General features: G+C 40.8%; 6 protein-coding genes across 15 annotated transcripts; 3 read left to right on the plus strand and 3 right to left on the minus strand.

The window, feature by feature from the left end:
* Positions 1 to 10,969: 10,969 nt before the first annotated feature.
* Positions 10,970 to 23,880, plus strand: ATP6AP2 (ATPase H+ transporting accessory protein 2). Its single transcript, XM_063126524.1, has 9 exons — positions 10,970 to 11,112; positions 14,193 to 14,323; positions 14,699 to 14,827; positions 17,063 to 17,158; positions 17,351 to 17,488; positions 17,872 to 17,925; positions 18,460 to 18,609; positions 19,714 to 19,830; positions 21,050 to 23,880. The coding sequence occupies exons 1-9, from the start codon at positions 11,055 to 11,057 to the stop codon at positions 21,242 to 21,244; spliced, it is 1,068 nt and encodes a 355-aa protein (XP_062982594.1). The 5' UTR covers positions 10,970 to 11,054; the 3' UTR covers positions 21,245 to 23,880.
* Positions 23,881 to 24,287: 407 nt separating this feature from the next.
* C5HXorf38 (chromosome 5 CXorf38 homolog) lies at positions 24,288 to 40,598 on the minus strand. Its single transcript, XM_063126525.1, has 7 exons — positions 40,355 to 40,598; positions 32,536 to 32,670; positions 30,236 to 30,358; positions 28,824 to 28,973; positions 28,008 to 28,175; positions 26,183 to 26,354; positions 24,288 to 24,749 (listed from the first exon to the last, which is right to left on the minus strand). Exons 1-7 carry the CDS (start codon positions 40,556 to 40,558, stop codon positions 24,715 to 24,717), a joined length of 987 nt encoding a protein of 328 aa, XP_062982595.1. The 5' UTR covers positions 40,559 to 40,598; the 3' UTR covers positions 24,288 to 24,714.
* A 2,776-nt stretch (positions 40,599 to 43,374) lies between these two features.
* On the minus strand, positions 43,375 to 96,588 carry MED14 (mediator complex subunit 14). Of its 3 annotated transcripts, none has more exons than XM_063126528.1 (31): positions 96,273 to 96,588; positions 94,550 to 94,576; positions 85,325 to 85,430; positions 83,393 to 83,566; positions 80,401 to 80,530; positions 78,483 to 78,611; positions 78,062 to 78,169; positions 76,503 to 76,635; positions 75,385 to 75,535; positions 72,742 to 72,853; positions 70,819 to 70,944; positions 68,402 to 68,480; positions 67,440 to 67,599; positions 65,679 to 65,873; positions 63,824 to 63,958; positions 62,573 to 62,649; positions 61,384 to 61,544; positions 61,146 to 61,292; positions 60,940 to 61,031; positions 59,051 to 59,203; positions 58,394 to 58,663; positions 57,368 to 57,502; positions 56,241 to 56,349; positions 55,850 to 55,981; positions 53,479 to 53,661; positions 52,132 to 52,367; positions 49,892 to 50,071; positions 48,778 to 48,885; positions 48,540 to 48,665; positions 46,625 to 46,814; positions 43,375 to 43,936 (listed from the first exon to the last, which is right to left on the minus strand). In XM_063126528.1, the coding sequence occupies exons 1-31, from the start codon at positions 96,452 to 96,454 to the stop codon at positions 43,863 to 43,865; spliced, it is 4,320 nt and encodes a 1,439-aa protein (XP_062982598.1). In that variant the 5' UTR covers positions 96,455 to 96,588; the 3' UTR covers positions 43,375 to 43,862. The 3 variants fall into 3 exon arrangements, with proteins under 3 accessions (XP_062982598.1, XP_062982596.1, XP_062982599.1); XM_063126526.1 differs by having other exon boundaries at positions 56,241 to 56,352; XM_063126529.1 differs by lacking the exon at positions 55,850 to 55,981 and having other exon boundaries at positions 56,241 to 56,352.
* A 20,801-nt stretch (positions 96,589 to 117,389) lies between these two features.
* Positions 117,390 to 211,525, plus strand: USP9X (ubiquitin specific peptidase 9 X-linked). 3 transcript variants are annotated; one of them, XM_063126530.1, is made up of 46 exons: positions 117,390 to 117,878; positions 137,601 to 137,854; positions 139,339 to 139,484; positions 139,775 to 139,854; positions 144,269 to 144,381; positions 144,621 to 144,839; positions 146,173 to 146,288; positions 148,325 to 148,576; positions 148,798 to 148,936; positions 150,998 to 151,150; positions 152,028 to 152,132; positions 153,124 to 153,330; positions 155,546 to 155,682; positions 158,144 to 158,277; positions 159,030 to 159,117; positions 160,046 to 160,388; positions 163,065 to 163,160; positions 163,772 to 163,983; positions 164,431 to 164,671; positions 164,947 to 165,096; positions 165,208 to 165,328; positions 165,850 to 165,980; positions 166,251 to 166,529; positions 167,867 to 167,992; positions 169,264 to 169,389; positions 172,352 to 172,518; positions 173,648 to 173,756; positions 175,158 to 175,304; positions 175,505 to 175,651; positions 176,615 to 176,837; positions 177,363 to 177,583; positions 178,568 to 178,758; positions 187,147 to 187,320; positions 188,840 to 188,981; positions 189,334 to 190,084; positions 190,594 to 190,717; positions 193,075 to 193,300; positions 195,155 to 195,284; positions 197,065 to 197,250; positions 199,880 to 200,100; positions 200,773 to 200,817; positions 201,648 to 201,736; positions 204,738 to 204,894; positions 205,077 to 205,289; positions 207,488 to 207,583; positions 209,755 to 211,525. In XM_063126530.1, exons 2-46 carry the CDS (start codon positions 137,759 to 137,761, stop codon positions 209,887 to 209,889), a joined length of 7,704 nt encoding a protein of 2,567 aa, XP_062982600.1. In that variant the 5' UTR covers positions 117,390 to 117,878; positions 137,601 to 137,758; the 3' UTR covers positions 209,890 to 211,525. The 3 variants fall into 3 exon arrangements, with proteins under 3 accessions (XP_062982600.1, XP_062982602.1, XP_062982601.1); XM_063126531.1 differs by lacking the exon at positions 117,390 to 117,878 and adding an exon at positions 120,889 to 120,960; XM_063126532.1 differs by lacking the exon at positions 200,773 to 200,817.
* Positions 211,526 to 221,457: 9,932 nt separating this feature from the next.
* Positions 221,458 to 226,960, minus strand: RPL8 (ribosomal protein L8). Its single transcript, XM_063126533.1, has 6 exons — positions 226,878 to 226,960; positions 225,770 to 225,913; positions 224,514 to 224,655; positions 224,162 to 224,380; positions 222,249 to 222,364; positions 221,458 to 221,676 (listed from the first exon to the last, which is right to left on the minus strand). Exons 2-6 carry the CDS (start codon positions 225,905 to 225,907, stop codon positions 221,518 to 221,520), a joined length of 774 nt encoding a protein of 257 aa, XP_062982603.1. The 5' UTR covers positions 225,908 to 225,913; positions 226,878 to 226,960; the 3' UTR covers positions 221,458 to 221,517.
* Positions 226,961 to 256,367: 29,407 nt separating this feature from the next.
* On the plus strand, positions 256,368 to 277,567 carry DDX3X (DEAD-box helicase 3 X-linked). Of its 6 annotated transcripts, none has more exons than XM_063126534.1 (19): positions 256,368 to 256,741; positions 258,421 to 258,475; positions 259,208 to 259,258; positions 261,541 to 261,603; positions 265,075 to 265,206; positions 266,308 to 266,431; positions 267,690 to 267,854; positions 267,939 to 268,038; positions 269,342 to 269,477; positions 269,974 to 270,059; positions 270,703 to 270,801; positions 270,886 to 271,046; positions 271,289 to 271,433; positions 272,072 to 272,261; positions 272,478 to 272,659; positions 272,759 to 272,876; positions 273,972 to 274,128; positions 274,774 to 274,925; positions 275,081 to 277,567. In XM_063126534.1, exons 1-19 carry the CDS (start codon positions 256,697 to 256,699, stop codon positions 275,161 to 275,163), a joined length of 2,244 nt encoding a protein of 747 aa, XP_062982604.1. In that variant the 5' UTR covers positions 256,368 to 256,696; the 3' UTR covers positions 275,164 to 277,567. The 6 variants fall into 6 exon arrangements, with proteins under 6 accessions (XP_062982604.1, XP_062982605.1, XP_062982606.1 ...); XM_063126535.1 differs by having other exon boundaries at positions 272,072 to 272,216; XM_063126536.1 differs by lacking the exon at positions 261,541 to 261,603.
* Positions 277,568 to 288,358: the final 10,791 nt, after the last annotated feature.

The raw sequence follows: 288,358 nt of genomic DNA on the forward strand, positions 1-288,358 counted from the left end.
TACAGAATTGGAATGTGTAAGTTTTCTGTGCCTGATGAAGGCAAAGGGAATGTTCTCTTACATTAGGAAATTTTCTAAATCAAGTAAAAATTACATTTTTTTTTTAGTCCAGTGGTATAGAATAGAAGGGTTGTATAGCTACCTGGGGCATAAAATTTAGCTAAAGAGTGAGTGAGGAGGTCTTACAGAAATAGGCGTACTAATCGGTGCCTCATCCAGAATTGCTCTGGCTTGCACAGCTACAAGTGTATACACACTTACCTGGGAGCACGTCCCACTGAGCTCAGTGGGGCTTTACTTCTGAGCAGATACATGCAGGATTGCACTGTGTATGTTTAAATTGTTACGCTTTTCATTATAAGTATATGAGTGCATGAAATGTGCTCTGCTTATGCAGAGGCAGCTATACAATAATTCATCTGGGGGAGTGAAAGAATAGCAAAGATCATTATTCAAGGATTGGTTCACTTCTCATTCAAGAGCTGAGATAATATTGGTAGAGAACCCTGGTGTTGTTTTTTCCAAAATCTACCCTACTTATATGTAAGATGAGGATATGTAAGATGCTGGAAAGCCCTGAAATTGTCAATAGTCATTTGCCTAACATTTTAAAAACAGATATTTAGCTATTGGGCATTTTCAGAAACTGAGGGGGTGGGGTATGTGTACATTATATCAGGAACAGCACAGGTCTCGCCTACAGGTAGGAGGGTGAGTTATGCATCACAAAAAAAGAGAACTGTTCAGGTGCTAATTGTTGATGGACACCTTCTTAGAGCTCTTTATTGTTAAAGAAGACTTGGCCTAGGCAATCCTTCAAACAGAAGATACTTTCAAATAGAGCATGGGGTGAGTAACCTGTGGGCCTCCCCAGGTTTGGGCCTACAACCCCCATCAGCCCTAGTTAAAACAGCCATGTTGAGGGATCACTGGAGATGTGGGCCTCCAGAGGTTTTGCTCACTCCTGAAATAGAGGACTGTCTTGCACAAAAGCTGGAAAACCACCAATCAGTCATTGGAGGAAAGAGGGCGGGGCCTTCTAGGGACCCCCAAGTGTAGATTAGAATCCCCAGAGGGCTGGATTTGACCTGGACCTGAGGTACTGCACCCCTGTCCTATGCAGTATTTTTTTTAAAGGTGGTGTGCAAATAAAAAAAATGTTGAGTTGGGTGTGTGTGGAAATACTGGTTTTGACCCTTGCTTCCTTGCAATTGGTCCAAAACATGAAGGAAAAAGCCAGCCTGGTTTTCTGGTTGGATGGCAACTCTACAGAAAAGTTATTTGGGTCAGCCTCACTGTAAATCTGCCAGAAGGTGGAAGGCATTTTAAAACTTAAAATTGCCTGTGCCATTAACATGTTAACTTTTTGATATTAATCTAGTATGACACCTACTATTGATCTACTATCAGTTTGCTACACTTCTAGAATGGGCATATTCTGCAGGGATACCCAGTACCCTTTGCTGTACTCTGGAGAGATCCATTCTATGGGGTGGGTAGGAATGCATGTTATGGATGCATGTGGATAGTCTACTTAAACAAACTGTCTTGCAGGCTGGCTGATTTCTAAAACCTCTCATTAGAATATTCTGGGAAGCAGACAACACATAGAGCACTTTCAAACAAAGGAGTGTTTGTTTCATTGTCTATCTGCTTTTCTCTTCATTGCTAAGTCTTCAATCTGAGGAAGGAGCACGATATAATTGATTCATATTCTGCTTAAACACCATCAACCAATGCAGAGAGGGTCCCAATTTAATGCCCTCTAGATGTATTGAACTACAATTCCCCATTATCCCCTACCAAAATGGCTAGTGGCTGTGCTGGCTGGGGACTATGGGAGTTGTAATCCAACACACCTGGTTAGAGAAGGTCATCCTAAAGAATAATGGCTAGTTGAAGTTGGATGCTATCAGTCCCAGCCATTCTTTCATCTATTTTTTCATTCACTCCATTGCTGTTTTTCTTTTCTTTTCTTACTATAACTTTTCAAAGAGAATAGCAACAGATTCCCCAGGTCAGTGTTTTCCATAACACCATGACTTATTCAAAAAATACCAAAGGAAAAATTGTGCTTACTAGAATCTGGTAGAGAATCTGCTTTCATTTGTTAGGTGGATAGAAACGAAAGTAGGTAACATTATGTCTTTGACTGGGCCAACTTAGGTTTGTACAAGAGCATGCAAGTTTACAAGTTTCATCAAGCAGAATGGGAAGGCAGCGGAATCCCAGGTCTGTGTGGGTCAAGAACACGTGACTGCACATTTTGCGCTGCTGACAGCTGTTTACAAAATTGAAAACATGCATTTTTGACCAAACACTATCTGCAGAATTAGGTTACAATTGTTTGGATGCATTTGCATTTCATAAGGCCTTCAAGGTGATAGATTGCTTAACATTCATCCTAAACATGCTGCCAAATTCATGGATTTCATCCTAATCACCAGTTGCTGTCAACAACAAGATAGTGGGCCAGTTCAGGCAACATGACAGCCCACTGTGGGTTGATTAACCCTCAAGGGGCCACAATGTGTGCAGTCCACCATTATGAATATGTAACTCCTAGTGGGGGTTGCCATTTATTATTATTATTATTATTATTATTTATTTATATAGCACCATCAATGTACATGGTGGCTTGTGGCTTGCCATGGCTTGTCATGCCATGCAAATCTGGCTGGGGAAGATTATTCAAGGGTTAAAGATCCTTGCATAACCCATGGTCTGTTCTAAGGTTATGTCTGGGTAGTTTAGCCCTTAAAATACCCACCATCACAGCTGGGTTGGCACAGCATGACAAGCCACATCAATCACTGGTTGGGGGTTCCATATTCATAATGGCGGACTGCATGAACCATGGTTCTTTGAGGGTTAATTAACCCACAATGGGCTGTTGTGTTGTCTGAATCAGGTCACTGTATCCAAATAATGGGCATACCTATAAGAGCGCATACACACAGACATGCACTAGATTTCTATTTCAGGACTAGCCAGGGGCAGAGTTTAACATTTCCTACGAAATCAATCCCGTCCCACCAAGGAGGACTCAATATGATGGCCACTCCCTTCTCTTCCCCTTGATGATTCTGGCCTGATAAGCCACATAAGGATGTTGCACAGTCAGCAGACTGTAATGTGTAAGAGCTATGCCATAATATAGAGTGATATATACCAAAGCCTCCCATTAGCCAACAGTTCATAGGGGAAAGAGGAAATTCGGACAGAACAGTGCATGGAGGCAGATCAGATGAGAACGTACAGAGATATCTTGTACTGACCCAGGCCCCTGACTTATCTGGCCCACTAGATTGGCTCAGTCCTTCAGGGTTTCAGACAAGTTTTTCTTTTTCTTTTTAGTTGCCTTGGAACCTAAAGAGAGATGATACCAGGGATTTCACCAGGGATTTAGATATACAAAGCATGTACTGTACCACTGAGCTCATATACCCATGCATGTGCCGAAAGAGGTGAAGATGAAAGAAAATAGTATAGTCTTGGCCAGTGAAAGTTGTAAATCATTTTGCCACAGTGATTCTCCCAGCTCTCTGCTGCTCTAGATCCATGGTTGAAGTGTGTCCTGTTGAGTGCTTCTGCTGCCTACTGAATCCTACCATATGTGAATCATATGGCATCCACATTTTTCTACTGAAAATAGAAAATTGTGTTAATATACATAAAAAGGAAATGTCTTTATATCTACCTGGGGGCAGAGGGAGGGGAGATCAAGCAGGATTTGAAAATGAGTGTCTGAATTCCGCCAGGAACATCCAGCACAGTCATGGAAAGTTCTCTGTGCAACAGGAAGGATCCCTGTGGGAATCCATGGTATGCATTGCAGGCAAACAGAAAAAGTGTCCCACATGGATTAGATAATGAAGACTGTTCATTACTAGAAGAATTTGTGCTGCAGAGGAACAAATTTGTGCTGCAGGGGGGAAAGGTAAGATAGAAAACAATGGGTTACCAGCTTGGCAGTGGTGTAGTGGTGCATTTTGAAGGGCAGGCACTCCTTGTGACAGTTCCCATGGTCATGCCCCCAAGGAGAGTCCAAAAATGCAGGCAACTGTTTTGATCTGTATCAATTAACCAGTTTGAGCATTTTCAACTCCACCAGGAGCAGATATGTTGCAAAGCTAATGGGCCTTAATTGCCCATTCAAGACCAGTCACCCCCACCCCCAAAATATTTTGCATTACAATGAGGTTAGATCACAACAATATGTTGCTGCTGGGAAAATCTTACAGCTAAGCTCAGAGGGAACAGAGAAATATGATGACAGTGACCCTACAAATGAAAAAGTAGTGGCACTGCCTCTTTGTGAGCAGGCCATGGGATGCTCTTGGGTTCTGCGAGAGTTGGCCATGGGTTCTGCAAGAGTTGTTTGACCCTCACTTGGCCCATAACCTCCATGTTTGATGACACGACAAGCCACAGATGCAACTTGACTATTCAGGATGGTGCCCCGATGAGCTGCACCGAGGTTGTGAACCCAGTCATTGAGAGGGTCTGATCACACTGTTCAGGGAAGGGGATGTGGGCTAAGTAAACCCTGTCAATGCTCCACAGATTACAGAGAGCCAGGCAGACCAAGCAAAAGTGGGATGCCAACTTCAAGGACTTCAGTATCTACTTCAGTGTTGAGGAATTCTATTTTAGTGCCAAATTTACCAGTCACAATTGCAATTCATGGGGATTCTGAAATATTCAGACTTTATTAACAGAACAAAATAAAAGAAAAACAGAATCCCAATATATGAGAGCCTGTGGTATGCATGCAGGGGAGAAGGGAATGTAAAAAGAGAATTCATATTAATATGTGACTGTAGAAAAGGAAATCATATCACTGTCAGATGGCATGATCCACAGCCCTCTTTCAAACAACTCATTTCCTGTGATCTATTTTTGCACAAGATGGAAATAATGATGCTGCCCCTTTTCTATATTCAGCATTTCTGTTCTCATGCAGGAAATCAATAATGATAAGGTTGAAACAGGATGCAAAGTACAGTATGTATGGCAAAACATTGTTGACTTCTCTAGATCCTGCACTTTCAGATTTAATGGGAGTTTAGTCTTTGACACCAAAACAGAGCAGAATTTGACCCGAAATAAAATATGCAATGCCTGTGCCTAAACTGCAGAGTTAAAACATAAGGCTATAAATATCTAAATGCAGAAAAGCAAGGAGAAATACAAAGCTGAGTTGTTCCCAGTCTCAGTGGCCAGAAGACTCGCCTAAGTGCTCCACAGAGGCAAGTGGGGGTAAAATAAAACCTCACCTCTGCAGCAAGGCTCTATCACCATTCATGAACTGGATGTCAGATTTAACATTCACAAACTATTAAATAATGTAAAGGCTTAAAGTACATTGTGTGTTTTGAGCACACACACACCACCCAAATATTAATTGCATGGATTAATTTCTCATTAGGTATATCTGCCTTATTTCCATAAAGCAGATGCTTATTGAACAGAGACGTCTTAATTTTGCTGATGACGCATTAGCAACAGACAGTTCCTCGCTGCTCATGTTTTTGAATGGAAGAAATAGGAATCACACAGACAACTCTGGCTGATCAGCACCCTGATGGAACCTTTGCATTGTTAGAAGATGCATAAAGCAGTTTCCCCAGTCTCATAAGAAAAGCCATGCTGGATCAGACCAAGGGTCCATCTAGTCCAGCATTCTGTTCACATCGTGGTGAACCAACTGTTGACTGGGAAACCATAAACTGGAAATCAATGCAAAAGCACCCTCCCACTCATTTTCCCTAGCAACTGGTGTACATAGCCTTAGTGTCTCTGCTACTGGAGGTAGCATATAGCTATCAGGACTAGTAGGCATTAATTACCTTTTCCTGGAATTTCTCTAACCCCCTTTTACAGCCATCCAAAGCAACTTTTCTCTATTTCCACACTTAGGTCTTCGAGTGCGGAGAGGTAACCAGTGTGATTCTCTCCAAACCAGCTATGAGGGGGCTAGGGTGGGGAGCGCAATTTACTAGCTCCGAAGTCAAAGCCCTGTAAACCAAACAATCCTATGGCTCCCAAAACACTGACTAGGGACCACAGGATTGCTCTCTCTCTCTCTCTTTCTCTCTCTCTGTCTCGCTCATGGAATTTTACATTTTACACCCTAAAAATGTCATTTTCAATATGCAGTCCTCCCATGTTTTCTCACTGCTTCTTCCATCTTTTTTCTTACCAGAATAAAAAAAATCTATTAAGAAAGAGAAGATAGAATAGCTGCACAATGCCTTTGGATTGCTATGGCTAGTAGCTCTCCATCAGGAAACAACTTAAGTAGACTAAAAACAGCATTAAAGCTTTCCCAGAAAATTAGAATTTATAAAACACCAAATCACAGTGAAAATGAATTGTCAGCATTCCTTTGACCCTCTCCTTCAAATATATTGTCATGTTAACTTTTTAGGCCCTTGTGACTAGCTCTGTAGTAGTAGTCCAGCTAGATGACATCATCAGAAAGGGACAGCTTAGTTTAGGCCCCTTTCAAAGCCCTTGCATTAAGCCATGTGCCTAGATGCACATGGACACCGCATGAATGGAATGACCATTTCACTGTCAATCATTAGTTCGGTCTTAGTTAAATGTATTTCCCACTCCTTAAATCATTCACCCACACAACAACTCCGTGAAAGATTTAGATTTCAGACCTCTTCTTCCCCGCCCCACCCTACCCCATTAGTGTCTATGTCAGAGATTTATTCTCCTTTTGTTTTCTTATTCATAAAATAGGGAAAGCAATACCTTTTAACCTCCTTCAACGGCTGCAAGGCTTAGTTAAAATTTCTGAGTTTTCTCTGAGAACATGCAATGTTATTTTTTAATTGTATTATTTTACTAAACACTATGAAAAACATTTTTTCTAATTTTCATTTCACTTTATATGAAAATTATTTGCTTGTGGCACTTTTGTTCCAACTGTACAATAAGTTTCTGGTTGATGTTATTGGGTGAATAGTGTCATTACACAGTTTAATCACTAGGTGGCGATGGGCTTACCTGGATGAAGTCAAGAGTTTCCTGAGCTGTTCTGTTTTTGTTGTACATAGACATTTATATTTTGCTTAGAAGTAGTAATGGGGAATATCCAATAACATAATACTGAGAGGTGAAATGGACCCCATATTTCATAATTTGGGACATTTAAAATCTCCCACCTTTGTGTTCATTGAAGCTGAACACAAACTCATATCAATTGAACACAGTCACAAACACACATGCACACAATGTATAATTGTACAAATATGCACACAATGTATGATGAAATCCCTTTGAACAACATCTATTTTCCAATATATTAAAACTCTAGGGTATTGTAAAATAGAATTTAGACAATATATCTATTTGACTTAGAACTTATGCCATGTCAGAAAGCGGACTTGGACTAAAGACAGAATGACAGTGTTCCACCTCACACAGAAACTGCAAACAGGACAAGATATCTGAAAATAACAGGCAAGTGGTAGGTCTGACAACTTTCCATACTGGAGCTGTCTGTCACAAGTTTAAATACTGCAGATCCGTAGCCTGCACACAGAAGCTTCCAAATGAATGGCTGGTCTCTCAGCAGGCTAATTGTGTAACAAAGCAAACACTCTGGAACTTTCCCAGACACTTGACAGTATTGCAGACAGCTACTTTAGACATATATTCCCTTAGTGCATCATAAATTATGATGTGCTACAAAACAAGCACTAAAGCAGTTTCTTTTTGTCATCCATAACCAAGCTTCCGAATTCTGTCCTATGGTCTGTGTTGGAGAAATCTGCAATGGAATCAAATGAGTTCAGACTTCTATGAATCCCACCTGCTTTTTCCGGGTCGCATGGATTCCAGATTTATGGACTGGGTTTTTTTAAAACTTCCCGGAATTTTATGCACACATATAGAAAACACATAATTTTTTAAAAAAACGATCCAAAATGTGCATTTCCCACATAGGCTAATGCACAAAAATGCACATGGTTTTTTTTGCACATTTTGCAAGTGCGTATTTGCACTAATGCAAATTTGCACAAATTTGGGGGAATTGGAAAAACTCCAAATCCATAATGAGTAGACAACATAAGGAAAGGTGCCTGACAATCCACGAAACATGGATGGAACAGACTTTACAAAATCCGTTCATCCCTAGTTCTATGTGCTATTTGGTTTGGATGTGGGTGTTTTCATCAGCAACCCATCATGCCACATGACAATACTTTTTGAAAATGAGGAGAGTTTGAAAAGAAGACTTTAGAATGGCATACTATATAGGCATCTGTTGCTGAAAGGAAAATAGGGGAAGGCAATCCACTGGATACAAATAAATCCTCTGGCATAGCTAAAGTGGCTCTTTGGATCCCATGACATTAAATGCACTATTAAGGCTTTAGTTAAGGCCAGCAGCAGCAACATCTAGAGAGCGTTTGTGCCATTGTTGCATTAGCGGTCAGCTTTGTGCTGACATGAGCTAGTAAAGTGAATCAAGACCTCAAAATTAAGAGAGGAGCCCTTTCATATAAAATATACAAATATGAATATAATATATAACTTGAGCATTCAAATAAATACTATTTGTTAGGTGAGGAGGGAAGTTGAAAGGAATGTGTACGTTTAAGGCATTATTTTTTTCGAACAAATAACATGTGAACTTTAAAGTGGTATTCAGTCAATGAATACCATCCCTTTCTCTTACCAACTTATGTCACATCACAGAGAAAAGGCCAAAGATTCCATTTAGGATGAGCAACAGTAAGTTTAGCAATAAGTTCAGGACAGACAAAATGAAGTACTCTTTACACTCTTTGTGAACCGCCCAGAGAGCTCCGGCTATTGGGCGGTATAGAAATGTAATAAAATAAATAAATAAATAAATAAATAAATAAATACACAGTGCATAATGTACCTTCAGAATTTGCTGCCTTCATACTTGGGTGAGGGTCACAGTCTCACTTGGCTCTAAAAAGGGGGGTCCAGAAAATGCATGTGGGGTGCCTCTCTCAATGCGAGTTAAACGGAGCTCTTGTGTTCAAAGACATTATGCCATTGAATACAAACTGCTGGGAGATACACCAGGCTAGATTGCTTGCATGTACACCCTGCTTGTGCAGTTCTTGGAAGCATATAGCTGTCCACTGTCCGAATCAGGATGTTAGACTAGATCAGTGGTTCCCAAAGTGGGCGGTACTGCCCCCTTGTGGGCGGTGGGATTGCATGGGGGGGCATTAAGAGGCAAAGGGGTGGCAGGGGCGCACTCGAGGTGGTCTTTTCCGAGAAGCGCCTTTCCAGAAGGTCTTAAAACCCAGGGACATTTCCATGGGAGAACGTAGTTTGGTCCCAAGCCATATAGGGGAAGAAACCACACGTGTATGAATACCGTTTAAGAAGAGTCCTTTTAATGGTGAATTGAAATGTTTCAAAAGCAACAAAACGCTAATGAAGAGACATACTCTGCTTGGTGTGCCCCGCCACGCTGGCTACAAAACAGAGGCATTCCCTCTCTTTTCCCTCCCTCCCTCCGCAAGCCTGCGGCGGGTGCTTCAGATTTTGAATAAATATTCAATTAATTCTTACTGTTTTGAATTTTATTGTTATTATCGTCCTTAGCGGGTCGTTGAAAACTGCTATTCTGAATAATGATTTTTATAGGGTAGGGTAGGGGGCGCTGGGCATGAGTTTGTGGAACCAAGGGGGCAGTGACCTGAAAAAGTTTGGGAACCACTGGACAAGATGGACCTTTGGTCTGACTGAGCCTCGAGACCAGCCTTCCTCAACCGGTAATTTCGCTGTAATACAAGCTTTATACCCAACTGGATGGGCAAGCTTACAAACCATTTGCTTAAAAAAGAAAAGTGCCGGTTTTTAATCTGTAGGCTGACAACATTGCTTGAGTGATTGTGATGTATTAAAACTCACATACCAAATATTCTTCTTAACCTTCAGTGCTGCCTTCCCCAACCTACTGTCCTCCTGATGTATTGGCCTACAACAGCAGCCAACCATACAGTGTGGGGTCGATGGGAGTTGTAGTCCAATACATCTAGAAGGCAGCAGGTTGGGGAACCCTGCTTCACTGTATCCAAAAGCCGATTTGTCCCTTGCCGAATCTAAACCTCTACTAAAATCTCCACCTCCTAGACTCTGGCAAGTTTTGAAATATGCACACACACGTGGCTTTATTATTCCTCCCGGTGCGCGACATCATGGCTTTAAAACGCTCTTGAAACGATCCGCTCCCGTTTCCCTCAGATGGCGGTCGGCGACTTGCCCTTTCCTAACACACTGTTAGCGGTCTCTAATTGGATTAGGACTCCGCTGGGATCCTTCAGACTTTTATTGGCCATTGGCTTGTCAATCTGGGCAGAAAGCTCCTGTCTCGAGACCTCTGCAAATATGTCACGGGCTGGAAAGGATCCCTCGCATTCTAAGTGGTTAGTTTCCCCGTCAGTAAATTGGGCTGGTCCCGCCTTATTTATTTATTTATTTATTTATTTATTACATTTCTATACCGCCCAATAGCCGAAGCCTTATTTATTTATTTATTTATTTATTTATTTATTACATTTCTATACCGCCCAATAGCCGAAGCCTTCTGTTATTGAGAGGCCTCCCCCTTTCCCACCGCACGCAATTTGCGGGTCCCTCTCGTTATCTCGCGGAACGGAGCATTTCGAGGATAGACTTTAAAAAAACCCAAAAATTCTATCTCTATAATTTCAAGAAAGAGACAAGAACTCCTCTATGTCAGGAATGGCTAATGTGGCTATCACTCAAGCTGAAGCTCCGCCTAAAGCTCTGTTGAGCCCCGTGACCCACTTCAGCGCAGTCGATGGGCGGCGTTCTGCGATATTGTTATTGGTCACAGGGCCTTGACACTCAGAAGGTAGCCACGCCTTCTTTCCGCTTGCTTCGCGAGCTACGCTTCCTGAGTGGCTGATGGCGTCGTCCATTAGTGCAGGGGGTGGGGGTAGCCTTGGGTCGTGGGACCGGCTGGTTTATACTTCCTCTGTTGCTTGTCTCTGGTTATAGCTGCGAGAGAAAGAGCGGCCATGGGGACGAGGTGGTGGACCAGGATGGCTCTTTGGTTGGCGGCAGCGCTAGTGGCAGGTAAGCCTCTGGGTCTGCCTAAATTGGCGGTCGCCACAAGGGTCCTCCGTCCGCAGAGCTCCCTCTCCAGGCGCCTCTCCAGACGTTGTGGGGGCGGGTAGAAGGGTCCTCTCTGGAATTGCATGCGGGCGTGAGGGTGGGGCAGAGCTAAGGGCGCCCGGGTGGGGCTGGTCGTGACGGAGCAGCTCTCCCATCAGCCGTGGGGGGCCCATTACGAGAAGAAGATGATGAAGAAGAAGGGCCCGGTCGTGTTTGTGGAACGCAACTGAGTAGGGGACAAGGGAACTGTAGAGTAGGGGACTACAACGCCCATTAGCTGCAACCACAGCACGGTCAATGATCAAGCATAATGGGTGTTACTATAATTATAATTCACTAGTTCCTTCTTTTACAATTCTGCTTGTAAAAAGCAAAGGTATCCATGTTGGTCCATGAGAAGAACCATCCACAGTTGGGCAATCCCTTTATTAGGATTATGTCACAAGAAAGTTTAAACCTCCGAGTTCTCCAGAACTCTTCGTCAAGCTAGGTCAGGGATAGGCAACTTGATGCCCTCCAGATGATTTGGGCTTCTGATTCCCATAGATCCTAGACAAGGGCTGGGTATTATGGAAGTTGTGGCCCAACACATCTAGAGGATATCCAGTTGCCTACTCCTGAGCCTAGGTGGCACAAAAAGTAAGGGATGGGGAGAGAAACAAAGTCATAGAATTCGTCCAGAAATTCTATCCATAAAGTCTACATTTTAGACCCAATCTCAAAATGGAGATTGTGGACACAGTGAATGCTGGAAGTATCAGATTATAGCTAGGGTTCTGGGGCAAAGAAGCAATAGTTAACCCCCATTTCTAAAACATAAAGGCTGGCTGTTGTAACCCAGATCAATATAGGGCATTTCAATGCATGCATGCTGTCAGCTATGATCTTGGTTAACCTAAGGAAGTCCTGGTTCTTTGCCTTGTGTGAGGTGGGTATTTTTGGCAGCATCTTGTGACTTGATACTCCTTCTTTGTCTTGTTGGAACAAACCAAGAATCTTTGGGCAGTTCATTCTTGTTCTTTCAGCACCAGCCTGGTTGTGCCAAGTCCAGATTAAAATGAATCTGAAGGAAGTATACAGTAAACTATTTTCTCTAGTGCTCTAGCTGCTATATAAAAATTAGTAGATAAATAGTTTCGTTGTCACTTAAGTCCAGCCTCATATTAGCTTATTGTCTGGAAGATATAACACCTCCCATCCACCTTTTCCCTAAAACTCCAGGACAAGTTATCCCCTTCCCTGCAAGTTTTATAATGATTAAGGGAAGGGAAGCTTTTAAAATACAATTTTCTAGGAGTTTTTAAAAAACAAAAATGTTTTGAACTACTCCTTTGCCCTACATTCATATGGTCTGACAGGCAGATAATGTTTACAGATACTGTTCTATTGATGTAAACTAGTATTATAGAATGGCACATGTTTACTGTCAATACCTACTGTGTTTTCATGTAGCCTTGAATGTGGTTATACCTGCCTCCAAGGTTAATGTGGTCAGAGTAAGTGAAGAAAAACACTGTAGCTGAAGATTTATACCTGCTGGAGGGTTTTATGTGTTAGTCTTGTTGCCTGTTTCGTGCGAATCCACATTCTGCTTCAAGAGCATGTAGTGTAAGGAGGGGCCATGGCTCAGTGGTGGTGTACATGTTTTGCATGCAGAAGGACTCAGGTTTGATCCCCATATCTCCAGAAATATTCCTGCCTGAGACCCTGGTGAGCTGCTACTGCCAGTCAGTGTTGACAATACTGGGCTAGATGGACCTGGTCTGACTCATTATAAGGCAGCTTCCTATGTTCCTGTGATAAGCAACCAAATCCAGCCCACTGAGAGTTGCAATCCAGCTTTCTAGTTGCCAACATAAAGACTGATACAATGTGAACATACCTAAAAATCTGCGTTATACTGTGTATCCTACTCTGATTGGCAGAGGCTCTCCAGGGTCTTTCGCCTTGGTCTTTCCAGTATTTGAGGCAGTAAGCCTATATACATCAATTGCTGGGGAACTTGGGCGGGAGGATGCTATTGCACCCATGTCCTGCTTGTGGTTTCCTGGTTGGCCACTATGTGAAGAGAGTGCTGGACTAGATGGACCCTTGGTCTGATCCAGCATGGCTCTTATTTATTTATTTTATTACATTTATATACCGCCCCACAGCCGAAGCTCTCTGGGCGGTTTGCAACATTAAAAATAGTACTTCTTCTTTTGTTTGAACCCTGATATCCTTCTCATTGGAGATGTGAAGAATTAAACCTGAGAACTTCTGCCTACAAAGGTGAGCTCTGCCACTCCTAAAGTGGCGACTGTACTTGACAGCAGGGTGCTGTAATGGATTGGGACTGAGGTGCTGGCCCATTATCCCTTCTCAGAGTGGCTCTCCGAAAACAACTACTGCTGAATAGGCCTGTAGGTATTGGCACTAAAGGCCTCCTGAGTATGTGAAAGAGTTGCATTCAGTCCTTGTGTACCAATGTTTGCTTTCAGCCCCAAAATTCTTTATATCCTTTTCCTTATCTGCTTAAGAAAAAGGCAGGGAGGCAGGACTTTTATTTATTATTATTGGGCACATTCACATATTTGTACTCTTATTTGGGCTGTATTTTACTACCTTAATGCTGATTTGGGGAGTGTCCTATAAGTTTTTAGAGAAATCACTAAATAAAATTCAGGAAGTGTTTACTGTAAGCAAAAGCCTGATCTATACATTCATCAGAACGATGTGATAAAATGCACTGAACCACTTCAGGATTCAGGTGAGAGATTGTTCATGTTAATGCTCCTTTCTACACATCTCAGACAAAATAAACCCAACAGGCAAAAATCTGGGCTACAATAGTTTCCTGTAGATGTGCTTGTTTTCTGTTTGCAGAGGGTTTGTTTTTTTAACACAGCAGAGCATTCAAAGATGGTTTTTCCACCTGTAGTCTGACGTGATAGGCCCATTCTACCACCTGATTCTGTTGCATGTGTACCCAGCCAAAGACTCTATCAGAAAGTTTGAATATTGTTTAATGGAGTGATTTTACCAATGTCTTCCTATTTCAGGTATTTCTGCTAATGAATTCAGCGTATTAAGATCTCCCGAATCTGTTGTTTTCCGTGAAGGAAGTTGGCCCATACCTGGGGAACGAATTCCAGACGTGGCAGCATTGTCCATGGGCTTCTCTATTGAGGAAGTATGTGACTCAGTATATCTTTTTAGTCACAACATCATTTTTGAAAATCACTGTAGGCCTAGCCTGCACAGTCAATCTCTGTTTCTCAGCACTTGATTTTGGGAATTTTGAACAAAAGTATTGCTTGATTTTCTTCTGGCTTGCATTAGATTAGGTGTTTTTACCAGATTCATGACAAATCAATAATGCACACGTTGCTATTCATCTACAAATGTCCTAAATGATATGAAGTTTTCATACTTTAATGACCAGCATTTTCACAATACCCCATCATAGATTAGAAATGTTTCATGTGAGCCTAGTTTTCACTGTGTTTTTTTAAATGTATGTTAAAGAACTAAAATGTTTCTCCAAAAAACATCTGAATTGTTACAGGATCTCTCTTGGCCTGGACTAGCGGTAGGTGATCCATTCCGGCGTCCTCGAGCTACAGTTCTAGTCACAGTGACAGGGATAGACAAGCTAACACTGCCTAAGAATGGTATATCTTATCCAGTTGAGAATGTAAGTATGTAAGTACTATCATGCTATAAATTTTAATGCCTAAACTGGTGGTCAAAACCTCCATATAGGAAAATTGATTTATTTTTTAAAAATCTTCACTGCTTCAGGTGTCAGACAGATATGAAGTGTAGGCTGAAATAGAAATTTGGAATGTTTATGTATCAGTGTGCTGATTCCTTCTACCAACCTCTGTGTGAAAGTTGAGTGTGAGGTTTCTGTCTTAATAGTAGAGGAGGAAGCAGGGGTGGCGGCCGGGGGGGGGGGGGAACTGTAAGGAAAAACGGGGGGGGGGGGAATCCCAGTAGGGAAAAACAGGGAAAACATTTTTTAAAAATCAGGGGTGTGTGTGTGTGTGTGTGTGTGTGTGTGTGTGTGTGTGTGTCATTGTCCCATGTTGACATCTCTACTTAGTAGTTGCTGTTCTTGCTTTGTATTAATACAAAATACTTGGGATAGAGAATGTTCCCTTCTGTTTCTTATAAGAGCTTCAGAAGGGACTTGTGAGGAAGATTCCCCTAGGCTTAATAGATCCTTGTTCTGCTCTGCCCCTGCCTGCTGATTTGGGCGTATATGTAGGGAACACAAAGGCCCATTTGGGTGAAAGGGAGGTGTATGTGCCATTCCCCATCCAAGTCTCCTTGCCTTGATAGAAATTAACTGGCTCTGTAGCTAGCGGGGAGGGTTGGATGGTCATATGGAAAATGTACGTAGGTTTCCTATGCATCATAACGACCTATGGCACTGCCTGCTTGTGCACACAAGGGTACTGGGGAAACTGGTTTATCAGCAGTATATTTATTGAACGCTTCTACATGGTGCAAATGCAGAATCAGATAAAAAGGAAAAATGGAGAATGTAAAATTAAAGCCCCAAATTAAAACACTATGCAATAGACTAAAGAAAATAAGCTGGAACATGAGTCACACACTTGGCATGTATAACCAAAAGTACAGTATCCCAATATCATTTTTATCTGCATGCCATGGAAAAAATGTCAGCCTTATTTAAAACCTCAATATAGGTATCCAACTTGGGATATCTTTGGATTAAAGTATAGAGTGACATGGCATTTCAGCAGCTCTGCCAACAACATTCACATCTGAGTAGAAAGTAAAGCTTTATGGAAACAGAGGCTTGTGTAATTAGGAAATGGTTAAGAGTTGTATGATGTGTAAACTTTTTAAATTGAACTTTACTACACCTTAATCTTGATGACCGCATCAGACAGTGCTATGCTAACAATGTATAATTCCTCAGTGTTGGATGTTCTTGAGATTTGTCTTAGTTAGCTGCCTCAATATTCTGTTGGAAAGAGAGGCTTGGATGATCCTAATGAAGACATAACTAGCTTGTGTACTCTGATTACTGCACTGGGGGATTTTGGCTTCATGCATCTTAATACAGATGCTATTTTATTGTGTTTTTAGAATTGCATGTTTCTATAATTTGAAGGAAATGGTATTTATATGAAATAAAAAATTCTACATATGCAGCTGTTTTTCTGGAGGTTTCTATGTGAATGTCTTTGGAACAATGCATAAACAACAGTATATGCTCTAAGTTATTATCTTCTAATTTTCCTTAAACCTCAGCTAGAATTGTTGACTTACAGGCTTGACTTCTGCAATGCGCTCTACATAGGACTACCTTTGTGCCTAGTCCAGAAACTTCAACTAATTCAAAATATGTCAGCCAGGCTGGTCACCGGTACACCTAGGGGTGACCACATTACACCAGTTTTAAAATCTCTTCACTGGCTGCCAATTAGTTTCCGGGCAAAGTATAAAGTGTTGGTTATCACCTTTAAAGTCCTACATGGTTTGGGTCCAGGCTACCTGTGGGATGGCCTTCTCCTGTACAATCCACTCCGCACACTCAGGTCCTCTGGGAACAATTTACTCGTCAACAAAAACAAGGCTGACAACTATTACCCAGAGGACCTTCTGCCGCTCCCAGATTATGGAATGACCTGCCGGGAGGGATTTGTCAATTTAACAGTCTTCCGGATTCTAAGAAAGCTATAAAGACTGATCTCTTCCAGCAGACCTACCCAATTGAATTTTAAGATGCCTTTTAATGTGCTGCTTTTAATAGTGTATTAATTTAAATGTTTTAATCAATTATATGTATTATATGGAGTTTGCATTTGTGTTGTACCCCGCCTCGATCCGGAGGGAGAGGCGGTAACAAATAAATATATTATTATTGTTAACTAGTATTTTCATATTGACTTAGGCGGTTCCTTTCAGCCTGGATGGTGTCGCAAATGCGATTCATACCTTGTTTTCAGAAGAAACCCCTGTAGTCGTACAGCTAGCTCCTAGTGAAGAGGTAAATACATCTTTTCCTTTCCAGAAGCTCGAGAAATTAGTTAAGTCACACCCAGTGCCTGCTTCCAAGCAGATGTCTGTGTAAAACTTTCCACACTGGAAAAACTTGCTTGTTCAATTAATGTGTTTTTTCTTCTTCAAAACAATTCATTACTGATTCACTCCCATAATGCGTATGATGGTGCTCTTTCAGAGAGTATATATGGTGGGGAAGGCAAACTCCGTATTTGAAGATCTTTCTGTCACGTTGCGTCAGCTTCGGAATAGGCTGTTCCAGGATAATTCCATACTTGCTTCCCTTCCCCTCAACTCGCTAAGTAGAAACAATGAGGTAAGACAAGGCTAAACATTACATACAAGTTATTAAAATCCCCTCTTCTAGTCTTTATCACTCCCATATATTTGAATGAAGAAACATGTATTAGTTTTGGGTGTGCATATTTGCTTCATACGTGTGTGTGTGTGCTCTCTCTCGCTCTCGTTCTCAAATTCTAGCTGTTTACTTATTAATTGTGTATGGTAAGCACATATGCACAGTTTTTGACTATAGTCAGTTCTCTGTGCTTGTTACTGATTCCAAGATGTGATATGACCATAGATGAGATTAATTTGTACACTGAGAGTATGTGTGAGCATCACATCTGTCATCCATGCTAATAATGTGACCTCTGAATTGGTTTTGGTCAAAAATACTTAAGTCTATTCTTTCCTTAGGTTGATCTGCTCTTCCTGTCAGAATTACAAGTTTTGCATGATATCACAAGCTTGGTAAGCAAAGTCTCTATAAGCAAACATTTAATTCTACTATGGGGTTGGCAACTGATGGTCTGTTGGCAGAACCTGGACAAAGGAGGGCTTCTATTTGGCCTCCAGGCAGCAGCCCCATGTAGTTTTCTGGTCATGTAACTCTTCAGCTAGCTTGATGTCAGCTGATTGAGGAAGCCTTAAACTTGAAAGAAGAGAAAATTACTGGGTAAGCAGTGCTTTCCAAAAAATGACTGAGAGCAGGACAGATTCTGATCAGTGTTCTCTAAAATAGAGTGATAGGAAGAACTACTTTCTAAAATTGCATATACCCTATTTCTTTGATTCTAAGACACTTTCCCCCCCATATAAACATCTCTAAAAATGGGGTGCGTCTTAGAACAGCGAGTGTGTCTTAGGTTTGTTTTTTTCTGTTGGTGGTACTGAAATTAGTGTGCGTCTTACAATCGATGGCGTCTTACAATCGAAGAAATACGGTACTTGCTTTTCACTTTAGCATTCTTTTTATGTTAACTTTTCCCCCTGTTGCCTCCCAAGCTATCCAGGCACAAACATCTGGCCAAGGATCATTCACCAGATCTGTACTCCCTAGAGCTTTCTGGGTTGGAAGAAATTGGCAAACGGTATGGGGAAGATTCACAGCAGTTCAAGGATGCCTCTCAAATTCTTGCAGACTCCCTACAAAAGGTAAGATGAGTGGAGATTCTGTTAAATAATTTAATGCCAAACTTGTTAGTTTTAAATCAAAGGAATACTTCCTTTTATCTTCAGACTGGTGCAATGCTTCTCTTGAGTAACAGATTGTGCAATGCATGCCTGGTGACACTTACTTGGCTTTTTTCAAATGGAATTTTTTTGCGAGGGCCAGATTGCAAGCTTATAGTTGATGGCCAAATCAAAGTACATATTCCTGGTCACTCTCAATCATGCATTTGTAAGTAAATAGCAGGTTGGGACTTAAGAGGGAAAATGAAATTTTGTGAAAAAGTGTGGTAGGCTGTGATTTGGGATTTCTGTTTTGCCATTTACTTAAGACAGATATTCCTTGCAAATTAGGAAATCTAGGCATCCAAGCTCAGCATTGCCAAGTCATTGCAAGTATCTTCACTTCCTCTTGTGAATAGTTGACTACAACAAGGTTTGATAGAAATTTGTGTCATAAGATCCCATCCCAGAAACTTGGCAATAACTGAAACTGAGATTGAGTTTGGTGAAGTTACTTTTCATTCAAATATACTGTAAAGATCTAGGTGATCCTTGAAATTAGTGATTTTAGAAATGATTCTGGAACTGCAGTCCAGATAGTCCTTTTAGACAAAGACTGTATGGCATTTTCCCCCCTACCAAGAGCTCATTCTGCCTTACTCAAAAGTTCTGCTGAAATGTTGTTCCAAAATCAAATTTTCAAGGAATGCCAGAAGCTTCCTTTGTTCTTGTACAGGTTATCTACCAGTCTTCTGGATTAAGACAAGCAATATTTATTATTATTTTTTAATGCTCTTTCAACCTCCCCCTGCAAAACCCCTATGGGATACTTGCAAGTAATAGTTTTAGGATTGCAATTCTGGCCTAATCTTTTATTGTAATTGATGACAAGTTCTGTTGAGTGGCCAGTGGTGCTTACCGTTCTACCTATATCTCACTGGATAAGTTCCCAAAACTAGACCCAAATAATGTGAAGCTTCTATACTTCTCACTGTTCAGTGACAATTCAAATGACACACCTTCTATCACATAATCTGTGTACCTAACTCTGCTGGTAACATCTGTCTGAGTTTAAACTATTTTCAGTTTGCAGATGAGATGTACAACCTCTACGGTGGGAATGCAGTGGTAGAGGTGGTGACTGTGAAGACGTTTGACACTCCCTTTGTGAGGAAGTCACGATCCATCCTACAGACCTCACAGGTTGTACTAGTTCTCAGTAGTCTACCAAGGAAACCTAATGTCTCAATCCTAAATAGTTACTTGGGAATCTCATGAATTTCATTGGAGCATCTAAACAAGTCATTTAGAAGGCAGCCTATCAATAATAATCTGTCTACACTATGTTTCATTGTTTAATCTCTCAACCGTCCAATACATAATTCTAAGAAATAGTCATTTCAAAGACAATTGAGTGTCGTTACTTCATTCTTAAGCTAATATGGAAGAAGACTGAGCAGCTTATTCAGAGCTAAGGGCTTCATTGGAAATGCCACAAACTAAATAGCTACCACATCTAATTTATCTATCCTAATACTTTGCATAACTCTACTATAGACATGGTAGATTCTAGACTGCAGTAGATGGACACGATGTAGAGAAAGTGTAACATTTTTTGAAGGGGTTTTCAAATGTGGAAAACGTGAGGCAGCTGTTGCTTCTTAAATTTTGAATTCAAGAAATTAGGGCCAGTTGGCCGTTATATTTTCAGATTGCTTTCCTAAGGAATGGAGCATATTTTAAAGACAGCTACAAATCTCAGAATACTCAAGAACCCATAAACCATAGAAACAAGTGTCCAGAGCTCATATGGGTTCCATGAATGAGTGGAAGATTTGTTGTTGGGACTTTACATTAGTTTCAAGCAGGAGCCCCCAATTCTACTCTCTCCTGGCCTGTGGACAAGGACTCACAGCAGCCTCTGACAATTTGCAAAAGCAAGGAAGCAGCAGGAGTTTCTCCTGCTTGTTTCTTCCTTAGTTGATTCTTCAGTGCAACTGAAATCCCTGCACATGTCAGGACTTGGGAGAGTTGTTAAGAGTCACCAATTACACTTACCAAGAGGAATGTGGCACTTTCCTCTGGTAAACATGACAAGATGGCCTTGGGATGAGAGTGTTATGACTACAACTTTGGCCTTGGCCAACAAGACCATGTAGACCTCTGGTGAGTAGTGGGGACAAATACACAGGCTAATAAGCCAAGCTGGTGTTTGTTTGAGCTCTAGCTGCAAGAACATAGATACTTGGTTACTTGATGCACGCAGCTTCATATCATACAAAGACAAATTACTTATCCAGAGTAGTTCTTTCTTTAAGGCAGAGGTGGGAAACTGTAACATTACTGCATGAATACGTAAAGCAGCTACCTATGTTCATTCCTGTCTCCTTCCTTTTTTAACAATGCTCTTTTCCCCCCATAGAGCCAGACTGAAAATCCATATAACCTAGGATATGCATACAACTTCGATTACGCTGTTGTTTTCAACATAGTTTTCTGGATCATGATAGGCCTTACTATAGCTGTGATTGTCATCTCCTACAATCTCTGGAATATGGATCCAGGCTACGACAGCATCATTTATAGGATGACCAACCAGAAGATTAGGATGGATTAAGCTTCAGATTCAAGCCTAAAAGGAGTAAGGCTTCTTCCAGTGCTGTGGCATGGTTTAGTATGGACTTCTGAGTGCAACTATTTCTGTGAAGTATCCCCTTGTGTTTTCATTGAGGATATATTTAGAAGGTTAGCAGTGGGCATAGTCAAGTTTGCAGAGCTGAAACTGCACACTGCTTTGAAATCATGAGCTAACTCCTATTAACCATATGTATAAATGATTCCATTTTTGTGGCTGTGCAATATGCGTTGAGCTCTAGAGATGCTTCCCTGTATTGTGTGACTAAATGTGTGAAACAAATGCACTGAAAGTATGCTAGCAACTTGCTTTGTTTTAAATTCTTTACACCGGATGTCTAAGATGTCTTCCTGGGACAGTATTGTAGATGAGCAGGTACTGGTTTTGTTAATGTAAATAGTTTACATTGCTGTTTGTAGGGATTTTGTGTGGTTTATGCTGCACCTTCCATATAGAAGCTCCTTTAACTAGAACTAGTCAAAATGGAACCTGGCTTATGTATGTATACTTGTGAGCCACCCTACAAACATGGATGTTTTTTGTCTAAATGTTCTGTACAGATCTGGAACAAGAAACAAAAACACACATTTTGCCACAGTAGCAAGCAGTAGTTAAATGTTGTTGGATTGTTTCAATGATCTCGATTATCAAGATCCTGTTCCATTCAAGCCTCTCCCCTTACAGTGTGATTGTGGACCAATCGTCAAATGGCACATGGTGATTGCTAATCTTTGGCAAATTCTATGCCTCTGATAGCTGCCAGCTTCAGCTCTCTGTACATGTTGCAGCAACAACTAGAAGATGTTTCCCAATGCATGCTGAAACGCGAATCATTCAAATGGTTGTTGTATGCCCAACTGCCATACTTTTTGGGTTGGATATTGTCATATGTAGGAACTTGAACCATTTTTCTTGCATTAGTAACTCTGAAGAGTATGTGAGCAGGCTTTGAACTAAAAAAAAAGTTAAAAGTACACTGGAAGCAGTAAACTTAGAAGCTGTAAAGGCTTCAGAGATGCTTCTTACATCAAACTAGAGGTGTTATGATGGGACTACCGTCTATGTATTCTAGATTCTTCAGCTTTATTCTCCATTACCATAATACTGATCAGCTAGCCCATAGGATAACTACATCGCCTCTACCAAGCATCATGTCTTAACGTGCAACATGTTCAGCTGTATAAAGGACATGGTCAGAATCTCCAGCATGAAGAACTCAATATCTATCCTGCCAATATTGTAGATCAGGGGCTAGATTAATGCTCCTATAATCTCTGCCCATTGGCCATGCTGGCTGAGTTTTTATGGTATTTGTAGTCAACCACAGCCCTATCTACCACAGCCCTATAAATAGTTCATCATATACTTAGGATAGTTGGTCAGTTGACAAGTTAATCAATTTCATTAATTACATTAACTCATTGGAGAGTTTGTAATAGCTTGTGATTTGGCTCAGTTCATATTAGGTGATTTACTACATTAGTATGTGAACTAAACTGTCACCTTATTATAGATGAGGATATTTAACTTCACCCTAGATTTTTACTGCAACAGAAGCCACTATGCTGCAAATAAATATCACCTCTACCTAAACCTTGCACTTAAGTCAAAGCATGAGAGGGGTGGTTACCAGTGTACATTAACCATCTGCTTATTTAGGTGAAAGATATATTTACACACACAGCATATCAAAAATACTTGAATTTCAATGGAGATAATCTGTTTTAGTGGTAGATTTTTACATCACTTTTCCTGCTTTAGTGTATAATTTTCTATATAGAGGACTGCTGAATGAGAAGTTAGTTTCTGATTTGGCTAATGCCCTTCACTCCAAAACAAATAAATTGCTCACAGTGATTATTGGATGCGTAGAGGGTTTGTAGGAACCCTGAAGACCAGTAAATCAAAGATCACTTTCTTCTAAAACTAGTAATGGATGATCCCAAATGAGAGCTGAATTGAAAACAATTCAGTAATAGGCTAATCCATGCTAGAGTTAGGTCTAAACCCACTGATTTCAATTAACTGTATGCTCTCTGTCTATAAATGGTCTAAAATTCAAGTTTTTGTTACTCTGGAGCTGGAGGCCATAGATTAGGCTCTACTAATTCATATTCTGTGGCAACATGAGGCTTTAAATGGGCCCTGAAGCAGATGATTGCTCTTAAGGCCCATTGCAAAATCACTACTACCCTAATACATTAATTTCTATTGGCCTTGAATGTGGCTAGCTTCTCTGTATTACTGCCTTAGTGTGGAAGGAGTCCCTGGAAATTCTGACACAAAAGATATTGAGACAGCTGACAGAAGAACAATATTGTCCTAGTACTGCCTTGACTGCTTTGTTAAGTTAGACATCAAGGATAACAAAAGAAGCAAAATCTTAACAAATGAAATTGCATTGTATAGTTGATCAACCCTTGCCCTTTATATCAGTTTGTTCAAATCTAAAACTTAAGATCCAGTCACTACTTGGCTGTCTGAATCTTAGCTCTCTAGTTAACCTAAAAAAATATTTTAATACCTTTTCCATTGTCTGTCTACCCAAACAATCATGCATGCATTATAGGATGTTCTCTAATTTGTGTGGCATAATAAATGTTTGACCTTACCAAGAAGATCTGTGTTGAACTGCACCTAACGGATAATTATTTAAAGGCTTCTGCTTTTTCTTCACATCACCATGTTCCTCCACCTTCATGCTCGGGCAATTTTAAAGCAGGAGTATTTTAGAAAATATACTTAGGTGGCGGAATTAGTTTCTCTCTTCCTGAGTCCCTACATGTTTAACACAGCAATCCTATGCATGTCTACTCAGAAGTAAGTCACATTAATTTCATTGAACCTTATTCCCACGTCTTATTTCTCTTATAACTGGAATTTCCATATTGCTGATATAATTGTAGAGAGTCACAAAGCACAATAGTGAAATAAAACCAACTGTCCTCTGTAGAAAGAGTGCACAGTGCTAGCCTCTGCAAGAAATCCAATGGTTTGGAATTATTTTTTAAAAAATAATGTTTATTCTCTGAACGTCCAACGTAATTTACATAATCCCCATGCTTTAGTTCTTTATGCGTTGCATTTTGGTCCAAATAAGGCCCCCAAGGTGACTTACAGAATGTAAAACAATGTAAAACTTTAAAAGCATCACCAACAGGAAAATTAAGAAAGGAGAGACTCTTAAAAGAAAGCGTGGTGCTAATATATTTAAAATACTAAAAGACATATAAAAGAAAAAATGTTTTAACAGCCTGCCTAAAACTGAATAAAGAAAGGGCCACTCTAACTCCCTTTGGGAGAGAGTGGAGTACTGCCATAGAGGAAGCCCTATTCCGTGTTCCCACCAACTTCACCTCCCTCAGTGATGGGAATGCTTAAAAGGAGATCATCTTTTTACGAGTTCCTGTTTGATGATAATGCCTGGCATTTTTACAGCAGAGTCCAAATCTTCATTTCATACACTTCATTTTTTCTAAAGGAAAATCTAAAATTAAACAGAAGCACAGATAACAAACTCAGTGAAAGGTAAGATTAATGTTATTTCAGTCTTACATACTGGGTAGAATGCAGAGAACAAAGTTCTACAACTGAGGCCCATTGTGTTTCAATGGAACTTAAACATAGCTGTGTTGAACATACTTAGTTTGTGGATAGCCACTTGGAACACGGTCACAAATTGATTACGTCATCTGGCAATAAAACTAAGATGTGAGACTTTTGAATAACGCAGCATGCAGGCCTTTGGCAAACACCATACTGCACTGCACTTGTGAAGCTTCCAACACCAATTGCCACTACACCAACTCAGCCAATGTTCAAATTGTTCAGGCAGGTAAATAGTTTGCAATCCAAACTCCTCAAAGGAGAGAAAAGTCCACTTGGCTTGGATTAAAGCTTCACACAGTAGCAAGCTGAGGACTGGGAAGAAGTCCTGGAGTATAGGGAAACCAAGAGAAAGAGAACTCAAGACAAAGAGGCTGAAAGATGAGTAAGCTGTGATATAAGAAGAATGTGAAGGAAAGGTGTGTTGTGGATGATGCTTGAGGAAAAAGGGTAAAAAGTGGAAAGGAGATGAAAGGAAAAGCTAATTGTAAGGGGTTCTGAAGACACTCAGTACTTAACATGAAAGGGGGAAGAAAAGCCCAAGAAGTTGGTCAAGAGAAGATGTGGCTAAAGGAAGTACGATACAGAAGGCAGTGGCCTGAACAGCAGGAACCCAAGGAAATGGTGGTGGCAATATGGAGATGGATCTCGATTTAAGCTGGATCAGCTGCACTGGCAGAAGTGGACCTCCTTCCCATGAAAGCCCCCTAAAAATGCTTTACAGAGTCAGGAGACCCTGCTGAACACAGTGAGCTGCGATGAGGGGGAGGAGGGGATCCTAAAAAATGGGGTGGAGGAACCTTCCATGAGCAGATCCTTCCTTCTGTGGATCCAAGCCATGGAGTTGAAGAATGGAAGTTGACTAGATTGGCACACAGGCAAAGAGGAAGGGTGTGTGCAAAGGCAAATGTAAGGGCTGGGGTGTGTGGGTCAGGAAAACAAAGGGGTGTAGATCTGCTGGGTCTAGATTCTCCTTTTCAGAGCTGCATAGAAGGGGAGTGTGGCTTCTATTGTCACTAACATTGTGGCCTAGCACGCCTAAAGAAGCAAAGAAAAAAGGTGTGTGTGTGGAGAGGTTGAATAGCAAGTTTATTCACATAACGACCAGTTCTTAAGCCACAGACCTGTCATCTTAATATCTGTCCTTTACTAAACTTCTGCTTTCTGGCCTCTTAAGTACAAAAAACATTTTAAAAATGCACATCTGATTTAATTAAGCTTTCTTTAAGATGACACTATTTCTGATAAAATGTTGGCAGGTTACGCAGCTTACTGGAAAAACAAACAGACTGAATGTAAAAAGCATGGACTTGCCTTCACCTTTCTCCTCTTCAAGATTAACTTCCTGGGTCTCTTTTACTGATCGTTTTTGTCTGTACAATTCTTGTACTAGGTCTTCAAGGTTCTGCATTTCTGCCTGCAAACTCCTCTGAAGATCACAATTGTTCTGTAAGAATTCTCTTGCAAATTGTATTCTGTTTAAATCCTAAGAGGGAGAAAATATATAGTGCAAGTTTTAAAAAGTAAAATGAAATATTTTGAATTGGTAGGCACTTCATTGATATCCCATACTTTTTCTAAGGATTTCAGAGAGACACCTCACAAAAGGCATCTGGAGCCGGTTAAGCTGAGAGACATGTATAATGCCACTCAGAGTGCTTCATAGTGGAAAAAGGACCTGAGCCTGGATGCTCAAATCCTAATGCCATCATCACCACATCCACAACATCTGGTCTATGGCCCATGTACATGTGTGCACACACACACTTTCTTGTTCTCCCACAAACACTTCTTTCAAAATCAGTGATTCCTGATTTAAAAGGATTTCTACAAACCAGTGGAAAAATGTTTATGTTTTCTAGTGAATATATATATAAATGTATGAATGTCCAATGGTTTCCTTTACCATGTATCTTTGGAAACTGCCATTTCATCTAAAGCAAAAGTGGGAATCGTTTTCCCTATGACTCCTAGGAAAAGTCAATCGAGCAACAGCTGATAGTGGATGGAGCCAGGGCCAGATCCAACAATGGGTGAAGTCTGCAGTATTGCATACCATGTGCTTGTTCGCTCTCTCCCTCTCTGGTCTGGAAAAGTTTCACCAGATGACACAATAGTCAACAATTGACTATTTAAGCAATAGTTGACTATTTAAACCATTGTTGACTATCATGTCATCCTAACCTGGTCTCTCTCTCTCTGTGTGTCTACCTCCTTCCTTCCTTCTCCCTCTCACTCACGATTCCCAGAAAGTTGGTACAAAAGGAAAGAGTGGGCCTGTAGCATCTGGAAAACTGGTTGATGCTGTGGGCCATGTGTTTCCCACCCCAGTTCTGAAGCAAGAAGTGTACAATAGGCCCAACCCACCTTTAAAGCTGAAGCTGGGTTGTTTATATGGAAAAAGCTATGACTATTTGACAGCAAATCAAAGGACAAAGTGAGTAATGGTAGGCATTAGTGTGCGGATTCAGCATCAGACAAAATTAAGTCATGCCACAATTTTTGGTGGCACCTGCCAGCCACCATTTTGAATATGCACACTGGCTCGTCATGTGAACCCAGGCAGCATGGAATACGTGAGGTTTAAACAAACTCTGCATGACCGTAGAAGTCCCCATGGTGTTCAAGGCACATGTCACAAATCCTGCCGGATTATTAACCCATGGTGGCTTAGTGTGACATGTACCGGCCCACTGTAAAATGAAAGTTCCATCTCTCTCCCATAGGTCACATAGATCTAAGCCCTCTTACTTCAACTATCTGCTCAGAATAGAGACATGCTAACTGAAGAAAGAGAAGCTGAACAGAAGACAGCTGGAGGAGGGTTAAGGTGGGGAGGGAAGAATCCTTGTTCTAAATTTCAATTGAGTATGTTTCTAGTACTCTGGAAAACACACTCTAGGTAGACAAGTGCATTTTGGACCCCAGTAAAAAAACCTGCCCAGCTATTAAATTCAACGGGGATGTTTGGAATTTAGCTGTATGAAACATCCTTTTCTTAGGCAAGGAATAATCCACCCATCATCTGAACAGTCTTCCAATATATTCTGATTTAACCCTTAAATAGGCTCAGCTTCCTTCTCAGGAGTGATCAACTTTAAAAATCTAAGCCTGCTTTTAGGTTTCCAAATTGAGTTACCTCTTCTGACATCATTCCTTGGTCTTCCATGAGAAGGCTGATTTCATGAAGCCTCTCTTTTATCAGTTCTTTCTCTATTTCACTGATCTGGCTTTGGCTCATTTCACCTTCCAGTCCATCAAACTGATCTTCCCCTGGTACAAGAACATCCCAGTCAGATGACAGGAGCTATTTGGTTGGTAAAAACAATAACAGCAGCTACATAAGAAACTATTTGTTTGATGAGAAAATTATAAGTTTCAGGGACTGGATTTCAAGACTATGTTATACAATATTTGGTAAGCAGGATACTCTCTCCAGATGCTGTAATATTGCAATTGTGACTGCTGTCTGGAATGTGACTGTGTACGGTTACCCAGTTCTTTGGATCCCAAGCAGTGTTTGTGTCATTAGGAGTCCCATTCATTTCAATGGGTCTATCCTAAGTAGGACTAAGACTAGATACAACCCAGTTCTATCACACTGAGCTAGGCCAATCACCAAGGCTATCTGCTATGCAACAGTGTTTACCCAACCATCTATTATATGCAGATAGGATATGGGCACTATTGTTACTGAAAAGCCACTGCATCTTAAATGGTAACTACAATAGTTAAACTAAATTGTATCAATGTACATGAAACCCTGAATCAACAAATTCTGAAACAGCCTCAGGTATCCCTAATCAAAACACAAAAACTCTCAATTTAGTCTGCAATCCATCTGGCCAGAGACGGTACCATTTTTATATTCATCACAGAGCTTAGCCAAGTTATTATTATTATTATTTATTGCTATTATCAAGAAATTACAGGTGGGAAGAATGGCTGGTGTCACCTTTTCTATCCTTGTACCAGCTGTCTGAGCCTCTGGAACATGCTGGAATTCAGTTAGCAAATCCTGAACATGATTTCCAAACTCGTTCAGCCAGGAAGAAGATACTTTCATATCTGAAGAATGCATTAGTTCATTGCGGCACTTAATCACCTAGAGATGTGAAATGTAAAGCAAAACAGGTAAACTGTAAGCCCAGTGGGGAGATAGAGGGAAGCAACAGTCAATGTTTAAGGTGTAACCCTACAGTGCGGGGGGGGGGGGGGGCGCCGACACTGAGTGATGAGTTTCCATACCAGAACTACACATTGTTGTCACTAGTATGGAAACACTCTTATGTGGTAAATGCCATGCAGGTATTATGGCTCCTGAATGAAGGCACCAATGTTTCTGTTTTTTATTTTTTTTATTTCAATTACGTAATAAATACAACAATACAATCATTTAACCATGCATTGTGTGTGTACATGTAAGTATAAATATAAATTTCCTTAAAATATTATAAATATTTTAATAAAAATATTGCAACATTTTGCAGTAAACATATACATATTTTTTCTATGAACCCTTCACTTACTAAATTATAAAGTTGTCCTGTTGTCTCCCTTCCCTAACCTGCATCAAATTTGTCAACTTGATCCTATGGACCCCAAGTAGGCAACCCACACTACTGTTTGCCCCCTACCCTGTACAGCCAGAACCAAATTCTGCAGGGAAAGAGGAGCATGTCCCTATGTGCCCTCCTTCTCAGTAGAATCAGGCTCCGCCAGACAGTTGTTTAGCAGGTGCCCAATTCTTCAAAGAACAAGGGTATGCGAGGAGGGTGCTGTTGCACTCAGGTCTTGCTTGTGGCTTTCCTGTGGGCTGCTGGTTGGTTGCTGGACAAGATGGGCCCTTGGTCTAATCCAGCACGGTTTTTACATTCTTATTCCCATGCACCCTCTCCCCCTACAGAATCAGCAGGGAAGGAGGCATAATTTCAGTGCGCAAGGAGATCCAGAAATGTTGGCTTCGCCCCAACCAACCCCCTCCCCTCTGCTGAATCCTGAAAACACCCCTCTAGAAGGGAGAGATCACCCCTTCCATCTCTTGATTGCAGAGAACTTAGAAGAAAGGTGGTGGTATTGTTTGATTTATTTATTAATTAATTACATGGCTATACTGACCAATTGCCAAAGCTCTCTGGGCAGTTCACAACAATTATAACCATAAAATACACCATAACAACCTTCCTTCCTACTGGGCTTTTGCAGTGAGACGCTGCTTCCGTTCACGCACAAAGAATTCAGGTGAGAGATATTGTGCATGGACAGGGTGCTTGCCAGAGTGGAAGGGGCAGTCACATGTGGCAACCTGGTTAATGCATGAGTGAACCCTGCTAAGAATCTACACAAGAAAGAGGTCAACATCAGTACCTCTCTGACTTTCTTCGGATCAATGTTGCTGAAGTGATCACAGAAGGTGAAAAGGTTCAAGAGTGCCGATGCGTCACACTTGTCGGGGCCGTAGCAATCAGCTTTCCCACGAGGCATGTAAGCCTATACAACGAAGAATACCACATGCAGTCAATGTCTTCATTTCTGTTTCAGAAGGTAATTACACACTACTTCTAACGGATTGCTGTATCAGACTTCAAGGGTCACGAAAAGAATGCAGGGCTTGTAGCTGCAATACCCGGTTCTAACCTTAGCTTTGTCATGGACTCAGCAAGCTGTCTTCAGCAAGACTAACATAGTGGTTTAATTAGCATTTGTACTTGTTTTTCCTTTTTACAAATTCTCATGATACTCTCTCTGTGTTTCTGAATGGCCATCCAGTAACATTCCACACTGCTCAGGGGGACACGTTTAGAACTTCCTTGATTAACTCTATCACCAAATACTGTATAACATGTACTGTATATTATTATTATTATTATATTTATTTGTATCCCACTTTTTGCCCAATGCTGGGCCTCAAGGCAGCGTTACAAAGTTTAAAATATACATGGGGGGGGGGGAACAAAACCATAAACATTTAAAATACACAACAAAATTATAAGACATTAACATAGATGGAGGACCAGACTATTCTCCAAAGGCCTGCTGGAACAAAAAAGTTTTAGTCTGCTTCCGAAAACCCATCAAGGAGGGAGCCAGCCCAGTTTCCCCGGGAAAAGAGTTCCAGAGCACCGGAGCAGCCACCGAGAAGGCCCTCTCCCATGTTCCCACCAAGCATGCCTGTGAAGAAGGTGGGACTGAAAGAAGGGCCTCTCCAGAAGATCTCAAAGCACGGGCAGGCTCATAAGGGAGAATATGTTCTTTCAAATAACCTGGACCCGAACCATATAGGGCTTTATAGGTCATAACCAGCACTTTGAATTGTGCCCGGAAAAAGACTGGAAACCAGTGGAGCTGTTTTAACAGGGGAGTTTTGTGCTCCCTGTAACCAGCCCCGGTCAACAATCTGGCTGCAGCTCTTTGAACCAGCTGGAGTTTCCAAACGCTCTTCAAAGGCAGCCCCACGTAGAGCGCGTTACAGTAATCCAATAGGGATGTAACTAAGGCATGTGTCACCGTGGCCAGGTCCGACATCTCTAGGAACGGGTGCAGCTGGCGCACTAGCTTTAACTGTGCAAATGAACTCCTGGCCACCGCCGAAACCTGGGCATCCAGGCTCAGGGCTGAATCCAGAAGTACACCCAAGCTCCGGACCTGTGTCTTCAGGGGGAGTGTAACCCCATCCAACACAAGCTGAATCCCTATTCCCTGATCTGCCTTTCGACTGACCAGGAGCACCTCTGTCTTATCTGGATTAAGTTTCAATTTGGTCGCCCTCATCCAATCCATTACTGCCAACAAACACCGGTTTAGCACAGAAACCACTTCCTTAGAATTGGGTGGAAAGGAGTAATAGAGTTGGGTGTCATCAGCGTACTGGTGGCACCGCACCCCACAACTCCGGATAACCTCTCCCAATGGTTTCATGTATATGTTAAATAGCATAATACCTCAAGACATCACTGCCTCTTGAATATGGATTATGTTACATTTTCCAAACGGAAGAACCAAGGGGCTGTCTATTTGCCCCGTGGTGGTTCTGCATCAGTTATACAACACAGCCGCCAAGTCAGAGCAGCTGGGAGGCTTTTCCCCGAAGCTGCAAATGTTAAAAGTCAGGGACTTACCCTGAGTTTTTGCTTTGAAGCGAGGCCACCATGGTCCTTCCACCCTGTGACCTCGCTTCGGCGAGCTGGGGGCATTCTGGGGTGGATGGCGACGGCTGATAGGTCACCAGAAGCGCGGGAGTCTGGGCAAGGGACAGGTGATGGGCTCGGCAAGCTATATAGCTGCTGGAAACCCCACGCTCCCTACTACCGTGGGGATTTCCCGCCCCACCCCTCAGTAGTGATACCACAGGGTTTCAAGAGGAAGGAGTGGCAAAAGCCGGGCCATGAAGACACCCCCCAAAAACTGCAGATGGGATTATTAGCTCTGATATTATTGCCCTTCAATACTGCTTCAACATACTTTTCATAACATTTTGATTTTGCTTATGTCCATTCACTATTTGTACATATGTTGGAAGCCACAACTAGGTGTAGTTTCATAGAAACTGAATCCATATTTGAAATCTATCTGAGGCAATAAGAACCATATTGATTGATTGATTGCACTTATATACCGCTCCCATAGCCAGGGCTCTCTGGGCAGTTTACAGAACCATAAGGCATTACCTTTGCAAGCTCCCATGAGTTAGAAGGCCAAAGCCAAGGTCTGCAGTTTCCCCAGTTAACGTCCCCAGTCCTGTGCGTATGATGACTCAAAATCTCCTTTTTCCATTCTTTACATAAGGAGCAGGCAGGCTGAAACTACAAAGCAAACAAAAAACCAATACAAGCGACCCTATCAAAAAAAGAGAGCTGCATTTAAATCAGTTTCACATCTTTCACCCAAGAGGGAGTCTCCAAATTTAATTTAGATTTGCCCTCAATCCCAAGCAACCAGGGCAGACAAGAGAATTGCATTATATGAAAAGAAACAGTTCCCAGTCCCCAAAATTGACAAATTACAATTAAACAAAGAATAACACACACAAAAGAGAGAAAACAAAAGGTAATACAAAGGAAACAAAATATCAGTAATCCTGCCCCCCCACTGGCACCACCACAAAGCCTCATGCAGAGACAGGGAATGAGATAATAAGGCAAATAGACTTGAGGCTGCAAAGGAGGTTGAGCAAGGGGTTACTAACCACCTCTCCAGAATACCCTTTCATTGAATTCATCATTTTTGGAGCCTCGCTCAGCACCTGGGTAATGGCACCTTCTCCACTCACAAGTGAGCAAGTCTGTGAATTTTATTCACAGTTCTGACATAATGTGAACCTGAGATGCAAGTCAGGCTTGCTGTTAAGGAATGATTTTGTTTACTCTAGTGCCCTACTGCAGGGTCTGGCTTAAGCATGCCACTCCGTTCACAAGAGTACTGCAAGGATCTTGAAGGAAACTTTTCCTATCTAGTAGCTTTTCCCATGGAGGGAGAGGTCTGAAGCAGCTGCAAAACGAATACAGTGACAGTTTGGCAGCAACTTCTGTCATTCTTGCAGCTGACCCATATGGGCAAGCAGCGGTGTGGGTAGCAACTTGAAGTTCAATCATGTGGAGGGTGCTCCGTGTGACAAGGCAGTTGCGCAAAGGTCAAAATGAAGTCCTCAAAATTTAGAAGTCTGGAAACTTGTAGAAGAAACTAGGGAGAAAATCTCCCTCCCTGCTTTCTGCCAGCAGACGCATTCTGAGAACTCTGGATCCAACCCATCGGCTTTGATTCTCCTACAATGTTTTCAAATTCTAGATCTTTTGCAACCAGTGTGATATCTTGTATCAGCAGCACAGAGGTCACTGAGTGCCCCAAGCTCTCTGTCACTTCAACTTGCCTGGAAGGATTTCATGCTGGGCCTGTGATCAATCCTCCATCAACTGAGATGCTGTTGATCAAGAGGAGGTGCAGAGTTCTCCACAAAAAATGAAGGACCACTAAAGCAAACACCTGGAAGCTTATTTTGATGTGAACACCTCAGCAAGAAGGCTCATTTGATGCTTCTCCTGTGATACCATAGAATGATGCCATAGAAGTCCTGTTGGACTCTTCCCCCCCCCCCCAGGGCAAACTGCCATCTTGGCCCTGTGGGGAAGAAGAAGGACCGAGGGGACAGGAGCAGGCAGAAGTAACTTCGGGGCCTGCTCCTGCTGGACTCTTCCCCCCCCCACAGGGCAAACTGCCATCTTGGCCCTGTGGGGAAGAAGAAGGACCGAGGGGACAGGAGCAGGCAGAAGTAACATCGGGGCCTGCTCCTGCTGGACACTCTCTCTCTCTCTCTCTCTTTCTCTCTCCTCCCTCCCTCCTTGACTCCTTTTCCTTGTGTGTCATGTCTTTATTAGACTGTAAGCCTGAGGGCAGGGACTGTCTTTTTTTGCTAAATGTAAGCCGCCCCGAGAGCCTTTTTTTGGCTGAGGAGATAAGTATGATAAATAAATAAATAAATAAATAAATGATGGACAAGCCAATACAGGAGATTCGTCAGCTTAAGTCTTTTAGCATTTATGAAAGCTATCAAGACTGATCTCTTCCGGCAGGCCTACCCAGTGGAATTTTAGGATGCTTTAATATTGTGTACTATGTTTTTAATCAAATTTATTTATTTATTTATTTATTACATTTCTATACCGCCCAATAGCCGGAGCTCTCTGGGCGGTTCACAAAAATTATTTATACTTATTGTTGTTCTCCGCCTCGATCCAAGTGGAGAGGTGGGTAAGAAATATTTTTAAATTATTATTATTATTATTATTATTATTATTATTATTATTATATTTCCAATCACACTTTTTAAAGCCCAAAAGGAGAAAAATTAATTGGGGAGGATGAATGAGGAGTACAAAAACAATGTGTGGCAGCACCTCATTTCTTCACTCTTCAAAACCAAATAAAAACATAAAAACAACTGTGACTTTTTGACAAATCAAACTCGATGTATCACAGTGACTATTTCTTTTTAAAAAAAGCTCAGCATCATTCATATTTTGTGACACTTGAAATATAAAGAAAACATCAAAATATATTGGATAGCATTTTCAAGGCTGGATGTTGTTGCTTTAATCAGAACTAATTTGGCAACCATCTTGAAGATTTTTTAATTTCTCAAAGGTGCCAGGCAGTGTTTCCAACTACCACTTTACATCATACTGCAACACAAAATTTATCATTGGAACATTGGTTATGCGGTACTTCACACTTAATGAACTAACTGAAGTCTTGCAATCAGACTAAAGCTGCCCCATAAACTAAAGTCTAGCTAGAAAACTGGACTTGTTGCAAATGAGCACAGGTTAAAGTATAATACAGTATAAACAGCGTGAGGCTCTCCTCTTTTCCGCATTGGCCCTCCTTCACTGCAGAAACGGGCGCTGAATCCGTACGTGTAAAGCTCTTATTTCGACAGGCGGAGCCCGAGTTCTTTGGTCTGCCCCAAACTGGATGCGAGTCGGTGTGTACCTTTCCCCGGATGTGTGCCTTTCTGCTTAAAATCGCCCTCCACACCCATCTTTGAGGATTAATCTGAGTAAAAGCAAAGAGGAACACACCAAGCGGCTTCCAGAGGCTTTTGGACGTCTAAGTATACGTGTCACGCGCATTGGCGTGCGCACAGCAGGTTCAAGGGGTTCAAATGAACCCCCTAATCCGCTGCCGCCGCCATGTTTGCCCCGCCTGCACAGTGAGCCACTTGAGGGAGAGAGGACAAGCGAGGCGCCGCTGCTCTGGCCCGAGCTCCTGTAAGCGCGGCCCAGCCCCGCAGCTGCTCTGCAGCCTTGCTTTCCGGCTGCCCAGCCAACTTTCACAGGAAGTAGGAAGGCTTGCAAGAGTTCCTGCGAGACTTCCCAGCCAGCAGCCGAGATCTCGCGCGATTCAAGAGCGCGCCGAAGACCCCGGCTGCTGGCTGAGCTGCACAGCTGAGCTGCACAGCAAGAAGCACGAGGCGCGGCGGCGCGAGGGCCAGAGCTGTGGGCAGCGCGAGGAGGGAGGATGAGAAGCAGCAGCAGCAGCACCTTACGAGGCGGAGGGAGTAGCAGCGGGAGGCCAGCAGCGCTGCCAGGGAAGGTACGTGGCCCCCGTGTCCATTCCCCATCCTCAGCTGCTTGGTTTTCGCCCGCCTCCCCCTCCGCAACCTCTAATAATGCCCAACCCAGATTGCTTCTCCTGCAAAAGCCCCCTAGAACAAACGAAGCTCTACTCCAAAGGAGGCTTTGTGTAGGAAACATGGGCTTTGGATTGTGTTTGTGCCGTATTGCTATCCTGGGGATAAGCACACGTCAGGAGGTTCCCACCATCTGTAGCTCTCTCTTTTTCTTTAATGTAAAATGTCTTGTCTTCTGTGAGCTCAGCTTAAATACTTTCCAGAGAATAAAATCTTTGCCTATTCTTCTGTTATATTTTTTCCCCCAAAAGGGTTTCTTTAATATGTTTTGGTAGTCTTCATATGTGGCAATTAGGTTCCCAATTCTGACAAATTTGGGAGAGATAAAAAGCTGTGTTTTATTTTTGTTTTTAATTTGACAAGTATTACTTGGAAGCAAATCCTCTCCAAGGTGGCGGGGAGTTACTTCTGAGTAAGCCTCTTGGTATTGTGGTGTTAAGCACATTTCAGCTGTTGCTGTATTGATATTTTTGAGAACTGGAGGGAGGAAGGGGAGGAATGCCTCCTTGAAAAGCTGAGGCTGTTGATCCGATGGTCTACCCAGTAAGATTGCCCGGAGCTGCAGATTGGGGCCCTCCCCCCTTCGGAGCTGCTGCCCTCCTCTCCCCATCAGCCCTGCAGGTACTGTAATGTTTGGGAGAAAGAGGGAGAAGCTGCATGTTTGCGTGCCTTCTCTCCTCATCGCTGCCCCACCGCCCACCCCAGTCTGGTCTTCAGCAAGAGAAAAGAAAGGGGGAAGAGGGGAGAACTGCAATCCCCCCCCCCCCAGGACCTCCTGGCTAAGGAGGGTTCATTCAGCAGCACCTTTTTCAGAATGCATGCAAAAACAATTCCTATCTGTCCTTGCTTATTTTAGGGTGTCCAACCCCCTTCTTTCAAGCCATTCTTTTGGTAAACATTGGATGTGTGCATCTTGTGTCACTTTAAAACAGAGCTGCAGCACAATCCTATGTATGTCTACTCAGAAGTAAGCCCCACTGAGATCAATCAAACTTACTCTGAGGTAAATGTTCACCGGATGCAGCCTGAAAATGAAGAGAGGATGAAGAAAGGACAGGAGAAAAAGAATTGTAGAAATAGAATTGCAAGGTAACTGTGGGATATTTAACCATATTAAGTACATCCCACACTGGGATATTTAACCATATTTAAAGACAATAAGTACAGCAAAATTAGTGCCCCTCTACTTCAGTCCCAATCAAATAATTACAACAGTGAACCAGCCAGGTCTTCCATAGGAAAACTCTGTACATATGTAATAGTCTTATAGACCCCTTTATGTCTTAAAATGCATTGCTTCAGTTCAAATGGCAGATATATCTTCCACACTGACAGCTGCTACATTCCTGATACTAGACCAATAGTATATATATGATTCAACACATGTGAGGAGTTTCACATTTTAAACTCATTTAAGGTGCAAGCCTGTGCATATTTAGAATGTAAGCCTATGCGGCAGGGTCTTGCTATTTACTGTCTTACTCTGTACAGCGCCATGTGCATTGATGGTGCTATATAAGTAGATAATGATGATACCAGGTGATAGTTATTTTTAAATTTTAATTAAAAAAATATTATCCTTTCCTATAACAAAATGGTACTTACTCCTAAGTAAGTGTGTCCCACTGAAGAAGGAAATCCTATTTGATTCCTGTATTCCTGTTAGTGTGACATGATAAGTTAAAGGCACAATTTTATGCATGTTTAGACAGAAAAAAGTCCTTCAACTCCTAGAATCCCCTAGCTGGCATGGCTGGCTGGGGTATGCTGAGAATTGTAGGACTTCTTTTCTTTCTAAATATGCACAGGCTTGCACCTTAAATGAGTTTAAAATGTGAAACTCCTCACATGTGTTGAATCATATATATACTATTGGTCTAGTATCAGGAATGTAGCAGCTGTCAGTGTGGAAGATATATCTGCCATTTGAACTGAAGCAACGCATTTTAAGACATAAAGGGGTCTATAAGACTATTACATATGGTTTCTAAAATTGCTTAACACCATTGTAAGCTGCTACCTGATTATGCAGAGAGAGATGCCCAGGCAATTACTATACTTTGCCATTATAGGCAGCGTGACTCCTGGCAAGGGGAGGAGTGGGTAGACTGGCTGTTGACATGTTCAGTGGAGTGCCATAGGCCTTCTTTACTTGTTGCTTCTTCCAAGCTGCCCAGGCCCCTTATCTGGGTCAAGGGGGCAGAAGTGGCACTGCAGCAAAAAGGGATATGAGCACCAATGTTTGGACTGGGGCAAAATAATACAGTATGTGGGTATGTGGTGTGGTTTGGCTTGAATTGCTTGTGTCTGGATTTCCTTTCTGGACTGGACTTGCTGGTTACATGACCCACAAGGCCAGGTTGTAGTATAGTCCTCTTCTTCTTTTGTGTTCAAAAGCCGTAAAGTATCCTGTGAGATCTGGAAGACTCACAACTTTATTATGGCATAATAAGCTGTTGTCCACTGGCCTCAAGTGCCAAAATGACTTTACTGGCTTTGCACTGTGAGTTTGGGGGTGGGGTGGGGGGTCATGTCATTTGCTATTCCACTTTGGGCAGCAAAATGTCTTGGGCCAGCCCTGGCAAGAGCTGGCTATAATTTAGATACTGAACAACATACATTGGGTTTCCTAGGTGTACAGGGCCCAGGTGTCTCAAGCAGGATCTACACTACTGTTTTCATAGAATCATAGAATAATAGAGTTGGAAGAGGTCTATAAGGCCATCAAGTCCAACCCCCCACTCAATGCAGGAATCCAGCTTAAAGCATCTCTGACAGGTGGTTGTCTAGCTGCTTCTTGAATGCCTCTCGTGTGGGAGAGCCCACAACCTTCCTAGGTAACTGGTTCTATTGTCATACTCTAACAGTCAGGAAGTTTTTCCTGATGTCCAGCCGGAATCTGGCTTCCTTTAACTTGAGCCCATTATTCCGTGTCCTGCACTCTGGGATGATCGAGAAGAGATCCTGGCCCTCCTGTGTGTGTCAATATTTCAAGTATTTGAGGAATGTTATCATGTCTCCCCTCAGGCTTCTCCTCAAGGCTAAACATTACCTCTGTTTCCTCTCCCCTCCGGGACACTCCTACCTCTCCTGTCTGCACCCTCTCTCCCTCTTCTACCCCCACACATAGGGGCATTTCTCTCTCTTCTTTCCCCAGGGCTCCCCCTACGCCAATCCTCTTCTTCTGCCCTTATTTTATTTAGAGTATTTTTATTTAGAGTATTTTTATCCCGCACCTCAGCCTAAAAGGCTCCCGGAGCGGCTTACAATTGATCAGTAAAGAAGACTGATGTGCCCTTGTGACGGTTTCCCATCCTCTCTTTTCTCCTTCATCTCCTGTCTTCTGCCAATAGCCCCTTCGCGGCCTTCCAGAGATGTCCCTACTTCCAGATCTCCTACACTCCCACAAGTTCTCCAAATCTTGCCAGCCAGCCCTCTCTTATGCTAGGCTCGCAGCCACCCCTCGTCCTCACTATATTCACCCCAGAAGTCTCTCTCCTGGACCTCATTCCAAATTCTTTGCTCAGCAGCACACAGGGCAATCTTTTAAAATCATTATTAGGGCATTTTATGTATGGTGTATTCTATGTATGGTGCTGGAACTTAAGATGACACTCGTTGTTAATGTGATAGAATCTGTTTTAAATGTGAATCTGTTTTAGAAAGTTTGGATTAGGTCATTATCTGATTAAATTTAAAGATGGTGAAAATTGACTGTGTCTTTATATATGCCTGGTTATCACTACAGCAAAAAAATGGTATTCAGAGTCTCCATTTTAAAATGTGTATTTTTAAAGTACAGATTACTTGTTAATTAAAAAAATACAGTTTACTTCAGTTTTCATTTATTTTGTTTGTTTGATGAATGAAAAAAAGTCCTTTATTACTGTATATTTAATCAATGTTTACCTTAAAAAAAATCCCTGGCTGAACCCCCTAATGAAATGTGCTGCGCACGCCTATGGTCACGCGTACTTTGGAAATGGTCAAGGGAACGCGTGTCAAGTTACTTCCGAAGAGAGCTTAACGCTCAATCCTATGCATGTTTAGACAGAAAGACCTACAACTCCGAGTCCCAGCAGCATGCTGGCTGGGGAGTGCTGGGAGTTGTAGGACTTCTTTTCTGCCTAAAAATGCATCGGATTGCGCCCTAAATCGGTAGAGAAGAACCGGAGCGAACCTAGCATTACGCGGGGAATCGAGCACGTGTATCTGCAGAGACCACGGAAGAAGAACCTGCCTACACCTGCTTTGCCGCTCCCAGGTTGGCAGAAGGGGGAGGGAAGGCGGCGGCGGCTCACCTGCTTGCCTCGAGGGATGCAGCGCCCGCTGCACCGAGCACCCAGCGGGCCTAGGCGAGCGACGAGCTGGCGGTGAAAGGCGTGGATTTGTTCGCCGGCAAAGCGCTGCAGAGCGGCCCGCAGCAGCAGCAAGCTGTGCCCGGCCTTCACCCAGTTCTTGTACTCGGCGCAATTGAGCCGAGCGGCCAGTTCCGCCAGCGCCATGGCGAGCCCGGCCCTGCCCGCCTTTCGCGTCAGTCTCGCGGGGCTGGACTTAGGCGGTGGAGGCAGCCCGCTTTCTCCCGCTGTCGCTCGAGGCGAACGCAAACAGGAGCCCCGCCTTAGACGCAACGCCGAAGCGCTCCCGCTCTCGGAAATCTGTTTGTCTTCCTTCTGATACAGTCTTCCCCAACATTGTGCCCTCCAGATGTGTTGCACTACGCAACATGCTAGCAGTTGTGGTCATAACACATCTGGAGGGCACCAGGTTGGGGAAGGCTGCTCTAATAGTCTAGTTGCTACTCTAGAGCAGCGGTCCTCAAGTGACCCAGACCCGCCTCGGACTCCGAAACTGCAGTATGGGACCCACTGTTACAAACACCCACTTTTGATTCCTGATCCATCAGTTGAAGACCACTGCTCTAGAGTCTAGTAGTAACTATTATAATATTCTGTTAGTATACCAGTTTTGTCACTTTTGAGTTCATGAGCATTATCTTAACGTGTTAGTAGAACAATCTCTCCTTTGCATAATTAAAGCTCAAAAATGTTGAATTGGTCTGAAAGGGGGGAGGGGGTGTGCGACAAGAGAGTAATCGAATGAAAGTTATTCTTTAGTGTTTTCGGATGTGAGCGGACTAGCAATTGCCTAGCTCTGCCTAGAAAGGACAGCAGAGCTTTAAAACGTGCACGGATGCTGCAGTCCTATACATTTCTACTCAGAAGTAAGCTCTATTGACTTAAATTGCACTTACTCCCAGGTAAGTGCACAACCTAAAATTAGTTAATGAAAAATGAGAAACAAATAGCTCATCATGAATGAAAAGTATTTTTTGCTCAAGATAATCAAGACTTGCACAAACTTTTCTAAACAATCATACAAGAACCCCCCTTTGACACAACTGGATTCTGTAATTCTGATCTCTTCCTGTCCAACAATGCTAATTCTTTTCACAGTGATGTCAGCTTATACATCTCCTCTCCTATGGTGCTTGTAGTGCAGCAAAACCCTTCTAACACATGGGTTAAGGCAAAATCCAAAAGGGGAAAGTGACATAAAAAATTAAATCTGAAAATGGAATGAACAGGTAGGTTGTTAAAGAAACAAAAAGAATAACCCTTAACCAGCAGTGGGTGAAATGTGGAAAACAGGTGGATTGAGCTCCACAAAGAAAACCACAGAAATTGTAATATTAAGGAAACTTGAGAACTTTCCAATATTAGCAATGAGTTTCTGTCACACCTCTGCAGTGTACCTCTAATGTGTAAGGATACACGACTTTTTTCAGTGAATACATGCTTTAGTTTAGAGAGACACAATAGACTTCTACTACATCATCCATCCTTTGACAGATGTTACAACATACCAAGCATTAGATGAAAGTGGAGGACCTAGATATTGCTAGACTGCAACTCCCATCATCCCTGGCCATAGGGGGAGGCTGAAAGGAGTTGGAATCCAACTTCTAGGGAATTGCAGGCTACCTATCCGTGCATTGGACTAACACATGATCTCTAAACTGGTGGAAACATCTATCACATGAGAAAGTAAGAACTACGGTTATTAAAATATGAGCTATGTGCTTTGATGTGTAGAAAAAGTTCAAGAAGTTTCCAAGAACCCCACCAATTTAAGTGGTCCATAGGGAGTCTAGTTTGGGAACTGCTGGCTAGACAATGACTGCATTTGAATCTAATGTTAAACCATAAAAGAATGAGCCATAAGTGAGTCTTGGGCTTGTGTGTTCTCCCAACACTTTTGTCTTCTGGAGTGGCTTTCAGATTAATTTACCTGCAGTTTAACATGTCAGTCAAATAAGCATCATAAACTGTGATTTGCTGCAGATCATGTATTGCAAATATTTGAATCCTTCTCAGCCAAAAGGGCTCCAGGAGTGCTTACATTTCTTTAGTTTTATATACATGGTTTGTAAAGGTTGTATAATTTCTTTAAATGCTCTATAGTTTTATATCAAAGATCATCACTTACAGATGGATGCCAATATAGATGGCATGGATTTTCAGTATATGGCTTCTACATGGAAGCTGTCATACAGTCTCTGCATGGCATCTACACCATACGGGCATCTTTAATGTGCATTATTCACTTACCATGTGGATTGTAATCACGTAGAAGCAACATGCTGGCACTAGATGTCCCAATGGTTGCCAGCGGAAGCAAGGAAAGACTGTGTAATAATGGTATTCCACACGGTAAGCAACTCTACAAGGTACAGCTGCCAAGTAGAATAGTCACCTCAGAGGCCGTTTCAAATAGCTTCCATGCAAAACCCTTAACTTGTAGAATGATCACAACAGAAAGAATGACTTTAAGTGCATATTGGTTACACTTAAATAGGACTTTTCCCTCCCCCCTCTCCTCCATGAAAAGGATTCCCTCCATTAAAAACTACTTGTTACTCCCCTGACTTTTAAATTAATTTCCCAAACAACACAGAATGCTGATTTTTAAAAGCTTACTCAGAAGGCCTCTTGAACACATGGGACTAGTTGTAGGGTGCTCTAGGCAGTTACCTACACTGTAACGCATTGCCTTATAACAAAAAAGATCAGCACAAAAAAAGTAGTGCATGCACATACACTCACACTTTCTACTTCCTTAGCCCAACTTCTAGGATAATAAATTGGTTGAGAAGGAACTGGGAATATCCTACAACTTAATTTGATGCACAGGGGAAGTTGTGCTATTAGGCAATGATATAATTATCCAGGAAACAGTACAACTTCACGCCATAGCAAGCAATTTAAGAGTACTTTCTTTAATATAAAATGTACACTTAAAGGGAGCACGCTTCTTTTTTTTAAAATCTAGTTTATTAAATATTGCTCTTGGGGGTTTACAACAAGCCCAATTTTTAAATGTTTCAAAGCAGTCATATTAAAATACAGCTTCAATATAAAGTTTGTCACAGTTTTACAGTATTCAAAAAATGACAGACCTGCCTTTAAAAAAAAGATTATTACACCAAGACATAAGAAAAACCATTTAAATAAACAAATTTGGCATTTTCATAATCTCTGTAGTATAAAACAGAATAAACTCTATTTACTGGCAAGCGGATACATAAATCTATTACGAGTTTGAAATGTCTCCTTAAAACATTATACAGAGCTCTGTACAAAAAAATCTGATGAAAGTGCATCCCTGAAAATAGGCCAATCCATTGTATTAGCTCTTTAAAAATGTGACACGTGAAAATGTCTCTTCCATTATATATGACTGAAGGCTTTATTTCAGAGAAATGTTTTTGCCGCTTCATCTCATTTTTACCCTTTCTTTAAAAATGGCCTATGGACGCCCACCAGGGGGCACTGTAAGGTTAGCCATTAAATCACGGACAGCTGCAAAGATTGTACATTCACCTAGAACAAGGGAAAGAAAGAGAAGTTAGCTAGAGAAGTTGAATTATGGCAGTGTTAAACTTGTTCTGAAGTCATTTCAATTTATCAACAGATGTACCACAACTCAAACTTTGCAAATATAAACAATTACACTCAGGCGCAACAGCAAACAAATAACTTCAATACCATAGAAAACTGCTTTATTCTAACCTACCAGAAATTGTGCAGCCAGCTAGTGTGAAAAATAAAAAAGTCAACATGTTTATAAAGCACAGGTTGCCCCACACTCTACGATAACCAGGCTACTGGGATTCCCCAAATGCAGCAAAACCCTCATGCAGCTAACAGAGTGGTGCAGAATGTTGGCCTCGAACCAAGGACACCTGAATTCAACCTTGTGCTTGGCCATGAAACTCTAGGTGGCTTTTAGTAAGTGCCTATTTCTCAGTCTATCATAACTCACATGGCTGTTAGAGGATAAAAATGGGAGAGCCCTCATATGTGCTGTCCCCTGTGCTCCTTGACACAAGAGCAGGATACAAACATGATTGTCCAAAGACTGAGCTGTGCAGTAGAGATGTATGCATTATATGCTACCACTACTATGGAAGAATCACTACTATTACTAGAATCTACTACGAATTAGTAGAATCTAGTATTAGAATAAAATCAAGTATTGTTAGTATCAGAAGAATTACTATGAGTAGAGAAAAGCAAGCAAATTGGTCAGCTTCTGCTAGCTGCTGGTTCACAGAAGGCATGCAGGAAAGGAAGCTGCCCCTGAGTGCTTGTTCTTGAACGATGAAGACCTAACCTTCAAACACAACATGGTTATTGACAGCACTCATATCGAGCAGTTCATAAAGTCTTCTCTTCCCTCAAAATAATAAACTTTTGGGCCTCAAGAGAAAAAGTTACTACTAAGAATAAGGAAGTACATTTCTGATATCACGGACACCAGGAATTCAACTTGTGTCAGCACACCATTCCACAAAAGCAGTTTACATTTTTAACAGCAACCTAACTTCGTCCATAGAGACCTGGAGACAAAGATCAACAAACACTTCAAAACAGCTCAGCCGGAATCTCCTTTGCTGAGAAAAAACTGTCACCAAACACTGTCCAACTGCTGGGTTTTGTTGTTAGCTCTTTTTAAGCTCTTTGTGAGGGTTTGATTCCACAGGGATATTTCTAGCAGACAATACATTACTTACATGTGCATTGTGCTTCATCTTACAATTTGAAAATGACAAAGCAGTGAAAAGTAGCGGTGGAGTCTTCTCTAAACTTGAGTTTAGAAGGCATACAGTTATTACCTTGATGCCGTTATATTTTAGAATAGTGCGACAAAAGATGTTGCAAGTTTAAAACCCCAAATGCCAATTCCAAGAACTTTTCTCAGTTTCAGTAAAGCCCCATGGGTGGTAGAGCCAGGTGAGCAATGCCTCGCTGGTAAAGAAAACGCTTGTTCAGTTATAGATAAAAGCTAGAACTGCATTTCCCTCCCACAAGCGTCAATGCTTACGTAGCTTTCTGGAGCATGCATGAATTATGGGTAGCATGCATGATATTCCAACTCCCAGCAATACACGGCATGGTTGTTGGATAACTCACCTTGAACCTTACACCCAGGTGGAAACACATGGCTAACCCTCCCAAAATCGCAGTTACCTCAGTGACGATCAGGGGTTTCAGGATGGAGTGTTACCAAAAGTAAAGGCAAGCATTTGAAGAGGCATCATCCACACCACTTCAATCCTATCAGCTGCTCCAGTGTAGTCAAAAGGTTTGTGTATCCACACAGTGCAGTTCTAGAATCAGTGCTCAAGTCTATGCTATAATACTACACTAGGAATTTGCTAGCATTGTTTTAAAAAAACAAACACCTTAGAAGCCAATATAATGATTTTAATTATTAAACCAATAAGCAGTTAGCAAGGATATTCTTGGAGGGGAGGAAATCTGCTGTGAAGAAGTGTCTTGGGTAAAGATTTCATACCCAAGAATAAAGCTGTTCCCCCCACAAAAAAAAATAAAAAAAATATCACTTTTCGAAAGTTTCTAACACTTTTATTAAAGGAAAAGTGAAACTGAATACAAAAGTTTCTCACAGAAACAAAGCAGGCAGCACAAGATAGAAGATACAGTCAAGGTGAGATGTTAGTCATGGGATACAGAAAGTATAAGCCAGTGCTGTAATGTGTTACTTTATGGAGTAATTTATAAGTAGTTCCATTTTCCTGGCCCCCAAGCTTTCCTCAGAGGAGTACAATTGAGAACAAAACAAGTAGTAAACCTTGTAACAGTAAAATTACAAGAAACGGGAAGACATATTCCTACAGTGCAAGATGACTAACAAGTAGTAGTTTTCACAGTAATATATACACAGGGCTCACATGACAATGCTTAAAATAGTGTAGATATAACTACAGTACTATGAGCCAAGCCACTGAGTGCATTATGTTTCCTTGGTCAATGTCATAAAGTCCATGTTGTGTCAATGATACAACCCTTCTGGCACCAGAGAGGTATATTCAACAATTTCTCACTAACATGCATTAACCTGAAACCAGTTTTTTGAGACTGTTTTTAATGAAACTGATAAAAACAAAGTAACACTAACGGTAAAGTGCAATTTAAAAACTTTAAAAGGTAGACTCTGTCCATTCAAGCATGCAGAAGATTTGACCTATTGGACATGTACAGTACCTGGCCGTGGTGAATTCAGTTCTGCAAACCTCTTTAGAATATTGCTAACCATCAGGGGAGCAGCAACTGAAGAGTTCTGCTGTCTGGGGATATCTGCCTGTTGTGTTGTACCTGAAGCCATATCGTAAATGATCGGGACAATTATGCTCATGGCTTCCTGTGAAACTGTTGTTTTCTGTGTTAGCTGAAGCTGTAAACAGAATAAAACACACAATGGAAATCACAGCAGTTTTGCAACTTATCTTCAATACAGAAATGATTGTCTTCGCCATTATCATACAAACTGGTGCTATTTCTTTATTACACAAATTTGAATTTACTCCTCCTTTCTTAGCCCAACAGAAAAAAATAAAGTTGATATAAAAGGCTATGCAAATCCAAATCTGAAATTAGAACCACTTCAAAATGACAATTAAATCAAACTATGCCAAAGATTTGGTTAAGTGCACCTCTTTGCATTTTCTAATTTACTTATTGGGTCTTCTGGGGTAATACATGAACATAATTTTTACAACATACACTATCTGGTAGTTCAATAGGGAAACTTAGAAATAAGTACTCAGTTATGTGTTGTCTGATATTATGGAGTGGCATAAAGGTCTTAAGAATTAAAAAAAATATCTAAGTCCATGTTGGTTTTAATCACTGACAATAGTAATAGGCATCTTTACACAAGAAAACCTCCAAAGCCATGTATTTTATAAAAAGGTAGGTGCTTTTTACATAGTGTCCAGAAAAGAAAGAAGTTAACAAGACAAGTCAAAAACAGCACCCTGCTTCCAGAGAAACTAACTGTTGGAGTAGTTGCAAAGAATCATGTTTTAGTCCCAACCTCTTACAAGGGAAACAATGCAATGCAGTACAGAATTAGCCATACGTAAGCCTAAATGAAGCAAGGGGCTTAAGAACACCTATCTCTTGTTATATTTTATGGCTTTCCTAGTATAATCCAGAACCTACTAATTCAACTTACTGACCTAGTTTGCACATAATGCTAGCCCATGGTTTATTTAACCCATGGTTCATTGCCCTATGCAGGGTTTGTCTGGCAGATGATCAAACAAACTGTGGTTTGTTTTCTCAACCCTTGGGTTGTTTGTTTCCCTCTTCCTTCATCTGCTCCCTCACTGTACCCCAAATCCCTTTGCGGAGCGGTAATGCATGTAGAGTGGCTCGGTTATTTAAACCACTCTTGCCCACTCCTGTAACCTGGTGAAACAACATATGAACAACACACATTTCTGGTTTCACACATAATAACAGCCCATGGTTTAAACAATCTAGAATTCACAAGCCAATAACAAACCATGTATTCTCTTTCTGAGTTGTTCATGATTAACACACTATGGTTTCTTTCTGCAGACATTTTCACACATCATGACAACCCAGAATTAAACACATCATGAGTTAGCGTTATGTGCAAACCAGGCCATTGATTCCAATGGGTATGAATAATATAGACCCAGTTCACTTGTAACTGTGGCAAATTATGGTTAATTAATTAACCCACAAATTAATTGACCTTTGCTCTGTGAGTGCTGCTTCCACTTTACATAATCAACTTTTGATCAGCCTGACCGTAGGTTGAGTCATGATGTGTGACTCCAGACACTATGGCTTAATCAAAGATTAAACATGATTAACCCATAGTGTCTGGATTTGCATGTTATGAATCAACCTACAATTAGAGGTTGATTATGCTAATTGGAAGAGACACAGCAAATTGTGGGTTAATTAATTAATCCATGATTTGCCACTGTTGCGTCATAATGTAATCAGATAACCCAATTCCTACTTTACGTAAAGCTGAAGGCTGATGGAAGTCATATTTAGACTATCCCTTACAACTCAATATTACAGTGTCATAGACCAACAAACATGGAATAATCAAATCTGATTCAACTGGTCTACTTACAAAGAACAACATTTTGGATTTCAGTACAACTGCAGGTGTTCCTGGAGGTGCAATTGGTGGAGCACTTGGAGGAATTGTCAAACAAAACTGTACATTCCATTTCAGCTGGCTTGCCTGATCAGGAAACTGTTTTAATAAAATATGCACCAGAAACAGAAAGATAAATAATCCAGTATGAGCTTTGGAGAGAGAAAAAAAAAACCCATATAATTTTGCAATAAGGGTAAAACAAACTTACCAGCTCTAGTTTCATAATGTGTACACAGTCCCGGAGAATATGCGTCGGTGCCCCTAGCAGCTTTGTAAAAGCTATTAAAGTGTTGGCTTTGAAGGGTGGCCCTGCAACCTACAGTAAATACAGTATGTTATCAGTATTTCATTACACAGCCCCATGATATACTGCATAGCTTCTTTGATCCTATTCTTAACGCATGCCATAAGCCATACTGAAATCAAGACCACCAATCAAGACCACTAACAGCACAAGGATGATAATTTTCTTTCTGGCCATTCTCACAAAACATTGGGGAACTGAACTTCCTCAACAACATGAATGCTAGAAAATTAGATGGAAACACTTAGTAGCCCAGTTAATGAGTAGCCCAAGCAGCGTGGCTCTATCCCACATCAGTTCAAGGACATATAAAGTAGTGAAAACATATGAAATATCTAGGGAGCTGCTGCACTGCCATGAGGATGCCCTGCATGACTTTGTTATTCCACATGAATCATGTATAATGGGATTAGTTAGAGACCAGAGGAGATCTGGTGGGGTTTGTAGTTGTTAGAGGAACACATTTCATTCATGTCTCCCTGTTTCTCACCCTGGACCACTGACTTCTGCATTGTCTATGAAAATCAGTGTAAACCATCTGCCAGTGTGGTGTAGTGGCTAAAATGTTGGACTGGGAATCAGGAGATCCAGGTTCTAGTACCCACTTGGCCATGGAAACCCACTGGGTGACTTTGGGCCAGTCACAGACTCTCAGCCCAATCCACCTCACAGGGCTGTTGTTGTGAGGATAAAATGGAGAGGAGGATTATGTACACCGCCTCGGGTTCCTTGGAGGAAAAAAGATGGGATATAAATGCAATCATAAATAAATAAATCTCTTTCAGACTGTCTATGAAAATCACAGCCCTCCCACAACTTCATTCTCCTACTCCCCTATAATATCCCACAGGATCCCTCCCCTTCAATTTTGCAAGGTTAATTGTGTGTTTAATTTTGTTTACGTACTAATCCTGCTTAATTAATTCAATTCCATTTATATTTTCCAAGAGTAAGTCTGTTAATCAAGGAGCAGTTAATCAAGGATTAAGTTAGTAATAAAATAAGATGAAGTACATACTCTGGTTTCAAAGAATTTCTCCAAAACTTGCAATTCTTCTTGTTTCCATTGCCCTGCAGTTTCAGGTAACACTTTCAGTTGCAATGTCTGGTTAGTTTTTGGGTTGAGGGCAACTCTACATTTCAGGGCATCTGTCTTGAACATTATCACACCTGGTTCATTGGAGTTGATGAGCTGCAGCTGTTTAAAAACACACACCAATGGATCTGATTGGAACATAAAATATAAGCTCTTTCCCCCACTATTATACCCTGAACAAGGACAGCTGATTTGGTCTGAAGATGACCTGTAGGCAACTTAATGATGGCTGCATGAAGTCTCTCCTCTGTGCCCACAAATACCATTCTCACACAGAATTAAAGCTCCCCTCTAAGCAAGTGTTCGCTTTGAAGAAGTAGCTTACTCAGTTTTAATTACTTTTGAAGATGCATATACCACTTGTGTATACTTTATATTGACACAGCAGGACACATTATCTGTTTAAAGCCCTGCCCCATCCGCTACGAGCTAAGTACGCTTCTTCTTCAGAGCACATGAACAGCCTTAATAAGTAACCCAATGGATCTTTTCAGTCAGTATTTCTGCCTCTAACAAGTCAGTTTGAGATGCTTAAGAAGTAAATAATCATCTTAGATCACTAATGGAATATAATTTTATATGTTTCAGCCTCACTAGAAAAGATTTGAAGTGGGGATGGAAATAAGGAAATATGAGTGCTTCATCCTTTTTCCTTGGGACTTCATGTGTAGTCTTCATTGCTGCATGTGAAGACTTCATGCTCTCCTCCTCTGGAGATAACCTTTCTACTTCTCTCCCATGGATTAACAAAGGCAAGCAAGAGCTGGAAGAGATCTTTGTGTTACAGCTTCTTTAAACTCCTGTCATTTCTGTTCCATTCTTCTATAGCCTCATTATACCCCTCCTCTTGTAGCCAACATTTCTACTACAGTTCTGCCCTCTCCTTTATTAATACATGGCACATGGTCTATAATTATGGAAAGTCTATGTCATTAACAACATCTCAAAATGAGAGAGGCCATATTTGTCCTTATAGGACTGGGAAGTAAGGGAAATTGATGGCTTTGTTATTGGAAGTATTCCCCTATTCCAAATGGGAAATGGAGTTTCTAATAACTAAAGGAAGTAGCATTTAGATTCACATCTCCAGTGTGGAAAAATAATAATCCAAAACTCAACCATAAAATATCTCTTTCTCTACTCCTATTTAGAAAGATCTTTTAAGACTTTAAAGCACCCACTCCCTATTCCCCACAGACCCCAATTTTGCCCTCCAAACCTTGAGATATGCTGATATAATCCCTATTTTCCTTATGGGGAATGCATCCTGATAGTCTCTTGGTGATATTAAGCAAGTAATGTAACTGAGCCAAATGCTGGACCAAGTTTTTCCAAATATAAACTCTAAACAAGGAGTTTTCAATCTTGCATTCTGAGGGATCTGGGGATTCTTCCCTGAGAAGACTGGTAATGAACAAGGTGCATTTGACCACCTTGGAAGACAGTGATATATTCTAGGCGCACTCTTTGTTTGCAAGAGGTGACAATCATCCCCAACAGCAGCCACACAAGCTAAAAGTGCACCCTAGAATTCTCTGCAGTATTCCTAAAGCTTTTAAAACTTGATTTTGTTCTGACTTTATACTGTTAGTTTTACCCTACCCAGTGCCTGTTTACCTACCCTACCCTGTGCCTGTTTGCTTTCTCTTCCCCTCCTTATTGTTTTATCATGGTTTTATTAGAATGTAAGCCTATGCGGCAAGGTCTCGCTATTTACTGCTTTACTCTGTACAGCACCATGTACATTGATGGTGCTATATAAATAAATAAATAAATAAATAATAATAATAATAATAATAATAATAATAATAATATTCAGGATCCCACAACCCATGTGCAAGCATTTCTTGGCAGACATGCAGTAGAAAGTATTCCCTATGGATAGCAATTTTAAATCACTGTCTTAAAACTTCAGCAGTGTGGCAAACCAACTATATACAGTTAATACACCACAGTCCATTTCACACTTCTCTTTAAAAGCATAATGATAAACCCCCTATTGTGTTTAAATGGTTTTCAACCCTTAACAAAAAGTTAGCTTCTCAAAACGCAGACGTTATATTGTAAATGAGCCACACAACACAAACTCGGGGAATAATATATTTAAAGTTTTGCACTCTAGTGACTGCCTAAGGAAGTAAACATTTGTGATCTTTCAGTACCGTCTCTTGCTGGATAATCCTTTGGAGGTGCCGTCTCATAATAACTGATCCTAAGAAACGTTCAAGTGGAGAGCAGAGATAGCTTCCAGCCAGTCCTGGCATGAGCCCAGGGGTTGGAGAGGGCAGCAGAAGAATGTTCAAGGCACTGTGAGTGAGGATTGTGGGTATGGATGCAGCCCAAGAACGGTGAGGTAGTTTACGAGGCGGCGGCATGTTTGTTGGCATTGCTTGGGAACCTAGTAGAAGTAAGAAAAATCACACTTCATTCCCCATGTCTAGGGATGCATGATTAGTTGCCGCGCTAGAGAAATGTCAAGAAAAATTGGGATATGGGCCAACAATGACCATCCTCAACTCACCCCCCAGGAGTTGCCTAACAATGCTCAAATTTTGGAGGATTGGGAGAGATGCCATGCAAGGCAGCTTGGGAGAAGGGCTGACATGAAAGCCTCAGCAGAATCCGTACAAGCGTTGGCATTATTCGGTACCATAGAGGCATTAGCAAATGATTAATATTAATACATATTAGCAAATTTTAAAGTTGTAGCTAAAAAGTGGCAAGTAGATGCCATTTCTGACATTGTTGATATTGCAGCTTTCCACCTTCTAGAAGTTTGAAAACTAATGCAAGAGTAGTTCTAGTAGCTTTGTTAATGACTCTGTACATCCAAATTTGTAGCATGAAAAGGGGAAATTATTGTTATTGATCTTTCCTATTTGCAGATGTGATTATCTGAAGCTAAACCTGATACCTGGACTCCCTGTATCTGAATCCTTCCCAACAAAAAGTTAATACACTAAACAGCATATGAAGTAAGTGAGAAGTGAAAGCAAACCCTTGTTCTTTCTCTAGCCAAGAATTCAGAATGAGAAAATTCTGAGAATTCAGAATGACCTAGGATGAGAAAACCTGCCAAGGTAACACCCAACTCTCCCACCAAGATATACCAGGCAGTTATCCAAGTGTGCAAATAAGTCTCGCACTCTCTATATAGAGGTGAGATACTACAAATCCTGGATGATAGTCAAGATGCACGAGTTTCGCTTAATGTGTGGGAACATAGACCAGTATTAAAAACTATATTTAAAGTATCTTTGGAACTTGGTTACGTTCCAAAGACTAAGGAGCAGTTGACTGTGTCAAATCCAACTTGTAATTGAGAGGATTAGTTACCCAGACCAAGTCACTCAGACCAGTATCCCAGAGTTCAGGTAATTGTATAAGTCCAACTTGGAACTCTCAACAAGAAGGTTCTGTAGTGAAATACTGAATAGGATTGTATATCCACTTCCTTTAATGGCAAGAGACTTGGCCTCTTCTTGAAACCCACTATTGGTATTACGTACTTGTTCCGGCTCGTGGGGAATGAGAGGCATCTGGTATTGGGGAATGTAAGGAAGGGTTGGCTGGTGACATTCCAGGCATACGTGCTGCTGGAGAGGGACCAGAGACCTGAGGCGAGCCTGGCCAATTCCCTGCACGTTGATTAGGGGACATCATGGTGTACGGTGAGCTAGGATCTATTGTACCTAAGGAAGTTACAAAAATTTGAAGATGACTTTCTCTGAGAGGAATAAAAACATAAGTACTACATGTACACCAGAACAATACCGCATCTATAAACTTCCTAAGACCTAAAACACAACACAGAAAAACATACCCTGACCATTTACAACTGTTTTAAGGATTGAATATTTAAACGAAATGGTTTAATACTTGGTCCCTGATAAAGGATCTCCCTACTTCTGTGGTACACTCTGCTTACCGCAGATGTCTTCTGGACATGAGGGGAAAACAAAATAAAAGGCTTGCTTGTTCCAGTGTTTCTAATTAAAGTTCTCAAACAAGATCCAAAATGAGCCCATTTCTTGCACATCTACTGTACATAATATGGCACCATTTCTTTTATTTAATACACACATATTCCGTCTTTTCAAGTAACTGCCCAAGGCACGTTAAAGCATTAAAATTGTAAAACCACCACAAGATATAAATAGCAATAAAAGCAGTAAAACAAGCAATAAAAATTGAAACACATCAGGAAAGGCCAAAGAGAATAAAATAGTTCTTATGAGGCGCGCCTAAAGGAGAGCAACCTATGTACCAGATGAGCCTTCCTGGGTCAAATGTTTGAGTTACCACAACTGAAGATGCCCAATAACCACCTGCCTAATCTCTGAAGGATGTGGCACTCCGAGCAGGGCTTCTGGTAGTGATTTCATTGAACAGGCAGATTCTTGAGGGAAGAGGTGATCATTCAGGTACTCAGGACCACAACCTGGCCATTTAGCATTTTGAATTGAGCCCAGGAACACACTGGGACACAGTTCAGACATAATAGTAAACCATAGCTAAGTGTTACAGGAATGATCCTGCTCAAGGCTTGGGCTCACAAGCTCCCACCTATCTAGCACAATTCTGAGGAAATTAGAAGCATCCACTTCCTGGTTTCATCTAACTGCAGTTTGTTGTTACATCCACTCTGGCAAGTGTGAAGCTAGTTTAAACTATGGTTTATTGAAACAAGCCAAGTTCCACAGTTCAATTTTGGTTTCTTTCAAGAAACCATAGTTTAAAGTAACTACACTTTGGCCCAGTTCAGATGTAATGGCCATGTTTGGAGTTAACACTAGACTATGCTTTAGTCCTTGCAAATGAGCCGCAGATTCATCTACTCTCTCCTCCCCTCCTCCTCTGGCACAACTTCCATTTCAGCTAACTCTAGTTTCTCATTATATCTGAACAGGGACAAAACTATGACTAGTTTTAACTATGTCTTCTCAGAACAAGCCAACTTCAAATTATTGTTCAAGATCCTGGCTCATTCAGAAAAGTCATATTTTTTCTGTCCCCCTTGCCACAGTTGCGCTAATTCGCTCTTTCTCTATATCACAGTTACATACCCATACATGGTGCTGCAGTAGCCATTTAAATGCACATCTGTGATACAGCATAAGAGCGAGTTAGAACTACCGCAATAAGGGAAATAACTGGAACTGGCTACTGCAGCATCACCTATGGGTTTAAAGGGGGAAATCCCGGGTGCCAAAAGGGGGTGGCATCTGTAAAAATCCTTGGAAAAGGTAGTTTACAAGCTCATATTTCAAATGTGTAAATTAATGCTATAATTCACTGTTCCCATCCCTATCACACTAGTGTTGCAATGAAGTTGCAATGAATCTCGGAGATGCAGACTGAAGCTGCTGGGATTACATCTAGTGAAAAGAGGAAAACTAAGGTTGACGCTAAAAAACCTGCCTACGAATCCAAGAAATTTCTGTTCTTGTAAGTGGGAAAAGGACTGTACACATCTACAAAAGGCCAGGATCCTTCTTTTCAGATAATCTTTTTATCCTGGAAGGGATCAATATTGCTGATAAAGCTTGATCTCCAAAACTGATAGTAGTATCGGGTAGTCTTAGAGATTTGGGAGGCTATCCCACCCCACCTTGTAAGGAATTCAAAGCTATTTGCTCCAGTTTTTCTCATTTGTGATGTTAGGGGATGGTTAAAGCAGAATTCTGTCAGCAGCCGTTCCTCCTGATTACATAAGAGTACAAGCCAGGTGTACTGGAGAACTGCTTGCTGCCATTTCAGAGTCTGCATCTCAACCAAGAACAGAGTAGTGGCCTTTCCCAGACACATAAGTGTTTGCTTTGCGATATCTGAAATGTTCCATTTTTCATCAGTACTTAGCTGTACAAGGCATGGGCTTACCATGTGGGCTGGCAAAGTTTGTATTTTGTCCCATTGTGATTCCAAGAGGTGAAGGAGAAGGAGTTGGGACAAATGATGCCGGTGATGGTGCTCTTAATGCACCACTTGGAGAGTTTGCAGCATGCAGAGTTCCTAAAGGGTGGGATTCAAAACAGCCATTACGTCACATGGTTTTGTATCCTGACTTCTACGGAAGCCATTAACCATAGTTTCCCAGTTCAGATATAATGAGAAACTACAGCTTACTGAAGACTTCCTGGTCTGCTTGTTCACTTAAAGGGAGGAGCAAAGATGCTATGTGCACAGGCACGAGGCTCATTCACATCTCGGCTTACTAAGCAGAGATATGGTCATTCAAATGCAGCAAAGGTTTAATAGAAAGCCACCTTACCTGGGGACTGTGTGAGCATCATGGAAGGTGATTGGGTAACATTACTGTGGTAGGATGTGGGGGGTGATGTCAAAGGATAAGCCCCTGGTGCTCCTGTCTGTTTTGAAGACTGCTGAAATGAGAAAATGATTAAATATGTATTTCAACAATTCGACTTCTTAAGATCTAACTTCATCTGACTTCACCAAAGCTCATCAAATTGGCAGAACACAGTCATAATAAGGGTTTCCATATCTAGTGAATAACATTTTCCTTCATACCATTGGATCATGGATGATTGATGAACCACTAGCTCATATCCACTCTCTTCAAACTCTCAGAATCGGGCTTTGCTTCTAAGAGCTTTTTTTCCTTTTTATTATTTTTAGGTCTGCTATGTGGTCTTGTCCTCTACTGCTTCTAGCCAGCATAAGTGTAACACCAACATCCATTCTAATCTACTCTAAAAAAAATACAGTCAGTTCTCATATGGGCCAGCTGATCTGTAAAGCAACCAGGCAACACTGCCTTACTCATTAGAAGTAGTGGTCCATCAAACTCAGTATTGTCTATGTTGAATGACAGCAGTTCTCCATATCCCTACCTGGAAATCCCAGGGATCAAACTTGGGACTTTCTACCACTGAGCAACAGCCCTACCTCATTAGCAGCCATCATCGCTCCAGACTACACTACGCGCACACACTGGTCAACATGACAGACGGTGCAATCCTTTGGAGAAAGTCAACAGCTTCCGAAACTAGATGCTGTCAACTATCCAATGCACTCAACGGCTTCTGAAACCAGAGGCTGGGAGCATGGAGGCAATCCTCACCTCGGTATTCCGTTCGCCCTGCAGTTTTGGCTAGACGGACAATTTTGCCTGTCTAGCCTGGGAGATTCAGCGCGCCCGGGGGGGGGGGGGGACCACGCAGCACATAGAAAGCTGTGTAACAAGGCTTCCATGGTCACCTCCTCTCCCTTGACCCCATTTTCCAGTTTCCAAATGTGGAGACAGAAGAATAGAGGCAGCTACAAGGGGGCAGGGGGCGTAGTATTGCACCCTAATCGTAGAGGCTTAATCTAGAATTGCACCTTGGTTTTCTAAGTTTGCACAAGCATATGCATGCACGCACATACAAAAAATACCTGCTGCTGAGGCTGAAGTTGTGATATCAATGAATCCATCATGTCACCTCCAATAGGAGATGGTGGATTATCATCTTCATTGACAGATCGCCTTCGTGCATCCTGATTGCTGTCAACGAACATGTTCAGGAACGTCTATAGATATAGAGTATTCAGATTTATGAGCCAACTTGTTTTCCCATTATGTCTGTCAAACATAGACCAATCTTAGTAGCAATAGTCAATAATTCTATAACTATATAAGCATTTCCAGAATGTACAGCAGAACCTCACTAAATCTCCCTAGATTAAAATATAAAGCTGTTGAATTTCATTTCACGATACAATCAGAAGGTATAAATCCGTCTGAAGGGTTGGTGTTCGCCACTGACAAATCAGCAGCCCTTTTAATTTAAACCTTTACCAAAACAAGCCATTCTATAATTAAAAACAATGGTATCCAGCCCAGAAGCAAGCAGAAAAGCTGGTTTGATAATATCTGCTGCACTGTCCAAAACTTGCACTTACAAATGCACAAAACTCAAAACACTCAAGTTTTTAGAACAAGATCATGAATAAAAAGATTGCCAATTCATTCTAATCCTAGAATGGTCCATCCAGCTCAGAGCTGTCTACCCTGCCTTGCAGCAGCTCTCCAAAATCTCTGGCAGGAATTTAGTCTCTCCTGTTACCTGGGTGCTTAAATAGAGATGCTGAGCATTTAACTTGGGACTTCATACATACAAAACATGTGCTCTGCTATTGAGCTATGGGCCACTCCTGCATTGGCTTTGAGTAGCCACATTCACAGAAAGCCAGTGGTCTGAAGGATATACCCACAGTCAACACCCTCATTATATCCTAAAAAGATAGGTCAGAATATTGAATTCCCTTAGAACTGCACAAGTTAGTAGCCTAAAAATGAATTGAGAAGGACTCCAACAGTCAACTGCAATCAAAGGGCTTTTCAGCTTTCTGAAATATCAATGGGAGCTCACCCACAACCCACTAATTATACTGCACAATAAATATACAAAGAGCAGTTACCTTTAGTCCTGGTGCAGGGTAAAAGCCTTCCACAATTTTACTATTGTCAAAAAGACTATATGCTCCATCACGAATTGCCACAACCCCACGGCTCTGGCAGTAAATGTCAATGCAATACATATTCCTAAAGGCCAGCCTGATGTGTGTGGGTGATTGAGGCAGAATTGAGAAACACTGGTAGGCTGTGTTGGTACGTTGTGTCAATCCCAGCATCGGCACGGTCGGGAGCTTATTGATAGCGTTCAATGGAGCCTGAGTATCGTACAAAACCTGCAAAACAAGGATAGTCTTGGTTCACAACAGCGAGCCAAATATAGCTAGCCTTCGTCTACAACCAACATAAATGGTGCTTTCCAATTGTTTTTTGTTTTATTTTTCACCTTGGATGAGATCCTGCTGGCGTATTTATTGGGCACTAAATGTTCTCATCACCATTTCCCCACTAAGGATTTTGTTTTCCAGAGCAACCTCTTAATTGCAGACTAAATACAAAATAAATGATCTTACAAGATTGCTCTTTCTACATCCCCACGAAAATCATGATATTCTCTTGTGGGAAATGATACCCTTGCTGACTAGTAACAGACCTGTCCTTCAGTGCGTTTTGCATTTCACATGAAATGTTTCTCTTTCAAGGAAGAAAAAAAAGTGAGTCACCTGTAACAATTGGACAACATTTGGTGATTTATTGAACATCTCCTGGAGCTGGTGCAGGATAGTATTGTGACAGTTACTGCAACCTGAGTTTGGTCCAACTGTTCCTAGTGATATGTGGAACTTCTGATGAGCCGAGTTCCACTGAATGCTGATCTATAAGTACAAAGAAGAGCATTAGAAAATATCATCCAATGACAAAGAAAAACAACTCACAAGACTGTGAATGCACGCATGGAGTCTTGTATGAACACTCAAGAGAATTTTTAAAAACACATATTTCATGATATTTCTTTAAAAGTAGGGCAAAAATAATTTATATCTTCAAAATACTGCCGCCTCGGATACTTCTCTAATCGACAAAGGTTCAGCTGCCCAGAGTTTATCTTCAGGGAGGAAGGACCAGAGGTCAGTGTTACAGCACGTGCTTTGCATGCAGGAAGTCCCAGGTTCAATCTCTGGCACATTAAGGATCTCATGTAACATGGTTGGTGAAGACCTCCGTAATTACTATGCATTTCTTTACCTATGAAGCTTTATTATATATTTAGGTGCTGTTATGCTTGGTGATCCCACCTTTACATGCTCAGCATTCTGAAAATGCCATTAAGAAGACAACCACTCCCACTCAGGCTGCGCTCAAACACCACTGTTAAACTTGATTCATTGTGCTCAGAGTTCTACCCTCCTGCCTTGTGGAACTGAACAGCCCTATATTCTGAAGGGGTGGGATGGAGACTCATCTGTCTCTTCTAGAGGCCAGACAAAATCCCACTATTCCCACCCACCCCAGATTAGATAATATCGTGAATGTTTATGTTTATTCCAACATGAATGCAACCAAGGCAGGGAAATTGCCCACACTTATTCTTTGCTCTTCTTGGGATAAACATGTGACTTGTTGAAATGTTTATGTAGTTGATGTACTTAAGTAGATGCCTTAGCAATACTTTGGTAAAAGTTACTGTGGCTATTGGAAATGTAAGCTACATTTTGAGTCAGCTGTTATTTGTCCCAACACAAGATTCAGAACCCAAATTCTAGACATCAACAGAAATTGTATTATTTTACATTTTTAAAAAGAGGATTAAGTAATTCATAGCATGCTTTTAAAAACTGCTGCATAAATGCTGCCCTAAAGCATCAGAGGCACTGAGGTAGGTCACTGGTAATGCCAAACATTCATCTGGCACTTTGTTTGGAATGAGCCCCGTGCTTATGCACTCTGCCTCTCAACCTCCTTCCACAGCTTGCATAATCTTCTTGGCTTGTGGTCAACCATAGTTTGCCATTTCATCTGAAACAGGAAACCACAGTTTGCAGGTTTAGCTGTAAAGGCAATCTATGGTCTGCAACTAATTAAACAAAGCATGAGAGGGGAGTGTGGACAAGGAACCATGTGAGCCTGGGGCTGTCGTGTACACACAAACTGCTAGCTGCCGTTGCCCAGTTTTCCCTAATTGCCCTGTCCCAATGCATTCCCCCTGCCCCCTGCCCCCTGAACCCAGATATTTCCTTAGGATTCCCTAAGGGGGGGCAATGCATGGGGGGTTGCTGTGGGGAAGAGAGGTGAAGGCTCCCCTTGCATTAGTTCAGCTATCACCCACGGTGATTTGTGATAACTACACTGGACAGTTTTAAAAAGAGGATTAAGTAATTCATAGCGTGCTTTTAAAAACTGCCACATAAATGCAGTAAACTGAGAAAATTGGGAACAATCACTTCAGTAAAGAATCGTAGCATACAAAACAGCACAGGACTGAACTAATTGGAGCACACGTTAATATCGGAGAAGCTTTACAAGAAATAAAGAATGCATTTTCTTTTAAAAAAGAGACACACCCAAGTACTGCTATTAATGTGGCTTTAGAACACTAAAAGAAAATACTTACTGAGCTTCCCTTGGTAGTTCCATAACAAAGAATTAGCTTCCGATAATTGTAGATTCGGACTTCTGAGAAAACATTTAGATGACCGGGTATTTCTTCAAGAGATCAAATGGGGTGGGGACAGGGAAGAAAAGAAACCCAAAATGAATAAATTGTTTTGGTAGAGTTTTTGCAACAACACAAGAATAAAGAAAAGGGTCTTCCTATACCTGGTAAGGATCGGGCGAACTCCAACACACATTCATACAATCGAGCAATACTATTCCAGTCATTGAGGAACATCTCAACTACTTTCCGGCCACCAACTGGTTCAGACAATTGACTTTCGTATGTCAGGTAAACATGACGGGTCGGTCCTGCAAAACAAAAGCGAGTTGTCAAGTCCTTTTGACACACAGAAGATGGAAGCAGAAATTGGGAGACATGAAAGGTAATAGTGAAACTAACCTTGCTCCCTAGAAGAAGTGCTATTAAGAGGGCAATTCGCAAATACCAGTTCAGCCACCCACGTACGGTTATTTCTACCTTGCAATCGGAAAGTGCAATCAAGAAGGGAACGGTCCAGAGCCTTCTGGGTTTCCTCACTTGTACCCTTACATGGAGGAATTCTGTTCAAAAGGAAAAAGGCATTACAGTGCACTTATTTCAGTCCGATAAATCAGCAACTCAGCATATTGTTCTCGATATTTTCATGGCAACACTTAACTTGAACCAAAAAAGGGTTCGTTGCTGGAAAATTTTGAGGATATACTAGAAATGGAGAAATAAGTAAAAGTGTACACAGGTAATGTCTTTCAGCAACTCTTTCAACTCCAATTTTCATTCTTAAAATGTAACAAAACTTTAATATTAAATTAGATTGTGTGAAATCTGTAGCCCCCAAAATTAAGTTACCTTGACTCAGCAGATTGGCCTTTATATAATCGTCTACATCATTGGTTCCAATTTCAAAACACAGATATTGTGATTTTGAGGTAGGAAAATGATTGGGTCTGCATCAGAAACACCACCCCAGCCTAACCTGACTAGTAAAGGCTCATAAAACTAAGGCATTTCTTTTAAACTTTACAAAACCCATGTGATTTTAAACAAAAGTTGGATTCAGATTTTCACATTTGTGTTTTTTTCTGTATGAATAATGGATTTATGGTCTTACAAGATGGCACTGAAAACAGCATACAAACCGTGGACATAACTGCAAGAGTTTAGGCTCAAAATAAAATAAAGAAATGGCAAAGTTCCTTCTGAGTAGACCTACAATGGCAACCCAAGAAACAAAATTGGATTTTGGGAAAGCTACAGAAAATAAGCTTCAGGTAACCTTTTCTTGGATAACAAAGGATGGTGGTAGCTTAAAGCTATACCTCCGCTAAACTGGCCAGCTAAAGCAGTACAAGTAGTAAGTTCTTCAACAAGGTCTCTTTGCTTAATAATCCTTTTGGGTAATTCTTAATCCAAAGAACTATTTGTTCTTAGTAAAAAATTGTGTAAGAATGAACAAATATATAATAAAAATGAATAATTTTTTTTTAGTTTTAATTCTACACTATGTTGTATATTAAATACTTTCTGCCCCTTCCACCATCATTCACGGACTATTGTACACATTAAAGAAAGTGTGGCATAATCTCTTTACTTTAATAAACGAATAGCATGACTGAAGCCATCTCCTTCAACCTGGACTCCTTGATGTGGGATCTCCATACTGGATAACTGGGGGGGAAACCAAAAATACAATGTAACACAAACATAATATGAAAACTTTAACATAAAAAATATGAACACAATTTAAATCAAGAAAAAAAACAGTTTGTATAATTTATTCCTGCCTAAACATGCGTAGGATGGCACCTGTAATTACATAATCTTGTGAAATCTACATTATGAGCTACACCACACAGTGTTGATTCAGATGGAGCCTGACATGCTGAGAAGCAACACCATTTACAACAGATTAAAGGAATAGGAGTAGTTGAATGCCCTAGTATATGTCTAATTCCCTGCATCTTTTTAGACAATGAAGTGAAAATCTGTGCTCCTTCCTCATTCTAAAAGTGTCAGATTATTGCAGGAAACATCCACTTACACAAAGCTCAACACTCCAGCAGTTTAGAAAGAGGACCAGAGTTTATTCCCAACGTTGGATAGGCCTCTTCCCCATCCTATAATTTATTTATTTATTACATTTCTATACCGCCCAATAGCCGGAGCTCTCTAGGCGGTTCACAGCTCTCTGGGCAGTTCACCGGCCAGTGAGAATTCCTGCTCTTTCTGCTTAAAGTTTCCCCAAATTATTGCACCAATTATTTATTTGCAAATCCCAAGGCTGGTCTGTGACATAATCCCTGAACAAACTGATTGAATATTAAGTACTAAGGGATATTTAGGGTAGTTAATATCCATTGCAGTTTAGCAAAGTGGTTTATTTTATTTATTAATCAAACCTGGGATCAGCACTGAGTTGACTATTAGTCCACACTGAGATGACTTACTCATCCCCTGCCCTATCTCCCATCTCAGTCCTCCCGCTAGTATGCCATCAGCCATTGCTTCCAAAAATCTATCCTGCCAGCTCAACTAGAGCAGCAGCCACCACTTTGACCACTCTTGCCTTGCGACTCTTTGGCTGATGAAATAACCAATGATGGCCGAGGAAATAAGCAACTGTACCGTCCACATGACACGATAACCCATGATGGGTTAAATAACTGTCAACTATTTAAACCACCATTGGTTATTGTGCTGTCTGAACCCTATCATAGTCTTCCCGTCACTTCCTATGTCTGAGCTAAGGTCTGGGCTCCTTCTCCTTACCAAGTCCCTGTTTAAAAAGTTTTGCTTATCAATCCAACTACATCATGCTCAACAGAATCTTTTTGCTACTTACCTCCATACGAAGTCCTATAAATGGCATATTTGTATCACACATTGCTACAATGTGAGCAAGAACTTTATTGAAGGCACACATTTCTCCGGACCGTTTTGGTTTCTTCGGTTCTGTGGGGCACGTATCACCAGATAACTAGAAAATAGCAGAATAACCTGTGTTAGGAAGATACCATTTCTATCAGTAAATGAGTTGGATTCCAGCATTAAGCAGGGGGTTGGACTCGATGGCCTTATAGGCCCCTTCCAACTCTACTATTCTATGATTCTATGGTTCTAAGTTTTAAATTGCAGGCATGAAGGCCACAGCATGAAACTTAGTTGTTAGTAATGCTTGGGGGGGGGGGGTGTCCAAGTCTACATGAGCACTAACGTAAATTACGTTCGACTAGTGTAAGGGACATCAAGCACAATGCCAACAGCATTAACTGGTGTGAAGGGCTTCCCACAAACATTTAGGTTGCATGTTTGTGGGAAGCCCTAAACATTTAGGTTGCACCTACTTGGAACAAGTTCCACTGAACAACATGAGATATGTTTTTGAGAAAATGTGTACAGGATCGCACTGTGTATGTCATCTGACTATGAAAATATATTTAGTTAAATTTGCAAGGCTACAAAACTTAGTAGATTAACTATTTAGATTAATTATAAACTTTTGATAGACTCAAATCTCACCACAGATTAATGTGGAAATACATTTTTGTAAAAAAAATAAATTAAATGTAAATGCCCTTTTATTAGAGACCGTTCCCCTTCTTTCTAATATAGGAGAGAATGCCTCTTCTAAGATAGCACCTGCTGAGATACATGCATCTAAAAACATTGCATCTTTTCTTTTTTCAAAACTATATTATTCATATGCAAACGTTTGCATATTTAACACATTAAAACCTGTCCAGTGGGGCACTTACAGCCCTGCCGATACTGTTCCACCCTGTTGGTTCCACTGTACAAGTATGGGTTCCACCAATTGCAGTGTACAAGTGGGACCCACCACTTAGGCAAGGGAGATTTAACACTTCCTGATGTAAGCCCCGAAAACATGTGGCTACACTAGTTTCTGGAAGGGGGCAGGTTGGCGAAGTTCCCTTATATGAGCCCCGCCGACCTGCCTCCTTCCAGAAATGAGCATTTCCACTTGTTTCAAGTTGCCCTGGAAACCCTAAATTGCCATTGCCACGTGTGCAATTCAATCAGCAGGGCAGAAGAGAATCAGCAGGGACAGAAATGCCCCGTTGGATTCTGCCCTAAGTCATTTACTGACTCGTTGACTAAAGTTTTTTTAATCAGATGATAGCCATGCAAAGTATGAAGAAACCCGCTTATTGGTATATCAGTAAATGACAATACCTCTACCCTCATTATTTAATGCTTCCATGTGATAGATAAGAAATTAAACACACTGTCAAATTCCTAGGTGACAGTACCATACAATAAACTGTTCCTCAAAATTCCTCTTTCAGTCATTGCCTCTAGAGACATAAGCCAAAGAGAATAAGCATTAAGCATTATTTAAATATTCAAGATTGTGACAACTCTCTCAAAATAATGTGGGAGTTACTGAACTGCACAGAATATTGGTTCATGAAATACTACTGCATTTTATTTCAAAACAAGGTAATTTGAGTACTATCGGCTAAGTACAAAGAGTATTGCCTGCAACAGCATAATACCAGAATACTTCTCAAACTCAATTTCTTCCCTTTCTGTCTTATAACAAGAGAGGTCCAGTTGAGCAGGCTAATTCTTTTCAATGAGACCATGCGATGGCCAGACATTTAACAGCTCACTGTCAACTAAGAGATTCCGCTTACAGACTAAAACATGTTCAGTGCCTGTGTACAAACCCATACCTTACGCTTTGTGCCACCTTTTGCATGTTTCCCGCTTTTTGTATCCAAAACCAGCTCTTCAATATTTGGTTTAAATTGTTGAAGTAGAACTGCAGTAGCAGGGCTGTCATCGCCTTCAGCATAGTTCACAGAAAGAAAGTAGTATTTGTATTCCAACTGTGTGGGGTTGCTGGGAACATCAAACATCTCCACTACCTAGATTATTAAAAAGTTCAACTCAGGTAGTTTGAAAATATTCAGAGATTAATTTATGAACTCTCTCTCTGTCATAATTAAAGAAGTTCACAAAAGGCAACATGGAAATACTATTAAGGGGATCTTCACATGTAATGGTGACAATTGATAGGTTACTTAACCTTCAATTTGCTGCTGCATATGCAGGGCACATTTGTCAGCCTTTCTGAATATTCAACTTGCGATTGGGGGTTGCTAGATTATGTCCAAACCTGGTCACTATAAGTTAATTGTGGGTTAAACAACCCAGTTAACCCAACTACTAATTGTAGGTTAACTGTGGGTCATTTAATTCATAATTAACCTATAGTATCTAGGATTGGATGTCATGAAGCATCCAATCATGGGATGAATATTCAAAATGGTGGTGGAATGCACCCAGCACACACTGCAGCAATTCATGACTTCATTAACCCATGACTTGCTGCCGTTACATGCAAACCAGGTCAATGAGTGCAAAATTCAAAAGAACTTTAAAGGTTCTAGCTAACATAATTAACATATTGTTTTCATGAACTTGGCAGAGAACAAACTAGTCAGTGGCCACTACAATCATTTTTCAAAAACTCTTCCAAACAAATGGGAAAGAAGTTGAGTCACCACCCACTGAAACTTGAGGTAGACATTGGATTATTTTCATTGAATGAGTTGCAAAATTATAAGCAACTAGTTCTGCATGCCAGACAGGGCTTTTAACTTGCATTTCTTGAACAACAGTCTCGTCCTCAATTTTGACCATTCCAAATGGAGGCAAATGTCAAAAGCTCAGCACTATTTATTTATTTATTACATTTCTATACCGCCCAATAGCAGGAGCTCTCTGGGCGGTTCACAAAAATTAATATGAGGAAGGCTGGGAGGTTTGCTGTTCATGAATACACACATACTTTATTATCTACTTCGTATACAAAAAGCCTTCTGTGATCTAAAATAACCCTCTGTACCTCAACCAAACTGAGTAACACTTTATTGCTACCTTCTTATTACTTTGACCAACTGGCAGCCCTCAGCTCAGATCTAGCCCCAAAATAACCTGGTTTCTAGTGACTCTACCAAATTTTAAATCAAGGTATGATAAAAAAAAGTTTGCCTTTACATTAACTCAAATATTTTTAAAAAATTAAACAGATATTCCAGTTTCACATCTTGTCCCTTCTTTATTTTGCATGAAGCCCATTTTCTTCCTTTTTTAATTTCCTTTATCACATATTCAAGGATATATGTAGTATTACGTTTCCAAAGAATAGTTCCTCCACCACACCTCAAAAACACAGAAGTTTGCCTTCCCCTGTGTTAGAGTAATCGTTAGGAAATAATTTGCAGTTTGCTGGCTGGCTGGGATGAAGGGCTCATTAGGCTCAAAATGGATGGTTTGCTACTTGCCAGCCATTCAAAGTGGTAAAGCTAAAGATCAAAGCACTAGTCACAACTAGCCTATCTTAATGCATCCACCACGTGGCAAAACGGCCCATTTTGCTTTCTTCAGGCAGAGGACCAAGTTCGTATAAAGATTCCGCATTCACTTACAATGTAGTACTGTGGAAGTCGGGTGAGCTTGATGAAGAGCTTGTGATTGGAGAGATTTCCCACAGGGTGAGCAGTATAATTAGCTAGCTGTAGTGTTTCACTGCTGACTGTAGGCAAATGTTTTATTGATTGTTTGCAACGCTGCTGTCCAAGCCAAAACCTTAATTGAAAACAAAAACACACAAAAACCAAGACATACAAGAACATTGGTATTTATGTACTAGAATATAACCTTGCTAATTTGTCTTCAAGATTTTCTTTTAGAGAGTATTGTCTTTTTACCTCTTACAATCATGCAGAACAGAACTTTAAGAAAACCAACATTCTTATACAGCTACCACACAACTTCTACTACACAATTTTTAGGCTTATATCCAAGATATTTCGTATGTATGACTAAAAATGTACAGCTGAATGTGACAAATGTATTTCAACATGCCATTCAGGCATACCCAACAGTGAGGACTGGTTGAGGATCCCTGGCAAGTGAACACGTGGTACCAAGCCCAGGTTTACTGCAACATAACATGCTAAATGGTCCATACTATTGTCATAACTACAGGAACAGAGACTTGTTTGTGCATATGTACAACATAAACCCAACATTAGCAACTCTTTTGGATTTTACTTGCATTTTGGATTTTACTTACAGTTTAGTAAATTTCAGTTACACAATTAGTTCTCATTTATTTTTTATTTATAAAGTGCCTAATATATAGGAGGATTAAAGCAGTCCCTACTCAAAGTAGCTTACAATCTAAAGTAAGTTTTTTTAGGTTCTCAAACGGGTTCTCTCAGAATTTCAAATGTCCCCATATTATATTGACATTGGTGATTTTTAAAAAACGGAGTTTGTAGAAGTGAATGTTATCTTCACAATGCTGAAGGACAGCAGGGTACAGCATAATGTAAAACAGTTACATATGAAATACTGAAAGTTCATGACACCACAGCTCACTCACTTGAGTTGTTGAAGCCAAGTAATGATGCGTTTCATGTCATCGTTGACAGACTTCTCTATGTCATCCAGTGTCTGCTGGTCTACAGGGAAAAATGCATAGTTACTACTTAAATGTAATATTATTTACATTTATTTAGATAAATGGAATCTAGACTTTTAAGCAAAACACACTAATAGGTTATGTCATAATCAATTTACTTTCAAAATTTATAAACTGTCCTTCACCCACAAGAGATCTCAGGGTAGTGGTAATAACACTTTTTTTTTTTTTTTTTGCCAACAAGCCACCCTGAGAACCCATGGTTTGTAGTAGGGCTGTTTAGGTTGGCTTGTTCTCAGCATGGCTTGTTGAGATGTCTGAAATCGGCAAGGTAATTTTATTGTGGACTGTTGAAAATGGCTAGAGAACTGTGTGGCAAGAAGAGCAAAAAAACCTGCCACTTCACAATCTTGCTAGTGCCACCACAGTTCTCCCTCATCTCTTCTTAGTGTCCTCTGCTTCAGGATGGATTTTTTTTAAAAATAATAATCACAGAAAACTTGAAGAAAGGACAGCAGAGAGTGCCTCGAATGCGTTCACATTTCCCCCCCAATTCTGCACAAATGCACAAGAGTAAATGTCTATTGCTAGCATTTTGCATAATTTCCCCTCCATTTTACTGCTCTGCCTTAAAATTTGCATTTACCCAATCAGTCCCCACTCTGCCTTGAAATTTACATATGTTTAGCGATCCCACTCACTGTTCTGTAACCCATATGTATACCTGAAATCAGCTGGTGGCTGCAGGAGGGAAGGAACTATGTGAGTAGGTACAATGACTTTGGCAGTATGTGAAGTAGCCTTTAAAAACAAACAGGCATTTACTAGCATGGCAGCACCAGAGCAAAGGATGAGATTGACAAGGATACTGACTAGAGGGTGATATCAGTAAGCTAGGCTAAACAGCAGACAGACGGTCTGGCACTCCTGCACACAAACGCTCCAAAAATAAAAATTGTGAACACGTTACTGTGTTCAGAAAATTATGTGCATTTGGGAGGCGGGATCCCTGTGAATTGACAAGCTCAGGGGACCAACTGCAGAAAGGGCACTGACCTAGGGAATGAGGATTTCTGTCACAAAGGCTGCTGGGATACATGCCAGGAGCACTGGGGAGGACTGTGAGTGAGACAAGCCACAGCAAGCTGCAGAGTGCTTGATTGTCTGACACGAGTAATGATTAAACCACAAACCACTGTGGCCTACTCTCAGGGTGGCTGTGATATGCAAACTCAGCCATTGGGTTGTATCCAAAGTTAATCATGCTTAGGATAGATCCATTTAAATCAATGAGACTTAGCTTAATCATGACTAACCAGTGATTTCAATGGGTCAATCCTAAGCATGATTAAGTCTGGATCCAATCCAGTGAGTTCTAGCCAATGTTACATGAGTAGACCGCCTTGTGCAACAGGACTACTCCTTCTCCTCCATCCCCCTGCACCCTCTACATGCCTCTCAATTATGCTTTGCTTGTCCTCCCAATGCTGGGGACTCGATAGGGGGGAGGGGGAATCCATTCTACCAGCAGTGTCTGTTGCCCTGCCACATGGACACCCACTGGATACAATCCAAAATAGCCAATAAAAGTATCACCTACATGATACTTGTTTTCAAGTATGTTTTAAAATAAAGTTTAAAGAACAAGTGGCGGGTTTTTTACAGTTCAAAAGGTACTGCACACTGCAAGAAATGCTGCACTGGCTTACACCAATGACCTTCACTGGCATAGATGAATGACCTGCACTGGCTTAATCACATGTTTCATTCCCAACAGCAGCCCTACCTATTATTTCAGAACATTTTTAACAGCAGATTATTCTATGGAATACTGCATATACGCCTCTGTTTCCTGCACCTCAACCCTCCTTTGTCAGCAATTAAGTGATCAGGATTTAGGATCCGGACTTGTTACTATTTTGTCCAAACAGGGAAACTGGTTAATTAGTGACTTATTATTATTGGCTTATTGAGGCATGCTGCGAAGGGGCTGCATGTATGGGCACAAGGCTTGTGCATATCTTCACATATAAGCCAATATAAGATCAGTCAAACCAAGCCGCTCTATTTGTAAAATACATTCTACAAATTCACCACTCCCTTTTTGGCTTCAGTTAAGCTGTTAGCCATCACTACTCCCTTTGGCAGGGATCTTTACAGATTATGCTGCATTGTGCGTTAAGTGTAATTCACTGAATACCCTGCGGATCTATATTTATCCCACTAATCAACACACTTTCTTACTAGCCAACAGTACAATTAAATTCTTTCATTTTAGCTTCAATACCAAAGAAACAGTTGAATTCTGAAATCCCTACTATGAGTTGTCATAGTATTAGAAGAAAGCACTTAAGTGAAAGTAAAGTTTATTTACTTACCAATTCCATAAAGCATTAGCTGAAACATTCCAGAATGGAGGTCTACAAAAATGTGCAGACATTCCGACCGACCACATGGCTCCAGAATAGGGATAACAAGTGTGGGGAGAGCAGTTTCTATAAAAGCTAAATTAAAGAATCAAGAATTCATAAACTGAACACAGAAATTTATTTCATTAAGCAAGAGGCAAATTTCCCAGTAACAAAACTGGACCTGCACAGCCACAATCACAACAGAAGTACTCTTGAATGGAAGCCATTTTATTCAGTCAGCATTCGGGGGTTTTTGTTGAGTACGTCGATATTTTTTTTTTTAAAAAAAGGTATCATGGTTGCTACCTTTGCCCTTTTCCTAGGTAGTTTGCTTAGACATATGGACCTAGTTCACATATAATGCTAAGCCATTGTGTGGTTTGCTGAAGCTTGGCTTGTCCTTGAGTCAGAACCCATCCCTGCAAACCAATCATGGCTTCCTAGCCAGCTACAAATCACAGATCCCGTTTCTTGTTATTAGATTATGCAGCCTGTCTTGTTTAAACCATGGCTTATCATGCCTGAACTGAAGCCCCTATCTTGTTTGCGCTGTGCGCAGCAAGAGCAGCTTGAAAATGAAATCACACTGGACTGGCAACATGGGTGAGAGAAACAAACCATAAATAGGGAAACAAGCTGCTGTTTGCCTTCCCATCTGCGAGACGCAACTAACTATGGTTAACATAAATCATGGTTTAGCACTATGTGAGAACACAGCCACAGACTCAGTTTGCACAAAACAGCATCAAATAGTGGGCTAATTAATATTAATCCACCATGTCCCAGGCCGTGAACTAATCATAAGCTGTTAGCCCACACTGTCCAACCTACAATTAGGCTTATCTGGTGTTGGTTTTGCAAAGCAGAAGCAGCATTACCGTGGCAATTCATGTGTTAATTAACCCATGAATTGCCAGTTACATGTGAACAGGCGCATACTATCCTCGTTCACTAATATCAATGTATACTAATTGATAAAGAAGTTAAGTGTCAAAAATATAATCAGAATCCATTAATCAAAACCAGTCGCTACAATTAAAACATCAACCTGGTGCTTTGATTTTGAAGGCCTGTATCTATGCATGGGAAACTGGGTGCTAGGGAGAGAAGCAGGAGAGTTTGTTTTATGAAAGCAGTAAGCTCAGCACCCTTACTTCAACCACTGCATTTGTGCACTTTTCCATTTGCTATTTTTTTGATACAAAATGGAATTGCTGCATACTCTTTAAAAGCTTAGATTCTAAGCAGCACTCATGGAAGGGGACTGGCAGAAGGTAACATTCCCACCCCTCTGCCTGCCCTGCAACCCCCCACCCCCACATGCCTCCCCGAGAATCAGGAAAACCTTCTAAAACAGGGTGGACAAGGGGACACAGGATGCTGAGAAGGGATTGGCCAAAATTAGGCACTATGCAGGTTCTTTGCATGAGAATTTAAAGCACACCCCCATTCAATTAAATACACTGAATGAAATAAGAAAACAAAACCTAAATGTAAATCTTTGCTGAAAATGTAACTAGCACTTGAAAACTGCTAAAAATCCATTCCAAAGGATTCAAAAGAAAGGAGTCCTAGTCACGAAATATACGTATCATTCCATTTTTTCATAAAATATAGGAATGTTTGCTGTTCATTCTCCCCCCTCCCCCCTATTTTTTAAAATATTTCTTTTCTTTGGGATATTCAACACAAATGATTGGACAAGAAAAGTATTCCGTTCAAAGTGCATAAAAGAACTTTGGCTAGGTTAGGCAGAGGCCAGTGGGCAGAGCAATTTCACCCACTTTAGTATTTATGGCTTGTGGTTTGAAGTAAGGTAAGAAGAGGCACATCAAAAATGCAGAGCCACATCTCCCCAAAACTCAGTGTAATTCAGATACCACCACATACAATTGTCATTGACATTGTAACTCTTAAGAATGGCTTTCAGCTCCTGGAGTTTCTGGTGAGCTCTTGCGTGGACACTGTCTATCAGAAGCTTCTCTATAGACAAGTGGTCTATCTAAAAAAAAAAAAGTTAGAACAGTTGTAAACAACAACAACAACAACAACACAGGACTAAATAAAAACAACAACTTCGCAATTGTAAAAGGAGATTTTCCCAGCAGTCCAAACAAACGTCTCTCATTTAAACTAAAGGAGACAGTATGGCAGTATCAAGTGTCTTCCTAAATTCTAAGCTTGTTTAAAGTTCTTCTTAAATCCTGCATGTTGTTTTCTATACAATGAGAGGGAAACACCACTACAGTATGGTTAGTAATGCAACAGGAGTAAATCCAACAAACCATCAGCTACAGAAATTGCTGGACTAGAAGAGCTCCACGGCCAGCACTAGTGGACCGAATTGTAAGCCTAAATTGCAACAAGAGGAACTTGGGCCGGATTCTCCCCTTGTGCAGAGTTCAGGATACGCTGGCAGAATGACACCGTTGGAGACTGCCGAGTTTCTTTCTATGCCAGACCGCCAGAGCAATGTTTCACATTTCCAAACAGGCACTGACTTTTAGGATTTATAAACCCAGTCCTATTTCCAAAATTGTCCATGTCAAACCAATTGCATTCCGCAAACCTGACAGGCAATTTAAAGTTTACTAAAGCCTTAATGGGGCCCTTGTGTTTGGTTGCCATGTAAACACATTTCCATGACACGTGGTTGTCATGCCTTATAAAAATCGAGTGTTTAATACTATAGAGTGGGAATGTTCCCAGGGCATTAGGTGATGGATCACAATACTGTCAAGCCTTTGGGGGTTACTTCCTGAGTCTACTGCACAGGTGAGGGGCTGTTTCTACGGCTCAGGCTTTTTCAGCCCAGAGGCCACATTCTAGGGCGACATTGTTTTAATGTTTATTTATTGTTAGCCTTCCAGAGAATATTATGTTATGGTACGGGGTGGCATACAAATATCATAAATAAATAATTCCAGTTGTGAGCAGAACTAAAGCAAGAAGTAGACAGGATCACCCGTCATATCTCTCTCTCTCTCTCTCTCTCTCTCTCTCTCTCTCTCTCTCTCTCTCTCACACACACACACACACACACACACACACACACACACACACACACACAGAGAGAGAGAGAGAGAGAGAGTTCTTCTCTTTCTAGCTGCAACCCCACACTAAAAATCACCCCCAAGTGGTTCAGCAATTAAGCTTTTTAAAAAAGCTTTCACTGGCACCGATTGCTAATTGCTGCATGGGCTGAGGGAGTCCCACAGGCTGGACATTCCCCACCCCGATCTACTGTTAATCCAAGCAAGAAGTGGGGGGGAAAGGGGAAGAGAGTAAGTTCAGCTGTGTCAAACCCTACACAATTTCTCCCTGGAAATAGTCTGAACACACTGTCAAACAGAACCCTCAAGTCCTTGCACCTGAAATTCCCTGAGCAGGTTTTGGAAAACTGCACTGGGAAGGGGAGAGTAAGAAACGGACACACACAAAGTAAGCCGAATGGCAATCTGCTTGCAAAGCCTTCCTCTTGCTCTTGTCCTCCCCGTTCCCCTTGCAGAGTTCTGAGTCTTCACTGTTCACATTTCGCCCATCTAGTTTGCAGTTATCTTTGATGAGGAAACTGTATCTCTCTGAAGGCTTGACAATTCACGCTTCCAGAGTTTCCTCCTCACCAACAGCCTTCACAATGGTCAGGCTTGCTATCCAACCTAAATATCCCCACTAGACTTTGCCTTAATCTTACTGCGCTTTGCCGATTACTTTAAAACCAATTGCTCTCTCCCTTTTGTTTTCAGGGGCATTCATCACTTTGGAAAGAATAGGGAGACTGTACAAAAGAAACTTCAGCATAACCAACTTCCATGCACACAATACAGTAATACTTGGGTCACCAAACTCACTGTAAGTTATTGTTCATTCAAATTCACAACATAGACTATTAGCATAAGCAGCACATTACCCAATGGTAAAGCATACTGCCTGGTTGGATTTGTATCTGTTTTTAAATCGAGAAACAGCATCCAAAGGGGCCACTGTGCTTACACAATTGACATGGCATTAAGTGATCTCGAATGCAACGCTATTAATGTAAGCTGGTGCAATGGGTTTTCCCAGGAAACATGCCAATAGCGTAAGCTGGTGTGATAATGTGCTAGAGACTGCTTACACTAGCACTATATCAACTGCGTAAGCGCAGTGAACTTTTGGATAAGGCCCAAGAGGTTAACATTTGGTTAAAATTACATTTTAAAAGAGTGCCAGGGTGTTAGAAGGCACTTGAGAGGACGTGGAGGGAGTAAACAGTATTTCAAGGGATTAGAACTACTAATTTTTGCAATAATGAATCTTTGGCCTAACCCTTGCGGCAGCGTGTGAAGTAGCTAGTGAATATATACAACACCTGACTGAGCTCCTAGAAATATATTCTAACAGCTACTTATGATAATGGGTCACAACAATGTTAATGTAATATAAACAGAATTCTGAATGAGAAGCCAAATACAATTAAATGGTAAAAGAGATTAACTGTGAAAAAGAATAATGTATTAACCTTATATGCCAACTCTCCATGGTGAAGCTTACCTTCATAGCTCTTTCAATTAGCTTGGAATCACAGGCTGGAAGGGGTGGTTCATGGGAAATTTGCAAAGGTTTCGACACATCATTCTCATCCATCTTAATGGTGACCTTATGGAGCGATGCAGTCCCTGTTTTTCTTCCAACCACCTGTTGGCTTTAATATAGAAATGGTATGTTAAGTTGTTAGGAGTCTATGAGCATCTCTCTGTAGAACATTGAAACACATCAAAACACAGGCAGTTCAATCTTATTGTAAAACAGGACTACCCATTATTACTACCCATGAAATCTAGTAATAAGGTGTCCAAATATGCTAGTATGGGAATTCCTAAGTTTTGAGTCTTGTCGTTTCTTCCTGTATAATATTGCCAGGATTCGACCATTTTTGTCTGTCTCTTCTGCCAAGACTCTCGTTCACGCACTGGTTATCTCTCGGTTGGACTACTGCAACCTCCTCCTCTCTGGCCTCCCCTCATCTCACATCAGTCCGCTGGTCTCTGTCCACCACTCTGCCGCTAAGATCATCTTCCTGGCCCGCCGCTCTGACCATGTCACTCCGCTTCTGAAATCTCTTCATTGGCTCCCAATTCATTCCAGAATCCAATATAAACTTCTCCTGTTGACCTTCAAAGCTTTTCACGGTCTAGCTCCTGCCTATCTCTCCTCTCTCATCTCACACTATTGCCCCGCTCGTGCTCTTCGCTCCTCTGATGCCATGCTTCTTGCCTGCCCAAGGGTCTCTACTTCCCTTGCTCGGCTTCGCCCATTTTCCTCTGCTGCCCCTCATGCCTGGAATGCTCTTCCAGAACACCTGAGAACTACCAACTCAATCACAGCTTTTAAAACACAGCTAAAAACTTTTCTTTTCCCTATAGCTTTTAAACTTTGAGTTTGTTCTGACTCTATACTGTTAGCTTCACCCTTCCCGGTGCCTGTTTACACTTCCCTGTGCCTGTTTGCATTCTCTTTCCCTCCTTATTGTTTACTACAACTTTATTAGATTGTAAGCCTATGCGGCAGGGTCTTGCTATTTACTGTGTTATCTGTACAGCACCATGTACATCGATGGTGCTATATAAATAAATAATAATAATAATAATAATAACAATTATTTCACTTACTTCCAGACAGAGAGGGACAGACATTTTCCATTGTGATATCGCTCCACTTGTACAAGGTCACCCCAACGTTCTCGAATCAACATTAAAGTCTGTGAATGTAAAACTTCCAACTGCAGTGACAAGCAGAAAGAGTCTAAAAGATTTATGTTAAGGAAATACAGTAAAATATTGTTGCAATTTTCAATACTGTATTGATCTATCTAGTTATATTACACCCAATATTTGCTTCTCTTTGTATACCGTTTCAATTATAAATTATTACTGTTAACTAAATATTTTAAAGCCATTTTTGGCTTTAAGAGCCAAGAGCTCTTTCTTTTATGGAATCTTCTGAGATTCAAACAGGTTTTTAATTTTTCTTTCTAGAACTATAGAACATATACTTCATATTACATGTATTTAAAATATTTGAATAATTGTTAACACATCTTACATGTCTACTCAGAAACAAGTCCCACTGAGTTCAATGGGACTTACCCCCAGGTGCATGGGATTTCAGCCATAGTCGTTAATAACATCAGAACACAAAGACAATTGCCCAAGTTGTATTATTCCCAAAGCATTTCAAACAACTCCGTATTAAGAGAGAAAAATATATTCCTTAATAAAAACTGCTCGGAACAGAATTTAATGCTGCAGTATACCAAAACAATGTTTTATTGAGGAACATTTCTTAAAATTCCTTGATAAAGAATGCTTTGAAATGCAATAGAAATCATACAAATTTGTGTAGCTGCCTGCGTTTTGTAACTGATTTTTGCCCTCACTTTAACTGAAGTAGTCCCAGGTCCTGCTGTGTGTCAGATGGACAGAGAGTAGACCACCACAACAGAAACAGATCAGTGCTAAGCAATAGTTGCAGCACAAACTGCTCATCCAACACTCCCTATTATCTTCACTCATTGGGTTTATTTGTACCTTGCTTTTCAACAAGAAAAATGACATGCAATGTGGCTCACAATCAATTTAAACTTGATTAAAATAATATTGTAACAAATGTACTAAAACACAATTAAAAATACAACAATGACAGAATAAAACCAGCATCCAACCCAACAGGCCTGCTCACACGCCAAAGGGCTGGTTGAATAAAAGTGTCTTTGTCTGCTGGAGGAAGGACAGCAGATGGGGAGCGAACCTAACCTCGCTCAGCAGATAGTTCCACAGCCTGGGAGCAGACACTGAGAAGGCCCTCTTTCATGTTGTCACCAAACATGCCTCTGAAGGCAGCAGTATCAAATGATCCTGTCCTCCTTCCTCCTGCAGCCCTGGTGCCTCCTGAAAAGTTGCTGAGGAAGGTTGAAGGACCCTCTGGAGCTGTATAAGAGGGCTCCAATGTGGCAGGCTACAGGGGGAAGGGAAAATTGGTAAAGATCTCCTTCCAGTACTTCCTCTACCAAGAAGCCTCCTCAGAATCTTGGTGCCTTCCAGGAACAAAAGGTGCTCTTCCATTTGAGGAACAGCCAATCTAGATTGAACTCTATGCTTGTCGCTGATTTAACCACCTTACTGGGTCTAAGGATGAATTCCAGATCAGAGTAAGTTACTTAAAAGGATACGTAGGCAGTTGTACATGTCCTGAAGAGGTTTCTCATCAGCAAAGAGCCGGGACTGGACCAACTGATGGATGAAGCTGATCTGCATACTATGAACCAAGGCTCGACCATCTTCCATTAAAATAAAATAAAAATTCTGTTTTAATGCATCTTAAAAGATAGAATAACACTACTTAAAAGGTTTGTTCAAAGCCTTATACATTAGTGGAAAGTAACACAATTTATTAATGCTTGGAGAGCGGCTGTTGTTGCAGCGTACACTTTGAGAACACAGAGCTGGGGAACAGGGTAAAATGCTGAGACAGACATTATCAACATTTGAGATGGCAAGTAGAAACATTACAATTTAATGGATCGTATCAGTTTGGGGCCAGCACTCATAATCAAAAAGCATTAGATCCATAGTAATGTATTTTGGCATTACCTCCAGTCTCTTTGTCCTCAACCAGAATTTCAAGTTTGAGAAGGCGCCATGGGACATCAGGATCATCTCCCATCACTGTTAAAGTAGCCTCAAATTCACCCTCAACACGAAACTTTACGCGACCATTAGCTAGGAACAGAAACCATAAAAATGTACCACAGAACAAGGTATTAAGCAAAAAAAAAAAAAGGTTTTTTTTAAGACGCCCACAATCATGTTGCACAGCAGCACAAGATTACAACACAAAGCTGGTGCATATTGTTATCCAGAAATACGAACTACCAAAACACTAACTAAATTAATGCAATGAAGCAGTTTGCTGAGCTTCCAAATGGGGAGTTTCGAAGTTTTGATGCCGCAACTGAGAAGACTGAGTTTCAGGTGCTCACCTCCCACCACCTCCCAAGGGCATTCAACAAGGCTTCCCGCAATGACTTCAAAATCTAGGAGATACATATAGGAAAAGACACTTTCTTAGGCTTTATAGGAATGCAATGCTCAAATTGTGTAGAGCTTAAAATGAAATAACCAGCCCCTTAATTTGAGCCTGGAAACAAACGGTTAACCAATACAAGTCAGAGTAAATAGGGGTCAGTCATGCTCTATGCCTCACCCCTATCATCACGAAGATAGCTGCACTTTGTATCCGCTGAAGCATGTAGATGAGCTTCAAGAGCAGGCCCAAGCAAAGTGCATTATAGGAATCAACATGGGAGCAAACCAAAGCATAGAGAGCATGCCAATTACAGTGGCAGCTGACATTATAGATGTAAGTGATAAAATGCACGTGTGGCCAAGCCCAGAATATCTGGAGATTCAGGAGCAGGGCTGGATTCAGGAGTCTACCCAGACTGTAAATCTAGTCCTTCAGGGAGGTACAGGGATCCCCACCTTCCCTAGATGACAGAGGCCTTTTAATATAGATTGTTTTTAATACAGCTCAGGATAGCCCCTAAAGAAGCAGCTTAAGGATTCCACTGTTACACCTGGATTCAATGAAAAGGAAAAGTATCAGAATATTGGTGACCTCACTCCAAACCAAAACCTAGTCTCCTTCAGCACCTTCATTGCTTAACATGGATTACAAGAACTTTACAGGACCCCACTGGACACATCTCATGGAGCTGAGACATTACCTACAACTAGGGAAGGAGGGGTGAGAAATCCATTCAGTTCACATTTTAAAGCAACCCTACCCAATTCACATTTCCTAAACCAACGTAACAGTGATGGGGAATGCCCGTCCCAAGAGCTAATTTGCCCTGCCAGGCCAGCCAATCTGGCCTCAGGCCAAACCTCACTGCCTGAAGGCCAGCAGGCAGAGGAATCCCCATGGTTATCTCCATTTACTATTCTGAGATAACAGCTATCCAAGACAGCACACTGCTTGCCTTCCCAATTGGGAGGAAGAGCAGCACCCACTGGAATTTAACAGTAACCTCTGGTTTTATTGAAATTCTAATGACTATATATTTAATCCTATTGTATCTGTCTTGTATGCTTTTTATCTTGTACACCCCCTTAGGGAAGAGCTTCCAGTTATGACAGAATAAGACTTCTGTGCTTTGCTTAGATGCTTTTTTGCCCACCTGCCAAATTTTCTAATCCTGGTGATCCACGTCAATCAACACCACCCCCACCTACTCTGCCATCTATCATTTTTATTGTGAAAAACAAAACAATCTGAATGGCACATTTCAATCAAAAATAGATTTCCTAACACAAAAACTTGGAGGGAAAGATTCCCATTACTCTAGATTAACAATCCATTGTTCTGAGTCTTCAAGTGCAATTAAAGACATTTCAGATACTACTTTTAAAATGTATCTATAGGTTTTAACCTCCTTATTTTATTCAAAATGTCTATACTCAACATTTCCATTAGCTGGATGTAAAATGGTTAAAGTGACTTGCTTACCAACTGTAAGATTTGCTAGCTGTGGCGGAAGATCGGTCGTCACCAGACGGTGGCGAAGAATCTGGTTTAACTGATGCAGTGTTGTTTGTTTCTCAATTTTTGTTATTGGATCAGGAGGAATTATTTTATCCTGTGTACAGATGTGCTAATTTCAGTTATTCTGCATTTCATTTAAAAATTCATAAGCAGTGAGAGCAAACATCAGCATACATATTACAGGTCCATATTAGTGAGGATTCAAAGAGGTGCTTGGACTCATTCAAAAAGCTTACAACAGTTTCACAGAATTTTTGACTTTTTTGTTGGAAAGGCTGATCTTCGTGGCATCTCAAACTGTTTTTAGAACTGAAGGTACAAAACCTTTGGATTTCAATGGAAAATATAGTATATCACTCATATCCCACATGTTATATTTAAGCACTGATGGGTGCTACCGTTGGGAGCACATGCCTTTTGACAGGACAATACACAAAGTAGTTAAACCTTCACTGAATAGTTGTTAAACTACACAAAAGTGGAAATTAGCTGAACCACTGGCAGAAAAGAACGGGATACAAAAACTAAGATCTACAGATCATGGAGAACTAAACACAGCAAATCTAAACTGAGCAAGGCAAACAGGAAGCAGACCGTTTAATGGAAGCCTGGCGACCAGTGATTCCTTTACTTGAGCCTAAGCCTGTTAATAGAGATAAGCAAAAGAAACATAAGACTATGACTGGGTTCGGATGACATGATAACCCACAGCAGTTTAAATAGTCTACAGTGTACTATTTAAACCACCATGGGTTATCGTGGTGGGATTTTTTTAAACCATGGTGGTTTATTTGGCTGAAATAATCAACACAAAGACCCAATGGGCTTTGCACACATAAGGAAGTGGCATGCTTTGATTTTGCCAGCTGCCCCCCTTGCACTTCCTCAAAAAAATTTTTTTAAAAAAGTGGGAAATCCGGCAGGGAGGAGAGAAAACAAATCCCTTGCCAAGGACTGTGTTGCTCCCACAGTCCTTGGCAAGGGTTTCATTTTTATCCACCACCACCCCGCCGATTTCCCTGATAGGGAAAGCTTCAAACCACAAACGGATCTCTATGGGAGTGATCTTCATTGAGTTCCATTGCAGTTTGAAGTTTCCCCATCAGGAAAATCGTGGGGGGGGGGATGAAAGCAAACCCCTTGCCAAGGACTGTAGGGGCAACAGTCACCACCCCCACCCCTTGGTCCATCTAGACCAGCAATTCCCACTTTTTTATTCTTCTTATGAGCCCATTTATGCAAATGGGCTTCCGGGAACAAGAAAAAGGCAAGATCCCCTCCCTGCTGGGATAGCGGACACACACCTGAAGGGGTCCTCCGACTGGGCCACCCCTTTCTTCCCCTGCCCCACACCTCCCTACCTCCAAGTAAGCTATTTCTCACAGGTCGTGGAAAAGGATTTCTCCCATGGTTTTATGTTTAAAGTCAAGCTGCGAGAGAAAACCTTTCCCCCAATCTGTGGAAAGGACTGACTTGGAGGTAGGGAGGTCTGGGGCACGGATGAAAGGGGTGCCCCACTGGGAAGACCCTTGTGGGTATTCCCACACCCCGGAATGAAGGACGATTCTAATGGGAAGTGGGTCTTTAAAACCATTCCCCACACCAGAGCAGCGCGCAGAGATGGCAGTAGGGAACCAGCACCACCATCATCATTATTATTATCATCTTTATTTGTAACTCGACTTTTGCCCAATGCTGAGCCTCAAGGCAGCTTTACAAAATTAAAACATATACAGTTAAAAGCTTTAAATATAAATATACAAAAGTGAAAAATGTAATTAAATAGGTTTCAATATTAAAACATTTGAAATATTTAAAATACGTTAGAAATTTTAAGAGTCCCAGGCATAGACAAAGATCCAGGTTATTCACCAAAGTCCTGCCAGAAAAAAAAAGTTTTTGCCTGCCTCTTAAAACATGTCAAGGAGGGAGCCAGTCTAGCTTCTCTGGGAAGGGAGCACTGGAGTACTATTTGGTGGGAGGACTGAGAGGGGGTAGGGGTTGAGTTACCCAACCTACAGTTGGTTAATAGTCAACTCACAGTTGGTTATTTCTCTGATTATGTGGGGACTACCCACAAAATAAGCAACTGAGTTGAATATTAACCTACTGTTGACTATCGTGGCGTATGAATGCAGCCTACATGTTTATATTAAGTGTCTTAAATTATTTTGAATCTATTATCTATACTAACCTGGAAATTTTAGTCTTCAGAAAGTGAGCAACAGTGGTGAAGGTCCTAACTTTGTATTTCTGGAAAATGTTAATCATTTCCCACTATTTGAACAGAAATGCCAGTGTGGATCGGACCAATGGTCCATTTAGTCCAGTGTTCCGTTCACACAGTGGCCAGACAGTTGCCTGTAGAAAACCCATGAGTGCAACAGCATGCCCCTATTCATTTTACCCAGCAAGCGGTACACCTGGGCATACTGCCTCTGATAGGACTACGAGCCACTGATAGTCTTATCCTCCATGAATTTGTCTAATCCACTTTTAAAGCCGTCCAAACTGGTGATCATGTGACATCTTGCAATACTGAATTCTGTAGTCTAACTACAGAATGTCCTTTTATTTGTCCTGAATCTCCCAACAATCAATTTCATCGTTGGAAAGACAGGATATAAATTTAACAAATTAATAATAAAGAACTCAAAACAGAAACTTTAAAGAAAAACACAGAAGATGTAAGATAAATAAAATGTTTGGCACTTGTCAAAACTAATGAAAGACTCTTATTTGATCTAGCTCCCGATGAAGAATTCTGGAGAACTCAAAAAGCCTGTACATTATTTTGTGACCTTGGGTTGGCTTATTATATGTATTGCTTTCATGTGGATTTTGGTATCTGACGATGGTATGTGAATAACAAAACTGTGAGGTAAATCTGCCTCAAGGCAGGAGACTGTGACAGCCACTTAGGATAGTACTTTAACTATATTATAGAACAATTCACCCGTATACATGTTGGCAGCCGTGGATATGACCCAGTTGTCAGAACATCAATAGCATATGGAATAGCAAAACTAGGCAGACGAGCATGAACCAAAGCATCCCTGGCTAGCGATGCTAATCGATCAGCAGTGTCAACGAACAGAATAGCTTGTTGATCTAGAAAGCTCGATATCATCTGTAAAAAACAAACAAAAAACATACATTTATCCTTTTCTAATTCCCAACATTTTAACAATCTATAAATACATTTTAACATGGTGTTTTAAATTTGTAATTTTGCATTGCTGCTGTTTTTATCTGGTTGAGCTTTTATACTGTATTTTATATTATGGTTTTATACTGTTGTTTTATACTTTGAATGGTTTTAATTTTTGTGAACCGCCCAGAGAGCTCCGGCTATTGGGCGGTATAGAAATGTAATAAATAAATAAATAAATAATTCTTCACACCCAAGTTATCTCTAAACTCCTCTGTAAAACCCAACTACATAAATACCCCTATTCCAAAACCCAAAGTCTTTGGTGAAAGACTGCAGGCTATAATATTTAATTAACTGCAGCTGCCAGGAGGACAAAAGCATGTATTTGTGAGACAACTTGGGAATTATAGCTCTAGCTGTAACGTAAAAGGAAATCAAGGGAAGAGGAAACTTAAGAAAAGAGGGAGCCTATGCTTATCAGATCAACAGGTGTGTTGTACTCTTGTGATATGGCTAGTCCAAGACAACAGCCTTGCAAGTATGAATTGGCCTAACCAAGAAATATGGAAGCCATACAACTGGAGAAGATGACAAGTCTACTGCTCAGAGTTTCAAAGAAAAAGTTGTCAAACCAATGGGGAATCCCATACTAAGGGTACCCTGACCTGTTTCCAAAGGAAACAGACCCATCCTCGGCAGAACCAAGTACCTGAAGTGCTTTCTGGCTATTAAGAGAGTTGGTGAGCAAAGAACAAGCGGAGGGAGGAGAAGAGAAGAAAAAGTATGGCAAGCAGGTAATAGGGTAAAGATTAGACCAGAGAAGCTGAGGTCAGAGGGAAAAGTCTGGCTAAACCAACTGTATTGTGTTCTTATTGTGTTACATTTTTAAATTTTAAATTGTATTTTTTATCATTGTACACCAGTATTATCATGTGTCATTGTTATCAAATAATGTAAGGCATGGCACCATTTAAAACAAATTTACATAATGATACAGTGGGGCTGTTTGCAGGACACAACAGTCCATCATGGCTTATTTAACCCATGTGGTCACCATTTTAAATGTGCACCAGCGTGCAACAGACTGTAGGTTATGCAAGGATTGTTTAACCCTCACATATTCCACACTCTCCGTCTGTACAATAACCACCCGCAAGCATGGGGTTGCATATTCAACTTGGCACCCAATGACAAGCTGAACTCAGTCAATATTTTGTTTCACACTGCATTACACTGACCTGGTTCAGATGACACAGTATCCCATCATGGATTAATTAACCTCACGAAGCTGCAGCATGTGCCAGCTGCCATTGTGAATATGCAACTCCTGACTGGGGATTGTTGTGTTGCGAGAACCAGCCAGTGGGTTTGTTGTAGGGTTATGTGAGAGTTGTCATTTTCTATTTTGCATTACTCCGGAACTAATTGCAGGATTATGCCTTCTGCAAACTGTAGATTTTGCTTGGTTAAACACCAAGAATAAAAGCACGACAGGCAGTACTAAAATGTTTCTGACTCGCCTAGCTGTAGCAGGGAAATGTTTTCCAAATATGACCATTCATTATATCCTAAAGAAATCAAGTATGTAACTTTATTTAAAATAATTTTGAAATTAATGAGCATGATTTTTTGAACATTTTGAACAACAACTTCAACTATCTTAGTTGGTGAAATACAGCAACCATCTGACTCCCATTAATTTCACTTGGGATCGCATGAATATCTCAAACTTACCGCACATTTTTCAACCTTTCCAGCATTATTTGCCCATTTTACCAAGGCTAATAATCGGACGAACAGCTGCCGTGTGCGACTTGCAAACTGCACTATTTCTATTTTTCTGTAAAGAAACAAATTGCTTTTAGAAAATCTGTAGTTCAAATATTTTGAAAGAAGTAGCATATGAAAAGTTGGAATCGGATGACAACAGTTATTTTAGCTTCAGAATGTGATACTGGACCAAAATAGAAATCAGATGCATTAATTCAAATATTCAGCACTGGATTATAGTGACAATGTAGTTGCAGTAAGAGTAAGCCGTCTTAAATACATGCACTGGTTGCATTAATTTAGTTTGAGGGCTTCACTACAAACTATTTTTTTAAAAAAAACTTTTATTACTCTTCAACAGGCTCTCTATACTGATAGAAACTGGAGCAGCCCAACATCTGCTCTTACATGTAGGCATAAAAATATAGGAAAGTTTTCCAAAGTGCTTTTGTCTTGATCTTCTTTTGTAGGTATATGTTCAACTATGTAGAAGGCTATGTTCAAGGAACTCAAGACATATTACCAAAATAGTTTCAAAGTGAATTTACATGCGTTCCAACTGGATACAGCAGACTGAGTAGTTATTGCCGCCTTATTCTTCACCACAGATGCACAGCCTAACATTTTACATTTAAATATTAATAGCTAAGACAGCCTAGTAAGTTTTATGTCTTGTAGAAATGACACTAGAATTCATGATTCACTGCTGGTTTTGATTTCCAAAGTTTCATGAAACATTTTTTTTTTAAAAAAAGCTAGATTTTGACTACAAGAAGATAAGCATGTCAAATGCATTATTCTCACTTTTGCACTTGCTCTGCCTTTCTCTCTAAGCAGTTCCCTGTGCACAGCCACTATTAATGCTCCTTCTCATGCAGGAACTAAACTCTTGTGGGCCATTAGGCAAGGCTTTCTCCACAGTGGTGTCTCAGCTCTTGAACCAGCTTCCCAGCAGGCCTGCCCTCCCACTTCATTATTTGCATTTAGGTACAAAACGGAACATTGGTACTTACCGAGAAGGTTCCTTCTGGGTTGGTGTGCGGAAGGCATCCCACAATGGTTAACTCGCCCTATCACCCAGGAAAAGCAGGGACTCACGTGACTGAGTTTTAAGCCCTCTATCGGTCTAAAGCTCCTCCTAGCCAGTTCCGTCCATGGCTAAAGCTCAGAAATTAAGGAAGGAAGCATCTCTTTGTATCATAGGTAAGGAAGAACCACAGAGGAACAGATAACTTATTAGTAAGTACTTAGAAATCAATCTGAGAGTACAAACTTTGAGGATCCTTAGGAAAAGGTCTGGCCAGCTAAGTGCAGAGACAAGTGGCCTGATAGACTCGGTGGTGTTTCAGGGTGTGGTTGGGATGCCTTCCGCACACCATCCCAGAAGGAACCTTCTCGGTAAGTACCAATGTTCCGTTCTCCAGGTTGGTGTGAGGAAGGCATCCCACAATGGGACATGCAAAAGCTAAAACCCCTTATTTGGGTGGGAAAATCTTAAGCCGAGTCTACTGTAGTCCTACAACCTGCTGGAGGACTCTCTTGCCAAAGGAGGCATCCGCTGAGGCATATGTGTCTATTTTGTAATGTCTTATGAAGGAATTAGGACTTGTCCAGGTGGCCGCCTTGCAGATTTCTGCCAGAGGGGCATTAGTACTTAAGGCGGCTGATGTGGCTGCTGCTCTAGTGGAGTGAGCTGTGACTCCTAATGGCTTGGGGAGGCATGAGGCCTCATAGGCCGAAAAAAAAATACATGCTTTTAACCACCTAGCTAGGGTAGATCTGGTAACCTTCTTGCCCATAGCCACAGGGTGAAAGGAAACAAACAGTGAATCAGATTTTCGAAAGGACTCTGTCCTTCTTAAGTAAACTTTAATGGCTCTGTGGACATCCAGCTTGTGCCAGGCCTTCTCCTGTGGATGAGAAGAGTTAGGACAGAAAGATGACAGAATAAGCTCCTGTGACCTATGGAATAGCGTGTTGATCTTAGGGATAAAGGTCGGGTCTGTTCAAAGGGCGAAAGAATCCTTATGGAAGGTGATGAGGCCTTTTCTGGTTGAGATGGCAGATAACTCTGAGATTCTGCGAGCAGATGTTATGGCCACAAGGAAAATAACTTTTTGTGACAAAATGCGTAGTGAGATAGAGGCAATTGGTTCGAAGGGAGGTTTAGTCAACGCAGAAAGTACAACGTGTAGGCTCCAGGAAGGAAACCTATGGACTATGGGAGGACTCTTGAGTGCTGCTCCACAGAGGAATCTTTTGATGTGAGGGTGTGAACTTAGTGGCTGCCTAGCAGGCCTGGAAAGGACTGATGACAGGACTGACGTTTGCCTGCGCAGGGTACCCGGTTTTAAACCCATCTGGAGGCCTTGTTGGAGAAAGGCTAGGAGTTCCTTGACATCTGTTGCCCGTGGAATAAGCTTCTCCCTTTCACTCCACCTGCAGAAGGACTTCCAGGTTGTTTCGTAAATTCTGGTGGTGGAGTCCTTGCGGGATGCCAGCAGGGTGGATATGACATCCTCAGAATAACCCAGAGTTAAGTAGACGGACCTTTCAGCAGCCAGGCCACTAGTTTGAGCCAATTTGGGTCTGGGTGCAGTACTGGTCCCTGACACAAGAGATCTGAGAACTGGGGCAGGAACCATGGACCTTGCACTGCTAGGGCTAGAATCTCGGAGAACCAGAGGCGTCGGGGCCAGAAGGGTGCTACTAGGACTACAGTGGCTTGTTCCTTTCTGATTTTTTGTAGAACTCTGGCTAAGAGGGGGATTGGAGGGAATGCGTAGAGCCTCTCTTTCGGCCAGTTGATATATAGTGCATCTATCCCTTCGGCTCCGTAAGACTGGAATCTGGAGAGAAATCTTGGCAGCTTGTGGTTGTGCCTGGATGCAAACAGGTCCAGCGTTAGTGGGCCGAAATGGTGTATGATTCTCTGGAAGACTGCTGGATGTAGGCTCCATTCCCCTGGGTCTATTTGTTGCCGACTCAGATAGTCTGCTGTATGGTTCAGGGTCCCTTTGATGTGTTGGGCTGATATGGAGGCTAGTTCTGTTCGGCACATAATAGCATGCTCTGGGCCTCCAGGAGTAGGGAGAGGGATTTGGAACCCCCTTGACGCATTATGTGGGCTCATGTTGTTGTGTTGTCTGTTCTGACTAGGACATGAGAATGTCGCAGATAGCGTGAGAATGCTTTTAGACCCAGGTGTACTGCCCTGAGCTCCAGCCAGTTGATGCTGTGGCATTTTTCCTCTGCATTCCATTTTCCTTGGGGCAGGAGAGAGTTGCAGTGGGCTCCCCACCCTTCGAGGCTGGCATCTGTTGTCAGTAAGATCCTCTGAGGCTCCTGGAAGGGGCTGCCCACCTGTAGATTTTGGAGGTCTTGCCACCACATGAGGGACTCTCTGACGTGCAGAGGGAGAAGTATTGGGAGGCGATCCCTCCTTGCTATTTGAACTTGGAAGGGTAATAGGAACCACTGAAGGGGGCGATAATGCAGCCTGGCCCATGGGAGAATGCCGAGGCATGAGATCATTAAATCCAGAAGATGCGCAGCATCCATTAAGTTGGTTATTCTTTGCCGATGAGTTGCCCTTGAGCGGTCCTGAAGCTTGACTATTCTCTCTGGGGAGAGGAATATTAAACCCTTGGAGGTATCGATGAGTACTCCTAGATGAGGGAGGACCTGGGTGGGTGTGAGATGGCTCTTTTTTCTGTTTATGACAAAGCCGTGTCTTTCTAGGCACTCGACAGTTGTCTGTAGATCCTGCGAGGCTTTCTGACTGGAAATAGAATGGATAAGAAGGTCATCCAAATATGGATAAAAATGCACGCCTTTTAGCCGGAGATGAGCTATTAGTGTCACCATGATCTTGGTGAAGATGCGGGGTGCCGAGGATAGGCCAAATGGAAGTGCTTTGTACTGGTAATGATAGTTCTGGTACGTGAAGCATAGGAATTTTCTGTGAGGTAGTGAGATGGGAATATGCAGATATGCCTCTGTGAGGTCTATGGAAGTCAAATATTCTGCTTTGTGAAGGGCTTCTTTGATGGTTTGCAGTGTCTCCATACGGAATTTTCGATATTTGACAAACCTGTTCAGATGCTTGAGGTCCAGAATTGGTCTCCAGCCTTTGCCCCTTTTGGCTACTAGAAATAAGATGGAATAAATACCTTCGTATTTTTCTATGGATGGTACTGGTTCTATCGCTCCTATTTGAAGTAGATGCTGTATGGCGGTAGATGTGATTCTTGGTGGGGGATTGTGATGTGGGGGATGGGATGAACCGAGGGGGAAGATGTTTCCAAAACTCTATGAGATAACCATGGGAGATGGTGTCCAAGACCCAGCGATCGTCTGTGGATTGTTCCCATGCTGGGAGGAAATGTTGAAGTCTCCCCCCGATGAAGAGTTCCCTGGCGTCAGAACTGTTGTCGTCCAGACCTTGAGGTCTGGAAAGTAGAAGGGGGTTTGGCAGAAGCGCTAGAGGAGTTGGCACTTCTGGGCTTTAAGCGGGATCTGGACCATGCTGGTTTAGGAAACCTGTAGCTGTTGGATCGAAAGGAAGACTGGTTAGTGGTCTGGAATGGACGAAAGGATGTATAAGACCGGATGAGTTTTTTATCTTCTCGCCGGAAGGATGAAGGCATAACTTTTTTCTTATCCTTAGTCTCTATGAGGACATCTTTTAAGGCCTCTTCTCCAAAAAGGTGTGCACCTGTGAAAGGTACAGATTTCCCCTTGAGGGAAGATCAACATTCCAGTGCTTAAGCCAAATGGAACGTCTGGCCACATTAGCAGCTGCTATGGAGCGGGCTGAAAACTGAAGCGCATCTTGTGTAGCATCAGCCAGGAAGGCAAAAGATTTAGAGAGTTTGAGCAGTCCTCTGTATAAAGTAGGCTGATCTAATTCCTTATTGTTTATTATGTCTTCCACCCATAAGATGGAAGCTCTAGCGAAAAAAGATGATACTGCTGAGGCCCTTAAAGCTAATGCTGAAGCTTCATGTGCCTTTTTTAAAGCTGTATCTGATCTTCTTTCCCCGTGGTCTTTTAGGGGAAAGTCACCGTCTTTTGGCAATACAGCGCCTGAGAGCAAGGCCACCACAGGGGCATCTACTAATGGGATTTTTAATTCTTCCATCACAATGTGAGGAAGAGTATAAAACCTCTGCGCTGTACTGACTCCCTTTTTTCCCTGGAGGGGAGATTTCCACTCCTCCTTCATTAATTATATAAGTATAATTTATTAAAGGAATTGGGAAAAGGTACCTCTCTGATGGTTGGCTTGGATTCTGGAAACATCGCTGCCCCTCTAGATAAAGATTGCTGTTTGTCGGGTTGTACTGGCTCACTAGCTAGAGAGACAATTGCTTTGGACAATAAAGGTAAAAAATCCTCTTTGTTAAAGAATCGATCAGCCGAGATATGGTCTGTAATTTCTATGTCTGACCATCCACCCTCCTCTCCTTCTGAAAAGAACTCCTGCAGTGACATTATGGAGGAATCACTGTCATGGTGGGGCTCAGTCAAGGGGGTCTTGGATTTGTTAGAGCGACCTTTGGCTATGGAGTGTGGATCTGGAGAGTCATCCCCAGAGCCTGCTGATGAGTGCAGACTATGGGAAGAATTGGGCTGGTTTGACCTGAAAGCCTTATTTTTGTTTTTTGTTTTATCATTGTTTTTATTTTCGTTTTCTAATTGTGGAGGAGGAGAGGAGGAAGACTCAGAAGTGTGCAAGCTTCTGGTGCGTTTTGCAGAACGGCTTGATCTCAAGGTTTGCTTATCTAACAAATGGTCAGACAGATTATCCAGTACCGCCTTAGTGATCTGTGCTAAAACAGATTTATCTATTTGAGCCATGCTTGGGATAGGCATTGGGGCTATCTCATTATTCTGTGTCTGAGCAATGGAGGAGGTGGAAGGAGGAGGGGCTTCCCTTTGCAAGTTGGAATCGAAACTGCAACTCAAAATGGCCACCCGCTTTGTTTGGCGGGAAGCATCCACGTGGGGGAGAAAAAATGGATTTGATCTCACCCTTGATGCTGTTGGAGCATCTAGCTGCTCCGTTGCTTCCTCCTCTTGTTCTGAGTGGAGAAGGTGGCGTGCTGAACCCCCGACTCCCTCAGTCTGGGCCTGGGCCAGCACCATTCCTGGTGTCTACTAGACTCAGCGAGGGGCCTTGGCCTCCGGGCTGGTGATCTCTTTGATCCTCTGTGGCTGGGAGACTCAGTAGGCAGTCTAAGCCGGCAAACTGGTTATCTCCTTGACCCTTCTGGCAGGTCATCCTTTTGTCTGCTGATGGCTTCCTAACGACTCTCACATGAGTCATTGTTTTCTTTTTCTTTTGAGGCTTCGAAATGGTTTTCTTTGCCGGAGGGGTCATGGAGAATGATAGGCAGGAGGCAGAGAAAAAGAAGCAGAAAAGTTTTGTTGTTGTTGTTTGTTTGTTTTTTGGTAAGAGAGGATGAAAAAATAAAGGCTGGTTATAAGAAAAAAGTCAAAGAGGTAAGAAGTTTAAAAAATGTTAGAAATAGAGATAAGTATAGGCTTGAGATAGGAGGAGATGAGAAGTAGCTCTGTCCTGGGCGAAAAGCAGGGACGAACTGGCTAGGAGGAGCTTCAGACCAATAGAGGGCTTAAAACTCAGTCACGTGAGTCCCTGCTTTTCCTGGGCAATAAGGCGAGTTAACCATTGTGGGATGCCTTCCTCACACCAACCTGGAGAATAAACATTATTTTCTTGTGTCCCTAGACTTTGAGCTGCTGTCTTCTACTTTATTGACGCAGCTGCTATTTAATTTTATTGACTGTAAATTGCTTTAACTTTGTTACAAATGTTACAAAAATAAATTGTTATAAAAATAAAATATTCTCATTCTGTTATGGAATCTGTGAAATCAATTGATAGTCAATTTTTCTACAGCATGCAATTTTGAATGGCAGACAGCTAGGCAAGTTAATTAAAACCTCCCCTAAAGCAGTTGCATTAGAAACAGAGTTAAGCTTAATGACAAGTATTCACAGTGACATATCACCTTATCATATGCTGTTAGGACAGACCCTTGGCAATTCCAGGACAACATAGATTGCTAACGAATAGCCACCCAGAATAAGTAGGAATCTGAGCTATATTATTCTAAAAGCACACTTTGACTCAAAGCAGCACGTTCTAGTTATGCTCATAAAGATCTTACACAGTAAGTTACTAATTGAAACAGAGTTCATATAACTGATTTGTTAGGAATATGACAGATTGAAGAGTGGAAAACTGCATGTACAAAATAAATATTAGGATCTGTAGAGCAAGGATTTGAAATTAAATGTTAAAATCCTGTTGCGTAGCTCAATCCTACAGGTGATTATTCAGAAGTAAGTCTAAATGAATCCAATGGTCCTTACTCCCAAATTTGTAGAGAATTATAACCTCAAAAGTCACTCAAATGTTTGTATCACATTGGGTTTGACAGACGCAGAAAGAGAAACAAGTTCTGGTGCTGGTCAAACCTTGCAGCACAAGTAGGAGTGTCTTTGAGAGAACAGTTCTTGGTGGGGACGCCCAGAGAGCTTTGGCTGATGGGCAGTATAAAAATGTAATAAATAAATTTCCGCATCTGTATCATGGTGCTTTCCCCACTTTCTCCACTTGTTGGTGTAACACAACAGCCCACCGTGCGGCCGCCATTTTGAATGTGCCATGTCATGCGAATCCTGTTAGCGTGGGTTATGCGAGGTTTAAACCTCGCATAACCTACACTCGCCAGGTTCGCCTATGGATGCCTGTGGCTCGTTGTGGAAGGCATGGTATGTCGTCCAAACCCAGTCCTTGGCTCAAAACAATGGACTTTAAACAGGTTGATTGCTATTATCACAAAATTACAGAGCCCACCATTTTAGAGCAAATCTGCAAAAAACACAAGTGAATATGGAGATAGTGAACTATGGCATGGTGCTAGCTAAGCCTTAACTATGGCTAATATCCCTGACATACAAGTGACACATTGTTTATCTTGCTAAGTTAAGTTCTCCCCCTAGCAGATGTGTATAATGGAACACCAGCACGAACCACTTATAAGGAGAATAGGAGGAGAGGAGGAAATTGCCTTAACCATATTTTACTCAGTACTAACATAGCACTAAACTATGGTTAACACAAACCATGTCTACAAACCTATTGCCAATTGCCAGTGCTTCACTACGGTTTAGTATTCAAATATTATTCTTAAACATGATCTGAACAGGGGCATATTTCCAAAAATATTCAACCATCTATTCCCTATCACTTATTAGTTTAAGAAATCAGCTTTGGATTTGAAAACCTAAGCCCTCATTTTCTGCCAGGAAAGAGGCTTAAATTATTATGTGGACCTTCAGATATTAGCCTTTTATTGGTACATTCTCATTTTTCTTTGTAATAGTTTGAGCTCTCATATTTCTTTTAATTCTCTTAAACCTAAATGAAGAAAACACTTTACCCAATTATTTTTCAGAGACCCCATACTTTAAAAATTTAATTAAAATTCATTATAAATCCATCTTGCAGCAGGAGATTGTTACAAAGCTCAAACACAAACTTTGAAGATGGTTCGGAAGCTGCAGCTTGGTGCAAAACGCAGCGGCCAGATTGATAACTAGAACCAGAAGGTTCAAGCATATAAGACTGGCTCTGGCCCGCTTGCATTGGCTGCCTATACGTTTCCAAGCCCAATTCAAGGTGCTTGTTTTAACCTATAAAGCCTTATGCAGCTTGGAACCACAATACCTGATGGAACGCCTCTCCCAACATGAATCTACACTCAACATCTAAGGTCCTCCTCCGAGTGCCTACTTCAAGGGAAGCTTAGAGGATGGCAACAAGGGAGAGCACCTTTTCAGTGGTGCCCCCCCCCCCAAATTATGGAATGATTTTCCCGACGAGGCCTGCCTGGTACCAACACTGTTATCTTTCCGGCGCTAGGTCAAGACTTTTCTCTTCTCCCACGCAGTTAACAACATATGCTGAGTTTTTAACTGACCTCAGAATAGTTTGTTTTAAATGGATATTGTTGTTTTTATGCTTTTGATGGTTTTAAATTTTTATATTTGTTTTTAATGTTCACTGTTTTTAACTTTTGTAAACCGCCCAGAGAGCTTTGGCTATGGGGTGGTATATAAATGTAATAAATAAATAAATAAGTTGTCATCACTCACCTTTCCATATCAGTTTTTCTTGGCAATCTATTGTTGTTTTTTAGGAGGGAAAAAGAACAAAATATTATGTTATGACAAACTCCAAAGTATTAAAATATAGACCATAGGACGTTCCACATTTCACTAGTCCTCTGTTTTACACCACAAACTGCACCCACTTCACATTTAAACACCAACTTATTTTGAGCCTACTATTTTGCCACTTTGAAGCTTGCTATTTTAAGGGCACAATCCTATGTATGTTTAGACAGACAAAAGTCCTAAACCGCCCAGCATTCCCCAGCTGGTATGGCTGGCTGGGGAATGCTCGGAGGTGTAGGGCTTTTTTTCTGTCTAAACATGCATAGGTTTGCTCCCTAAGTTTACCTTCTTTAGTATTAAGAGTTGTTTATATTCATGATTAACAGTTAAACAACACTTTTACAGCTGCTTTCAACATATATATTTTTTGCAGAGAATAGTACCCTAAATTGAGACTGCTAGGATTCACAAACCAATTAAGCCAGTGAAGACAGATTCTGAATCCATTTAACCCCACTGAAAGCAATGAAGCTTCACTTAAACACAAATACTTTAGATTAATTGTTTTTGGGATTTGATTGTATGTCTCATTTATAAGTGCTATGACATCTTTGAAATGAACTGGTTTATTTTGACATTGGCTTTCATAGCCAACAGACTACTTCAGCATATTCCACAAAGAATTTGAGAAAGTAGTTGGCACTGCCAACTTTAATTAAAAAGATACTTATCTATGATTTAAAAAGTCTCATCCAACCCATCCTCATTTGTAGGGTTGTTACATAAAATAGTCCAGACATCATATAGGCAAGGAAGTCATGTACTTCCTCTTTCTATGTCAAAATCAAAGGCTGCTCTGTTTCTTTACAGCAGTGGTGCAGAGAACACCATTCAGTTTGCTATTGCACATGCATCTCTTATTGCAGAACACAACTGCAATTGGAAGTAATTTAAAGTAACCACAATGAAGTTACCATAGCATGCATGTTGCCACCGTTATTCCAGCTTGCAGCAGGAGATTGTTACAAAGCTGAAACACAAACTTTTCATGACGTATGTAATTCCATGTCTTACGCAGATAGAATATCAAAAAAGCATTTGACCTCAGTATGGGGTGCATTGTTTCAGTGCTTCAAATTCTTGCAACCCAGACATGTGGGGTGCTTCCCCACATGTCTGACATGGGGTTGTGCTCAACTATAACGGATCACACAGTTTATATTTCTCAGAGTTAAAAGGGGACTATCCTAGGCACTAAAAAAAAAAAAAACTACCCTAGGCACAGTAGCTTGCCAGCTAACATAATTTTTTTTAATCAAGGAAACAGTTTATTTTCTGGCTTAAGCAACATAAACAAACAAAGACTCAATAGGAGGCAGAAGCCAACACCAGCACTCCAACAAGTGCACCAGTGTTTTAAAACAACCTTTTAACTTAACCTTAACCTTTTAACCTTTTGGGGTAGTATACAATGAACAAGACATAAGGTCAGGCTTCCATACCACCACTACTACCTTGTTCTTTTTTCGTAACATTTAACATGTCACAGGGAGTGCGGGGGGAGGGGGAGGCAAGTGGGTAATAACAAACAAACAAACAACCTGCCCAACATTGCCCTGTCAGAGAACGGGCCGTTGTGTGGGGGGAAGATCTCAGGAAGAAAAGGAGATGAGAAGGTGGGGAAGGGGCACTTGGCACTCACAGATCGGCGAGGACGGTGAGCTCCGCGTAAGTGCGATGCAGCAGGAAATCGATGAGCGTGCTGAGTCGGTAGCCCGGACTGGCGGCGGCTGCCGCCGTGCCGGGAGGCGGGGGAGCCGGGGCCGAGACGGGCCCACCTCCAGCCGGGACCAGCTGGTGGCTTTCCAGTTGCACCGGCGCCATCGTTGCACCGGCAGAAGCAAAAACAAGCCGGCCGACTACAACGAACCCTCAGAGCCCTTTGCCCACCCCAGCGGTAGTCCACTGGCGACGGCAGAAATAGACGGAAGGAGAAGCAGCAGCGCTCACAACGCACTTCTTCGCCCTACGAGCGCCATCATTGCTGGGGCTGGCGCCGCCATTGCTAGGGGCGGACACCGTACCGGAAGTAATCCGAAAAGAGTGACGGACTAGGAAGAGAACTCTTCCGGTAGTCTACACGGTTCATAATCCCCACCCCACCCCCTCATCTGTTTCGTAGACTTGTAACTGTAGACTCATAGACAGATTCAAGCTTCCGGGCGTACTTTGAACGCCATTTTTTGTCTCCCGGGAGGAAGAAGTGAGAACTGTTCATAGAAAACTATGAGAAATCCCTAGTTTTAGCGTAACTGTGACGGGATAGCAGTTTATTACTACGTAGGTTCCATCTGTGCGTCGAATACAGTACCTAGGAACTACTTCAGCCGGCTGGTAAATACTCAGGGCTGCAATATGTGATTTTTAAAGATTCGGGGGGAAATCCCCTGCCTGTGCCGATGTCAATACTCCATAGTCCCAATATGGGGGTGAGGGTGCTCAGGCCGGAGAAGAATGGCTTATGACAGCACTGCAGTGCAGTTCTCCGAACTAACGCAAGTTATCTTAATGGAAAATGAGGTATAAATATTAACTAAACCAAACCACTACGCAGACAAATTCAGCATGCAAATACCTTGCTCTTTTAGACTGCAATCCTTTACCTAGAAGAAAGACCCATTGAACACTGTGGAACGTTTAAGTAGACATGTATAGGACTGTGCTGTTAAATACCTATTATTATTATTATTATTATTATTATTATTATTATTATTAGCTACATTTACCATTAAAAATAAAAGTTAAATTAGTAAGAGCACGAACTATACTACTAGAAAAGTGTACTACTACTATCAATACTTCTATTGGGAAACTACAAAAAGAGCCAAGACAGTCATGTTGGCCATATGACAAAATCCATATCATATACCTTTATTAAGCCAACTCAAAGATCACAAAAATGTGCAAGCTTTTGAAATCTCCAGGTCTCTTCATCAGGCAAAATATTACAAAAAACAGGTGCAGGGGGATGGAGGGGGAAGTGGCTGACTGGATGTTGGAATCAAGATGCCTGTATGCCCCATTGAGTTCAGTGGGTTTTACACCCAGGTAACAGTGCATAGGGTTGCAACCTAAAGATAATTGAGAAGAGAGTGTGCAGATATTCAAATTCTGGTCTGACAGGTGATGGGATGGTTGAAGTGCCTCTGGGACCAAAGGGAAGAAGAAAGTAACAGACATTCGTCAGTCCTCCATTTTTGAAAATATAAAATCCAGCTGTTAACTTAAAACTGTCTCCATGCTGAACGAGACAAGATTTTAGAACATTCTATTTTGCTTTGGGCAGCTCTCACTTCTCCAAGGGGAAAAAATAGCACCGAAAAGGTACCAGGAAGTTACGTCTTCAGGCAGTTCATTAATCGCTTCACTCTTTGATCAATATGGCCTGCATGGATTACGACGGGAGGGGGAAGGTGACAGCCCTTGCTTTGCCTAAAGCTCTTGTCAGAGTGGGAGGTGCTGCCAGAGAGAAGTTGCCTTTGTTGCTTCGCTTGAGTTCGCCTCTTGTCTTCCCCTGGGTTGAAGACCGCTAACAACGGTGTGAGAAGAAATTGCAGCTCCCCCCCCCCCCAGAACTCTTGTGCCTTTAACACCTTCATAATAGGCAGAAATTAATTTGCATTTCCATATAAGAGAAGCTTTACCCGCCTATCATGCAGTCTGCCTATCATTCAGCAATTAAAGGCCTAGGAACCTTGTCAGGATTTTAAAAGAAAAGAGAAACCCAAGTGTGTATATGTGAGTGTGTAGCATTTGATTGCAGTACTCCTATATTACCGAGAAACAAATGTCTATTATTTCAGTGGGGCATCAATACATATCAGCTTAACTTCAGTAAAATCCTATCCAGTGGGAGCGGCCAAACCAGCCAGGAATTGAAAGCTTACCATATTGTCTAAACAAGGATTCCTGTAGCTTGTGGCTCCCCTTACAAACCAGGATCACAAATTGGGCTTTTGGCTTTTATTATGATTCAAGCCAGGACCCTAATTTGGACAACACTAAACTTTCAACGCCCTGGTTAGTTTTCATGCTTCACTGGTACGAGTCAGGCTGCATGTATTAACACACAGTTTGATCATTGTGAGCCAGGATTCTCTGGAATTTAGGTGTATCATTGCATCCTAATGCAGCCAATGTTCACGGCCCCCTGTATCCCAAGTAGCTGGTATTTCCAGAGCAGCTTTGGAGGAGAGAATACTGAAGACCTGCACGCTGAAGTTTCCAGACTCTTTGTAAAAGCAGCCCCACATAGAAAAATATTCAATGTTCATATACAAGATATCTTTTCTTTATTGTACATTCCTTAGGCTGCAATCCTGTGTATACCTACTTTGCTGAACACATTTGCTGCTGTATAAAAATCCATAACATTGAACTGTTAAGACTGCAGTCCTATGCACACTTACCATTGAGTTAATTGCTGAACTCAGTGGGACTTACTTCCAAGTACGTATGTATAAAACACGTATTACACTGTAAATTGGTAATGGCTGCAACCCTATGCTCACTTACTTGGGAATAAGTCCCATTGTACTAAATAGGACTTACTTCTAAGTAGACATGCATAGGATTGGACTATAAAGGATTTTGAGCCAGGCAGGGAATTTACCATCTAGAAACTTTTACCCTTGAGTATATAATATAACAATGCCATCTTCATTTGTACACGTTTATTCAAAGATCAATATAAATTTGTATATGTAAAACATCTGAACATTATTTTCCTGAAAGTCTAACTATAATGAAATAATAATAGAATAATGTAGGTTTCCCACTGTAACAGTCATATCACTATCAGAATCTGCCTACATGGTTTTGATGCAGTACAACTTAAAATTATTGGTTAACAGTATAACCTCAGAGAAATGTAGCAGAACAACATACACAAGTATTTGGGCCTTAACTCTTATTAGAGGCTGTATTATTCCTAGAAAATTCAATTTGCTGTAACGGACTATTAGTTTGTCAATTGTGAAGGGCTTTTTATATCTACAATGGAGCATTCTCTCCATGAGCAGTAGAGTTAATTAGCTTCCTATTTGTGTCTGTTGAATATACAGAGGTATCCAGTTGTAATTATATTTAAAATGGCAACTTGAAAAATAAAAATAAAAATCATGTTTAGTTTTCCTCTCTTGTTTTTTGTAGACTATTTAAAACAGCATTATCATTTGCTGGCAGCTGTTGGGGCTATATAAACAGTTTAATAGGGCTTTATTCAAACAACCATATTTTAGAGAGAGGATGCTTCCAGATGAGGTTTTTATGGTGCCTCATTTACAGAATTGTACAGGGGTCCTGAACATCATCTTCCAGTCATTGCCCTCCGATGTTTTCTCACCTCATCTTCTGTCTTTTCCCTTACTGCAGAAAATCTGTTATGGATGGAAAGCTGGAATAGGTGCACAGTGTGTTTTGATTGGTAGTGCTAGGAGCGCGCCATCTGGAAGCACTCCTAGTCCTTTAAGTTCCAATTCAAGGATACTGTTACACTAATCAGTCCATACATAACGGAGCAGGGGCAGTGGGGCAGCTAACCTTGTTGCAGGGTGTTTTTTGACCAGAGATTATGCATGTTAAACCACAGGCAATGAGAACTCTATTTATCTAGCTTTAAAATTATACTCAAGCCCTCAGACCAAACCAGTTTCCAGCACATTTAGAAATAACTATTATAATTTAAATAGAAATATAGTGCATCTCACCATGATGTGGAACACTGTGATGTGCCTTACTCAGTCTGCTATTCAGGTGCTATTGATGGGCAACTTCTAGACCCAGGTTTTTCTTTGGAGGGTTCTTTATCATTAAAACAGACTTGGACTGGACAGTCCTTCAAACAGAAGATGCCTTCCAAAAAGAGGACAGTCCTCTGGCAGCCCTTCAAATAAGAGGACTGTTGTCTGTAAAAGAGAGATGGTGGCCACTCTGTGTAATCTATCAGCACTGGATGTGGGATCGAAGCCACTAGTGAACAGGGCCAGAGGCAGAGTCAAAAGTGGGTGCATCACCCATATTCTCTCTCTGCCAGTCTCTTTTCTCTCTCTTTCTGTCACCCCCTTTTCTCTCTCTCCCTCTTCTTTCCCACATAGCAGATCTAATCACATGAAGAGGGTACTTGAAAATAGGCCAAAGACACATACAGCCCTTGGTCAACAGGTTGCCCACCCCAGATTTAGAGGATCAATACATCACAATTGTGATGTGTGGGCAAGTCTGTTTTCATTTCCTTTGTTAGTATATCTCTGCACATGTGTGTGGGCTGTCTCCACATCCCTGAAAGGCTTTAGTCTTGACACTATGTATTTAGAAACTCATTGCACTGAAGGGACTATCCTCCATATTAACGAACTGAGGTATATCAAGGGGAGGCAATGACCCAGTTCACATGATTACTGCGGTGTTTTAAGCCACAGTGGGCTGCAGCACAAATTGGGTGCTTTTTGAATATTCAAGCCACAGCTTGTGTCATCCATAGCAGGAAGGCAGGGGTTGTGCAAGGGTTAAACAGCCCTCAGGTACCCCTAGAACAGGCCATGGGCACATGACAATCCGTGAACAGAACCAGTTTGTCATAGGACTGTGTACGCTTCCTAGTGCGAGAGGACGATGCTGGCCTGATTTCTACTACACTAAATGTCACAATCATTGCTGTACTACCATAGCAGGCTCCGTAAGGGGGCTCAACTGAGCTGTTCAAAAGGCTATTGTGCGGGGCATTGAGGGCACTACATGGCTGGTAACAATGTGTTACTTGGCATTTATTGAGCCTGGAGCTGTGAACAGAGATGCAACTGTACACTACTGTTAGCCTGTAAAAACAAGAGACCTATATAGGAACAGAGCATTGTTATGACTGTGCTCCACTTGTCTAGAACAAATGCCTGCTCTTTGCAGTGCAGCCAATCCATAGCTGCCTATCTCCCACTTTATTAAGAAAGTAGATACTGATGCCGTTTTACATGTACATCTTCATCTGTTGATTTTATTGAATTGTACACTAAAATCCAGTACTATAAATACCCAAAATTGCAATTCATTTCATTTATAACATTTCTATACCACCCAACAGATGAAGCTTTCTGGGCAGTTTACAAAGATTAAAAAACATTAAACAGATAGATAGATAGATAGATAGATAGAGATATGATATGATATGTAAAAACCATTTACATACTACATATAGACAGACAGCATATCTAAAACAATCAACATTAAGAAAAGTCCAGAACCAGATTAAAATTTTATTATATGCTGCCAAATTACTTTGTATCCTCAAAAGAATATTTATCATAATGTCAAATGCAACGAGTTACAATGAAATCTACCATTCTAGTGGTATGGCCTGCATCTATTCATTATAAAAGCAGTGCAATGTGCGGTTTTGTAAACTTTAGACAGAAAAAGTTCTACAACTCACAGAATTCCTCAGTGAGAACCTTATCTTAAAATTTGCATCCTTTTTTTTTATAAAATTAATGGGCAAATTTGTAAGCATTTTAGCTTTTCTTCTAACCTGAAGCTTTTTTGATTCTATAATATACAAATATATACTACAGACCTACATTGTTTTGGCTTCTCTTTTATATACCGCTCTATATTCCTTCATGTGCACATTTTATTGGCTTCTGCTCCTAGCATTCTGTGTGTTGTCTTAATTTTCCCAACATATAATTTTGAAAATACAGCTGATTTTTTTATTACTTGCTTATTTATGGCATTTATCTAATTCAAAATTGTGGAAGATGGTGTACAAAGTATATGCGTTACAACATAACGTATTAAAAATAATATGCAGTTGTGATAGAGACTCCGATTTGTAAAACTGGCCTGTTCTTTGACAAAAATCGCAGGATAATAGCAGGTCCCATATTTGTTCAGGTTCAAAGCTAGGAAACAGTTGCAATTGTGTTCTGATATTAAAAGCTGTTTCAATCAATTCATAATAAATGGGGGCAACAATAACATTCTTCTGTGATATATTCTCTGCAATAAATGAAGGAGTTGAGGTTATGGTTTTCCCATAACCATGATTTGCCACAATTTTTAGTAGTTGAGGTTTTACATAGCTAGCTATTTACTTGCGACATTCACAACACACACTAAATACTCTGTTTCTCTCTACCAAATTCTATTTTCCTTTCTCTGGGCACAAATAGCGATAGTGTCTATAAGATACCTGCAATAATTTTCTTGTGGACTTTCAGGCACCTCCATTTACAGCAGGTATACTTTACCAAAACAATTAGTGATTTCTAGAATACACTAAATGGCTGTAACACTGGGACAAAATACCCTGAAATTATTCCTAGAGCATCATCAGACAAGCATTTTATCGCATGCTCATGACTGGCCACTCATGGCTCTTCGTGGGACATTTGGACGACACGATATGCCTCCCACATGCCTCCCATTCCTTTTGCTTTTCTTTTCCATCACAAAAAAAGACCCAGCCCCTGTCTTGACGGTGGCGTTTTGGTGCCACAAGGTGCCTGGCTCCCACACTTGTGTTCCTTCCCAGCATCTGCATGGGAAGGAACACAAGTGCAAACTTTCCCTCCTCTGTACAAATAAAAATAAATAAAAGGGGGAGAGGAATGGGGCTGTTCCTCCTCCCCTTCTTTTTAAAATTTTATTATCTATATCTACGCAGCACAGTGCAAAATGTATTTCTCAAAGTTCCAAAGACAAACATCTTTTGAAATGTCATGGAGCTGCAAACATGTAGGACTATGGAAAGCTGCTTCTCCCCAGCTGTATTTTCCTATGAGCTAAGCATTCAGAACCATGAGTCACTCCCCCCTTTGCCAAAAAAAAGAGAGCAGTGAAATGAAATGGAAGCTGTTTTTAGGATCATTATATAGATCAGCCTTCTCCAACCTGCCCTCCAGATGTTTTGGATCACAACTCCCAGCTTTCCATGCTAGTTGTGGTTGGTGGGAGTTGAAGTCCAAAGCATCTGGAGAGTACGAGGTTGAATAGGGCTGATACAGATCCTCTTCTTGAAACTCCAGCAATCCATCCATTAAAATCCATTTTTGAAGAAAACATCCAGTGGATTCCTGAGGCAACATACTGTCTGTGACCAGTTTTTGCAGTCTTCATTTAAAAAGAAGCTTCATTTCTAAGAATGGAGGGAGCATTACTAGGAATGTTTTTCAACAAAGCTGGTTCAAATCACAGCCTGATTTGGGGGATGGGAACCTTCCAAATGTTGCTATTCAAAAACCTAAAACAAGTCTTAAATAGTTTAATTTGTGGCATGCATTTCTGGATTTCTACAAACAGATTCTCCTCTCAAAACAACACAGCTTAACAGATGAATGGAACAAGTCTTTTAATACAAGAATCAAAGTGAATGCCCATCCATTGGAGGGAGTTTACTGGCACAATAGGCACATCTGCAATACTAACAACTTACAATAGCAACAACTAAAAGGTGTTTTTTCCCCTCCTAAATTAGACACATTTGCAATAGTAACAACTTACAACAGCAACAACTAAAAGGTGGTTTTCCCCACTCCTAAATTAAAGAACAGAGGGTGGGGGGTGGGAACAGAAGTAGATATTTATATGAAAGGACTTGTGAGCTTGGTTCTGATACTAATCACAAATGCCTGGGTTGAACATGTGCAGAGGCACTCTGTTCCTTACTTCTTACTGTATGTTCACATGCCTGAGTCACTATTTTAGAACTTCAGGGTTCTATTGAAAAAACAAAATAGATCCCTCAAGCCTAACGGCTGTCCACATACAATACATGCATATCCCTTCCCAATATTTATTGGCTGCATATCCATAACTTTCCACTCTCCATTTACTAGTTCCATATATCTGAGTGTTCAGATATAATCAATTGTGATCTGGATTAAGACCAGCGTCGAGTTGACTATTAGTCAATGGTGTGTTTGATTGACACATCCCCTACACCATCCCCCCTCAGTTTGCCTGCTGTTATCCCATCAGCTATTGCAAGTTCTGCTGGCTGGACTAGAACAGCAGCCACCATTTTGGTCTCATTTGCCAGGGGACTCTGTAGTTGCCAAAAATAACCAACTGTGTGTGACGAAATAGTCAACGGTGCCCGACACATGATAACCAATGGTTGTTCAAATAATCAACTCTGCATAGCATTGGTTATTTCAGCCAAATAACCAACTACAGTGTCAAAAATTCCCAACAGATGACACAATAACCAACTGTTGACTATTTCATCCACCGTTTACTATTTAATCCACCATTGGTTATTGTGTCATCTGAACCCAGTCAGAATTTCGAATTTGCGAAGCGGAATGAATGGAATGTCAGCTTTGGCAAGAGTACTTGATCTTTGCCAGTCAGTGCTCAATTGCACTTTCTGAACTTGGGTCAGAACCAGCAAGCCTCCAGTCAACGTTCCATACTTTTTGCCTCTAGTATCATGTCATATAAGAAACTCTGAGGTTGTCAGCCAGAAATAGAAAATATTTGTTCCAAGGTCCTTCTAGATTCCACAGCTAGACAAGTTACTCAGAGTTACAAATTGCATGACAGCTTGGTACTAGCGATTTGCCAGCATACATGGTGTGCCTCATATGCACATCTATTGTAACAGGAAAAAATGCATTTTAGATTAGAATGAGATGTATTGTATTTACTCTGGAGCATACTGGACAGCAAGCAGCATTGTATAATCATCGTGAATGAATGTATTGTAAATCATATCCTTGAGTGATAAAAGAAAATTTCTGCTTACTAAATGGGGGTTTCAGCCATTACTTTGCATTTGCAATCTTTACTTACATTTGTTTCAGCTTGGTGTATATAAATTGTCAACATAAGAAAGATGTTGATAAAATAAAAAAGGAGTGGGAGGTATTTAATGCTATCACAAAGAGTGTCAGAGTGACAGTTTAAAAAAGCATTTTTCTAAATTCTATCAATTATACAAACTAACAAAATATAAATCAAACATGTAAATGATTATATTTCTAAGATGTGTATTTCTAATTGTAGTTGGAACATGCCCATGGGGTGTACTGAGTTCTGGGATCTGTTCAGTGGGGCCATGGTATCTTCAAATGGATTCTAATGAAAATTGATGACATCCTGTAACCTTTCCTATCAGCCCTCACCCCCTTCTTCAGAGATCAACTTGTCAGGCGCAGTGTCGTTATTTCCTACTTGAAAACAAATTCACTTTGACTTCATTTTGCGCTATGTTTCTTGGAAGGAATGAAGCAGGAATTCATCTCTGGCTACTTTAAACATGACAACTTTGCTTCAGTGTTTTGTTTTCATCACTGAATAGAATGTAATGTTTGAAATAAATCACCTTCTGTCTGATGATGTGAATTAAGTCATCTTAATGTGAATTAGCTAACCGCTAACCATCAAACGAAGGACAGGGACTACTGTCACATGACAAGCAGCTGAAAATTAATGCAGTGCATTCAAGAAGTTCATTTACAGGGATGTGCAAAATTGCAATAAAAAACAAGGAGGATGTAAAGATGGCTAATTTTAACTAAAATTTAGCAAAATCTAATGGGATGGTTAGGATTATGAAAACTCAACCTCCTCTGATACAGATTACCCCTCTCCCCATCAGTTCCCAGGGAAAACCCTGCTTCCTATTGTTCTTGTTGCAAACTCTTGTTTCCTATTTATAATACTGTGTATGTCAAGAATTATTGTTCATCCTCAATTAGATAGTTTCCCAATTGTGGAGATCTATGACATGGAGTACAGAGGCATATAAACTTTAGATCCTTTATTCAGTTTACCGATTGAGTTCTGTTTCAAACTTCCATGCAAATAAGGAACTGGGAACTAGTAATCAGTTTCTGCATCATCAGTTAGCATCCATTTTGCCTAAGTACAGCTTGAGGTATCATATTTTTCTGAGCACTATATAGCACATTCAAAGGTTTTGTAAATGCTGTGTGGTTTGTGGTTGCAATGTATTATAGGTACCTGAACTTGTGACCTAATTTCTGATGGAAAGTCACAGCTGATTCCTAAATCATGTCCCTTCCACTAGTTGCTCAAAAAGCTGTCCCTTCTTTAAAAATGGAAACCATTTCAAGGTTGTGTGTTCCCCTCAACTCCCCACCTACCCACATTCCAATGCATTTTCCATGTTAGACAAGATGTTGTGCTTACGTGCTCCAGAATTTGAGCAGACAGGGCAGCAATATGGTGGTGATTCTCTTCTGTATAGTCATTCTAGGTAGCATTGTTCATTTTCAAAAAGCATGCCCCAACACAGCCCTGAATTCATGTTGTGTAATTTTTATACTTTTTGGTGTATGTACACATAAATAAACCTGTAAGGCCCAAGGAAAGTCAATGTAGCTCTGAGCTTGCTTTCAAAAGATAAACAAGGAAGAGGTGTGTTTGCAGACTTACTAATATAGGGATGCTGTTTCCTTCACCAGAGCAAGTGTGGATAGGGTTGAACTGAGCTACCATTCATGATGCCACTTAACAGAAATCAAATATCCCTTAATTTCTTACACATAACCTTTCGCTCACACTATTTTGGCAATTGCAATGGAGATGCAGTAACATATTTTAATCTTTACTTGCCAAACATGCACCAGGTCAAAAAATTAAAAAAATTCAGAGTAAATCGATTAAGAGTCTGTGGCGTATTAAAAATGAACAAGTTTATTATGAGTTTAAAATAATCTGGAAAATGGTCTTTGTTTTGAGATAGCCACAGAACACAGTTAGCAATCATTTTTCGACTTTCCTGCCAGAAAATTATGCCAATATTCCTGGAGATTCAACTAAATGTATTAATCAGATTTCACCTACTCTCTTTTTTTCCTGCTTATTTTCCCATGTTCTCCATGCATGTTAATTATACCATTTTAACAAGAAAGCTTCAAACAATAGATCATGATTGGATCTTACCTATATGCAATTTGATATCTCACTAGATCAAAGAACCTTTTATTATAGAGCAGCTCTAGACATGACATAGATGCAGGGAGAACAGGAAGCAGACATACCCAGTACTATCTATTGTTGTGTCTCTACATTATTGTACTCCACACTGCGATGCACAAATTGTCCCTGCATTCGGAGCACATTCATTCTCTTCGCTCCTCTGATGCCATGTTTCTCGCCTGCCCAAGGGCCTCTACTTCCCTTGCTCGGCTTCGTCCATTTTCGTCTGCTGCCCCTTACGCCTGGAACGCTCTTCCAGAACATTTGAGAACTACAAGTTCAACCACAGCTTTTAAAGCTCAACTAAAAACTTTTCTTTTTCCTAAAGCTTTTAAAACTTGATGTTGTGCAGACTTCTACTGTTACTTTCTACTGTTAGTTTTTCCCTACCCTGTGCCTGCTTACCCTTCCCTGTACCTGTTTGCATTCTCTTCCCCTCCTTATTGTTTTACTATGATTTTATTAGATTGTAAGCCTATGCGGCAGGGTCTTGCTATTTACTGTTTTACTCTGTACAGCACCATGTACATTGATGGTGCTATATAAATAAATAAATAAATAAATAATAATAATAATAATAATAATAATAATAATAATAATAATCCCAATGTGTGGTAGTATTGATAGGAGAAGTAAGAGACAAAAGTTTCATTTTTAACAGGACAGGGAAGTGCAGTAAACAGGAAATAAGGCAATTGCCCACCCAGAGGCACATCTCTGTCATATCCAAATAAGCCACTTTCATAAGGAAGTGTTTTAACTGACTAGGAATAATTACATGTGCATTTGCTGAATCGCCAATTCCACGGACACAAATTATGCATCTCTCCCCAATTCAAGAGAGGGAAACACTCTGCTTTTCATTCAAAATTATTGGGGGAACTCTTAAAGATGTCTATCTGTCCCCAATCCTTCTTCCTTACAAAATTCTTGTTTCCTTTATACAGAGACCAATACAAATACATAAGATGCATAATTTGGTAGGATTTGACACAGGCTTTCCCTGGTCTATAACTACTGCTGCTGGGTTTATTTTATTTTATTTATTTATTTATTTTATTGGTTTTACATGTATATTTAAACTTCTAAAACTTTATATTATGCTTTGAGTTGTTGTATTTTATGGTGTTAATTGTGAACTGGCAAGAGAACCTTGGCTATTGAGCAGTATAAAATAATAATAATAATAATAATAATAATAATAATAATAATAATAATATTCACCAACAACTGGCCATTAAATTCAACCTTATCGAACAACCTACACCAAACTATACATACTCCCCTGAAACAATCTTGGAAACTGCAGATCATAAAATATACTGGGCTAGAACAATTCATACTGACAAAACAATAACTTGCAACCGACCAGACATAACGGTCATAGACAAAAAAGAAAAACACACATACACATCAATATAGCAATACCGAATGACAAAAATGTTGTTGAAAAGGAAGAGGAAAAGAGAGAAAAATATACACCACTGGCCATGGAAGTCAAAGAACTATGGCAACAGGAAAAGGTCACAATTATTCTGTTAGTCACATCAGTCGCTGGCATCACATTAAAAAAATCTATACTGAAAACCTTCAAAAACTTGGCCTTCCAAAATACATCCACACCACCATCCAGAAAGCAGTCATACTTAAAACATGCTCAATTGTCAGGAAATTCCTGAATCTGTAAAAGACAGCATGACTTGGCAATGCCCGTCATGTGCATCTAGAAAAACCGCCATGAGCGAGAAAGAGATGACAATAATAATAACAACAACAACAGCAGCAGCAGCAGCAACACTTGGGAAATGGCCATTGACTATTATTCTATGTGTGGGTCTCCTGCCCTCTGTGCTATCCTAAGAGATTTATTATTAAAGAATACCACCTGTTCCCTGTTCTGTGTTTCCCTGTCAAAGGGTTACATGTAGGCTGCCACTAAATTTGATGGACAGGGAATCTGAACCTTTATCTAAGTGGAAAACAGGAGATTGTAGCTGTGTTTGCAGCTGTTCTACTAACCACCAAGCCATGGAGGTCTCTGAAAGGGTAGATGCTTTGGGCTCTTTTCGCAGCATATTCATTTATTGTGTGTTGGGGAAATGCAGAAAGGGATCCGTGACATCATCATGGCATCCATATTATCATTTTATGTTTGATGCCTTCCATGCATATTTGGTTGTTATCAGTGCCCACCGTTATAATTGCTGGGTGGTAGTGGAGTTGTGAGGTCCGTGAGAATGTCTGTTACCATTTCTGTTATCTCGTTTCTATTTGTGTTGCTTTTTTCTTTCTGCTTTGCTGCTGGGATGTTATGCTGGAATGACACAACTGAAGCTGTGTTGTAGTGGCAGCTGGCATAGCAGGACCAGAGGATCAGTCAGCCTATGACACTAAAAGCTGTCCAGTCTAGAGTTATCTGATGGCCTATGAAAACTAGTAATTGCTTGCAAGTTGCTCACTGAGAATCAGTGACTTGGATGCCAGTTGTTAAGACGGTGTTCAGAAAATGCACATCATGCCATTGATTTTAACAGAGCTCCAGCACTGTTTGGATGAGGAAGATATTGAACTCTAGTTTTTGGTATTGTCAGAGTGGCACTTGAAATAACATTTTAGAATCAAAAGACATTCAGTTCAAGAGAAGAATTAACACTCTTTAAATCCACTTGCTCCAAAAAACATGGAAATAGTACATAAAGGCAACAAGAGGCCTGGGAAGAGGATGTTTGAATACTTCCTTCAGTGACCTCCTTCACTGAGAGTCCTGGACCTGGTGCTACCATCTGCTGATGAGGCCTAAAGACTCAAGGCATCTTCTATTCAGCAAAGAGTGCTAATGAAATGGCGCTGAAATTTTAAGGGTTTTGAAAATGTTCTTATTATTGTTCAGCTTTACCATATAAGCCGCTAAGAACTTTTGGTTGAAAGGAAGCATACACATATTCTAAATAAATGAAACCAACAAATGACTGTAAGCAATGAATGAGAAGCAGCTTTCTAAGATCTCAGGCAGGAGTCTTTTCCCCAGCCCACAAACTTGAGACCCTTTTAGCTGGAGGTACAGAGGATTGATTGATGCTAGACTTTATTCTGAGTTGTACTTTTATGCTGTAGTTTTAGATGCTTTTGAACTGTGGTGTTGGAGGAAAATTCTGAGAGTGCCTTGGACTGCAAGAAGATCAAACCAGTCCATACTCCAGGAAATAAAGCCAGACTGCTCACTTGAGGGAATGGTATTAAAGGCAAAACTGAAGTACTTTGGCCACATAATGAGAAGACAGGATACCCTGGAGAAGAGGCTGATGCTAGGGAAAGTGGAAGGCAAAAGGAAGAGGGGCCGACCAAGGGCAAGATGGATGGATGATATTCTGGAGGTGACAGACTTGACCTTGGGGGAGCTGGGGGTGGCAATGGCCGACAGAAAGCTCTGGCGTGGGCTGGTCCATGAAGTCACGAAGAGTCGTAAATGACTGAACGAATAAACAACAACAACAACATTGCATTTTAAGATATATTTTCTGGTTTTAATTGTTGTGAACTGTCTAGAGAGCTACAGTTATTGGGTGGTATAGAAATGTAATAAACAAACAAACATTTGAGCCTAGGATCTGTATGCCTAGTGTGTATTTTATGACTGAGCTATGTGTCTCCCCTATTAATTTCAGTATTGGTGCTTCTTGAAGAGGAAGAATATTTGGACTGAAAGACTGAAGAAGCATTGTCCAACAGAAACAGGAAACATCCTAGGTCTAATTCTCAAAAAGTGATAAAACTCTGCCTGGGCTGGACCATTTAAGAGTGCAAGTGAAGGCTCACATGTTTAAATATATCTCCATTTTTAAAAAATCACATAGGAAACTAGATTTTAGGGTGAACATGCTTGTTTGATAGATAGATATATGGTATAGTGGAGAATTCAATTATATGACTTCCTACTTGCAGTCTGAGGTTAAGGCTATCCATGGCTACTAGTCATGATGGCTATATATTACCTCTAGTATCGGAGGCAATATGGCTCTGTATGCCAGTAGCAGGAGAGCATGAGCAGGAGGGTGCTATTGCACAAATGTCCTGTTTGTGGACTTCCAATAAGGATCTGGTTGGCCACTGTGGGAACAGAATACCGGACTAGATTCTGTTTTGTCTGATCCAGCATGATTGTTCTTAAGTGTTGCCATCCAAATAGGATACCACGTCAGTGAGAACTAGGCCATAGATATTAGGCTACAATCCAACCTACTGCAGAGGAGAGGTCTTGTCCTCAAAGGGTAAGCCCCTTCTTTTATTTACAAGAGTTGTTTAAAAAAAACACCCCCCCCACATATTTCCTCTTCCCAGAACATTCCTCCCTCCCAATCATCCAGCCAAAAACAGCCCGTTAAATCCCATTTCTCCATAGTCTCATCTCACACACACACAGGCTGCCATCCTGTATCCACTTATCTGGGACTAAACTCCATTGAAATTTAACTAAATCACCACCACCAAAAAAAAAAGGAAAAGCATCATGAAAAGAGGACAAGGAAGGGTAGAGATTTGCATTGAATTTGCATATGCTAATTTATATGTATCGATGCAAATTTAGAAAAAGTTATGATTTAAATCAGTGGTGGGCAACTTGTGGGCTCCCACATGTTTTGGCCTACAACTCCCATTATCCCTTACAGCTGGCTAGGCTGGCTATGGCTGATGGGAGTTGTAAGTCAAAACATCTGGAGGGCCACAAGTTGCCCACCGCTATTTAAATAGGAATACAATAAATCTCACCTTAGTGCGGGACATGGTTACCCCAGTGCCTGCTCAGTGTGCTGTCCAGGTGCTAAGTATTGCTGTGCAACTTCAAGGGCCTTGCTGCTCCTTCTTTATTTAAACTGGACTTGGAATGGGGAGTCCTTTAAACAGTAGGGAAGGGGTATAGAATACAACTCATATCATCACTGGCTATGCTGGCTAGTGCTGATGGGAGTTGTGATCGATCACATCTGGAGGGCCACACGTCTCTCAATCCTAAAACAGAGGATACCTTCAAATAGAGCACTGGCTTCTCACAAACCTTCAGAGGACTGTCCTCTGTAAAGTAGGACACCCTAGATTACGCTGTCGGTTGTCTAGCCTTTGTTTTCCCACCTGTTCAGGCTCTCTACTTGCCTATGCACAAATAAAGGCCTGTTTTTCTGTTCTATCCCCTATCCAACCTCTTTCCTTTCTCTTTATTGGGGCTGGGGTTCAGTCCTCACTGAATTATTTTCAGTTTTATCTCTCCTCACTTAATTATTTCCCCTCCCAGCTACAAATTTAAGTTATGTCCCCTAGTGGCAGTTGCTACTAAGCATACGTCATTTGAACTACATAAGGCCTAGTAGAAAACATCATCATATTACAATTGCACAAAAACTAAACAGAAGTTGCATCTCAGCAACATACTTGCATTTCTCTGTGTGGAGTGGGGGGCCGGGAATTCTATAACTTCAAAGAGAGCTAAGTTTAAACTATGTTTCCTCTTACAACAAAAATGTGAAAAACAACCAGGAAAAAAACCTACTTTCCTCATTTGTAAATCTGTTGTAACTCAGCTATTTTATCTGATTTCTCTGAAACGTGGATATTATCTCTAATACAAATGAATTTCTATACCAAATTTCAAACTATTGTGGCAAATCATCCCATGATTTACTGTTGCTTAACTATAGAACTAATCTTTAAAAAGAGTAAAGTTGATTAGGTTATTAGAATGAGTTATAGCTTCTGGAATATTTGCAAGGGTGCGATCTTATAGCTCTCAAGTACATGTACATTTTAAAAAAATTGCATCTAACCTTCAAAACTTTACAACACTAGAAACGAAGGAATTTCTACATCTCATGCTGCAAGCAGAGAATTTTTAAACCAGAAAGAGTTGCAGGACTGCTTTTGCTTCATTTCTAGGTTGTAGGGTGAAGGGAAGGGGAGAAAGTATTGTGAAACAAGAGACGGGATCTGAACTGGCAGTGACTGATCAAGGAAGGGATCTTGGGGTTTTGGGGAAACGTTCAATGGAAACATTGACCCAGACCTCATTTGCATATCACAGTGGCAATTCCTGGGTTGTTTAATCCAGGAATTACAGGGATGAGCAAAGTATCTGAACTGCACAGTTGTTTGTTTTTAATATACAACCCAAGAATGCCCCATTCCTGGGTTGTTTTGTGATGTGTGAAACTCTGAGTTGTTTAACCCATAAACAAATCATGAGGAACTGGATTAATTCTGGATTGTTTCATTTCATTTCTTATATTTCTATCCTGCCCCATAGCTGAAGCTCTCTGGCCGGTTCACAAAAATTAAAAACCATTAAAATACTTTATATAAAGTATAAAACCATAAAACAGATAGCACACAACAACATATACATAAAACAATTTAAAACTTTCAGCCGGAGGCTATCCGGGGTGGGGGGATCTACTCTACTGCTTTAAAGCACTTTGAAAATGTTTTGAAAACTGTATATGGAGTGTGTCTTGGGCCCCAACAGTTGTCAAAACTGTTATAAAGCACTTTAAGGCGCTTTAAAGCAATAGTGTAGATTCTGCCCAGGATCTGATAAAAAAGACTCGTTATATACTGCCAAATGCCTAAGGACCCATAAACAACCCAGAGTTTCTGGGTTCACATGTCACAAAACAACCCAGTATCTTGGGGTGTTAATCAAAAGCAGAAATGATGAGCATACAGCTCATGTATCATAGAATCATAGAAGCCTATAAGTAACCCCCTAGTCAATCCAGGAATCTACTTTAAAGCATACCTGTCCAGTTGCCTCTTGAATGCCTCTAGTGGGAGAGCTCACAACCTCCCTAGGCAATTGGTTCCATTGTCGTACTGATCTAACAATCAAGAAGTTTTTTCCTGATGTCCAGCCGGAATCTGGCTTCCTGTAACTTGAGCCCGTTATTCCGTGTCCTGCACTCTGGGAGGATCGAGAAGAGATCCTGGCCCTCCTCTGTGTGACAACCTTTTAAGTATTTGAAGAGTGCTATCATGTCTCCCCTCAATCTTCTCTTCTCCAGACTAAACATGCCCAGTTCTTTCAGTCTCTCCTCATAGGGCTTTGTTTCTAGACCCCTGATCATCCTGGTTGCCCTCCTCTGCACATGATCCAGCTTGTTTGCATCCTTCTTGGTGCCCAGAATTGGATGCAATATTCAAGATGAGGCCTAACCAGTGCCGAATAGAGGGGAACCAGTACCTCACGTGATTTGGAAGCTATACTTCTATTAATGTATCCCAAAATAGCATTTGCTTTTTTTGCAGCCACATCACAGTTGGCTCATATTCAGCTTGTGATCTACAACAATTCCAAGATACATGTTTTTATACTGTTTGTTTTATATTTTGAATGGTTTTAGTTTTTGTGAACCGCCCAGGGAGCTTCAGCTATTGGGCAGTATAAAAATGCAATTATTAATAATAATAATAATAATATCCTTCTTGTCTGTAGTATTGCTGAGCCAAGTATCCCCCATCTTGTTACTGTGAATTTGGTTTCTTTTTCATAGTTGTAGAACTTTGCATTTATCCCTATTAAATGTCATTCTGTTGTTTTCTGCCCAGCGCTCCAACCTATCAAGATCACTTTGAAGTTTGTTTCTGTCTTCCAGGGTATTAGCTATCCCACCCAATTTTGTGTCATCTGCAAATTTGATAAGCGTTCCCTGCACCTCCTCATCCAAATCATTAATAAAAATGTTGAAGAGTACTGGGCCCAGGACTGAGCCCTGCAGTACCCCACTCATTACCTCTCCCCCCCTTTTTTTAACTACTTGTATAGTTCAATTTGCAAACAGAATTTTTATAACATTTACTCCACTTGTCCCTGCACTTCCTAAGTTAAAAACCCCAGGAACTGCTGCCGTGACATGCCAACCAGCTCCCAGTGTACAGTTGTTGTGAAAAAGGCAACTTCCATATTGGGGATCTAAAACAAATTTGCCAATATTTATAATGCTCTTATACAAACCTATGGAGCAACCACACTGTGTACACTTCTGGTCATCACACCTCCAAACATATATCATAGAGTCAGGAAATAGGGTGCATGCAGAGAAAAGTTTTCAGTTGAGCTGAAACATGTAGACACTCAAACAACATGTTTAACTGTGAGGGAAATCGCAAGACACGCACACTGGTGGGGCATCTGCCTTCAGCAGATACTGGTGGCTATGGCCCCAAGTGCAGGAAGCCAATTTCCTGCTTCTAGTAGTTTAAGTATATTTGACTATGATCAAAGTATGTTTGAAAGAGTTTATTGTTGTTCCACCTTTACCACAGCTCTTATTCTATCCCATCGGTTTAGACCCAAAACTGGGCTAAAATCACTGAATGAATCACTACTTGTTCATGTCTACTAGCAAGTTGCCATCCTGTCAGCCAGTTCACTGCTTTTTGTCCCAACGAATCTGGGAACCCAACAACACAATAACCATCTTCTAAAGAATGAAAGTCCCCAGCTGGGAAATGATGATGGAAAGTAATGAGTGTGAGCTCATGAGCAAGAGTCCGTATATATGAGATTTTGCCAAGTCTTGGAATTTTTCAGTCTGTGGAACAATGCTGGATACAAAGAGTTTAGTGATGTTTCTACATTCTGTCAGGTTGAGCAAAACATGTACTTGTTTCTTATTTACTCCTACAAATCATCCTCATAGGTGCGTCTTCTCTGCCTAGCAGAATACAAAAAGAAACATTAGGTCTCTTTATACCCAGCATTACTTCAGTTATCTTCAGTGCTATTTCCGGTGGTTCTCTCCAGACGAGAGGGATGCAGACTAATTTCCTCTGGCAATAATGATGCGCAATGTCTGTCTGTCTAACCCGCGCAGTGAGGGGAAGCTCCAGCTGATCACGCCCCAAGACCTTTCTTGGACTTTGCTCAGTTGTCCCCAAAGCTAACTACTGTAACCAAATGCCACTTCCCTTTCTCCTTAGCAGCTCGGCAGCAGCCAGCTCTCTCGCTCCCGCCCCACCCACGCGTCAGCCTTTGGCTGGCCCCTGGGACTGAGGGGAAAGGAAGGGGAGGATCAATTCTGCTCCCCTCCCGAGCACGAAAGGTGACGTCATTATCCGGGCTCTCCGCGGCGGCGCTCTTCGCACCGCGGGTCACAATGGAGCCAAAACCAAGCTCAACCGAAATGAAACGGCCGCGCAGCCGCCCGCCTCAGTGAGCGCGGCCTGGCCCTGTTAAGCCAGGCCCCGCTCGGCCGCCGTCATCATCGCTCATCTCCCATCAACGCTGTCACCAGTCGGCCCCTCCCCCCGCCTGACACACACACACACACACACACACACACCCCGCGCCAGGGACGCCCGCCACAGTCCGGCAGCGACCCCTGTCCCACTGCCCACCACCCATACAAGGCAAGGCGTAAAACTGCAGCTGCTGCCTGCTCTGCCTCGGGGACACGGAAGGGGGGCTGTGGGAGTGACTGACACACAGGAAAGGGAGGGGGTCACGCTCGCCGCCGCGGACGCTGTTTGGGTGGCGGGGCCGGCGCCGCTGCGTTGAATCGGAGTCTGCGCTGCTGCTGCTGGCCGAGCCCTGCCAGAGCCGCCATATTGCCCGGGACACAGACACTCCGTCGCTGCTGCTGCCGCCGCCGACTTCGCCGCGACTTTGCTCGTAATCGCACCGCGGTTTTCTTTCTCCTCTTCCAGAGCTAGGCTCCGTTGCCTTCCCGCAGCCGGCCTTGCCGAACAGAGCCCCTTCCCCAGAATCTCATACTTCCGCGTCCTTCTCGAGGGACTGAGCGTATCTGATTCCCCCGGACTGGGAGGAACTGGAGACTGCAGGCCCGGCCCAGCGTAACGGGAGCTGCCTGGCAGGAAAAAGCGCCAACCCAGGCCTCGCCGCTGAACGCCAGCACTGCAGCCGCCGCTGGGAAGCGGCCGCACCAAACAGCTGGTGACGCAAAACTAAAAAAAAAAAAAAGTGGGGGGGGGAAGCCGCCCAGGCGCCCCCGAAAGGAGACTCTCCGCCAGGTTCGCGAGACAGCGGGCGTCTTCCTACAGCGCCTGGGGTAGGCTAAGCCAGCGTCTCGAGTAGCAGCAGCAACAACTCGGCTTCTCACCGGCATGAGACGTAGCCCCGTTGGTTGCTGCTGCTGCGGCTCCTGCCGCCTGGGATGAGAAAGTCTTCGGCCACACCCGCCGCAGCCGCCTCCTCCTCCTCCTCCCCCCATCGCCAGCAGAACCAGCAGCAGCGGCGCCCGGGAGCGAAGCGGGCCTCGGCACTAGACCCAAGAGCAGCGGCGGAAACAGGGGACGCTGTGTGGGGGTGAGCGAGTCGGAAAAGGGGTTGGTTGCTGTGGCCCGCCGGGGGAAGAAAGGGGGCACTCGGTGGGGAAGCAGGAGTCCGGGGTGGGGGGAACCCCGGTGTCTGCTGTTCGTGCGTGTGTCAAGTGTGCCTCGGAGTGAGAAGTGTCTGTTCGTCCGTGTGTCAGTGTGTTTTGGAGTGAGAAGGGAAAATGGCTGACGACTCCTCATTCTCTCTCTGCCCGGCCCCTGTCCTGGGCCTTGCGGGAGAATGGGGCGCGCACACCCCGTATCCGCAGTCCCCGAGAGGGTGGGGGGAACATGACCTGCAGAGCTGGCCGGCTGCTGGCCTGACCCCCTCCTTAAATAGCTGGGAAAGCTGGCAAACAAAGTCAAAGGGTTCCCGGCGCAGCTTCGCCCGGCATTTAGTTCCTTTTGATTCTCGTTTCACTTCACACCGAACGCCATTACTGAGGTGGAGTGATTGGAATCGTGTAGGCCTGGGCTACGCCAGGAAACAAGGCCTTGCTCAGGCTCTTTCTTTCTGAATCCGGTTTCTAAACGACCAGGCTCAGCGCTTTCGTCTTCATTGTAAACATTATTGTCATGGGTGCAGGTGGGCTGTGTCATGGCCGCACTCTCAGTAAATCCGTCTTATTGTAGGATAAGCCTTCAGTATTATATATCCCTTCTCCGTTAGGTTCGGAAATATTATATGTTGGTTCTTTATGTGTGTTCAGTGTTTTATAACATCATAGTTAAGTTATTGTGCAAAATCTACTCTACAGTTCACTTTGTCTGTTTAATCTTTTAAAAAACAATTTTTGTAACTCCGGAAAAACACGATCTCCTTGGTATATTTATGAATATTCGACATAGTTTTAGAGCACATAGCATTGCTTTGTGAATACTTAAGCACTTGTAGGAGGCAATTTTATTTTTATAGAAATTATTGGCAAAACTGTATTATTTTAATAGAGCAGGTTTGCAGCCATAGCAATGTTTTTTGTTTTGTTTACAGGAGTGGGGGATGGGGTTAACTTCAGAACCCATCATGTATGCCAAATGTGAATGGAAAAAGAAATTTAAGGCTGCAGTTCTATGCACACTTGTGACTTAAATCCCACTGAACTCAGTGGATCTTCTGAATAAATATTCATAGGATTAGGTTACATGTAAAGTAAAGTATTTTGTTAGGATTTTCAAGACGCTGTAAACTTGATTTAAATACTTTCCCAGTACTGTGCTGTTTTGCAAGTAACCTAATTTTGCATAGCATATTAAGATATGATTGTGATACAAATTTTATTTGGAATTTTGTACTGACGTAAACTTGAAATTTGGGGGTGTGGCTGTGTAGTTGCCTGTGTCTAGAATATAAAAGGGAAACATGGCCATAGTATCACTTCAGTCCATCCAGTTTTTGTATAGTATACTGTATACCTGGTGCCACAGCAACTTATACAAGGCAAATATGTGTTACTTGGTTCCTATTAGTTCCCCCCTCCATTTGTATCATACTGAGTTATATAGCTAGAAAGAATCCTTTGGAAGAATGGGATTTAATTGAATTCATAGTTCAATTGAATGGGATTTAATTGAATTCATGGATTGGGATTTTAATAGTGTCTGTTCCACTTCAGGAAAACATGGATGAAAAATAAACAACTTTTACATGAGATGCAGATAGTTCTAGTAATTTCTTAAACTGTAGGTATGCTTTTATGCTGGTTTTGAAATACATTTTTTCTTAACGAGGACAGGCATGTTACCTTTAAAATTAGATGGGTGCAATTACTTCTCAAAATATTAATGCATTTCTCATCTCATCTGGAGTTAAGAATGGTATATCACTGAGATTTATGAATTGCTTTGAACAAAATTATTAATATAACAAGGAGCACGCAGCAGTGCAATTTCCTCATGTATTTATTTATTTGGAGAAATTACTAACACACTCCCATCCTAAACATGGAAGTAAGCACCATTGATTTGAAATGATATTTATTTCCAAGTAAGAATGCTATGCATTCTTTCTTGGCTGTATATCCCATTGAAAACAGTGGTGATTGCTTCTTAGTTATGTTTAGGATGGGCTGTAAGAGTGTACTTGTGAGTCTGCAGTAGAGTAACTTTTCACCTTTTAAATTCATCCCTTTCCATGCCTTTCATATAGATAATAAATATAGATAAAAACACACAATCTGCCTCTGTCACTTTCAGCCTGTTCAGTGTCTTGCTAAAGGCTAGCTTCAAAGAAAAAGAACAAGTTATTTTGATTCTTAGGATATCATTATTATAAACGTTACAATATATTCACATGACTGTAATTGGGTGCTTCATTATGAAATTGAAAGGTAGGATACAAATCTTAGAAAGAATAAATGTCTTATGTTATCAACGCTTATGTTTGTTCCAAAACACTGGGAATGTTACAAGGCCAATATTAGAAACATTCAGAATTGGGGAAAGAAATAGCTACTTAAGACTATAGCAGTGTTTATAGTGAGGGGCAAGGGATATAGCATTTAAAATGTAGAATGTAACAGTTTTCAGAATTGTTTCCAAGGAGGAACAGGTTGTCTATTGTCTAGATTGGTCGACGTTCTTTTAAGACATCTGGAAACATGTATGATACTAGAAAAGGTGTTCTGGACGATGACATGTTAAAAGCTATTCTTGAAGTAACTGTTTTTGAAGTGGGGACAAACCAGCATCATGTCTTGGAGATGTCTTATTTATATTGACTTTCAAAGATGGTTTGTTGAAAACTGCTTGATGTATTAACATATAACTTTATATTTTTAGAATGCTAGTTAAATCCAGATTACTATTTCATGTGTACCATATTAACTTTTTAAACTCTGCACAATGTCATATTACAACAGGAAATGTGTATCCATGAACTCTCAATGTATGTTTAAAGTTTTCTAATTCCTTTATAAGAAAAACATATTGGAGAATTATTGTATACAGATTTGACTTCATATATTTCTGTCTGTCTTGATATTTTAGATACATGTTCAATTTTCACAGTTTAAGTCCAGTTGTGGGCAATGGGACTCTGCTTGGTTAATTGACATGTGGATCCCAAATACTCAGAAGTAAGTTCCTTAATTTAATGAACTTTTAAGTATTTAAATTTTGGATTGCAGTAGGATATCATCATTTGAGTTACATAGTTGTTGGGGCAAGGCCACTTCTCTAACATGATGCCCTTCAGAAATTTTGGACTACAACTCTCAACATTCCTGACCATTGGCTATTCTGGCTGGGGCAGATGGGAGTTGAAGTCCAAAACATCTGGAGGGCACCAGGTTGGGGGAAGGCTTAGGTAAGGGAACAGAATGAAACACTATTCTGTTTCTCTCCCCCCGCCCTCTGTGCTTGAGTGGTTTTGGTTGCTTTGTCATGAGCTTGGGACAAAACTTTGCTATATGCTTAGAAACAGGGATACTTGCCACTTCATGCAAATAATGAAAATTGTGAAGGGTAGAAATTAAACTTTTAACAGTAATTCCTTACCTTTCACTATACTAATCATACTCGAATGATATTCCCCAAGACTTGGTCCATCTATCAAAATTTTTGTATGCCTTATTGCTTATGCTGCTTTTTTCTGTTTTTCTTTCTTTTACAGCCGTCTTACAATGTTTCTTGTTTTTGTTGATGCAAACTGATTGCTGTGCTATGCCTTGCTTTGGTTTGGTGTTTGCTTTGTTGGACTCTGTTCAGTGTGCTGTCTGCTTGTACTTCTTTATCCATTTTACATTGTGATCCATAGCTATTTTGTCTGTCCATGTTCTATTGGAACTTTTTCATTTATGGTGCTTGGAACTTGTTTTTAAGTACACTTTCCATTGATATATTATTGTGGGCTGGTGGTCTTTCATGGGATAGAGCTAAATATTCGTGCTGTGCTGTTCTTCTGCCGTGGCTCCACTCTGCCTGCGTTTCACGAGTGAGTTGCAATACAATCATTGCACACCCAGCAATTAATGCACATGTGCATTGTCTTGGGTGCTTTGCTGCACTGGTAATGACGTGACTTGTGACAATTCAGGAGCAATAAGTTTAAAACTATTTCCCCTTTATTTACATATTTTGATGTTTGTGTAATGTCTAGAGATATATTTGTTTCTTACTCAAAAAGCTCTATTTAAACTTAATCTAAAATACATAAATTTCTTCAAATTTAGAAAAAGCTTTACTTGGGAGTGAAATTATGCTTCAAGAACCAGATTTTTTTCCTCTGAAATCTTTGATTTCCCCCCCCCCCCCCCGATATGATGTGTTTTCATTTTGACTTCTAGCCTACCTCATCCTGCGGACAGGGCATTATCCAATGCTGTCTGTGCATTAGCAGAATCTACCATTAGCACAATGAGAATCTAGCATTTCCTGCAAATTTGAAATGAGCGAAAACTCTTGTTTCCAGAATGGGACAGGTCAGCGGAGCTCACAGAAGGGAGTTTTGCTAACCTTTTCCATTCTGGAAATGAAAGTTTAGACTTATTTCCAGGGTTGCTTTAGGAAGTGCTAATTCTTGTTGCGATAGTGGTTGGTCCCATCGGTGCTATGGAGCTAAACAGTGGTAATATTGGATACTGGACATGTGGGGGCAGTGATCTGGTACTAAAAAGGTAGTACCTTTCATCAAGAGATTGATGAAAAGATCTTATTACGTTCATGACACTGGCTGACTGGGTGGTATGGAGGTCCAGGGATTTTGCAATTTCATATAGCATAGCTTGTCTGCTTGAGTGTTATTGGTTTAATTTATCAATGTTTTAATGCCTCCATTATTTGGGTGAGTTAATGTATTGAAAATACCTTGTGTGTGGATGTTCCTCCCTTACTGTTCTATGGTTCCAAATCTTGCCTGGTCCTGTGCTCTAGATTTTTGATAAAACTTCATGAAATACTAATAATCATACTAGTGCTGACAGAAGCAGTGATTTCAAGTCAAGCACTTATATAGACACTTCAGTTTTATGGACTGATCCTATGATATGCAATTCTCGTCCTCCCTCCCCTTCCCCCATTGCCAGAGGACGTGGGGAAGATTTGGTGACAAGAATAAATGATAGCTGGCTACTAATCTAAGGCAAAACGTGTGTATGTCTCCCCTAGAGGCCTCTGGATTCGCCTTCCTTCTATGAGAAAATAAATGCCTGATGGGTTAGAAGTCCTTGAGGACTGTTCTGCGCCACACACTGTTGCTCCCCAAGTGAACATTGGTTATTGGGTGAATTAGAAATAAATAATAAGTGATTTGCTTGGAAATTGTCCACTCCAAAAGCAAAGCATTAACATTTGTAGATAGGTTTGGTTTTCAGGCACATCATTGTGGATAAAAATTGATGATTTTTTAAAATGGGATTTTAAAAATTGAAATGAGTTGGGTTTTTTTTAAAAAAAATCCAACTACTAGTTTTCTCTCTTTAAAAGTTAACATAGTTGCAATACAACTCATCTTAAGCATACTAAACCTACATTTACAGTCTCCTAAAAAGGAATTAATGGGTCTGTCACAGTCCTACTAATTGGTAGGAAATTAAGTCAAACACGGTCATTCATTTTAGTTTTTCATCTCATGAAAAGGAGCCTTTTCTATCAAAATGAAGAACCAATCTGATCATATCTCAGATATGAATACTCACTCTCTGCCCAAATATAGGCATTTTATTTTTACCTGATGAAAATTTGGGTTGTTGGTGGTTAAACAGCCCAGAATTAACCTAATAACTAATTGTAGGTTAAACTCAGGATGTTTAATCTATGAACAACCCAAAGTGTCCAGGTTTACATGTCATGCATCAACCTACAATACAGCTGATTAGAGGTTGCATATTCAATAGTGGCACATGCCCTGGCAAATTGTAAATTAATTATCTCACAATTTGCCACTGTTATGTGTAAACCAGGTCATAGAGTTGCAAAGCCTACTTGTAAGAATGTAACAATGGAAATAATACTCTAGTAAATTAACATGTGGTCTGATTTGCACCATTGTTCAGGAAATATATGAGAAGTTTTAAATGGGGAACTAATTGGAAGGGTACTGCTGGCTCAGAATTAGTTCCTCACATGTTGCTTTTTGCCTAAGCGGCACTCTTTCTAGATGGAGTTAAGCACTGGTTGAGCTTTGAACTACAATCTAATTTTTTAAGCTTCTCAGTGTGGATGATGTTCCATCTCTTAATTATTTTTGTTCTCTTTTGTTTTCATCCATTGTATTTCCGTATAAAACTACCAGAAGTGTACATCGTATTCAAGATTCTGATTTATGTATGACTCATGGTAGGGAAGAACAGGACCAATATAGGTCCTGGGCAATTCAGGGAAATAAACAGCAATAGAATTTCAAGAAGCAGGCTCTAGTTTCCAGGGCATAAGCCAGGAAGGGGAAGGTAGCAGTATTATAGTTAGGGGATTGTTTGGGTTCTTGAGTGAGGAGAGGGTGCCAGCATGTCATCTGAGGAAATTTCTAGCAATAAAAAAGTAGTAGCGATAGTGTGGATTTTGTAAATATTAGGTAAAAGGAAAGCAGTACTCCCAGGAGAGCAGTGTTGCCTGCAGTGAAATTGACATAAGAGTTTTCCATTTTGGAACTTTACTACCTTGTGTCTTGGTTAATTAACTAACCATTCATAATATTTGTCTATTTTAATGCTGCTGTCTCATAGTTTAATTTATGGAATTATTTAAGACAATAAGTATTCATTGTCTAAAAGGATTTGAAAGTGAGGATTCATCTGCTGACAAAATGCTACAGGATCTTTATTCATTTATTTGAAATATGTATATACTGCCCTTTGTTAACAAATTCCACGGTGGGACTGTATGGTAGTCATTAAAATTGAGGTAAAATTCTACAATAAAATAAGTTAGGTAGTAAAATCAGTAAATGCTTAGTTAAACAGATATTTCTTCAACAGATGCTGAAACACCTGTCATACTGCAGGAGGGAAAGAATTCAAAGGCCAGGTGCAACAACTGAAAAGGCCCTCTTTTCCCTGACTGCCATCAGATCTACATATGTAGATGATGGAACAATCAGAAAGCTCTGATCTGTAGATCTCAGTGAATGGGTACATTGGTATGGGAGAAGGTGCTCCCTCTGGTAACGTGGTCTTAAGTTGTTTAGCGCCTTAAATGTCAATAATACCATCCTGAACTTGGCCTGGTAAGATAAACATGTGAAGGGTTGAGAAAAAAATGGGGATGGGGGAATTCTGTTCCCCTCCCCCCACAGGCCTTCACATCTCTAGGTAGCCAATGCAGTTCTTTCAGTGAAGGTATAACATTCTTATGGGAGGTCACTACTCAGTATCTGCTGAGTTGGCTGCCAGAGACAATCCCATGACTATTGCTCCCTCAAATTAATGTTATAAGTGGATAGTATTCAGCAAAGGTTATAAGAAAATGAACCTTTGTTTTTAGTTTGTAGCGGACTCTGATGTTATATGATTTGCCTTCAATATTTTAGAGTTCTGCATTATATTAGGCTGTTCTTTAACATATTTTTAGAAGCTAAAAGAAAAATGGAATATGGTCACCGTCCTGATGAATTACTGGTACTTATACTAATGGTTGGTATTGATTTGTTTGTCTTCCTATCATGACATGATACCTCTCCCATTTGTATGTGGAAGGGTGAAGGGTGGTTCTCTTCATTGTGTTGCGCTTTGGAGCTTGTAGAAGCTTTTGATTGTCCCAAAGTCCAGTGTTACATAAGACATCTAAGCCCTCTGCATATGCCAAAGGACTTGGGGGAGGAGAGCAAGGCTGTGCTCATCTTCAGAGAAAGCAGAAGCTGTGAGGATCTTCACACTGCTTCTGCCTGTTCCAAAGTTCAGAATGAGAGAACCCCCCCTTTCTCTGCACAAGAGAAGAAGGTCTTATGTCACATGTTTAATGTATTTATTTTAATTTATGTATCCATTACAACCATAATAGTTCTCATAGCAAGTAACAATATTAAAAATCAGATTTATATTGCTATCATAGTAAAGTGTATCCAGGCATTGGAGCAAATACTTTCAGATACTAACAGGATAATATTATTTTGAAGACCTTCTTCTTAGTTCCCAATTCATAGACTTGAGGAAGGGGGATGTATATGCTGATCTGTGGTGTCTTCTCCTTCCCCAGTGGGAAGGGTACTGCTGACTCAAAAGCAGTCGGAGAGACTTGCTTACCACTTCCAGCTGGGGGAGAAGATCATATGTGGCCTGCAGGCTCCTAGTTGGTCATTTTTCCCTTTGAAAAAACAAAGTATATCTGCTAAATTACAACCAATGCAATTTCAGCAGAATCTTGCATAGCTTTACAGTAGAACCATGGACAACTCAGTCTCAAATATAATAAAAGCAGCACACTTAGCCATTATTAAAATTAGTGTAGTTCAGCTCCCAAGTCCAACTGTAAAGCAAGCAAACATCTTAAGAATCATTAACAGCCTGATTTTGTTTTTATATTGTATTTTTAAAAATTGGTATGGCTGCCTTGGATGGATAATTCAAAAAAGTGTCTGGGCCACCATGAATGAAAGACATGGTGTGCAGAATATAAACATAAAAGAGAAGGCAAAGCTTGAGATTTCTTCATTGTTATCTTGGGGGAGTGGGGAGTGTGTCCCAGTACATCACTGTTTAGACACTGAGAGTGGAATCATATTCGAGGAACTGGACTATTGGATTAAATAGCTGCCTGTTATGACTCAGCATGGAAGGGCCTTTTTATATTGTATCTCTCCCCTCGCCCCCCAAGAAACTCAGAGCAGCATTTTAATCTTACAGCAACCCTATGGAGTAGGCTCAGTTGACATAGGGCCATATATTGAGCTTCATGGCAGAGTGATGAAATTGAACTTTGATTTTTCACATTGAAACTCAAGCGTCTAACCACTATACTGCACTTATTATATCTAAGTGTGTTATCCGCATTGTGATAGGCAATTATGAAGGACAGTAAATTAAAACATTTAGTCTTTTGGTCTGGTCTTCCTGTAATAAGCTCTAGTCTCATGTTAATTTGGTAATTGGGAAGAAGGGCAGTCTTGCCTAATGTACTGAAGCCTGTGTTTGTTATTTCTGCTTGATCCAGGTTTCCCTGATCTTCAGCTTGATCCAGGTTTCCCTGATCTTCAGTCTTTAGGTTGTGTTTGTTTTTAATAATCTTAATATTGAACTTGCCTGCTGCAGAAGTAGTTTAAATTGGAAACACATTCTTTTTTTCATTTAACAAGTGTACTAGGGTATTGTTTTTTGTTGAGTATTGTGTTGATTTCTGTATAAGACAGTTATCAAATTATTATATTATTAAATTATCGAATTATTACATTGCGACTTCAGTTAAAACAATGTTAAATTGACAGTAATGCATACAAATATGGTGCAATCCTGCACAGAATTTAGTGCAAAATCATTTGCAAAATTATAATAGATTAACTATTACCTTGGGGATGAGGGGACATACTGCATGTCAGATAGCAAAAAATTATGTTGATGTAAGGCATTTGTATATGGACAAGGAAATGACGTTCTTATATTTGAAGGAGGCATTCTGTTCCACTTCTTAGAAGACATGCTCAGAGTTAATTTGTTACGTATAGTAGTCATCTTGCATATGAAGATACCAATAACTTCGTGAGATTTCACAAGTTCGGTATGTGTATAAACCATGTTTGCATTCATTCAAAGGAAAGTTTTTGTTTATATGCCCATGGAAAACCTCAGAATTCATATATATGCACAATTGTTACTTGTAATAAACCAAATCAACTGGTTAGGAAATATAACATACCATACCAAAATGAAAAGTAAACAAAAGCCAAAAGTTATGGAAGTGCAAGTTTTATTTATTTATTTACTTATTTGGTACTCTGCCTTTCTACCAGAAATAGCACTCAGGGTGGCTCAGAATACAATGGAAAAGAATGTCTAGGTCGGATCAGAAAAGAGTAAACGAATGAATAAAGAGTGAGAGAAGAGTGCGACAAAGATGGTTATTCTGAATATTTTTTTTTCTTTGAGTGCCAGTAATAAGGAAGTTGAAGTTAGAATATGAATACTTACTTTTCAGATTTTTATATTTCTGCCCATTTAGGGTGCATGCATATCCTTCTGTTTCTCTTACATACCCAGATTAAAGGGAAAATGCCCTAAAGCATTTTCTGCCTTTGTGCAGGAGGAGTCAGGTGCCCATGTATACTGAGAGGTTTCCAGAAGAGTCCTGTAAATTCAGTGTGAAGTGCAGTGAGTTTTGAACAGCTCAGAGATTTTGTGAATTGGCACCCCTCAAAGTTTAGTAAGTATCCAATAAATGATAGACAGGAGTTGAAGGGTTGTTTCCATTACATGTATGTATAACCTGCTCTTCTCTGATAGGGGGTAGTTCCAGATGAAGGGGCCCGAGTCCTAACAATCAGAAGGCATTGTGCAGCTCTTCCATCTTTTCTTCCTTAATGGATTTTACATGGTTAAAAAAAAGGCAGGAGTGGTGAGAAAATAAAGGAGGATTGTAAGTGGATGCTGACATTGAGTGGATCCCTGTAAAATTCAATGAACTAGGCCAGGTGATGATATGATAAAAGATTTATTTGGAGGTATCCAAAGTAAATTTTCTGCATCTCAGTAAAATATTCAGTAGCAGTAATTTAAACTGTTCTTCACAAGCTTATCAGTTGGCAGGTCTTTCATGGCTGGGTGGAAGGTAGATTTCCAAACCTCTGCCAGGAAATGGCCAGGAATGCTGGGAGTTGAAGTCCAAAACATCTGGAGACCTATTCTCTGCTCACCCCTGGGTAGGGGTGACTTGCCAGTTATACCACTAAAATCTTTTGACTTCTGAAGAAATGATAGCTCACTTCATAACTTAATGTAATGTCTGCACTAACTACTAGGAATGACGCAAAAGCCATATAACATGTCAGAACACAAGGAAAGGTCTAATTATGGCAATCCCAATTTGACTTCTTGCTGGCAAGGTTTTTACAACTTAATCTTAGCACTGCATTCCTTATGAAAAGATATGTAGTGCTAGTCTTTAGGATTTTAGTTAAGTATATTTCCTTGTTGGCGTGTAAAAAATGTTACAGTTAGAAATGCTAGAAATTCAACCACTTGAACAAATATGCAGGTAAAACTCAGCTTGACAATCAGTGACATACTTGCTGAAGGGATTTTATCTCCCTGGATATAGTGCACTATGTCCTGTAAACTGTTGAAAAGTTCAGTGATGGATAAAAATCAATGTGGTTCGTTAATTTTTAAAAAGTCAGATCTGTTTGGGGTTTTTTAATATAAAAAAATCATCAACAATAACTAAATTTGTGTCATTTAAGAAATGAAATATTTACAATTAATTCTCATCAAAAACTTATACTTGTAAAGATGTGAAACCTACACTTACATTCTAATGAAAATGGAGCTACCAATTAATTCATTTCAGATTTTCATCTCATAAAAATGGATCTATCTAACTTAACTATCACCTCTTGCTTATTGAAAGTTCTGGGCTTTCAGTTGCTTTTTCCCTGATTAAAGTCACATATTGTGGTGGAGCTGGGCCAATGAGTTAAGACAGGGACAATATAGGAAAGGATGGTCAGAGGCAGAGTAGAAAAGAACAGTGGACTGCTCTGGATAAATGCTATTGTGTTGGTGTGTGTGTATGGGGTTTTTTGTTTTGTTTTTAAATGTTTTTATTTATGCTTCTTGCATTCGAGAATACCTAGATGGTGTTTTATAAAGCAACAAATGTCTAGATTTATGCATAGAGTTAATGAATATTACCTACAAATTAGAGTGCTATAATCTAGCTGATCAGAATTTGTCAAGGAGTAAATACATTAAGCAAGCAATTGTCTGCTCGTGCAGTGGTATTTTTTTGCCCCTCCTTTCCATTGCACCCCCTTCACACCTCTGCAAGCCTCTCCTGATAGTCAGCAGACCCCTCAAGAAAGGCCCAGGATGTGATGAGGGAGAAATTGCAACACATATTGGTGCAGGGGCAACTTGCGTTTCAAAAAGTGGTTTTACAAGGGGTATAGGAGGCTGCAGTAGGGAGGAAGGGGTGGGAAAGCTTCAATCTTTACTTGCTTAACATTGAATATATCCCAATTTCTTTATGCTACTGGCTACGTGGATTTACTTGCATTCCCCATTTTTAATTTGAGTAATTTAAAGGTAATTTTTGAGAACTTAATTATTAAATTGGCAATACCCTGTATACGGATTTGAATTTCATAAGATTTTAAGGATAGCAGGAGGGTGTTAGGAATGCTTTAATCCATCCTTCCACAAACCTAGTGCCTTCAAGATGTTTTGGACTACAACTCCCAGAATTCTTGATCATACTGCTTGGGCAGATGGGAGTTGAAGTCCAAAACATCTGGAGGGCAGCAGATCTGGAAAGCTGCTTTTATCATAGGTTGGCTATTTGGCTAGAAAAAAACAGTGGCATTAGTAACATTGTGTCAAAAATATCTCAGATCTTATGCTGAATTATATTGAATAGAAAATGTGGTTAGCAAGATATTTCTTCATTCAGTTTCAGGAGATTTTTTTTCTTTTTTTACTGGGAGATGTATGTCTTTTAAAATACACATATAATCACACAAAAATAATCTTCTGCACAGATATGCTTATTTTCATACTGAGCACTGATCCTTAGAATATTTCAGTGCAGACCAATAAGGGTTCTTTATCTTAAAGATATCAATATATTTACTACAGGACTTTTTATATCGGTGATTACAGACCAGCTTTACTTAAATCAATGGACATTTTGCAATTAATGTCACTATTGAGTGAATTATATCTGTTGAAACTTTTGTCTACACGAGAGAATAACCAGGTACTTTGAAAACTTCATTAGGTTTGGTGCTGTCTACAGAAAGCCTCTTGAAAACGTTATTCAATAGCAGCAGCTAGTGGATGTCAGCTTGTTCTAAGCCAGAACAAGCTTTTTGTTTCTGAAAATTGTTCTCAAGTATTAGAAACATCTTAAACTGTATTGCTTTTGTTATAATGCCTACAATCAATAGAAATGCAAATGAATTATTTTAACATAGGAGAGGAAGTTTATAGTATTAGCCACCTTTGTGGTAGGGAAGAATTGAAAGCACAATAGAGAGTATGGGAGACCCCAATAGAGCTAACCAGTATTTATTGGGAAATGTTATTGCACATTATGAGCTCGAACCTCTTTCTTTGGAGACTAGCTTAGAAAACATTAGAGTCAATATAATGATTTGAATAATTATGCTGTTAATAAAAATCATGTGGAGGGGTCATAGCTCAGTGGTAGAGCACATGCTTCATAAGCAAACGTCTCAGATTCAATCCCTAGCATCTCCAGCTGACATGATTAGGTAGCAAGTGATGGGAAAGTCTCTGACTGAGGGCCTTGCTAGACGGAGGTTTAACCCGGTGCTCGCCCCTGTGCATCCAGATGATGCACAGGGGATCCCGGGGTCAGGCAGGGGTGAAACCTCCCTGGACGCGGGCTAAGTGAAACCCCATTTAGCCCGGTTTTTTCCAAGGTCTTGGGCTCAGCCTGAGACTGCGGGCGTGTAGCCCGTTCCACTGCTGTTCCTGTGGACAGGCCACAGTGCTCCCTGCCTGGGGGACATCATGGCGGCTATCACAGGCTGGGGGAAAACGGCGGTGGCGGGAATTGGCGGCTGGCGACATGGGGGCGCACGATCAGTGGTCTGGCGACATGGGGAGGCAGGAATCGGTGGCCGGCGACATGGGGTGGGTGGGAGGGAATCGGCGGCCAGGGGGGAATGGGAGAATGCGGGGGGGGGGATTCGCAGCCAGGGTGGGGAACTTGGGGGCAGGGGGCCCCGGGAAACCCTTTTCTAAAAAAACAAAAACACCTTACCTTTCCGGTGGTGTGCTTCTGCGCATGCGGCCCCTTTAACAAAAACAAATGGCGGATGCAACGGGGCTATGTGTAGATAGGCGCGACAGCCCGTGCTAATTGTAGCGCAGCCTCGCCATGCCTGAAGCACCAATTTTCAGGTAGGTCTAGCAAGGCCCTTAGACCCTGGAGAGCTGCTAGGTTAGACAAAACTGGACTACATGGGCCAAAGTTTGACTTTGTATAAGGCAATTTCATATGTTCAAATGGGCTAGTAGTGGAAAATACCAAAGGAGAAAACGGCTGGGAGGTGTGGAGAGAAAACCAAGGGAAATCCTAATCTGCTCTGGGGTGCAAATGAGATGGGGAAAGAGAAGTGCATGAGCCTGAGGGATGTTGTGGCTCATTCTCATAGCAGGAAACCATAGTTTTCCATTACATCTAAGCTGGAGCAATGTCTTTTACCTTCACAAAATATGACTTGCATGTGTTTTCGCTTAATTCTGACCATTTACGTGTTTCACATAGTGGCCAGGCAAGTATCCTGAGTTTTAAAGATGTAGCAGTTCCTCATTAACTGGGTTGGATCAAAATACATGCAGCAGAAGATTCTTGCTCACAGAAGGGCCATTTTGTGCCTGTGCTAGTGTATTCAACAACAAATACTAAATTGAAGGGTTCTATTTTACTTACGCAAGAGGTTAAACAAACTCTTGTACAGTAGTATAGAACTGTACCGGTTACAGTGCTATGTGAAGACTTAGTACAAGTGTTTGTGGAGCAATGCAAGCAGCAGTTTTCCTCCCACCTGTATCTTGCTTGGTGTGACAGGGTTCAGATAATACGCTTCAATTTGTTGTAGATTATTTATTTATTACCTTTATATACCGCCCCATAGCCGAAGCTCTATATTTAACCCATGATCAGTTGGGACATCCATGGGCACCAAATTACATTTCCAACCCATTTTTGGGCATTGTCGTGTCATTCAAACCTGGTGACTGTGGGTCATATGAGGGTTAAACGATCCTAAAGCAGACCGTGGGTTATGTGAGGGTTGTTATGTCATGTGAACAGCCCCTGTATTGCCAAGTTAAGACCAGGAACTCCTCAGTTCTGCATATCCTTGCTTGGGTGCATATTGCCCTTCAATTCCTCTTGTGATAGGATAGTTATTTGCTGCTGATACCAGTGATACAAGGCTACAGTGAGATATTTACAGCTGATGAATTCTACTGTATAAGATATAAAAGTTGTTTTAGACCAAAACATGCTATCAGTTGAAAGTTTTCCACATTTGATTTTAAACTAACCACAGTTTCCTGTACTTCGTATGCTTTGGGAATAGTGGTTTATTTAAATTGTGGTTAGTAAGAGCAAGGCTTGTTCTTGCTCAACAATAGTTTAACCAGTTATACTAATGAGCAGAAGTAGGTTAGAATCCACTGATAGATCTGTGGGTGAATGTTACTAAATTGTCAAGAATTTCAGCATCCTAGTAGTTTAACAGTAGCAAGTAAAATTGCAAGTAACAAAATGACTAATTTTATATCAATTATTTCTTCATGATCTCTGTGTATCAAACATTTGGGTTCTGCAGCACGGAGCCTCATTTAAATATGCATATTAATTTATTGCCTTTAAGCAGGTCTTTGTACAGCACTATTGGCCAATTCTAGTTTTGTGATAGTATTCCTGATTTTCAGCAGCTGTAGATTAATATCTGTATATGCGAGTTATGTCATATGTACAGTCACGATTTTGCACCTGTCTCTGGTTGGTGGACCTCTGGGTTCTAGCAAAAATCAAAGTAGATCCCACAGGCATGAACTTTGTTCACCCCCAAGTTTAAACAAACTCTAGTCCCCCATCACAGGGAACTGAGGTTAGTGTAAAAATGAAAGCAGAAGCTTTTGATCTCCTACTGCAAAACAAAAGAGAATGGGGCAACAAGTAAATCCAAGGCTCACCATGGCACATTCATGGAACAGAAAACCATGGTTTTCCTTAACATTTGGCCATTGTTTACACTAAAATACTTTTATTTGTGAACTGTAGTATGACGTGTAACTAATGTCTTATGGGACTGGATGTGAGTTAAAGATTAAGCAAGGTAATGTAACACTGAGCATTCCCTGTCGCCAGCTAGTATGATAACCTAATCTCTTTTCTGTGATTTGAAATAAAAGTTAACTGCTTGCAGACAGAGCAGAGGGAACCAACTCTGTTCCTGTTCTCTAGCAGTAACAGAAGCAGGGATTTGGGTCAGTCTGCCACTGTTTAAGCACCAGAGATTAATCATGAAATAATAAATATAGGCAAATTTCCTTTCCTTATAAGAACATAAGGAGTGCCATGCTGGATCGGACCAAGGGTCCATCTAGTCCAGCACTCTGTTCACACAGGCCATGGCTAGACCAGGCCTATATCCCAGGATTGTCCAAAGGACACACAGGGGATCCCAGGAGCAGGCAGGGACAGCCCCTCCATTTGCCTGGGATAATCCTTACGTCTGGCTAAGGCCACAGTGGCCAACCAGCCATTGGCCCAGGGACCAACAAGGCAGGACATGGTGCAACAACAACACCCCACCCGTGTTCACCGGCAACTGGTGCACACAGGCTTACTGCCTCGAATACTGGAGATGGCACACAACCGTCAGGACTAGTAGCCATTGATACATAAATTCACATCCAGGAATTTATCCAACCCTCTGTTAAAGCAAGGTAATGAAAAGGGTACAACAACAATGGAACCTTAAAAGCCAGGGATTTTCTGGCATCCAAATCATACCAACATGTATTCTGAAAGGTTCGAAAAATCTGGAAAAGAGAACACTGGATTTATTGAACTTATTCTAGTGCAAAACTTGCAAATTCTGCCCATACAAACCCAAGACTATGGTTGTAGAAACAATTTGCATGTGAGAAAAATGCAGTGGCTTGGATCCAAAGTTTCCATGGATAGAAGCCGTTCCTGCAAAAGCTGGATTCAAGGCAATAAAAAGGAAGATAAACAGTGAAGTTGTCAATGTTACTTTTGCTAATTTAAAATTGCTGAGACCTTGTGAAATTTTATAGCAGATGACAATGAAAATTGCTGATTGATATAGTATGTAGTATTTAAAAATTCTATGAAGAAACTCAAATAGTTCAATACTGTTAAGTATTGTAATGAAGCTAAAATATGCAATAGTGAGTTTTTATGTCAGCTGAATAACTGGGATAAAGATTATGAAATCAAATAATCACTTACTTATGAGAGTTTACTTATAATACTAATGTTAACAGTACATAGATTTCCTTTATTCATAGTTGCATAAAATTGTTTGAATCGTTAATACAAATTCCAACCTGGTTTATAATAAGTTTAGCTTTTGGATTGGTTTTACTTCATCAGGGACTGCCACTGGAGGGAGCTAGTAGCTAGGTTACAACAAATCCTTGTACCTAGAATCAACACACCACTACCAAGTTACTTCATTTATGTGCTGTTTCAGCAGCTGTTTCTTACTAATCAGAAAAGACTTTGCTTCTCTGATTAGTATGAAACAGCTGACAAAACAGCATATAAATGATGAAAGAACTTGCTGGTATGTGTTGATTCTAGGTACTAAGATTTGCTCTTTTATTGAGATGTCTATTATATTCAACCTACTAACAGTTTTCCAGAGAAATGTTTTATGATTTCCCTTTAGCTGTTTGAAGGATGTATAGTGTCTGCGTGCTAATAAGGTGATCTTACACATAAAATTACTAGTAGATGTGACTCAAAGGTTTCTGCTAACTAAAACTCCAGAACCTTCTTAATGTATTGTTTTGGAATCACCTGTGTTGCTGACACTAAAATGGGGTATTCTTGCTTCTAATAATTGCTGTAATAGTTGCTCTATTGCTTTCTCATTCTGTCCATGAAAGTTCAGTGTAATTCAAAAGCTTTCCCCATTTTCCTTTGGGTTATCCATTTGCCAAGAATGACTTTCTTAAGGTGTACCTCTTAAAATCTAACTTCTAAGTCAGTTGAAATCTGCAGAGCCTGCTGGGATAAGTTCTGCAATGTTTTCTTTCTGTTGGTAACTGATTTTTTTGTGCTGGTGGTATATTTATAATGTTGTGACATGATGTATTTATTACTAGTGGATGGACCTGGCTTTGCATGGTTGGATAGCCCTTAGTTTTATACAACAAAGCTTTCAAGCAAAGTTATGGAAGTGTCAGAGTTGAACACATTGTGCCCATCACGTCTGAGTGAAGGCATGCCTGCTGGCACAACTAGGCATGGGCTCTGCCGTAGTGCACCCTTATAGCCCTGAATGGGGAGAGTGCCCAGGGCATGGGGAAGGGGAAGCTGTTTAATTCTGTCCCTTGGATTCCTTTCTCCTGGTTTCAAACTATGTCCACTGTCGAGCTGTGTGCTAGTTAGGAAGTCTACCACATAGTGACTGAAGATGAAATTGTACGCTTGTTTCATTTCACATGGCTTTTTATCAAAGACTTTGAGGGCTAAATTCTCCATGGTTGCACATAATTGCACATGGTTTTTTAAAAAAAATCTACTGGTTTTAATTTGTTAATGATTTAATATGTTTTAGCTGTGTGTATTATTGTTTTACATTGTTCTGATTTTATCTGCATATGCCATCCTGAGATCCCAGTGATATAAAGCAGGATACAAATGTTCTAATAAATAAATTTCAAACACAGAGACACATTTTAATTAATTAAATTTAATTAATGCATTTTAAAAATAACTTTTGAGGCACACACCTTTCAGATCCGCTTAGTATTCATGTCACTTTTCAAGTGTCTGTGTTTCATGGACTTGGCTCTCCGGCACAGACAAACACATGCCCTCTTTTATTATTATAGATGCTGTGAACAGTGATGGGAAAAAAATAATTGAATTTTTTAAGGAAAGTTTAAAAAATACATAATGTAGTTTAAATGTTACATTGAAATGAGTTTAAATCTTTACTTTAATTCGATTTATTTGAATATTTGTAAATACTTTAGGACATAACAGTTCGATGCTTAACAGCCCTTCCCTTGTGATGTCTAAATTTTAGGGGAAATGTGGAAGCACTGAAATGGTTAAAACTCTTAACTTGAAAGTTTAGCACACCTGAAGACCTATGCATTTTTTTTTGCATGAGCGAGCAGCCCCCTGTGAATTATTTCAGACACGGAGGGCTGTGGCATATGCTGTAGCCATTTTGAATATTCATGTTGCAACTTGTTGAACCCAGGAACTGTGCCTTATGCGAGATTTAAACAACCCTTGCATAATCCAACCGCAGACCAAACAACCCTCGTATAAACCATGTTCCCTGGGTTCAGACAACACGACAAGGTGCAACTTGAATATTTAAAAACTGACTGGCATGCACCGAAGCTCACTGTGGCTTAAAGAAGCCATGGTGGGCAGTGGCAATCGTGTGAACCGAGTCTATATTTCAGGGGAAATTGTAAATAGTGGTTTGTAGCTGAGGGTTGCCATGTGGTGATGCTGGGACTGGTTGTATGATAATTCCGAAATGATTGTTGTGTGGCTAGAAAACAAGTTGACTGCAACCTTTCTCTCCAGTAATGCTACTGTAAGAATTACAGAAGTGTTTTCTTCAAGCCTGAAGGCAACTTGCTATGCTGAGAGATGAGAAAAGTCAAAGCATCACAAGAATTGTCCTTTATGGCGTAAGTTCATAGTTTAACCTCTAGAGGGGTGCTAAGTTGCTTAGGCTATGTGTGATTCTGTGATGGATTTATGAATGTGGAAGGAAGGGAAATTCTATAGACAGGATTGTTTTCATTTGCATTTTCAAGTCCACATTTAGGTTTAATACAAAATATCCTATTTTATATGTCTCTTTCAGGTTATGCAATGGTCTCTGCAAGATGGCTTGTTCTTGAGTTGGAGCTTTTTAAAACAGACATATGCTGGTACTTCAACTTTATTAAGCGGACTATAAGTTTTTCTCTTTCAACAACTACATAAGCAGACAAAATTGCAAAAATCTGCCCTGTTTCGAGTATGACAGCCACGACCCGTGGCTCTCCAGTAGGAGGGAATGACAGCCAGGGCCAGGCTCCTGATGGACAGTCCCAGCCTCCTCTCCAGCAGAATCAGGTATGGTGTATTCATACTGGTGCCAGGAGGGAACTGCAGATGGTGCAATTTGTATTCTATAGTAGTACTTTAAGTAGGCTTACTAGAGTAGAAGTACAGTTGACAGTGGCTGTGTTCAGATGTCACCTTAAGCCATGATAGGTTAATAAGCTACTCACAGTAGCATATTTTGCAAATAAGTTACTGTTATCCCCCACACGATCAGACAAATAAGCTACTTATTGCAGAGAGAGAAATAAGAGTGTTTATTGCACAGAGATCACATAAAATTGTTTTTACTTGATGCCTCTTCTAATTATACTACTTGCACGGTTTTTGCTGTGCACAATAAGAATGAGAGTAAGTTTGGGGCTCTTGGACTTTTGCTAAATGAAAAAATGCATTAGTGCTTGCTGATCTAGTCTCTCTTCCTTTTCTGATGATTTCTCTGTTTTTCCACTCTAAATTTTATTCTGTTCCTTTATTTTTAGCACTTATTTTTAGCATGGAGTAACATTATGCCCCTGTCCTAAGAAAAATAGATTTGCGGATGTGCATCGAAGACAGCTTGCTACTAAAGCTAATGTAGCAATTAAAGTTGTTGTTTTCATCATCTGGTGAATGTGTTGCCTCCAAACTGTGGGAAGATTATCAAAATGCTACAGACTGAAGTTCTGCTCTTTTTTAAACACACACACACACACACAATTGTCTGAAGAACTCAGAACTATAAGAAATACAGAAACCGTTAAAATAATGTGTTAAAATAATATAAATCTTGTCAGGAAACATTGAAGCAACAAGTTAAGTTTTCTTTCCCTCACTTTGGAGCATGTTCACAATGCAAAATGCTTTCCCAAGTGTCAGAGTGCTTGTGATTGATTCCTGAGCTTTATAAAAGATTTCCACTCTGCTGTATAGCATTTGTGCTATCCCATGTGTTAAATTACGGTGAGGCCTTGAGCTGTCCACAGATTTTAGTAGTAAGAGTTCAGACCTAGAAGTAGGGGGACCATGTTAAATCTGATTACTATTTTGGAGTTCGCTTGAATTTTTTAGAGAAGTGGCATTAAATTTGGTATCCTGCAAGGAAGTGGAAGTTTAAGAATGCTGCTTATACTTTAAGTTGAAATTTAAAGATACAAACCTAGAACAAATGTGATAAAATGAGAGAAGTATGAAATTTCTTGTGTTGCATTGGGGTTGGGTAGGAAGAGGTAAGTGCATCTTTGAAAAGGGGCATGGGGAGGAAGAAGTAGATCTATCCTTGGAGGTTGTTAGAAAGAAACATCAAAACTTGGCTAGGCTTGTACCATGACACTTTCATTAAGAGAACTGGGTAAATGAAAAGAAACCAGAATTGGAGATCTTTATGTGCAAAAATAGGATTTATTAGTGTGAAACACTATTTAGTTTGGTTTAAGCGAACATAATGTAACTATCTTAATAGTTAAGAAAGTGACTGGATTTGAGTGGTTCACTTAACTACATAATTTTTAACTCAGACTTCCTCACCTGATTCTTCAAATGAGAATTCCCCAGCAACCCCCCCTGATGAACAGGGCCAAGGTGATGCTCCACCACAACTTGAAGATGAAGAGCCTGCATTTCCACACACTGACCTGGCCAAATTGGATGACATGATCAACAGGTAATTTCCTTAAAATGCCTTGTGCATGTTTTCTAATTATAACATGTTCGAAATATAAGCTGTTCAGTTAATGTTTGCTGGCATTCTAGATGCCTTTTTGTAGGATTTTAAAAATCAAAATATGAAATGGTTAGCACACAAAGCATTGTAAAGAAATAAGAATGGCAGATTTTTCTTAGGCAGTATCCTAATTTGTGGCTCAAACTTTTCCATCTTTTTCAGATGAAAAATAGGGGAAACTTGGATTTCATGTACAATTTAAAAAACTATGTTCTATTTTTTCCCCTTAGACCTCGTTGGGTTGTTCCTGTATTGCCTAAAGGGGAGTTAGAAGTTCTTCTAGAAGCTGCTATTGAGCTTAGCAAAAAAAGTAAGTTGAAAAATGAAACTTGTGCTCAAGGTTGAATGTGACTTGTTGTTGAATTGTGGATTGTTAACAGCTTTAGGAAGCATGAGCAGTGGTCAAGAATGTTTGTTTATTTATTTATTTATTACATTTATATACCGCCCCACAGCCAAAGCTCTCTGGGTGGTTCACAACTCTGGGCGGTTTGGGGCATTGTAGTCCAAAAATCTGTTTGGGAAGGCTGACTTAGGAACATAAAGTAGCTTTTATGTTCTAAAGTTATATTATGTGCAACTTGGTTTGCTCATAAAATTATCATTATATTTTAAAATGTTTAAAAGTAGACTCAGTAAATTTATAATTATTGTCTGAATAAACTATACTTTTAAATGTAATATGCCAAACATAATTTTATGAGCAAACCTAGTTATATATAAATTAGATTCCTAAAATATGTTATGTCTGATCTGATGGAACTTCAGCAAGTAGTCCCAGAAACAACTGAATGTCCAAGAAGCAGGAAGAACTGGAGTCAGAGGATACTGGTGTACAGCATCTGTTCCTGTTTATAAGGGAGTTTAGGAAAATTCCTAAACCTATTCCTGTTTGTGGGGTGTTGCTTAGGGAAATGTGATCTGAAAGAAAATAAAAGATTTTATTTAGCTTAGAAAGACTCTGCTTAGGAATGGTAAGCAACCATATTTAATTTAAGAACCTTTAAGCAATCTCAACCTGTTTTTTGAAGAATGACATTTTATTCACTTTTGTAAATAATTTGTTAATGAACATCTTATTGTTCTTTTCAAAGATTGTCTGTAGTGGTGGTGTTCAATTCCTTGCCTATGTCATAGGAATCAGGCTACGTGGCAGCAGTTAAAACATTTCTGTAGCTGAAGTAGCATCCCCTCGTGGCGAGGTCTAATTGAGTGCTTTATTAAAAACTGTGGTAGTGAGTTCTATAGATCCAAGCCTCAACATTAATTAAAAAGAATGCTGTTCTGCTGCATCTGGTGATGGGCTGGATAAACTACAGCATCTAATCAGAACAAGCCAAGAAATACAGAAACACAGGAATCTGTAGAGCAAAACTCAAACTGTCAGGCATGCACATTTTCTTCCATATTATGATATGGTGACTCTTACTCATGTGTTGGGAATCTGAATATGACTTAATTATCCCTAAATGTCTATCAATGAAAGATACATTAGATAAACAGTTGTAATAAGGAATGGAAGAAATAATTATGCTAGAAATCTTACCCAGGCTTCATTATTTCCAAATATTTTACATCTCAAATTTTTCTATAAAAGTCTTCTTTTTACATAGTTTTTGGAAATCATTTGGGGTGAGCAAGCACTGGGTAACAATATATAAATACCCTTTTCAATCCTAAAAGAAACTATTTCATAATCCCAAACTGTTCAATTTTTCCTTTTTTTTTTTTTTGTGGCGGGAGGAACCAAAAATGATTCGGTGGGGAGCGAAACAGACAGGTTTTCCTCAGGTTTTTTTTTTGCAGTTTTTTGCCCTGGCCTTCATATCTCTGGAGCAGAAGAAACTTTGGGAAGCAAACAAACAAAAAAACCTTAAGGAAAAAGGAGAGGGGCCAATATAAGATACGGAATTACAGAGAGCCTTTGTGGAAAGGAGAACGGATCAAGAGATAATTTAGACAACCAGTTTGATACGCTGAGTGATGTAATGAAGCCAGCAGGTGGATTTAATGAAACATGATTTGATGGCTGATACATATGACATCGCAAGATCAGAGCTTGCTAAGTCCTAGATCAGAGGTGGGCAGCCTGTGACCCTTCAGATGTTTTGGCCTACATCTCCCATGATCCTTCATCATTTACTATGGACTAGGGCTGACGGGAGACGTAGGCTAAAAATCTGGAGGACCACTAGTGCCTTGAATAATTTATTAATAGAGGGCTAGGCCAGTTGTGACATCTGCATTCTTTCTGTGTATCTGTAATCTAACAAAGGTATTCAAATGGCCGGCCACCTTGCCAACTAGAAAAACAAAACCTGTCTATTAATAACCTCAAGTCATCCTTGCAGACAATTTTGTTTTTGTGATTGTTGTAGGAGAAAAGTGATAAGAGATTTATAGAGAATTGCATAAGCAAAGCATTTCTGAAAGGACTGGAGTATGTTCAGCTATAAAATACATAATTGAAATGCATTGTTAGGTCATAATTGAAATGCATTGTTAGGCTTTTCAATAATGGTATTTATGACAAAAATGCTTAGTTCTTAAAAAAAATACTTCAAGATTCATTTATTGTGGAAAATATCCTCAGACTTTTTCTTTTTCTTTTTGAGTTTCCATACCTTGACTAATATGGGTTAATTGTATAAGGGTACTGACAGCTTTCAGAAAGCTGTGTTATGAAAAGGAGATTAAAAGATCCTTGGGTATGTGCACTGTCTGTTTTGGCAGGGGTGTAAGGAGTTCAGAAGCTTTTGCTTTATATTAACTATCCGTACCCTAAACTGTGGTGAATCTTAACCATGACTAGTAGAAACAAGCCAGCTTCATAAACAATGCTTTCGAGTTGACTTTTTCCACTAACATAGGGCTCATCTACACCAAGCAGGATATTCCACTATGAAAGCGGTATATAAAAGGCAGGAGCCACACTACTGCTTTATAGTGGTATTGAAGTGCACTGACAACTGTCGGGGCCCATGACACATACCATATACCACTTTCATAGTGCTATATCCTGCTTGGTATAGATGTGTCATGGGCCCCAACAGTTGTCAGTGTACTTCAGTATCACTATAAAGCAGTAGCATAGATCCTGCAGTGCGGTTCAATACTGCTATAAAGCAGTAGTGTGGTTCCTGCCATTTATATACCACTTTCATACCGCTTTATAGTGCAACATCTTGCTTGGTGTAGATGAGCCCATAGTTGTGATTACTGCAGTTTGTCCAGGTTGGTATAACACAGCTGCAGTTTATTTAAAGTGGAAGCAAAAGCATACAAACTCTTTGCAGCTTCACCTACTGGGATGATGCAAGCCCAAGGTGTTTGTTATTGTAATGCTAAACTAGCATTTTTTGTTGCATCAGCCCTATGTTCTTTTCATTTTTTAAAGTGCAACTAATCTATGTTATATATGCATCATCAGTAAGAAATTTATTTAAGGAAATTTGTACAAATTAAAAGTTAAATTGAAGGATTGAATTTCCAGATTGAGGCAGTCAAATAGAAATTACAGTAAATCTGAGAATTTGGGATTTTGCTCTTGAAAATAATCCCTATAGGGAAGTGAAAAGAACAAGCCACCTTTATATCTATTAATTATGTAGCATAGGCATGCCTAAATGCTTGACACATCTTTGTAGTTTGGTTCAAATATGGCCTTAGCTAGACCTACCTGAAAGTCCAGGGGAGAGGAGGGAAGACCTTGCGTTTGGATTAACGCGAGATCTCGCCCCCGTTTACACGTAAAGCGCGATGACCTCAGGAAGAGAGGCGTCGCGCCCACCATTTTTTAAAAAGAGGACGCTGTGCATGAATGCTCATGCGCTAAAGGTAAGTCTTTTTTTAAAATTTAATTTGGTTTCTCTGCTCCCCCACCCTAACCCTGATGGGCGCAGCACTCCTGGCTCCACGTGACTAATTGTGCGGAGTGGGGTCAAGCCGCGGAAACGGGCCAGACGTTCCGCAGTCTTGGGCTGAGCCAGAGACCGTGGAAAAACGGGGCCCAAAGGGGAAGGCTATATCCTGGGGCAAAGGAGGGATCATCCCCTGATCCCACATCCCCTGTGCGTCATCTGGACGCATAGCGATGATCCTGGGGTTCACCCCGGGATATAGCCTGGTCTAGCCAAGGCCTATATTACTACAGATGGAAGATGTGATACAGTAATAACGAATTAGTAAAGGGAGGAAGAGAATGGAAGTTGAGAGTCAGATTCTGGACTGACTGACTTGTTTCCTTTATTGCTTGTTGGGAAAGGAGGGCTGAATTTGAGAGAATCAGATAAAATGGATTTGAGTTGGGCAGAAGCAAATTTGCAGGAGTAAGAGGAAAGATGGGAAATAAGAATTGAATGTACGTGCACAGATCCTAACCCTTAGCTATTGCAAGCCACTTGGTAGGGACTTTCTAGTTTCTGAGCATTTATTGTCTGCAGTTTTCAGAGTTGTTTGCTGCTAGTTTAAAGACTAGAAATGTACTTCGAAAAATAATCCACGGTTGCTGGAGTTGCTAGTACATGGATACAGAATCCTTGATTCAGCACTGATATAAGGAAATTGGCTTATCTTTTATGAAGTTTAGTTTTAAGGCTTACTTCATGGTGCACTTAAAAACTGCATCTTTTTAAACAAATTCTGGATAATTTACAGTTTGGGGCATGCTGTAACCATTAAATTTCCACAGAAATCTAATTGCTTTACTGATCTTCTTTACACAGGTCTTGATGTTAAAAGTGAAGCATGTCAGCGTTTTTTTCGAGATGGGTTAACAATTTCTTTCACGAAAATCCTTACAGATGAGGCAGTGAGTGGCTGGAAGTTTGAGATTCATGTAAGTTTATATTAGGTACCCACTTATGTACCCATCTGATATCAGCAATTTCATTATGTCAAAAATTGATTTAATTACCTATGACTAGTGAAAAACTACCTTTTTACTTTATTTATAGTATACTTCCTATGGTCTAAACTTCAATGGTTTGAAATAAATAAATCTTTAGAACAACGGTTTTAAGAATGTTGGAATTTCAGCATCAAGCAAAGCTATTAAACTATTGTTTTCCTTAACAGAGATGTATCATTAACAACACTCACCGACTAGTTGAACTCTGTGTGGCAAAGCTGGCCCAAGATTGGTTTCCTCTTCTTGAACTTCTTGCAATGGCCTTAAATCCTCATTGCAAATTCCATCTTTACAATGGTACACGTCCCTCTGAAACTGTTCCTGCTGGAGTTCAGCTGGCTGAAGATGAACTTTATGCTCGTCCCCCAGACCCACGGTCACCGAAGGTGTGTTGATTGAAATTTTGAACCGTGAATCTTAGATCATCCTCATGTAGACATCTCTGGACAACAACTTCCTGGGGTCTTGATTTGGCTCTTCAGTTTTGGCTAAGCCAGAAGCATAGAAAATCAGTGAAGTAGAAGCTGCTTTGGTTTTTGTTTGTTTTGTTTGCTAGTGCAGTCTTTACTTTGTCATAAAGACAATGGAGCCTATTGCACATTTGCTACAGTCTGCATTGTGCTTAGGCAGAAACCTGCACAAGATAGCATCAGAATGCAGTTTGAATCTCTGATACTTGTCTAGTTTGACACTTTCTCCATGGAACAATTTGGTAGCTCATTTTCACTGAATATTGTACCTTCATAGCTTGCATCACATAACAGTGGCTATGGGGTAGAGCGCTTCAACCTATATCCCTTAATTGTGTAGGCTACTTCCAGTGAACATGCTAAATTGCAACGTTGGAACCTGGTGATTTTCAGCTGCGTAAATTCCTGGAGTACACCCGTTGTCTGCGTCAAAATCTGTCCTTGAGGAGACAGAGCCAAAGATGTCTGTGGAGTGTCCATAGACTGGTGCATATGCACCACTATCAAACCCTCAACCTGTGGTTAAGGGAGTAGGCCATGGGATTGAGCATCCTCAAGCTTCCTTTTCTCTATTCGCTCTTCCCCCATCAACCTTAATGGTAGTTATATATTAGGTCTGCGTTGAAATTAATCTGGGTTAATGCTGAGAATTTGAAGTTGGTTAAAAATCCCTGCTAAAAGCAAAACCTGAATAGCATTAACAATTATTAATGTAGTTGCGGGTACACAAACCTCCCAATCTCATGAATGAGAATTCACAGTTTTCATAAGTTTTATATTCATTGTAATGTATGCATTGGTATGGTTGCTATAAGGCCTTGCGGGGCAAGTGCTCAGTTCATACGATGGGAAACTTGACAAGAGCTTGATATAGCCTCTATTTGAGGCCTCTTTTGTTCTCCATATATTTAAGCATTATTTCACAGACATCCTGTTTTCACTTCTGGTTTCTGATATAAAAGAAAATACATCAGTTCTGTGTCAGAATACAGATTATTGTAAATAGATACTCTAAGTAAACTTCTTTTCTTTGCACACAAAAAAAATATTAAACTGAGTCGTCTATTATAATTCTTCAAATCATAAACCGCTTGAAAAATTAAAGGATAGTAATAAAAGCATGTAAGAGAACAATCATGGTTAAAAGTTTTTAATTCCAAGCCAAAGCATATACAGAGCTTGTTTTTTTGCAACATAAATGTGTTTGGTGGTAGGAATTACTTGTAAAGCAGGAAAAATTGTTTTACAGGGCTGGCTAGTAGATCTCATCAACAAGTTTGGCACATTAAATGGGTTTCAGATCCTACATGATCGTTTTATGAGTGGATCAGCACTGAATGTTCAGATTATTGCAGCTCTCATCAAGTAAGTTCTTTTTCTAAAGATGGATTTGGGAGGTGTCAACTGAATTAGCAACAAAACCTCTCAGGTTAATTCAAGCATCTGTCTCAGTGTGGACTTTGGCACAGTTGCTGTTATGCATGTAACTCACATATGTATATTTTTGCTCTTTGCAAAATGTGAAGAACACTTCAGCTTTAGCCCAGTCTTGAAATTCTCATTTATTTTGTAGCCACAAAGTGAGAATAGGTACTATCTGCATTCAGACAGTGGATTGTATCTAGTAACAGCTTTGACCTTATGGGAAGTGCTTCCACTCACACAAGTCATGGTTCCTGATTTTTGCTGATTACCACTACTTGTTATAGTCGTCCGTGTCAAATCCCATTCTGTCTGGGGGATCTTTTTTCCCACCCCTCTAGAGCCACTTTTTGAGGACAGGGGGCTTAAGTCGGTAGAAGCGGGATCAGTGAAAATCAGTTGCCACAACATGCACAAGCAGAAATATTTTCTTCTAATGCAAGCTGTTATTGGCTATAACCCAATATTCCTAAATGATCATGAAAAGGAAACTAACAACCCAGATATCGTATTGGTGAGCTTTAATGCTGAATACTAGCTTCAGAGGTCTTCTGACTTCTTTATAGTGCATTCTAATTGGTGAGTTACAATATTTACTGCTTTTGAAAAGTGTATTGATTATTATTGATTATTAGTTGCAGTTGAAATACTGAAACAGCCTTTTACTTTCTTTGTAAACTAATCTAGGTGTATCCTTTAAGCTTGCTTGCAAAACAACAATATATATATATATTAACAGACCTTGTCCTAACCAAGGTTTGCAATCCAGGAGCTCAAATTTTGATTTGATCCAGTAAGATCAGCTCTTGGTCAGCTTATCATAATTGGTAATTATATTGTTTAGGAAGTTAGAGTAATAAGACTGGAAGTAAAGGTTAGTTGTGAAGCTTTAGAATTTTCCCAGGAGCAATTTCCTGTTGAAATAAAACTGCTGAAATAGCTTGGTATTTGGGTTTGTATACCTAGTAGTGTTGGTTCTTGTATGGAACATAGGTTGGCAGATCTGGATTGTATTCTGTGAGTTGGGCAAGAGAGTGTATTACCTATATATTCATGCAATTGTGCTTAACCTGTTTTGGATGCTGTGCTATATCTGTAAGAGCCTAAAAAACTTAGAGATCTTGCTTCCTCCAACGCTGCACTTAAATGCAGTATATATACAGGATCAATCAGAGCCATTTTGTTAACACTCCAGAGTTTCTAACATTGAGGATTTCTTGTCTTTGTAATACCTTGTTTGTACTGGTACATTAGAATCTTGATATATTACTGAAATATGTATTCTACATCATTTGTGGCTATAGTTCTTCATAGTTTCAATCTAACTTTTACTTATCATTATCTATCCATGCCCAGAAGGTCTTCAGGCACTAGATGTATTAGACATCTAAGTGAGTACTCATCAGACGTACCCATTAACATTTAGCTTGGACTTGGAGAAGGGCAAAAATGTGATCCAAAATCTGGAGTGAAATTTAAGATAGTGAAGCACACCCCCAAAGCCTGATCTGCTTCCAGTGGCTGGTATCTGCCATTTCCTCCCTTGCAAGTTCCCTGGAGCAATGCTGTGTGATGACGTAGTGTTGCTGTGATAAGGGCTTCTGGGGAATGATGGCAGCTGCCAATGGAGGCTGTTGTTTTACCCCCAGAAACTGCTGTCAGTGACACTGTGTCTCCATGCAGCATGGTTCTAGGTACTTGAAAGTCCAATAGGTTATCAGCAGTGGGAGCTGCCAGGAGAGTTCCAACGATGGTAAATTTGCCCCCCTCAATCCCTGAATTGCCCCCTAGAAAACAGAAATGCCACCTGCAAATGGGATGATGAAATGGAAGTTGTATTTTGACTTGGCACTCATTAGCTTGGTAAATTTTGCTTACATTGATTTCCCTAAAATCCACCTTTTACTATTCTGTTGTTACCTAAAATGCTATTTTAAGTCAGTTTTACCTTTACAGTGATCTTTTTTTCCCCTCCCTAGGCCATTTGGACAGTGCTATGAGTTTCTAACACTGCATACAGTGAAGAAATACTTCCTTCCAATTATAGAAATGGTTCCACAGTTTTTAGAAAACTTAACTGATGATGAACTGAAAAAAGAAGCCAAGAATGAAGCCAAAAATGATGCTTTGTCAATGATAATCAAATCTCTAAAGAATTTAGCCTCAAGAGTTCCAGGACAAGAGGAAACTGTAAAAAACTTAGAAATATTTAGATTAAAAATGATACTTAGGTAAGGCTCTCTTCTGTTATGATTTTATTTATTGATTTGATTTGTAACCTCTATTTCTACCAAAAAAAAATGACACTCAAGGTGGCTTACAATCATAAATAAAACTTGATTAAAACAATTAAAACATTGAAACACAATTAAAAACATAACAATGACAAGAAAAACAGCATAGGCGTATGTGTGTCCTGTTGTGCTTCTCTTACACATACATTTCTTTGCAGGTTGCTGCAAATTTCATCTTTCAATGGAAAAATGAATGCACTAAATGAAGTTAACAAGGTAATATCCAGTGTGTCATATTATACCCATCGACATGGCAATCCTGAAGAGGAGGAATGGCTTACAGCAGAAAGAATGGCTGTAAGTTGATTTGAATTTATTTGGTGGCAACCTATTTAAAGAATTTGCATCTTAGTTGCCAGGAGACATTTTCCATAACAAGTATTTAATTTGATTTTTGTTTGTTCATTTTGTTTTTACTATATTTTTCTGCCCATGGACACAGATAGTGGCTTACAAGATTATGTTTTAATGATTTACTAATTTTAAAGAACTGTGATCACAAAAACAATTTAAGCAGCAGATAAAATGAAATCCAAGCCAGGCATAGCAAATGACAAAAACTCAACCATAGGCTTGCTGAAACTAATGTTTTCATCAAATGTCTTAAATGTTTTTTAAAAATACCTTCCTAGCAGAAGTCCCAGGAGATCTGTGATTTTGTTGTTACTACTGAAAACGTTGTGTCATAAAACTGTTCATAGTAACTCAGTGGAGCTAAAGCCTAGTACCAATAGGTGCCATGTGTGCATGGCCAGCTCTGCCAGGCCCCACTCCATGCACACACAGCCCCACCAGCCCAGGTCTTCACATGGCTGAAATATTGCACTTCTGAGGGCAAACTTCAATATGCACAGAAACACTTGCTTCTGGAAGGAAGCACAGTATTGCGGCCGTGTGAAGACCTGGGCTGGCGAGGCTGTGTGTGGACTGGAGCTATCAAGGCTGGCTGCATGCACACAGCTCCTATTGTATACTTCTCAAGGCATTGATATTAGCGTGGTCTATGGATTTTGTATTTTAGGCTAAAAATTAGTGCTGCAGCATTTTAGAAACAAAAATAAACAGGGCAAGGTGCAAAGTCTGAAGAAAAAGACCAGGTCATTGAAGAAATGAACAGACTTGTAATGTAGCTTTGTAGCTAGGGCTGCTCTTATAGCTCTCAGAAATGCCACCCAAAAATGTTGTTTCACAATAAAGATCTCCTTTGGAGTTGTATAACTGGGTCCACTGTAAGCTTCATGGGAGTCAAGAGATATAAAAAGGAATGGCATAGCAGGAGAGGACAGAGGGTGCAGTATAAAGCTGGTCTGCAGATTGAGGGGGTGGATAAGGTGTGTGGAAACTGGGCTGTGTGTTTTCCCTGTCTGAAGTAAATTGCAAAGGTGGGAAAGAAGGGATGAGCAAAAGTGGCTTTGCTAATGGGGTAGGTGGTGGGTCAGCTAAAAAACGAACTGCTTCCTGAGAAGATGGAGAGGGAAGTGGTAGAAAATGGTGAATGAGAGCCGCTTCTCTGGGTGACAAGGAAGAGTGGATGAATGAAAGCTGCTACCTGGGCAGGTGAAGAAAGCAGTTAATAAAAACATAAAAGGGGATGTTAAGGTTTACAGTTTTAATTAGAAAAATAAACATAGGCAGGTGCCAGCATGGGGCGGGCGAGGGATTGGGATTGGGAAACTTTCTGTTGGGAGCCAGCAAACACAAACATGCTCCAAACACACAGTGGACCAATAGTGAAAAGGTTGCTGAGGGAGCAGTACACGGATTTGGCTACAAAGACATCTGGGATACATGCAGGGAGTGAGCGGGAGGACCAAGCTTGAAACCAGCCATGGAGAGGCTGATTGTCTTTTGGCACCATCGTGGGTAAGCGAGCGAACAATCCACCCACCAAGGGTTATTTGCGGGTGGCTTAGCCATGATACGCAAACCCATCCACTGTGAGTTGTGTTTCCATACAACATCTGTGTTCCAGATGTTGCTCTCATGTCCTTCTCTTGAGAACTGGGCAATTGAAGCATCTGCCCCAACTGTACAACCTTAGTATGTATGATGCTTGTCGGGAACTAGACTGTGAGCATCTTGGGATTACATATAGTATCTGCTACCTGTATACATAGCATAACTACATTATGCCTGAGTGGTGTGAAATCTGGAAGAGCCAGTTGAGAAGATTTCTTACAGGAAAAAAAAACAGGTGGCCAATATTAGGACCCCATGTTCTACTTTATTACAGAAATATGTTTGGTTCCATTTTGAGGGTTTTATAATGTGTTGCTTGTCATCTGAAATAAAAACAAAAGGAATGGCCTTGTTTATATTTTACTTTTATCTAATAAGTTTTGCCATCTTTAAATTTAGGAGTGGATCCAGCAAAATAACATCTTATCGATTGTGTTAAGGGATAGTCTACATCAACCTCAGTATGTAGAAAAGTTAGAGAAAATTCTTCGTTTTGTCATCAAGGAAAAGGCTCTCACCTTGCAAGATCTTGACAACATTTGGGCTGCACAGGTAGGGAGTAAACAGCTGTCATTTTATTTTGCATCACCTATTATTGGAATTTGAGTTGCTTATGTCTTGTACAGGTGTTAAATTAAAATTTTAATTTGCTATTCTGCTGGGAATCTGCAATTATTATGCCACATATTTCTGTGGCATACACAAACTTTTACTGCCATATCTGTTCTTTCTAAGGTCATTACAAGTATATGTCTCTGTTCAGACATCATGTTTCACAACAGTGGTTTTAGAACTCCACGGTGGAGTTTTTACACCACCATTGAGAAATGTGTTGTCTGGCGGGAAAACTCCACGCAATGGTGGAGTTTTTTTGGAAAACACTCCATGCTGAATATCCATGCTGTGCAGAGGAGAGTTCCTGCACAACTGTGGTGTTGCGTGTTATGTGGAGGGCTCTGTGGAGTATTCTGTTGTATTGAGTTGACTTTTCCCACTGGCTGCAGAGTTCCCTGGCAAGAGTGGTGAAAGGAGTGAGTGCTGCTCTAGAAGAGTTGCTGGGATTGGTGTGTGTGTGTTTTTCAGCAATGGCTGATGGGATACCATCGGGAGGACGGGGAGGAGACAGGGTGGAAGAACTGTCAATCAGATGTCACAATGGATTTTATTCAACTCTATGGTAACCCACAGTCGCATAATGGTGGAGTTAGAACATGTTGCTTGGGGAGTACCTCCTAAAAACTCAACCGTTGAGTGGAGTTTTCACACTGCGTTAACTAACGTGTTGTCTGAACTGAGTCTATGTCAATTCATCTTGGTAAGATGGATACCTTGTGGGAAAATTGCTATAATAGAAATATATGATACTTAGAACAGTGGTATCTTGGGGTAGAAATAACCACAATTGATGTTAATATTATTTCTTATTAAGGCAGGAAAACATGAAGCCATTGTGAAAAATGTACATGACCTCCTTGCAAAATTGGCCTGGGATTTCTCTCCTGAACAGCTTGACCATCTGTTTGATTGTTTTAAGGTAACCATGCGTATGAATCTGCTTCTGTTATTCATCAGAACCCTGTAGAGATAGTAGAATATAATTTCAAACTGTACTACTGCAAGTAAATAACAGGCTTAATCTTTTGATTAGGCAAATTTACATTCCTCGTGCTGACAATTTCTCGCACCTTGAGATCCAAATTCCACCTTGTTTGTTGTAGGAGTTTAAAAAGTTTCAAATTATTGATCTTATAGGACATACAAATATTAACTTAATAAGCAATTAACTAGATTGCTTAGAGGAAACCGGGTTAGCGGTTGTTGCAAAACTTTATTAAAATATACATTTTCATTGAAGAGAAATAATAATTCATACTTGGCTTATATAGGAATCTCTCTGGCTGGAATCCAGAGTTCAGTTAATTCATATTTTTAAATCCCAGTTATTTCAACAGAGTTTGTGTGTGTAACTATTCTATGGGTAAAAAGCCAGCGAGTATCTTACATTTTCATGCAAAGAAGTTTTTTTGAAGATAAATCTGCAGCTAAATGTTCTTAGAACGCAGACAATTCCTTTTAAATAATGTTAGATTTGGCTGATATTTAAAATATATTAAAATAGTATTAAAGTAAATTTTGCTTCCACATCTGTCCTTCTCCTGAAATAGGGTCATGGATTCATTTTGAATGGGAAAAGCTGAAGAAGAGGCTTTTCTGTTGGGCTTTTTCTTATTTACTTTTTACTGTGAAATTCAGTCACAGAATAATTAATACTTTAATTGATTATGGATTAAATTCACTCAAGTAAGGTCTTTTAAAATGATTGAAAAATAGCTTAGTTTTTCCCATTTTTGGTAAACTATTCAGTATCTTAATCAGTTTTGCTGAATAGAATAGTAGATTTATACCTGTGTATATTAATTTGTATTTTATTAATTTGTATTTTTATGTGTCTTTTTACTTTTCATGCATTTGATTTGTAAGTCTACATTTTTTTTAATTGCTGGTGGTTTCCCTTTGCTTTCTAGGCAAGTTGGACAAATGCAAGCAAAAAGCAGCGTGAAAAGCTACTTGAGCTAATTCGTCGTCTTGCAGAAGATGATAAAGATGGTGTGATGGCACACAAAGTACTGAACCTCCTATGGAATTTAGCACATAGTGATGATGTTCCAGTTGATATCATGGACCAGGCTCTCAGTGCTCACATTAAAATCTTAGATTATAGTTGTTCACAGGTAAACATACCCTCTTGGCTAGCCGTTAACATTAGGTTGGTTGACTTGTAAAGCTAAACCATAGTTTGTTGTTATATAAAACGAACCTTCTGATTGTATGTTCTCGTCTACCTCATGCTGTCTTATTCTAGTATTTCTGCAGAAATTACTATAACATCGGAACTGGTGTAATACTTCCAAACTAGGACCAATTATGCAAATCATTATTTGCCAGTGGAAAGAGAAAAGTCTTGACCTAGTGCCGAAAAGATAGCAATGTTGGCACCAGGCAGGCTTCATCAGGGAGATCATTCCATAATTGGGGGCCACCACCTAGAAGGCCCTCTCCCTTGTTACTGTCTTCCGAGCCTCCACATTATCAATTTGTTTGCCTTGTTTTGCACAAGCTGCAGCTTCTGAATCATCTTCAAAGACAGCCCCACGTAGAGTACATTCCAGTAATCTACCTTGGGGGTTACCAAAGCATAGACAACTGAAGCCAGGTTATCCCTGTCCAGACAAGGGTGTAACTAGGCCACCAACCAAAGTTGGTAGAAGGCACTCAGTGCCACTGAGGCCACCTGAGCCTCAAGTGACAGAGATGGTTCTAGAAGAACCTCCAAGCTATGAACTAGCTCCTTTAGGGGGAGTGTTACCCCATCCAGAACAGGTTGAGAACCCTCTATCCAGTTAGAAGAACCACCCTCAAATAGCATCTCAGTCTTGCCTGGATTGAGTTTCATTTTATTAGCCCTCATCCAGTCTATTGTCACAGCCAGGCACCAGTTTAGCACATCCACAGCCTTACCTGATGAAGATGAGAAGGAGAAGGAGAACTGTGTGTCATCAGCGTACTGATGACAACATACTCCAAAACTGTGGATGATCGCACTCAACAAATATGTTGATTGATCACATAGATTACTCAGTTTAAGTTGAATGCTTAATCATATTTACTAGTATTTAAAAAAACCACCGGCATCTTTAGAAAAAAAGTTATTGCTGTAATAGATTTATGATACAACAGCTAGGATTGTTTAGCTTGGAAAAAAGGATGCTAAGGGGAGACATGATAGAGGTGTACAAAATTATGCATGGTGTGGAGAACATGTATAGGAAGACATTTTTCTCCCTCTCTCGAAATACTAGAACCCAGGGTCATCCCATGAAGCTAATTGGTGGGAGATTCAGGACAAATAAAAGGTAGTACTTCTTCAACCAACGCATAGTTAAATTATGAAATTAACTAACCCACAAGATGTAGTGATGGCCACCAATTTGAATGGCTTTAAAAGGGGGTTGGATAAATTTCTGGAGAAGAAGGCTATCTATGGCTACTAGCCCTGATGGTTATGTATTACCTCCAGTATCTGAGGCAGTAAGCTTGTGTACACCAGTTGCTGGGGAACATGGGTGGGAGGGTGCTGTTGTACCATCCTGCTTTGTTGGTCCCTGGTTGACAAATGGTTGGCCACTGTATGAACAGAGTGTTGGACTAAATGGACCCTTGGTCTGATCCAGCATGGCAGTTCTTATGTTCTTATTACTTTCTTCCTGCATTGATTTCTCCTGTTCACAAAATTCTGGAGAAAATCAACGTAGACAATAAATTTCAACACTCTTGAAGTATGGACTTCTGTAGAAGTTCTGCCAAAAGTACTCTAGGAAGCAGGGAGGCACCATTACTTTGGAATAGGCTCTTAACATGTTTTACTCCACGATATTTACCTTTCTGTTCTATACTTTGGGATATTGAAAAGCACTCTTGATTGTACTTGGACATTGGATTACTCAATTTGTACAGGACGAAGTGACTCAAACTCATCTTGCTATTCTGTAAGCTATTCTGTAAACTTCAATAATAATAATATATTTCTTACTTTCCTCTCCGATTGGATCGAGGCGGGAAACAACAGCAAGCATAAAATACATAAAATACAGATTAAAAACATAGTATATATTGGATAGGCCTGCCGGAAGAGATCAGTCTTGATAGCTTTCTTGAATGCTAAAAGACTGACGAGTCTCCTCCGGCAGGCTATTCTACAGTCTGGGAGCAGCAGAAGAGTGAAAAAGGTTTTTACTTATGACTAAACTGTTAATTGGCCCTGTTGACCAGCACTTTAATAACTATCTCCAGTGCTGAACTATAACATAGTGATTAAAAAAGGGAGCCAGAAATGAAAAAGTATCTGAAAATTACTAATCAGCTGCATGTTATAATTTGCTTTTTAAGGATCGAGATACGCAAAAAATACAGTGGATAGACCGTTTTATAGAAGAGCTTCGCACAAATGACAAATGGGTCATTCCTGCACTGAAACAAATTAGAGAAATTTGCAGTTTGTTTGGTGAAGCACCACAAAACTTGAGGTAAGCAATGTAAAGTTTTCATTTCTTTAATAGGTGGCAAAGTTCATATATTTCTTTAGTACTATTGAAATTCAGTGGGAAATGCTAATACATAGTGCATGTAATTCCATCTAATAATGAATCCAGGTGCTTCTGTTTGGAAGTGGGACTAGGACATGCAAATCTAAGTCCCTCAAAATGGTCTTTCAAGACTATGTGACTTCAAGGATTTACAGAATGTTGATGACATTCATATATCTGAAGCCTACTGAGACAAGAAAATGTTGAGTAACTCGCTCCATTGATTGGAAATAGAACTTCCAGATTCACATTGTACACCAAAGACACGAACTAATTTATTTAGTTCATCATAGTTGAGAGTGGAGGTAGAATGCTGTTGCTCAGCTACAGTTACACAAATACTCTGAATTTCTCTGTTGTTTTCTATGGGCAGCTGCCACCCTTGAGGACATTGCACAGTCTGCATGAGTCTGTCAATTAAGCCTGTGGTTGAGAACCATCGAGACATGGAATGTTAGAATGTTGGTGGAAAATAAAATGAACAGAGTAAAAAGGAGTGTGTGTGCGGAGGGCGGGGGGAGGGAATTGACCTGCTGAAGTCCCTAACATCATTTATAATTAGGGATGGGCTGGGGGAAGGGGAATGATGCCATGAATTCAAAAACGCTTCCCCATTTGTACTATGCAGAGATGTCTCAGGAAGAAGGAAAAGAAAAAGGAGATCTTTTCTCTTTGAAACTCACCAGAACATCCCCAGAAAGAAATACCTTGGTCTGTAAATTTAAAAGAGAAACCAAGCGCAGCAAAACAGTGCATTTTCAGTGGCCCCCAGGAGCAATGGAATGTTGAGGATGTCACTTGGAGGAGAAAATGGAGTGGGCATGGGAAATGTTAGAAGTTCAAACATACCCACATATGCTCGGCACGACAGCTCACCATGGCTTAATTTAACTGTGAGGTTCTTGCATCATGCCAGACTCCTGCAGATACAATTTTTGCATGGTGCTGTGGGTGTCTAGCTTGTCTTATCATACAAACACAGACAGCAGGGATTGTTTGAGGGGTAGACAACCCTCACATAACCAATGTCTAACCAACAAACAACCTCTGTTGCTTGGGTTCGCTCAACACAGCAAGCTATGGTGATCTGGGTGGCATGTAAAAATGGTGCCTGTGGGTAAATTAAACCCCTGTGGGCTGTCTTGTCTTTCAAACAGGTCATAGTACCCTGAAGGTGGCATTTGAGTCAGTGCATGAGGTTAAAAAAATCACTTTCCAATGCTCAATGCTCTTTGAGGAGTCTTCAGGAGGAATGAAAAGTTGTTACTCAGCAGTAGTAAAAAGCCTGGAACAGGAGCATTACTGTTAGGGATGTGGGGACCACTGTAACATCTTGTTGTGGGTTCCCACTTGTCTTGTTAATATAAAAGTAAAATGGTGTATTCAGAAGGTATGAAACTGGGTAACATAGAAAACATGGGTTTAATGTATTTCCTTAATATATTTCACCATAAGAAAACATGAGTGGAATCAAAGTCACATTGTACAGCCATAGGACAATAAGCACAACTGTCAGATGTTCACTACTACTGCTGATAATTGGAGCTCACTAATTTGTTCAAGTCAAACTGAATTCCCTATAATTTCCTTTTTCCCTGAAATGTTCAGCTTGTGTGTTTTCTTTAATGGCGCTATGGAGCTTACAGGTACTGTTTTGCAATAGCCTGTTCTTCTTTCGATCTGTATTATGTAGGCTATCTGTAGAGGTGGGGAGAAGAGGGCAAGTGTGGCCAAACTTTTGTGAAGGGCTGTAAAATATGACTTTTATTTCACTTCCAATTCATGGTTTCTTAAGGTGAAAAAAGAAAATCCATTAAATCATGTTCATCACTACTGAGGAGATAAATGGCAGATTTCCCTTCCTTAACATCATTGATTTTACTGCTATAATACATTTATATGACACAGGCCATGGGTAGTCAACCACATGTGACTCTACATATATCCATGGGGGCTTCAGCATTATGTATTAATGGTTACTTCTGTCACATGACAGATCAAGTTCAGAACTCTATAATTTCAAAAACAGATTTTATTATGGCATGGGGGTGAGATTTGTATTTCAAGAATTCTCTCCTTAATACATTCAAGTCCTTCAGTATTCCTTAGTGGGTTCTCTGGATTATGGCCTTAAATTGATAGCAATAATAAATGAAGAATGTTTGTGAACAGTGCGAATTTTTATGAAAAGGGAAAAGAAACACATGAAATATTGGTTTGGTCATTACTACCTCTTATAATATTTTTAGTTCAACTTTGCCTATTTTATGTCTGTTCACTTTTGAGTGGGATTCTAGTTTTATTATACGGTAGCCACTTTAGGCTCCCATTTTTCTCCTGTTAATAGAATCTTAAAACAGTAATAGTAGCCTTAACTTTTTGTATGTTTTTTTAACTATAGTCAAACTCAGCGAAGTCCCCATGTGTTTTATCGCCATGATCTAATCAATCAACTTCAGCACAATCATGCTCTAGTAACTTTAGTTGCAGAAAATCTTTCAGCATATATGGAAAGCATGAGACAGTATGCTAAAGGTATGTTGAGTATAATTTTGTTTAGAATTATAGGAACAGTGCAATCCTATGCATGCCTACTAAAAAGTCCTATTAAATTCAATGGAACTTAGGTAAGTGTGTATAGGTACTCTTACACATTTGTTAAATACTAGAGGCTAATAAGCTAATCTGAAAAATCTTTACATTGCCATGCAATTTTGAAAAACACTTTAAAAGTAAATGTTAATATATACTTAATATATATTGAGCAAAGTATTATTAAGGAAGGTGTTTGGGGAACAGGATCATTCTATCAATGCAGGTCTGTTTTTCTGGTGACTCAATTTCCTTGTAAAGTATTTATGCTGTCATTTTATGATAGCTGTAAAAAGTGCATGCTTTAATTTATATATCCTGTATTTTGTTTAAATAATTCTGGAGAAGTTTATAAATAAAAACTGTAGTGTGCTTCCTCAGTTGCTATGAATATGATGCTTCTGGTAATTTTCCAAAGAAAATGTTTAAATAAATCAGAATAGTTGCTGGAATGTAAAACTTTATAATTTAATTTACAGAAATGAAAGGCAAATCACAACATGTAGCTCTTACTTAAAGCTGCATCAAATATAGTAGTCAGTCACTGGTGTTGAATGCCCTTTAAATAGTCTATTGAAAAAGTTTAAAATGTGTGCGGTCTTAAGCACATTGGGAGTGAACACCTTACTTCTGATTAACTATGCAGGTGTTAGTCTTTTCTTTGGGTATTATAACATATTTTCTTACTTTTGCAGAACATGGAGAATATGATCCACAAACTGTAAGACCAGGGAGCAGATACAGTCATGTGCAAGAAGTCCAAGAACGGCTGAACTTCCTACGGTTGGTTTGAGAAAACTTGTTTTATTTTTGGTGAAAATATTAAATACCATTGAAAAGCAAAGAAAATAGATCTTTACTCTTGTCCACAGCTTATCTACAAAGTGGTATTTGTCATATACGCTTATTATATTTCTAGATAGTATTGCAGCAAGATGCACAGCTGGAAGCCAGTCTCCCGTGCATGGTTTAGTCCTTAGTTTACCAGCCGAAAAGCATCATTCCTTATATTCTCTTTTTCCCCTCAATGAATTTCTGAGGCTCTTTCTAACTAATGGAGTTATTCATCCAGAAGGGTGGGGGGCAGAGAGTAGTGCTCCCTTTTGTATCAATGCAGGCACATCTTGTGGTTGACCAAAGCATGTTTGAATGGACTGATTCCACACAAAGATGGATCTGTGGAAAATAGCTACTACTTGCACAACTGAAGGCTGTCCAAAGAAACTGAGCCTGCAAATTTGTTGAGTAGAGTAGTAATAGCCTATTTTTTGTCTAGGCTATTTAATAATAATAATAATAATAATAATAATAATAATAATAGTTACCCGCCTCTCCCTCTGGATCGAGGCAGGGTACAACACAAATGTCAATGCCATAAAATACATATAGATCAAAACATTTAAAACTAGTACATTATTTGCACTATATCATTAACTTAATTCCCATTTTCTTTTATAGCTAGGGTTCTAACATCTATCTGCTTATATTTTATCTAGTGATATCAATATGTAACTGACTTGTGAAGTCAATGCGTAGTGTAGTCATGTGAAAGATCAAGTTCACAATGTGCATATTATATACTCTAGGTAATCTCTGAGTATGTTTGGGAAGATTCCAAAATGTTTAAATAGATTCAGTAGGTGTTGCTGTTTTCAGGTATTAATTCATAGATTCCAATTCTAATTACTTATTTCTCTTTGTTTTGTGCCAGATTTTTACTGAAGGATGGTCAACTATGGCTCTGTGCTCCTCAGGCAAAACAAATATGGAAATGTTTAGCTGAAAATGCAGTGTACCTGTGTGACCGTGAAGCCTGTTTTAAATGGTATTCTAAACTCATGGGAGATGAACCGGATTTAGACCCTGACATTAATAAAGACTTCTTTGAAAACAATGTTCTTCAGTTGGACCCTTCACTCTTAACAGAAAATGGTATGAAATGTTTTGAACGTTTCTTCAAAGCTGTGAACTGTCGAGAAGGGAAGCTAGTCGCAAAGAGACGAGCCTATATGATGGATGACTTGGAGTTAATAGGATTAGATTATCTTTGGAGGGTAAGTCTGAAAGTTCATCTAACTGTCTAAATTGTGGCTTATAGTGATTGAGGCAAACAATGCTGGTTTGTAAGGTAGACCAATAAAAGACAAATTCCGCTGCTGTATGTACATACATGTGAGTTGTCCAACACTGTAGCTGTTTTGAATGAAAGCTTAATGACTGCGTTAAATATTTGTTGCCTATTTTGATAGGCTTTGATTTGTTCAAAGTGCAGAATCAATTGTGTTTTTGGAGGCCAACAGGTTTTCAGAACTTTTTATATAAAGAAGTGGTGGGGGTGAAGGCTATTGTCTCCGTGCCATTACATCTCCAAAATGCCTCCTGAACCTATTATTCTTTGTGGAGCTTCAGCTTGCAGCTGTGGCTCAGTACTCTTCTAACTTCATTAGAAGGTGATTGTTGCCTTTGGCATGTTAGTTATCAAAAATATGTTGTTGTTTTTAATACTTTGGAGTTTCCCTTGAAGACTTTTGAGAAGTCACAACTGATACACAATGGGCAATCCTTTTCCTTTTACCAAAGTTTGTTACACAACTGTCCTGGATGGTTAGATGCATTCCAAGTCCTCATGCTAGTTTTGGATGTAAGAGCCCCTAAAAAGCTATATTTCTATGAGGTGGCTTCTGTTTTGTTTCATCACATATCCAGTTTTAATTGAAAGCGTAACCATCTGTGTGACAAGGGAATTTGGAGCTGTATTTTTCCAACATGTACAAGCATGTATGCCATAATGTATGCATACAGACTTGGGGAACAGGTGCAGTGAATTACTCACCATGTTGGGGAAAGTAAAAGGTACTATTAGTTGTGCTTGAACATTGTTTCACGCAAATATAGCTCTATTATTTTGAAAGAGGTTCAAAAAATACTTAAACTGGCTTTTAGTTTCTGAAGTTAAACCAATTGGCTCAGTTTAGAACTTGTCATATTTTTTCGTCCAAATGCAATGGTTACATTACAAATGCTATTGCATGTTACCCACCTGTGCTGTTTGGGAGATGGCGGAAGGCCCAAACACTAGACAAATAAGAACAGGGACCCATAACCAAATCTTTGACTGCTGGAAGGAGAAAAGAGTTCACACCAAGCCTTACCTGTTTGGACAGCCCGTGGTAACCATGATGGTTGAGTTTGAGATGAACATCAATCTTCAAATATATTTGTAATTAAATCAAGTTTTACTGGAAACACTTGCTCTTTTCTTGGTCAGGGCAATTGTACCAGTGAACATATTGACTGCAATCCAGAACAGCAGCTCTAGGCATATAGAACATTTTTGTTGTCAGCTTTGGAAAAGGAAAGAACTCTGAATCATTTCTGTGTGGTTGTTCCTTATAGCCATCCACAGGAACACTTGTCCATTCAAAGTTCTTTATTCTGAACAGTATCTTAAATTTTTGGAAGAGATGCTGCTGTAGTATCCCTGTTCAGATATTATCTGGATAATGAATGAAAGAAGTAGCATGACACCATTGAGAGAGGTCATCTGGAGTTTTGTTGTTAGGTCTCATTAGTATGCTGTTGATACCGAGTGTTTATCCCTCTTCGTCAGTTCATGCCAAGGAGGCTGTGGAAGTCCTGAACACCAATCCATCGCTAGACACAGTGATGGATTGTTTGTAGGTTAACAAGCTGAGATTCAATCCAAGCAAGACAGAGGTGCTGGTCAGTAGGAAAGCTAGTCTAGGATTGGAGGTACAACCTGTTCTGGATGGGGTATTGCTACCTCTGAAGGATCAGGTTCACAGCTTGGGGGATGCTTCTGGGCCTGGCATTGCTCTTAGAAGGTCAGATAGCTGCTGTGGCCAAGAGCACCTTTGCCCAGCTTCGAGTGGTGTGCCAGTTGCACCTCTTTCTGCAGAAGGCAGATCTGGCCACAGTGATCTATCCTTTAATCACCTCCTGTTTCGATTTTTGCAAGGCGCTCTACGTGGGTCTGCCCTTGAAGAGTGTTCGGAAACTGCAGCTAGTGCAAAGCGCAGCAGGCAAGATTGCTTTTTGGCACACGCTTTGTTAACCATATTAGACCGGTCTAGTATCAACTGCACTGGCAGCCAATATCTTTCCAGCTGTTGGTGCTTATCTATAAAACCTTAAATGGTTTGTGGCCAGGATATCTGAAAGACCACTTCCACCCTTATCAACCTGCCCATAGTTTAAGATTCTCTTCGGATGTTCTACCAAGAGACATTATTTTGGTGGAAACAGAATAAGTCCTTCTCTGTGGCATCATCCTGCCTGGGGAACTCTGCCAAGGGAAGTTTGGCTGGTCCCTTCTTTGTTCAATTTTAGGTGGGGCGTTCAAACACTTTTTAGAATTTTAAACGTATTCGTTCCACACTGTTTTTAAGATTCTTTCCTGCCTGCCCTTAAATCTGCTGTTGTTGATGTTTTTAAAGTTGTAAATTGTTTAAATTTACAATTGTATGTTTCCTTGGAAGTCCTTTTTCAGCCAGAAGATGACTCATGAATTTGTTGTTGTTGTTGTTGTTGTTATAAAAAGAATGTTCTTTCAAAACAACGTTTAAAAAACTCAGTGAATTCATTTAAAACTTTGTCATGTGGCATAATCAAAATGAAAGATGTGCCATAGACCATTTTCAGTAAACTTTAAATTTACCTTTATCATGGTTGCATCTTAAAGTAGTTCATGCTTTATATTGCTGCTTTAGGTTGTAATTCAAGGAAATGATGACATTGCCAGTCGAGCAATAGATCTACTAAAAGAAATCTATACCAATCTTGGTCCAAGATTACAAGTTAATCAGGTAAATATACTTCAAGAATTCAACTTGTTTTAATTGGTAGTGTTTTTAGCTGCAATTTCCATAAAGTAAAGCCTCCTTCTGTAGCATGTTACATTGAGGACCTTATTGAAAAAATAAGTACACTTAAATTTGCATTAGCTGCTGTTTGTTCAAACAGGATTTCTTCTAACTCTAATGGCTCTTAGGTCACTAGCTAGGTTTATTTCCCCCACCAACCAAACAATAGCCCTTGGCTGTTCTGTTGGAACACAGAAGCCTGTCAGAAACACCAGTGCTGCTGGCATTTTCTCACAAAGGTATGCTAGCAAACATTAACCCTTTGAAATTTCTTTTGCCTATGCAATATTTATCGTGTTTTCAGTATATTTATGCAAAGAAACATTCACCCTGATGCTGAGCTTATTTATTTACTAAATTTACAGATTTCAGTGAACCTTAATTTTAACTGTGTCTAGGATTAGACTGACATTTTGTTGCAGGCAGGGTCCAAAATAGTCAAAGCCTGCTGCTTCGGCATCAGCAGTGGCTCTTCCAACTAAAAGGTTGATATACTCTAAGAATATATGATTTGAGATTATACAACACCCTGATTTCTCTTGGCATTTCTGTAGGTAGTAATCCATGAAGACTTCATTCAATCCTGCTTTGACCGTTTGAAAGCATCCTACGATACTTTGTGTGTTTTGGATGGCGATAAAGACAGTATTAATTGTGCAAGGCAAGAAGCGATCCGAATGGTGCGAGTGTTGACGGTTTTAAGGGAGTATATAAATGAATGTGACAGTGATTACCACGAAGAACGAACAATTCTACCAATGTCAAGGTTTGTGGACATGTTAGAACTATTGTGACTTAGGATGTAATTCTAACCATACTTCTATACATGCTTAGGATTGTGCTGCTTGACTCTTAATAATTGTGTAAAAGTCTTTGAAATAATATAGCTTATGTATAGTAGAGTCATAAATGTTATAATTTTTAAATACATATACATAAACAAAAGATAACTTTTTGTATGCAAGCCATTATACGTTATATGTTATGAATAGCCTTTTAAAGTGTATCCCCACTCAGTCAGGTGAATAAGTAGAAGGAGAAATCACAGGTAAGAAAATTTTCTAAACCCCTACCTGTGTTAAGGGACTGTTTATAATCCTTTAAAATATCTATGATTAAAATAAAGTTTTAAATATTTTAATTTGTTCTAGCAGTATTACACTCTTTTAAACTTCCTGGACTGTGTTAATATTATCTTTTCCTATATTCTCAGAGCTTTTCGTGGTAAGCACATCTCTCTGGTAGTACGTTTTCCTAACCAAGGTCGGCAAGTGGAAGATTTGGATGTTTGGTCCCATACAAATGACACAATTGGTTCAGTCAGACGTTGCATTCTCAACCGTATTAAAGCCAACAGTGCACATACAAAAGTAGAATTATTTATCGGAGGCGAACTAGTAGATCCTGTAGATGATAGGAAATTAATTGGACAGCTAAATCTCAAAGATAAAACAGTAAGTACTGTTAAACATCATATATTGGTAAACTGTCCTAATTTGAAGGTTTCCTGTGGCAAGGCAAATGACAGCATAAATATAATTTGTATTAATGGCATTTTTTGTGAGTAGACCTCCAATACTTAATACCAGTTTTATATATTTAGGCAGTCTTGAAGCTCACAAGTTTTATATATTTAGGCAATCTTGAAGCTCACAAGTTTGCGACAATAATAAAAGTTTAGAATTTACAATTTTACCAACTTACACCTGCATATTACTTTCCCCCCTAGCTAATTACAGCCAAGCTTACACAAATAAGTTCAAATATGCCTTCAAGCCCAGATAGTTCTTCTGATTCCTCTACTGGTTCTCCTGGAAACCATGGCAACCACTATAGTGATGGTCCAAATCCAGAAGTTGAAAGTTGCTTGCCTGGAGTTGTAAGTAAAAGAAAACGTGCACATTAAAACTGGAGTATTTGCCAAATATTGAAATTTCCTATCAGATGTTAGGAGCTAGTATCTCATGACAAGTTTTTACTCTTATTTTAGATCATGTCACTGCATCCTAGATACATCTCATTTCTTTGGCAAGTTGCAGACTTAGGCAGTAGCCTAAATATGCCGCCTCTTAGAGATGGTGCACGTATCCTTATGAAATTAATGCCACCAGGTAAAATTTTATTTCCATTTTATTACCTTATATAAAGATTAATAAAAATGTATAGCTGCTATCCAGAGGGATGTGCACACATGCAGCAGAATTTTTCTGAGTTGTCCCTCAGAAGGTAGCTCCACAGAACTTGTTAAACTTCCATCCAAGTTCAATATTAATATGGGAATTTAGCCTGTGTTTTTGCAAACAGAAATCAGGGACAATAGTGCATGCATAGTGCTGTAATTTCTACCTTAGAATGCTCATAATCAGCTTTAGGAAATTCTTAGAAAAATTCTGGTGTATACCTTCTCTCCAGCCTGTAGCGTCTATCTTGGCGTTTAAGTATAATTTGATTTTTTAAAGAAAAAGACCAAAATCCTCAGCAGTATAATCCATTTGTCTGTGCTTTGACTGTAGTTGAAATAATCTGTATTTGTTACAATTTGAATATATTTCAGTTTTCAAAGGTGTGGTTCAGAAATCTATATTGTATTCTTTATAGGAAGAACTATTTTGAAACTCTGCTTTTATTTCAGATAACACTACTGTAGAGAAACTAAGAGCTATTTGTTTAGACCATGCAAAACTTGGTGACAGCAGCCTTAGTCCATCCCTTGATTCTCTTTTCTTCGGTCCTTCTGCCTCACAAGTGCTATATCTTACAGAGGTTTGTAATATCACATTGTTAATACTTTGAGATTTCAAAAGTTCCTTTAGTAATATTACACTGAATTTCAGGAACACATTAAGTTACTAAATTCTCAGAGCACTTCCTATAGCAATTTATTTTGGGAAGATAGTTCTGGATAAATACTGTCAGAACAGAATATAATTTTTTTTTATTTATAAAAAACCGTTCCCAGAACCTGTAGTCCAATGCACTTAGTTTAAAAGTTGTACTTATTGAATTATTATTCTCTTTTTTCTTTACTTCCAGGTAGTTTATGCCTTGCTAATGCCTGCCAATTTACCTCTGGGAGAAGATGCCACTGACTTCCAGTACAACTTCTTAAAAAGTGGTGGCTTGCCTCTTGTGCTGAGTATGCTGACTAGAAATAACTTCCTGCCAAATGCAGATATGGAAACAAGAAGGGGTGCCTACCTAAATGCTCTAAAAATAGCAAAACTATTGCTAACTGCAATTGGCTATGGCCATGTGAGAGCTGTGGCAGAAGCGTGTCAGCCAGTTGTAGAGGGCACAAGCCCAATGTCACCGGTAAAGTTAATTTTGTGTTCTAAAATGTGTATACATTTATTGTGAGCTGTTGAGTATCAAACATTTATAATCTGATCCTAGTCATACAACATCATATACAATTAGCAGTACTTTATATACAAATCCTGTTTTCATTTCCTTCACACTTAGCATTTGAATTGAATATATTCATATCAAATTTTGTCCTTCATTTCCTCCCTGCTACCCCCACATTGTTCTTTTTTGTAATTGTAAATATCCACACTGCCTGCTGTTAACCTGAGTTCAGAAATTGTTCCTATCTTTTACTATGAATGAATAGTTATTAACAAAGGATATTTGACCCTCTTGGGCAGCTTTAAATGGATACAAAATTGCTTAGTTTAATCATCATCGGCCATGATCTAAGGCAGCCTTCCCCAAACTGGTGTCCTTCAGATATTTTGGACTACAACTTCCATAATCCCTGACCATTGATCATTCTAGCTAGGTCTGATGGGAGTTTTAGTCCAAAACATGCAGAGGGTACCAGATTAGGGAAGGCTGATCTAAGGACACCAACTTGTAAATTGACAATAAGAGTAGAACAGGTAAGTGCATACGGAGCGGCACAAGTGACATGTGAAGATTCATATAGGTTATTGGAAAAGTTGTTGACTGATGGAAAGGCAGTTACCAAAGTAGTAATGAAAATAAATACGATGCTGTAATTGGCATATGACAATAACAGGGCATGCAGAAGATGCAAAATGAAAAGATTGTGGAAATATTGGCAAGGAAAAATGCTGCACATAGTGTTTGTTTAGAGATCCATAAACCTTAGCCTGTTTTGGAGGTTTTTTCCTAAAGCCTGGTGTTCCGGTGACTTTTCTAATGGCTAGGCCAGAGAGAGATGTTCTTGGTGATTGTGACATAGCTGTGGGACATTATCCTTGAAGTTCACTAAGAGTTAAGCATCCAATCAGATACTAGCACTAATGTAAATTACGTTGTGCCTAGCACAATGCCAATAGTATTTGCTGGTGCAACAGGTTTTCCAGGGAATTCCATCATGCCAGTTAACGCCATTGACGTTGCGCTAGAGTACAGTACGCTAGTGCAACATAATTTATATTGGCACGAATGGCTATTTGGATACTATACTAAACCTGTAGAGAGCTATTTTAATAAACTTTATTTATTTTTTATTTCTCTTTAACTCTAAATCTTGACTTGGTAGGATAGTAGAGGATGCAGAATTTAGCCATAACATTTTTTCTGCTTTGTTCACATAGACAATGATGGAAATATATTTTTCCTGCATGTTAATTTGTACTGCTGTGTTCTTCTTTTAAAATATTGAAAATAAATAATTGCAGATCAACCAAGCGACTCATGACCAGGCAGTGGTGTTACAAACTGCTCTACAGAACATTCCCAACCCAACCTCAGAGTGCATGTTAAGAAATGTAGCAATACGCCTTGCACAGCAAATATCTGATGAGGTTAGTATTGTTTTCACTGTTTCTGAAAATGGTCTGCCAATCCCTGGTCCATGCAACACAGGTTCAGTAACTAGGCTGATCGGGGAGTAAGACAAAAGTACTGTCCTTAGCAGCATCTTCTATATTCTTCATGAAAGCCTGTTTCCCACTTGAGAGCCACTTCCTTTAAAAATTGCTTTAAAATTGTCAGCTGAACTTAATCTATGTTTAAAATTCTTTGGATTGGTTTTTATTTCTACATCCCATCAACTGACTTTCTCCTCTCTAAGATGGCTGCTTTTCCTTAGCAGTGATAAAGAGTTGAGTAGCTTCTGGTCAGTCCAAAATAGTTTTATTATGAGGCTGTGAAATAGGAAAATTTAAATGGAACTCACTTTCTATGAGACCCAAACTAGATGTCACACAGTTGTATGTATCTTTCCCCCAACATTTTAAAGCAGCCTAAGATGACTGCAAGTTTAAGTGGAGGAACAGCAGAGGAGGAAGGGTCTAGTTAACTTTTTTTTCAGCTAAAAAGCTAAATTTTCTCATTCTGGGTAGGAGTAAAAAAGTGGCTCCCCACAGGTACACATATTTCTTTCAACATGGGTAAAAAGCAGCTGGAAGTTGAATGGAAGGTAGTTGAGGTGTTGATTAGAAAAAGTGGCCATGGTTAAAAGTATTAAGCTTCCTCTACACCATGTTCTTGGCTTAAACTCACAGCCTCCTCCTGGGACTGCTTTTGGGCTGTTGTTTTTAAAAGAGGGGAAGATGCATGGGCCTGTGTGTTGTGTTGAGTTTGAGTCTGTTTCTGGTGGTGTCTGGTGACATCCTTTAAGCTTACTAGTTTTGCAGTCACTGGCTTAAATCCCTGGGCCAGGAGGACCTGGGAGGTTGTACCTTTGAGAGAGGCCATATATCAAATGATAGAGCAAATACTTTGTATTCAGAAAGACCAAGTCTCAATCCCTAGCATGTGCAATTAAGGAAACAAAAAGGCTCAGATAACGGGATGGGAAAGACCTCAGCTTAAGTCCCCTGGAGAGCAGCTGCCAAAGTAGATGGTCCTGGGCTCAATGGACAAATTGTCTGACTTATTATAAGGCAGGGTCTTACGAGCTTCAGCCTCCAGTGCAAAACCATGGATGAATTCATGGTTGTGGGGGGTTTATGGCTGTAGGGAATTCAAAAATATAAGTAACTTGTCTTTCTTGTTACATGTTTATATTGTAACTTCTGAAGTGGGAGTTGTAGACTAATTATTATATTTGATACTATGTTTCTCTTTTTAGGCTTCAAAGTATATTCCTGATATTTGTGTTATTAGAGCAGTACAAAAAATAGTTTGGGCTTCAGGATGTGGATCGGTACAGCTGGTATTCAGCTCAAATGAGGACATTAGTAAAATTTATGAGAAGGTAAGAAATCTTAAGGAACATTTTTTTGAAAACTAATGTTTGATAGGAAGGACCATACTAAGAAATTTGGGCTTTAAGTGGTGTGCTTGTAAATTGTAAACCATTACAGTTTTAAATAGTTTCCTCTGTCATATTCTTAGAATAGTTACTGTACTACTTTGCAGAGATAACACCGCTATAGCTTCTAACTTTATTAAGAAAATACTTCAGTGTTACCTTATTCAAGCACAACTTCCTTAGTAGATATTTCAGTGCCTTTTGCAAACTCATTTCTCCAGGTTGGTGTGAGGAAGGCATCCCACAATGGGTTAACTCCCCCTATCGCCCAGGAAAAGCAGGGACTCACGTGACTGAGTTTTAAGCCCTCTATTGGTCTGAAGCTCCTCCTAGCCAGTTCGTCCCTGCTTTTCGCCCAGGACAGAGCTACTTCTCATCTCCTCCTATCTCAAGCCTATACTTATCTCTATTTCTAACATTTTTTAAACTTCTTACCTCTTTGACTTTCATTCTTATAACCAGCCTTTATTTTTTCATCCTCTCTTACCAAAAAACAAACAACAACAACAACAAAACTTTTCTGCTTCTTTTTCTCTGCCGCCTGCCTATCATTCTCCATGACCCCTCCGGCAAAGAAAACCATTTCGAAGCCTCAAAAGAAAAAGAAAAATGACTCATGTGAGAGTCCTTAGGAAGCCATCAGCAGACAAAAGGATGACCTGCCAGAAAGGTCAAGGAGATAACCAGTTTGCTGGCTTAGACTGTCTACTGAGTCTCCCAGCCAGGAGGATCAAAGAGATCACCAGTCCGGAGGCCAAGGCCCCTCGCTGAGTCTCGTAGACACCATGAATGGTGCGATCCCGGCCTACTGTGATTACCACTGAAGATAGCAATTGTTTATTTCTTTATTTCCTTGAGTTAAACAGAAACCAGGATACTTTAAAAGAATACTTTAAACATTTAAATCAGATTTAAATAATGCTAAATTCCTCTCCCATTTAAAAAATTGTTACAATCTAGTCACAAACATGCTAAACGTACACTTAGTCTCATAAAAATGAAGCAGCTCTATCACTCATATACATTGAGTTCCTACCAATCAAAGATGGGCATCCATTTCAGTTTGTTACTCGGCTTCGTCCTTTTTCTTCTGCTGCCCCTTACGCCTGGAACGCTCTTCCAGAACACTTGAGAACTACCAGCTCAATCACAGCTTTTAAAACTCAGCTAAAAACTTTTCTTTTCCCTATAGCTTTTAAATATTGAGTTTGTTCTGACCCTATACTGTCAGCTTCACCCTACCCAGTGCCTGTTTACACTTCCCTGTGCCTGTTTGCATTCTCTTTCCCTCCTTATTGTTTACTACAACTTTATTAGATTGTAAGCCTATGCGGCAGGGTCTTGCTATTTACTGTGTAATCTGTACAGCACCATGTACATTGATGGTGCTATATTAATAATAATAATAATAATAATAATAATAATAATAATAATAATAATAATAATTTGTTTCTCTCATAAAGATGGCTCTGTGCAACGTAACTATCAGCTCTTGCTTTTAGAAAGTTCTGGGCTTTGTCATAGCTCAGTAGAGCACCTGCTTGGCATGCAGAACGTCCCAGGCATCTCAGTGTAGGGCTAGGAAAGAATCCTGCCTGAAACTGCAGAACTAGTTCCAATCAGTGTCGACAATACTGGGTGGTATGGACCAGTGGTCTGACTCAGCGACTGGAGTAGGACGATCACAGGGGGAAAGAAGCCATCGTGGCTTCTCCCCCCGCCTGTGTGCTTGCTGCGTGCGTGCCTGCCGTTTACTTAATTATCCACTCTGCAACACGAATTGATGTGTTGTCCAAGCTGTCCGATGTAAAATGCTGTATTATTTGCAAATTAACATGTTCTAGTGATGAGACTTGCACCATTGTTTAAGAAATAAGTTAAGAACTGTTGGTGTCAAACTTGATTCAAATCAGTGATTTAAATCAGGGGTTTCTCTTGATAATTTAAATCAATCCACCCTGGCAGAAACTATATGCAGATGTGCATGTAAACTGTGTTTAGCTGTCCTTGGCAGCCCTCCTGACCCCATGCACATTGACATAAGTAGGATTTGCTTAGAAAAAATCATGTTTAGAATTGTGGCAGGTTAAAACAATTCTTCTATTTCCAATCAACATTATGCTTCCCTGCCAGTTGCTTCATAAAAGTTTTTATGTAGAAGAGTTTCTCTCATATATATTCTATATATCATTATGGTGGTATAAACTAGGTGAATTAAACTTAACATTCATGTACATTTACTAAGTAGTTTCTTTAAAGTATGGTCAATGATGTCCAACAGAAGTTTTTTTTAATCTATCATTATGCAAGCAGGAAACATGGCTGCACTTGTGGGTAGTGTGTTAGTGGCTGAATCTGTGTTCTGCTGTTCTTCATGCAATGGCTTAAGAATTGAGTAGTTGCTGCTGTAAATCCTCTTAATGTGTGAGGGGTTATTAAACAAGCCAGTACTCGGGTTGTGGAGAGAAGATTGTCCTTTGAAAAGTTGTTGAATAGAATAAGCTACCCAAATCCAAACATTTCATTTAAAACCCTGTAAACTGAAATTGAATTTAGGAATCAGCAGCAAGCCACAGTGTTGCATATTCTCCTGCCCCTGTTTTGTAAAAATTTCACCACCACCTGACCCCTCCTACATTATTTCAGTGATGTTTGAGAATCCAAGTATCATTTTAAAGTGGTTTGTTTATAGTCACATAATACAGTTCAACAGTTAATTTCAAATCTTAATCCCAATTTTAGTTGTAGATTTTAAACCGGTCTTCATGCTTGTGACTTTCAGGTTCTAGTAAATAGCATACGTATTTCCGGTGCTAATTTGTATTTGAAGAGAACAATGAAGAAAAACCATTAGTTCCTCTTCTCATATATATGTCACTCTGCTTATTTCTGTTTGTTTTTACAGACAAATGCAGGCAATGAACCAGATGCAGAAGATGAACAAGTTTGCTGTGAAGCACTCGAAGCAATGACCCTTTGTTTTGCCTTGATTCCAACAGCATTGGATGCACTTAGTAAAGAAAAAGCATGGCAGACATTTATCATTGACTTGTTGCTGCATTGTCACAGCAAGTAAGTGACAATGAATTCTTGGCCTTAATAGATCTCACAGCTTATCTCCATGAGCCAATAGCTCTCATTCACAGGAGATACCTCAAGTTTGCATACAGTCACAGCCATTTCCAGGACAGCGCTGTCCCCTTTGGCCTTGTGTTGGCCTCAAGTGAAGCTAATGGTGCCATCCTGCAGCTTCAAGGAATACCTCGTTACCCCTATTTATGATATTCTACTCACTTCCTAAAGTGAGGAAATACCTCTCTACCACCCTTTCCTCTGTAGACAGCCCTGGTTTCCTGATAAACAACCTGGAAATCACCTTGGACCATTTAAAATAATCATCCATGTAGGGGCTTTTCCATACACATGGAAAAGAACCTGATTTCTCTGGCCCCAGAAGAGATCAAATCCATTTACAGGCAAAGTTAGCTAATCCAGTCCCTAGCCCACTGGGCATCAGGATTTCCTGCATCCAAGTCCTTCCATGAGCTTATTTTCATTCTTGCCCACTACAGTGGCTCCTCCTGCCCTATCAGCAGGGCATAATCCAGAAACGTCACTGTCCAGTTCTCCTCCCTCCAAATGTAAAGCTCTCCTTCCTCTGGTGGGGATAGCTATTCATTCACAGGAAGGGAATGCCCCACAGGGATCACCAGGATTGTACTAACAGATGCCAGTTTTTCAGGTAGGGGCGCTCATTGCCAGAACCAGGTGGTGTAGGGGACTTTTTCCACATGGGAGGCCAGCCAGAGTATGAGCTGGCTTGAACTCTGGGTGGTCCACTTTTTCTTGCTACATTTCCCCAGATCCCCACCATTTTGTGAGAGCACACATGATGTGCTCTCAAAATGCCAAATGTGTCCATTGACTCAAAAAAGTTGAGGATCTCTGAATAAGGAAACATATATCTACATATTTTGTATGTGAATTCTTTTCCTACAGTGGGTTCTTCCTAAGTCAGAAACCAATGAAAGTCAGTATTGCATTTTCTCATAGGTCGCTTAATGTAAAAAAAATTAAGATGCATACAGATGATAGAATCTTCAAACCTCAATAGAGTGGCACAAACCTTTATATAGTATGCATTTAAGATTTATTTTGCTCACCAACTATTAATGGAAATATTTCTGGTTAAATTTTTCAGAACTGTTCGTCAGATGGCACAGGAGCAGTTCTTCTTAATGGCTACCAGATGTTGTATGGGACAGAGACCTCTTCTTTTCTTTATTACTCTGTTATTTACTGTATTAGGGGTAAGGCACTTAAAATATATATGTTTGTGCTTACACAAATGTCTATAAGAAAGTCCTGATACAGGTATTTTATTTCACTTACCAGTGAAATACTTCTAGATTGTCTTTCTAATAGCTCACTGCAGTAACAGACAAATATACATGATATACAAATTACGAAAAAGCAATTTTTCTTGCAATATATATATATATATATATATATATATATATATATATATATTCCCTTCTGGGAGCTACGCCTGATATGATAAACCTTTAAATGGATAGCACTTCCATGCAAGAAATAATATGAAATACATTTAGATTGTCACATATGGCAGTCATGCACATCTAGTTTGCTGTGTTTATGTGTTAGGAAACTTCGGGTTTAGCTTCTCGCAGTGCAGCATTTTAATGCTTTTTCTTACGTGAAATTGCTTCCCATATAAAAATTTGTCTTAGTTGAAACAGATTTGGGTGTGCTGCATGAAGTCAAGTTTTTCAGTGTGTTCAGTATCTGTAAATTGAGGTATACTATAAAATAGAAAACAAAATGCCAATACTAAAATCTTTGAAGTGGCAACACATTTTAAGCACAATAATATTAGTAGAACTAAGTCTACTAATTACTAGTTCAGTGCTGATTAACACAATTAAGATTTAGGGTTTCTTAGAATTCCAGAATCCTTTAGCATTGTCCCTTGCTGACTGTTCTACAATATAAACAAAACTGAGATTAAATTCAGTTCAGTTCTTTGTCCAACTGATTGTGTAAACAAGCCTAGAACAGGGCTGCTGAACCTGTGGACATCCAGATGCTGTTGGTCAGGCTGTCCTAACCAGCCTGATCAACGGTGAGTAGTTGGGAGGGGGGGAAGTAGCTGAACATCAGGAAGTCCAGAAGTTCCTGAGAGCTAGACCTTGAATGTGGAGGGTTTGTTTTGCACACAAGGATTTCACCAGTGACTCTAATGCAGGGTAAATTCTGTCACATGGAGCTGCTCTCAGCAAATCAATGTACACATGAGAGCATGCAAGGTGCTTTGAGTTGGAGTTATTGGGTTGCTTGCATTGAAAAGTTATCGACATGAACAGTCACTCAGGCAGGAGGACATTCTTGCCCCCTGCACCTCAGGAAACATCTCCAGAGGGTTAATGGACCATTAAGAAAAGCCTGTACTGTGGGCTGAGGGTGGGGATGGCAGCAGTAGTAGTTGGGGAATGCGACAAAATTGAGGGGCAGAAGAGGAGTTTGTGTTAACATTTCTTTAGATACAACCCTCTGGTTTTATACAGATATGTTAATTTCTTTAAATCTCCCACTTTATATAAAAAAACTATCTGGGTTCTGTAAGAAATACTCTTTGTGGCTATTAATGCAAATACCTTTTCAAAATGACTCATAATTTTTTTCTCTTTCAGAGTACTGCACGAGAACGTGCAAAGCATTCAGGGGATTACTTTACTCTATTAAGACATCTTCTTAATTATGCTTACAATAGTAATATTAATGTGCCCAATGCTGAAGTTCTGCTTAATAATGAAATTGACTGGCTTAAAAGGATTAGGGTAAGTTTTTTGTTATATTTTGTTGATTGGGTTCTCTTTTAAATTGTACATGTTTACTGCCTTGAACATTGCAATTTGTAGGACAGAAAAGCAGGGAAATATTTTTTAATAAAGTACAGCAGTATTTAGTAACAAAAGCAGGTCTTTCCATTTGAAATTAATTCCTAGGACTCACGTGACTTCATGTTCTTCTTTGTTAGGATGAAGTGAAAAGAACAGGAGAAACAGGTGTAGAAGAGACCATCTTAGAGGGTCACCTTGGAGTAACAAAGGAATTACTAGCATTCCAAACTCCTGAAAAAAAATACCATATTGGTTGTGAAAAAGGAGGTGCTAATCTCATTAAAGTAAGTAATTGTGTTATAGAAAACTCTAAAATCATTATGAAGCCATTAGCAAGGTGAAGGGGAACTTGTAAACAAACATACGTATTTTAATTACATATTGATTGATTGATTTGGCTTTTTTAGGCTACCAGAAAAGGGATTGATGTAGAAATGCATAGAATTCAGTCTGTTGTAAAATTATTGTTCATAATAACCATAACCTTATTTTTTTTAAAAAAGAGGAAGAATAATTAGAAAGTAGTTGGAGTATGAAAACTTTCCCCTTTCTTGTTTAGTGTTAAGAGATTTTAAATATACAAATACTGGATAAGCAATCCAGTTCATAAATGAAATACGTTTACCATGATACACATTACTGTGGTTTTTGTGTGTTTTTAAAAAACTTTTTACTACATTTTGGTCATGCTGAAGCATGAGTAAAAGATGGGCAGGACAGGATGCATGCAAACTGAGAGTAAGAGGGTCCTTTCCTTGCTTCTGGAAGATGATGACAGGTCTCTTCCTCACCCTGGAATCGCTTTCTCCAAGTGGCTGCAGTCATTGCTATCTTGCCTAGATGTGGGCAGTAGAGGAATAGGCATGATGACACCAGCTGCTTCAATGAAGGGATGAAAGGTGAAGAGTTGGTTGCCTGTCCTGGCATATCTCTGCCTCCAAACTTTTCGTGGAAGGCAGTTTCACTGTTTGTGAGCTGAGCCAGCAAGTCTTTCTTTTCTTTTCAGCCCCACCTCAGTGCTTGCTCCTGCCTTGAAAGACGGCCTAGAAATAAATAATAGATAAAACCATGCATTAGGTGTTTAGTCTCACAGGGTGGGGGTTGGGAGTGTTTTGGGGGTTTTCTTCTTCATAATCTGTTCGTCTTCCCTCACGTTGTAAAGGTTTAAGACATTTGTGGTGTTATATAATGCTTTTGGCCTGGGTAATGCCTAAATAATTAGACTTTTTTTCGTCCATGTTTTTCAGGAATTGATAGATGATTTCATCTTTCCAGCCTCTAATGTTTACTTACAGTACATGAGGAATGGAGAATTGCCCGCTGAGCAGGCCATACCAGTCTGTAGTTCCCCAGCTACCATTAATGCTGGATTTGAGTTGCTAGTAGCACTAGCAGTGGGCTGCGTTCGAAACCTCAAGCAAATAGTAGATACTTTGACTGAAATGTATTACATAGGCACCGCAATAACTAGTATGTACTACCTCATTGATTTTATATTTTATGTAATATAAAGTATGCAACTATATTGTATGTTATGCTATGGATATATTAGTGGAACGTTAAAGAATTCCTCATGTTCTCACAATTCCTTTGGGGGGAAATGTAAAAAAACGTACTTAGCTCTTTCAAAAATATGCTGATTCCTACTCGAGATGACTGTCTGATATATTAACTATAATTCCTAAGAGGAGTGTTCTTCAAATAAGTGCAACAATTAAATGTTTTAAAGGGGAAACTTGTTATTTGGTTTTCAGTATCTTGTCATTGTAGGCTTTATTTTGAGTATACGCAAATATGAAAACTTCTTTCTTGAATGTTAAGGGCTATAAAGTAAGGTACATGCAAATAATTTCCAGTTCAGTTTGACAGAGTTTGAAATAAACTTGTTCAGGATCAGCGTATATTAAGTAATGTTGTTAAGTCTAATGGTAGTTCTGAAGCATATATGGTATTTGGAAGTTGGGTTGATTTTCTAATGCATTTAATCTCTCCTAGCTTGTGAAGCACTTACTGAATGGGAATATCTGCCACCTGTTGGACCACGACCACCAAAGGGATTTGTAGGGCTAAAAAATGCTGGTGCCACTTGTTACATGAATTCTGTCATTCAGCAACTGTACATGATTCCTGCCATCAGGAATGGGATCCTTGCAATTGAGGGCACAGGCAGTGATGTAGATGATGATATGTCTGGGGATGAGAAGCAAGACAATGAGGTAACATTAATTTTTTGACCACATTTTAATGTATTATCCATACAAGTATTTCCAAGAGCCCTCTATATCTAATCATAACGGGTGGTGGCATATGTCCAACCAAATAATAAAAAGCAGCATGAGACCTCGGCTTCTGAGTGTTCTGTGGTTTGTCTCCAGTGGTATCATTCCCCTGACGGAACTGCTTATGTCAGTGGAACTAGGGCGGGAGGCAGTTCACCCCTCCCTGCAGCCCTCTATGCATCTTCAAAATCTGTTCTGGAGGACTGGAATATGCCCCAAAGCAGATTTTTGGGCAGCAGGGGGCTACTGTGGGGTGGAGAGAGGGAGAAAGTCCCACTGAGCGAGTGGAGTTCTGCTAGTATAGTTGGACTTAACCAATGCTTTTATTTATGTTTTAGTAATATTGTTAATTTTGAAATGGTATTTTGTATTAAATTAGGCAACTTTGTGTTCTGGCTTTCACAAATAGTATCAGTGTGTCCAGTCCTCCCAGCCCTAAAGTTCCTGTTTTGTTTGTTTTTCTTTAAGTCATCCATCTATTCTTTATAATAAATTTAACATTAAATTTTATTTAGCAGTACGCTTTTTTATTGGCAAATCTTGAATGACAGCTACAAACATTCTGATTTTTTTCCTTGAGTTGAACACTAGAACCATACGTTCAAATCGTGGTTTAAAGCTAACTATGATTAACATTCAACTCAGGGCAGACATAAAGCTAATCAGAGGGTAAAGGGAAGGGAGGGGAATTCGAGAGGGAGGAGGGAGGAATGTGATCCCAACTGCAGTTTGGGGAACATTGGCTCAATTTAACCTGTAGTTTGTTATGAGACTGATGAGTGTTGAGCTGCTCATCATGGGTTAAATAATCTTCATGAGCTAGCTGTGTCGTGCTCAAAGTCTCTGTTCATTTCTGTTTGTTTGTTTTGCTGTTTTTATTTATGCATATAATCTATATTTCATTTTTAAAATATTTTATAGAGCAATGTTGACCCGCGAGATGAAGTGTTTGGCTATCCACATCAGTATGAAGATAAACCAACTTTAAGTAAAACAGAAGACAGGAAAGAATACAACATAGGCGTATTAAGACATCTCCAGGTCATATTTGGTCACTTAGCAGCTTCTAGATTACAGTACTATGTACCAAGAGGATTTTGGAAGCAATTTAGGTAAGTGGGAAATTAACTTAAGATGAACAGTATTCATGTGAAGTCTTACAAAAAAAAACAGTATGATTTTAATGAAATGCAAGGAAATTTAATATATACTGCAAATCTGATAGAGCTTAATATGTACCGTTTAAATGATGCAGAACGCAAGATAAAGGAACCCTAAGAGCAAAACCTATCACTATGTTTAGATGAAGATACTGGGCAACTTCAGATATGAGCTACGCTGTAAGATGTGGATGTGGCAGGGTGAAGGAGCAAGCCTTGGGTTCATGTACCCTTCTTTATAGTGGGGAGAACTATAAAGAACCTTGAATATGAAATGGAGTTTATGCACATAAATTCCTATGTGAGTGAGCCTCATCCATGTGAGCAATCTACTACCAAAAAAAAAAAAAAAGCAAAAAGCTGTCTAGAACATAGGAGCAAGAACATAAGTTCTTCATCGTGGTCTCTGTTTATCACACATATGGTCTCTGAGCTTGTTTTGGGAAACTTCTAAAGCTGAGGGAACGTTTTGGCAGGAACCCTCCCCCACCGTCCACTGCACATGTCCACGGGTTCCCGCTGTTCTCAGTTCTCTTTCGACGGCCTTACTAGTCGGATGCATCATAGGGAACTTCTGCATTTTCTAGTGAGAAAACAGTGCCAAATTTTTTCTCGCACCTATTTTTCAAAACATAAACTTAATTTTTCCCCTCTTCAACATTGTTGTCTGTGCTTGGGGCCACATGGCCATTAAGGCCCCATTCCACAAGTGCATTGAATGAGGCAACAAGCTCCTGCCCTCCAGTGGGCATTCGTTGTGTCTTCTGTGCTTAAACAAATCACACATATTGGGGACTTGCTGCTTTTGCTCAAAATTTACTAAACAGACGAAACACCATAGAGCTGACCACCTTCACGCGCTCCTCTGGCAAAGGGCATTGGAGGCTGTGGATATATCAAAGACAAAAATGACCTCTATGTCCAATTCAACTCACCATGGGGCCCATGACCCTGGAACATCTGCAATTGTGATGGGTTCTCCAGATGCCCCAACACCGGGACGATCTTTAACTGTTTCCACAGCCAGAAAGCTTTCAAAGAAGGCACAGACACCAAAGCCAACTGCTGATGTACAGAAGAAAAAGAAGTCTTCTAGGCCATCGCCTAAGATGACAACTCCATCTCTAATTCCGACCTCTCTATCTATACTGGGGTCGCTGATTCAACAACTCCCTATCTCAGTACCAGTGCCTCTCATTGACCTACCAGTACCAAGACTGGACGCAGCGCCCATGACTTTGGTGTCAGAGGGTGAAATCAGGGATCTATCCCCTACGGGGCCAGAAATGCCTTCGCAAAGTTGACGTGATGGATGCTGTCCAAACTCGTTGGACTTGAGACGCTATGAACCCTACGATTATTATGCTAGAGAGTGATGCAGCCACTGTCATCGATCCCCACCAAGGGAATGGGATAATTTTTTGGAATGGTTGATACCACCTCGGCCTTCATACCACTATCATGACTGGCATCATGACACAGATCGTTACGGAGACGGATTACACCTGCATGCCGCACAGCCTTCTCAGTGCCCTTCATCACCTAGGGACCAATAGGCACCATCTGCATCTTTATCTAGACCTCTGGCAGAGGAGAGTGAAGAAATCGACAGCAGTACGGCCGGCCTCAATGGTCCAGTCGCTACCTGTACAGCACCACTTTACTTTGCGTGATAGAGCAGAAGCGAGTAATATTTCTCAGTTATGCATCATCCAGGTGCTCTCCCCACCGCCTTCACCAGTTAGTCCTCAGATACGAGTACTCATCAACGCCTCAGAACAGCCTGTGACAGAAACTGAGACCCAGACGTCTTCCAACTTCGCCCTACTCACCTGAGGATTATGAATTGGATTCTAGTTCCTATTCCTCCGCACCACCGTTGATTCAGTCACCTACCAATGTCGCAGTGACCCAAGAAGGTAACTTCTGAAGATACTTAACATTTTCCAGATCAAATCCTACATATGGCACAGGCCCTGGGCATCAGCAACTGTCTGAGCGTATTTCTGACCCTGTCTTTGATGCAGTGTATACCGAGTCTGCCACTCTGGTATCCATCCCTTTCTTGCCTACTTACCCCACACTGTCAAACAGGCTTGTAAGGAGCCTGCATTGATGGCTCCGACATTGAGATTATTGGAATCCCTTTATAGGGTACAGGAGGACGCCACCTTCTTTTTGACACATACTTGTCCAAACTCAATAGTTGTTGAGTCTTCCCAAGGGAAAACTCAGATAATGCATGCTTCCCCGGCGGATAGAGAGGGACTCCAACTAGATATGTTAGGCTATCATATCTACTCTTCGACGGCCCTAGGATTAAGAGTAACCAACTATTTCACAATGGTGTCATGCTACCAACTGTTTTTGTGGGAGAAGATGGATGCTCTCTGTAACAGAAGAGCACAAGGAACTGGTTCAGGTGTTCCAAACTGAAGTTCTCCATCTCTCCTGACAGCAGCTCAACACAACCCATCCCCTCACAGACTGCGGGGCCAAAGCCATGGTTGAGGCTGTGGCCCTACGTCACCATGCATGGCTTAGATCGGTGGGGCTGACTCCAGAGGCCCGTTCCCGGATCAAAGACCTTCCCTTTGATCTGAAAGGCTTATTCAATGCTAATACCAGCAATTCTATGGAAGCGATGCAGAAGGCGAAGACCACCGCCAGGAAAATGGGCATGTCGCCCCAATTCTAGCAGCCACCCTACAAACAATGGCATTGATCTCACCCCCAGCCATACTACCAACCATGGCAGTACAATCATAGAGCACCTAAGTTTAACCCTCATCACCAACCACAGAAACAACAGACTCCTAACAGATTTCACCAATTCTGCCCAAGAAACAACCAGCCATCCAAACGACACCTTTGACTTCCACGACGTTTCCCTGTTACGATTGCAGCAACCCCAACTATTTGGAACTCTTCTTTCCAAATTCCTATGGAACTGGTGCTTCATTACGACCTACACTTGCGTCCTTGAAATTGTTCAATTCGGTTATCTCATCAAGTTTGAAGTCCTCCCTCCCCTCGGTATTGTGAAAGTTACTCCTCCATCAGATGTTCTATCTATGAAAACTACAACCCTTCTTGAGAAAGGTGTGATCCAGAGGCTTGTCCCCTATTGCATGCAGGACGTTTTTTTCTCCTGCTACTTCACAGTACCGAAGAGGGATGGAGGACTTCGACCCATATTGGACATTAATAGGACAACCTCTTCATAAAATACAAGAGATTCAGAATGACCATCCTCGCTTTGATCTTGTCTCTTCTTCACCTGGGAATATGGTTTGCATCGGTGGACCTCAAGGATGCATACTTCCACATCGCCAGCCGGAACGTCCACCGGAGATACCTTCATTTTGTGATTGGCAACGAGATGTTCCAATTCAACGTACTACTGTTCGGGTTCACTACGGTGCCTTGGATTTTCACCAAGTGCATGGCGGTTGTATGCACTTTCCTACAGCTCCAGAGAGATTTATCCATACCTCGACGACTGGTTCCTGGTCGCCTCAGCCAAGAACAGATTTCAGAAAGTGATTATGCTCATCCTGAGTCTCTTGGATTCTCTTGGTCTGAAGGTCAACAAAGAAAAATCCAACTTTATCCCATCACAGAATATTCTCTTTGTGGGTGCACTCCTAGATGCGGTTTCCAAAAGGGCTTATCTCCCACGTCAGAGGGCCCTTACATTATCCAAGCTAGCTCACAGGATTTCCCAAAATGGGAAGACAATAGCCTTCACACTACAGAGACTTCTGGGTCCTATGGCTTCTACCGTCACGGTCGTCAGGTGGGCAAGGTTACGTATGCGGCCACTCCAGGCATGGTTCCTCAAGAACTTCCAAGGCAATGCCCGCAGAACCAGGCTTACGGTACCGAAAGAATTTTTTTCCAATTTCGCCTCTGCTCATAGTTTTTTCACTTTTGTGGCATCATTAAAGGATATATTACTGTTTTTACGCTCTCTGTATGACAAAGTGCTTAAGTTATCTTCAATTCGAGTTTACTTGGCAACCATATTGGCTTTCCAAGGACCTATACAGGGCATTTCATTGTTTACTCACCCTGTAGTCCACCATTTCTTATGGGGCATCAAGAACTTAGCACCCTCTTTATGCTCAATCACTCCTGCATGGAGCCTGTCAGTGGTCGTACAGACCGTGACCTCGAAACCATTCAAGTCTCTTGTCACCACAGACATTAGATTAGCCTCGTGGAAGGTAGCCTTCTTAGTTGGTATCACCTCTGCACGTAGGGCAAGGGAGCTCACTGCCCTACGTGCGGATACACCATTCCGCACGTGTTTCATAGGGACACGGTTGTGGTTAGGCCTGACTTGGCTTTTTTGCCAAAGGTGATTTCATCCTTCCATATGAATCAGGACTTAGTTCTGGTGTCTTTTCCATCACCCTCAAACCTGATGAAATCCAAACTCCATTCCTTGGTGCTCGCCTTCTACAAGGCAAGAACCAAATCATTCCGCAAGACATACAGACTTTTTGTTTATTATGGGGGTCCCAGGCAAGGACAGCTGGTGTCATCACAGTGCCTGGCAGCATGAATAGTGATGACCATTAAACTGGCTTATGAATTGGCTGGACTGATCCTTGGAGACTGTATAAAGGTTCATTCTACCAGAGCCGTGTCCACCTCGACAGACTTCATGAGGGGTGTCTCAATACCGGATTTATGCAAAGCAGCAACATGGTTGCAACCCTCAATGTTTATTGCACACTATTGCCTGGATGTGAGGGCAAGAGCCAACTGCAATTTGGGGCGTACGGTTTTGTCTTCAATTTTGAACCAAAGCATCTCCACCTACCCTCCACCGGTAAGTGAGCTAGTTAATCACCTATATGTGTGAAGCACAGAGACTATGATGGAGAAATGCAGGTTGCTTACCTGTAACTGTAGTTCTTCGAGTGGTCACCTGTGCATTCACACAACCCTCCCATCGTCCACACTTCAGTGTTGTTGATCTCTTATTGTCAATACATAATCCTTGTCATGGGGTCGATAATCGGTCTCAAGAGAACTGAGGAGAAGAACGGGAACCCGTGGACATGCGCAGTGGGAGGGGGGTTCCCGCCAAAACGTTCCTTCGGCTTTAGAGATTTCCCAAAATGAGCTCCGCGCAAGTGCAGAGCCCATATGTGTGATACACAGATGACCACTTGAAGAACTTCAGTTACAGGTAAGCAACCTGCATTTTTCAGACCCAGATCAACAGTAATGGTTGTGTACATCAGGAGTGGGAAGACTTCAAGATCTTCAGATCTACTTTGTTTCTTACAAGAATCCCAAGATCTGCCAACCAGAACCAGATGCAAAAGACATATACTTAAAATTAAACAACAATGTGCCTCAAGCACATTCTGAGCCTAGGTATTTGTTTTCAATACCAGAACTGAACTGAGCACAGTCCTTTCGCAGAAAAGTTGATTCCTGGGAAATGTCATTTTGTTGCCATTGTTAATAGGATCATAGAATAGTAGAGTTGGAAGGGGCCTCTAAGGCCATCGAGTCCAACCCCCTGCTCAATGCAGGAATCCACCTCAAAGCATACACAACAGATGGTTGTCCAGTTGCCTCTTGAATGCCTCTAGTGTGGGAGAGCGCACAACCTCCCTAGGTAATTGGTTCCATTGTCGTACTGCTCTAACAGTCAGGAAGTTTTTCCTGATGTCCAACCAGAATCTGACTTCCTGTAACTTGAGCCCATTATTCCGTGTCCTGCACTCTGGGATGATCGAGAAGAGATCCTGGCCCTCCTCTGTGTGACAACCTTTTAAGTATTTGAAGAGTGCTATCATGTCTCCCCTCAATCTTCTCTTCTCCAGGCTAAACATGCCCAGTTCTTTCAGTCTCTCCTCATAGGGCTTTGTTTCCAGACCCTTGATCATCCTCGTTAAGCAATTGGAAGTCAGAAACCTTTGCTGATAATACTGCAGACACCCAGAAATGTATCAGTAGATTCTGATCTACCCTCTTCCCATTCTAGCTGTACATGGTAGGAGAAAGTGCAGGGACCGTTTTATCTTTTATGTAGAATAACTTTTGTATGTGCAATAGAGCTTTCCTCTGCTTTGGGAATGCATTTCAGGTGAGCCCCAAATGAGAAGGGGTGTAAAGTGATTGGAGCCCATGGGGTGGGGGTTACAATGGTGGTAGAAGGCTTACTTTTCCTTCCCTTCTTTCTCTTCTTTCTTTCTCTCTTTTAAAACCTTTTAAAGGGCGGCAGAGGCAGTGAAATTCTGACATCCAGTTGTGTGAAAAAGAAAGTACACCCTCTTGGAATTGTATGATTTTACATATCAGGACATAATAACAATCATCTGTTCCTTAGCAAGTCTAAAAATTAGGTAAATACAACCTCAGATGAACAGCAACACATGACATATTACACCGTGTCATGATTTACTGAACAGAAATAAAGCCAAAATGAAGAAGCCATGTGTGAAAAAGTAAGTACACCCTTACTGCTTCCATAGGAATTAAGATGCTAAGTAGCAGACAGGTGCTGCTAATCAAATGCCCGTGATTAATTGATCATCAGCAAGTATGACCACCTCTATAAAAGCCAAAGTTTTTTCAGTTTGCTTGTCTGGAGCATTCAGATGTGTGTTAACACAATGCAAAGGAGGAAAGACATCAGCAATGATCTTAGAGAAGCAATTACTGCTGCCCATCAATCTGGGAAGGGTTATAAGGCCATTTCCAAACAATTTAAAGTCCATCATTCTACAGTGAGAAATATTATTCAAAAGTGGAAAACATTCAAGACTGTTGCCAATCTTCCCAGGAGAGGACGTCCCAGCAAAATCACCCCAAGGTCAGACTGTGCAATGCTCAGAGAAATTGCAAAAAAACCAAGAGTTACATCTCAGACTCTACAGGCCTCAGTGAGCATGTTAAATGTTAAAGTTCATGACAGTACAATTAGAAAAAGACTGAACAAGTATGGTTTGTTTGGAAGGGTTGCCAGGAGAAAGCCTCTTCTCTCTAAAAAGAACGTGGCAGCACGGCTTAGGTTTGCAAATTTGCATCTGAACAAGCCACAAGACTTCTGGAACAATGTCCTTTGGACAGACGAGACCAAAGTGGAGATGTTTGGCCATACTGCACAGCGCCACGTTTGGCGAAAACCAAACACAGCATATCAGCACAAACACCCCATACCAACTGTCAAGCACGGTGGTGGAGGGATGATGATTTGGGCTTGTTTTGCAGCTACAGGACCTGGGAACCTTGCAGTCATTGAGTCGACCATGAACTCCTCTGTATACCAAAGTATTCTAGAGTCAAATGTGAGGCCATCTGTCCGACAGCTAAAGCTTGGCCGAAATTGGGTCATGCACCAGGACAATGATCCCAAGCACACCAGCAAATCTACAACAGAATAGCTGAAAAAGAAAGAATCAAGGTGTTGCAATGGCCCAGTGAAAGTCCAGATCTCAACCCGATTGAAATGCTGTGGCGGGAGCTTAAGAGGGCATAAACAAATGCCCTCAAACCTTAATGAACTGAAGCAACGTTGTAAAGGAGAGTGGGCCAAAATTCCTCCACAACGATGTAAGAGACTGATAAAGTCATACAGAAAATGATTACTTCAAGTTATTGCTGCTAAAGGTGGTTCTACAAGCTATTGAATCATAAGGTGTACTTACTTTTTCACACATGGCTTCTCCATTTTGGCTTTATTTCTGTTCAATAAATCATGACACGGTGTAATATGTCATGTGTTGTTGTTCATCTGAGGTTGTATTTACCTCATTTTTAGACCTGCTAAGGAACAGATGATTGTTATTATGTCCTGATATGTAAAATCATACAATTCCAAGAGGGTGTACTTCCTTTTTCACACGACTGTACCATCCTTTCATCCCAAACCACCACAGGAAAGAATACTAGCATATGCTAATGTGGACACACTAGCATCTTTTCCTGAGGCACTCTGGGAAGGAATGATGGTTGGCAGTACAGTTAGTACTGCTATTGCTGCACTTCCAAAGCTGTGGCTTTTAAAGGTAGGAGAAAGAAAGAGAGACACCAAGAAGCCCCCAAGCCCCGTTCTTCACCCACAAAAACTGTAAGTCCCCTCAAACCATTTTGGAGTCTAATCATGGCCCCTAAATGGGATGACAAACTCAGGGGATGGATGTTTCAATGCACCTGTAAGTGAACCATACTATTGACTGCTACATCATTATACTATGCAGGTATACTTACAGTAGGGGAAACCTAATGGTGATGTAAACTCCTTGATATTTTTCCCCTTACGCCATTTATCATTTTGCTGGTTTTATTCTTTGCGATTCTTTTTCATTCTAGACTCTGGGGTGAACCTGTAAATCTGCGTGAACAGCATGATGCTTTAGAATTTTTTAATTCCTTGGTGGATAGTCTAGATGAAGCTTTAAAAGCCTTGGGTCACCCAGCAATGTTAAGTAAAGTTTTGGGAGGATCCTTTGCTGATCAGAAGATCTGTCAAGGCTGCCCACATAGGTAAGTGTTTCATCATTTAATAAGGAGATATGCATCTCTTTCTCCTCTCTTAAATTCAAAGCCTGTTGTGTGATAATGGACATCTACTGAAAAATGTTATAATCTTCCCATATGTGGAAATGCACAGAGACCATTATGGGGTGGGTCATGCTAGCAGTTTCCGAAAACATGAATAGCCATGACCACCTTGTCAGCTATGTGTGTTTACTCATGTGTTTACCCATGTGAGGAATGTTAGTATAAATCAGGCAATAAAAGATTTCATTGCAGCTGGGAAAGGTACAACTGCAGCTGGCAAAATATTATTATTTACCATATTTATATCTGGGTGTTGCCACAGAGAAAAACTTTTCTCTCGTTCCCACTCGCTGCACCTTGGGCAGTGGTGGAGTACACCGAAGGGCCCCTCCAACTGACTCAGGGGATGGGCAGGATCATTTAGCCAAGATGGTCCTAAGATGTCAACGCCTTAAACCATTTAAAGCTTGCAAGCAGCACTTTTTAATGCGCCCTGAATTGAACAGCCAGTCAGTGAAGCTGATATAGGCGCAGAGTGACATGCTCCCTAAAACGTGCTCCTGTTAGCAGTCTGGATGCTCTTCAAGGTCATCCCCATGTAGAGCATGTTAATAATAGTCTAGCCTTGATGTAATTCTGGCATGTATAACTTTGGCCAGATCTGCCTTATATCAGTGATATGTCTGTATGCAGCTTGGTTCACAACAATATGCCCAGATAAGCAGCAGTAACTGTATAGCTGAGGGGCAGTGAAGGGGCTGCTGTTGCTTGCAGTTAAGGAAAATCTCTTTTGTGAGCCAGCCTTTAAAGTTAGATACTGGCTGGAATTTGCCCTTTGGTTTTGACAAGTTGGGCCTGCAACAATTGTGGCAATGTGAAGTCCTGTTCAGGGTACAGCCGTGCCTTTGGATACCACACTATTCCATTCTCCCTCCCCCCTCCCTCCCCAATATGTGGACAGTGAGCATGCTCATTACTCATTGGGCAGTTTGGAATTTGCCCCCTTGGGGATTTTTTTCTTAAGATTTGTTTATACTTCTGCAAACCTTGGGGTTCTCCCACACCTGCTGATCCCTCCCTGTTGTGTATAGATGGTACTGTTTTGGCTACATAAAGATCAGCTTTTGAATAACGAATTCATTTATACTATATAGTATGTTTATTTGTGTTTCCTTAACCACTTACTAAATTGGGGCAGCATGCTTAATGTTTTAACAGGGCTGCTGGAAGCTGGCACTGCTGCTCCCTCCTGCAAGTATGAGAAACATTAAGCACTATGACACTGCAAATTTTGCAAGTAGTGCTGAACTGCTTTGTACACAAAGCACTGGGAATCTCTTTTAAAGTGTGGATAAGCACTGAGCCTTTAATTATAACAGAAGACATTCATATAACATAATTTATGAGAAATATCTTCCCATTGGATCATGATAAGGATATTGCCTTAAAGTTATAAAACTATTACTTCAGCATTCTTAACCTATTCTGCCAACTTCTGTAGGTACGAATGTGAAGAATCTTTTACAACACTGAATGTAGATATAAGAAATCACCAAAACCTGCTTGACTCCTTGGAACAGTATGTCAAAGGAGATTTACTGGAAGGTGCAAATGCATATCATTGTGAAAAATGCAATAAAAAGGTAACTGAAACATAGCATACTTTTTTGAAACCCCCTGAAAATTCATATGAACTCAGCAGCAGTTGACTTAGTTCAGGAAGACCTAACATTTTAGATCTTCATTGTAGGAGAAATTAAAAGCTACTATTTGTCATACTTAAACACATAATTCAGGACAGGTTCTTCAGAATGATTTCAAACCAGTCTTCTACACTTCTTTATAATATTATGCCTGAGTCAAGTTGATATATATCAACAGTCACTTGTGTACTTTGAGAAAGAAATCTGACAGTGTTTTTCATTTAGTGTTTGCAGTTGCAATTAATAATTCATATAAATGCCCTACATTAATGTACAAATCTTTATTTCTTAGGTTGATACAGTGAAACGCTTGTTAATTAAAAAGTTACCACCAGTTCTTGCCATCCAGCTAAAACGATTTGACTATGATTGGGAAAGGGAATGTGCAATCAAGTTCAATGATTATTTTGAGTTTCCACGAGAGTTGGACATGGAACCTTATACCGTGGCAGGAGTAGCGAAACTAGAAGGAGATGATGTAAATCCTGAAAACCAGCTGATACAGAATGAACAATCTGAAAATGAGCATTCTGGAAGTACTAAATACAGACTAGTGGGTGTGTTGGTGCATAGTGGACAGGCCAGTGGTGGACATTACTATTCTTACATTATTCAGAGAAACGGTGGAGATGGTGAGAAAAACAGATGGTATAAATTTGATGATGGCGATGTAACAGAATGCAAAATGGATGATGATGAAGAAATGAAAAATCAGTGTTTTGGTGGAGAATACATGGGGGAAGTATTTGATCATATGATGAAGCGCATGTCCTACAGACGTCAGAAGAGGTGGTGGAATGCTTATATACTTTTTTATGAACGTATGGATACAGTAGACAAAGACAATGAACTAATAAAATATATTTCCGAACTTACAATGACCACTAAACCCCATCAGATTAAAATGCCATCTGCCATTGAGCGAAGTGTACGGAAGCAAAATGTACAGTTCATGCATAACCGAATGCAGTACAGCCTAGAATATTTCCAGTTCGTAAAGAAATTGCTCACCTGCAACAGTGTCTACCTAAATCCTCCTCCAGGTCAGTGTTTGGATATTTATAATAAAAACTAATTGACAAGTTTGTTAAAGTGCATGGCCTTTAACATTGTTCATATTTCTGTGTTTCATTTTGAACATGTTAAGTGTACCTTGGTAAGAGTCAGCAAAAAGATCAGGTCACTGTTGCTTTGATATTAGCATTATAGAGCTCTACATTTGTCTTTGCCTACAATTCTGTACTTTGCTAAAATGTTCTTCTATTGATTGGTAAATACAACAAAATGATATCTGTGTCTGACTGAATTGCTATGGTCCAAGCCTAATTCAAAAATATTACAAATATCTAAAGATGAACTTAAGTTGTCTGCCAGTATTACTTAAAAAAAAAAAAAGGAATGCTGAGTCCTCTCCGATAGTTTGATGTAAACTTACTTCAAGGGTCAGGTTGATATCTCAGGTTTCAGTACTGATAAATACTTCAAAACAAGCAAGAATATTTTGTTCTATCAGTTCCAAACAAATGTCATAGCATCTTTCATTTTTCTTTAGGACAAGATCATCTGTTGCCTGAAGCAGAAGAAATAACCATGATTAGTGTTCAGCTTGCTGCTAGGTTCCTCTTTACCACAGGATTTCACACAAAGAAAATAGTCCGTGGTCCTGCCAGTGACTGGTATATTTGGCTTTAAGAATAATTGTACAGTCATAAATTTGAATGTTTTTAGTGTATTGCTCATACGATCTTTAAAAAAATGCAGTGAAATTGAGCCTTAAATAAGCATTTAATTTGTTAAAGAAACCAAAACTTACTCTTGGAGCATATTAATACTGATGCATAGTTAATGCTGCTAATATAACCATCACTGAGATCAGGAGCAGGCTGTGAGAAGGGGTGGGCAACCTGGTGCCCTCCAAATGCTTGGGACCAGAACTCCCATAATCCCTGACCGTTAGCCATGCTGGCTGAGGCTTATGGCAGTTCTAGTCCAAAACATCTGGAGGGCCTATCCCTGACCTTCAGCCCTCCTCTCTCTGATGTGAATTCTCCCCACCTTCCCCTGCATGCCTGAACTACAGTTAACATTACATTAGTACTGAAACTAACAACAGTTAAGAAAGAATCTTGGTTACTACTAACCACTGTTTTCCTTTGTGGTCTCTGTAATAATGCACTTTTCCCTGTCCTTCCTTCAAGGAACTTATGGTATAGTGTAACCCTGGGTTACACATACACACACATGCACATACACCCTCACAACAACCCTGTAACTTCAGTCAGACTGAGGGATAGTGATTGGCCGCAGATCACCCAGTGAGCTTCATGGATTTGAATCTGAGTCATCCTGCTCCTAGTCCAGTACTCGAACCACTACACCACACTGACTCTCACATACGGTCTGTGCGCATGCACAGAGCAACATTTTGGAAAGTTCTAAAGCTTTAGAGAGCAAAAGCTGGCACTTGCATCCTTGCCTTGAGTGTGTGATGCCAGTGCTATGTGCACATCACAAGGAGTGGATGGATGGATGCCTTCCCACCCAGGTCTCTTTCAGCTGCTGCCTGGAAAGCATCATTTATTTATTTATTTATTTATTTAAGGATTTTTATGCCGCCATTCAGCCAAAAAAGGCTCTCATGGCGGCTTACAAAAGTATTTCTTGACAGTCCCTGCCCACAGGCTTACAATCTAAAAGACATGACACAAAAGGAAAGGGGATTGGGAGGGAGGAGGAGGAGGAGGAGGGGGAAAAGGAAAGCAAACTCAGGCACTACAATCTTAGTTGGAAAGTTCAGCAGTTACAGGTGACAGCAGGAGGGAGGGGGCTCTCAGCTGGAGCTGGACCCAGGCACGGTGGAGAGGTGCCTGGCTGCTGCTTCCTCCCTCTCTGGTGGCCTCTGCAGTTACAGTTGGTAGCAGGAGGGAGGGGGCTCTCAGCTGGAGCTGGACCCAGGCATGGTGGAGAGGTGCCTGGTTGCTGCTTCCTCCCTCACTGGTGGCCTCTGCAGAGACAGTTGGTAGCAGGAGGGACGGGGCTCTCAGCTGGAGCTGGACCCAGGCACGGTGGAGAAGTGCCTGGCTGCTGCTTCCTCCCTCACTGATGGCCTCTGCAGTGTCAGTTGACAGCAGGAGGGAGGGGGCTCTCAGCTGGAGCTGGACCCAGGCCCGGTGGAGAGGTGCCTGGCTGCTGAAGAACTTTGGAGAATCATGGAGAACTTTCTTCTGCTGTGGAGCTTTGGAAGCTTTCTTCCATTAAAAGAACACATTTTAGTGTTACTGTTGCTTTTTTATTGTTTGGTGTAGCCAGACTTTCTCCTCATCAGGCGTTCTCCTCAAAGATAAAATCAACTAGTATTACTAGCCTTCTGTGGTGTATTATGGCTTCTTCAAGCACTGCTACAGTTGCAGGAAGAAGTCAGTATTACTGATGAACATGGAAAGCCTCCTGCGGTTTAGGTGGGGCAAACAAAGTGTCTCTGTGTTTGATTTGCTTCAGGTTACGCTGACACTTAGAAACAGCCTCTCATTTGAACAGTTATCTTCGGCAGTGTGCATTATTACAAGCTTCAAATGCTATGCAAGTTGGACATGAGGCTATTTTGACTTTGGCTCCACCCATCCTATCAGGCCTATTGGTTTTGGGTTTTGATCTCAAAACAGACTGAATTTTAACCATAGTGCAAGCTAGCCAGGGTTTGAAACTGGCACCAAAACTGTGGCTAAGAAAGAATCCAGTTTAATGTTAACTATGGTTAACATTAGTGCAGATGTAATATTTAAGACCCAAGCGGGGAAGGAAAGAGTTGTTGGGGCATGAAATCCCAAGTCTTTTAAGCAAGGATAATCAATGTGAGTCTGAAAGTGTTGTAATTTTAATGTTACGTACATTCTATATTTAATATCACATAGGGTCCCTAATCTGCATGAACAGTAATTTTGTATATTCCTATTACTAATGTGCAAAGCTATAATTGAGATACATCACTCTGTCTTCTCGAAATGTGATGCCATTAATTTAACATTTTTTCCAGGTATGATGCTTTGTGCATTCTCCTTCGTCACAGCAAGAATGTACGTTTTTGGTTTGCACACAATGTCCTTTTCAATGTTTCAAATCGATTCTCGGAGTACCTTTTGGAATGTCCTAGTGCTGAAGTGAGGGGAGCTTTTGCAAAACTTATAGTATTTATTGCACATTTTTCATTACAAGATGGACCATGTCCTTCACCTTTTGCTTCACCTGGACCTTCTAGTCAGGTATGCTTAGTTCAGCATTCAGAATGCAATACTGAGAACTGTTAAATTACGAATGTGCAACGTTATAAAAATAATCCTGTGTTGACATAAGGGTGTCTTAGTCTTGGTCTTAAGCAAAGTGTTTAGGCATTTATGTTGGTCTCTGTGCTGTAGTCTGGTATCATATTGAGCAGATTCAACTTGAATAGCTTGCTTGACACATTACATTGTCCAAATCAGGAGTGGGCAGAAGTCAGGTTTGAGAGATTAGCTTTGTTTATTGAGATCGCAATATCCACCAACCAGAGCCAGATTCAAAAGGCATTCATAGATTTAAAGAATTTTGAACCAGGAAATAGTTTTGAGTACCAGAACTAAATAGAGTTCATAGTCCTCTCTTTCCTTTATTTCAACAGTATAATTTGTGGGGTGGGGAGACATTTTGTTGCTATTGTTAAGAAACTGAGAGTCAGACTTCTTTCCCAACCTACTCCGAATCACCCAGAGATTTATGATCTTCGCCTACCTTCTGTCCATTCTTGTACTATTGAGGAGCTTAACCGCAGCAATTTGTTATAGTGAGCACTTCAATTGGATGCAATTGGTATTTGAAGTAATTAAACATTGAAAGAGTTTTATTACATTCTGGGGGTATGTGGACGATCACATTGGTAGAAGAAGCCATCATGGCTTCTTCCCTCATCCCTGCACATGCGGCTGTCATTTGCATAATTCCCTGCAATGCAGTACAGGTTGTCTGAACCCAGTGCACACTGTGGCAGAGGTAGCTTCGACCCCTAATGCAAGTCATGGGTTGTAGGGTGGGTTTAGATGACATGCCAGCTCGCACTGCATCATGGAGAATTCTGCACATAACAAGTGCACACGCAGGGGGAGAAACCATGATGGTGTCTTTTACCAATGTGATTGTCCGAACCCATTCTGTGATTTGAGGTATGTGTTATGTCTAATTGGTCCCTTAAATATCTTGTGAATAAGCAATGAAACAAAGAGATCCTAGGGTTGTGGTGGACAACTCAATGAAAATGTTGACCTAGTGTGCAGCTGCTGTAAAAAAGGCAAACTCCATGTTAGACATAATTAGGAAAGGAATTGAGACTAAAACTGCCAATATCATACTGCCCTGATATAAATTTATGGTGCAGCCACACTTAGAATACTGTGTACAGTTCTGGTCACCGCACCTAAAAAGTATATTGTAGAGCTGGAAAAAGTGCAGAAAAGGGCAACTAAAACGATCAAAGGTCTGGAGCAACTCCCCTGTGAGGGAAGGTTACAACAGCTCAGATTATTTCTCTTGGAAAAATGGTGAATAATGGGAGACGTGATAGAGGTGTATAAAATTATACACGGTGTGTGTGGAGAATGTGACTAGGGAGACATTTTTCTCCCTCCCTCATAATACTAGAATTCAGAGTTATCCCATGAAGCTGATTAGTGGGAGATTCAGGACAGGTAAAAGGAAGGATTTCTTCATACAGTGTATAGTCAAACTATGGAATTCACTGTCACAAGACATAGTGAGGGCCACCAATTTAGATAACTTTAAAAGAGGGTTAGATGAATTCCTAGGGGGAAAGGCTGTCAATGGTTACTACTCCTGATGGCTCTTTGCTACCTCCAGAGGTAGTAAACCCACGTACACCAGTTGCTGAGGAACATGGCCGGGAGGATGCTGTTGCACTCATGTCCTGCTTGTGGGTTCCCCGTCAACAGCTGGTCGGCCACTGTATGAATAGAATGCTGGACTAGATGGATCCTTGGTCTGATCCAGCATGGCCCTTCTTATGTGTTCCAGTATATATGCTCAGTCAATAAAAACTCTTAACATTGACATGCCATTTTGTTTTGTAGGTCTATGACAATTTAAGTTTGAGTGACCACTTGCTAAGAGCAGTACTGAATCTTCTTAGAAGAGAAGTGTCTGAACACGGGCGTCATTTGCAGCAATATTTCAACTTGTTTGTGATGTATGCCAACTTAGGTAATGTCCTGCCTACTTTATCCTAAAAGCGTTGCGCATAAAGCTAAGTGTTCACATAACTGTTTTTACTTACATTCTTGCTACTTAAACCTTGCCTATTTTGTTTCCTTTTTGGCATTACCTAATTTTATCTAAAGCTTAATGCCAAAATTTCTATATAGCCCATTGGATCTTTCATAATGTTGCACAAATTATTACTAATGACTTAAATCGTTGGTTTTCTAGCTATATTCTGGAGATCCCTTGGGTTCTTCAGTGAAAAGATGAGTAATGGTGGCAAGCTTCCCTGAATGACACCACTACCAACCTTCACCTGAATCCACAGCTACAAGGGAAAGAGTGTTGGATATGTTTTAGGGCATACTCTCAGTTTATGTGTGGGCAGCAGCTAACATGAACTGGGTGTGTACTCTAGAATATTGCTTCTCTTCAGAGTCTTCTATAATCAGGGATTACTCAGAAGGCAGTTTGATAAGAAAGGGTTATTCTTTCTGGTTTCTGTGCATCACACGCATGTGTTCTGTGCCTGCGCAGAGCCCCATTGAGGAATGTGCTATAGCTGAGGATTTGGGGCACGAATCAATCCCCACTGCCCCAGTGTGCATGTCCAACTAACCAGAGCTCCTACATATGCTTTCTGAAAGGCAAGGGTGGAGAACCTTTTTCAGCCCTAGAGCCAGATTACAAAGTGGTAAAGTTCTTGGAGGCTACGTTCCATCTGTGGCTGGGTCAAAGGTAGAGTAGGAGGGGGCAAATGTTATTCCCATTTTAAGCCTACTCAGAAATAATCAGGATTGCTTTCAGAAGTGTTTTCAAATAGCATCCCAGATATCAAGACTTTGCATGTCTACTCACAAGCAAGCAGTTCTTGTTCTTGCAAAATGCACACCTCAACTCTGTGTAGCAGCTCAATACTTTGCAGGGTATTTAAAGGTCAATTGCCTTTAAAATACCCTCTTATCTCTGATTAGAGATCACACCAAAGGAGCAGGATGGGAACCCTTGAAGCTGCATCCAGCCTGTGGTCTGGAGGTTCTCCATCCCTGCTGTAAGACACCTTCCTAGTCCATGTGACTGGTTACAGTCCCACCTCTGACTCTGCCTTCAGTCCCATGGGGGGTTTGCAGAGTGTATATAGGAGCTCTGCCTTTGTTTTAGCTCACTTGGTAAGAGAGCTTTCCTGAGCTTGGTCAGACAAGCTCAGAGATTGCAGTTCTCCCCCGTCCCCGAACTCTGCCCATGGGCTGGCTCAGGGATTGCACCATCTGCTAGGATATTTTAAAATATAGACTTTGGGGGCTTTTACATAGCTCTTTGAGCTATGATAAATATCCAGGACTTGAAACAAAGGAGAAAAATGGTTGAACTTTGTAGTATTTATGTAGTTGTTAACCAAAAGGATATCCTTCACCAGACATGCCTATGACAAGAAAATTTAATCATTTAAAATTTGGCTCAGCTTTTTTAAATCTAATAGAGTTAGTAATGGGTGACTTAAAGCTGACTTTTCTAGATGACAAATTTCATAAACATATTATAAATCTTGCGGAATCAGAAAGGTTTATTCAGTAGGTTAAGTGACTTTGGCTGGATTGTTGAGGGTACAGAGTATCATACTTGTATTCATACTAAACACCCATTTATTAATTTCCCAAATGCGAACAGATGTCTGAAATGTGATGTATGTGAAAGCATAATGCATACAACTGAATTCAGTAGCTTAAAATGTAGTTAAATTAGCTCTTAATTATCTTTCCTCTCTTGCCACTTTCCCCTTTAGGTGTAGCAGAAAAAACACAGCTTTTAAAATTAAATGTACCTGCCACATTTATGCTTGTGGCTCTGGATGAAGGCCCAGGTCCTCCAATCAAATACCAGTATGCTGAACTTGGCAAACTGTACACTGTGGTGTCGCAGCTGATCCGCTGTTGCAATGTGTCATCACGTATGCAGTCTTCTATCAATGGTAAATTTAAAATTTATAAATAGAACCTATTTGTGATGAATAGTGAGGTATGGCTTGTTACTGTTCATAGAGTTTATTCATCTTTCATTCTACTGAGCTGTCTTCAAGGCTTGAAGAACTTCCGAATGCTTAAAATTTGTTTCTGATCTGGTGTGAGGAGACATCCATTATGGGTTTACTCCTCCCACTGCCCAGGACGGGCAGGGAACATATGACCAGGCTTTTTGCTGGATCCTACGCGGCACTTCTCAGCTAATACATTCCTTGCCTTTGGCCAGGAGTTTGTTCTTATCACTCTTGAACAATCTTTTTCAGGCCTTATTTTTCTTTCAATCCTTGTTCTATTGCTTGCCTTAGCAAACTTGTCTCTCTTTATAGTTCCTTCTCTCCAAAAACAAAACCCTTTCCTTTTCTGGCTCTTCTGTTTCTTCACCACAAGATGGCCCTGCCTAGTGAGAAGACCTTAAAGCCTGGAAAGAAAAGGAAATGGAGCAGTCAGTAAGGCACATCAGAAATGTGTCAATTCCAGCTGTTGCTAACAAGAAGCTGCAGGTCACTGCTGTCTCCACCATTGAGAAGTTTAGCAGAGGGCCTGAAGTGGCCAACACCCACACCCTGCTGAACCTGCTGTTGCAACTGCTGATGATCCCACAGTGAAGCAAACACAAGTGGATTGAGGCAGGGCCCTCTTGGAACTGGATGACACAGGATCATGCACCCTCTCACAGTTCCTGCCTTGGATGATGCTAACCCAGACATCAATCCTGGAAGAGGTTCATGGGCATGGAAGTGATTTTGAGGGGGCCCAGGAGCAGGAGGAAGCTGTCAAACACCCATTTGTTTCCTGCCAACAATCTGTTCATTTTCCCAGGATTGTGCATCCTGCATCCTACAAATGCAGCCATTTCCAAGAGATGATATGAAGCCATAGGAACCCCTCCCAGTTGCTCCTTCTTCCTTCACAGAAAAGTCATCTAAACAACAGCCCTGCCTCCCCCCCCCAACCCCAACCTTTTCAAGATCTGCCCTTGTTGAAAGCCATACAACAGGGGATTAGACTGGAATTGGCTCAGCTTCCTGATCAGAGAAGGGGACACAAGAAATGCTAGCCTCTCCTTGCTTTGGAACCTATCTTAGTTATACAAAACAAACCTTCATATCAGATGCCACACAGGATTGATATTTGTGGTAAGTTCTATTGCAGCAACCACAGTGGCTAGACATTCGCTGTGGTTAAAACTCTGGAACATGGATGCTTATTCAAAGGGAAACCTAGCTATGGTCCCCATTGCAGGAGCATGTCTCTTCACTGAAGGGGCTCTTAAGAATATTTTAGTGGAAACCAAGGCCAAGAAGATGGCCATACCGTCTTCATCTAAGAAGGATGAAAGGAGATTCTCCAACCAGGCACCTTCCTCCTCTTCTTCCTTTCGTCCCTTCAGATCTTCATTTAACTCAGCCTTTCGGCAATTATAGATTCACAGAACCTACCGGCTCCAGAACCAGATTCCATCTAGATCTCAGTCCTCCACTGAGGATAGATCAGGCCCACCCCCATCCTGCAAGCCCGTTGGCAACAGTTGTGACACCCTTCTTTCATGTTTTGGGGGAAGTCTATAGCACTTCCTTTATGTGGGAACAGAGAACCTCAGACACCAGGACCTTCAGCACTATACAACACAACTATTTCCTGGAGTTTCACTTCACTCCCAGAAACAGATTTCTTTCCACCGCTACCCCCTTCCAGGTTTGCTCATAAACAGCTGATAGCAGCAGTTGCTCACCTCCAAGAGATAGGGGCAGTAGAATCTGTTCCATTTCCTGAACACTTCCAGGAGTCTACTCCCAGGTTCCCCAAATTTTTTAGACCCATGGGTGCATTGGAATTCAAGAAATTGCTGTGGGCACCATCACAAAATGCCTGATAAGTAAATTGGTATCTACTTGTCACATCTATGGATCTTAGGTTGTTTCTTATTCAGCGAAAACATTTGTTTCATGTGCATATTGTTTCTGTGTATATTCACTGCTTTTTTCTTATTTCCCCTTTATATTCTTCTTTAATAAACTTGATTAATTTAGAACTAGATTTCTGTACCAATCAATGGATATAGAATTCCTCCGTGCTGTCTAGACCGTTTGGGTTATGCTATAAAATCTTAATTAATGGGAGGTAAGGAGGGGAGGATGGATTGCGGAGACCATGAAATCATGAGGAACCTCACTCAGCCCAGTTTAGGTTTATTACGCATGAGTGATGACAATACTGACAAGATAGAGAATGTGTTACTGGTAACATACTGGGTCAGGGCTGGGACGTTAGCCCCCTTTTCTCCATATCCGTGTTTTACATAACTGGCTATAATACTTTATTTGTAACCGTGACAGCATGAGAGTAATATGTTTCTGTCAGACACAGTCTAAATTCTAGGTGAGGACCTATATATATATATATATATCAAACAGGGAGCACCTAAAATGAATCATCTTAATTAACCCAAATATTTAATGTACCCTACAAATGTTCCATGTTGTAATTCTAGAAGGTGACATTATTAATAGCTATATGATACCCTATAGATCTCTATAGTTCAAAACAAAAATAAAACAGTAAACATTTCTTTTTTAGGTAATCCTCCACTTAGTAACCCCTATGGTGATCCTAATTTATCACAGCCAATAATGGCACTTCAGCAGAATGTGGCAGACATCTTGTTTGTGCGAACTAGTTACGTGAAAAAAATAATTGAAGATTGCAGTAACTCAGAAGAGACCATCAAACTACTTCGCTTCTGCTGTTGGGAGAATCCTCAGTTTTCATCTACAGTCCTCAGTGAACTACTCTGGCAGGTAAAAAGAAAAGTAAATTTGAAGGAAAAGGTGCATTTTATTGAAGTGGCTTATATGCAGAGATGACACTAGAGCTATATTCTCACAAGTCAGCTGAAGGTTTCATTAGTTTAATTTATTGAAAATATTTATGCCCACCTTCTAGCCATATTTCTCAAGGTGGTGGTTTACAACATAATTAAAATGTAATATAAAACAAGCAATCAGTATTAAAAAAAATATTACCAGTCAGCTGCTTTTAATCAGCTCATTAAAACAGCAGCAAGATTAACTTGAGCTTGGAATCATGTGGAAGAATGCCTATATGATAGAATTAGTGGTGGCTGGAACAGCACACAGGGATTGCTTTATTTACCAGTTTCCTTGCCCTAAGATGAGGAGGGGGAGGAGCTGCCCCTGCTTGATCCATCCTTATATTGAAATCAGCTGCAGTATGTAGTTTCAGCACTGCTATTTGAGCCTTCAGACTTCTTTGCATAAATGAATTTTGATGGGAAGCTACTTCATAGCTAACAGTTTCATATTTCCCATTATATTATAATGAAGTAAACAATGGCTGGTTCAGAAGTAATCCCAATTTTTGGTTGGGCAATGCATGACCAAAAGTCTCGGACTCACATGCTGACTCTTCCCTCTTATGCACTTTACTTCCTGGGTCTCATGGGAAATCAGGAAATAACGAAGCAGAGTGTAGGTGAGAGTGGAAGAAGGGAGCAGGTGAGTTCAAAGCTTTAAGTCATGATTTGGTGTTATGAGTGAACTGACCCAGTGCCTAAACTTTCAGTTTTGAATAAGAATCTGATGTGATTCATATGTTTTTTAAAAAAAGAAGACCTTGTGATTGCATTTTCACACATGCATTTCATTATCTGTACTCACGAGGGTTCTTATAAGGAACATCCCTTGAACTTACTGAATAGTTAATGTAAAAAAAAACAACCCTACCTCTACCACCAAAGAAAATGATTGCTCATTCAGTTATAAAACCTTATTTAATAATCCCAAAATATTTTCTGTGGCTTGTGGCATGTAAAAGAAATCTCCTTCCTAGACCTGGTTGTATATAACACTGATCCATGGTTTATTTAACCAATGCTTTGTTGCCCTACTCAGGGTTTGTCTGAGACGATTGAATAAATCATGGTTTGTTTTCTCAATCCCGGGGTTGTTTGTTTCCCTCCTCCTTTCCTCCCTCCCAATATCCCAAATGCCCTTGTGGTGCTGTAGTACTGGCATGTAAAGCAGCTGTTCGTTTGTTTTTAACCACTCTTGCCTGGTGAAACAGTGTGGCGAAACAACCCATAGCAGCCTGACAAAACAGCTCATGTAGCCTGGTGAAACAACCCATGAACAACCCACAGTTTTATGTTTACAAAGTTCACACATAATGACAACCCAGGGTTAAATAAACCATGGGTTAGCATTATGTGCAAACCAGGTCATAGTATTTTGCCATCCAGATATTCATGGCCTAAACCCCTCTGTAATACACATTTAAAATTTGTATGTTGTATGTTAATTTTTTCCTCAAATTCCACCTTTTTAAGGTTGCATATTCATATACATATGAACTTCGACCTTACTTGGATCTGCTTCTACAAATCTTGTTAATTGAGGACTCTTGGCAAACTCACAGGTTAGCATTTGAACTTGTGTTCAAAACACTTTTTTGCTTTAATAATGTGGCCCTTCTGTGGGAAAGCCTTCATGTGTGTATGGGGAAATATCAGGCTTCAGTGGCTTATTAGAAGCAGTTAACTATTCTAAGCCTTATTTGGCAAAGTACCTGTTATAGCAGTATATGGGAAATGAAATGGAGCATGCATGTTATAAATAGGATAGATTAGATTGGGAGTGATATTTGTATAGTGTTTAAAACATGAGCTCTTTAAGTACCTGCCTGATACAAGTAACTTCTTTAATGAGAATTCATTCATTGGCCATTGACAAGCCACTGTTCTGTATTTCTCAGCCCGTCATCTGTTGCATGATATTGGTGTACCTTACAGGGAAGTGGGGGGATTACTGAGCTCAATTCAAGGTGCTGGTATTCACTTTTAATGGTTTGGGGCCCCGAATACCTGAAGGAATGCCTTCTCCCATACCAACCTTCCCATACATTAAGAACGTCAGATGAGGCCCTCCTCCGAGTTCCATCTATATAAGAGGTGCATTCTGTGTGTGTGTGTGAGAGAGGCTTTTCTGTGGTGGCCCCCTAGCTCTGGAGTGCCCTTCTGAAAGTCCTATGACTGATGCGTAATGCTTTTTGGCATCAGTTGAAGACATTTTCGTTTGTCAAGGGATTTAAAACCAATTTAATGATTTTTGCTAGTTGAATAGATTTTGTTGTTACTTCTCCATTTTATTGTTTATATACTGAATGTATATTGTGGTTTTAGTAATATATTGATGATTGAAGTCTTATGTACACTGTCCCAGAATCCATGTTTTTGGATGAAAACGTGTTAAGAATTTGTTTAAAATTAAATGTTTGAATATCCAGGAAAATTGCTTTATAAATTATTATTATTATTTATTTATTACATTTATATACTGCCCCATAGCCGAAGCTCTCTGGGTGGTTTATAAAGGTTCAATGTTAGCGTTACTAAATTACTTGAATACTCTGTATTTCTACATTAAGCCAGATGGTAGAAAAATGATTAATTAAAATTATCGCTCAATTACAGCAGTCTTTATGTGGTAGGGGACTTGGAGGAGTTCGTGGTAGAGAAATGGCAGTTGAGGAAGGCTGAATCGGGAAAGAGGATGTTTAATCAAATGAGATCATTGCTAGCAGCAGGCTCTGCATCTATATATAACAACAGTTGTTGTTTATCTTAAGCACCATCTTAGAAAAGGCATTCCTTTCTGTTGAGGAAAAATTGAAATGTCTTTAAGATGATGCCTCCCATCTACTAGTGCTCTGTGAAGATATAGCAGACACCATCTTAGAGGAGTGACATCATCTGGCTTCATTTCAAGAGAGCTTTGGCTATTGGGTGATATACAAATGTAATAAATAAATAAATTGGCTTAAAGTCCAGGTTTGGCACAGAAACTACCTTGGTTGCCCTGATGGGTGTCCTGTGCAAGAAGAAGGATGGGGATCCTGCTAATTCTTCTGGACTTCTCAGCAGCTTTCATTACCACCAGCCGTGGTATCTTTCTGGAGAAGGTATTAGGATTGAAGGACTGGGGCACTGCACTCCAGTGGTTCTGCTCCAATTTCAGTTGCCATTTTCAGAAGGTGGTAGTGGGATACTATTAGTCTGCCCCGTTGCAGTTTTTATACTGTAGTGTATCACTGGGCTCTACAACCCACCCACCCTTCAAATCTTTTAATATCTTAATGAAATTGCTGAGATCATCCTGGTATTTAGACTAAAGTGTCATCAATATTCAAGTTCAAATAAGGTTGTGAGGGTGCTGAAGCAGTATCTGGTGTTGGTAATGTACAGGCACTATTGGGTCTCAATAGACAAAATGGAACTTCAGTTGGTGATTCCTCTGGTTTGGGAGGAATTCTTTTTTGGATGGGATTGCATCTCCCTCTCCCAAAGAATCAGGTTTCCAGCTTGGGGTTGCTCTTACATCTTGTTCATTAAAAGCCCAGGTGACTTCTGTAGCACTTGTTACATCAGGTGCACTAACTGTGATCCCTCATGGACTGAGCGAGCCTGCCACAGTTGTCCATGCTCTGACCCCATCTCATTTGGTCTGTGGTGCCTCTGCCAGCACAGAAAAAGGCAAAATGGGAGGGGAGGGGTTATAGTGCCAATCGATGTATTTCTTCTCTTCCTTCCCACCCCCCCACCTTGAAAACTGGTTCTGCACCCCTGTTTTAAAGGGTTGGGCCCAGAACTCTGCTCACAAGAAACTTGCAATTTCTCTTTTCCCTGTAGCTCCTGAAAATCTGCTCTGGAGGGTTGGGAAACCCTCTGGAACAGTGTGAGAGATGGTATAGGGGTAAGGGAAATGAGCAAAAATTGCCTCCACTCTATATCAGTCCCTTCCATGAACAGAAAGATCTGTGAAGTCTGAATCCAACCTAAAGTGTAATTGGAAGTATTTATTGGAACCTCCTGTGGTAATGATACTTGTAATGGATTTGACGTGCCACAACTGCCTTGTGAGGCAGGCCATTTGTGCACAAGTGCACCCTGATATTGCCACCCCACGCGCCTTTTTCTTCTACATCTGGTGACCAGCATGCCCAAGTGACAAAGGAACAAAGAGCCTTATTCCTGTTATATTATGTTTTGCCGGGTGGTGGGGAGGGGGGATTGCCCAGTGAGTTTCACTGATCAGAGGCTTGGCAGGTAAATAGGAAGATTCTGTTCTTATCATTTGGGTCTGGGAGATAGACTAGAGAAGTGATAATTAAAAAGGAGATGGCTTTAGCTAGCTCTGGCAGACAACATCAAAGGCTTCCTGTTTTGTGGATCTGGAAGCCCCAGAAAAGACGAATGTCATTCTGAGTGGGTTCCGAATGCCAGCATCCTGGTCAAAGATGCTTGCAACGGTAGAGAAATAAGCACTCAAGTCACAACTTCAGCTCAGTGTCACAACTTTTAAATGCACATTTGTAGCCTTTGTGAAATTCTGATGTTTTGAAGTGTTTGGGTTCCCCTTAGGATTCACAATGCACTTAAAGGAATTCCAGATGATCGAGATGGGCTATTTGATACCATTCAACGCTCTAAGAACCATTATCAAAAAAGGGCTTACCAGTGCATAAAGTGTATGGTGGCTCTCTTCAGCAACTGTCCAGTAGCCTACCAGATCTTACAGGTAATTCCTTTGATCTCACTGTTTATGTGATGTTAACTATTGTATTCTGCTTTAAGTCAGTTGAGACAGTTTTATTATTTCAAACAATTATTTTTTAAAAAAAAACTTGCAATGAAGAGAGTGGAAATGGTTGATGAAGGACTTATTTACAAATATTAATGGCTCACTTTTTATCTACTCAGAGCAATGGAGATTTGAAGAGAAAATGGACCTGGGCAGTAGAGTGGCTTGGAGATGAGCTTGAACGTAGGCCATATACTGGCAACCCACAGTATACATATAACAACTGGTCCCCACCGGTCCAGAGTAATGAAACATCAAATGGTTACTTTCTGGAAAGATCACATAGTGCAAGAATGACCCTTGCAAAGGCTTGTGAGCTATGCCCAGAGGAGGTAAGGAGTTCGTTTGTACCCAAGGTTACTTTAACAATCATTGAAAGACAGATAACTTGTATCATTAAATTTGTTATAGAATTATCTATTGGTTTCATAGTAGAAATGCTGGTTGACATTACAGTTTGATATGCAGTTGTTAAAACTGCATGTTTATAAGTTTTTTCTTTATATGCACTTAGCGGTACTGTTCTGATGTTAATAAAAAATATTCTTCAAAATGTAACCCAACACTGCCTTTGTAGTTATGGGACACTGACACTTCAAAAAGTTATAGGCAATGTTATCTCCGGTTACTATTTGTGCTGGCTATAACCAAGATGAAAAAGATTATCCTAAATGAACTGCAAAAGGGAAAAGTTGCTCTTGTATTATGAATTCTATTTTTCTAGTGTCTCTATTATAATACTTCTTGGTTGGTAGGTATTACTTGGATATATCCCATAGTCTGTTAGGTTTCAGTGAATGGGTTGCCCGTGGTATAACCTAAGTGTATACATTTGGAAGTCCCCTTTTAGAACTGACATATATACAGATAGATAGATATTAGTCCTGTATTGGGTTATAAAACTAGCTAAATCCCTCAGTACTTGAGGATGCTTCCCCCCCCCTTTTTTTCCTTTTTCTTTTTTTGTGGTTCAACATTGTGCTTGTTGCAGACAGGAGTTTTCACGTGGCCCTCTCTTCCCATTGTAGGTATAAAGAGTTCTTCACTTGTTGTTGGATACCTCTTAGAACTTGCAGTTCATGTCCAAGATGCTTAAACATTTTTCCAAGACAGTATAGATTGATTTTGGTTGCCCTTCTTACCACTACCTATCGTCTATTGAAAATATTAGATTTAGGTTGCTATGTAAAGTATTAGGAAAGGGAGAGGGTTTTTTCTTGACCTTTATCATTAATAGACTGCATCCATGTCCAGTCCCTAATTGTAGAAATAAAGTGCTGATCTTTTAGAGAAGCTGCCATGTGTTTGCCTATCAGAAAGAAGGATGGTGGGCAGTTGCTTCAAAAGCTGAACATTTGTGAAGCAGCTATTCTTCTGATGGTGTGTGGAGAGGTGGTGATGAAAGTTGGGCAGATTGCAAGACCCTACAGTATGCCCCTGGATAGCTATTGAAGAGGTTTAGAATTGTGTTAAAAACAGTTCAAAGGGGTTGTTCTGTTTTCCTGAAACAATGGAAAATGGTGTTGGTATCTAACTTTTTGTTTGTAGGGGTATTTGTTAGAAGTGAGTAACCTACTTGCCAACATGTTTAGTATTACAGAGAATTCATTTTATAGTTTTTTGTAAAGAAACTTAATTCCCTCTAATTAAGCTTGGTGGCTAGTAGGGTAGTGCAACATGGTCACCCACAAACAACATTATTATTATTATTATTATTTATTTATATAACACCATCAATGTACATGTGCTGTACAGAGTAAAACAATAAAATAGCAAGACCCTGCCACATAGGCTTACATTCTAATAAAATCATAATAAAACAATAAGGAGGGGAAGAGAATGCACCAAACAGGCACAGGGTAGGGCTTCTGTGAGATTCCCCAGGTATACAGGAAAATATTGATTGTAATAATGAAGAAGAAGAAGGTAGTCCCAAAGACCCAGCGAGGAATAAGCTTTCGCAAATCTTTCCATAGGAATAGAAGATTAGAGACTGTTGAAAGCCCAGACTGATAAAAGCAATAGAGCAGGACACATATCCCTCTAGAAAGGCCTGTGTCCTAACTTTTTTTTTCTTTGTGGGAGGGGAACTCTCCCAACAGCTGCAAGGAAGAGGTGAGGTAACCTCTCTGCCTGCTATGCTGGTTGGGTTCGAGGCTGCTGCACAGCTTGCTGTGTAACCAGCCCTGAAACTTCCCCCTTTATAGTACATTGGCCCTCTGGTTTGGGGCTGGTGATAAGACTGTGGAGACGACAACAACAACAACTCTTCCCTGTCCTGTGCCGCTTAGGATAGGGGCTGCCCCAACCATCTATACCCAACAGTCACTTTGGGAGAGAAGAGACTTTGAGCATCTCCCCACATGTGAGTTCTCACAGGCCCCCAAATTGAAATTCTTAATATAACACTAGCTAGTGGTGGTATATTATATTATTAGAACATTAATTGTTAGGAGAAAATAATTACAAGACAGGGTTTAATGTGAAAAGTAGTTTTACTCTTGTTTTAATGAGTGTTTTTCATTTTTAGGAACCAGATGATCCAGATGCCCCTGATGAGCATGAGTCCTCTCCACCAGAAGATGCTCCATTGTATCCCCATTCACCTGGCTCCCAGTATCAACAGGTGAGCAGAAAATTATCTTTAAGAGAAAACTGTCACTTTTTAATGTTCATGCGAATTTTGCTTCAGCTTGATCAGGCTTATGTTGGCAACATTATTTGTTTAAGCACAAGGATAAGTGTTTCACAAGTACAAAGTAAAACAGGGGTCTCCAACCTTTTTTTGCCTCTGGGCACATTTGAATATTTGATAAGTGTTTTGAGCACTGTCACAGAATGGCTACCATGGAGCGGGGGAGGACTGTCACAAAATGGCTGCTACGGGGTGTGGGCAATCGCAAAATGTACTACCGCCCAGAAAGGCAAATGGGTCAGATCAGAAGACAAGCACACCCTTTTGAACCTTTAGTTTTCTGCTCCAGAAACCACACGTTTCACAGAAAGGCAAGGTAATTTCCCCAAATCACCTCTAAATATAGTGGACAATATCCAACGAGGCTAATATAAATTAGCAACCACTAATATGACTTATGTTGTGTGAGTATAATCTATTCTAGCACAATGCTAGCGCACTGGGAAATCCATGTTGCGAAATTGGCATTCCATTAGAATAGTTTGTGCTAGAGCAATGTAATTACAATAGTGGTTAAACCCCTTTTGGATACTGCCCATTCTTATAAAATTCCTTCAAATTGATTTTCTCAGAACAGGAAGATCTTCTCCGAATCACTTCACCCCAAATACACATACAACTCACACTGCTAGAACACTCAAAAAGTACAGTTGGTGTACATATGTAAAACAAACTCTTTCTGTTAGGATTATCCCCACCCCAACCTAAATACACACCCCATCTATTCAGAGACACAACCATGCATCCCATTCATCCTTCACACAAAATCACAATGTGGGAATTTTTCTGTAGTTTAAGCCATTGCAACAGCCAGAACTTGAATCAGTTTATATGTACTTCCAAAAGAAAATTAATTTCCCCAGGAAAGACATGTTCATCCATTGATGCTTTGGGAAACATTTTAGAAAGCAAATGCATGTATTTCAAAATGTCTATAACATTACATAAATTTTGCACAAAATTATCTTCTAATAGAAGTTTCTGAACTAGCATCAAATTCTGATTCTGCTCTGCTATAGTTCATGTATAATACTGTTTGTCTTTAACTAGCCCCATAGTCCTAACAAATAGAATCAAGCTCAAAGATAGTTCAGGTCTTGGATTTTAGTGTTTTGGAGTCTTTCTCAAGGGTGCAGTTCTATGCATATTTAGACCGAAGAAAGTCTTAACAATTCCCAGCATGCCCCAAACAGCCAAGCTAGGATTTTTTCTTTCTTTCTTTTCTAAAGATGCATAGGATTGAACCCTAAACCACTCTTTATAAATGCAGTGCTAGCTTTAGAAAGTTAACATTTTATTTATCTGGCATTAGTTGTATATGTAAGTCATAGATAACTGCACAATTTGTTCCCTTCTTTTTTCTAAATCATTAATTGTATATCCTTAATCTGTTAATTCCCTTTCCTGCTCATTTGCTTTCATCTTGCTTTCTTTACTGATGTTCACAGCAGAGCAGTTGGTAAGTGATATAGACCAAATCCCCTCAAAATTAAATCACATGTTATCCACCAGCTTCCTTATCTGTTTGGTGTCTTCACTTTCTCACAAGAGCTGGCTTTATTTCACTTCGCAATAGGCACAGTGGCTATATTTTTATTCCAGTTATAGGTTCATAATCGATACAACCACATTACACTAAGGTATACACATGTTTTACATTGACCAGTTTAGTATGCGTGTTAATGCTTAACACATTTGATGCAAATTATCATGAGTCATTTTATTAAATTTGACACAAGAACTTTACTATACCATTTGAAGAAAGATAATTCACAATTGCCACTTTCTGCTTTTCTGTACTAATTAAAACTACTTTCTCCCCACCATTTCATTTTTGAAGAGTTATTTTAATTCAAGATCTTCACATAAATTGGATAGCATTTTTTCAGTTTACTCTTGCTTCAGCCTCTTGCATGAAGTTGGACTTAAAAGTAACTTTACATTTTGGTTACAATGCCAATGTGTTTGGTCTCTAGATTTATTTTACAGGTAAATGTACCTCTCTAGAGGTATTTAAAATAGTGTGGTTGACCAGTTCGCCAAGCTGCTATTTAAAAGAAAATAGAACGTGTTATTCATAAAGTATGTTTTGTCTCTTTTAGAATAACCATGTGCATGGACAACCATATACAGGCCCAGCAGCACATCATATGAACAACCCTCAGCGAACCGGCCAACGAGCACAAGAAAATTATGAAGGCAGTGAAGAGGTTTCACCGCCTCAGACAAAAGAATAGTAGAAATGCACATAAGTAACTTGCTCCATCAAGACTGTGCACCCAGGCCTTACAGTCCAACTTTTCTCTGTGTCTGGCTTATATTTAGAAAAAAAACTATTCCTAATCAACATGGAGTGAAGAGTCTATTCACTGTCTTATCTGCAGAAAATTGCTGTCAATATATAACCTGCCTGCAGTGGAAAGTGTATAGTGTTTTGTAATAAATGGCCTGATGCTAATGTGTAAATGGCAAAGGTGTATATAGTATATTAATGTTTGACTGTTAATTCTTAAGCAAGAAACATTTTTTTTGTCTTGATGAGACTCACAGATCTACAACAATTAATTTCTTGATATATCTGCTGCGCTCTACAACCAGTGTTGCCTGCCTAATGGCAGTTGGATCAACTCCTTCTCCCCCCCCCCCCACGAAAAGTAAGCCTCTCCATGTCAACCAGAAAACTAGTTTCATGTAATTCTTTGCCACTGGAGTCGATTTTACTATGAGCAACGTAATGACTGGTAACCTTTTAATTATTTGGTTGATGTGGAAAATTGGTGATGTAACATTGTTTCTAGGTCTTTTTTCATTGCCTTTTTCATTCTGGTATTAGGTTAATCACTTTGAAGCTATAGTTAAGCTGTAACATTTAGCATGGCTTCACACCAGGTTAGTGTAGCCAGTGAGGAAAGAAAAATTACAGTTGTCCCAAAGTGACAACTGTGTTGTTCAGAGCCTTTTCTTCTGACATCTAGATTATAAAACAGGGAGGGGAGGGTTGGGCAATGTGACAAACAAGTGGTTTTCAGTTGCACATATGTTCCTCACATCTAATGTTTGACAGTTCTGTCTCTGGGTGGGATAAAAGAACACTTAGTTTTCAGTAATAGGAAATTAAAAGATTTAAAACAAATATGCAAATTTTTGCTATGCCAGGATGCCTGGAGCATAATAGACTGTATTTGGTGTGCTTGTTTTGTTCCTTTGGTAGAGCTTATTTGATAAACTTCTAATACTTTCCTTTCTACTGCATTGCAGTGAAGTGGAAGTCAACAAAATCACACAATACTTGTGAGTGCCACTGCACCAAGTTAACTTGCTGGTTTTCTGCTCATTCACAATTCTACTTGAAAGCAAGAATTGTCTTAGCTCTTTATCCATTATAAGAGAAATCTTAACCTTAGAAGCAGGGTTTGATTATTGAGAACAACAATTACTACTGGTTAGTCAAAGACAAATCTGAGGTATCTCTATTCCAGAGTAAACACTTGTTTAAAGACTTCAAGGAACGCATCAGTAAATACTGTATTTAAATTAAAATTGGTAACTTGAATGTGTGTAATTATTTTGGAACCTGTCAAAAAACCAAATACCCCTGCAAAACAGATACAGCCCACCCTATACTATTTAAATATTTGCTGTTTTATTTTATAGAAATTATTTTGCTGAATTCACAAATAGAATTTGATTTACGAAGACCATTTTTGTCCTGTGGTGTGTGTGTGGGTTTTTTTTAAAAAACAAACAGACAAAAACACTGCGCAGGTATTTGAATTCTGTGCACTATACTGAATTCTGGAACTGAAGTCGCATTGAGATTTGGTGGACAGAAATTTGACCCTTGACAAAGAATAAAAAAAAAGAAAACTGTAATAGTTTCTTAATGTGACTATCTTGTACTTTTTGTATGTTTTATATATACATATATATTTAATGAGCACAAGCTTGATGGTATTTTTTACAATTGAGTTAATACAAACAACGCTGCTTATCAAACTGAGGATTTATAGTTGAAATGAACAAAGTGAGAAAATCTCAAGTACGTTCTTTTGCATTTAGTGTAATGAGATAGTCTTAAACCATTTTTAAATATTCTATGTAGCAATGATCACTTTACCCTTCCAGATTTTCTCTAGTATTCATGTTAATTGTTATGTTTTTAATAGCATATAATTGGACTGGTTGACAACATTTGAGTGAAACATTCCCCATATATTTGGGTATGTTTAGTACTGGCTTAAATCCAAATATTAGCCTGCTTTTGTATTAGAGCTGCAACAGTTCTCATATTCCCTTGGACCAGTAATTATTGTTAAACATGTTGTTTCAAAGACTATCTTTGCATACAGAAACATGGAACTTCATACTTTGGCCTTGAAAAAACTGATAAAGCGTGAAGTGATTGTGGAAATGCTTTTTTTATTTTATTTTTTTAAACACCTTACTTTCACAAGGCTGTAACTTGTTTTTCCCCGCCATGGGGAGACAACTTTCCAGATGACGAGTTTTTTGGGGGTATTATGGCTAATATTTTTCCCCTAGAAGAAACTCTTCTGATATTATGGCCTCTTTGAAATTAATGTGTAGCAGAAACCTAAAAAGTAATTTCCTTCCTTGGAAAAACATCAAATTTATTCATTTTAAGTGAAAATGTTCTAAAGATTAATGCATGATTCTGTCAAAGCTTTGGCAGCAGTCACTTCAAAGCTGTAATGTAATACCTCAATATTAATGGCACACATTAAAACAAGTCCTCAAAGTGCCTAAATGTTTAATTTTACTTTTCCACAATTATTGAATCCTAATTTTTGTTTGTAACAGCTAATGGGAAATCCCTGTCTTCCATAAAAGTGATCCATCCAGCAGTAAAGTAATCTTACATTTTTTCCTAATAATTTGATATTAAACATAAAGAAATTGAACACCTGTAGGAAAAGTTTTTTAGTGTGTTTGTAATCAGAATGTGTTTATGTAAATAGCTTCCTTCACCCTAACAGGAGCAGTTCTGTGTGCAAATGAATCTTTGCCACTGTCTTCAGTGAGTAAACTTAAAAGTTCTGTTTTTGTGTTAAACCAGCCTAGATAAATAGGTATGCATGGCTGCCAACTTACTGGGGAATTGTTATGTATTGTCACTTTGGGGGAGCTTTTGAATGCCAAAAGTCATGGGAGCCTCAATTTTTTTGTTTTTGTTTTGAACCGAGATTCTAGTTTTTAGTGGTTGTGGAAAGAACTGAAAGCATGTCTGCAGTGTCCTCTGAAGATTCAAAAACCAAAAGAGAAATAAAAAGAATCCAAAATGGAATTTTAAACCTCATGATTCTTAAGCCATGTAATGTCTTTTAAAATTGACCATGAGTTTTGAAGAATTAGCTTTAGAAATGCATGTATTGATTTGGTTTGCTTCCCAAGCAGAATTAAGTTGTAACTAGTAAAATCTTTACAGGCAGTGTATTGTATATAAATCAGACTCTGGGTGTCATTTGTTCATGTAACTAGTGCATTACAAAGGAAGTTAAATATGTATTTGAAACTTCTGATCAATGTAGAGAGGTAGGAGTAGAATAAGTAGGTTGTCCTTGTCCCTCTAGGCATACCTTCATATGGAACTGAATTTTATCTTGCGACCACCACATGTGGTATTTTCAAAATGGAATTGCACTTTAAGAACTTTCTGCAAAATGTTCATTTGTGTTGGTGTTTTCTGGAAAGTATATTTTCCTAGTTCCCTAGGTGACACAATCTATAGGGCTATCCCTTGCATAGCTCCTAAGCATTCCCGTGGAACTTGAATAAAAGTACTGTTGCGCTTTTCGGACAAGCCCGTCAATTCTCATTGGGGTTCTTTCAAGAGAATTTTGTTTCTCAAGTTATGTATCATTTATGAATATGCTGGTAACACTAGCAAATGTTGTATGGCTATATGCTTAATTTATTTTTCTTATTCTATCGGGTGCATTATCATGGGCATTTTTAGCATTGTTAAAACAAGCTATGTGAAGATACATATTCTTTTTTTAAAAGTATTTTACAGAAAGGGAAATGTAAGATGTTAGAAAGTTCTCATAGCAGAAAAAATAATTTCAGAAAAATACAAACACTTTTCTCCTGAATAGAGATTATGGCAGATAACAGAATGCAGAGGTGGCATAGGGCTGGTTCACACTTCATGATGGCTGGTCAAGTGTGAATGCCTTGGGTAGAACTTTCATATCACCTTACATACATTGGTTGGATCCTAAGAACCATTGAGGATGTTGGTGGGAGAGGACTTTCCTGCCCATCTTCTTTGTGCCTCCCAAAAAGCATCTCTTAAGGTGTGCATGTGTGTGTGTGGAATGGGAAGCTACTTGGGAAGTATCCCGAATCACCCCAAATTGGTCAAAGTCACATTCTTTGAGCAGAGCTCCATTCACACAGCTGGGGGCCTTCTCCCCTCCCGCTGAGCCACAGCCTACCCCATACACAATGGCCCTCCAACCTTCAGAAGATTTAGGAGAATGCAGACATAATGAGAGAGCAGAAAAGTTCAGTTTTCCCAATTTCCTGCCACAAGCAGTTCTTGGGATGTGACCCCAGTGCTTTTCAGTGGAGTTAGTTCACGGATTAAGAAATGAATTGTGTTGATTGATGTATGTGTGAACAGGCCCTTAGTCTCTGTCATCTTCCTCTGGCCAGTAGGAAAGTGCCCTTGCTGCTTCAAGTCTTTCTACTTGTTGAAACCATTAAAGGGACAGGAAAGCATTTCATTGTGTTAAAAACCGATAGCTAAAATGGGGCAAAACCTATATGCAGCCATTTGTTGTGAAACCATTTGTTTCACAACTCGCATGGGAGAGGAGTTTGACTAGTGTCTGTAGAAATGGCTGTCATTTTGAAAACTGCATGCAGCATGAACACCGTTGCAGAAAGGAAAATAATTCTGCCTTAATGAATAAACACTTGTACAAACACTTCCTTCTCCATCTTTTGTTCTTGTTGGGAATAGCTAGCTTGCTATCAGCTGTCAATGAAATATTACATTTGAAAGGTTTTTAATGATTTTTAACTGCAACTGGGCTTTACTTCATTTGTGTAACTATGAAAAAAGCTTGCTTCAGGAGTGGCAAGATGAGTGTAGTACATTACCTGAAGCTGTTTGTGGCACTTTCCTCTTCACTGGCCTAGGAAGATAGTTGCACTTAATAATGCATTTCACAATTTTACAAAAATTACCAAGATGTCATTGTTCCCTATATTTTGTACTGCTATGTGTTTGAACCAAAGTGGGATACCTAGGTGCTTAAATAGCAAATACTGTAAAATCATCTCAGGTAAATTGCAGGTTAACCTACCTCTGTTAAGAGGATGTAGCATAGTGGCTAAAGAGACTTGAGCTACAAATCAGGACCTTCCCAGTTCAAATCTCACCTCAGCTATGGACTCACTTGATGGCCTTAGGCAAGCCACCCTCAGCCGGCCCTCATCTAATATGGCAGGAAATGTTTATTTAGTTTTACAGGGTTGTAAAGACTACACCTAAATAATGCATGGGAAGTGCTTTGCAGTTGAAATACTATTATCCTTCAGTGAAAATATTTGTCAGTATGGCCCTGCTCAGAAGACACCATAAGCCATGGCGGTTAAGGCCTTTGTGTTAACAAAAAGGCCTTAACCACTGTGGTTTTAGGAGTCTTCTGAACAGGCCCTATATGACACTAACCGCCTGCATACAATTAAGGTCTGATTCCAAGTTTTAGCTTTCCTATTAATCAGCTATCTTTTTGCCAATAACTTCGAAAGGGCGCAGAGACACATCTCTACCAATAACTTTGCAAGGACCCATAAAGACATTTGTTCTTCATACTAATACTCCCAACCATCCCTGTAAATATGTTCAGACTGAATATTTAACATGACACCAGTCAATTCCAGATAGGAAACAGGAATTGCTGCAGTTACTCTGGCTGGAAATGGATCTTTTTCAACCATGGGGATCACTGCTGGCTATATACCAGATTGCTTATACACAAATACCTTGTCCAAGACAGCACAAGGACTGACAGTATTGCTCACATGTAAAGCAAAATTTTTCAGTAAGTCAGTTTTCTATTACTGTTTTAGCTGAACAGTGATTATGAAATTGATGAAGCAACTTGTGTGAACCAGGCTATACATCTATCTTATCTGCCATGATCATACTGAAAATATTTTCTTCAGCTCTTCCTGGTATTGCCTAATTTTCCAAAGCTCTCTTTAAAATTTTATGTGTATTCAGAATTGTATTATGCTAATTATTGGGTCAAATTGGCTAGGTTGTATACCTTCATTTTGCTACTTGAACAGCTGTTTTAAAATGTGCTGTTTTTCTGTTCTTACATATTTTTCTTGTGAATTTATATAAAAAAATTCTACTTAAGAGTCTCAAAAAAAAGTAGTTAGGCGCTAATGAGTTCCATATGTGTTACTCCACATTTGATTTCTATACCTATAGCTGCTGTCATATTCTATACCACTTCATTCTTGGACACATCTTCTTCAATGCAAAATCTAATTTGCCCATTTTTGCTTGTATGTGTTTAAATCTCACAAATGAGCTTTTAGTTTTCAGTATTATGCCATGTTTGTCTGACTTTAAAAAACCCTTTCTCCCCCCCCCCCCCCCCAAGTGGTTGCCAGCACATTCTGTTGTCACAGATGCATTTCACCCACAGCTTTTACCCCCAGGTTGGCAACTATGGGCTGCCCCTTAAGACAAAATGTTGGTCTTGGGCTCCACTTGTTCACCATTTTAAGATTTGATCTGACTTTCATTGACATTGTAGGCAAATGTGAGGGAGAAAGGCAGTTAAGTCTTGCTGGGAAGAGAAAATATTACTATTACTGCCCACATGTACAATTTTAGAGATCTGTGCTATTTTCATCTGGTAAGATGACAGCCAGTGGACACTGTCCCATAAAAGCCCTTAAACCAAAACTTTCACAGGCAGTTTACCATGGAAGTTATTCCAGCTACCCATGTGAATATTCTCATCTTTTCCAATAGGCAAGCTTGACACAATCCTTGAACCTCCTCTGCAGAGATAATTGAATTTCTATGTATTTCTGTACAAGCTATTCCTCTAGGACATCATTCTTGTCTCATCTTGACATTTATCATAAACATTCTGCATCTTACATGTCTAGGATTGTATTTCCAGTACTAGTACTTGATTCAGAGTAGGCAACAATAGAACAGTATTTTATCAACATATATATAACTGACAGTCACCATTAAGAACACTCCAGAATGTAATTTAGGGAAATTTAGGTTACAGAACTTTGCCAAAGAGCGTAGTGACTATGAAAAGCAAATTTCTATTTGCGTTTTGATGGGACTGATGTAAATATAAATTATATTCCAAATATATTTGAATGTTCCTTTTATTTGGGGGCATTATGACGATTACAGATCACATTTTGTTTTATCTTGAGAAGGCAACCGATGGAACCTTCGTCCAGATAATTAACTACAGTAGTTCTAAAGTGTACAACTCTTAAGCCCTTTTCATAATGTTTATCTAATTGGCTGATGCTGTCGAGATTGTTATATTTTTATGTGTTGGAGAAAACAGGTAATCCTTTACTTGAACCCTTTCAATCTTGCATGTTGCAAATTAGAGTTACGGGAGGTGGGAAGAATATTTCAGTTTGTAGATTTCTTTTAAACACATCAAATGTAATGGGCAAATTCAATGTTGCTGCTGACACAATGGGACTTTCCCGTTTTCTCTTCAATTTTGAGAGCACATGGCAGGTGGGGGAATTGCTTCCTGTTCTATGCTGATAGAAGTCGGGAGCCAGTGGGGGAGGGCTTAATTGGATATAACCCCCAACGCCTTTAATGTTTCTCCTCCTTTCCACCAAAAAAAAGTCATCTTTCACTTTTTATCCCCACTCCTTTCATTAATGGACTGGTATAAACATTTTGCATTTGCCAATTTTGTTTTAGAATTACTCATGTATCAGGTTTGAAAGACTGAAGGTTTTTTTTTAAAAAAAAAACAGTTATTTCCTATTTCTGAATTTGATTTCCTATTTCTGAACTTTTAGTATGAACTCATATATTACTATTTGGTATTTGGGCCAGATTTGAGGTCTGAAAAATTTGGAATGTTGAATTACATATGCAACTGCTGTACTGGGGAAAAGTAGAGAATGGAAAGGAGATTTCTATATTAGTAACTGCTGGGTTTATACCAAAAAAAAGTCTTCAGTTGTACCTTTTTGTAAGCAAAACTAGATTATTTTTAGTTGGCACATTGAAATTGCAGTACTAAATTGAAAGATTCAGCATATGCAATGAACTTAAAATTGTGTTTCAAGGACCAGTTCAATTATTATGTGCATCGAAGTCATGCTACTTCAGTGTGAGGAGTGAACTTTCTGTCTTTTACCCTGATCTAAACAAGAATACTTAAAATAGTATTCCTGTCTTTCCATTTTAATGCATTTTCTAAGTGTGCTTGGGGCTTGCACCCTTCACATTTCACTATATATCTCAATGTAAACAAAAGATACCTCATGTTCAAGTTGCATGTACCATTTGTAGAGAACTAAAGCAAACTGTAACAAAGTAATACAAATTCCACTAGCAGTTACTTAAAATTTGGTGCCCTAGGATGTCTCCTGTTTCATCATACCATTGGAGATAATCTTAAAATGTTGCTTTCCAAATAAAAAGGGCTACTGCATTTTAGCGTATTTGCCAATACCTTATGTCAGGTTGGTGGCCGGTCGCACACATCCTTTATTCTTAAGCCTGTTAATTTCAGTCTTTGTACATTTATGACAGGAAAACCAAAATTACATCTCTTGGCTAGAACAACACATAGTTGAACCCATGTAGTTAGTAAAATGAATGCAATTCTAAAGCAGGAACAATTTGAGTCAAGTCCGTTTACCCTCATCTTCTGGTCTACTTAACCACTGATAGGTGAATATTAAAATCAAATTGCTGCAGTGGAAAAAATATATAATCCTATTTGCTAGCCACTTTCCTGTATGTTGTAAAAATCAAGTGATAATTTTGTCTATGAATATCAGTATGGCCTAGAAGAAACATGTCAGCTGAGTGTTACCTGCCTTTTTATATGAAGACTTTGTACTTGTTACATGGGGTGTAAAGCTGGCCAGTTGACACTTAGAGAGCAGTTCTATGGCCCCTTGACAGAGTCTGAGGTGGGGGGTTGGTAGGATATTTCAGATTCCTGGAACTAACGTCAGAGGCACTGCCCTGACCTTAAAGCCAGGAATCTGAGCTCGGCTGGCAGAGAAAACAGTACTGGCTGCCTCAGCGGGAAGGTTGGATGGTGGTAGGACTGGAGAGGCCCATTTCTGCAATATCCTGTGCCCTCTCCAACTTACTTACTTCCCTCCCTCCCTCCCCACCTTCGCACCACACCTCAGCTAGCTGAAATGCAGAGCAGGAAGTACAGTGGAGGATCTCAGTTTCTGCACTGTATATTCTGAAGCCTTCCTAACCCTTCAGCAAATAGATAACAGATCTTGAACAATGGCGGTTGGGTTTTTTCAGCAGGGGAGTGGAGCTGACAGCAAACGGTTAACCCAACTTAAGGTAAAAGGGCAAATAGAAAAACCATGCCTTCTATTCTATGCCCTGCTCAACAGAACATTGGACTGTAAGTGCAACATTACATTTTCCAGCAGACAGGATCTCTGAAAAGCTCTTAGCACAGTTTATATTTTGTCATCCTTGAAGGCTTATGTATGCTGTATATTTTTGAACATTAGGTAATACTGGAAATTACTATAAATAACTTTTAGAAAAAACTACTCATTGTGCAACACGCTCTACCTACTCTTTTAGTAGCCATTTTCAAACCAAGCTGTGGGCCGGGTGCCTCGGGCAAGCTTTGACCAAGCTGGGAGGGGCCTCCTCCCTGCTCAAGCACAGGAAGGTGCTGAGCACCATAAAGAGGTGGGGAGATCGCAGAGTGGGGATTCACCCTCCCCCACCATATGTTTAAAGCAGAAATAGGTAATGTTTTTTTAATGGAGCAGGAGCTCTCTGAATCTTGTGCCGTTATTTGCAGTCTCTTCAGCAGCCAGTTGCTAGTTTATGCTTCTAATTAAGTCATCCTCATCCTGAAATGAAGTAATCCCTAACAGTTTGAAGAAAGATTGTTCCTTACCAACAGTTGCATCATTCATTGAGTTGGTTTAGAAACTTGTTGCTGGCAGAAATAAAGCAAACTTTTTTTCTAAGTGGTGCACATATGGGAAAAATTGCTCCTGCTGGCTATTGGACTGCTCTTTAAGGCATGAGTTCCTGTTTTGTTCCATTGGTATTTAGGAGAGCTTCCATGTGTGTAGCTAGCATGCTCTAACATTAGTTTTCAAAGGATTTGTAACCTTGTACTATATAAAGCTTGAAAGGCAATGAAGAAACACTTCACTGATTTCAAGGAACAGTGATGGAAATGTGTCATTCATTCATCTAGTTTGAGAAGTATTCCCATACCTGCTTTCATATTTCTTGGGCATGTTTCTTGCACACTGTCCCTTCCTTGTGAAATGTGTTCTTTCTCACCTATTCCTTATCAGCAAAATGTGGCATGTTCATACTAGTCTTGCATTATGTGAAATACTTCTATTCCAAAATGTGGCTGAGAAATAGGCCTCCTCTATTAAACACTGCAGTTTTCTTCTGCTGTGTTATGCACATGGAAGTTAGGTGTTAATATATTTAGAAGCAAGCCTCCAGGTATGTTACACTGAATAGCCAATGCAAGGGGCAAAGCAGCTATAGAAAAGGGGAGGGGGTAAATTAATCCAGCCTTGCATTAAAAGGAAAGCAGTAACTTTCATCGCTGTCCACATAATTTTTCATCCTGCAGCAGTCCCTTCTGCTTTATGGGGTGCTAAACCAATAGAAAAGCAAGGGAAGCTGGAGGAAGAAAATGCTATCAGCACAAGCAGTCTCATACAAGTCTGGATCAGAACTATGTTCCAGCTGATCCAACTACGAGCTCTAGGCAAGTTGATATCCTATCAGTACAACATCATCATTGCTCCATCATTAGGATTTAAAGGGGATAGTTCAAATAGTCTCCTCCAGTTTTTCTTTTTCGGAACAGCTGTCCTCCCATTTCACTGCTTCTGGAGAGATCTGTCACTTTGAAGAGTACTTCGCCAAATGGTGGAGTAGAAAATGCTGCTTCAGCAAAAACAATGTTATGGGGCCTTTAGCCCCAGGAACTAGTTTCATGGTGCTCTAGACTCTTGTCACTTAACAGCCTTTAAGAGACGATAACAAAGGTAATTTAAAAATTCACGCTGAATCAGACCAAGGTGCTTCTAGTCCAACATCCTATTCACACTGTGGCCAACCAGCTGCCTTTGGGAAACTTGAGTGCAGCAGCACCCTCCTAGTATTCCCCAACAACTGATGTGTACATAGGCATACTGCCTCTGATACTGGAGGTAGCATATAACTTATCCTCCATAGCGTATAACATATCCTCCGCAAGGGGGAATATGGATATAATAATGTACTATAACTTTTGAATGTACTTGTTCAGGATTACAGAACAATTCCAAACCCACGTTTCTATTTTGGTATTAATCTAGCATGGGGAGCAGTATTCCTATCCCCATATTATTTAGCAAAGGATAGAAAGGCATCTGTGTGAACCAGGAACGAAGTTTGGTAAGCTGTGGGTTTGTATGGCCTGTGTTCTAAGCTAGTTTCAAGACCTTTTGTAAAAATGAATAAAATGCCTTGACATGCTATTATAACTAAAAAGAAGAGTTCTCCCACACAATTTTACCAGTTTACACAAAAGATGGTATTTATTTCTTTATGAATATACTGAACAGAAGATTTAGTTCTCCTTCTCCTGCACAGTCTTTGTTCCACGCAGTCTGCCAGTACGCCGGGCTGCAATGAGACCAACCTTGCGACCAGCTGGAGCATCTCTCCTGATGGTTGAAGGTTTACCAATGTGCTGATGGTTACCACCACCAAAGGGATGTTCAACAGGCTGTGGGAAGAACAGCAGTAACCAGAGTCAAAGGCAGGACAGGAAACAATTTCAAATACAAAAAGGAACTAGCTCTGCAAGGCAGAACCTCAAAAACAAACACCAGCTATAAAGTTAAGATCATGTAGTCATGGCATTGAAGACAGGGAAGCCTGAGGACACTTTGTTTGCTTTAATGATTAAATGCCTGATTTGAGGTCATTCAGGAAATTGTGCAAACTGTTGGGATAAGACCTAACGTTATTTCTTGACCACTGTTTCCATAAGCACCCATTTCACCCGGCCCCATCTGAAGAAGAGAGACACCCCAGCATGACCACTTCCCTTTAGCTCCTCTCCTCCCAGAACTGTGTTCTGCATCTCGGCCACAATAGGAAGGAGTCCATAGTTAAATTTGCTTCTTTCCCATTCCTTCCCCATTCCATTTTCCTTTTGTACAATGTCTTTAAAAATAATGAATTGCAATTTAAAACTGTAAACAGCCTCGAGCGCTTTGGCAGAAAGGCAGTACATGACTGTAATAAACAAGCAGCGGATGCTAAATCAGAATGGTATGTGTAAGAATTACTTACATTCATAGCTACACCACGGACACGTGGCCAGCAGTTTCTCTTTGCCTTGTATTTGTGGTAAGCCCGTCCAGCCTTCAAGATAGGTTTGTCAATACGACCACCACCAGCAACAATACCTGGAAGTTTTAAAGGATTTTTCTTTAAAACACACACACACGCACACACTGAGGTAGGAATTAAATGCTGAAATGCCAATATAAAATGTGATCAACTACAGCTGTCTGTAAGCTTTCCTAATGATCAGCACTAGCTATAGCAGTTGAGTTTCCCAATTCATAATTTAATTCAGGGATGGGTAACACATGAGCCATATGTGACTCTCCAGTCTTTATACCCCCAAATCACCACTGAATTTTGGCAATGCCAAGGAAACAGCTGCATTTTCACTTTGTTCTAATGCAAAATCATGCTTTCTGGACATATAATGTATTAAAACAATTAAAGGGGTTGGTGAAGTACAGCTGCCAGTGGGCAGAAATCCACCCCCCAGTCTTTCCAAATTTGTCCACCCCTGATTTAACTAATTCAAAACCTTCAATTTACTTGCTTCTCAAAGTCAAATAAGAATTCAGTTTACGCTCTTGGCTGTGGACACTGAATGCATATCTATGCTATAGACATCCAGGTAGTGTATTGAATTCCTAGAAAATGCTTTCATATTGTCTATACAATTCAACTTAATACAATTGAATCCTTCACAGTCTTAGATATCATGTAAGTATTATATGAAAACCTCTAGATGCAACATGTATAGAAGGATCTAAAGTTCAGGAATAAACACCCCGTCCATCAAAAGCAAGCTATACTATTAAGGTAGACAAGTGCTTTAAATCTTGTGGCTGATTTATTTTTAAAAAAATATAAGCCAGCCATCCTCTAGGGATAAGGTGATGTACACAACATTTTAAAGAAAACAAATCCAATATAAAAACTATACAATTAAAAATTAAAAAGAAAAAAAACTTCAACCAGCAAGGCAAACCAAAACAAAAATTTAAAAATATATATTAAATGTTAAAAAGTTTGGGTAAAAAGGAACATTTTAATTCAGAGCCAAAAAGAAAACGTCAGCACTAGTCATATCCTCTTTGGGAGTACACACCAAAATCAAGGTGCTACCACAGAGAAGGCACTTTGTTTTATAAATGCAGTGCATTCTCCCAGTGATGGTTACTCTGGGCTTTTTCTGAAGTTCTTAATGCATAAGGATAGTATGGAAAGGAAAGAGGTGGTCCTTCAAGTATTTGGGTCCCCACATTTATATTCAATTAGTTCTATCCACATTCTGTGAAGCTGCTCTTTGCTCACTCCGTATCTAAAAGTGCTATTTATCCTTCACTTTTCCTGGAACGTAACCCAAAATTTAGTTTAGCTGTGATCAGACTTCTTAAATGTTACTGTAGTAGCAACGTATTAAACAATGACACACAATTTGTACAGAGTGGCATTTTTTAAAAGAATGAATTCTATGTTCTCAAGTGCCTATGAGTAATTTGACAACAAATTACACAGGGCTAGCCATATTAGCCTTTTGCAGAAAACACAAAGTCATGTAACACCTCAAAGGCTGAAAGATTTATTGTGGTACAAGCTTTCATAGACTAGAGCTGACTCCATCAAATGCGACGGAGGATAACACTTTATGCATGTGCTGAAATAGGTTCTCCTAGTCCATGAAAGCTTATGCCATAATAAATTTAGTAGTCTTTAAGATGCCACTAGAGTCCTTTTTGGTTTATGTACAGTACCTAGTTATTGTACAAATGATCTGTTTTCAAACATCTGAAAGCACCAGACCACCTCTACAATCTAGACTGTGCACATACTATAATGTCTTGTTCCAAAACTCGTAACTAAATACTCTTAGCTTATGAGACTTGAAGAGTCTGGCATACATTTTAGATAACACTTACCAACAACTGCTCTGTTTGCAGAGGAGATCACTTTCTTGGATCCAGAAGGCAGTTTCACCCTGGTTTTTTTGGTTTCAGGATTGTGGGAGATAACTGTGGCATAGTTTCCAGAAGCACGGGCTAGTTTACCACGATCACCAGGTTTCTCTTCAAGACAGCAAATAATGGTGCCTTCTGGCATAGTACCAACAGGCAGTACATTGCCAATGTTGAGCTGAGCTAAAAGAGATTTATTTGTACATATGAAGCAGCAGTATCACTCTCGACCACAGTCTCTCACTCAAAATCTACATTTACAAGCTATTTAACTATTTTTAAGAAACGTGCATGATTGCTTATTGACTTTACTCACCCTTCTTGCCACAATAAACAAATTGACCAGTATGAATGCCCTCAGCTGCGATGAACAATTCTGTTCGCTTCTTAAATCTGTAGGGATCACGGAAAACAACTTTGGCAAGAGGAGCTCCTCGACCAGGATCATGAATAATATCCTATTGAAATATAATGCAACTTAAGAATCTTATGGTTTCAAATATGTAATTAGCAGTCTTGCCAATTTACTTGCATGTCTGCCAGATCAAAAGGCCAGAAATTTGAGATGACAACATGGGTATTATTATTATTATTATTTATAACCCGCCTTTTCCCCAGTACTGGGACTCAAGGTGGTTTACAAGATTAAAACATGTACAATTAAAACATATAAATATAAATTTACAAAAGTTAAAATAAATTAAACTTAAAGTAAAAATGTGTTAAATTTTTTTTTAAACTGTAACGGATTAAAAAAAGGGGGGGGGGAATCTAATACATTAACACAGGTCCAGAGTAGTTCCAAAAGCCTGCTGAAACAAAAACATTTTTGCCTGCCTCCGAAAGTGTAGTACAGAGGGAGCCAGCCTAGCCTCCCTGGGAAGGGAGTTCCAGAGCCTTGGAGCAACTACCCAGAAGGCCCTCTCCCGCGTACACATCAGGCATGCCTGGGAAGTTGGTGGGACTGAGAGAAAGGCCTCCCCAGAAGACCTCAGAGCACGGTCTTTCAGATAACCTGGACCCGAGCCATAGAGGGTTTATAGGTGATAACCAGCACTCTGAATTGTGCCCGGAAACAGACCAGAAGCCAATGAAGCTGTTTTAACAGAGGAGTTGTATGGTCCCTTTAACCATACCAGGTAATATTGCATGCCCCTAGAACTGATGAGGCAAGTAATTTCCACATATTTAAACATCCACATAGCAGGGAGGCATATATTTGATTGGTTTGAACAAGAACAATTTTTAAATATATACAATCCTTAATAGAGCTATGGATTCACCTATTTATCTACCTAATTTTGCTTTCAATGTATACTGTCACCCCTTAATATAACTCTCAAGTCTTCTCAACCCAGCCATCCCTTTTTAATGGAAGCCTACATTTCTCTTGCTCTTAAACAAGCTAGAAATATTTTTCAGAGCTCCCTGTTGGGATCTACTTAACATTTCTTGTTTCTAAAAAAAAGTTCCATATTTCTTAACTGTAGCTATCCTGGATAGTAACTCATGGGGCTACAAGAAACTACCAAAATATACTGAAGCATAATATCACCAGAACCTGGTACTTACCTTTACAATGCCCTTGATGTAGCCATGTCTTTCAGCAAAGTCGACAGCTCTAAGCTTTGCTGCACCCTTTCTGTGTTTCACATGGGCTCTGAACACGGACCCCGCACCTTTTCTTTGACCTCTGATTACACGGCCCATTGTGTACTGGAAAACAGTTACAAGCACATTTATTTCAGATGCATTTTTTAGGGTAGGATTCTTTAATGATTGTTGTAATGTAGCAAATTAGTCTTGGCTGCAGTTTAGTTCACCATGCCATCCATCATTCTGTTTAAACAGTCGCTATATCTAATATGTCAATTTCTGTATCACATGTATTTCAATCACTGCAATTTTGTTTTTCTCATCCCATACCTCCATTGTCAGTGACTGGAGTAGAACCTTGATAATACATAGTTTTCTTCTCAGTCTGATGCATTATTTATGGGTTCTCAAAAACCTGTACAGTTTTTTAAACTGTGGAGAGTTAGATTGCAACTATTATTGTGTTGTTGTTTGCATGGAAACTTATTTACTTTTTCATGGTATCATACAACATATTGGAGGGTAGAAACCTATTATTATTATTTTGAAAGACTTTTAATAAGTATGTTGCAACCCAGCTTGCTTTCTGATCCAATAGATTCTTAATATACGGGTTAAGCTAAAAACATCTGCAACTTTAGAAAATGGAATAAAACAGATTACAATAACCTGAGTTTCAAAGTTCAAGTCTCATGATTAATCCACAAAACAAGATGGAAACTTCACACACTGGACTTTAATTGCTACAAGACACTGAAGGGAATGAGAACAAATTGGATGGCCGCTCTATTACTAAAATTAAAGCAAAGCTCCCCCGCCCCCCCCCATCCATCCCTTCATTTTAGTCTTCTATCTGACGCATCCCACTGCTCGTGGCCTCGACAGCTGAAGGAGCCCGGGCTCACACCGCCACGGGAAGAAACCGGCTCGACAGACCGAAATCACCCGAGAACTGCTTCTCCTGCCCACCCCCAAAAAATCTGGGAAGCGAAGAAGAAGGCCGATGGAGCCCAGGGGTGGTCGGCGGCGGACCGCATTCGCCCCGATGGAGATGGATGCTCCCGAGCCCCTCCGATTGTCTTACCTCAGTCGGGGCCTAGCTCGGAAAGAAGGAAGCTCACGAGGTCACGGCGCCAACAAGTCCTTCCGGCCGGGACGGAAAGCGAGAAGCGCAGCCTTTTAGAAGGCCTGATGGGTAATGTAGTCCTGGCATCCGGGTACTTGGACGTGCCGAAGAGGAAGTAGTGCTTGCCTGTCCATTGAGTCTCTTCGACGCGTGACGTGTCGTGTGGCTCTGAGTTCGGTTCGATTTAGGACCTGATTTTTCTTCTGTCGTAGGGGTTTTCTGTTCCTTTTCCATGTCAGGATTTAATAGAAAACGCATTTCTTCCCGCAGAACAGGCTGGATTATAGCAGTAGCTATTTTCGAGGACACAATGAGGACCTACCTTTGTCTGTGTCGGGTGGGAGTGCAACAGCCAATGATTATTCACTACATTATTATTATTATTATTATTGTTATTATTATTATTACATTTATTTACATGTAGTGGGACTTACTCCTTAGTAAGTCAGTTTAGTAGAATTGCTGCTAAGTGAGCAATCCTAGGTATGCTTAGACAGAAAAACGTCCTAGCACTCCCAGCCAGCATAGCCGGCTGGAAGATGCCTGGAGTTTAGGACTTGCTTCACTATAAACATGCGTAGGATTGCGCCTCTCATTGTGCAGCAACCTGGCTTCCTGCGCGCAGCCTCTGCCATCGTGCGGGGGAAAGAGCTCCTGCATACAGAATATACTGCCCGACTCTGCCACAACGGGTTATGCAATGCACGTCGTCTTCCTTTTAGCAACAGACGGGCTTGTGTTCTTGGTAGGGTGGCCAGCTAGTTTTCTCGCTCTCGTCATTTAACAGCTGCGTCACCAGCAACAATAAGACCGATGAAGCTGTACCCGGGCATGCAGATGCAGCGATGAGAAAAGCTTCAACTACCGACTTGCTGCTTGGCAAGATGCTGTTGAAAGGCGTCGGAGCCTTCTCCCCCGCCCCCCCCCCCGCGAAAAAAACACAGTTGACAGTCCAAATTGGTTGGGTCATTAGAGAACCAGGAGGCACAGAGCATAGCTTTCATATGGAGGCACACTAAAACGCCATTGCCTTCTGAAATCGGTCAGTGCTCCTTTGTTTCTTTTCAGCATCTACATAAGGTGCTCTGCAACACCCTTTGTTTCAACCCCCAGGACTACAGCATCCTTTTTGCTGATCTAATTTTGGAGAGATGCTGGCTATGTTGATCGCTAGGAAAGACAGGCAGAATTCAAAATGCTTTAAACAGTACATTTTTATTGGCTGAGCTCTGATGGCTGGTAGCAGGCTTTTTTTCATTTGTACCAAATTCTGTTTTCTTTATCTTTTTTATCCAGTGGAAACTATGAGAACCATTTCAGGCATTGTTGTATTTTCACAAGCAGCATCCCCCGTGCTACTCTATTGACTTCATGAGAGAATATCTTGAGACCACAATACAATTTATAGAACCCTAAATATGTAGCAGAGTGTACATCTCAAAGGCCCTATGGGCATGATGGAAAAGCAACAACACTATTAACAGCTATTCAAAGGGTCAGACTAGACATGACATGGGATTCATGAACAGGATCTCCCACGGTTTTATTTTAAATGGTTGTTGTGAGGATAACATGGAGAGGAGGAGGATTATGTATGCCGCCTTGGGTTCCTTGAAGGGGAAAAAAGAGGGATATAAATGTAATACAATATGGGGAAGCAGATGTGGCTTGGGGCTGCAATGCTGGGCAAGGGCATTTAACCTTTTCCCCCCAGCCATTTTCCTATTTAAATAATCACCCTGTAACTGATATTTGCCCTTTGGGTGGAAAACATAGTTATCTGCATGCTTCTCTCTGTGGAGCAAATAGCTTTAGGGCCAGTTTAAATTAGGAAGCTCTGGAAAGACACACTTTCAACAGGGGTAGTTGAGTTACTCTGTTGCAGCAAAACCTCTTGTGGCAACTTAGAGACTTCATTCATTTATTATTCCATAAGTTTTTGTAGACCAGAGTTCATTTCATTAAATTAATGGAATGACCCCAGTAATGAAGAACCCACATTGTTAGATGCAACAGATGAGTTGGCATATATATGCACATCCATAGGTGTACATTGAAGGGGAGCATTAACAGTAAGTTCAGAGAGGAATGAAATGCAAGAAATACAGACAATAATAATATTAAAGCTTAGATGTAAATAAAGTAATTATAATGACCATTCACAAGACACAGGATCTCTAAGAGGACAGAGTATGCAGCACCATAAGGCTATCAATGACTACTAGTCCTGATAGCTATATGCTACTCCCAGTAGCAGAGGCAATATGCCTATGTACACCAGTTACTGGGGAACATGGGTGGAAGGGTGCTGTTGCACTCATGTCGTGCTTGTGTGTTTGCAGTGGACAGTAGGGAGTTGCACTAGAACGCCATCTGTAATTTCTGTTTGTTCTGCTCCATGTGCCCTGCTCATATCCTGCACCCACATAAAAAGGTAGAGAGAGAAGAGAATCATGGGTGTTTGGCCAGTAGTGGCAATAATTGAAGGACCTGATATGTACCAACAAAGGTAGCTGTGCTTCACATTGCTTTCCTTGGTAGAAAATTATCTGCATTTTGTGACCATTGGAATCTTGCCTTGTAGAATACATATTTAGTAGAGCTGGGTGAAATTCTCTAATCTTTTTGTGGAACCATTTGTCCCCCCAAAAAGGGAGGGTTGCCAACAATGGGGTGGGTGGGTAAATGTCACACCACATCTCTATACTGTATACTCTTCAGTGAGGTGGCTGAGTTGCCCATGGGACCACCATTTCTCCTCACCCCCACTCCCCAGTCACAAGAATGCCCCAAGGAATAAATCTCCATCCTCATGTTATGTCATTGCCATGGGCATTCTGGCTCAGGAATGCAACAGGGCTGCTTTGCAGAGCCAAGTCATCCCCTGAAGCAGTGGCAAGGATCCTCCAACCCAGTATATAAAAAGAAAAATACTTTTAGTCACTATGTTGAAATGTAAATTTATGTGACATTCCCTCCTCCCAAAGTTAATCTACTAATCTTCAAGGAGGGTTCTACCCACCCCAAATGTACTGAAAAAAATATGGACCACACACTTAAGTCTGGCATTAATATTTATCATATGTCCTCTGTACAGGGACGCTTCTGGCCCCTCGTGAGTAAGGCATCCTCGTTAAGCTGCAACACGTATTGTCCATATTCTGGTGAGAAATTTCTAAGGCCATGGTTGCTTGAGTGCTTTCTGCATCTTTCTCTTTTCTTAGGGGAGTTAGATGTAAGTGGAATGAAGGAAGTGCAGGTATCATACTTTGAGATATGGTCGTAGTGCCAATGAATGGGCTGGTGGGGCAATGATCCCCTTTGGCCCCTGCAACAAAAGTCCCAATCTCCTTGACTTTTTCTGGCTGTTCCATTTCTCGGTGAGGATGCAGGCACCATCATGCCTACTGCTGCTATACTGCCAGAACTAGGAATACCCTTGGTGGTCTGGCAGCTGTTTTGTTATTTATTCGTTTATTTTTTACATTTATATCCTGCCTTTTTTCCTCCAAGGAACCCAAGGCGGCATACATAATCCTCCTCCTCTCCATGTTATCTTCACAGTAGGTTGGGCTGAGAGTCTGTGACTGGCCCAGAGTCACCCAGTGGGTTTTCATGGCCGAGTGGGGACTAGAACCCAGATCTCCTGACTCCCAGTCCAACACTCTAGCCACTACACCACACTGAGCACATTTAAGAAAGGCTTCCTTCCTGGAGGCCTTACTCCTCCAAAACTGGGTATCGTTTTAAAAAAATTAATAGCACAGGCTTCATGGAACAGGGGCAGCCAGTCAGATATGTCTCTGATCCTTCCCATTGGAAGCGTCATGAGGGCGCCCAGTTGCCACAGTTCAGTTTGGCTGTTTCAACTACCCTGGTCAGTGATCAGCTAGAGTCTTTGCAGGTGTGCCAGGAGGCAGCACCTCACTCCAAGCACACACCACACAGAGCAACTGCTGTAGAGGCCCAGGCAGTGTGCTCGGTTACAGTACAGAAAGCAGCAGCTGCCTAAGTCAGCCATTTTTAGGCCGTGTGTTTGTGTGTGGCATGCAGAAAGACTGTTGGTATGCTCTAGCTTTTAAAAAAAATATTATTGCTTCTGTTTGCTGATTTTGATTCATTTTTTGTAATGTTGGGGTGGGGGGTTAATTCATTTAAAATCCTTTCCCTCTGTGGGCTCTCCAGCTGGCTAGCTTAGATGAGGCCAAATGAATGGTTTAAACCCTTTCCTTTCTCTGAGCTGGGAGTCTGGGGAGATTTTATTTTGTCTTAGGTAAGTGTGGAGTGTGTGTTTTAACTTGCCTTGGGTGAATGTGTCTATGGGTGCGTGTGGATTTTTATTTTTTATTCATTTCTCTTGGGTGAATGCATGGGTGTGCGTGGATTTTTATTATTGCCTTTAGTTTGTGGATTCACCACCACTGGAATAAAAAAATGTGGCAAGTTCTTGGTGATATGCCCAATTAAATGCAAAATTCCAGAAGTTAGCCAGAAGAGATAAGCAATGTGCTGAAGTGGAAGAAGACAATAGAATAGGAAGGACAAGAGACCTCTTCCAGAAAATTAGAAACATCAGAGGTAAATTCCAGGCAAAAATGGGTATGATCAAAAATAAAGATGGCAAGGTACATGTGATGGTGGTGGTGAATTGTAAACAGTGAGATCAGAAGGAAGTTAAATGCAGAAAGTATTTAATGAAAGGAAGTATCCTTCTTTGCATTAAATACTTCACACACACATACAAAGCCCAACTGCATTCCCCTAAAAGAAAAAAGACTAGTTAACATTATTATTATTATTATTATTTATTTATATAGCGCCATCAACGTACATGGTGCTGTACAGAGTAAAACAATAAAATAGCAAGACCCTGCCGCATAGGCTTACATTCTAATAAAATCATAATAAAACAATGAGTCCATGAAACCTTATGTCAGAATAAATTTGTTCATCATTAAAGGGCCACAGGACTCTTAATCATCCTTGCTCTTTATAAAATTGGTTTGAGTTGATGTTCATGCAGAAGATCAAGGCATATGGGTGGGATGTACTGGAAGCAAGAGGATGTTTTTCAAATTTTGGATGTTTAACATGAGTTATAAGAGTTGGTGTTAGTCTTCAGGCTCCTTCTCCAAGGTTTATAAGATAAATTCCCAAGTAGGATACTTGATGCATCTTGTCTCTGCTACACATGCATTTAAATGAGTGTGCACAGCAATACAGTGCACAGGTGGCTTATTGCCAAAATCCCCATTACCAAAGCCCCCACTCTAGACATGAAGACAGAGTCATGTAGCCCTGTAGCGCACATGTGTGTATGTTGGTATATGATCTGTGCTCCTGTTCCTGGACTGGATATCATTGAATTGTGCCATGTTGGGATCTTGACTGATTTGAAGTTCTATCATCTGCTATGGACATGCATGCAGAGAGGAGGAAAAGCAGAGGGGAAATCTCAAGGTGAGACTGACAACTGAATTAGTACAGGATTCTTGTTAAGATCTATTCGTTCCCCATCATCCCCCAATTTCACCCAGTTTCCACCATGTACTGAGTCCCATCAGCATAAGGATTACACTGGCAGTAACTTTTTGCCAGTACAGTATTATTTCTCTCTCTCTCTCTCTCTCTCTCTCTCTCTCTCTCTCTCTCTCTCTCTGTGTAGGACGGTTTAGGAGTGACTCTATTCCAAACAGGTGTAATTCCTTAATAGGTTTTCTTTTTAATACTCTAAAGAGCTATCACCAGACAAGGTAGGCAGTACACTGGGTTTTCCCCAACGTTAATCCTGTTTAAAGTAGACCCTTTGAAATGAATGGGTCTTGTTAGACTAACATTGGATACAAACCTAGCCTAGATTTATCTGGCTTTGCATAAGGTAGCATCTTTATATGCAAAGATTCTTGTCTCCAAAGGCCTTTCTATTTTTCTATTCAAATTAGACCTCTCTTGAGAGTTTGCAGTTCTGCACATCACTGCAACTGATTGAAGACAGTCCAGAGGAGAACAACATGCACCAACAATACAGAGGCCTATTGTATTGCTTTGTGTCCCTTCCAGCAATGATCTATACTGCATGGACATAATAGTCCCCTGGCAGTGGCTGTCAGGGGCTCCTTCATAGAATTTTACCAATCACACAAAAAAGAACCTGCTGTTCAGAGAAAGAAGCAATTACACATACAGTTTTAACAGATCTTATCCACCTTTTCAGGCCTTTCAAGGATGTTCTTAAACAAAGGACGGACTTTCCACCAAGGCCACAATCACCCTGTTCTTCCGTGTCCAATGACATATGAAAGCTCTTTGCATAAAGCTCCACAGTGCAATACTCTGGATGTTTTCTCAAAAGTATGCTCTACTGAGTTGAATCCAATGTTTGTCTAATTAAAGTCCAATTCATTTCAATGGGTCTACTTTAAGGAGGACTAACATTGGACATAACCCACTATGTTCAATGGGCCATACTCCCAGGTAAGTGTACATAGGATTGTTGTATTTATGTAATGCTTCTATTTATGTAATGCACACATTAAATGGATTATGCAATAAGATAATTAGTTATAAACTAGTGAGCAATTTCAGCTGTATAATGAGTCTCAACTGAATGGATTTGAATGTCAGAAGAAGTCCAGATCTTCTACTGGAGCACACATCCAACCTAGGCAATGTAGCCCATCTCTATCCTGGCTTTAACAGAAGAGAGAAATGAACAGGATCATAGCCATCACCCCAGCCCATGGTACTGAGGATCTTCACATTTCCATTATGTAAAGTTTCAATGCTATGCTATTGCTACTGGATCAGGTCTCACAGGACTACCAACTAAAGCATAAGGTGGTCAAGCACATGCTTTATTATTATTACATTTATATCCCACCTTTTTTCCTCCAAGGAACCCAAGGTGGCGTACATAATCCTCCTCCTCTCCATGTTATCCTCACAACAACAACCCTGTGAGGTAGGTTGGGCTGAGAGTCTGTGACTGGCCCAATGTCACCCAGTGGGCTTCCATGGCCGAGTGGGGAATAGAACCCAGATCTCCCAACTCATAGTCCAACACTTTAGCCACTACACAAAACTGGCTTTGTGGTGGTGAAGGGTGTTTAACATGCTATCTTCAAGTATGAAAAGAACAAAAGCTATTATAACTGTGCCCCATAAAAACCCAGAGGAATAGGAAGAATACAACATATACAGCAGAGGTTTTAATACTCATATGTTTAGTAATCTACTTGCCAGACTAAAGGGATTGTGAGAATCGAGCAGCCTTGAGTGTAAAACAGTAGTTTTCCCTGTGGGCTCTGGGTGGAAGCTTCTCTTGGTGGCTCCAATTCACTAAGGGCCTCCTTACTGTTGCAACATAACCTGCTAGAGTCTAAAGCCTTATCTGGGTGTTCTGAAAGTGGATAAAGTAAATGCATGCGGAGAGTGGCCACACTACTCCCATCCCCTACTCATGCATTTCTGCCACCTTCTGCTCATGGAGAGCCTCCTGCATCCATGGAGGATCACCACGTGATTGAGAACACAAACATATCAGGGAAGGGAAGTAGGGTTCTTCCTCTCACTCATTTACATTAACCACTTTCAGAATGCCTGAATAAGGCTTAACTCAAGGCCACTTCATACTCAAGGACCAATCTCTATGTGGGATTTTGACATGCATAAAATCTGTCAGTATATATGGACTTGATAGCCCATAAACGTATTAGTTGTGTGATCTGTGCAATTGCAGTTGGTCTCAATGCAAGGAGAGGCCTGAGTATGTATGTCTGATAAAGTAAATGAGGGATGGGGAATAATCAGATTTTTCCTAGCAGGGCTGCTGTTTCTTTTCTCAGTGTGACAATCTGGAAAGGATGTTGGTCTAACTGTTATGAGAGATCTTTTGTTTGTAGAGGTCACTAGCCTACACAATAGATCTCATTGTGCTGTGATGTAACTCTTTTAACATCCATTACACCTGTATAATATTGTGCATTGTTTACTTCTTGTATAGTTGCAGAATTATGTTAAAACGCTCTTCAGTTATTTCCAATCCAGCCTTAACACCATAATATTGATCGACTGATAGGAAAATAGTTTTTGTTTTTCTTAGGAAGCTGAACAGCTGTATTTTAGTATAAAAACTCAAAACACGTAATGATGTACAGTGTATGTGGTATAAAGGCCTCATCCCTTCAGAAACCTACATATAATCAGTGGTTCAGTGGAGAAGGAATGCAGGTGAGTGCAGCTCCAGTACTATTTTTGGAGGAGGAGCAATGATGTCAACTACCAAACACCAGGGTAATTGAGGGACCCTCCCTGCTCAGGCCAGTGAATGGGGTGATAATAAAGCTTTCAATTTTTGCTATTGTTACAGATTAGCATAGAGGAAGTAAGAGATTGAAGAAAATAATCAAGCAGATATTTCTTTCCTTTTCTTTGACAGAGTTCCTATTTTATGATAGCAGTTAAAATACTAACTTTTTCAAAATTGTTTACATTTGCAAGTAATATCTTAAGGTTCTATTTCACCAGACTGAGGATCCTTTGCTAAATCTCAATGCCTTTTACAAGTTGAACCTTTGCAGTCAGAAATAAACCCAGGTAGAGTTGCATAGGATCACAGCCATGCCCTGTAAATCTGATGGTGAGATTTTATTAATGGTTTGTTTTGGATATCATGTGTTTTATGATAGCACACACACATACACACACAGTGTGTGTGTATCTATATCTTCACCTTGGGGGTATGACTATTGGTATGATGCATGGCTGTCACAATGAATTCCTACACTTCAAAATTTACTACTCTGTATAATCACAAATATTTAACAAAGAACAACCACACGCATTAGTCTTTACAGACTGAAGCTTAGATCTATGTAGAATGATCTTTACCAAAAACTGAACTTTGCAGATCAATATTAACTTATTGGACTTAATATTATTTCTTTGCATCAGTCCTATAGACCATTCTAATTAGGATTACCCTATGGTAACAAGCAAATGCTAAATAATATGATTTGTTGTTTTTTAAAATAAATAAAGTGGTATCTGTATTTTTACATTTAGGGGGGTGGGGTGGGAGATAGTGATGTCCTGTAATTTTTTGAATGCATGGGAAAGTATGCAAAGCATTTCAGATGTACACATTCAACTTTATTTAAAGTCCTCATATGAATATTCTGAGTGAAATGAAACAGAGGAATCATTGGTTGGCAGCCAAAATGAAATCTTTGAAGTAGCTGCCATGGGGGAGAAGCATGCTAAAATATGTTTTCTCCTTGGGGGTGGATGAAACAGATTTTAAATGTTATAAACTAAAATTATAAGAGGAGCAATGCCCACATTTAAAAAAATAGTTCCATCCATTGGCTTTAAAGTGTGCATATTCCATTGGTAACCCTTCAGAAACCTCAGCAAATCTTCCAAGTAGAGCTTTTACTCTTTTATTTGAATAGTTTGTTTTCAAGTTGCCTTGTTTTTCTCTTCTTCATTTCCTTCCAGGCCTCCTAACACTTTAATGACAGCATTGGTTTCATAGCACCTTCCCTGGAGGTTTAGGGAAGGCTGAAATGCACCAGCAGTTTCAAGACTCAAGTACAACGTGAATGGTTTCTCTATTCTTTCATAAAGGTAACTTTCAAATGGCACATTTTGGGGGAGATTAAAAAAGAAAAAGGAAAACATTCAGATGTGCTGGAAGCATGAGGCTTGTGGACCTTCCCAGTGACATGCTTTTCCTCTCTTCTTTTTCGGCAAGCTTAAATTGGTGTCAGCTGCGTTGTTTTTGCTCTGTGGACAACTGGAGGAGAACTAGTGGGATTATCAGTGACTTCACTAGAGACTGAAACTTAAGTTGCGAAGAGGGAATTTGAAGCACCTAAAAACATTGCTTTTTAAAAAATTACCTGAACACCATCCAAAGCTGTGTGGAAAAGGGCACAATGCACAAATCGTTGCGCGTGTGGGACTTTCATATACACTTGTATCCACAATGAGGCGTGGATAGCCAGTTTGGGAGGAAATAATTTCCACATGCAAAAACAAATCTGCAGATCCACTCTCTGTACACTCTCCTGTATAGGGGAGGGGTGGTCAGGTGCAAAAGAAGACAGGGCTCCTGCAACTTTAATAATTGTGCATAAGTGGGAATTTCAACAGGTGTAGCTTCTCATTATGACATTCCGCTTTTTACCCTACTGTTCCAGGTGCAGGAACCCTGTCCTCTTTTGTATCTGCCAACCCCAACTGGAATCCATCATTATCTATGTGCAGTGAGATCCTATGTTAGCTTCTGCATGTGGGAAATCATAGAGAACCTGTTTGATTTCTCTATGCAGATAGACTCCCCCCCCCCCCCCCACACACACACACAGAGATCCGGATGCATATGGCTTATGGTGGATGACAAAGTAATCTATGCGCAATATTTTACCACTCTCCAAGCAGGATTGTCAGATTGGGGAGGTCTAAATTTAAATTTCAGGTTCCTTTAATGGAGTAGTAGTTAAGCTCCTACTTCAGGTTCTTTGAAGAATATTATAGGAGAGACAACTTTGATCACAATTGAAATAAACACCCCCACACACACACACACTGAAGTACAAATATAATAAACTGATGGGAATGATCCACCCAGCCCTTCCCCTCTGTTTCCACATAGACATTCATCTCAGAACCATTTCATGAAACTGTGTGATGGGGGAAAGCTTTTTTTTAAAGGAGAGGGTGACATATTAAAAGGAAAAATGGACACCTGGGCTGGATCTACACTACTGCTTTAAAGCGCTTTAAAACTGTTATAAAGTGCTTTAAAGCAATAGTGTAGATCCGGCCCAAGAAAAGACATGGAAATAAGAGATATGGATTCAAGTGCTACCAAGAGGAGATGTTGATTTCCACAAGGCTAGTTTAACTGTGGGGTTATATGCCACAATACAGATTTTGAGATGCGTGCATGACTGTAGCAGTAGGCAGTGGAGGCTGGTGGCTCCAATGTCAGTGGGATGGTGAATCTGCTCTGAGTTTCAGACAGAACTCTGAAGGAGCTATCTGCGGTACACCCTGGATAGCTTGTTTAGAGTTCTGGGTGGTTCTGGGTGCCTTATAGACAACTAGAGAACTAATGGGATTATCAATGACTTCACTAAGATGGAAATTTAAGTTGCTAAGAAGGAGAGGGAATTTAAAGCACCTAAAAACATTTCAGAAAAAAAATAATCTAAACACCATCCAAAGATAGATGTGTGGAAAAGGGCACAATACACAAATCATTACATATGTGGGATTCACTGCCTCTCTGACATCAGAGCCACCAGCTTCCACTGGCAGTAAGACTGGAATGGAAATCTCCCACTTCACAGAACAATTTCTTAACCATCGAGGTACAGCAGCAGACACAGTCTTGCATCCTGCAAGAGAACAATCTATACCTACACGTTAGATACCAGTGCAAGTTTATTTTATTTTAAAACAGTCCTAGGCAATTATTCATTTTTAAAAAACAACAGCAGCAGTCTACAGGGTTTAAAGCAACAATATACACTGTTAATATCATAACAGTGATATTATTTTATTTTATTATTATTATTATTATTATTATTTATTTATATAGCACCATCAATGTACATGGTGCTGTACAGAGTAAAACAGTAAATAGCAAGACTCTGCCGCATAGGCTTACAATCTAATAAAATCATAGTAAAACAATAAGGAGGGGAAGAGAATGCCAACAGGTACAGGGAAGGGTAAGCAGGCACAGGGTAGGGAAAAACTATTATTACAGCAAAATCATTTGCTGCCACTACAAACTCACCCACAGGCGGTTGGGCCTGATGATATACTGTTGCCGAACATTAGAACAGACTTCTAAAACCTGATGCCCTCCAGATGTGCTGGACTACATCTCCCATCATTCCAGCCATCATGTTGTCTGAGAATGATGGGAGTTGCAGTCCAACCCATTTGGAAGGCACCAGGTTGGAGAAGGCTGATGCAGAGGAGCACCACCAGCCAGAAGGCTACTGCTGTCCAGCAGGACAGCTCTGTCATCAAAGGCAACAAGACCGGCAGACAAACAGTGGGTGCAACCCACACCATTTGAATGATAGAGAAATGGGGAAAGCAACACCTGTTCTATGGCTGCCAATCTCGTGACTACATGTAGGTCCAAATGCCCAGTCGGAGGAAAAACATCCTGGCCCCAGGAAGTTCACAAGACCAACAAACCCACCCATCCCAGAGCTGCACAAGTTCTGGCCAACAACAAAGTGCCATATGCATTCACCCCAAAGTGCCAGCAAGACACAGATCAACATGAAGCCCATGGCACACCTGTGTAGCCCACTGAGCTGGCACCAGGGAGTTATGGCTTCCTTGTGGGACCATTTCTTTGGTCAAAGAGAGGAGGAGGAGGAGGAGCTTTCAGTTTGGAAGAGGCCAATAGAGAAAGCTGAAAGTTGACTGAAGAATCTTGGAAATGCAGGATCTTTCTCTGGGGATGTGATGTTGGGTAGCAGATTTTCTGTTCTGTAAAAGTGCCTCCTTTTTGCCTCCATGTATATGTTGGTGGTGGAAAAAAGAGTGTGCGAGGTGATCATCACACCCACACTCTTTCATATCCCCCACACCTCCATCCATCCACACATGCATGCACAGTGCTGGCCCTACCATTAGGCAGATTGAGGTGGTTGCCTCAGGCAGCAGATGTTGCGTGTCATGAAAGGGCAATACATTCTTAGTTATTTAATTTGTTGTTATTGTATTTTTACTGCCATTGATGGGAGGCGTGTGTGTGTGTTTGTGTGATTTTCTGTCTCATATGCCAAAATATGATTGGGTTTAGGTACTGTGCACCTCTGGGCTGCAAGTAAAACAGACTTTCTCGCACTGTGCATGGCTGTGCCAAGGGAGTGGATGCTTTCAACAGCTCTACCTTTCTTTGTAGGGAAGGACTGGGTGAATGCCTGATGGTCACATAGTGTCATGACCAAGGGATTCGATTTTCCTTCCTCAGGAGGAGAAGCCTCTGATGTAGACCTCTCAGATTCAAAAAGGGATATGGCGGCAGAAACCCACATTGACAACCCTCTTGCCCAAAGGCCCTCAGCCCTGGAAGAGCTGGTGGGACCAGCCCCACTGCTTCTGGAGGTAGTCACATTCCCTTTCTTTTAAGGGAGAAGGTCTCATACTGTGTGTGGAAGGAGCTAGCAGCCTCTAGGAAGCCCAAGTCCTATTTAAGGCTCAGTCTGAGTCCGCCAGTTGTTGGAGCAGTGTACAAGTTGAAGTTGTCTGGCTTCCAGGCCAGTCCCACTTGAAGCTCTCTGTGGTGCTATCCACTCCTTGATTTCTCTAACTAGTATCTGACCTTGGCTTAGGCTGGCCTTACTTCTGGACCATCCCTGTGTTGACCATCCTGGTATGTTACTGTTGCTATGCCTGACCTTCCCTCCTGTACCTGAACCCGTTGTTGTTGATTGTCTCCCTAGGAACATAGGCACAGCAGCACTCCAACTGGGCTCAACAGGATCCATGGCCTGAAATAGTACATGTTACTATCATACGTACATGTACAGTAGGGCCAGAGAAAGAGGAAACAGGTGAAGAATGCAAACCTGCATCATCAACCTCCATTGCACTTGCAAACCCCGTTGAAATGCACCACACCCTCAGCACAGCCCTGCACAGTGTGGACAGGCTGTTTTACTTGCTGCCCAGGTTATGGTGGTTCTTCACCTGCCACAAAGGCCTTGAGGTGCATCAAGTCCCACAGCAACTGTCAAGCATTGGCGCAAGGATACAACTCAAGCCAACAATCTTCCCCTGCATTGCCAACCTCCTGGACAGCCAGTGCTGGCCCTTCATGAGCTACTGCTACTTCTGCCAGAGCAGCTCAAAGCTTCCTTCACCCTATTCGATCAATACCTGTCAGAATGGGGGTATGTCCAGGCAGTTCTGCTCAATGAACCCCACAGGGCTCTCGCTCTCTGTGGCAGGGACTATGCTGGCTGAAAACTATTGGCCCAGGCATAAAGATGCCCAGGATCCAATGGGACAGTGTCTTCCTTGTCCCCAGTGGATGAGAGAAGGGGGAAGACGGAGAGTATATAGAACTGCATAGTTACTCCTGCCCATGAAGAGTGTGTATGTGCTGGAGGTGTGGGGAGATGGCTGCAAGGCCCAGGCTCTAATGCAACCTCCCACAATCTAGTGCCCTCTAGGTCTATTGGAATTCAATTCCCATCATTCCCATTCAGCATTGGCCAGTGGTCCAGGATTATGGGAGTTGCAATCCAACACATCTTCAAGGCATCAGATTGGAGAAGACTGTTGTAATGGCTTGCCCTTCTTCCATGTGTAATCGGCTTGTGTTCATGCAAGGGATCCTCTTGTGATGCTAAGTGCTATACAGGAACTTTTGTTGGTGGGGCTTTTGGTGTTCACCAATGGGTAGATGTGCTCCCTGATTCTTCTATTAACTGATGGCTGGCGGTTACATGGCTACGGCCATTGTTGGCGTAGGACCTCCTCTACCACAAGCTGCAGGTTTATTCTCTTTCTTGTTAATGGTGGACACTGCTCATACATGCTGAGTAAAGAAGTAGGGGAGCGAGACGCATTCTGTGCCGAGTCCTCTGCACATCCACCTCTTTTCTTGGGGATGCATAAGGGAAGTGAATGGAGGACCTTTGAAACTGACCTGCTGTGCTGGAATAAGGGGTTTAATAGCAATCATATTCCTGCCTAGGCCATAACTCAACAATAAGATCAAACTGTTAAGGATGTATGTGTGTGTGTGTGTGTTTTAAAAGAAAGAATAGCAGTAAACTACAACCCTACAAAAATTAGCCTTTGAAAAGCAGAGTGATCACAATGCAAACTATTACATTTTGTTGCTCTGCATTCTGCATAAAATAAACACAGCTGCACAAAAACACCCTCAGGGTTTCTCAGACAAACAGAGAGAAAGTTTAGCTTGCTAAGGAAGATGCATTTCAATCATGATGATTCAGAATGTAGGCCAAATTGTTCAAGTCATGCATAAAACCAAGAGAGGGCATCAAAGCAGATGTAATTAAAGTTCAAGGTTCTGGTCATAGGAAGGAGTTCTTGAGGCTGCTGGCAAGCAGACAGCTGCAGGTAAGGCTGCCATTTTCTGTATCACTACACTACATACACAGCATTTTGCTGTCATTTTGCAGGTGAAATGTTTCTTTTCCTTGGAAAATATCTCTTGGATGACTACAATATAAAAAGCTGTGCTTTTACAACCTAAAGATACTTGTATATAGTTAATCTAGAAATTGTGGAAGACTTTTCTGACATTTGGCAGACTGTATCATCAAGATACTGTAGGTTGTTGCGGTGCACACACACCAGAAGATTCAACTTGGACCCTGATTTGAGACTTTGGGAAATGGCCTGATTCTGTTTGGACAGATTTGAAGGCCACCTGCTTCAATTCAGGTACCAAACACGAGTAGAGATTTGGAAATCCGAGGCTTTGTGCCTCCCATTGACTATCATGGGAAATAAAAATATGGGTACATTTTTCTATTTGTCCAAAGTGGATGACATTTGCAGACATAGTAGCTATTTAGGAGGGTGGGGGGATAATGCCTGCCAAATGTCAGAAAAATAAGTGACAATAGCTTTTTTATTTCTTGGCAGAACTGGATGAAATTTGAAGGGATAGTTACCTCTTATTATTATTTATTTATATAGCACCATCAATGTACATGGTGCTGTAGAGGATCATGTATAACAAGTATCAAATTAATAGGTTCAGGAATTTATATGCAACAGCAGTCTTTTAATATTGAGGGTATCCCAAAAAGAATATGTTTATCCCGCTATGTTCCTTGTGGTCCTGCTGAAAATGAAAAGATAGCATGGCTCTAAATAAGAGAACTGTAAAGTTTCAGGAAGATAGGTACAGCAGTTTGAGGCCAGATCTATACCAAGCAGGGTACAGCACTATGAAAGCAGTATATGGTATGTTTCAATGGGCCCCAACAGTTGCCAGTGCACTTCAGTACCACTATAAAGCAGTAGTGTGGGCTCCTGCCTCTTATATACTGGTTTCCTACCATTCTCATAGTGCTACTACACCTGCTTGGTGTAGATTTGGCCTCAGTGAAACAGTCCTGAAATTTGCACAGGGATGAGTGATTTCCCTTCTGTCCCCTCTTGGTTTTGGAGGCAATTTGTATGACAATTGAAAACATCATAGAAGTGTCTTCCAGCGAGAAACCTGCAAAGGTTCAGAAGGGTAGCTGCAGGGGCTAGGGAATTCATGACCTGGTTTGCACAACATGATAGTCCATGGGTTAAACAACCCAAGGGGACGAGTGGGAGAGAGCAGACACACTGCCTGCAGTGTACCCACCATTTTCCGTTTTTACTTAGCAGCACATAAGCTCCTTCATAGGCTGCTTAGTATGTTGTCCAAACCCAGACCACTGGTTTGTTTAGGCTCCTCTACTCACAATATCAAGCTGTTCAAGAAATTCTCCCTGCTCACCACTTTTGCCTCAAACACCAGCCCAGATGTATATCTCCTTGGCTAATTCTTTTCATTTCTACTAGAAAGAACTGTTCTGTCACACAAAGTCAGTGCAGGATCTCCTGAATTGGCAGGCTAATGCAGGCCACTTTAATTATTGCATTTCTTCCCATTCCTAAAGGTCTATATTTGCATAATTTATTTTAATATTCTCAACCTTGGTTTTTTTTATTTCCCCTCCCACCCCAGTTTTACCATGCATTCTATTTTATGCCTATTTCCCAGAGCATTATATTGTAGAATAGCTCTGCTGGGAAATTAACATCAAATTTATATCACAGAATTCTAGAACCACTTCCATTGGTACATGGGGTTAACCAGAGCTCACAATTTACATACTAAGAGGTGTTATGCCGGGTCAGACCAATGATTCATATAGTTCAGCACAGTCTTAGATAGGCCACTTAACACAAGCTGTTTTCCTATCCCTACAGCTATGAAGGAAAGCACATTTACACCAAGGGTACATTGTACTGAAAATGCAAAGGGAAGAGGGCTTAACCTTCATGCCTGCCCCCTGCATTTTCCCCTATGACAATCCCACCCCCTGAAGAGGCTATTTGTCCCAGAATGAAACCAGCTTCCTTCCCAGGGCAAACAGCAGCAAGTGACAGCCATGGTCCTGATGAGGGTTCCCCATAGAGGCATAAAATCATCATCATCATCATCATCATCATCATCATCAATGAATGCTATCAAGCAACATCTTTCTCTCTCTCTCTTCCTGCCTTTCTTATCTATCTGTGTTATAGTGCAGACAGGAAAGAAAGAACTAGGAATTTTAGCAACGAGTGGAACATAAACATCTCCCCCTAGCTGACGGGTCCCTCTCTGCCATGAAAGAAGGTGGCCTCTCAGCCACTCTCTATTTCAAGTTATTTGGCTCATTTCCTTCCAGTGTTGGATGCTTTCCCATTGGTGGGATACTGTGCATGCTCATTACTGCCTGAGAAACTAAATTTGTTACAATAGTTCTGGTGAGCATGGTTTTGAAGGAGCTCCCCCCCTCCCACTTTAAATGTTTATTCCCAAACATGTTTTAATTCAACCCATGATACAAGCTTGAGTTCCTATGAAGCCTTGAATCAATCGACTTCTGCAATGAAGGAAATCTGTGTTATTTGCAGTTACTGTATTAAAATATAGATAAAACATTTCATGTTACTTTTAGAAACTTTCAATGTTTTGGCTTTCAACAGAGTGAAATAATTTCCCACCACTCACGAGTTTATAAAATCAATTGCATTGTCCCTCATAATTGTATACCTTTGATGAGAAAACGCATTATAACGTAAATGGTGTTTACGTTCTATCATGTGTTTGGGATTTAAACCTAATCTATCTTTGCAGCATCAGATTGTCATATAGAGGACAGGCTAATGTTCTCCAATCAAGGGTGAAACTACACAGTATAAGAAACTAGGGGCTGCCACCCAAACCAGAAAGTCCATGTTGAGTTCCTCCTCTGTATGTGTAATATTGTCCTCCTCCTGTCCCATACGCACATGCTGTCATTACAGTGTGAATTTCTCCACACATCACTGATAGCCACCAGTGAGGGTAGGAATTGCCAGTGAAGGATTCCCCTCCCCACTCCCCCACCGTCCCAAGCAAATACTTTTTACAGAACAGGGATTCTCCTCAGGAGGACTACGGCAGGGAAAGAAAGTTTTCTTTTCCCCTTCAATGCTTCCTGTGATACTGATAATTATCATTCTTCCCTTCCCCAGGACTCATTCATAGGAGAAAGGGTATACTTTACCAAGGCTCAGAGATTTGGGGTGGGGTGAGGTGGAGGTAGGCTCACATCCTCTGGGAAGAATCTATTTCAGCTAGTACAAACTAGATTAACAACTGTTACCCAGAGGACCTTCTCTTCTGCTGCTCCCAGACTGTGGAACGGCCTGCCGGAGGAAATTCGTCAACTTGATGGTCTTTTAGAATTTAAAAAAGCAATAAAGACTGATCTATTCCTGCAGGCTTATCCAGTGAAATTTTAGAATGTTTTAAAGATGTTTTAATGTTTTAAAGATGTTGTATGGTATGTTTTTAATCAGTTTTTAATGTGTATTTTATATCATGTTTTTATACTGTCTGCTTTATACTTTGAGTTTTTGTGAACCGCCCAGGGAGCTTTGGCTGTTGGGCAGTATAAAAATGCAATAAATAATAATAATAACAACCCCATTCCATGACAAAAACAAATGAGGCTAAATTGTAGATCATGCTTGAGGATATCAATGGAAACATATTTCCCTGTATCTATGTACCTGTTGTTGAGATCTTGTGACGTTTACTGGAGCCAATCAGAAGCTGTGTTAGAGCAAAACAAGCAACATTCTGATGAGTGAGATGCTGGCCCAGGGCCTTCTCTAGAACAGTATGCTTGTGCAGTTAAAACCAGGATTTACAGTTTGAGAGACAGAGGGATTCATGCTTCCCTGTGTGACATTACCCATCCCATAGTTCCTTGTGAATAAGCAGGAGAGGGAGAGCTGGTGAGAGAGACAAAGCACCATAGTATTCAGGGATATTGAAGCCAGTGCTGCTGCCAACCAAAATGTCACAAAATAGTCAGCTAATTTTACAGGACTCTTCTGCAGGCTAGATGTCATATGAAACAAAAATATCCAGGGGGGCGGGGGAAAGGGAAAGTGCAAGGTATTTGGGGGCATTGTAGAAAAGTCCAAGTGTGGGTCATGGTACAATTTTAAAAATGTGAAAAATGCAATTTCAGAATTAAAATAGAAACTTTTCTTTCATGAATTATGAGATTGTACATATAGGATGGAATTGTAGTATGTGTGTGGGAGGTGATGCATATTGCAAGTTTATATGGGCTCCCCACAAAAGGATGCTCATGCCCAGCTGATTTTTGTAAAACCCTACATCTTAAATGCAAATTTGCATTTGACTTCATGTCTAATTTGGGCCACCAATAAGAAAGGCAGGAAGGATAAATGCAGGTTGCTTACCTGTAACTGTAGTTCTTCGAGTGGTCATCTATGCATTCACACATATGGGCTTTGCGCCTGCGCAGAGACCAGACCGGAACCTACTATAGCTGAGTGGAACGTTTTTGGCGGGAACCCCTCCCCCCACGCTACCGCGCATGTCCATGGGGTTCCCGCCCTTACCTCAGTTTACAGGAGTCCGACATTGTGCCCCCATAAACATGAGTGTAAATAAAGTAAAGTACATTCCACAAAAACACTGTGTCATTATAAGTCTCACACCACCAAGTGGGGATGGTGGGTGGGTTGTGTGAATGCATAGATGACCACTCGAAGAACTACAGTTACAGGTAAGCAACCTGCATTTCTTCTTCGTGGTCTCTATGCATCACACATATGGGCGAGTAGCAAGCTGACATACCTTTGGAGGTGGGTTGGTGCATCATCTGAAGATCTCTGAAAGCACTGTCCTCCCAAATGAGCAGTCCTGCCTCGCACGGGTGTCCAAACTGTAGTGCTTGACAAACGTGGATGGAGTGGACCACGTTGCGGCTCTACAGACTTCTGCCAAGGGAACACCTCTGGTGAAGGCCACCGATGTTGAAACAGCTCTGGTGGAATGAGCTGTCACAGGTTTCACTAACTCTAATTTAGAGATAGAGTAGGCCAATTCAATCGTCTCCACTATCCAGCGTGACAACCGCTGGCAAGAGACAGGGAGTCCCTTAGAAGGCTCCCCATAACAAATAAACAATTGCTTTGTTTTCCTAAAAGTCTCTGTTCTGTCTTTGTAAAAAGCAAGAGCCCTTCTTACATCGAGAGTATGCAAAGAAGACTCAAGAGGTGTAGTTGGATTAGGAAAGAAAGCAGGTAAAGTAATATGCTGGGACAGATGAAAAGTAGACACTACCTTAGGTAGGAAGGCTGGGTCTGTGCGTAGCACAACCTTATCCTTATGAAAGATAGTGTACGGGACATCTATCCTAAGAGCCTTGAGCTCACTTGCACGTCTTGCCGATGTGATGGCTACTAAAAAGACAGTCTTTAAAGTTAGAAGCCTAAGGTCTGTCGACGCCATGGGCTCAAAGGGCTTGCGTGTCAGTGCTTGCAGCACAACTGACAGGCTCCAAGGCGGCACGATACTTTTCACAGTCGGTATCGTGTTCTTCAGACCTCTTAGAAATTTCTTCGTTGTTGGATGGGTAAAAGGTGTAAACCCATCTATACCTTGATGAAAAGATGTAATCGCAGCAAGGTGAACCCTGATAGATGCGAGCTTAAGTCCCTGCTGGAATAGTGTCAATAAATAATTGAGGATGAAAGATAAGTGGCAAGATTCTGGTGTTTGATCTTGTCCTGAAGCAAAGTTCCGAAATCTTTGCCACTTTGCTGCATAAGTTTTCCTTGTGGAAGGCTTTAGTGCTGCCAATATAATGTGGTCCACAGTCAAAGTTCTAGTTCCAGAGGAGGAGTGGTTGTTATCCTCCATGCAGTCATCTTGAGGGTCGACAGATCTGCGTGTCGAACCTTGCCCCGGTGTCGAGACAGTAGCTTCGGTGTCGACGGGAGCCTGATGTAATCCCCTCTTGATAGCCGAAGGGCGTGAGCGAACCACGTCTGACGAGGCCACCACGGAGTGATGAGGATGCAATTGGAGTTGTCCATCTGGATCTTGGCTATCACCCTTGTCAATAGTGGGAAGGGAGGAAACATGTACAGGAGATTTCCTCTCCAAGTCCTGGTGAAAGCGTCTCCTAAAGAATGCTCTCCTCTTCCTGCCCTGCTGCAATACTTGGCGCAAACTGTGTTGTCTTCGGTAGCGAAGACATCGACAGCAGGGTGGCCCCAGTACCGAAAAAGGCTTTCCCGCACCTCGGCGTCGAGTTCCCACTCGTGGTCGACATGGAAGGACCTGCTGAGGGAGTCCGCAATAACGTTGTCCTTGCCGGCTACATGGATCGCCGTCAGGTAAGTCCTTCTCTTTATGCACCAGTTCCATATCCTGAGTGCAGACCGGTTCAGAGGGTGTGATCTTGTTCCACCCTGCCTGTTGATGTATGCCACCACGGTAGTATTGTCCGTCGCGATCAAGACATTCTTGCCCTCGATCAACTGTGCAAATGCTCTTATTGCATTTTCTACAGCCATTAGTTCGAGGTGATTGATGTGCTGTTCTCTCTGTGATCGAGGCCAACGACCCTGAGAGGTTAAAGAGCTGCAATGGGCTCCCCATCCTTCTAAAGATGCATCCGTCGTGATCGTTACCGAAGGCGCGTCTTGTTGGAATGGAACGCCTTCGAGAAGAGTCGACATCGAGAACCACCATTTCAGCGATGCCCTGACTTGCTTCGGTAACGAAAGGTAAGTTCGTCGAGCACTGTGCCTGAGATCGAAAGTCCTCAAAAACCAGGCCTGCAATATCCTCATTCTGAGTCTTGCAAATCTTATGACTGCCGTAGTAGCTGCCATCAATCCTAACAGTCTCTGAATTGTCCATGCCGAAACCTTTCGGCGGCTCTCGGTATCGATGGCTAACTGCTGTAAGGTGTTCGCCCTGGTTGACGGTAAGTATGCCCTCCCGTCTCGAGAGGATAGAGTTACCCCTATGAAGTCCAATCTCTGCTGTGGAGTCAAAATGGACTTTTCGTGGTTGACCCACAGCCCCAACGAGTCCAACAGGTTGAGGGTGGTTAGTATATCCGACTGGAGCGCCTCGCTGCTGTCCGCTACGAGAAGCCAATCGTCCAGGTACGGATAAACACAAATGCCTTTCTGCCTTAGGTGGGCGCATACCACCGCCATGACCTTCGTGAAGACTCTCGGTGCCGTGGCCAACCCAAACGGAAGAACGGTGAACTGGTACTGGGACGCTCCGATCGAAAACCGAAGGTAAGCTTGATGCGACTTCCTGATGGAAATGTGGAAGTACGCATCCTTCAGATCCACCACTGCAAACCACACTCCTTTCTGTAGAAGCTGCAGAATTGAAGTAACCGTTGTCATACGGAACTTCCTCGGGGTGATGAACTTGTTCAGTTGTCTTAAGTCCATGATCGGTCGAAGACCTCCATCTTTCTTCGGGACCGTGAAGTAACGAGAGAAAAATCCCTGATTGAGTTCCTCTGCAGGTACGGGAGAGATGGCTCCCTTCGATAGTAAGGTCTGTACCTCGAGCAGCAGAGGAGGGGATGGAGTCGTTACTTTCACGCCGGAAAAAGGAGGGAGGGCATCGAGCTCGATGGCATAGCCCGAGTTGATGATAGTGAGCACCCAGGAGTCTGTTGTAATTGACTCCCATTGATGGTACTGGGGTGCTAAGCGGTTCGCAAAAGGGAGTGGATCTGGATCTAAGGAGTCAAACCCGCTGTTTCTTGCTGAAGTCGGGTTGCCTCTTGTCATGTTGGTATCTGCCCTGGTAAGGCCTCTTCCTCTGCAGCTGTTGTTGTTGCTGCCGAGGTTGCGGCTGGTATTGGGGCCGATGCTGTTGCTGCTGCATCGGAGGTCTCCATTTTCTAGAACGGTATTGAGGTTGCGAGGGAAAAGTAAACCCCATCTTTTTAGCAGTCGTCCGAGCTTTATAGATGGAGTCCAGCGTGTCATCGGTCTTGCTGTTAAATAGACCTTCTCCATCAAACGGCATATTTTCTATCCTGGCCTTAGTCTCGTTGGTTAGATTTGAGGATCTAAGCCAGGCATGCCTTCTTAACGATATGGCCCCCATCATCGATTTTGAGTGGCAGTCCACCTGGTGTCGAGCGGTGGACAACTGCTGCCGTGCTATACCCGTTGCTTCATTTTGAAGAACTCTTGCCACCTCTCTTTTATCCTCTGGGAGGTGATCACACAGATTACCAATCTTCTCCCAAAGAAAAAGTTGATAACGGGCCATAGTTGCTTCATAGGCTGATGCCCTGATGCCCAAGGAGGATGACGAATAGACTCTTCTGCCCGTCATGTCTAGCTTTCTCCCCTCTCTATCCACTGGAGCAGAATGTGCTTTCTGGGACTGGCCCTGTGCTGACTCAACCACTATTGAGTTCGGTTTAGGGTGCTGAACTAAAAATTGTGCACCCTCTTCCTGCACTTTATACAGAGTCTCTAGGCGTTTTGATGTTGCCTGCGTCGACGTCGGTGTCTTCCAAGTCAACTGCGCTGCCTGCTTTAGCGCGTGAGGGAGAGGGATCGCTATCCTCTGGTTCGTGGTAGTCTGGAACACATCGTAGATACGATCTACCACAGCCTCATTAGCTTCCTGGGTCTCTATCCCCAATGCTCTAGACATTCGCAAAATATGGTCCGAGAACCTAACCATGTCGTCTGATGGGGAGGAAGGGTCTCTATCTTGGACCTCATCCTCCGGTGACGGAAAAGAAGGAGCGGCCGACACACCCGATTCCGAGTCCGAAGGATAATGTTCCTCGGGTGATGATACGGTGACTAAATGTAAATCATCCGTCGATACCGCAGGAATCGCCACAGTCGACGCCGACGGTTGTTGTCGAGGCGTCGATACCGATGATCTTTGAGGCGCTGGTGATGGAGGCAAAGGAAAGCGACACACCCTAGTTGTAGGCGGGGGAAGAGCATAGTAATCCTCCCGCGGATACTGTTGTTCCTGAAAATACCTTTGGGGGCGGTATCCCTCCCATTGGTATTCGTCACCCCTCGCCTGAGGTTCAGAGTAGCGAGAGGTTGCCTCCCAATCACGGCGTGGTGTTAGCCTTGGAGATGGCAACAATGGAAGTTCTCGCGGTCGAGGGGGCTGGTGAGAAGACGCTGCCGACATCGAATCCCTCAGTTCGCCTTCTGAGAGGCTAGGCGGACGAGTCGGTACCGCTGGTAACGAATGTGGTCTCGATACCGAGGGTGGTCTCGACATCGAGGCGGCAGATACCGAGGGCGGTTTCGATACCGAGGCAGTGGGAGCAGCGGGAGGAGTAGATTGACTCCTGACCGGCTCTACTGGAGGAGGCGATGCTAAGGAGGTTCTCTCCGCATCCCTCTTTCTCTTCTTTTTCTTCTTCTTCTCAGTCTCAGAAGAAGGAATTGGAGTTCTGGCTTTTTTAGAGTCCTTTTTAGCCTTTGAACTCAAGAATGACCGACCAGGCGTGAGGGGTATCTCAGCCCTATGAGCTCTGGTCTGCACTTCAGTGCTTTGGTCTGATGATTTGACCGGTGCGGTCTTAGTAAGTGCCGTCTTATGAGTCACGGACTTATGAGCCGCAGTCTTCTCCATTGTCGGGGCCTCAGCGGCCTTGAGAGCCTTCTCCCAAAGAACCGAGCGGAGTCGGTCTGCTCGATGTTTCCTGGTCTGTTTTGTAAAGGCCATACAATGATGGCAGGTCTCGACAACGTGTCCTTCACCTAAGCACAATATGCAAAGGGAGTGTCCGTCCGATGGAGGGAGCTTAGCCCCGCACTTTACGCACTTTCTAAACGGTGCTTTTAGTGCCATACAGGCCTCAAGCGACGAAGTCGCTGAGGAAAATCTACACTACAAAAACTATCTTTTTTTTTTTTTTTTTTTTTTATAGGATAGATAAAGGAGAAGAAAAAACGCCGAAGCGAGAAAAGAAGAGAAAGAATTAGAGTAAAAGAGAGATTTTTAAGACACAAACGCTAAGAGGTTGGTTCTATGGTCTATGCACGATGGCGGACGACGAAGAACTGAGGTAAGGGCGGGAACCCCATGGACATGCGCGGTAGCGTGGGGGGAGGGGTTCCCGCCAAAAACGTTCCACTCAGCTATAGTAGGTTCCGGTCTGGTCTCTGCGCAGGCGCAAAGCCCATATGTGTGATGCATAGAGACCACGAAGAAGAACTAGCACACCCATACTACTATGAATTTTTTGTTGTTGCTAAATTACCTCAGAACACGCTTCTCTAAACTAGGACTGCTTGCTTCCACAGCTCTCCAAAGCAGAGTTCCCCAACCTGACAATCACCACATGTGTTGGACTGACGCATCCAGAGGACATCAGGCTGGGGAAAACTCCTAGTGCTCAGCAACATTCCATGTTGTTGTTACTGAATGAAACACTTTGCGCCTCTAATTGTTTCAAAATAACAGGTCACTCCACTTTATCAGTTTATTTCTGTCTAAGCAGCTTTCTATTTATCCGGGAGAACAAGCAAACCAGGAAGTTGACTCTAGTAGTTGATTCACACAGTCAGGTTTCCCTAAACACAAGCAATTAAAGCACCATGATCATGCGCAGAACCATTTGTGTGAACCAGGCTATACACATAGGCTTACATTCTGATAAAATCACAATAAAACAACAAGAAAGGGAAGGGAATGTGCCAAACAGGCACAGGGGACAATTAAACTAACATGATAAAACTCAAGTTCTAAAAGCTTTGGAAAAAAGAGTTTTCAGCTGAGCTTTAAAAACCATAATTGAACTCGTGGTCCACAAATGCTCTGGAAGAGAATTCCAGGCATGGGGGACAGCGAGAGAAAATGGACGAAGCCGAGCAAGAGAAGTAGAGACCCTTGGGCGGGTAAGAAACATAGCATTCGATGAGTGAAGAGCATGAATGGGGCCATAAAGTGAAATAAGAGGACAGGAAGGAGCTAGACTGTGACAGACCCTTTTGTTGCCATGCCTTGGAACTCCATACTTAGGGAGGTTCATTTGCCCCCACCCCCACTTTTTTTGGCCTCTCCTAGTCCGGCCAAAACGTTTTTTTGACAAGCGTTTGGCTTTAAAACAAAAATTAACTGACCTCTGTTTTAAGGCTGCTTTTATATGTTACAGTCTGTCTGATTTGACATGTTTGTTTTTTATTTATTTTTTCATGTTTGTTTTTATGAGGGGACAGGGTTATGTTTAATAAGATGTAAGATGCCCCTGTTTTAGTGGTGTAAAATTTATATATAATGGTGGAAGATATAAACTAATATTGTCCTAAAAATATGTAAGAACTAAATCTGTAGAGTGCAGTCAGCTGTAGGGCAGAGTTGGACTTCTGTGAAATCTCATGCGGTTTCTATAGAATTTGATCCTACATGGATCATTTTCATTTGAGAGTCTATTTTTAAACCAATATTTGTTCTAAAAAAAAGCAAGATTAGCTAGCCTGTTTTATTCTGTCTTGTGAAACAAGAAATCCTGGTGTGGATCACATACATTTTCCTAGTGATACTAGTTAAAATGATACACCAAAGAAATTCTGAATTGAATTTGCTCGAACTCCCTATCAGTTTCTACGGCTCATGTTAATGAGTACTCCAGTGCATTACCTCCTAAATATCCCATTTAATGCACACCCAAATCATTGACAAGGATTGACCAGGAAAGTTGCCCCACACGGTCTAATGGAGTGCTACACCTATCTGGTGGAACACCTGCAAACATGTTATAAATAGCCACATCTGACATGTAATTAAGGCATCAATCTTTCACTATTGGAACATATCAAGGAAAAGTTTCATGGAGAAGCAAAACAGAAATAATTATTTTATAGAAATTGAGTACCATCAAATAGATTTATCTAAGAGATATGATGCCTTGTTGATTTAACAGCTTGCTGGCTGGGGCTTATATATTGATACAAATCTATTAAGCTTTTCACCAGTGAAACAAAAACTTTAACTATGTGGACGTATTTATGTGGTAATGAGGGGGGATGGTGTACCTGTTTAAATCATCAATCAAAAATTTGGGGAATGGAAAAAATTCAACTAATATAAACCCTCACCTGTGTTTTATATGTAAGAGGAGCCTCTGATTCTATAGTAATTCATCACTATATCAAAAACGCGAGGCTTTAAAAGCAGTTATTTATCAAAGGCTCTAATATGATGTTAAGATTAAGAACATAGATCCTGCCAGCAGCCTACAAGGTAGGCAGTAAACTTTGCCTGCACCTACTCACGAGTCCTGCTGATCTTCATAAAATAAGTAGTCAAAATTATATGCACAACTAGTTTATGTGCATTTATAAATTGAGTATATATGCAGTAACAGTACAATCATGTTTGCATAGCAGATCTCTAGAATTACCTTGAAATTGTCTGTTTTGGTGAGCTTCACTATAGCACAAGTAAGAAGTCCTATGGCTTTCAAATGGGTTTGCTTCTAATAAGTGTTCATCTTCATAGCCTTTACATTCAAAAAGTAACACAGGCCTGTAATCCTATACACACTTAACTGGGAATACATTCCACTGAACTCACTGGAATTTGGGGATGAATGTACATATTAGGTTGACAAATGCCTGTGAATTTTCAGGTACTGGGAGATTGGACCTTTTCTCTCTTGAACAAGTTCACTGAAGCACAATAATGCATTCTAGAGTTCTCAAAGCACTTAAAGAATATTATTTTCTCTGGTAATTAGTTAAATTAAATCCAGAAAGTGAACATTACGAACACCAATGATTATGTTTAGACAAAACTTGGCTAGCACCAAATCTGCTGAAAAATTAGATAATTTAATGATGCATTATTGACACATTTCCAAAACATTTCCTGAGGAATTAAAAATGCTGGAAACCAGTTATGTCGCTCAACCCTTGATCTCTATATGGGATCAGAAGCCTTCAAAATAGAACAAAATCAAGCAAAACACATCCTTGAAATAAAAGACAGCACTTTCTCTAATGGGATAGTCCCGGACAACCCCTTTTAAAGTCATATAGTTTCTGAATTCTTCCATCACTGATCCAGAGCATGAAGGTGCTGGGGATATTGAATTTCTTTAAAAAAAGAAAAGAAGGGGGGCTGTATCCAGTGGAATTATTCTGCTTGCACAAAGCCCTTGCAGAAACCCCATTTTTATCGATGTGCAAGTATCCTGCTACCACAGGCCACTAGCCATCCACAAACAAAATGGCTAGGAAATACTTATGAAGCTGATAACCAGAGAACCAAGAAAAGTCTCAGAAAGGAAGTCTGGATCTTCAAACGGGAGAGGGGAAACGGGACTTGTGTGTGATTTGTGGCTTTCAAACTAGTTTCCTCAGCAGCACGTCGATGCTGAATTTTGAACTTGGCCCCTGGCCTTACATGGGCCTACTGATGGGAGAAACCATAGCTGTTCTGATGCCCAAGGGTGTTGTGTTGTATATCCTCTTCACGGTACCTATGTTTACTAGGCACCACCTATTTTATGAATCAATGCGAATACGGGTCCAATATGTATCCAACAGTGAAAGCATCAGCCCTGTGCTTCAACTGTTTTCTCTGTTTTTATCTTTCTTGCCGAGAGTAACCCCTTCCGTAGAGAGGAATCTCTTTTGACGATCAAGCAAATGAAGATGGCAGAGGAATGCGGCCGTAAAAGCGGTGGGGGTCCAGAAGAGACGAGATAGTAAAGGGATGTTTATGGGTCACAAGGAATGGAGGGAGTAGGTGCTGAGCCAAGGACCACCGCGCCCCAATTATTCGGCGCGTCTGTGGGGCCGCCAGAAGGCGGCGGGAGGGGTTATTGCCCACCCTACCCGTTGCCAGGTTACCTCTCTTTAGGTCACACACGGGCTAGAAGCGAGTCATGCCATGCAGCCGTGACACAGTCACTCATGCTGCTTCTCGCAATCCTTAGGACATGGGCCGCGGCTTAACCTCTTTAGCCCCCCATACAGGAATCCCCCCACGACTCCCTTTTCCCGACCCCAAGCTGCGCCACTTCAGTAGCCAAGAGCCGCACACAACTTAAGATGGCGGCGAGACCGAAGAGGGATGTTCACGTGACCTAGGGAGACCCTTTCTGTTGCAGCGCCAGACTACTTGGGCCATAAATCTCGCGAGATCTTGAAGTAAAGGGAGGGGGGTTTGACTCGCCCAAGTTTTTACGAAACGAAAACAGGAGGGAGGGGGACAAGCAGGTGGGGGAAATCTCGCGTGAATAGCGCTATAAACATTGTGTAAAGAAACCTCGCGATAGCATTTAGAGCCTCCCGAATCGGGAGGAGTCCGCAGCCTGCCTAGTTCTCGCGGTAGCCTTGGGATTTCTTCGCCCTCCCCCCACCTCTTTATGCGGAGCGGAGAGTTCTCCCCGCGATACCTTTTGCTGCAAGCAGAGGTGGGGGGAGGGGATCGAGAGGAGGAAGAAGGGGCGTGGTTTGCGCGCTGAAGTCAGCACGGCGGCTGCGAGGGGGCGGAGGAATATATAAGGGCCCAGGCCGAACTGGGGGGGTTTCAGTTAGAGAAGCGATTCCAAGACGAAGGAGAAGGAGCTGCAGCAGCTAAGACTAGTTCTACGTCTGGTGAATCCAAATTTCTCTACGCGGAGCGGGACCTCCCGAGACGATCTCTCGTTATGAGTCATGTGGCAGTGGAAAATGCCCTCGGTCTAGATCAGCAGGTAAAGGGGCTCCAAGCAAGCGAAGGTGGGGTGGGCCTCGAATAGCGCGATGCTCTCTTCTCCCCCTCCCTCCTCCCCCCCCAGGGGCCGATCGGTGTGGCTTCTGGGCCTCCTCGGGATCCTTGATGCGATTCTTAGCCTTCTGACACACTCTTTTATTCCTCTCTCCCCCCCCCCCCGTCCTCGCCCCGGTTTTTCTGGTGGCGCATTTAACTGTGACGCAGTTCCTTTTGTGGCGGCCTCCTCATCGCCTCGTTGGGCCCGAAATCGTTCCTGGGCGAAAGCGGGGGCGAAGGGGGCAAGAGAGGGGCCAGGTGGGGGGAGCCAGCGAGTGAAGGGCAGCTCGGGTGAAGCGACGCCGGGCCGTGTGAAGAAGAAGGCCTGGCCTGCTCCCGGGGCTTTGTGCGGCTGTGGCGGCTGCTACATCTGCCGGGCCCCCTGGTGGCGGCGGCTGAGAATAGCAGCGGGCGGGGGACAACGGCGGCCATTGTGCCTATGACGAAACGGGAGAGAGCGAGAAAGGGGGTGGCTGGCGGGGGAGGCGCGTGCGCGGTTCCCCTTGCGAGGGAGGGGGGAATGAGGAGGGGGAGCTGGAGCCGGAGCCACAGCGGCGCTGCCGCTGCTCTCGCCTTTCTTCACCCCCCTCCAACTCTCTCTGCTTCTCGCGCGCGCGCGCTTCCGGCTCCTTTGTCCTCGCGGCCCATGAGGCAGAAACAAGGGGGTGGTGGTGGGAGGCCGGGTGGTTTTTCCATCCTCTTCCTTCAAGTCCGTGAATTTGTCGCCTTACTTGGGGCGAGTGGCGCCGGATGTGTTCCGAGCGGCGTTACGCTAAAGCCGGCTCTTGAAGTAGGTCACGGAGCCGGCCGGGGAAGGGAAGAGTGAGGAGACACGTGACGCTGCCGGATTCGCGGTTGCCAGTGAAAGCGCAGGCCGCCGCACGCTGCAGTAGAGCTTGGCCTGCGTTGCTGCTGCGGCCATAAACATTTGGGGGGGGGGCGGAGGAGGCTGCTCAGCGTCCAGGCCTCGCCCGTCCAGCTGAGTGCGTGCGTGCGCGTTTTTCCTTTCTTTATTACATTTATATACCGCCCTATAGCCGAAGCTCTCTGGGCGGTTTACAAAAGTTTTAAAGAAGGTCCGTCTCTCTTTATGCCATTGGTGTCTCTGTGCTCTTCTCTGTATAAAATCGAGATGTACGTCTGCTGCCCATCAGTTTCTAAGAAAAAGTTGGTGTGCCTACTTCAGTCTTCAGCATTGCTTTTTGCAAGGAGTAGCTTTTTACAAGGAGCAAGCAATCTGGAGCCCTGTGGATGTTTTGGGCTGCAGATCCCATCAGCCCCAGCCAGCATGACCAATGGTCATGGATTGTGGGAGCTGTAGTCCAAATTATCTGCAGAGTAAAGGTGTCATGGAGTGCTGGAAGTAGTGTGTGTGTGTGTGGGGGGAGAAGAAATGTGAAAGCTAGGCTTTTTTTTAATCTGGATAATCAAGGCGATAGGTACCTGCTACAACAAGCGTAAATGACCTAAACAAAACTGATTTATTTGCTTTAGACCTACTGTTTTTACTTGCATGCAAATGTAATTAATGACCCAATATTTCTTTTAACTGTGACAGTTGTTATTTAAACGCTTTGTATGAATAGAAGTAGTGACTACTTTCTTGTGTTATTTTTTTTAAAGTTTGCTGGTCTAGACTTGAATTCCTCAGACTCTCAGAGTGGAGGAGGTACAGCAAGTAAGTATATAATTCAGAATGGAAATAGCTGGTTAAAACTAGTAGATAACATTCATTGTTAATGTGTTGGTCCAGCACATGAGTATAAAAAGCTTAGCATCTTTTGATGTTTGAGACAGCAAATAACATGGGATCATGTGAACACAATGTTAGTACTACTTAAAGTAGATGTATTGAAATCAGTTGGACTTAAGTTGGACTCATTGGATACAACTCACTTTTTTGTGAAACTTAGAACAATTAAATTTCATTCTTATTTAAGTATTATACAGAGATTCTCATCTAGCAAGAAATTTGTCTTTCAAAGAAATGTCTTGGTTATTAAAGAAATTGCTAATAAAACTGGGAACTTCTTTAATTGTAGGAATGGGGTGTGAGTTCCAAAGTTACACTGCTTTTACATATTTTTTTTCATGCATAATAGAATGAATAGGGTTCAGTGAGTACACTATACTTCAGCATTGTTTCTTGAAATGGAACATGTATGTGTTTTAGTGAGGCAGCAACACATTTGAGTGATAACATGATAGTCCTTTCTATGCTGGAGGGGTGCCCCATATTTTTATATGTCTTGAGGGCAAGTAGGTGCTACACTCACCTGGTTTCAGTCATGAATTGCTTAAGTCAAATATAAAGATTATGAACCCCTTAAAGTGCAATAATTTTTGTGGAATAGAATCTTGGTCTTATAGGTTTGTTGAAACTAATAAGCACTTCTTCTGTAACTTTCAGAAGGCCGGTACATTCCTCCTCACTTGCGGAATAGAGAAGCTTCAAAGCAGGGTATGTTTGTTGGTATATGAATAGAGATCTTGTACTAGGGCTTAGAAATATGTGCACTTATACTTGTAGAAGTATGGGAAGCTCTTAAAATGTGCAGGTAAGTTGCATGCTAACATTTGGGATATTTGTTGCAAAAATTAGACTCCCTCTTTCTACAATGTGGGAGGGGGAGAGAAGATTCAGGTTCAATATGGTATACCTAGGTAAGTAACAGTAGGTTGGTGATTGATGGGTAGTGTCTTTGGCTTGAGCAGCAAAGTTACTCAAATAACTGCAATGTTACAAAGGAAGACTGCTTGCAGTGGAGCAGCAGAAGTTAGCTGATTTCTCCTTTTGAATAGTCAACCACTCAGTCTAATATGGGAAGACATACCTGACAGTCGGAGATGGAATTAATCAAGAACTTGCCAGGGGAGTTCATTTTGAGAAAGAGTAAAATAAATAGCTGTTTTCTAGTAGTTAATAGTACCTTGGTCACCACCTAAACTTAGAGGGAAACGTCTTGAATGAAAGTTATGGTCAAGGGCAAATCCTTCTCCTCATTTTCTGTTCTCTCCACTGCCCTGATTGATGACCTGCTGGCAAGTTGCCTTACCCTGATACTCAAATGTGTTCTTGTTTATAGACTGACTTGGGCAGGTAGAACACTCTTTACTTGCATTACAGCTTCATGATTAAAAGCCAGGTATTAATCTACTAAGATATTTGACCTTTTAATGGTCTTATTTGAAGAGGGTAACTGTAAAGCGTTTGTGATGCAAACATGCAGCTGCCTTGTTTGCCTTGCAGCAGCTCATAGACATCTTTCTCCTGCTTTTCTGCCAGAGATACTTTAAGTGAAGATTATACAGATAGAACCTTATGCTTTCAAAGCATGTGGGCTTCACTGAGCTGTGGATCCTCTCCATAGTTTAGTGAATCAATTAGAAATGTGTTTAGGAGGGAGAAGGAATGTACAAATCTTGCTGTCATATAAGTTTTATGTTTAAATACCACTGTCATTGTTGAAAGTGTAGCAAACCCTAAACTACCATTGAACATACATGTTCAATCTGGAATTTACTGTCCAGTAGGAGAAGTTGACTGTATCCACTGTATTGCTCACCTTTAGTATAGCTGTTGATTAGTGGCAGGGAACTCCCCAGTTGTTTCCCTGGCTACTAAGTGTGCCAGTCACATTCACCTACATCCTAAGACTTTAATTCAAGCTTAAATCTTGAATTAAATATTTTTTAAAAAAAAACTTTTCAAATGCTTAATTTTTTTAAAAAATTGCCTTTTGGTTGTGGGCTAGTAGCAAGAGTCCTCAAATGTTGGTAGGTTTCTTTTAGTGACTCCTTTGGTTGCTTTAACCACCCCTTCCTCTGGCATGCATGTATGAAAAAAGAGTTCTTCCCCCTCATGAGAGTATTGTAACATCTCCCATTATCTGTGACCATTGGCCATGCCAATGGGAGTTGTCCCAAATATCTGGAGGGCACCATGTTTTGGAAAGCTGGCTTAAAGACTAGGTTTCAGCAAGCATAGGTGGCAAATGTACTCCTCTATGACAATTTTTATTTTTGCTTCTTTTTAAATTTTGTTTTAACTGTTTTATTCTGTTTTTATTTTCATTTTACCTTGTACACCGCTCCGAAATTTTTCAATGGGGAGCGGTATATAAATATTCTAAATAAATAATAAATAAATAAATAATATAATCTGAGTGGAGGCAGAGGAACAGCCTGTCTTGTGCCAGAAGCATACTGCAAGGTGAGAAGACAGATCCTTACACTGCCCTTCCCTGAGGGACATTTGCTCATCTGGGTCTTGGTGAAAGCACTTTGAAGCAGCCATAGAGATTCTTGCCAATTTGGAGTGTGGCTTATCACCAGGTCAGTGAAGTACACTACTCTTCCCTGAGGAAAAGGTTTAGCTTCAATGTAGGCTGGGACATGTTTGGAACTAGTGGGAATTTCTCAGTGGTTCTGAGGGTCCCAGCCTGCCCCCAGAAGCACTCCTGTCCCCCAAGTGCTTTGCCCAAGCGAGAGGGTTTGGCAGAGGGATTGGGTCTCACCCATCCTGGCCATAGGACAGTTTTTGTTTTTCTGTCTTCCCCAAATGTGGTTAGTCTCACTGGTGCGTTTGTAGAAATCTATATGGAGTAGTGATCTTCACACTGATGTGCTGCTTGAGTAAAAACTTTATTGGTTGAAGAAATTTCATAGTACTTACATGCTGAGATTTTGTTTAAGCAGTAGAACTGAATCATAATGCTGTGAGTTTTCATGGCTCTTTTGCAGCAGGCAATGCCTATAACTATGCAGCAAACTACTATTCCAATTCGATGCCACCACCAAGAAGCTGTAAGTTGGTGTCAGGATGGAGTGATCTTAAAGTTTGGCATTTGGGAGCATGCATTTAAGCATACTGCATAGCAGTACTTTGCAGTCAACTAACAGTGTGAGCTTTTCCTTCAAGCATATAGTCTTCTTTGCCTACAATTTAACTTTTAGAGGATTGATCTGAATACTGGCTTAGCGTGTTTAAGATAAAGTAGACATAAGAGAAACCACAACTTCAGTTCTACCTGGACACGCTTAAAAGTTTCACTCTTTGTGGCTCTAACAATTCTTCTGTGTTAGACCTGTTCAGTACTGGTAAGTGCCAGAAACCATTTTTTAGGAAGCCTGGTATTTAAATATCAGATTAGCTGGCCAACAAAGCACTTGAAACTAGTCCAAGCCTTATTAATCTTAGTTTCTTGACAAATTTGCCATGGCTCACATTTTGATATTTTTATAGCTATATGCTAAAGCCAAATAGCACAGAAACCTTGTTGGTAGTGTGAGGATGACAGATGCCACATTGCTTGGATTTAGCATTGTAAATTTTGGGTAACTTTTAAAAATGCAAAAAAAAATTTTTGTAGAGCAATGATGGTAGCACACATAGGTTTTTTTTATTCCAAAAATTCTCTCCTTCCATAAAGGTTTGTACAAACTTTCCCCAAGCATGTTCATACAACTGCTATAAAATCACATGTTAAATTAATGTGCGGAATTTTTCAAGACCAGATTATAATCATATTATTGGCTATAAGTATTTTAGCTGCTTACAGGTCAGAAATTGTGAAAGATCTAGGGGCCATGGAATTACTTCATTAAGAGTATCTAGTAGAACTAGTGACAGATTTTTAAAAACTACTGTTCTGTGGCACCTTAAAGACTAATGGATGCATTATGCTTCCATGGAGCAGAGTCAACTTGATTAGATGCTCAGATCTAATTTTCAGAAATGGTGTTGTGATGGAGAGAGAACCACTTTTAAATCCCAAACTGAAATATATGCAGTATTTCATTTATTGGTTCTAACTTTACTGATTTAAATAAATAATAATGCATTATGTATAAACTAGTACATACAGGCCTGGTTCAGACAACACGCTAAACCATGCAGCTTAACCACAAAATGGTTAAGGGAATTCCCTTAACCATTTTGTGGTTAAGCAGCATGGTTTAGCGTGTTGTCTGAACGAGGCCACTGTGGTATTGCTAGTTTCAGTGCTTTTAAAAAGATAAATGCCTTTGGTTTACTCAAACACGCAGTATTTGAGATGGAGCTGCTGCTCTAGAGCAGTGGTTCCCAATTAGCTAAGTACTGCGGACCCCTTGTTTTTCAAATGCCAAACCATGGACCCCTACTTTTGAAAAATTTGTTATCTCTATGGTAGTTACCTGTGCGAAGCAATTTTTTGGAGAAAATAAGGGGTAGCCCCTAATAAGCAAAGGATTTTAGGTGTACTAAAAAACAGACCATAAAATTTGTGATATTACCACGCAAAAATGACAGTGATTTAGTTAGGAATATAAAGATGAGTTTAATTTTACTAACGTCTAGTTTACAATTGAACAAATTATGACATGTCTAGCAGCTACTAAACCTAAATGTGATGGGAGAAATCATGCCTCTTTTTGTCCCGAACAATCCCTTCCACATCCAGTTCAATATTTCCTACTTTTAATCTCAAATCTGGATCAACATCGAGCCAATTTCTATGCTTGTTCTTCACATAACAAAATGTTGAAAATGTTTGTTCACAAAGATATGTGGAACAAAAGGGAACTAGATGTTTCAAAACGTTTTCACCTAACTTCTTATAATCAGGAAAAACCTTCACCCAGAATTGGTCCAGTCTATATTCTTTGAAAAATGATTTCAGTGAACCATCACATGTCACGTCAACAAGTGCATCTTGCTCTTCTGCAGATAGAGTTGTTAGTTGTACATCACCACATTCAAAAGGATTCCTTATTCATGAGTTTTCAGGATTAGGTGCAGGGAAGTAATCTCTGAAGCTAGTTGCTAAATCACGCAGGTGCTATCACACATGACGTCACCGTCGAAGCAAACGGAGCATGGGAGATTTTCTTTTATTACAATGCGGACCTTGCAGAGCTAATATGTGAACAGTGCCACGGACCCTCTGGGTGGGTTATGCGGACCCCCAATTGGGAACCACTGCTCTAGAGTATCAAACACACATTGATTTTTGCCTGTTGGAAAAATAGGCAGGAATATCACAGTAATCAAAAATATTTGCTCTTTGGGCATAGTTTCCAGATAGCATTATACAAAAACAGAAAAAAGTACCAAAAAGCTCTGTAATCCTATGAGGTGACTATCCAATAACTGTGTCTAACAACCTCCCTCCCCTCTTTCAAATAGTTTCCAACTCCCCTAAATCTAGCCTTACAGAATTGGATTTGAGTTGTATATGTCTACAGGGATTGGTATATGAAGGAGGCACCCAAGTTGATTGGTGCTTAGAGGAAATGTTCCTCCAAGCACCAGCTGGGCCGCTTTTTTCATGCAGAAAAGAAGCAGTGAGAGGGGGTAGATGGGTGGGTTGAAGGCTGATGCTGAAACGGGAAGAGGGTGTTCTCTTGATGTTATCCAACCCACTGGATCAGTCCTGGAGGCAGTTCCCCCAAACTTGCTTTTCTTTCATTTATGGGGGTGGGAAAAGGCTTGAGGGAATAGGAAAGAACTTGTTTCTTCAATGATAGTTCTATTTCGTTTTTCCAGCCCTTCATCTCTAGTCTTGTATATTGCATGTGATGGCCCATGGAAGCATATGCCCTCATATTAGTTAGCCTTTAAGATGTCAGAACGTTGTGTTGCCAGCAACAGCCTTACATGCCCACAGCCATGGAATTCTGTCATAAGTTTTGAACCCATTAAGCAAATCCACTCTTTCAAACATCCTACGACATTTATAGTGATAACTGTAAACTTCAGTTCTGTGTTCTGTAAGTTGCTTTTGCTAGGAAACTGGATTTGGAATCCAAACAATACACATAACTCTGCCTACTATAATTATGCCATTAATAGCTGTGTGCTTAATAAATACTATATTTTACCGAGTTTAGCTCAGGATCTTGAAGCCTGCTTCAAACTGTTTTGACTAGCTTTCTTTAGGACATGCTTCAGCTTACAGCATGGCAGCAGATATTGGTGCACAAAACTAATAACACATACAAACCATTGCATTTGCTTTCTTTGAAAACTTTTGACTTCACAAAATGCATAACTATCTGTAAACTTTGTTTGCAGCTTTTGTCAACACTAATGCAGCATCCTGTTCAAGTGAAAGCTTGCATTTCTGATCAAGAACTTGGGTCCAGGGCTGCCCTTCTTTTTCCTAAGGAAGATGCCCTTCATGTAAATTTCTGGCAGCAAAAGTCACGCTGGTGCTGTGAAGCTTGCAAAAACTATTTGCTAGCGCAAGTGACATTTTATCCTTTAATTGTTTAACCTTTTATTCTCTGCCAAAGATTCCCCCAGCTGGGACTCTCGTGGAGGTAATGGCTATATGAATGGATATGATCGTGACAGCCGGATGAATGGCTACGATCGTGATCGCGGTGTGTTTGGATCCAGAGGAGGATCTGGACGTGATGACAGAGGTGGGCGTGGGGACCTGTCACCTTTCATCCAACACAATTAGTGTCCGCTGCTGCTCATAGGAGTGATCAAAATGAAGACCTTTCTAGAGATCTTAGGTCAGAGTATAGTAGCATCAAGTTGATGGTACTTCTGGAATTCATTTATAGAACTGCTTTTTCCTAGAAGAGGCTACAGAATTGATGTTCATTCCTTTTAGTTAGCTATTTCAATGGGGATCATCTAAGCTTAGATACAGCAACAGCTACTGCAAGATAATCCCTTTGAATTCTGGAGCCGGAACTTTGTCCAAATCTTAGCTAAGGGATGGGCAGCTTATGGCCTCCAGATGTTTTTGCCTATAATGTACATCATCTCTTGTCAGCCATTGGCTATGCTGGTGAGGGCTGATGGAAGTTGCAAGTCAAAACATTTGGAGGGCCACAACTTGGCCTACAGCCATATGAGTGTCTTTAAAATAGTGTAGCTTCTTATTTCATAGTAATTATTCCAGTTACCACCAACTGCAGATTTTGCTTGTCAGCAAACACAAACATTTTCCAAGTTTTTTCACCACTTGCTATTTCATCATACTGGCTTCAGTGTACATGTGGGCATATTAATGGAAACATCCCATTTTCAGCCCATGTTGCAAATTTTGTCTCAAGTCAAATTGCAAATTGAAACTAGAGTGAAAAGGTTATATTTAAAATTGTTGAAACTGTTTGCTAGGGGTTGCCTAATGGTTGTACACTAGTGCTATGCCATATGCATGAAGATATGCAGAGTCATCCATTGGAAGTTACTAGACACTGCTCTTTTGGGTTAACTGCAGCTTGAGAAGATCAGCAGTTGCTGCATGTTGAATATCATTTACTACATGACCAATTTGTATCAGGTATTTAAAGTCTATGCCACGTTGTGATATTGGCAGTACAACACTGGATCCTGCTAGTGTCTTGCCTTGAATAAAATGTATGATAAAGTATTAGAGGTTTACTGTTGAAAAACTGGCTGCTACTTATTGAAGCACCTTCATGGTGATCCCTGTGATTCTTAGGTTGACTCTGACTTCACAGTAAGCCACTACACAAGCATTTAATCAATTGTTGCCTTATTTCTAGGATTTGATGCTGGATGGAATGCTGGCAGAGACAAGGATGCATACAGTAGCTTTGGTGCAAGAAGTGAACGTGGATCAGGAAAATCAAGCTTCTTTGTTGAACGTGGTAATGGCTCAAGAGGAAGGTAAAATCTTGGCTCCCTTCTCAGTTAAACACACACACACAAAAAGCAAAGCAACACTTCTTAAACTCTAATTTTACAGTCCATAGAAATTTAGCTAGCTATTTAACTCTGATCACTAATAGGGAGAAATTGAGGTTAGACACCTGATTTAGAGCATGAGATAAGAGTTCATACACTGCAAAAATGTTATATGTTAAAGCATCCTTTTGTTTTTTTTAAAAAATGTGTTAATAGTATTTGTTCTGAATTACTATTTTGTTTTAAAAAGTTGTTATGGTATGAAGTCTTCGGTTACTTGGAACAACTTGCTTGAGTATTAGCAATACGGGTTATATATGGACATGGATAAGTGATTATTAAACAACTATTAAGTTCCTGGGTAAAACTCTTGGAGGCTGTTTTTTAAAAAACATTTTTTAAACTCAGTAAAGTTCTTTTTAGCTAATTTTCAAAGGATGTTTTGTAACCGTTAGGCTTGCATTGCCTGCAACTCATCCATTTTTATGAAGAAAGTTCTAACTGCTCACTGTAGTTCCTAAAATTGGAATTCACATAGCAGAACTATGTGTGCCCTTTAACATTAACCTCTATTACCCCTTGAGAAAGGAAGCTCCAGTGGGAAGGCAGGGGTACTACAATCTATAGCAGCTCTGTAGTTTGGCAAGCACCTGAGTCTAGTAGTAGCTCTTCAGTAAGCAGATAAGCAGCAGTGCCTTCTCCAGGTGGAAAAATTACGATGTTGCTATTCCAGCCTTCTGCTTTCTCTGTTTTTAAAGGGCTACGGGCAAGGACTTTTTCTGAGTGAGTGTGTGAGAGTGAGACAGAGAGAGCACAAGAGAGCTGTGTTAGGCTAGGTTGGCAGAGAATAACTGGCCCAACGTCACCTTGTAAAATTAACGGCTGTTCTAATACTCTTAACCACAATGCTGAGAGCTGTGATGGAAATAAGTGATAGCCCAGTTCTCAAGATGGGCTTAAATGCAGCCTGTTTGTCTGGAGTGCCGCTTCACGTTTGACTGGTATTTTATCTACATACCTCAAGTGTACATAAGTAATTCTATTGAATTAGTTGGCATAATATAACCTCTACAAGGGGAAGTCAAAAAACTTGGGAAAATGGGTAGCTGTGGGAATGAGATAAAATCATGCCAAGGAATATTTTGAGACTGCCTAGAAAGCTTGCAACTTTAATAGTGTATTTCGCATATCACAGAAATTGTAATGAAGGCTGATCTCAAAATAACCTTGTGTGGTTTAGGTTTGATGAACGTGGTGGAAGAGGCAGTGACTTGGATGGTATTAGCAGTCGTGGTGATAGAAGTGCCTTTGGCAGATTTGATCGTGGTGGAAACAGCCGTTGGTCTGATAAAAGTGATGAAGATGACTGGTCCAAACCACTTGCACCAAGTGAACGTATGGAACAGTGAGTATCAACCATTTCAGCCTCTGACAATTTATAAATCAAGTATCCAGTGCTATGTGATCATGTTATCTGTTTCCATTATAGGGAGCTGTTTGCTGGTGGGAACACTGGCATTAATTTTGAAAAATATGATGACATTCCAGTTGAGGCGACAGGCAACAACTGTCCTCCACACATTGAAAGTGTAAGTATTTCCTCTGTTTAATACTGCATTTAGTTCATCACTTTTGCTACAATATTAAGAGTAATACTGTTCTATATTATGCATTCTTAAATTAGTATTGCTGAACTGGTGTTCCTTCAAAACACGAGTCAACTCTACCCTTTAAATGCCAGCATTCCTGAGTGAGAACTGTAACTGGAATTAGAAATACCAGATTTCTTTTAATTGTTATGGCAAAATATATTTTCGATTTACTCACCTTTAAGCAAAACTGAGATTAGCTTCTCTGGTTGAGGGTTATATTTTTGGATTTTTCAATCTCTTTACTCAAAATGTAGGCATATAAATGTATTGTATTTTGAATCATGCCAGAGAAGATCCATGTATATGAACATCTGTTTAACATTAAACTTTATTAACAGTAAAAAAAAAAGTACTAGTCCTGAGCACAACCTACATAGTAAAAATAGTTTCTTGATCCTAGAGTTGCAGTAAAGCCGGCTTAATCATATAAAATAGCCCATATCTGATCTGCCAGACAACTTATATTCAATGTCAATGTTGGTAAGTTCAGGAATTGAGAACAAGAGAATAGCTTATATAGGGCTCTGGCAAAAACTCATTTAGAATTAGTGAATCATTTTAACAGCTTTGGCTATTGCAGATCTGTATACAGGTACATGTTGCATCACTTAGGCTCAAAGCTGTAATTTTAATACTGAATCCAGCGTGGGAGTCTTCCCTGTAATGATGCCTTATTTATGGCATGCTCCTTCAAGCAGGTTTGCTAATTAGTCTCAACACTTTAGCTTGAACAGTGGAGACCGAGTTGAACAAAGCATATTCTGAGAAAATGTGTTCTATACCACCTATTCCATTTTAATAGTCTTGTTTTTACCAACTTGCCTGGCTGCCATAAGTAACAAGGAATTTCATCCAGGTGAAGAGAGCAGGCTACTGGAGGAATACTGGACTATTGTCCCTCGTTCCAGCATAGTGGGGTGAGAAGGGGAAGCATGGAGCGCTCTCCCTCCAGCAGTTTGCTGCATTCCCATGTTCGCCGTAGATGAGGGGAAGCTTCCACCTGCACATCAGCATAAGAGCCAATTGGGCTGTTGGAGGAGGCAAGAAAGTGCCAGCCCCCTGTACAACTTTTTACTGGTCTGCTGCTTGCTCCTAAGAGGGTTTGGCAAAGGAGGGATGCAGTGGTCTGTCCATTCTCTGCCAGGCCCTCTTAGAGTAAAAAACAACAACAAAAACAGACTAGCAATTTTTTCTGACTAATTTACAAGGCTGCTTTTTAATAACTTCAAATACTTTGCAGTTCAGCGATGTTGACATGGGGGAAATCATCATGGGGAACATCGAACTCACCCGCTACACTCGGCCTACTCCAGTGCAAAAATATGCCATCCCTATCATCAAAGACAAGAGAGACTTGATGGCTTGTGCCCAGACAGGTATACTGATAGGTGTTGGTGCAGTTGTTATACTGCTTGAACTTGTGGACTTGCTTTATAGCTGCACGTTTTCCTTGAAAGAACATTGATCTAAATCTCAAGCTAGTGATCATGAAAGAGCTGCTGTATAATTCATGTAATCGATTATTTAGAATGTTTTTCTTTGACGTACTACTGACCTATGTAGCTGGTGAGGGGCAAAGTCAGTATGGACTGAAAATGCTGTTCTCTGAAAGTGTGAGTGCATATATTGTGCAAATGAGGGATACGCCATTCCGCTACTGGCAGTGACTAGCAGGACCTGGACACCACTAACTTGACAAGGCGTGTTATGTATTAGGAATAAAAATACTTTGTGCTTGCTCCAAACTAATTTGAACTTGGGACAGCTATCGCATCCCTCTTCGGAAGATGCGTGTAACACTAGGGTTTGTTTTAAAGAAATAAGAGTGCATTTTGTACTGCTCTCAAGGATAAAACGTGTCTTTCCTTTTAGGTTCTGGGAAAACTGCTGCATTTCTTCTACCCATATTGAGTCAGATATATACAGATGGCCCGGGTGATGCCCTGAGAGCTATGAAGGCAAGTTTATATCTAAAATATATAGACCACTTCTGTGGTTTACCCCACCAATAAGTACTTCACCTGTATACTTGTTTGCATTGCCAGTTCAAACTGTTGGTCGTGTGTGTAGTACAGAAGTGAGGAAACTGGGAATAAACCACTATTGTTTGAGAACATAGGTATAAACATATGCATAAACTCTTTTATCGTGCCATCAAATAGGTTTCCATGGGAAAACAGTTCAAGCACAGAAATAGCTACAGTCTAGTTTCAGTTGTAGGCAGATTTCCTTTTCAGTATGGAAAAGCGTCCGCTATATGTCCGTCCCCCCCCAATGCCCAGGATAAGACGAGGGGTCACATGATCAGTATCTCTGACCTAGTTTCAGTGGGCAACGTTCTTGACATAACTGCTTTGCTAGGATGGCCATGATGTTAGTAGCTACAGAGAATGGCACAGCATGTGGTTCTACTGCTTAAGTGAAGAGGTGTGACCCTGAGCAGTGCAGGATTGGAGACCACCCAAAACCATATCTAAACCTCTTCGAGCTCTTTTTTGGGAAGAGCAGGATAGAAAAGTGTTTTGTGTGGAAGGTTTATGTTGAGTAATTTCTCCAATAGCAATTTATTTTCCAGCTGGTAATAGGTATTTATTGTTGCAGGAAAATGGAAGGTATGGACGCCGTAAGCAATACCCAATCTCGTTAGTTTTGGCTCCCACAAGAGAATTGGCAGTGCAGATTTATGAAGAAGCCAGAAAGGTAATTATTATCTGTTTTTGGAAACTTACTAGCAGAATACTAAAAGCACCTCAGATGTTAACATTCTTAATTTTGTTCCCATAGTTTGCATACCGTTCCAAAGTTCGTCCTTGTGTTGTATATGGTGGTGCTGACATTGGTCAGCAGATACGTGACTTGGAGCGTGGCTGCCACTTGCTTGTTGCAACTCCAGGTCGTCTTGTAGATATGATGGAGAGAGGAAAGATTGGACTGGACTTTTGCAAGTAAGTGAAATGGCTCATAGAATCATAGGATAGTAGGGTTGAAAGGGGCCTATTAGGCCAACGAGTCCAACCCCTGCTCAATGCAGGAATCCACCTTGAAGCATATGCATGATGAATCTTACAATATGAATAGCCTTTGGTGTTCAATATATGCATGATGAATCTTGCAATATTAATAGTCTATGGTCTTGATTGCAGCTTATTAGTATGAAGTCTTGATGTAATCTCTTAATACCTTCCAGATACTTGGTATTGGATGAAGCTGATCGTATGCTTGACATGGGGTTTGAACCTCAAATTCGCCGTATTGTTGAGCAAGACACAATGCCACCCAAGGGTGTCCGTCAGACTATGATGTTCAGTGCTACTTTTCCAAAGGAAATCCAGGTATTCAGTCTTACAAAGTTTTGCAGTGTTGTTCATCTTCCAGTGAAACACTCAACACACTAGAGGTGGTGATGTTCAAAGAGGAAGTAACTGTATGTGGTCAAGATGTAGGTAGCTAATCAAAACTTCCAGAACTGAAGTAAGAGTTCTGCTTGAACAGTTTCTTTCTACCCTGAAGAACTCCAGTTCAAAATGTGGCGAGAAACTTTTCCCTAGTTAGTGTACTTGTGGAAGTTTGTAGAAATAGGTAATTTTATTGGGTAGATTCATTATTTGGGTGTCTTTTATACTGGGCTGGTTCACACCATCAAACAGCCCACCCTGGCTTAAATAAACCAGGCTGGGCAGCCATTTTTAATATTCACCACCCATGGTGTGCCATTTGAACTTGGGGACTGTGGGCTATGCAAGGGTTAAACAACCCCTCATAACCCATGGTCTATTGGGTTATGTGAGGCTTGTTTAACCTTTGCATAACACAGGGTCCTTAGGTTTACATGGCATAATAAGCTGGGAGTTGAATATGTAAATCCTGGCAAGCAGACACAGCAGCCCATTGTGGATTAAAAATATATATATGGTAGGCTGTTTGATTATGCAGACCAGGTCACTGAATCAAGTGTTCATTGTTTTTTTAGATGCTTGCTCGTGACTTCTTGGAAGAATATATTTTTCTGGCTGTTGGCAGAGTTGGCTCTACATCTGAGAACATCACACAGAAAGTAGTGTGGGTGGAAGAGTTAGACAAACGGTCATTTCTGCTTGACCTCCTAAATGCCACAGGTAAAGACTGTTTGGGAGAATTCCAACACAACTCTAATGGCTCAGGTAATGAGAATCTATGTTAGGTGGAGGAAAAGCTTCAGACTTTTCCTCCCTGTTTTCTCCTATATATTTTTATTTAAATCTGCATGCAGTTAGCTTGACTAGTAAAGTTGTTGTTGTTTTTTATTATTGCAACCATAAATACTAGTTTGTACCACTTGGTGGTGCTATATTGACAGATGTAGCATTCTTTACTAATGAGATTCTTTGCTTACATAGGCAAGGATTCCTTGACTCTGGTGTTTGTGGAGACTAAAAAGGGGGCTGATTCTCTGGAGGATTTCCTGTACCATGAAGGATATGCTTGCACAAGTATCCATGGTGATCGCTCTCAGCGAGACAGAGAAGAAGCACTGCACCAGTTTCGCTCAGGCAGAAGTCCCATCTTGGTTGCCACTGCAGTGAGTGCAGATTTCTTTGTGAAAATGCATGTGTTCGGCTCTTTATGTTGCTATAGTTTGAACTTCTGGAACTGATGATTAAACTTACTCTTCTTTTAGGTAGCAGCAAGAGGATTGGATATTTCAAATGTAAAACATGTCATAAACTTTGATTTGCCAAGTGACATAGAAGAATACGTACATCGCATTGGCCGTACCGGCCGTGTAGGAAATCTTGGTAAGACTTCTAATCAAAACTTTAATGGTATTTTCACAGTAGTCAAACTCTAGGGTGTGCAGCATACAATGTACATTTTAGTGCCAGTATCTCCACCAGCTTCATCGAGGCTGGGGAAAAAACTGCAGCAAATTGGTAATGAAGGCTGACTAGGGGTGCAATCCTATCCAGATAGCTGCCAGCCTCCATAATTGATGACTGCAGACTATCCTATGCAGGGTGGCCGGAACACAGTGGGAATCTTCTCCGTGTTCCTGCTGCCCTGTATTTCTGCCTAGATGGGCAACTTTGGGGAGAGAAGGGAAGGGGCCTGGAGACCTGATAGGAAGCTGCATACAACATCTTCCGTGGTCTCCTCCTACCTCCCCTTTTCCCCTACATGCTCCTTTTCCAAGCGGGGAGAACTACACTGGATGGGTCAAGGAGTGTGGTTTCTGGGAACTGAGGTCAGAGCCAGGTCTCTGTTAACACCAAACGATCCTACGGCCCTCTAGACAGTGTCTAGGGGCCATAGGCTAGAACCATTCTACACAGAAATTGTCAGGTTGACATGACAGTATAGGAAAGCCAAATGGAAGATCTCTCTGGAAATGCAAAACAAGAGAACTTGAAGGTAGTGAATAGAAGGAAAGAACTCTGCAAATTTGGAGGCTATATGAGTTTTGGTTGCTTTAGTGTCCCAGAAACCTTTTGAAGCGTTCGGCCTGAAAAGTGGAGTGTGTCATAAGCTTTCATACTACAGCATGAATTTGGTGGCATATGTGTGAATTCACATACCTTAGATTTTGACATACTATAAGAATTGCACCTTCAAAAGGGGGCATTTTATTCCTCCCTTCGTCCAACGCATGCCACAGGGAAAGTCTTCTGGCATTGCTTTACAGGGTCTTAAGCTCCTTAAACTTGGAGTAAATTACATGTTTCAATTCAAAATGAGTTGAACGTTGTTCATAGGTCAACTGCAGTTGTATAAAAGTGGTTGCTTTTAGAGAGCAGCATATAAACAGTCAAAATCTTTATTTTAAGGCATTTTGAACATAGTTTCCTCATCTGAAAATTGCTATTCACTTAATATGCTCTGCCTATCTTCCTTAGGTCTTGCTACATCATTCTTCAATGAGAGGAACATAAATATCACAAAAGACTTGTTAGATCTACTTGTTGAAGCTAAACAGGAAGTACCATCTTGGCTAGAAAACTTGGCATATGAGCAGCATCACAAGGGTGGAAGCAGTCGTGGGCGGTCTAAAGGGTAACTTGAATTAACAAGAGTTTACTACAAAAGTAGCTTGCTTCCATTATAGCAGTATAATATTTTTCTTCTGTATTGTTCTCACTGCCATATTAGTGGCAGACAAGTTTCTACTCTTCCTGCATTGTAAAGGATGAGAAGGGTAGTTGTTAGCCCAAATTTCCTTTGTTTTGATTAAATGGAATATGGGAGGAGGTGCTCCTGAGGGGGTCACTGGCCAGGAACGCACTGCACTCTTGGCAGCCCTGGGGAAATGATAGTAAACTCTGCCTGAATCTCCCAGTACCAGTTTAAAATCAAATTATCGCTGGTCAAGTACATACCATGTAACAGCTCACACAACAGTAAAATGGCAGGCGTAAAGTACTCTTAAATACAAATGATGAAAACTTTGATAATCTCAAGAGGTTTCCTTTTTATTAAACAATTTGTAGGTATCTCAGATAGTTATTTAAAAATCCATTATAACATTTGTTTCAGTTCTAGGACTTTTAAGCGTGGCTTAAATTGAGCAATTGACATAAATAAAAATATTACTGAAAGCAGCAAATAGAATAAAACACATCTTACAAGGACATGCCCCTAAGCATATTTGAAGAAGCATAGCTTTTAGCCCCTGCTTATATTACTGTTCTTTCTTTCTAGCCGTTTCAGTGGAGGATTCGGTGCCAGAGATTATCGAACAAGTAGCAGTACTGGGAGCAGTAGCTTTGGCAGTAGCCGCCCAAGCAGTGGACGGAGTGGTGGTGGTGGTGGAGGCGGTGGTGGCGGCCATGGAGGCAGCAGAGGATTTGGAGGTGAATCTTTTATATGATGTTTTTGCTGGTGGGTGGGAGGGAGATGAGAGGAAGGTAATAGTGAAACAAGTGGCTTCTCTTAAACATTTTTAAAAAAAACTTCATCAAGGTAAATTCACTTGGTCATAAACTGTTCCTGCCTTTTGTCTTAATAGGTGGAGGCTATGGCGGCTTCTATAACAGTGATGGATATGGAGGAAACTATAACTCTCAGGGAGTAGATTGGTGGGGCAACTGATCTGCTTGCTGCAGATTCTTACCAAACAAGCTAATATGGAAACCACATGTAACTTAGCCAGACTATACCTTGTGTAGCTTCAAGAACTCGCAGTACATTACCAGCTGTGATTCTCCACTGAATTTTTTTTAAGGGAGCTCAAGGTCACAAGAAGAAGGACAGGAACAGAAGCCCTACTCCGAAGGTTTAAAGACTCCATTGTAGTCAGGATTAAGTCCCCCCACCCACCCCCACTCCCAGACTGTATTTATAATTTTGTGACTGAGGATCATTTGTTAATGTACTGTGCCTTTAACTTTAGACAACTTTTTATTTTGATGTCCTGTTGGCTCAGTAATGCCCAAGATTATCAATTGTCTTGACAAAATTACTCAACTTGGGCTTTAAAAAAAAATCAAACCTTGGCACGCAGGTGTGATACAACTTACAGGAATCATTGATTCATCCACTTTATACTACAAAAAAAAAACTTGTGCAGTGGCCTGCATTAGGGCTTTGATACTCAGATTTGAAAAATAAAACATCTTGAAGCATATCAATGGAATTAGTTTCTAATGTGGCAAAACTGTACAAAGTTAAAGTTGATTTGCTCACTCTATCCTGGATAGGTACTTAGAACCTGATAGTCTTTAATAAGCCATTCCAGTCATGATGAGGTGATGTATGGATGCATACATACATGCACTGTTTTAAAAGTTAATGCAAGTAAACACAGCAATTCCAGTGTTTAGGCAGATAATTAATGTGAGCTAGCCAAATGGAGGCGGAACATTACAGGGAATGTTTAAAGGTCTGAACTTGAAATAGTTGTTAGGAGAATTCATCTACTTAGACTTTTCAAAAATTGCCTGCCATATAAAATTGAAATGGTAGAATGGCTGACCACAACAGTGATGGGTCCACTTTTTAAGGACCTAACTGATTTTTTTGGTCTTAACGCATGCTAGTGTTGATGTTTTTTGGTCAAGGGGGAATGAACAGGAAGAATTATGCAGCAGGCTTTATTTTAATGCAGATTCACATTACTCTGTTCAAGCTGCGTTGAAGTGTTAACTGGCTTACTGTAGACTTGTAAAATGGCTCCAGAAGAGTAACAAATTCTGAGAACACAAAGGTTGGAATGTACATAACTGCACAAGGTTTCAATTCTGCTATCAAGTGCAGTTTTAGTCAGTTTTAGTTGCATAGGTTTCCATTGTATTTAGTCTGTTATGCTGAATCTGGCCAAAGATAAGTATTTCCAACAGTAAAATGCCTCTGCCACTTAGTTTCTCTGAGCTAACGTCTGTGGCCAGAGCTATTACCAACTCTTAGTCTAAGTGGCATAGGACAACAGCAAAATCTCCTAAAGTGCAATAGATCTTTTCAAGTGTATTGTGCCTTGTTCTAAACTTTTAAGTAGGTGCACTTGACAGTATTTGAGGTCATTTGTTATGGTGCTATTTCAATTAGTCTAGATTTAGGCCCTTGTACATTTTGCCCATAACTTTTTACAAAATACTTCTTTTATTGCACATTCAGAGAATTTTATATGTCTTGTGTGCGTGTCCTTAACTTCCAATCTTATTTTGTCTCTTGGGAGACTGAACGCAGCTTGTCTAAGGAGAAGGAACTAGATTCTAAAACTGGGACCATGGGAATAATGGTTGGGAAGAAAACTTTGCACACGACAGATTTCTAGATACTTTTTGCTGCTAGTTTTGTGTAATATTTATTGAACATTTTTGACAAATATTTATTTTTGTAAGCCTAAAAGTGATTCTTTGAAAGTTTAAAGAAACTTGACCAAAAGACAGTACAAAAACACTGGCACTTGAATGTTGAATGTCACCGTATGCGTGAAATTATATATTTCGGGGTAGTGTGAGCTTTTAATGTTTAAGTCATATTAAACTCTTAAGTCAAATTAAGCAGACCCGGCATTGGCAGTGTAGCCATAACTTTCTGATAGTAAAACAAAAATTGGCAACTTTAAAATTAAACATGCCAAGGTTTTGATACACTTGTCTTAAGATATTAATGAAACACTTCAAAACACTGATGTGAAGTGTCCAGATTCTCAGATGTTTGTTGCGTGAGTTTTTGTTTAGTTGTGTGGTTTTTTTTCCAGTGAATGTCTGGCACATTGCAATCCTCAAACATGTGGTTCTTTGTTGTATTGGCATAATCAGTGACTTGTACATTCAGCAACAGCATTTTAGCAAGTTTTACAGCCAGCAATATTTTTCAGTTCAGATAAGGATTCAATCATATGCAACGAATGGATTTAAACTTGCTGAGTGTAAAAGATTTGAACGTCGGGTCACTGTAGGTTTAGTAATTGCTTATTGTATTAGTTTAGATGCTAGCACTGCATGTGCTGTGCATTACTCTCAATTTTAATAAAATAAAATGTTGAAATGCACACTTCGTAGTGTGTTTTTGTGTACATTATTTGGGTAAATAAAGGCAGTTTGGTGTCAAAGGAAAGCAAGCTTCATCAAATACCTGTCTACACATGGGTATGTGCTTGCTCAATGTAATACGAAACTTTGAGGTGGTGGGGCAGAAGATACCAACATCCTAATCATCATTTAAAAATACAAGGTAACTCTTAAGCTTGGCAAAAGGCTTGTATATGATGGTGCATACTTGTGAAGCATGGTTGGCAGAATCTACAGCTAGAAAAATCCTTTAAGTACTGTCAGGTTTATTGAATAGGAAGCTGTTTGTTTTAGCCTATTAATGCCATTGCTAACATGCAATCATGGTATAGAGGTATTTCAGCTGCTTGGATGTCTGCTTTTCTGTGTTTCACTAACTTTCACTATGCAGTGTGTTTTTGCTGCTGTTGAAAGTAAAGCCATATTTAAAGCAGTAGGGGGTGAACATTGGTTTGGGTTAGCCTGGGATAGACAAGTAGCAAGTCTTGAAAGGGCTAAGCACCAAACCTGCATACGTTGCTTCATAGTGCATCATCATGCCTGTAGTTGCTTTTGGGGGATGATCATTGCATTTGCACCAGTGTGCTGCATGGTTGGAATATTAGTGGTGGCTTGTGGATCTCGCTGTATAGCAACAGCTGCTGCACTCTTGTCCCAAATGCAGCTAGTACAACCATTATCCTGCTGGGGATCTCCATACCCAGAGACTAAAGGCCCCTGAGGTCGGGTGTGGTGGTTGGAGCTCTGCCAAATAATAAGAGTGCCCATACAACCACAATAGTTACAACTGCGTATCCCTGAACCGCCTGCTATCCCCTCATGTTGTCAACAACTTGGAACTTTTAGTGGATTAGTTCTCCACATGGAAGGCAAGACATGATCTAGTCCTTGGTCATTTTGGGATTGCATTTGGTGGGATCTTGGTGTCCAGCATGCAGCCCTGCTTGTTGGACCCTTGAAGATAGCTAGCAGAACTTCCATTTGTTGCCCCTGCTTGCAGTCCTTGGGTGAACTGGCTGCAAGGCTGTCTATTTGGTGGTGGGTCACAAATGAACCATGAAGCTTTCTTGAGGGATGTCTGCCAATTGATGTGCCTGTGGGGTGGGGGCTACCCTTCAAGTCCAGGTGCCTGCTGTGGCAATACAGCCCCCATCTTTCCACTCCATAGGCCACCTAGAAGATTGTGAGATCTCCATCAGGCCTATGGTACAACTAAAAGGAAGGGGAGGGGGCCATTGCTCAGTGGCAGAACATATTGTCTGTACGAAGAACTTCCCCAGGTATGGTCCCTGGTAGCTACCAGAGGTAAGAGTAGGAAACACCTCTAGATAGATGCTGCCAGATAGTGTAGCCAATACTGAGGTAGATGGACCTACTCTGTATAATGCAGCTCATATGTTCAAAGGTGAAAATTGACTCCCTAAAGAAAGAGATAGCATGTGTGGGGAGGATAATAAAGGGGAAGAAGTGTGCTTGTTACCCATAATTTCACTGTAAAGCTTTTTGGTAAAAAAAGAAGAGGTGGAGGCAGCTTCATAACCACAACTCCCCACTTGGCACTCTGGGACTATATATATGAGTGAAAGCTTAGCCCACCAATGTTCTGGGTCAAATAAATACTCCTTTTCTTTAGTCTTCAGCCAGGATTACAAACCAAAACCGGGCCTAAAGCTGGGCAGGAGAGGGACTGGCTTCAGGGAGCAAGTGGAGGATGTTTTTGGGCTAGCTCCTGGCCAAGTCTCTTCAAAGAACCTGCTTTGTAGTGGAGGGAGAGTAGAGCACCATTGTTTGGACTGTTGCTTAGCAAACTAGAATTTATGGGGAAGCTTCTGTGCTCTTGTGTTGCCCCAACTGGTGGTTTGCTGAGCAAAGGATAATGCCAGTAGTGTTGGTTCCTCCCGCCCCTTATAACAACACCTATAATGTCTACAAAATAGCAGCAGAGTGGAGGGGCCTTCCTTCAGTTTGGGTGAGATTCTAGGCTACTTTGTTGAGGGCTGGGGGTTGGTTCTTGCAAGGGTGCAGAAGAAGATTGTGGAGCTCTGCAGCACTCTTTTAAGTTAGGTTAAGCAGGAAGGAAAGGCAACAAATAGTTGAGGAACACGGCACAGGCACTTTCCTGGGATAAAGTTCATGGTATTGCTGCATGAGATGAAGGCAATGGTGGTAGATCAGAGACCCTCCCTGCTTTTTATGAGTCTTTATAGGAAAAAGTGGGGGGTGGAGAACATTGCAGAGGAGCTGAATGAATTATTTGCATCGGTGTTCACTGCAGAGGATACAGGACAGATGCCTGTGCCTGAACTGATGTTTTCAGGAAGGGAATCTGAGGAACTGAGGCAAACAGTGGTGACAAAAGACAAAGTTTTCAACCTTATTGACAAATTGAAAGCAAATAAATCACCAGGCCCAGATGGTATCCATCCTAGAGTTCTCAAATAACTCAAATATGAAATTGTGGACCTCTTCACAAAAATATGCAACATGTCCCTTAGCTCAGCCTCTGTACCAGAGGGCTGGAAGATGGCCAATGTAACACCAATTTTCAAAAAGGGATCCAGGGCAGATCCAGGAAATTACGGGCTGGTTAGCTTGACATCTGTTCCAGGTAAATTGGTTGAAAGCATTGTGCGGCCGTTGTAAAGAAGGCAAAACTCCCATGTTAGGCATTATAAGAAAAGGTCCCCACACCTAAAAAAAAGGATATTATAGAGCTGGAAAAAGTGTAGAGAAGCAACTAAAATGATTAAGGGGCTGGAGCATCTCCCCTATGAGGGAAGATTACATCAACTGGGATTGTTTAGCTTGGAAAAAAGGCTAAGGGAAGACATGATAGAGGCGTACAAAATTATGCATGGTATGGAGAATGTGGATAGGGAGACACTTTTCTCCCTCTTTCAAAATACTAGAACCCAGGGTCATCCCATGAAGCTATTTGGTGGGAGATCCAGGACAAATAAAAGGAAGTACTTCACACAGCGCATAGTTAAATTATGGAACTCCACTACCACAGGATGTATTGATGGCCACCAATTTGGATGGGTGTTTAAATGGGGGTTGGATAAATTCCTGGAGGCGAAGGCTATCAACGGCTACTAGCCCTGATGGTTGTGTGCTATCTCCAGTATTTGAAGCAGTAAGCCTGCACCAGGTGTTGGGGAATATGGGTGGGAGGGTGCTGTTGCACCATGTCCTGCTTGTTCATCCCTGGTCGATGGCTGGTTGGCCACTGTGAACAGAGTGCTGGACTAGATGGACCCTTGGTCTGATCCAGCATAGCAGATCTTATGTTCTTAACATGGGGATACTAGTACCAGGAGTCCAAATTGATAATATAGCAACACTAACAGCCCAAAAGAAATATTTTAAGAAATAACTTGATAAATTACATAACCTGCTAGGACTCCTAATCTTTGTGCAGCTGCTTATTGGGGTTTCTGAGGTTGGAGGTTGTTTAGTACCACACCCTTGTTTCAGAGTAAGTTTGCAGCAGCTCACTTCCTGCTTCCATGTGAGATTCTGCTTTCCTAGCCACTCGGGGTATGTTGTCTGTACACCTGTAATGCAGTCTGTCTTAAAGCCTCTTATGTGCCTAGTTTCTGTCTAAAAGGATAGCCTTCAGGGTAACGCCGTATAATCTCTGCTGCCCATGCAAGAGCAGAAAATCAGATGTTTTGGCCTACAACTCCCATCAGCCTTATCTAGCATGGCCAATGGTCAAGTGTTGTGGGAGTTGCAGTCACAAACATCTAGAAGCGACCAGGTTGCTTATACCTGGAGTAGACTGTTTGGAATTGCATCAAAGGCCTAGCACCTGTACTGCAACCCTGTACTACTATAGCAAGTAACATTATTGATCATATACTTTTAGGGGCTTTCAAATCCTGAACTGAAACTATAGCCTTTCTTTTAATGGCTCAGGGGTAGAGTCACATGGTGTAGGAATTGGGCTTGTACAGCAACAGCCCATTCACATAGCTGGCACTTCACATACCTGGTGTCCCATTCCCAAGGTGACAACTCATATGTCATGGAGAATGAGAGTCTTTAGAAAGTTGAACGTCACAAGGAGGAGGAGGAAATGAGCTCCTAAAAGGGATCGATTCCTTGAAGAATAAACAGTTATCCTCTTATGCCAAGGATATGCCTTTGAGGGATGAGTGTGGGATTTGATTGCAAAAGATACAATCATTCAAGACATAGACAGCAGCCTTGTGATGTGCATACAGGCCAGGGATGGGGGCCCACAGGGGTTACCCATCTGGCCTGGCAACTTTTTCCCCTGCCATGGAGGGAAAATCTGTTATCTTTGACGTTAAATTTGACTCTTGGCAATCCATAACTGCTCTGGATGTCATTTCCCCCTTGAAATTTGGAATGCAGCAGGGATTCCATGTGGCTTGCATGTTATCAACCCCATCTTAAACAATTCAAATGAGAAATTGCTGATCTTCTAACAAAAAAATGTAATATTTCCCTTAGCTCAGCCTCTGAACCAGATGACCGGAAAGTGGCCAATGTGATATTAATTTTTAAAAGGGGATTCAGGGAATTGCAAGCCAGTTAGCTTAATATCTGTTTTGGGTAAATTGGTGGAAAGCAGCATTAAAGGAAAAAAAAACTCTGAGCATATAGGGCTTCTCTAAATGAGCTATTTATAGCATGCTCATTTCTGGCCATTCACAGAAGTTTCTGGGTCAATTAAATGATGCTGTAAACAAACATGACATCTCCCATGGTTTCCCTCCTTTATTCCGCTTTAAAATAGTTCAGAAAAAAGCTGGAATATATCCTTAATGGCGCAAAATCAACCAGGTAAAGCTGGCATTGCACCATGAAGTTGCCAAGGAAGGATTTTAAATGGAGGGAGAAGAGGTTAAACAAAGGGAGGCAGATCTGACTCCCATGTGTCTACTAAGAAGTAAGTCCCATTGTGTTCAATGGGGTTTTCTCCCAAGTAAGTGTGCCGAGGGTTGCAAACTTAATCTTACTTCTACTCAGAACTAAGTCCTGGCTTTCCTGGGGGCTGCGTGAAAAAAAGGATCCTCCCCATCCCTGCTCCTTTGCACACATGCTGGTGGGGGGGGAGAGGTGCGCCCTCAATTCAACATGTCTGCCATTTAAAGGAGCCCCAGGAAGCAGCAGGATATTTGCCTTGTTGCCGCTCTCCTCCTGTGTAATCCAACTCATATCAATAGCGCCAAAGAACCAGGAAGCACAACAGCACCATGTAAAGAACAGGATTTCCCTTAATGTAGAGCCACTCATAGTAGGACACGCCCTGCTGAAAAAGTATCAACATACATAGTTTCTGCAAAGAAGTCCTGTCTCAATAACCTTTTAGAGTTCTTTGTCAGTAAGCAAGTAGATGGGGTGATCTGACAAATGTTGCTTACCTGGACTTTTAAGGAAGTAATCCTATGGCCAGTAAACACTGTCTACAGTGATATAGGCTTCTTTAGTTTCTGGGGACTGTGGTCGGAACCAGACTTCCCTCCCTGTCCCGGAAGCCATGCCTAGCTCTAGTCGCCTGCTTAGGATAGTTGGCAGCCTCAGATTTCAGAAGCCGGCGAGCATCCAGAGAGGATTGTGCCATAGAAGCCTTTTTTAAAAAGTCCCTTACCAAAGATTCCTGAGTAAGATTAGCAGCCATGGTATAAGAGATAAAGAACAGAAAGCAGATTAGAAATAAAGACTGGAGTCTGCCAAGGATCTGTCCTGGGACTGTTTTTTAACTTGTTCATAAATGATCTGAAATTAAGGGTGAGGTGGTCTAAAGAGCTCTAAAAAGATTTCTCAAAAATAGCAAATGTGATTCAATGTAATTAAGTGTAAAGTGTTGCACATCAGCCACTCCCACCCCCCAAATCAACATAATATCACAAATATACACTCATGGGGGCCGAGCTGGCAGTGACCAGGAAAGGTTCTTGGAGTTGGGGTAGATATCTCAATGTACATATCGACTCAGGGCACAGCTGTGAAAAAGGCAAATTCCATGGGGTTCATTAGGAAAGGAACTGAAAATAAACCTGCCAATATCCTAATGCCTGAGACTGATACCATGTCTCAAAAAGGATATTGTAAAGCTGGAAAAAGTGCAGAAAAGGACAACCAAAATGATAAAGATGCTAGAACAACTTTGCTATGAGGAAAGTTACTGCATTTGGAGCACTTTAGCTTAGAAAAAAGGCAAGTAAGGCAGGTATATAAAATTATTCATGGTGTAGAGAAAGTGGATAGGGAGAACTTTTCTTCTTCACTCAACATTTGGGCCAAGTTTTTGAACTTGGCCATTTCTTTTAGATCTTCTATGATCGCCTGACTTTTAATAGTTAATGGTATGTTCAGTTTGCTTGTATGTAAAAAAATGTATTTGCTGGAATGGTCTATTGACCGCAATAAACTGTTGTTGTTGTACACTCAACATTTGAACCTGGGGTCATCCAACGAAGCTGAAGGGTGGGAAATTCAGGACACATAAATAGAAGTACTTTTTCACACAGTGCATTGTTAACTACTACAAGTGGTAGTGATGGCCACCAACTTGGATGTCTTTAAAAAAAGGAGTAGGACAAAATCATAGAGGTTAAGGCTATCCATGGCTACTAGTCATGATGGCTATTTATTAAGTCCAATATGAATGACAATAAGCCTTTCAATACTAGCTGCTAGAGAACACAAATGGAACAATTCTATTTAAGATTAAATAAATAGGGAGCAGATCTCAATTTGGTTTAATGGAGTGTTTGAGACAGTAAATACAAAAACAGTCAATTTCAAATTGCCATAATTTAATCTAGCATTAAGGGTGCAATCCTACGTATGTTTAGTCAGAAAAAATGTCCTACATTACCAGCAATTAAAGTTTTTTAAAATAAAATAAAATTCAGAAACAAGGAGCACTCCATATTTTTGAAACTCTTATTAACCCAAGCAAACCCAGGAGTCTACTATTCCCAGCATTATGAGATGGACTGCTGCCTCACTTGAGTTAATTAATGGAAATAGTTCATCTGCCTCATCCACAGTGAAATCTACAAGGCTGAAGAACCCCAAGAACTCACTAAGAGTGTCATCAGATGGGGAAAATTGTGTTTCCTTACCGTTGCTTCCCCTCCCCCTCAGCTTCTGTCCCCCAATACTTCCTCTCTCTTCACACAAAGGAAGAAAGAGGAAGAAAACAATGACCATGTGGCCATTAAACGGCTGCTTTGATCGCACCGCTTTTCCTGTACACAGCAGGAAATGGCACATTCTGTTTCAAAATAATAATAATTGGATTTAAAGGGGTCTATTTTGTGATGGAAAGAAGACAAGAAGGAGCGGGAGATGCATGGGAGACGGACACTGTTGTCAAAAAGACCTGCAAACATCTGTAAGTGCTGAGTAATGAATGTGCATTTGATGATGCTCTAAAAAATGGGTAAAGAACTTCACAATTAGAATGATTGGAATTTATATAAGGCACCAAAGTTAAACCCCTCTGTAAATGAATCTGATCTTATCCATGATCAACCAGAAACATGTTTCATTGGTTTAAATGAAGCTTATTTTATTTATCAGTCTTCTACACTGCCCTTTGCAATAAAATTTATCAAGATGATTCACAATGAATGTACACAGTAATAAATATAGAATAAAAACTAACCAAAAAAAAAGCCTCAGGTGGTAAAAGCTTGGGGAAATGAAAAGTCCTTGCAAAGCATCAAAATGACATTGAAGTAGGCACTATTGACACAAATCATGCCTCAAGTTGCATCTGGGAAAAATCTAGCTTACCTCTTTTGAGCTATCAAAAGCCTCTGATTAAGATCGCCATTTATAAGAAAAGAAAAGAAAAGGCGGACACAGATTTGCATACATTTTCCATACAGTAGTTTTATGTATAAATGCATATTTAGAATTTACTCGCATTTAATTTAAAGAAAAATCTCTCTCACCATGGTGTGTGGCCAACTGATCTCTGTAGCTGTTCAGCGTGCAGTCCAGGTGCTAACTGTTGATGGGCAACTTCAAGGCCCCTCCCTGTTCTCCCTTCTTCTGGGTCTGTGAAGTTCAGCATCTCCTCCTCACTCAGGGACACAGAGAAGAGGAAAGAAGGCCAGAGAAGTTGGCCCGGAAAGGCCTCCCACGTGGCCCTCTTAGGAGTGGAGAGCAGTCTCCCACAGAAAGGCTGCTGTGGCTGTGGCACTTAACAGGCCAGGAAGCCCCAGCCACGGCCTCTTCAATTTCCCCCTCATGCCTGCTGTGGCTGCGCCTTGTCCTAGTTCCGCCTTAATGCAGGCCTCCCTTCCTGTGAGTGTAAAGTAACCCTCTGAGGCCCTGCAAGCTCTCGCTCCCGGTTCCTTTGGTGTTTTAAAGTTCTCTCTCTCTCTCTCTCTCTCTCTCAGAACTCGACTTCTGTGCCTGCGGTTTGGAAACAGGCAGATGCCAGAGGCAGCAGGGTGGGAGAGGCTAGCAGACGGTGTGAGAGATCTTTAACTGCAACCTCTCCTCCTGTGGTGTGAGTGCATGCTTTCTTCTGGGTATCTGTTTTAAGGCGAGCCTTTCCTTTCCAACTCCAAGGAGTAGGTGGGCAGGCTCTTTTTAGTCCCCCTTCCACCCCGTTTGTTTAGTTTTCCTCGGAGAGGCCACAGCAGTGTTGGAAAATGGGCTGTGGTAGGTGGTGGTAGGGTATGCTTGCCTCTTAATGGGATTTACTTCTGAGTAGACATTTATAGTTTAGTCTCTGATCCTGCAGAAAACTTTGCAAACACTTTACCATTTTGCTGCATAGGCTATTTTTCTGCTATGAGGTCCCAAAAGGGGAGGAGCAGTCTCCATTCAGTGCTTTTCATACTGTCTTCTAACTGTCTCCCAGTACAGTATTGTTTTATACTGTATGTTTTTATCTGTACACCGCCCTGAGATCTTAGTGATATAGGGCGGGATATAAATATTCTAAATAAATAAATAAAACCAGCTGGTAATACTCCCGGTCCCAGAAATGGTGTGGGTTCACTCTAATAGAATTCTCCCAGCACCCACAACCTTCCTTTGGTGAATCGTGGTGGCAAGGGATGGCTTCTTGTTAAGGAGAGAGGCAATTAGGGGGAACCTGGGGGAATAAGGCAGAGAGTTCCTCCGGCATGCTCTGTTTCATTTTACGTGTATAGGAATCCTGAGCATGCCCAGTTTGAGCAAAACCCAAGGTCATGAGGCATTAGAGGCTGGCAAGGCAAGTCACCTTGTGGAGAGGCCTGTTGGCACAGTGGCCAATATCTGGGCAGCAGCACATTGAGTCTGAATTCCAGATTGAGGGGATCAGCAGCAAGGCATGTGATTTCTGAAACATTTTTTTTTAATATATATAAACTGACATCTTCGGGATGCACTCAAGATATTGTGGGGTATGTATGTGTAATGTCCTAGGAGCTCCCACTCCCTTACTAATACTTTCCAAAAAAAATATTCTCTTGTATATTTTTAAAATCTGGTAATCCCCTACTGTGCAGTAATTTATTTTTAATTAAAAACAAATCTTTTAAAAATGGATTTTTCTCTCTCTTTTTTAAAGCTAGCCTCAGTTTGCCTTTTGTGTACAGTGGGTTGCTGCTGGAGCAGAAAATTAGTTAAAGGCAGTGATTTGTGTTGTATGGGCCACCCCAGCCCTCTGCTCATGACCTATTATTTATTTATTTATTTATTTATATAGCACCATCAATGTACATGGTGCTGAAAGCAAGGAAAACCCCGTAGGGGAGTAAAAAATAGCCAAAGGCAAAGTCTCTTTTCCCTAAATATCTCACTTCTTCCTGTATCATGCTAGCCTAGCAGCTTCTGCAGACAACTGCACTAACGTTATAAAGCCCTGAGGAAGAACGCAACTGCGTTTGAAATGCGTAGGCACCTGGCACTTTAATAAAACTTTTACTAATAATATTATTGTAGAAGATTACTTGGTTCCACCCTTGCCTTTGGCTATTTTTTACATGACCTGGAAGTTACTCACCTTTTGAAATTACTCTGCCTATTATGACCCCTGACTCCGCCTATTGTTGAGTTCTGTTGGGGACCCTGGCTCCAGTTACACATGGCTCTGCCTGCAGTTAGCTGCCCTGCCTTTTGCCTCACCAGGCACAACTGGTGGTGGTGGACCTACACTGAGCAACAGCATGGTCCCATCCCTCTACGTTTGCCTATCGCTTGCCTATCACTATCAGCTTGATATTTGGGCCAGCACTGATGCTTCCTTTTGAAGGACTGTGCTCAGCTCCCTGGCATTTGAGCATCTACTCTGCTTTTGCTAAGTAAGCTTGCTATTTCACCCATATGTGGTACTGCACAGAGACCACGGTGAAGAGGGGTTGCTTACCTGTAAATGTACTTAGGGTGGTCATCTGTGCAGTCACACAAGCCACTTCCTATCTTTCTGCAGGCACTGTTATACCTGTGCTTCTACTTTACTTTCATTTTTATAACTGCAGTGCAAATTTGAAGTTGAATTGAGTGGTAAAGCAGAAGCAAGGCCTCTGGGCATGCAATTAGAAGGTGGGCTGGGCTGATGTACAAAGTCTAACCTGACTATAGACGTTTCCTGAGTGGAGCTGTGTGCAAGTGCAAAATCTATGTGTGTGTGTGTGTGTGTGTGTCTGCATAGATGTAGCAGTAGAACAAGGTGTCTCACCAGGTCTGCCACCTCCCTGCCTTGCTCTGAGGGATCCTTCCTCAAAGTGAGACATTGTGGGCAAGGCAGCCATGGACAATGCCTATGCTGCAGCAGCACAGGT

This window comes from Elgaria multicarinata, chromosome 5, assembly GCF_023053635.1.
Source record: "Elgaria multicarinata webbii isolate HBS135686 ecotype San Diego chromosome 5, rElgMul1.1.pri, whole genome shotgun sequence".
NCBI classification, from domain to species: Eukaryota; Metazoa; Chordata; class Lepidosauria; order Squamata; family Anguidae; genus Elgaria; species Elgaria multicarinata.

What these genes read in the sequence shown, in the direction of transcription:
- ATP6AP2 (XM_063126524.1), top strand. Translation starts at nt 11,055, where the DNA reads ATGGGGACGAGGTGGTGGACCAGGATGGCTCTTTGGTTGGCGGCAGCG. An exon ending in TGCATGATATCACAAGCTTG is followed by an intron (nt 17,926 to 18,459) that starts GTAAGCAAAGTC and finishes TTGCCTCCCAAG; the next exon opens with CTATCCAGGCACAAACATCT. An exon ending in CCATCCTACAGACCTCACAG is followed by an intron (nt 19,831 to 21,049) that starts GTTGTACTAGTT and finishes TTCCCCCCATAG; the next exon opens with AGCCAGACTGAAAATCCATA.
- C5HXorf38 (XM_063126525.1), bottom strand. Translation starts at nt 40,558, where the DNA reads ATGGCGCTGGCGGAACTGGCCGCTCGGCTCAATTGCGCCGAGTACAAG. An exon ending in GCATCCCTCGAGGCAAGCAG is followed by an intron (nt 32,671 to 40,354) that starts GTGAGCCGCCGC and finishes TTTGCTTTGTAG; the next exon opens with TTTCAGCCTGCCTGCTCCTT. An exon ending in CTGGTACAAGGATAGAAAAG is followed by an intron (nt 28,176 to 28,823) that starts GTGACACCAGCC and finishes CCAACCAAATAG; the next exon opens with CTCCTGTCATCTGACTGGGA.
- MED14 (XM_063126526.1), bottom strand. Translation starts at nt 96,454, where the DNA reads ATGGCGCCGGTGCAACTGGAAAGCCACCAGCTGGTCCCGGCTGGAGGT. An exon ending in TGAGGACAAAGAGACTGGAG is followed by an intron (nt 78,170 to 78,482) that starts GTAATGCCAAAA and finishes TTTTAATGGAAG; the next exon opens with ATGGTCGAGCCTTGGTTCAT. An exon ending in AGAAATTCTTTGAAACCAGA is followed by an intron (nt 48,886 to 49,891) that starts GTATGTACTTCA and finishes TATTTACTGTAG; the next exon opens with GTTGCAGGGCCACCCTTCAA.
- USP9X (XM_063126530.1), top strand. Translation starts at nt 137,759, where the DNA reads ATGACAGCCACGACCCGTGGCTCTCCAGTAGGAGGGAATGACAGCCAG. An exon ending in CAAGATTACAAGTTAATCAG is followed by an intron (nt 163,161 to 163,771) that starts GTAAATATACTT and finishes GCATTTCTGTAG; the next exon opens with GTAGTAATCCATGAAGACTT. An exon ending in TAGCCTACCAGATCTTACAG is followed by an intron (nt 204,895 to 205,076) that starts GTAATTCCTTTG and finishes TTATCTACTCAG; the next exon opens with AGCAATGGAGATTTGAAGAG.
- RPL8 (XM_063126533.1), bottom strand. Translation starts at nt 225,907, where the DNA reads ATGGGCCGTGTAATCAGAGGTCAAAGAAAAGGTGCGGGGTCCGTGTTC. An exon ending in TGCAAACAGAGCAGTTGTTG is followed by an intron (nt 222,365 to 224,161) that starts GTAAGTGTTATC and finishes TAAAACTTCCAG; the next exon opens with GTATTGTTGCTGGTGGTGGT. An exon ending in TCCGTGGTGTAGCTATGAAT is followed by an intron (nt 221,677 to 222,248) that starts GTAAGTAATTCT and finishes TTCTTCCCACAG; the next exon opens with CCTGTTGAACATCCCTTTGG.
- DDX3X (XM_063126534.1), top strand. Translation starts at nt 256,697, where the DNA reads ATGAGTCATGTGGCAGTGGAAAATGCCCTCGGTCTAGATCAGCAG. An exon ending in GATGGCTTGTGCCCAGACAG is followed by an intron (nt 269,478 to 269,973) that starts GTATACTGATAG and finishes CTTTCCTTTTAG; the next exon opens with GTTCTGGGAAAACTGCTGCA. An exon ending in CGGCCGTGTAGGAAATCTTG is followed by an intron (nt 272,877 to 273,971) that starts GTAAGACTTCTA and finishes TATCTTCCTTAG; the next exon opens with GTCTTGCTACATCATTCTTC.